Here is a 232,319-nt window from a genome sequence, read left to right on the forward strand (position 1 = left end):
CTTTCGACTACCTCCCAGAGGGCATTTTCCATCGTCGCCCCCAGACTGTGGAACGGCCTGCCGGATGAGATTGGTCTACTTACATCCTTAAGACAGCTTTAAAAAGGCTGTTAAGACGGATCTTTTCCGGCAGGCCTTCCCAGAATAGAGAACCCGGCCTCAGAAAAAATGTCTGGGAATAAGATACTGGCGCTCCCATTGATGGTTTGCTGATGTGATGTTGTTGACCTTTTGGTCAGTTTTTAATTTGTATGTTTTTCGTTGTTTTTTACTTGTTTTTAATTCTGCATTGGATTTAATACTTTTTTAAGGAGGGGAGGGCACCAGGGATTTTATATGTGCTGTATTTTTAACTTTGTTAGCCGCCTCGATTGTTCTCAGAGGGGCGGGATACAAATAAATGTTGTTGTTGTTGTTGTTATTATTATACACCCAACTTTTTCCAGGCAAAGCATTCTCTGAAGATGCCAGCCACAGATGCTGGAGAAACATCAGGAAGAAACTTTACTTAATTGTACTGTTTTTTAATGTTGTGAGTCACCCTGAGTCCCAGTTTTGGGGATAGGGTGGGATAATAATAATAATAATAATAATAATAATAATAATAATACTTGCCAGATTGAAAACAAATTAGAATAATGGGTTTTGTACTACATGCTTTTAAAACATGTATATTCAGTGAAACTGTCATTTACTTGCTTGCTTGCTTTATTTATTTATTTATTTGAAAATGGAAAGAATTCACTCTCGCAGAAGACCCTTCATAGGATATGTCTTCAGATACACAAAGGTTGGTTTTGCTTTGTTTTTTGCAAAACAAATGTTTCCATTTTTAGAGTATCCCAAAAGCACACTCTTAATATCCCCAAGTTCCTTGCAGATTATGAAGCTAACAGATGGCACATAGGTGGAGCTAAGCAGCAAAACTGCAACAATTTAGAAAAGCAGATGCAGCAGTTTCTGCGGAAGAGAAATCCATTGGGGCTGGGAATTTGCTACTTCTTTCAATTCCCTTGATTTTTGGTCAACATTTATGTAAATGATACAAGCCATAGAAGTTTACCATGCCCAGAAATCTGAACATTTCTGAAGGACAGACACAAAGGCTAGGGAATTATGATGCTTGAGATGCAGTTTAAGGCAATGTTTTTAACCATGATCCATGACATTACGAAGGAGAAAGCACTGTCAAATTCTACTGAACAATCATTCATACTGTATACATATACAGATCCCTTAAATTCATATCATCTATTATTATTATTTGTTAGAAAAGGAAAATGGAGTCACGGCTAATAAATTCAACACAAACACACACCCATAAAGATAGAGTTCTAATTTTAAAAAGCACCCGGAGGGTTTTAGTTTACTAAAGAATTTTATGCTGATTCTGCTGCTGCTGCTGCTGCTGCTGATGATGATGATGATGATGAGAAGAAGAAGAACATAATAGAAGGTTCTGGGATTGTGAATAGTGTGGTGAGGGTGAACAAATGATTATTGCTAGTCCCAGGTAGAGTAGATTCATGAACATACCAGGTTCCCAATGATTTAGTATCTAGTTGATACAAGCAAAGGGTGAGAATCATATGTCTCTTAAAATGCCACTGGAAAGCAAATCCAAACAGCCCTACCCAGCACAGGAAATGGTGAGGACTCCTGGGAATTGCAGTCCAACAGTAGGTGGAGACGCACATGATTTCCACCTCTATTTCAGGCCAGAAAAGAATAATTGAAAATAATGTTGAATTAGAAAGTTTGTTCCAGCAAACTGTTCCTTATTTTCTTCATTTATTAAGTTCTCCTTGGCAGGTGATTAGTCTAACAAGACATTAATAAGAAAACTTAATCTTGGATCTGAATCAGTAGTTAATTAAGTAGATTGATTCCTCTAGCCAGGAACACAGCCATCAGCTGGACAATCATAGTTTTCCCTTTGCCAACTGGAAGTATTTAGCATTTGAGCATCACAGATTCCTAAAGAAAGAGCTTCTTGATCACAATAAGCATGCTAATTTGATTTTGAATGTACATTTTCCCTGCAGTTAGTGATTTCTCTTGTCAACCTTACCTGAATTAGGTGGATCAGAACAAGATGAGGCTCATAGCAAGCAGATTCTTGCTGTGATTCTTGTACACAGGCTCACTTGCTGAGAGCTAGTATAGTTCAAGTGGCTGAGCAACACAGCAAAGAATGCTCTGTTTCAAATTTCAATATATTGAGCTAAGACATGCCATTTTCTCTCAGGCTGCCAGCCGCAGTATATAGATGATAACACTGGATTACTATATTATGCTTGCCCACCATCTTGCCCCTCATCTAGGATGCTGGATTACAACCCTCACCTTCCCAAGATGACCAGGATCGCCATTGGATGAAGATTATAAATATGGAATTAGAATGTGGAAGTCTGTACCTTATAAACTGCTTCATAAATAGTCATACTTTGGACATGTCATGAGAAGACATGGGCCACTAGAAAAGACAATAATGCTTGGCAAAGTAGAAGGCAGTAGAAAAAGAGAAAGACTACATAACAGGTGGATAGACTCAGTCAAGGAAAGTACAGCCCTGAGTTTGCAAGTCATGTTGATGACAGGGTGACTTGGAGGTCTGTAATTTATAGGGTCACCATAAGACAAAGTTGACTTGACAGCAGTTAATGACGAGAACAACATTCAGCTATACTTCTAATATAGAGTTAAGTGTAAGTCCATTTATTTCCAGAACTTTAAACATGCCTGTCTGTCCTGTGGTGTTTTTTTTCCCCCCTTTCATTTTTGGTCTGCTCCTTTATTCTCACTGGTGCAACTTCATTCAGTCTCCTTTCCTTGGGGATCTCAGTTGTATTCTGTGAACCATGCTTCCTCATTTCCTTTAAAGCAGTAATAAGTGTTAGCAAGAGCAAGATGAGGAAGAACGGTGTTGTTCTCCTACCATGACAACTATGCTAGTTTAATTCTACAGTCATGTAAGAACAGGCTATTGTATGTTAAACCAGCATTAGACAAAATCTCATGGCACCATAAAAATAATGTTGAATTTTTTATTGCTGTAAATAATGGGTAATCAAGATCACTTTTTATTTTGTCTCTCAGGAAGGGCAGTCCTGTTGCCTCAGTATGCTGAGTGAATACAGTTGTAGAATCAAGGACAGCATAGGGTACTGTTCTATGACAGTAGCAGATAAAAGAAACAGCAGCAGCAGCACAATGTCTTGAAAAACAAAACTAATTTAGCAACACTAACAGATTCTTCCACAGTAATCCTAGCAACTCTCCCACCATCCACCAATCATGGTGGTGTTTATCAATGACATCTCCAAAATAGCCATGCACCACACACAGGATAATAGCTAAATGAGTTCAGAAATTCAACCTCCATGTACAATGTAAGACCAGGTAACTAGAAAGAGATGGCAGCAGTTAAGAGGCCTGCACAAAGTACAGGAGGAGGGATACACAATCTGTATCCTGTGGACTTCATGGGCACACACTATAAGAACTGGGATGTGACCTGTCCATGGATGCCCTGACCCATCCTGGAGCCGAAATGGAGAAGAGAGAACAGAGAGGTATGATTGCCATCTTTAAATGTTTTAAAGGCTGTCACATGAAGATGGAGCAGATTTTCTGCTGCTCCAGAGCATAGGACCTGGATGAATGGATTCAAAAGGAGTTTCTGGTTAAACATTAGAAAGTACTTCCTCATGGTAAAAGCTATCAGAAAGGGAATGGAACAATGGAAAGGACTGCCTTGGAAGGTAGTCCTTTATGGGTGGTTTTTAAAAAGAAATTTGATGGCAATCTTTTAGCATTAAATTCCTGCATTACAGGAGAATAGACTAGATGACCTTTTCAGTATTTTTCAGGTTTACTGGTCTATGATTCTTAAATTATAGCTGTAAAGGAATTGCACTGATAGCAGTATGTTTTCAGTGTAGTATGTGTGGCTCTGGCAATGACATGCAAAGCCATAAACATCATGGGACACGTAGTATTGGATGAGTGCCTATTCCATGTAGATCTGCCTGAGAATAACGTCTGCTGGATGGCCCATTCTCTGTTTTTCACTATTTGGAGCAGTGAATCACAGGAAGACTTGGGAAAGCCCCCCTTTTTTTTCTGTGGCACTCCACTTGTGGCTCACACTTTTGTTGGAGACCTAGTTGGAACTGGCACTGGTTTCATTCCTAATGCCAGATTAAACATGACTTTTTATTAGAACCTTTAGGTGCTCTACAGTGATTTCTTCAAAAAGTAGTTTTAACAACCCCTTTACATGAGATATCAAGTTTAAAAAATAATAATAAATAAAACCGATAAATCAAATATGATTCTGGAATCCACCCTAGATGCTAGTTTAGTTTTAAATTATATTTAGGACACAATAGTGTAAATCTTAGCAAATCTACTGTAACTTAAACTCCTTTCAACAATATGCCACCTCCATCCCCTTCCCATTCACATACCAAAGCTCATTGCGACAATTGCCAGTGTATCACATTCGCAAATGATTTGATGGTATGGATACTTACACAGGTCTTTTTCACACTACACAAATATAACATTTTGATACCACTTTAACTGTCACAGGTGCATTTGACAGAATCCTGAGATCTGGAGTTTGGTGAATTCTATATACCTCACTAAACTATAAATCCCAAGGTTTCTTCAGATGAAAACATAGCAGTTTAATTAGAATCATAGTGCTATGATTCTGCAGTGTGTGAGAGAGGACAGAATGCTCTGCTGACTCCACTAAGAATATTTTAACTTCCTAGTATAAGATTACAGGCATAGCCAAGAATGGAAACAGCTTCTGAGTGAGCAACAAGATTCCTACTTTAAGTATAAAACAGAAAGTAAAAATAGGCTTGCGCCACTTTTAAGAGAAACCCATTTATTTCAGTATAGGCTTTTGTAGGCTACATTTGAACTTGAAATTTGCACCTAACCATGAAAGCCCATGAATTTATTTATGCTGAAATAAATTGGATAGCCTTAAATGTACCACAAGACTGGTAATAATAATAATAATAATAATAATAGGTTTTATTTATATACCGCCCAATCACTGGGAATCTGAGCGGTTTACAACAGAGGGGATAACAGACAGTTCCTTGCCCTCAGGCTTACAATCTAAAAGACACGACACAAAAGAAGGGAATGGTGGGGGGGAGGGGATCAGGTCCAGCAATCTTCTCTCCCTCGGAGGCCTGGACCAAGGCAGATGGACCGGAGGGAGGGCTCTTCTTCTTCAGGTTAGCCCTGGTGGAACTGGGCCAGCCTATTCTCTCCCTCACAAGCCGAAATATGACAGTTATGGAGGGAAGGCGCTCTATCTTCACTGCCCATCTTCTTTTTATCAGTTATGAACCTATAATCCATTAATACCCTTGTCCCATCTCTCCTTCTCTCCGTAAATTCTACCTATTGCAGACATATTCTCATAGTGGTCCATCATCCTGCACCATCTCAGTGAGACAGTGAATCCGCTTTGGATTTTAGTCCAGACATTAATGTAATCTTCTCCACCAAATGGCAGTGGCATAACTAGGATTGGCATCACCTGATGCACTAACTCATGTGTCACCCCTCCCCACTGACCTCCTCCCATCCCATCCCATCCCATACAAAATATTTGGTAATGTTTTTTGTACTAATGTTACTTATAAATCGCAATTCCTGTATATCATTGAATGTAATGTTAATAGTTGTGACATAAAGAACTAGCAAAATTAAAGTTCTACTTTTAAATTACAATATCATGTGCACAGTCTAAATATATTTCCATGCACATAGTTTCATGTGGTTAAACTGAAAATTTGGTACGATATGATTTAAAAATAAATAAATAAAAATATTGTATTTTTAAAATAAAATGTATATTAGTGATGTCCCTGCAAAATGTCCTTAACACCTTAGATATCGCCTTCAAAGTTCAAGTTAAACCGCAAAGTAGATTTATTGCCCTTTGACAGTGAATCTTCCGTGCTCCACTGCTGCCAACATCCCAGTTATGAGTATTATGTTTCCAGCATATACCTACTCTACCAAATCTTCTGTCTTGGACAATCAGTGTTCTTCTGTTGATGTACATCTATCATAATGCTGATGCAGATTCCCCCCCCCCCCCTTCTTTCTATGAGTAAGCAGCAACAGAAAGAGGTTTGGAGCATTTCTGTTTTACCCAGCAGGCATATCTTGGGAATATTTTTGCTCTATGAATCAAAAACCTCCTCAGCCTCATTGTTTTTGCCAGCAGCAGCTTGGCTTTGGCAGCATTTTAACTGTATCCATCTGTCTTTTTGCAATCACTAAAAGGGGAAAAATTCTCTTTCTCTCACTTGCTCACTTCTGTTGTGTGCAAACTTTTTCTGCTACCAGGAACAAGTATCTAGTGTTTCACTGGACATGTGAAAATAAAAGTAGGATACAAATCAAAGTTTAATGACAGGTGATTAACATTCATAATCACAACACCGCAGAGATCACTTCAGACTCAAAATGGATTATTTCTGGCTCTTTGTTTTGTGTAGCTCCTCAGAAGTCAGTTACACTGCATTCATCCTGACTCAATGTTTAAACTCTGGAATCTTTTTTCTTGCAAGTCATCCTGTAAGGCTAAGTTCAATAAATTAGAATGAAAGGGCTGTATTTTTCAAAAGTGCCCCAAAGATTGCTATCTATGCAACACTTGTTTGCAAGTAAACCTCACTGAATGTAGTGCGACTATTTCCACATAACCATTCATAGGTTGCACATCTAGGATGTGCCATTTGAGACAAGAAAGACTCTATAGTCTTGGCAAGGAAAGATACTATCCACTTAAGGGTTTTTTCTTCTTCTTCACAGACTTGTTTTGATAACTGGAATGGGAGAGGGTAGGAAATTCTCTTATCCTCCTGGCAGATCTGTACATGCAGTCAAAATATTGTAGAGCCCTCCAGAGTAGATTACTGGGTTGTGTGTCACGAGCATCATTGAGGAGGAGAGGAAGAGAAAGTCACCTCACTGTGCAGAATTTGATCAGACATTTTTATATGCACAAGTTATAGTAAGTTGCTCAGCGAGCATTGCTGAAAAACAACCAATAAATATATTAAATAAATAAATCAAAAGATAAATTGCAGTAAATAAAAAGCCACTTGTAAAAACAGTCATGGCTCTAAAATGAATCAAAATCATGCGGAAAGTACTGTAGAAAGTCCGTAGTACATTGTTGCAAATGTGCCTGAAGACCATAACAGCTGGAGATAATGCAAACAACTAAGCCAAGTCTTCATAACAGAAGCTCCCCTGTTCTTTCTGTGTTATGATTTGTGTTGATACATTGTTGCCTCTACTTTTCATTTTAAGCTGTTTTGTAAAAACAAATTTATAAATAAATTAAAGGCAAAGCAGAACTTGTACCCTCCTTTAATTTCACTAGCTTATCTGGAAGGAAAATAGTTTGCTATCCCGTATGATAATAAGCCAGGGTAAGTGAAAAACCACTGTATCTCTGTACTCCTCCCTGCCCGATATTTCTAACAGCCCAAGACTGGTTGAATTATTTGCAGGGTCACAGCTCTCAGAGTCCTCTAGCCAACATGTTTAGTGCTGTCACAGGGATTCTGATTAAAAATTGTAATTTTTCCTTTCTCTGCTAACAAGTGATCCAAATGTGTGGCAGTTTTTGATTCCGAAAGGGAGTACAGGTGCAGTTTGGGAGTGGGGAGACAGATCGTCAACAGGGATGTAAATCATATGGCTCTCCAGAGGTTGTTGGACTGCAGGTCTCAGCATTCCCCATCACTGTTGACTCAGTCTAAAGGAAGTTATAGTCCAACATCTGCAGAGCCACACCATTTCCCATCCCCGATCTACAATATCATGGGTGGCCATCCTTCAGCAGTATACCTGCTAGAAGGGCCACTAGCAATGAAAGTCTGTGGCAATTACGGACAAGATCAGGCAGATCTATGAACTTGCTCCGTACTAGAGCATAGTTTCAGGCTTTCAGGCTTGTCTGGGAGAAAATGTGATGTGAAGGGTTCAGAATGTTGGACTAGGACTAGGGAGACTCATGTTCAGTTTCCATACAGTTTTTTGCTATCTCTCAGTCTAACTGACCTTGAAGAATTACTACAGAGGTAAAAATGAGGAGGGGGTCCATGTATGTAATCTTGCAAATCTTGGAAGAAAGGTGATATGTAACGTAAAAATGAATAAATAAATCTTATCTACTCCCTTTTCTAAGTACAACAGGCAAAACTGCATATAGATACCACTGTGTGCAAAAAAATGTCACTGTCCAGTACCTTTAGACTTGCCATGTGGCACACACACATAGCCACACACACACAACCATGGCAGACTACCATTGTGCTATGCTCTATGCTTAGAAGCAGCAAATACTGGGGAAATCAGGCTTTGGCAGTGCTGAACAGTCAGAATAAGGAGAGCCACAGTAGCCAGGGACCCATTCACACTCCTCGGTTACAATGCTGTTATTCCCCTTCATCTGGCATGTTTCCATCCTATGGAATTCCGGGGCTTTCTGGCTGAGGATTCCAAATACCCTTCCATATTATGAGGGTAGTTGTTTTTTATAGTTGAAGGAACAGATATTGCTTAGAGAAGTGAGACTCTTGGAATTTGAAGGACATAATGTAAGATTTGGTTGGTATGATTATCTTTGGTATAATAAAGTTAAGGCACATACTGAATTGAAAAATCAATGTATTAGAAAAGTTCCCCTATGAGTTCGGCATAAATATAAACGGAGACATTTTCTTAAGATAATACAGTATTAGCTGCCTCACTACAGGAAGCCTTCTTAAAAGAAAGAATGGGTTGAAAATTGGAGATCTATTATGATTTTTTTTATTTTGAATAACATATTTGGAAGTTTAAATCAAGATAAATTATTCTTGTGGAAGGCATAGATCATAATTGGTTTGCTTATATGCAACTTAAGGACAGATCTAGACAAGAGAAGTGCAGCCACAGAGGTGAGAGGAAGTGAGTTTTACTTACAGTTGTCTAAGACAATGACTATGCAAAAACAAAAAGTATATAAATGGTTTTTGAAACTAAACACATAATATGTAAAAGAGTACATGATAAGCCAGAGACATTCTCTGAAGATGCCAGCCACAGATGCTGGCGAAACATCAGGGATAAACTCTTTTAGAACGTGGCCACATAGCCTGAAAAACCCACAAAAAACTACACTACATGATAAAGTGGGCCAAGAATTTGGGGCATAATGTCCACATGTACATGAGGCATTATCTCAGTGGTCTCAACTCTTGTTTGGCTTGTTGTAGTTATGCAAAAGACAGTGATCTCCTTGCATTGTCTGCCTAGTGTGCCTAGTGGGAGCTCACCATCCAGAGAGTTTGAATGATGTTGCCTCTGTCTGCTCTTGTTTGTTCAGATCCTGGAGATAGGCTGCCTTCTGAAGCAGTCTGCTTCTCTTGGTCTGACTCCTTTGTGTGGCATTTCTCAGATTCCATGGGGCAAGTTATGGCATGATAAATCATACAGAGCTTCAAAGTCTGCTGGATACATGTGAGACACTGACATGGCAGATATTAAGAATTTATTTATTTTCTTTTTATATCCAATTGTTCAACTAAAGCAGGCCAACTGAATCAGCTGAGTAGTGAGAGAAATGGATTTGAATCAAACACATAGGATTTAATAAGAGTTAGAAACATATGAATAAAGTAGAAATTGTATAAGACTATATAAACATATGCTATAATTAGATTACATATATAGATAATATGGAACCACATATATACATGTATACTATTATAATCAATATATCTATTCTAATAGGATTGAGTAAAGGTCAGCTGAGGCCTTTAACTGAAAGGGAATTTTATAAAAATATACAGGTTAATAAAAGAAAGTTTAGATAAGCTTTTTATAACACTGTTATTTATTAAATATATTGCTTTACAAGAATAAAGGGAGTTTATATCTTCAATAATAATAATAATAATAAATAATAATAAACAAGCTAAACTTATAAAATATGCTGGACAGTTATTTTAAATAGTATTTTTTGGCTCTATTAAGATTATCAAAATAGCTAAGTGTTCTGTTAAATATATATATATATATAAATAATGAAATAGACTTGCATTACAAATATAGCAGTTAAATTAGACAAAGAAGCTTCAAAGGAAAAAAACTTTTGTCTGCACCTGTAAATCAAGGACAATGTTACAAGGGAGAAATAAATCAAGAGATACGGGAGTTTTATTCTCACTAATTGACAAGAATACTTTTTTTTATAAAAGGGTGACTTAAAGTTCACAAAAATTTCTAACTGACCATGCGTAATAGGGGGTTATGAATATTAGAACACAACTATGAATCTATAATGACTAATTTAAATGGTCATGAGATGTATGATGAGATATGTTATGGGTGGAGTTTTTACATACTTGAAAAGGTGGTCTTAAAATTGATCACACGTCTAGATCTGGCCAATAAAAAAATGAGATAGAAATATTGTAACAGAAAATGTCTTATAAATACTGTGTAAAACCTCAGACAGTGTGCCTACTTGCCTGAGACACCCCTTCTTGCAAGATTGTAACTAATAAATTGAAAATTGCTGCTTCACTTGTTTTGTCCTGATTAATTTGTTTTGGTACTTTGGTACTTAGAAAAATGTATATCTCACAAGTAGTAAGTCAATAACAGTGGTAGCTAGTGGCTACCATCTCAGATGCTGAATCTATGGAGGGGATAGGGCTCAACACTTTGAATAATGCCTTTAAAGTGCAGGCTGAGACCTGGAGTGGATTCACAGTGCCACTGATGTGAGAGCTACCAGGTCCAGGTGTCACTTTCCATGATAAATCTGATCAAACTGATGCACTAGATTTGGGACTGGACATTGGTATTTTGCCAGGATAGGGAGAGTATGGACATTATCATGTTGTTCACTGTTAAGGAATGCTAGAGTTACTGGGACAATAATCTAACAATACCAGGTGCACAATATTTGTCCACCCCTTATCTCTCTTTTCCTCCAAACAGCTCAGAGTGGAGCACATGGGTGTTTCCTCCTTTTATCCTTGCACCAACATGGAGCCCTTACACACTGCACAACTATAGCACAATGATTCCACTTTAAATGCCATGGTAATATCCAATGGAATCTTGGGATCTGTAGTTTGGAAAGGCACTAAAGCTGTCTGGCTGAAAAATTTAAATTGTTGTATTGTTGTGTACCTTCAATCCATTTCTGACTTTTGGCGATCCTAAGGTGAATATGTCATGGGGTTTTCTAGGTCTGACAGTGTATAACTTGCCCAAGGTCACCCAGCGGGTTTCCATGGTTGCTCAGGGAGCTCAGCCTGGTCTCCAGTGTCATACTTCAATCCATTTCTGACTTTTGGCGATCCTAAGGTGAATATGTCATGGGGTTTTCTAGGTCTGACAGTGTATAACTTGCCCAAGGTCACCCAGCGGGTTTCCATGGTTGCTCAGGGAGCTCAGCCTGGTCTCCAGTGTCATACTTCAATCCATTTCTGACTTTTGGCGATCCTAAGGTGAATATGTCATGGGGTTTTCTAGGTCTGACAGTGTATAACTTGCCCAAGGTCACCCAGCGGGTTTCCATGGTTGCTCAGGGAGCTCAGCCTGGTCTCCAGTGTCATACTCTACCTCAGGCCTTTATACCACACTGGCTCTCTATTCTAAATATTCTCAATAGCCCTCCCTAAACTACATATCCCAGGAGTCCATATTTATGTAGTGCAAAAGGACTCCAATTAGACTGAAAGCTGGTGACTGACCCAAGTGCAGCCAATGATCTTCATGCCCAAGTGGGGAACTGAACTGAGCTTTACTTAGCCTTACACTAATTGCTACATCATTCTGCATCAATCATTATTTTAAAATGAGCAACTACATCTTGCCCTTTATTAAACCTCTCTTCAAAGTTTTATGACAATGGCTTAGTTTGAATGCATGTGGAGAGAACTCAATCAGGAGACAGCAAATAGAAGGGTTAATTGGAAATATTTAAACCTAAAGATGTTGTTTCAGAAATTCAGGGCTCTGTTTCCTCTTCTGCAGCTAATCCTGTCACTCCTATGCACATACAGAGGAGGAATGGTCCCCAATGGTAGAGTGAGATGGCTGCCTCCGGCAGGTAGGAAAAAGCACAGATAGACTGAAACAGAGAAATCTTGGATAACACAGTTGTATGTGCTGCACAGTCCAACCTGTGTGTCCCTTCAGCTAGCCTCTTGCCCCCAGGTGTGATGGAAGATACTGTTCTTTCATCACTGTTGACTGACTTGCCAATCTTGTCAGGGGAATGAGGGCACACAATCTGATAATTTGCCTCAGGCATCAAAATATCTTGAGCTTGTGAACGGGAACCCATGTCCTTAACAGCACAAGCTGTGCAAAAGTAAATAATATGGAAATAGATATGGGCAGAAATAATATTTTTTTTATCTCTAACCTTTTCTTCAAGGCATATTTCTTGTTGTTGTGTGCCTTCAAGTCGTTTCTGAATTATGGTTATCTAAAGGTGAACCTATCATGGGGTTTTCTTGGCAATATTTATTTAGAGAAGGTTTGCGTTTGCCTCCCTCAGAGGCTGAGAATGTGTGACTTGCCTAAGGTCAACCAGCAGGTTCCACAGCTGAGTGGGGATTCAAACCCTGGTATCTAAAGTTGTACTCCAGTGCTCAAACCACTACATCACACTGGGTCTCCAAGGAATATTGGTTGTTGTGTGCCACTGAGTCATTTCTGACTTATGGCGACCTTCAGGTGAGTCTACCATGGAGTTTAGTTGGCAAGATTTGTTCAGAGGAAGTTTGCTATTGCCTTCCCCAGTGGCTGAGAGCATGTGACTTTTCCAAGGCCATCCAGTCAGTTTCATGGTTAAGCGGGGAATTGATCCTTGGTCTCCACAGTCATAGTCCAACACTCAAGCCATTTTCATTTTCATTTTCTTACATTGAAGAAAATTGCATCTATGCTGTAAACAACTCTGAAGGTATAAAACAGACAAAATATATGTGCCACCAGAGAACTGGCCTACTATAGAAGTAATAATGAATAGTTGAAAGATTTGAACTCTCCATTAGACTACAACTCGGGAGACCAGGGTCTAATTCCCCGCTTGGCCATGGAAACCCACTGGATGACCTTGGACGAGTCACATACTCTGAGCCTCAGAAAACCCTGTGATAGTTTCGCCATAGGGTTGTCGTCGCTGGAAATGCCTAGAAGGTACACAGCAACAGGAAGAAAGTAAAGACAACACTGATTATTACTTTTTCAAAAACAAACCAGAATAGCAGTAAAACCTGTATTTGTTAAAGTCTTTAAGATCTATCTTGATTTGCTTCTGTATTGGGTTAGCATTTGGGGAACAAGCCTTTTATGAAAAGCACAACACAGAACTGGCTTTTCTTGAGCAAGCCAATTCTCTAGGCAAATCAGAATAAGGAGCAGAGGAAATTATGCACAGAAGATAAATCTATATCCTTTTATAAAAAGAAAAGAAAAAAGAGAGTGGGAAGGGGATCTTTTTAAAGATGCGCCAACACTTCCTGTAAGAGTAAGCATCTTTGGCAGCTTCATGAAGACATTTGGCCTGTTTTACATGCATCTGGGCAAACCAGCAAACAATTTTGCACAGGTCGAAGTCAGACTGAGTCTTGTCAAAGGCAATAGGGATTCATCCCATCAGTCAAGTGTGTGTAGCTAGCATGTGGCATTTTAGATATAGTCCCCCCCCCCAAACTACTTGTTCTTCTTTTCCCTGTAGATCTTACTGATCAAACCGCCCTTTTATTGTTATTCCATTTGCAGAAGTAGACTCAAGTCTATGAAAGCTTATGCTACCAGTTTCTTTCTTTCAGTAAGTCTCAAAGGTGCTACAAGATCCCTTTGTATACTATTATTATTGATCTTCTACACACACACACACACACCCCAACAAAAAAAGACTCCGCCCTCCATAACTGCCATCCGCAGGTCTGAGAGGGAGTTCACCAGGCAGGTCCAGCTCCATCAGGACTAGCCTGGAAGAAGGAAGAGCCCTCCCTCCAATCCATCTGCCTTGGTCCAGGCCTCAGAGGGAGAGAAGAACCACTGGACCTCATCCCCTTTCCCTCCACCATTCCCTTCTCCTTTTGTGTCGTGTCTTTTAGATTGTAAGCCTGAAGGCAGGGAACTGTCTGATTAAAAATAACAATTGTAAGCCGCCCTGAGAGCCATTAGGGCTGAAGGGCGGGATATAAATACCTAAATAAATAAATAAATATAATAATATGCTCCATTATATTCCCAATCACCATGTACGGATGTGAGAGCTGAACAGTGAAGAAAGCAGATAGGAAGAAAATCAACTCATCTGAGATGTGGTACTGAAGAAATATACCGAGGATACTATGGATGGACATCCCAAAAGACAAATAAATGGATCCCAGAACAGATCAAGCCTGAAATCTCTCTGGAAGCCAAGATGCAAAACTGAGGCTGTCATACTTTGGCTGCATGAGAAGGCATCACTCATTAGAAATTACAATAATGCTAGAAAAGGTGGAGAGAAGCAGAGGAAGACTCCATGCCAAATGGCTAGACTCATTCAGGATGATCATGGGCCTGAATCTACAAAACCTGAGCAGAGCAGTGGAGGACAGGGGGTTTGGAGAAGTCTCCTCCTCCTCCTCCTTATCAACAACAGCACCCTTCTTATCAGGGTGACCAAATGGCAAAGGGAGGAAAAGGCATCACAAAATGGAAGACATTCAAGAAAAAAGTAGGGCATGACCAAATAAAAGCTAAAAACACTCAGAAATGTAAATGCATGCTTCTTGGTCCTGCTCAGAATGGAGGATTTTTTGGAATTCCTCCTGTACAGAAGACGAAATGTAGGACAGGTCTGGAAAAGGAGGATGTGTCAGGTCACCCTGTAAAGTCCTGCTCAAAATGGAGGACATTTTGAAATTTCTCATAGAACCAGGGTGACAAGTTCTCCTCCTTTTCCAGAATATGTCTTCCAGTCCAGCTTTCTATCCAGGAGGAATTCCAAAATGTACTCCATTTTGAGAAGGACTAAGAGGCATGAACTACATTTTTGTGAGTGTTTTAAGCTTTTATTTGGTCATGTCCCCCCTTTCCCCCCATACTAAGAAGCACAAGTTAATATTTGTAGCTTTTATTTGGCCAATGTACTCCATTTTAAGCAGGATTGAGAAGCACGAATTGACATTCCTCCTTTTTTCTCCAATATCCTCCATTTTGAGCAGGACTAAGGAACACGAATTGGCATTCTTATCAACAGGACCTCTCTCAACGTGGAAAAACAGCAAATAACAAAAAATACTATGTTTTTATCTGAGAGAACACCTCTTGTCGCGGCATAGAGACGCAGAGACAGGAATGGGGTGCACAAGCTTCCCCACAAGCTTGCCTCCCAGCCAGGCTTTTGGCTGGGCCTTTTATTGTCATCTTGCTTACTTCCGTCCATTGTCTTCCTTACAATCATTGATGATAGCCTTGCTCCTAGGTCACTGGACTGGCATGACAGGTGCGTGATCAGTGCATGCAAGGTGCGTGCTCTTGAGGCAAGGAAGCAGGATATGGAGACCAGCTAATCCAGCCGAATCAACATGGGCTTATCTATCTAGTTATGGATAAAGCATTGTCATCTTGAGAGAAGGTCGAAGTCCTATGGTTTGCCAGTAGAACTGTGACATTCCAATCTTGATGAGCATTGCTATCCTGAGAGAGGGTCGCGACCCCACGGTTTTGCCCATGAGGTTGCCACAACCTCTCTAGGAATCTCTAGGTCCTCCAGTGCAATTCTGTGGTCAACATCTGCCAGACATTGACATCAGAATTGCGTTAGAGGAGCTACAAATGCCTAGGGGAGCATTCTCTCTAGGAATCTCTAAGCCCTTAGGTGCGACTTTTTGTTAAAGGTGGCCACAGAGTTGTGCTGGAGGACCTAAAGATTTCTAGAGAGAACATATTAATCAAATTGGTGAATATTCAAATCTGCAAAAGTCAAATCTGCAAATGTGGAGGGACAGGGGTGCAAATCTCAGGATCCTATTGGATGCTGTTGTTGTTAACTGCCCTCAAGTTGATACCGACCTATGGCGACCCTGCCAAGAAGACATCTTCAAGACCCTCTGACCCCCACTGCTTTGCTCAACTCATGCAAACTCATACTCAAACTGATCTCTTTAATAGAGTCCATCCATCCAACCTTCCTCTCTTTCTACTTCCCTCTACCTTTCCTAGCATTACTGTTTTTTCCAGTGCCTTCTCATGATGTGTCCAAAGTATGACCACCTGGGTTTGGTCATCTTGGCTTCTAGCGAGATTTCCGGCTTGACCTGCTCCATGACCCATTTCCTGGTCACCATGGCATTTAAAGTAGAATCACTATAGTTGTGTAGTGTGTCAGGGCTCCAGGCTGTTGCAAGGGTAAAAGCAGGGAAAACCCTGCTTGTCCAGTTCTGGGCACCAGAGCTCAAAAAGGAAAGTGGAGTGTGGCCAAAGGAGGGCAACTAAAATGGTGAAGAGTCTTGAAACCATACCCTATGAAGAGGTGATATGATAGCCCTGTTTAAATACTTGAAGGGACGTCATATTGAGGAGGGAAGAAGCTTGTTTTCTGCTGCTCCAGAGACTAGGACCCGGAGCAATGGATGCAAGCTACAGGAAAAAAGATTCCACCTCAACATTAATTTATCTGATATTTGATTAGACAGTGGATGTTGATGTTTTAATTGTTGCCTGCTTTTTTAACTAATTCTATTTTATATTATTACCTATTGTTTATATGTATTTTGTGGATTGTACGCCATTGGCAGGTTTTATATTTTTATTGATTTGATTATTTGTATGTAAAGTGCTGTGTATGTTTACAGTGCTATAGAAATAAACTACAACAATAACAACAACAACAACATTAGGAGGAACTTCCCGACAGTAAGAGCTGTTGGACAGTGGAACATACTCCCTCAATGGAGAGTGATGGAGTCTCCTTCCCTGAAGGCTGGATGGCCATCTGTCACAGGGCATGCTTGGATTGAGAGTTCCTGCATGGCAGAATGAGGTTGGGCTGGCTGGCCCTTGTGGTCCCTTCCAACTCTATGGCTCTATGACCCCAACCTGAAGAGGGCGCTTTGGGGGGTGTCTGAAGAGGCTGCAGTGGCGGGCGCTTCCGCTAGGGGTCTCTGCGGAACAGAGTGAGGGAGGGCCTGCTGCTCTGCTGCTGCTGCTGCCTCTGCTCTGATACCATCAGCTGACTCCTCGCCGCCGCCGCCGCCGCCACCTCCATTGAGTCTGGCTGGTGCTTTCTCCTCTCCTCCTCCATCTCATTCCCCAGCAGCAGCAGCAGCAGCGGCGCGGAGACGGGGAGGCCGGGGCGGCTAGCGTGTGTTCCTTCTTCCCTTCCCCGCCTCGCCTTCTCCTTCTCCGAGATGCTGCCGCATTTCTCCCTGGCGTTGCTGCTGGCCTCCTCCTGGACGGCCGCCGGAGCATTGGAGGTAAGCCACGGGGAGGAAAAGGGGGTCTTTGTTCGCCCAGGGAGCCAGGGAGGAGGGGGGCCTCTTTGCATCTTCCTTCCTTCCTGGAACAATGGCTTCTTCGCCCGGGGAGGGTGGGGCGGGGGGAATATGGGGGCAGCCTCGTGTCTCTGGGTCGGGAGGGGCTTTGTTGGGGGTGGTTTGGGGAAGGAGGTGCCCCCTTTCCTTTTAGGATGCAGGGTTGGATGCTCAAAATGGAGGACGTTTTGGAGGATTCCTCCCTGGACACAGGAGGCTGAAATGGAGGACGCGTCCTGGCAAAGGAGTCCCTGTGCCTGGCCACCCTGGGCTCCAGGAGGAATGCCTCAAAATGCCCTCCCTTTTGAGCAGGGCTAAGATCTTTACACTTATTTTATACGCAGCTTCATTTTCGAGGACCTGTCCTACATTTCAACCTTTCTAACCAGGAGGAATGCCTCAAAATGTCCTCCCTTTTGAGCAAGGACTAAGAAGCACGGATTGATGGGCATTTATGGGAGGGTTTTCAGCTTTGGTTTGGTTTTTGTGGTCTCTTGGGTTGCTTTTGTTGCCTGGATTGTGTTGTGTGTATGTGTGTATTTGGCTCTGAGAGGAAACCAGGGTGCCCTCCTCGCCGCCATGGAGGACGAAATGGAGGACGCCCAAGGAACAAAACAAACAAAATATAGGACGTGGCCAGAGACAAAGCTTAGGTCATATGTTTCATTGTTTTGTGGCAGTATGTTTTTAAGACATTTTTGTGAGCCGCCTTTCGGGGAAAAGGGCGGGCTAGAAATCCAGTAAATAAACAGAAGGGAGTAGACCCTCTCCCAGAGACGCCAATCCAGGCTCAAAATGGAGGAATGGGCGGGGCGGCTGGAATGGAGGACGCGCCCTGGAAAGGAGGACGGGCCTGGCTGCTCTTGGAGTGGCTCTTGCTGCTTCCCTCCCCCCCCCTTTATTCCTGGCCACTTGTGTTGTGTTACCTTGTTGTCTAGTGTGCAAAAGCGACGGGGGAATTGGGGTGTGTTTGTGGAGGAAAGAAACCAAGAGGGCGGTGTGTTTGGGTTTCTCTGAGGCAGAGAAGGGAGGGAGGCCAACTTCTTTGGCTCCAGGAGTCTCCCCACACAATGCGGATTAAGAAGAGCCTCCCCTCTTAGTCCCCTTGAATTTGGGGGGGGGGCTTTTTTAAAATGAAATGTAAAGCCCCACTTCCCTCCCTCCCTTCCTCCCTCTATTTGGTCCTCAGCCCCTCAGTTCCCCCTTTTTTCCTGAAGTGTGTGTGTGTGTGTGTGTGTGTGTGTGTATAGAGGGGTCCACACTGGGTGGAGGATAATCATGGACTCCCCCCAGACACTCCTTTGGAAGCTCCCCCCCCCTTTTTCTCTCTCCCCAAATAACCCAGAAATAAAGGTGGGTTTTTTTTTGGGGGGGGGGGCTGGGAAAGCTTACGAAGAGGGAGAAGAAGAAGATGGCGCCTCTGCAGTGCAGCAAGGAGGCGACGCTGTAATGAGAGCTGCTGTTGCTGCTGTTGCTGCAGCCAGGGAGGCAACCCTTCCCTCTGCTGCTAGGTGTGGGTCCTCCGAGGCTCCTCTCCCCCTTCATGGTGGGGCTGGCAGGCAATGCCTGGGTAGAGCAACCTGTTTCTTGACTCTAGGCACCAGACTGGCTGCAGAGAGGAGAGGACCCCCTTTTCTCCCCTTGGTCCACTGGGGGGGGCTTCTTGGCATGGAGGTTTGGGGGTCAGGCCCCCTAATTCCTTGTGGTTTCAAGGAAGGAGCCCAGGCCTTTCACTAGCCCAGCATGAGCTGGGTGCCCAGGACCTGAGCAGCTCCTTTCCTTCCTTCCTTTCTCTCTCTCTCTCTTTCTTTCCCATGGGGATTCTGCTCTACTCTTGTTTCCTTTTCTTTTGGCTAAAGAAAAAGAGGGCCAGAGCAGTCTCAGAGGCAAAGGATAATGGGCCACACCTCCTTGGGAAAAGGGTGGCTGCAAGGACACCAAAAAGATTGGCATTTAATTGAACACTGGAACACTCACTGGAAACAGTAATGTGGGTATCTCTGGATTCATGTTGCCACGGAAGGAGTTCAGCCCCTGATCTAAAAGGCACTGTTGCTCTTTTGCAGGGAGGGGAGGGGAGGAGGAGGAGGTAAAGAGAGAGAGTGGGAGACTCTCCTGCTCCTTATTGTTTTTACATTGGCAAACCAGCCTGGTTTTGCATTGCATCCCCCCCCCCCCCCCGCACTCTCTCCCTCTGTCTACCTAGAAGTAAACCAGGTTGCTTTCAATGGCTTTTACTCAACACCAATCGGGTAAAATGATTATAGCCCGAGGTTACATTTGCTTTACAACCAGTGCTAGGGAGTGAAATTAAATGTGCACCAAGTCACCTTGTGTAGGATGGGGCTGCTCATTGTCCCACTAGTAAGGTCTGGGTGGAAAAGCTAAACAAAATGAAGTCTGCGAAAGAGCAGCTAGCTGGGCAAAATCCTCTTGTTTAAAAAAAGAGAAAAGAACGGGAGTCTTATGTGTCACCTTTTAAGTAGAAATGCCTTCTGAAACTGTAAAACAGAATAATGTGCCTGTCTTTTCCGGTAGCAGTGGAAGCTTCTGACATGAGGACTTGAGCAGTCATTGAAAGTAATTTGTCCAGACCTGCCCTAGGAATCTGCACTGAGCCAGATATAATACCTTGGTTTTATTTTATTTGGCTGAGAAGTATTGACTGGCCCAAGGTCATCCAGTGAGGTTTAATGGATATGAACCGAGTCTGTTTCCTAATCCAATGCTGCATGCAACACTACAGTGGATTACTACTGTCATATAGGCCTGTTACAGACTGCCAAAATAAAGCTGCTTCGGGTCTCTTTGGAGGTATGCTATTTAAATGATGCATGGGTTCTAAGAGTCCGGAAGTTGCGCCAAAGCCACACTCCATTCCTAAGAAATGGAGTGCAGCTTTGGTGCAGCTTCCGGATTCATAGGACCCATGCATCATTTAAACAGCATACCTCCAAAGAGACCCGAAGCAGCTTTATTTTGGCAGTCTGTAACAGGCCATAATAATATTTAGATTCAATATTTAATTTATGGTGACTGTAGGGGGGGGGGGGAATCCTAGCCTGTATAATATGTATTAATAGCCATATTTTGCTAAACAAGGCTGCGGAAAATTTCTAGACCTCCCTTTTCATCATTAATGATACAAAAAGCAGGCTTGGTGAGGGGAAGCAGGGGCAATCTGACTAATGGAGTCATGGCACCCTGAGAGTGAATGAGGGAAGATGGGAGTTTGCAGACATCCAGGTGAAGGTCTAGCAAGTGATGTGGTGATTTTAGCTTCAGTCTGGAGTGGGAATGCTGGAAGTGAAAAGGGCAGAAAAGATGGTTTGTCTGGTTTGGAAAATCATTTGGTGTAGGTTTTGGGAATGGGAATTCTGCTGGGTGACAGTGCTAGTGTAAAAATTACACAAGTTGTAGTTTCTCAGAGGTTGTGTAAATGGGATCTCCACTACAGCCAACACCAACTGTCTAGGAGTGCACCCACAGCCTTCCCCCTCATACATTTGACTTGGGAGGTTATTTGACGATAACACAACAGGTGAAGCTCAAAGCCATGGTGCCTCTTAGTTGGCGTCTCTTGGGCAATTTATATATATATATATATATATATATATACACACACACACACACACACACACACATACATATACATACACACACGCACACACACGCACACACTCTTGTGGAATCCAGCATAACTAAATTGGTGTAGATTTTACACCATGCTGAAAATATATAGATTCTTAGCCTGGGAATTATAGCCCCCTCCCCAAAAGTAACTTGTTCCAAGTTTAGTGTGTCTGATAACAGTTATGACTTGTATTTTAGATCTTCTGAGTGCATTACATATGTGACTCCAATAATCTTTACAACTGCCATATAAAATAGGCCTGTGTTAATAGTGTGCCACATTGCAGGCACGGAGGGCTGGACCTAAAAGAATTAGAAGTTTGCCTGAGATTGTGTTGTGTCTCGGGGCTAGGTCTTTCTGGCTCACAAACCACATTTAAGAGCCATGACACCCCACCAGCTGTTGAGTTAGAAGGGTTCACTGAGCTCTGAAATTATATGCTCATTAAAAATGCTCATTTTTAAAAATTTCTGCAAGACTGGGATTTCAGTTATGGGCCAGTGTGGTAGCACTGTGTGTACATAACTGATTAACTCAAGTGCGAAGAGAGCTTGACCATCTCTCTCTGGCGCTTTTGGCCTTGAGCAGCCTTCCCCCAAACCTCAGCCATTTCAGTCAGGGGTGGATGGGTAACTGCAGCCCTCCAGGTCAGCTTCAACTGTAATTCCTGTCAATTCCAACCAACACAGCCAATATTGAGAGATTATGGGATAGGCAGTCAAAAAGATATGGAGAGTCTCAGTTGCCCAACCTTGGACTAGATATGTCAGAATAAAAGTGCCTCCATTGTTGACTATTTGTTGACTGGGGTTGCTGGGAGTTGTAGTAATGTATATCTAGATAACATAACATTGTGGGGTGATTGCCCAGCGAGATCATACTGAAGACCTGTCTGATCCAGCATGTTGTTTTGTACAATGACCAGTCAAACATGTTTGGGAAACAAAGCATGAAAGCAATAGCCTTGCTTGGTTGTTGTGTCTCAGCTGTGGTTCCCAATCTTTAATCCTCCAGATGTTTTGGACATTAGTCCCCAGGAGTCCCAGACAGCATTTTATTAATCAAAAGTCTGAATCACCTGGAGGGCCAAAGTTTGAAAACCACTATAGTACATTGTATACATTTTCTGAACATAGAGGTTCAATATAATTATCTTAGCTACTTTTACATGTATGGTCCATTTTGCATCAATTTTTCTTAATCGCTCTTTGGCCACTTCAGGTAAGCCTACAAAAAGTGCCAGCCCATGACAAAACACAATACTGTACTAATGTTGTATTGGTGCATCTCTGTGGTAATTTTCTCTGGCCTCATAAAGAGCTGAATTGGAGTTTACTCACTAATCAGCAATTAATCTAATAGTCCTGCTAACCAATAGTGTTCAGGCCTATAATTTTTATATAGTTTTACTGACCGGCCACTTAGGACCTCATTTTTAACCCACCCCAGTTAGGTACACACTTGCAAGCTTACCTCCTATAAATAATTTTTTTCTAAAACTGGCTGGCAAAGGCAAGTCCACAAAAGCCTGCATTATTATTTAGACATTTATTTAATCAAGCCTCCCTGTCCAGCTCCATCTTTGTGAGTCATGCAGCACAAGGTTGAAATTAAATCCTGAATGATATTGTTACTACTTCTCTATGGGGGTTATGCATATAAGAATTAAGACAAACAAAAAATTTCTCCATCTAAGAGTAACCTTGTGCCATTAGTCATGCTGGTAGGAATAATGAGAACTGCATTGAAACACATTTAGAAAGCACTAGGTTGTGGAAAGCAGACTGTCCTACACCAAAAAGCTCAAAACGAGGCTACTAAGAAATAAGAGAAAAGCAGTATTGGCATTCTTAGGTACAAATTGTTATTACTGTATATCTCCCAATTGAGGACTGAGCATGCTCAGTATTCACTAGAAGTCAGGATGTTGAGTGTCAGTCAGAAAGAGAAAAGGGGACATTGAGTTGGTTTGCTTGGGTCCTGATAGTGATTGGTTCGCGCCTTGGAAAAGGGCACTCCAGTTAGAGGGTTGATGCCCATTCGACATTTTTGCAGGTCCCACAGGTTTTTCATTGCAGAAAATAAAATTACTCTATTGTACTGACATGATTTGCTGAGACCCGTTCCTTGTTCTGAAGAATGTGAGATTCATTAGGTTTAAATTGGTGTTGTATTGAACAAACAATGTCTGTAGTTACCATTTCTTTCTTCTGCTCTAATTTACGATGGCTTGAATAGAGTCCTCTGTCCCCACCCCCCATTCCCAACTCTGGTGTCTGTTGCTGCCAATTGCCAGATTTCCGTGTTAACACAATTGGGCATAATTAAATTGTCTTTGTGAACCTCTTGATGAACAAGCTCATTTTATTCAACAAAATTTATGAATAGAATGTTTTAATTACAGCCTTGATGAAAGATTTTTATGATTTCTTTTGAGTGCTGAAATTATTCCACGGTCAGTGTTTGCAAAGGAAGTTGTAACTCTTGAATGCATTGAGAGTTACAGTTGCAAAAATAAATAAACAAATAAAACAGAGACACTACATTTGGTAGTGCTAGGTGTCTCAACAGAGGTAGTGTTTTATAAACAGTAATACAGCAAAACAAATTCTTAGGTACCCCAAAGAAACACATCAGCCCAAATAAGTTCTGTATTCCTTGTGACAGATGATCCTCCAAATGGTATCTGTGTTACTTGCTGATAGAAGGCTTTTTTAAATTACTGCTATTCATACTTGATGGATCCTGTCTTCTGACTAGGCAGTGTGCACTGAAGTGCGTTAGATGACATTTTTAAGATAAAAAGATGGATTGATTAAAGGGACTAGGAGAAAAGTGCCTTGAGTACACTGATTGTGGTTCATATATTGGTTAAACCAAACCAATCCAAACCAACAAAACACATGAGTTGTTTGAGATAACCACTGTGATTTGTTGGTTTCCAACTGTGGAACTTCTGTGCAAGCTAAGAAAGTGTGCACTTCATTATATATATTCAGTTTCCTACTTGTAGAACAGTGCCTTTTACTGTTGTTGTTTGTTTTTTTTAAAAAAAACCAACAGCAGTGCCTTTTTAAGGCCAATTTACTTTTTCCCTAATGAATTGGGTCACATTATTTAAAAAGTCATGTCAAGTTAGTTGCACATATGAAGAACATAAATTCAGTTGTCTCTGTATTATTAGCACTTTCCTCGAAGAGGACCAGCCCTCCCTTCAGCCACCATCTTGAAGGGGAGAGAGGCAGGCGAGCTCCACCAGGCCTGCCTGAAAGAAGCAGAGCCCTCCCTCCGGTCCATCTGCCTTGGTCCAGGCCTCAGAGGGAGAGAAGAATGCTGGACCTGATCCCCTCCCCCCTCACCATTCCCTTCTCCTTTTGTGTCGTGTCTTTTAGATTGTAAGCCTGCGGGCAGGGAACTGTCTGGTTAAAAATAATAATAAATGTAAGCCGCCCTGATAGCCATTAGGGCTGAAGGGCGGGATATAAATACCTAAATAAAATAAAAATAAATAGCACTTGGTTCTGAGAACGGTAGCCCTAAAAAAGTAACTTTTCCAAGCTCTCATTAGAGCAGGCTGTTAAAAGCAACTCCTTGGAAACTTACACCATTTACTTGTTCAGCCTGTCTGTCCAGCTGTATCTTTGTGGGTCATATGTAGCATATCAGTAGGGATACAATGGCTTGGTTAAGCCGATCATTCTAAACCATGTTCAGTCTGCTAATAACATTTTTGAGTGTTGTATTAGAACTCCAGGATACCAGGGTTCGAATCCCTGATCAGCCATAGAAATCCACAGAGTGACCTTAAGCAATTCACACAAACTTGCCAAGAAGACCATGTTATAGAGTCACCCTAGGACACATAACAATGAATTAGGGTTTGGGTTTGGTTATTGTGGTAACAATTGACTTTGTAGAGCATGTTGTCATTTTGTGAATGGGTTGGTTAATGAGATGGAAAACCAGACTAACTCCTGCAAAACCAAGGTGTAGATAATTAGAAGTTGTAGTGAGCTTTCAGCTTGGCTGCCTGGCTGTCACTTTTCTTCCTCGTGCTGGAGGGGGAGAATGCTTCTCCTTTTGCTTTTTGGGTAGGAGTGGGGGATTGTGGGGGTCTTCCAGATGTTGTTGGATTGCAACTGCCAGCAGCTCTTGCAATTTCTCAAATGGCGAAGAATCCTGGGTATAACAGCAGTTCAGCATTGCTTGGATCACACAGGTCCAAAACACACTGCAGAAATAATCAAGTTTGAGACAGCTTTAACTGCCTGAATCAGTGCTAGGGAATCCTGGGAATTGTAGTTTATTGTGGCACCAGAGCTCTCTGACAACCATACTTACTATCCTTGCTTTAGATCAAAGCACAGTTTCTGCACAGGTACAAACATAGGTAACTGTGTTTGTTCTGACCAATGTAAGTGAAAAACCATTATTATTATTATTATTATTATTATGCTTTATTTATATAGCACTGTAGATTTACACAGCGCTGTATGTACAAACAATAAAATAGATAAAATAAACCTGCCCATGGCATACAATCTAAGAAATAATAGCATAATACAGATACATAATACATAACAATACAGGAAAGGGTACAGTAAAGTAAAGCAGACAACAAATTAAAAACGTCAAATAACAAATAATAGTCACCAGCATCAAACCTAGGTTTGATTACTTTGGTCCCAGACAGACAGGCTGTCACTTTGGAGGTATGTTGTTTAAATGATGCATGAGTCCTAAGAGTCCGGAAGCCGCACCAAAGCCACACTCCAGTCCTAAGGACTGGAGCGCGGCTTTGGCACAGTTTATGGCCTCTTAAGGTGCATGTGTCATTTAAACATCATACCTCCAAAGTGACTCGAAGCAGTTTTATTTTGGCCTGTCTGTATGGGCCCTTTATTTGTTAACTTGGGACTTAGTGGAGTTTTAAACCTGTGCCTCCCCATGCACTGCTTCAGGCATTGATTTACTTGAGGTTTTGAGGGCATAGTTTGGTGTTTTCTGCACCCCTCCCAAATCTGGGTTTTAACTAGCCATAGCTTGGAGATTAGTAGACCTGCCTCCTACATCCCATCAGCTGTATATTGAGATGCTCTTTATATAGAAGCACAATCTAAATTTGAGCTGCTAGAGACCATCTTCTTAAAAAAACAGCTTTTTTTGAGTACATGGTGGATATACCTGTGATATGTTGTGTTCTTAATACAGTATCTTTAAACAATTGGGAGTCTGAAACACTTGCTGATCTAATGTAAATCACTCGATAATCTATCAGTACCTTCATACCAGTGTTCCACGATACCGTACCAGCTAATAAATTGACAAAGCTTATACATCATAAATTAGGAATCCATAGAAGACTATGCTTCAATGCAGGATAGGTTCAGTCTTGTGTGCGCCATTTATTTGCACTAGAATTCTGTGTCTTGCTGACATATATTAAATTTACAAAGCAATTATGAATACTGAGTACGTAACTAAATACCTAACTATAGGGTCCTATAGAATTTAATGAGGTTTATGCTCAGCTAGGTTTGCATATAATTGCAGGCTTATCATATCATTCGGTCCATTGCAGATGCTGAGTAGACCAAGAGAATTTGGCTGTTGGCCAACTGGTGGATTGTGTGTCTATTCTCTGACCATACCTATTTAATATATTACTAACAGGTTCACTTCCTTACTGATTGTGCACATTACTTACAGATAATTAAGCAACAGGCTGATGTAAGTGCTTCTATTTGAAATATGTATGGTTCTGTGTACATTGAAAAGGATTAACAAGCTAGTTTTTTCCTCATGGGTGAAAAATGACTCTGGGAATTTGGTGGATGTATTGTAGTAAAAAGAAGAAACGTTGAAGGCTTACCTCAGAAGATTAAATCAGTTGATGACCACATATAATTGCCTTGAAGTAACCTTGGCATCCATCTCTAGACATTTCACATAGGAGTGTGTTATTTTCCTCAGAAGTCTAAACTTTGTTTTCCTTTTGTGAGTGGTTGGATCTAAAGCCTTACACAGTGAAGCACTTTTTATACCCACATCTTCCATTTTGTTCCTTATGCTCAGTCTACCTGGATGTGGTTTAGCAGTATCACCATTGAGAAGATGGAGAAGGAGGATTGGAGAAAAAGGCTTTTGATGTTGTCTTACTTCAGCATGTCTTTAATAAACAAAATTTGAGCTGAGAAATAATGGGATTCTTCTCTAGCCAATTCTACTAAAGCTGTCTGTGCCTGCCTACAATAGGCAGAGTAAACAACAGCCTCCTCCAGAATCCCTTACTGTCCCCCAGGATATTACAAATACAGTGGATCTATAAATCTTACCAGTAAAATGGAGTTTGTAAGAAAAGTGGAGATGCTTGAAGGAAAAAGGGATATCCACATACTTTTTGGATGAAGCTCTAAGATGGTGTCTAGAAGGTTCAAAATGATTTTTTTTATTTATGCAGGGCTTACCTGAACTTTGTCTTATTTTACTTGTGCATATTTTGCATAAAAAGTTTGCTGAAACATGTTGAACAGCTCTCTGGTGTACAAATCTATCCCTATTCTTTCCATATTATTTCTGTCTCCAGTACTACATTTTCTGTTAAAGAAGTAACACCCAGGGACACATCTGCTTGGTTAACTTTTTTTTGACGAAGGTGTCTATCTTGTCCATACAAAAAGGTCACTTTTTTGTCATGACAGATAAAGGAAACTCTTTGTCTATTTTTTCAAGAATTTTAGTGAAACCTGTAGCACAAGATGAAGCAGTATGATAGAACACACCTACAGCAGCCCTATGTGAACTCATGTTATGCATGTTTTTTCGTAAGTATTTTTGGTACTGATGCAACTACTGTTTCCTATGTCATAATATTCCCTAGCTTTCCCTCATTTTAAAAAAAAAGGTATCAACAAGATATATAATTATCCTCTACTCTGATGTATGTAAATTTCAAGCTTTTCTGGGTTTTTCTTTTACCTTGGTATCTTCATTCAATCTATGGTTATAGAGGGTTCAGTGCAGGATTTTGTTTTGTTTTTCAGGGTTTTTTTGGAAGCATCTATGGTAGTCAGGCGTCTCAGGTCCAAAACACACTGCAGAAATAATCTTTTTGAATCCATAGTTTTTTGTGGGTTTTTCAGGCTATGTGGTCATGTTCTAGAAGAGTTTATTCCTGACGTTGCGCCAGCATCTGTGGTTGGCATCTTCAGAGAATGCTTGCCTGGAAATGAATTGGGTATATGTATACTGGGTGAACCTGGGAAAGCAGGAGTGATTTGCATGAGTATTGTTCTTTTGCTGATGGCAGGCCTCTGGGTGGGAGGGTCTGCAAAAGAGGATTAGTGTCTGCTTGATTAGTGCTCATTGTTTGCTGGGAAACCCCTGACCCTGGGAGATTTCCCTTCCCACCCAGAGGCCTGCCATTACAACAGAACAATACACAAATCACTCCTGCCTTTCCAGGTCACACAATATATATACCCAACTCCTTTCCAGGCAAGCATTCTCTGTAGATGCCAGCGACAGATGCTGGTGAAACGTCAAGGAATAAACTCTTCTAGAACATGGCCACATAGCCCGAAAAAACCAGAAAAAACTATGGATGCCGGTCATGAAAGCCTTTGACTTCACATTTTTTGAGACCGCTTTAACTGCCCTGGTCAGTGCTAGAGAATTGTGGAAACTGTATTTTTGTGAGACATTTAGCCTTCTCTGTCAGAGATCTCTGGTGCCACAATAAACTACAATTCCCAGGATTCCTTAGCACTGAGGCAAGCTAGTTAAAGTGGTCTCATAGTAGATCTTTCTGCAGTGTGTTTGGGACCTTAGTTTTTTTTTCCTGCCTATGCCTTTGGGGCTATGTTATGAGAAATTTTATTATGTATTTATAAATTAGCATAGTTATAGCAATATAGTCCTATAGAACAGTTGTTGGTATTTACAGTACTTATCTACAAACTGACAAAGTGATATATTATCTAATATACTGCATTCAAAACTAGTAATTATTGAGATTTATGTTAGTCTTTCAGATTGTTTAACCACTGCTGTATTACTGTTTTTCTGACACACTGTTATTTTGATTAGTGTAGCTGAAATGGCTGCTGATTTTTTTCTGGTTTTCTTTTACCTTGGCATCACAGGTAAACAGTGTAAGAAATTAAATTCAGTGTAAAGATCACATAGAGTAAGACTTCCTATTGTGTATAGGAACAGAATCCCAATTCTATTCTTAGCTTCACGCTAGTTATTTATAATATTATCTAGACTGTGGAGATTATCACACACCAAATCTGCGCTGGGGTAGACACAGGTTGTAACTGTCACTGACAGATCGGTCTCTTCCTTCGGCCGAACGGCCTCCAGGGGGCCCTTTCGGCCGAAGGGGAGGGAGGCTGAAGAGAAGGGCTTGGGCACCTGTCCCAGGCTCTTCCCTTCGGCCAAAAGGGCTCCAAGGGGCCCTTTCGGCCGAAAGGGAGGGAGGCCGAAGGGAAGGGCTTGGGCACCCGTCCCAGGCCCTTCCCTTTGGCCGAAAGGGCTCCAAGGGCTGTGGAGGAGCCCAGGAGGCGGCAGGCCACTTCCGCGGGCCCCTTCTCGGCCTGTGCGGCCCCAGGCCTCCCTCCAGAGAGAGAGGCCTGGGGCCGCAAGGGCCCTGGGGGGAGCCCAGGGAGGCGGCATGCCGCTTCTGCAGGCTCCCTTTTGGCCCTTGCTGCTCCAGGCCTCCCTCGGGAGGGAGTGGCCTGGGGCCACAAGGGCCCTGGGGGGAGCCCAGGGAGGCGGCATGCTGCTTCCGTGGGCTCCATTTCAGCCCTTGCGGCCCCAGGCCTCCCTCCGGAGGGAGAGGCCTGGGGCCGCAAGGGCCCTGGGGGGAGCCCAGGGAGGCAGCATGCCGCTTCCGTGGGCTCCATTTCGGCCCCAGGCCTCCCTCCGGAGGGAGAGGCCTGAGGCCGCAAGGGCCCTGGGGGGATCCCAGGGAGGCGGCATTCCACTTCCGTGGGCTCCTTTTCGGCCCCAGGCCTCCCTCCGGAGGGAGAGGCCTGGGGCTGCATGGGCGCGGAAGTCCTCCTCCTCCCCCGGGTGCCGCGCCCAAGAGGAGCCTGTCCCCTTTGGCCAGCCGGCCAATGGCTGGCTAGCCAAAGAGGACGAGCTCCTCTGTCCTAGCCCCGCGCACTGCCGAGGAGGAGGAGGAGGAGGAGGCCTTGGCAACGGCGGCGGCGGTGGCAGGACCGGGCTGGTCCTGCTCACCCCCACTGCTCTTAAAGGGCCAGGGGCAGCTTGGAAGCCAAGAGGCCTCCAGGCTGCCCCCGGCCCTTTAAGAGCAGCGGGGGCGAGGAGTACAAGGCTTGCCCTCGTCCTGCCCGCCCCCGCTGCTGCGGAAGAAGGGCCGGGGGCAGCCTGGAGGCCTTTCAGCCTCCAAGCTGCCCTTGGCCCTTTGAGGGCGGCGGCGAGGAGGAGGATGAAGCCAGGCCTTGTCCTCCTCGCCGCCGCCCTTAAAGGGCCAAGGGCAGCTTGGAGGCCCAGAGGAGGAGGAGGCGGCGGCAGCGGCAGCAGCAGGAACAGGCTGGGGCTGGTCCTGCCGCCTCTGCGGGCCTCATATGGCCCGCAGGCCAGGGGTTGCCGACCCCTGGTGTATACTAATACTAGAAGAATGTATATAACTAATTACAACATTCCCATGTAAATTCAGTAACAATTATAAGTTGGGATTTAAGTAGTCTTACAAATAGGCTAACACCTCATAGTAATAGTCCAAAAATTAAACAATCACAAAGAATTCATATTGAGACAAAAAGAAGAGGAAAAAAGCCAAAATAAAGCCATCTATCCAAAGATAAGTGCTATAACAGCCATAAACGTTAAAGATGACCTTGCCCTCATGGTTTCGAGGCATCATCATCACTTGCCTTTATAACAGGATTCACTTGGTACCCTGAGGCTCTCTCATACTGTACAACTGCCATTGCATCCCCCTAAGTAACCCTGCAAATGGCAGGTTTAGAATTCTCAGCAAATCAGCTTGAGGGCCTCTCCAAACTATAATCAAGGATTCCATAGAGTGCCATCATTGCATTTAAAATGGAATCGCAGTGTGTAAGGACCTGTGTGACCTCCCACTTGGACATCTGCTGGACAGATAATAGAAACCGTGTCTTGTAGGACTTACAGCTAAAAGATATAGGCATCTTCTGCAGTGTTCATAACTGTAGTCATTTAGGGACCCATATTACCACCCAGATGGAAGTACCATATTTTCCGGCCTACAAGACAACTTTTTAGCCCAGAAAAATGTTCCCCAAAGTCGGGGGTTGTCTTGTGTGCCGGAAAGCCCCTGGGTCCTAAAGAGAGCCCTCGGCAGAGAAGCCTTCTCTGAAAGGCAAAGGAGTGTCCTCCTCCGTTCCTTCCCTCCTTTGCTTCCCCCCTTCTTTCCTTCCCTCCCTTTCTTTTCCCCTCCTTCCTTCTCTCCCTCCCTCCCTCCCTCCCTCCCTCCCTCCCTTTTCCTTCCTTTTCTTTTCCTTCCTTCCTTGCTCCCTCCCTTCCCTTCCTGTCCTCGGATGGCAGAAGGTCTCTCTACCTTCCCTCCTGACTCGCAGTGTTGCCAATGTGGTGACTTTCACACAAAAATGGGGTTTTTAAAGAGCTTTGGGTGTCATTTTGGTGCCTGGCTCTATTTCAGGGCAGATTTGGTGACTTGCCCATTTCGGCTCCAGCAGTCTGAGAGTGAGGCTGGCTACAGAGCAACCAATCCTTTGGAGTCACACACTCACAGTTTTCAGCCAATCAGAGAGAGGGCTGGAGAGTGGTCGCCACCCCACCCTCAGAAAAGGGTCTCTCTCTCTCTCTCTCTCTCTTAGCCCCTGAGTCCCTCTGAGAGCCAGGCTACAGAGCAACCAATCCTGTTTGGATGGAGTCGCACTAACAGCCAATCAGAGAGAGGACAGTGGTTGCCCCTCCTCGCCCTCACAAACTACAATTGCCAGGATTCCCTGGTTTTTCAAGGGAATTGCCTCCACACTTCCAGATCCCAGCCCCAGAGAATGAGTCTACAGCATAATGAGTGTTGCCAATTTAAGTCCACTTCTGCAGGTGCATTTGGATTTAATAATGATAATAATGGTGATGATGAGGATAGAGAGATAGATCTTGTAGCACCTTTGAGACTCACTGAAAGAAAAGTTGGCAGCTTTCCTAGACTTAAGCGTACTTCCTCAGATGCATGGGAATTGTAGTTCATTGTGGCACCAGAGCTCTTTCTGATAGAACTACAATTCCCAGGGTTCCCTAGCACTGAGCCAGGGCAGTTAAAGCGGTCTCAAACTGGATTATTTCTGCAGTATGGATTGGACCTTGAGCATTTTTAATAACCAATGTCCAAAACACACTGCAGAATTAATCCAGTTTGCGACCACTTTAACTCCTGGCTCAGTGCTAGGGAATCCTGGAAATTATAGTTTGTTGTGGCACCAGAGCTCTTTCTGATAGAGAAGGCTCAATGTCTCACAAAACTACCATTCCCAGGGTTCCCTAGCACTGAGCCAGGGCAGTTAAAGCAGTCTCAAACTGGATTATTTCTGAAGTGTGTCTTGGATCCAACTCAGGCTGCATCTTCACTCCAGAGACAATCCAGTTTCATACCGTTTTAACTGCCATGGCCCAGTGCTATTAAATCCTGGGAATTGTAGTTTGTTGTCACACCAAAGTTTGCTGAGAGAGAAGGCTAAATATCTCAAAAAACTAGAATTCCCAGGATTCCATAGCACTGAGCCAGGACAGTTAAAGGGGTGTCAAACTGGATTATTTCTGCAGTGCAGTTGTAGCCGAACACGTTTCTATTTGGCACAAAGCTTCCTGGGCTTTGATTCCAATAGGAGCCACTTGAACTGCCACGGCTCCATCCATACAGAATCCCTGGCATTTGTTGTTTGGATCAGTGCCCCCTCCCCGCATTCTTTGAGCAGAGAAGGCAAAAGACCTTATAAAACTACAGATTCTAGGATTCCAATAGGATGGAGCAGCAGCTCTTAAAGTGATGTCAAACTACTTTAATTCTAAAGTGTAGATGCACCAAGAGGAAGGGCGGGAGGAGTTGTCGAGGCGGGTGAAATAATGTTGTGTATGCTGTTATTTCAAACGTGGAACACGCTCCTTCCTCAGAGTGCAGTGGAGTCTCCCTCCTCTTCCCCTCCTTTTCTTCTTTCTCCTTCTCCTTTTTTCTCCTCCCCCCTCTTTCTCCTCTGTCGCTGTTGTTGTTGTTGTGTGTGCCTTCAGCTCCTTTCTAACTTATCATGGAAGAGAGGGGTGGTCTTATACGGTGAGTATATCCCAAACACTCTATTTTAAGTTGTAAATTTGGGGGTCGTCTTATACGCCCAGTCGTCTTATATGCCGGAATATACGGTAGTACAAATTAAAGAACTGGGATCTTGTTTTGCTGTAGTCATGAGATGCAACACAGGGCAGTCTTCAGAACAGTTCGATTTGGAATGAGAGCTTGGTGCAGAATAAAGACTGAATGTATATTACTGATTTAATTTTCTCATTACTCCAGACTAGCCTTTATTCTGGAAAGTACAGTTTCCTGTCAACTATTCATAGAGTTGTGCTTATACAGTGGACCCTTGTTATACGCTGGGGTTTGGTTCAAAGGTCTCCCGTGTATAACAAAATCCATGTATGCTCAAGTCCCATTAAATATAATGACATAGCAAAATGGTGTCCCTTATAAAAAATGGAAAATCAAGGCTTGATATTTGCAATTTATACTATTTTGGAACATTTTCAAACCATGGATGCTTCAATCCATGTATAAGAAATCCGTGTATAAGAAGGGCCAACTGTATAGTGCAGCCTACAAGAAGGCAATGACAAAGTTACTCTAAACAAATCTTGCCAAGAAACGCCCATCACAGGTTTGCCTTAGGGTCGCCATAAGTCAGAAATGACTTGAAGGCACAGAAAAACAACAATATATAAGATACAGTGCGCCCGCTCCATATGCAGGCGCTCCATACGCGGATTCCACTTTATGCGGAAGCCACACTGCAATGCAGGGAATGGGGCTCGGGTTTATGCGGTATTTGCCTTACGTGGGGGAGGGGGTAGTCCGGAACTGCATAAAGCAGAAGCCGTATATGAAGCGCCTGCATGTGGAGCGGGCGCACTGTATCTTATATATTGTTGTTGTTCTGTTTCTGATTTATGGCGACCCTAAGGCAAACCTGTTATGGGGGTTTCTTGGCAAGATTTGTTCAGAGCAGCTTTGCCATTGCCTTTCTCTGCGGCCAGACCTGCACAACTTGGCAGTAGGTTTGGGCCAAAATTACAATAGACTAAAATTCTTAGGGTCGCAGATAGGTTTTATTAAATATTAATCTCCTCCTCCTCCTCTGCCCAGACTTCTCCTTGGGATAAGGCCGAGTGGTGGAGGAGGCTTGAGGGGCAAGTGTTTGTCCTCGTCCGTTGTCCGGCCTTCTCAGAAGAAAGCCAGGCAGAGCAGTTTATCTGTCTTTCTCCACCCAGTCTTTTCCTTGGGAGAAAGCCAAGCATCAGAGGAGCCTTGCAGGGCAGTGTTCACCCATCCTCCACTGCCACCTGGCCTTCTCCTTGGGAGAAAGCCAAGCAGCAGAGGAGCTTTGAAGAGCAAGCATTTGCCCATCCTCCTCCTCCACTACCTGGCCTTCGACTCAGGAGAAGCTGGACAGTGGAGGAGCCTTGAGGGGCAAGTGTTTGCCCGCTTTCCTCTGCTGCCTGGCCTTCTCCTTGGGAGAAAGTGTGGCAATGGAGGACCCTTAAAGTCATTCCACATCCTTGCGGGCTGCCCAAAATCCTTTGGTGGACCGCTTGCGGCCCCAGCGTCATATGTTATGTAAGCTTGTCTGAGGCTGAGAGCACATGACTTGCACAAGGTCACCCAGTGGGTTTCATGGTTGGGCTAGAAATTGAATCCTGATCTGCAGAGTTGTAGTCCACTCAAACCACCAAGCCATGCTAAGGAGAACAGTTCTGTGTAATATTTTATTGGTGTGTGCCTTCAAGTTGTTTTGACTTATGGTGACGCTAAGATGTCCCTACAACATAACTTTACTTATTTGCATATTGTTAAGAAGTAGCTGTTTCAGATATCCCATTTTTTCTGATTCTGTTGAGGGACCAGCCTTGTTTCTAATAACTTCTACAATGTACAGTCATCCGTCAATATGTGCGGACTTGGAGTCTGCGGTCTCTTTTTTAAATGGGTGCACGTGCCTGTGCGCCTTTATTCTCTATGGACTCGCATATGTGCAAGTTGCTGTTTTTGTGGGGGGGGGGGGTCCAGAATGGATCCCCTGCAGGTTAGGAGGGGTAACTGTATTGGTTTTTCTTGAGCTGAAATGCTTGAATTGATAATGTTTTAATCACAACATAGACCTGCAGTTTTGTGAATTCCTTGGTAGGACTATACTCCGCTTATTATTTGGATTCTTCTAGCATTTCCAATCGCTTTTGGAATGATTCACTAGGGCTGCTTATATGTTCTTATACTTAATTTAGGAAAATTAATTACAAATGGTTCATTAATAGCAGTCACAAGCTATTAAGAGTTTGCTAGCTTCTGCATTATTTCCTTATTTTTTAGCACTATTTCCTTGCCTATAACTATAAATATGCTCTGAGGAACAGCTTGCAAGGATTCTGCCCAGAGGTAAACTTATTTTTTAGTTCAAGATGTGCTGGTGTAGTTTTAGAAGAATACCTAAATATAGCACTGGACAGAGTAAATTAAGGTGGTGTGTGTTTTAATCTGGACTTTTTTTAAAAGTAAAGCTTCCATCATTTTCTTTCTTGACATCATATCTGTTAGTGCTCTAAACGAGAAAGTTTTATTTGGTTAGTTTGGAATGAGCCACATAAATTGTAAAAGTGGAAGATTCCTCAGATAGCCTCAAAAGGAATTAGAAAAACAACAGGAAACCTACAGACATTTGCTAATTCTTGAATATTTTTAAAACAACATTACTGTAAATGTCTAAGTGTAATGAACTTTGGCCTGTTTGGAGACCAAATATGTAAATTATTGTGTAAAAGCTGTAAAGCTTTTTCCTTTTGCTATTAGTGATGCTACTCCTGAGTTTATTGTTATTGCAGATGAAAATTTTGATCTTGCCTAATCTTTAAAATCTAAAAAGGAATGGAGCAAACTCAGGATAGATATAGTAGGATGCTAGTTTGGCAAGGACATTCTATATTACATCTTTGATACTTGCAGTTGTTGATGATTCATATCAAATCAGAATTTGATTTCAGCAGGACTTAGTTCAAAATTTTCAGCTAACAGGGACCAACAGGATCAGATAACTTTATTTCTTAGAATTCATATTAATTTTTTGATTGTCATCAATTCCATTACTGCACATAGATTCATAGAGTTGGAAGAGACCACAAGGGCCATCCAGTCCAACCCCCTGCCATGCAGGAAATCCAAATCAAAGCATCCCCGACAGATAGCCATCCAGCCTCCGTTTGAAGACCTCCAAGAACGGAGACTCCACTGCACTCCGGGGGAGTTCGTTCCACTGTCGAACAGCCCTTACTGTCAGGAAGTTCCTCCTAATGTTCAGGTGGAATCTCTTTTCCTGCAGCTTGCATCCATTGCTCTGGGTCCTAGTCTCTGGAGCAGCAGAAAACAAGCTTGCTCCCTCCTCAATATGACATCCCTTCAAATATTTAAACAGAGCTATCATATCACCTCTTAACCTTCTTTTCTCCAGGCTAAACATCCACAGCTCCCTAAGGCGTTCCTCGTAGGGCAAGGTTTCCAGACCCTTCACCATTTTAGTCGCCCTCCTCTGGACACGCTCCAGTTTCTCAATGTCCTTTTTGAATTGTGGCGTCCAGAACTGGACACAATATTCCAGATGGGGCCTGACCAGAGCAGAATAGAGTGGCACTATTACTTCCCTTGATCTAGACACTATACTTCTATTGATGCAGCCTAAAATCGCATTGGCCTTGTTAGCTGCCGCATCGCACTGTTGACTCATTTTCAACTTGTGGTCTACTTGGACTCCTAGATCCCTTTCATATGTTGTCTCCTTAAGCCAGGTGTCCCCATCCTATATCTGTGCATTTCATTTTTTCGCCCTAAGTGCAGTACCTTACATTTCTCCCTGTTGAAGTTCATTTTGTTAGCTGTGGCCCAGCTTTCTAGTCTATTCAGGTCATTTTGAATTTTGATCCTGTCCTCTGGAGTATTAGCTATTCCTTCTAATTTGGTGTCATCTGCAACTTTGATAAGTGTTCCCCCAATTTTTTCCTCCAAGTCATTGATAAAGATGTTGAACAGTACTGGGCCCAGGACAGAGCCCTGTGGAACACCACTGGTTACTTCTCTCCAGGATTAAAAGGTGCCATTGTTGAGCACCCTTTGGGTTCGTCCGGTGAACCAATTACAAATCCACGTAACAGTTGCCTTGTCTAGCCCACATTTTACAAGCTTGTTTGCAAGAATGTCATGGGAAACCTGTCAAAGGCCTTACTGAAATCAAGATATACTATATCCACAGCATTCCCTTCATCTACCAAGCTAGTAATTTTATCAAAGAAAGAGATCAGATTTGTCTGGCATGACTTCTTTCTCTGAAACCCATGTTGACTTTTTGTGATTATGGAATTGCTTTCTAGATGTTCACAGACTCTCTGTTTAATGATCTGCTCTAGAATCTTTCCTGGTATAGATGTCAGACTAACTGGCCGATAATTGTTTGAATCCTCTTTCTTCCCCTTTTTGAAGATGGGGACAACGTTTGCCCTCCTCCAGTCTGCTGGGACTTCTCCTGTTCTCCAGGAGTTTTCAAAGATTATTGCCAATGGCTCCGATATTACATTTGCCAGTTCTTTTAATACCCTTGGATGTAGTTCATCTGGTCCTGGTGACTTAAATTCATTTAGATTAACAAGGAATTCCTGTACTATCTCTTTACTTATTTTGTGCTGAAATTCCTCTTTTCTGTCCTCTGCTCCATTATCGTAAGGTTGAGTTCCCTTTGCCTTTTCTGAGAAGACTGAGGCAAAGAAAGTGTTGAGTAATTCTGCCTTTTCTCTGTCCTCTGTTAGCATTTTGCCATCTTCTCCACGCAGTGGTCCTACCGTTTCCTTCTTCTTCCTTTTGCTGCGGACATATCCATAAAAGCCCTTTTTGTTGTTCTTAACCTCTCTAGCAAGCCTGAGTTCATTCTGTGCTTTAGCTTTTCTGACCTTATCTCTACACTTGCTAGCTATTTGTTTGAATTCCTCTTTGGTGATTTCCCCATTTTTTCATTTCTTATACGTGTTCTGTTTAAAATTTAGCTGAGCTGAAAGTCATCCATCCTGGTTTCTTGAGACACCTCCCATTTTTCTTTCTCACTGGAACGGTTTGAAATTGTGCCTTCAGTATCTCCCTTTTGAGAAACTCCCATCCGTCCTGAACTCCCTCATCTTTTAGTATTTCTGACCAAATATTTTCTGCTTTGATAGCTGTAAGGCTATTTCAAACTTTGCTTTTAACAATTTCTATTCCAGTAGATTTGGGTTTCCCCCAAACATATCTGTTAGATGTTGTTGTTGATGTGAATAGTCTCATATATTATTAAGGTTAACTACTCCCTCTATCCCCACAAAAATTGGTTTGTCAAAATGTTACACATGCTGCCTTTCTGAGGGTGAGGTAGATTGTAGATACTGTTGGCCACATATTCATGGATTTTTTATCCATGGATTCAACCATCCATTTTAAAAATGCATAAATTCCAAAGAGCAAACCTTGATTTTGACATTGTCTATAAGTAACACCATCTTATTGTGCCATATTTAATGGGACTTGAGCATCCATAGGTTTTGGTATCCACAAGTGTGTGAGGGGGTGTCCTGGAACCAAAGCTCAGCAAATACCAAAGACCCACTGTATTCCTAATATTAGTATGTTGATTTATGTTTAGTTATTTATTTTTATCCTGCCTTTTTTTCCCTGTCTGGGAGTCAACGTGGCTTACAAAAGTTGAAATAGATAAAGCTAAAACAAAACAAACAGCATTCACTGTATAAAGTTAAAAATATAATTAAACTATCAATACAATTAAAAGCAGTTAAAAACAAACAGTTAAAAAGAAGAAAACAAATATAACAGCAGAGCACTTGAAAGCCTCTTTCCCCATGAGATGTAAGCCTTTAAAGACCTCCCAAATCAAAAAGGTCTTTGTCTAGAAAAGCATAGCAAGGATGAAAGGTTGCAGAGGCTAGGAACAGCCACTGAAAAGAGTTTCCTTGCCTGTGTTCCCACCAGATGTACCTGTGAAGGTGATGGGACAGAGTCAGGCCTTCCCAAAGAATCTCAAAACATGGCAAGGCTCATATGGGAGAATGTGGTCATTCAGATAATCTGGACCCGACCCATATAGGGTTTTATAGGTCATAACCAGCACTTTGAATTGTGTTCAGGAACAGACCAGTAACCTGTTGTACTAAGAAGTAGTTGTAGCACAACCCAGTTCACAGTCTGACTGCAGCTTTTTGGACCCATTGATATTTCTGAACTTTCTGCTAAAGTAGCAGTATGAGTGCCTCATGTAGAGAGCTGTTAACAGATGGGGTGTAATTAAATTTAGTAGTGGCAAATGGCAAACCACTGGGTGGTTTAGTAGGAGTAGTGCTAGAATGAGTGTGCAGGAAGGGATTCCCACATAGTTTAACATTGCACAACTGGTTGCACAAGTGATTGTTTTCTAAGGACCAGGAGAACAGATGTTCTGTCACTTGCACAGCTGGAAGAAACAACAATTCTGTTAGTACACAGTAACATTACACTGGATTTAGGTCACTGAGATGTTTCATGACTACTTGCAGAGAGTACTTCATGAAGAATGCAGAGGTGTATACTAAATATCTGCAATAACTTTATTCTAATGAATCAGATGCTCAAGGAGAAGATGTCTCATACTGAAGTTTGAAATGTTTTGTAAGAAAATAGAACATAGAAAGCACATCTTGTTTGCCTGATTTCACTTTCTCCTCCACATATCTAAAATTATTTACTCTTTAGTTGCTAAACTTTCTTGTCAGTTTACATGCTGGAATTATCCTTAGGCCAGTACTGTGTTCAGCTGATCTGTACTCAGATACTGTTTGTAGTCTTTCAGTCTGAATTGTCTTGATGGTAGGAATGTAGCTGGCTCTAAAGCTGCAGCGCCTTCTGTCAAATGCAATATTTCTGTGTTAGTGGCTCTTACCTCCAGCATCAAGAGAATAATTCTATCTAAATATCTCACCTTAATTATTATGATAGTCAAATTCTTGACCTGTTCAAAGTAGCAACATAATCAGAGAGAGTAGCAGGGTGTGTCAAATACTATCTTTTTTGAATTCCTTAGCAAATGACTGCCTGAATGAGTATTTAATCCCATTTAATAGAAAAGGAATTTAGCTGAAGATGCAGGGCACTCTATAGAAATCAAAGGGATAGAGTATTATAGTAAAGCGATCGCATTAGCCAAAGAGGCGTACCATTACTGCACACAGACAGGAATAACATAAATTATTAAGTGTTAAGCTGTTGACATAAAAAAAATACCAGGTTGGCTGGAGTGCACACTTCTCTCTCTAATTCCTTCTTTCCTCCTCTGTTCATCTATCAAAGCTGTTCATCCTAAACCCAGTCTGACGTAGCTAAGGAGGGACAGAGGTCATTCTGTTCTCTCTGACATTAGATTTTTGCACTGTTGCTCTTAAGAGTTACATGTATTTCTCGGTATGTTGTCCACATGCATGTAATGCATTTGATCTCTTCTAATCACAGCTAAGAGGACACTTGCTTAGACCACACAGGGTGCTGATTACTGAGCCTTCATACACTGTTTTCTTCTTTTTGCATAAATTCTCCACCTTTATCTGTGATTTGCTTTTACCATGCTAGAGAGTATTGTCTGCATAAGGAACTGAATCATTGGTTAGAAAGAAACCAGGGTGTGAAGCCTATCTACAAGCAGATCTTAGGCTTCCTCTTCAGACATTGTATGTGTGTGTATGTGCAGTCACACTTCACATACAATCACACAGACAGACAGACAGATACACACACACATACAGATGCACACAGAGCATTACTAAGTATCACAGGGTTAATGCACACAAACATAAAATCTGAAGTTACATTGAGTTGCAGTCCAACATAGCCCCCTGTGCTTTCCCAAATCCCAGTTTAAAAGGATTATAATTGGAGGAATGTGTGGGAATAGAAATATAAAAGGCACTAGCAAAAGTCTATGTTTAATAGTCTTTGAGTGGTGATAAACATCCTAGCACAGATATACAGATTAATGCTTACTGTATATACTCAACTATACGTCGACCTCATGTATATGTCGAGGTCAGGTTTTGGGGCCAAAATTATGGATTTTGCCATGACCCATAGATAGGTCAAGGGCAAAACTTGGGGGCTCCTTTAGGGTGTGTATGTGTGTGTATGGCAATAGAGACCCTCACTGAGGCTTTTTGCTTCATTGTTTCAGCCAGATGCACAGGCGGGGACAAGGGAGGGACTCTTAAGCAAACAGCAATATCAGTCAATCACCCAGGACTCTTTCTGCTTAGCTCCAGAAAGAAATAAACTCCTCTCAGCACTACATGGAGAAATCTGAAAGAGCTGCTATCACATTACCATAGTGATTCATAAATAAGTTGATCTGGGATTTTGGGATCAATTTTTGGGCATAAATTTTTAGACTTACAGATGAGTATATACAGTATATTACATGCCTTTAGTCAGGTATGAACCTGGTGCATGTGAGCAGAAATAGAAGGGGCCAAAGGAAATGAAAGTGCATGGGTTTTTTTTCTATTTTCATTTCTTTTGCACTCCTGTTTCCATTCTCCACCTGTGAGAGTTCATCTGGAGGTTGAATACTACTTGGATTGGACAAAGGCTTAACATCACTGTATATGTGTGAAGCTGCTGATCTGTGCTAGGATGTCTTTATCACTTCTCAACAACTGTACTGATAGGACAATCACTTAGGTCCTCTACAGATTGATGTTATATGCTGGCCTCGGGGCAGAGTGGGAGTGTGGCATCCACACACCACTTGCCCCCCCCACCACCTGCCTCACCAGGTGATATCACGCCGAGTCTTCGGCTCAGCGCTTATTAGGAGCCCTAGTGGCGCAGTGGTTAAATGCCTGTACTGCAGCCACTCACTCAAAACCATAAGGTTGCGAGTTCAAGACCAGCAAAAGGGCTCAAGCTCGACTCAGGCTTGCATCCTTCCGAGGTCGCTAAAATGAGTACCCAGACTGTTGGGGCAAATTATCTTACAGTTGTAAACTGCTTAGACACTGCTTAAGCGGTATGAAGCAGTATATAAATGAAGCTTGTTTGTTTTGAAAAACTGCTGTGGCTAGGGCGCCCTTTCTGTGGCACAAAAAGGTGTTGCGGAAATGCTAGATCAGGATTGCGGCATGCAGTTGCCGTGGCCCCAATCCAGTGACGAAAGAGGTGGCTGCAGGCCGCCCCTTAGGGGCAGTCTGATCAGCCCCTTACCTAACATTTTATACTTCCTTTCCCCAATCACCTTAGCATGTATATATGTAAATATCTGCCAACTGGAAGTACATTTAGTGCAGATGAAGTGACGTGGAATCCACAGCAGGTTATGTCAAAGTGTGCTAGCCTTTAGGGTGCTACGTTTATCGATATTACTGTAACAGATTAATATGATCAATCCATCTACATTTCTGGCTTTTATTGTAGTTTTATATTTTTAATGTACTTGACTGTAAAAATTGAATTGCTGTCCCCTGACTGACCAACACTTGCTCCTTCATTCTTCAGTATGACCAGAGCATGAAACAGAGATGAGAAACAAGCAGTCTTCTAGATGTTTCACTATAGCTTCCATGATGCCTTACTCCTGTGCCTGTTGGCTTGGATTGATAGTGGCATTTCTCTTAATCATCTTGAGTTTTTTTTTTAAATGAACCTATAAACAGGTTCTTAAATAAATATCTAGGAATCTACATACTCCCTGTTCAGGGGTAAAGTTACCTGTGAAAGAGGAGTGGTGTGGCTTTCTCAGAAGTGTTTGACAAAGATGTTTGCCATAGCAACTGTGTGTGTGTGTGTGCGCACGCGTGCGCGCTCATGAATGCTTGGGATTGATATTCCGGAAGCACAGCCTAAGGAAGAAACATATGGCCGAATTGCAGTTTACCCCCTCTGATCTTTCTGTCTCTGTTTATAGTAGAGTATCGGGTGCTCATTACCCTCTTGAATAGTGTTAAGTGTCTGTGAGGGAACATTTCCAGATGCCTCAAGTTCCATGCTTCTCATTCCATTGCATAATTTGGCATTGGGAATGCTTCTCAGTTAACTAAGTAGCTGCTGAACTTGAAGAAGGAAGAGGGATTAAAATACTTGCTCAGGGCAATAGTATACAGAACAAGGGAGATTTTGATATAGGATTCAAAAGAATAGTTATGGAAGGGCATTGTTCCTTTTCTTTATAGTTTGCTTTGATCTCTTCAAACGGTTTTGCTAACCCTGAATTACTGGTTCCCTTCAGGAAACCTAGGCTTTAGTTCTAGATAATACCCTAAATGCACCAGATGCCATCTGAACCTGGAAGCTAATCAGGGTTAGCCCTGGTTAGTACTTGAATGGGAGACTGCCAATGAATACTAGGTTCTATAGGTAACAGTACAGGGGAAGGAATTGGCAAAAACATCTCTGAATATTCCTTGTCTAAGAAAACCCTATGAAGTGATTGTGCTATATAAACAAAATGATGATGATGATGAAATTAATGGGGTCGTCATAACTCGACAGGCAATTTAATGGCACATACACACATCTTGCTGTGTAAAAGAGCACTTATATTGTAATGGTTTTTGTGTTGAACAAGAAGTCCAGTAGATAAGGGTTTGAATCCCTGCTTGGCAATAGAAACCCAGTGATGGTATTGGGCAAGTCACACTCTTCCATCTTTAGAGGAGGGCAATGCCAAATTTCCTCTGAACAATTCTTACTGCAAAAACACTGTGATAGGTTTGCCTTAGTGTTGCCATAGGTCAGAAACAACTTGAGGGCACACAACAAGGTTCCTTTGTGACACAAGAAAGTAATATAGTGTTATTTACAGATTTTTTAAAAAAATCTTTAAACCTTGTGTCTTTCCGGTTTCCTGATGATTTTGTTGTTACTTTGATCATTATTAAATGTGTTTTTTTTTAAAAAAAAACAACCCCCACACATATTGTGAATAGAATGCAGGCATTGACTGACTGTTGTTGTGATGTACCGTTGTTGTGATGTCAATTCTGTTTGTGTTTTTAAGAAGGAAACAAAAACTAGCTACATATGAGCCATATGAGCTTTGTCAGCTGGATATAAGCAAATCTGTCCTCATTTTATCTCTGAGGTAAATAAAATAAACATTTCATATTGAATTAAAAACATCATTTAGCCCATATTTGCAATGCAGTAAACAAATTATTTGGTGTAATCTTTTAATAAAAAGTCCTCCACTGGAAGTAAAACGAGCATTTTGACTGGAGGCAAATACATAACATAACCATATGGCTGGTTTGCACAGTTTCTTCAGTTTCCTAAGGATGCCTCAGAGTGCCATTCTACTTGAAAGCAGCACAGAATGAAGTCCCCTGCTGCTTCTGCACCTGCTCAGCTACAACTGAATCATCTTCACAGTTTCAGGTCAGATGCAGAGTAGGCAAAGGATGTGTTTCTCTGTTCCCTATTCTCTCCAGCTCCAGCTCTTAATGTCCCGTTCTGATATCAAAATTATACTCCAGCTCCTTCCATGTTCAATTACTGCTTTCCTAAACTTAATATCTGTTCTTGACAGACTACATTCTTCCTCCAGAAAAAAAAATTCTGTAACATAATGGTATGTTACAGATGGTACATACCATTAATTAGACAGTGCTACTTGAAGAGGGAGAAAAATGCAATTTGTATGTTAATGCTAATTATGTTTATAGGATTTTTTTTAAAAAAATACTTTCTTTGTCTTCTGGGATTCTATTTTTTTTTCTGCAGAATATGTGCTCTTCTTAAAAATAGAAAAAAACCTCAATGTATAGCCCATTTCCTATCCTAGAAATTGCAAAGAGAGAGAGAGAGAGAGCGTGTGTTGGACAAGACAGCCTTGCTAATCTGTACGCTGTGAGCTGGATTGAGACTAAGCTAGAATCTTATTGAAATATGTAGGACAGATATCACATCCATTAATATAATACTGTATATTAATTGCCAGACAAGGTGAGGCAAAAAGTACAGTTTGTTTTACATCATGGTGATCAACTTTTCTCAGGCAACTGGTTGATCTCTTTCTAAATAGAATGCTGGACTAGATAACCCTTCAGTCTGTTACCATTTAGTGTTTCTTTTGTTATGACAAATTGGTCACAGTTTAAGTCCTACTAATTTCAACAGGGTTTCAGTTGAAGGAGCCTAGGAGCTTATTGCTCATCTTTTTAGAAGCTTTTTGGCTTCAAAAAAAAGTACTGGTGGAGCATGACTGGAACCCGACTTGGACCCGGGGTGATGGTGGCTGGTGGTTCGGTAGCAATTTAGTGAGCGATAATCCCTGCCTCCATCTCGCGTCTGGAGCGGGTTTAACAAGGTGAGTGATAAGCTCCCAAGTCTAGATCTAAAGGTAAAGGTAAAAGTAGTCCTTTGATCTGAATGTCTAGTCGTAACTGACTATAGGGGGCAGTGCTCACCTCCGTTACTAAACCAAAAAGCCAGTGTTGTCTGAAGTCAAATCTGGTGATCATGTGGCTAGCATGACTGCACCAAACACTGTGACCTTCCCACCCAAGTGGTACCTATTTATCTACTTGCATTTGCATGCTTTTGAACTGCTAGGTTGGCAGAAGCTGGGACTAGTGATAGGAGCTCACCCAGGAGCTCATTATGTAGCACTTGGGCCTTGAACTGCCAACCTTCCGATCTTCTGATCAGCAGAACTGACATCTTAACCACTAAGCCACCACATCCCTTCTAGATCTGCACACTTGTTTTATTAATAGCCCCAAATTATGTTTAATAGAACTTTCCTCTCAGTATATATCCGAGATTCCAGTTGAATAAAGTTAAAGCAGGATGGATGGAGGAAACTATACAATATTCAGATAGCAAAAACTGCCGAGGAACTTTCAAACTTTGTTTCAGGTTTGGCTTTTATCAAGAAAATTGCTTATTTTTATTTGTGCGGCATCTTTCTTTTTTCCTTCAAAAGCATGAGAACTGTACCCAAGTCTCATTTAAGAATAGAAGTAAAGAGTGATGGGAAAACAAGATAAATGTTCATGTTTCATGCACAACTGTCAGAAACTATCCAGTTTGTATGCATTTACATCTTGCAAAGAACTCCAGGTCATTTTAGCTATGTGTATAACTGTTAACTGTTTTATGTGGTCTTGTTACAACAAACCAATGAAGGTGTACTATATACCTGGTAAATATTTCATTACTTTCAAACTGTACCATTTATTTGGTTTTAGAGAGTTGTGCTCTTCTAGTTTGCACAGGTGAGTCAGAATAGTAATCCAGGGGTCAATCTGGGATTCAGTCTCCGATTTTTCATAGGCCTAAAATGTTATTGTTGGTCCCAAAAGTATTTATTCATTGAAAAAAATGGGTTTATCTATGTGCTGCTTCAATAATTGACTGAATGGGTTTACCCTAATTGGGAATAACCAACAGAACTCTAGTTTTTGTGATTCCAGAGATAACCCATCAGGTAATAGTTCCTATCCACTTTGCCCCTTCACTAATTTTTCAGATTGAGATTTGTCTTTCACATTGCTCTTAAATGAGTCTTTCATCTATATAAATAGATTAGAAGTTGATATAACCTGGTGCAAAGTTGGACATGCTCTGAAGCTTGCTAATTTCCAGATCCTACAGAGTTTTGGTGGCCACAGCACTCTGTTTTCATCACCATTTTGAGTGACTGGAAATGGCACTGTGTTATTCCTGGTTGTCTTTTGGGTTTGTTTTTGTTGTTTTGGGAGTAGGAACTCCTTGTAACAGAATTTTTAAGTGTTCTGAAGCTATTTCTGATGGCTTTTGACTAAGAAATGTGGGAGTGGGGTCAAAATTCATACACTTTCTACCATTGGCATAGTAGATTGTAAAATTTATAATGGTTCATGCAAACTAGTGTAAGAATTTCTGTAAACATTGTGTGTCTTAATGTAATAGCTAAAACTTTGCCCAAATATGAAAGGCTAAAGACATTGCGGTGGCCTCCTATTAAAACACACTCAATTTAGGGCCCTTTCTCAGTAGATGTTTATAGCACTATTATTCCACATTAACTACCATGACAACATCCTGTGGCATCCTGGAATTTGTAGTTTTTATATAGTATTTAGACTCCTTAACCAGAAAGCTTCACAAAACTACAACCCCCTGAAATTTCATTGCTGCCATGACAGTTAAAGTATAATCACAGTGATATCTTTATGTCATGTGCAGACTTCTTTTGCTGCATCCTTCCAGTTGTTGCACTTGCAGGCTTCCCATAGGCAAATGATTTACCAATGTGTAACCAGAATGTTGGACTAGATAGCCTTTTGCCCAATCCAATGACTCTTCTTGTGTTCAGTAGTGCCTTTTGGAAACAGAACATTTGATAGTTTGTCTGCCTATGACTGCAGTATGGTAGAGTAAGATGTAATTTCACTGAAACATAACAAACATTTTTAGATGTCATACTCTAACTATCGTTTGGGGCAAAACAAACACCCCAAAGGGGGGCGGCTTGAAGCTGCCCCTAGAAAGACAGATTGGGGCCATGCTGTGGCCCCAGTTTGCCTTTTTGCTGGCCCAAAAGGAAGCTGCAAATAGCTGCTCCTTTTTGCACCAGCAGAAAGCCGGCTTTTCTGCCCCTCTGCGGACAGAAGCCAGCTTTCAGGCACACCTGTGGCATGTAAAGGCCGTGTCACTGGAGCGCCTGGAAATCAGTCAACATGTGGGCAGTGGGTGGCATCAAGTTGGCTTCCCAGAGGCTTCATAGCGTATAGTTTGAAGACAGTTTCATCATATTTTTAAATAAGGCATTTTATTTGATTTTAATAATCAGGGGACCGAGAAGATTTGTGTTGGATTTTGTTATTCTTGGATAACACAGATATGATAACCTAGAATAATTTTGCTTTACAAAAAATATGTATTCACAATAACATGCTAGATCACGTGTATGATCTTCCAGGTGGTACTGGATTGCAACATTCAACATTCCTCACAATTGGCTTGTGCAGACTAGGGCTGATGAGACTTGTAGTTGTTCATTTGCAAAGCTGCATAGTTCCCGTCCATGTTCTATATGGACATCATCAATACCTTCCCTAAAAACAGCTAAATCTGGATCTGACTCATAGTTGTTAGGTGAACAGTCTACTGTACTGTAACCTCCCCAAAATACTGTATTTCAGTAAAAATCCTCTTGCATGGCATGGCTTTAAAACTTCATTGTTGAACTCAGTTTGATAACAGATGTTATGAGTACATCTCTGTAGACTGTACCCTTGAAGTGATGGTGATTAATACCTACAAATTTTACAGCTTTGCGGAATGACTTGGCAGACATACAAGAGTGACTAAATCCTGTATACCAGAGGATGAAACCTTAGGACAGCAATCAAACTTTAGCAGCTGCAGTAGCTGTCCATCTGTCTTGGAGACAGCTGATAAGAGAGGGTGTTAGGATGCTTTCATTTTATGCTTGCTTTCATTGTCTTGGTAATATTTCCCTATAATACTAATGAGATATATCATCTGGATATGTGTAATATTTTCTGTACAACAGAGTATAGTTTCTTTTCTCAACATTTATGCACAAATTGTCAGCAGGGAAGCACAGTAAAATCTGGAAAGACTGGGAAAGGAAAACTTCAAACAAAATTACATTAATGGTGGCATTTTTGTGGTTTATAACTGCAAGCACCCATGTGGCAGTATCCACAGTGATACTTACCAGTAGTCATTACAGAACACATCTTACTAGGGATTTATGTATAGCTGTGCTGGGAATCATGTGGCCCTTCAGATTTTTTGGACTACAACTCCCAGAAATCTTTGCCAGAATTGCCAGTGGTACACAATGCTGGGAACAACTTATAGAGGGCCACAAATTGTCCGCCTTGATGTCTAGGAGTTTGTGTCTAGCAAGGCACTCCTCTTGTCTCATTTGCTTTCCTCATTTATTTTTATTTTCTTCCAGAACATATCTGCATCAGAGACACACTGATGTGTCTGACTTTGAGGCTTTCTATCTTTCTACTAAGCCTTTGTGCATCCTTGCATTATTCTACAAATTTCCTAATCATTATTTTTAAATTTTTACTCTGTTAACATTCCATGCTGGGATGGAATTTGGCATGATGAACTTGCTATGGATATCTCCAGATCATATGTTGGGTTGTGTGATCTCCCAGCACTCACATCCTGTAGCTTGTTCCAAATATTTTGATGCCTGTTTGATACTGATCTGTTCAGCAGCTGTTCTCTCTAGTTTTTTTTACAGTTGAATGAATAGAAAACTCAAAATGGCTGGCAGTTTTCATAAATGTATTTCCATGCTCTATCCAATCAACTTGCTTAGACACACTAGATTATATTAGTGAAGTTTTTTTTAAGATGTCCTGTTACATTATGATATTTGAAACATTCAGCTTAAAAATCGCATATTCTTTTATTACATTTGTAGCAGACTTGATGACCACAATTCACCTGCTGTCACTGGAGGACTTTTAGGCAGTTAAAGCCATGTAGAATTATTTGTTATTTTCTGTTCTGTACATCAAATCTGTTTCCTGCTTTTTCATTGCTCATGGGGTGTATTAAGAATTCTTGTTTATCCCTTCATACCACTGTGCATTGCTCTGGCTACTTAATGAAAGTGCAAATAAAATGGTAGTTCAGATTTTTAGTTGGTATCTATCTAGTCTTGGAAGAGGAAGGCAGAACACATATGCCTGCACATGAAACAATTTGCTTCTATTTCTTTATGACTCCCAGCTCCCTTATTCTTCTGTTCTTTCTTTACTTAAGGAATCTGTGCCTTAGAAGTGGGAATTCTCAGTTTTCCACTGAAGGCTTGGATGGCTGGAAAATATGATCCCTTAGTTGTGTATTTATTCATTTTTCAATTTTTAATATACATTCAATTTTCAAGGAGTCAGTGTAAGGTGTATGCCTTCCTCATCTCCATCCCCACAACAGTCCTGTGTAGTAGGTTAGGCTAAGACATCATGATTGGCCCAAAGCCAGGTTTATTGACAGAATGGAGAACTGAACCTAGTCCAACACTCTGGCTTTCTGACAACAAGCTGAACTTTGCCCGTTTATTTCACATTCAGTATTGCACACACAGGCTGTGCATGGCTACTTGAAGCCTCATGCAGACGTCTACTACCAGCCTGTGATCCTTTCATAAGAAATTCTGGAGACCGAACCTTAGACTATATATACTTGTGGCAAAGCATGTAAATCTGTCTGTAAGCTTTGGTCTTTCCTGGAAGATCCCTGGAAGCTGGCTTGGCTGAAAAATGACCAAAAAGAACTTCCACCACTTCCCATTCAAAAGGGGGTGATGGGTTTTCTCAGATACTTTTATTGATGTGAATAGAGTTGCCTAGATTGGATAGCTTGCTTCTTTTGTTGTTGAAGTCCCATGAGTGTGTCTTTGCAAAACCAAGGATAATAAAGAGACTCTTAACAGTGTCTTACTTCCATCAGGGAACAATAAGCATATTGTTTTAGACAGTATTTTGTTTCATATAGGCCCTTTCTTGAAATCTTTAGAACTGAAATGTGGCTGTATAATGGCTCAGTTGTGCAGCCATGTAACTGTACAACATTTGTGAGAAAGGTGGATGAACTGGTATAATTTTTCAAAACATGTCCATTCTCCTGCCCATTTCTATTTATTCTGTAAAAAGAGGTTGGAGAAGGATCGGAAAAAGTGGGAAAACATGCGGGGATTGCTAAGTGGAAGACTGCATTTTCTCAGTCTTTTACATGACACAGTTATAGCTCTATAAATTCATTTTTATTGCTATGGTTCTATCATTACGGAATCCTAGGATTTTCAGTTTTGAGAGGAGTATATGGAGCCTCATCAGACTGCATACCCCAGGATTCCATAGGATGCAGCCATGGCAATCAAAGTGAAATTATAGTGCTATAATTGGTCTGAAAAACTTCTGGGCGTTCTGGAAAAGGACGTTAATGAGGCAGGACAATTGTACAAGAATGTCTTATCTGGAAGCATCCTTTTACATCCACTGAGGCTTATTTCTAAGTTCACATGCATGGGTTTACACTTTTTTAAAAGCTCTATTTAGTCATTTTCTTCATGGTTTAGTAAACATCTGGATATGGTCGCATGCTAACCTTATCCTTTTCACAGTCACAGCATATGTGAAGGCTGGTGAGTCCAAAGCAGAAGGCAGTCTTTTTTAGTTTGGCGCCTGTTCTTGAACCTTGATTTTCTTTTTATTATTATTATTATAAAGTTTATTAACAATTTAAAAAAACAATCAAGACAAAACACCATCATGTTACATCCATCCATTCTACACCATACATCGTACAACCTACAGATGTTTTATCCCCTCTACTCACCCTCTCACTTCTTCGTATATTCTTCTCATCTTCTATTCTTCTCCTATATGTCACCATACATCCCCTAATTAGTGTTACAACATTAGAGATGAAAAAAATTAAATCTTGAAAGAGAGATTCCTTTGTTGTTATTCTTTCTTTAAATTCCCTCCTTGTTACAAAACTACTTTCTTTTGTTGATCAGAGGGGTAGAAATGTCAGGAATAAACTCTTATAGAACATGCCCACATAGCCCGAAAAACCCACAAAAAACTACTTTCTTATACTTTCCTTATACAACTCCCTCCTTATCCCTTCTATCCTCTTTCCTTTACCTTCTTCCTTGTCCCACACTCGCCTGTCACCAACAAACCACATCCACACACCTTCTTCAACTTCCATTTACCCTCTCATCTGTCCATCCTTCCTTCCTCCCTTTCCTTACCTCTCTTATCACTCTTCTTCAGTCGTACAACCCACCCATAAACTTCCTTCTTTGCCTATTAGGGATTATAGTATATTGCTTCTTGGCCCTCTTAAATATTACTACCAAACTGATTTGCTATAATTAATTATCTACAAGATTATGTATAGTTTGTCCCCTGTGTGTAATATAAAGTTCCCTTGTTCAATTCCTTTGCTGTCTCTGATCCGACTATACTGTAATCTTCTCATCATTAAACTATATATATATATATATATATATATATATATATATATATATAAAATCCATTCACATTTGCCTTATATATTACCTCCAAATATAACATATTCTTATTTATTGCATGAAAAATGGCTGAATTAAATTAAATTGACTCATTCCTGGATTCTTTTATCCATATCTTGCATATTAGCTTTAACCTTATCAATTAACCTTATCAATATTATTTTCATCATCATTAACTTAACCCTAAAATTTAGAATAATTTTATTTCACCTTTTTAATCACAAAAAGAATCCTGATTTTCTAGGTTCAAGCACACCTCTGTGTTTACTAAACTCCACACATGATGACTGGATATGATTACTATGTGTGTTGTTCCCCAAATGGTTTTTAAAACCAACAGTACAAGAAGGGGATAAAATCAGAGAGGAAAAGCCATTTTTAAAAAAAGCAGACAGAGGAGGAAACCTTTGTTTTATCAGAGGGGTAGAATTCAAAACAAGGATGCTATTGTAAGCACAGTTCAATTTGGAAATCCCAAAGCAGTGTGCATTTTGGCAAGACAGAAATAAATGGCAAAACATTTTTTTCTGAAGCTGGAGATAATTCAGTGCAGGGTAGGTTCCCAAAACCCAAGGAAACAAATGTTTCTTTCTCTTTGCTTGTTCTGAATCTTTTTTAAAAGAATGTATGAATGCTGACATTTTTTCCTTTTTTCACGGCAGCCTTAAGCAGTTGTGAAATGAGGGCAGAGAAATTGTCAGTTTATTTCATTTTCCTCATTTTTTCCTTTTTATCTCATATCAGTCTAAAAAATTTGAGTTTTTCTATGAGCTGTCATCCTGTGGAATAACCAGTGCAGAATATCATATCAACTTGTCTGTGCTGGAATTATCAGTCTGATGATTGTAAGGGATGCTGCGGTGCTGTAGACTGTATACAGGAACAAACTGTTTTTGACAACTATCTTTCTGAATTAGAAATGGCAATGTATTTGAAAAGGATTAAGTGCTTAATTGCTCAATCTGTGTCACAGCAATCAAAATAAAGTGGTGGATGTTATATTTGTCTAAAAGAACTCTATTTTTAGAAGCATCCTAGTGGAAGCCTAATCCTGTCCATTTTTCTATAGCCTTTAAATTAAGGATGGGCAAATCTTTAAGGCAATTTGGACCATCTGGCCCAACAATGGGCTACACCTGCCCTTCCCAAAAATGTACCTAGAAAGTCACTTCTGTGTTGTTTTTTAAAGGCTTTTTGATGTAATGGAGAATTGTTCCTCCAAGCTTTTAGAGATGTGACTTCTCTTTCAATGGCTGAGGATGTCAGGGGCTGCAGAAATGGACTTCCAGGAACGAGGGCATATGGCCAACATGGTTCCTACCCTTGCTTTAAATTGTAAACCAAGGATGGACAATTTGTAGCATGCCAGATGGTCTTGGATTGCAACATCCAATGCTGGGGGATGTGAGAACTGGAATTTCTCATTATTTATACGGCCAGATGTTGCCCAGTTCTGCTGTATACAAGAATGAAATGATGATGATGCTACTACAGGAGCCCTATTGGTGCAGTGGTTAAATGCCTGTACTGCAGCCACTCACTCACAAACCAAAAGGTTGTGAGTTCATACCAGCCAGGGACTCAGGCTTGAGTCAAGCTTACATCCTTCCAAGGTGGCTAAAATGAGTACCCAGCTTGTTGGGGGCAATTAGCTTACACTTTGTAAACATCTTAGAGACTGCTTAGGTGGTATGAAGTAGTTTATAAATGAAGGTGCTATTGGTATTGAAGCTGCTGCTGCTACTACTATCACTACTGTGTTTATTTATATCCAGCTTTTCTCCCTAAGTTGAGAGCAAAGCGGCTTACAATTTTAAAGAACATATAAAACATATAAAGAGTGAACATTAAAATAGAATTAAACTATTCACAGTATTAAAACAATTCAAACTTGCAGTTAGAAGAATGCAATGCAATTAAAAAGACAAACCTTTAAAAAAAATAGTTAGTTTTAAAACAATTCAGCATCCCCTAGCCTGTTTTTAAAAAACTTCCTGTTTTTTTAGTCATTGAAATTGTATGGAAAAATCCCTTCCTTTCCTGTAAGGAAAGATTATCATTATTTCAGGGCTCTTCTTTCTTGTTCTTTCTACTAGGCAAACATGGTGTACTGGTTTCAACATTGGACTATGACTGGAGATCAGGATTCGATTCCCCGCTCGAGCATAAAAACCCACTGGGTGACTTTGAGCAAGTCATACTCTCTTAGCCTTAGAAGATGGCAATGGGAAACCCTCTCTGAAGAATCTTTCCAAGAAAACCCTATGCCTTAGGGTCATCATAAATTCAAAATGAATTGGAGGCACGTGATAACAACAGCAACCTTGTACAATAAACAATCATGTGCATGTGTTGTATTCAGTGGGACTTAATTACCTGGTGACTGTCTAATATGAAAGGGATTCATTTATCTTTTTTATGAAGTTATGATGAATATCTTAGTTCATGATGAATATCATTCCCCTCCTAGGCATCATTGAACTCATTTTAATACATCCAAATGCAAGGCAACCCACAGTCTGGATGTGTGTTGTGACACCTTGGTGAATAGATAGACACTGGAGGCCTCTGTGTTTCCCCTTGAGGGTCATTTGGCAGATTTCTCCCCCCCCCCCCATCTCTGTGAAACAGTGATGTCTATGCAGTCACATATATCTGTCTCATTATCAGTGCACAAAGTAAGAAGCCATTGCCAATTAAGGACCGTTGTCTTGTACAGTTCTCAGTGTTACAGAGACAGAAAGTGAGGTGGTACTTGTATGTGACTGCAGGAAGGAAGGGCTGAGATTTGCAATGAAATGGATGGCTTGTAAAATGACGTGATATCTTATGTTCTGATTTTTCCACCATCTCATTAGAGAGTGTTGCTGGAGCTGCTGTATTCTTGCTGTGTGGTGTAATTAGGGTTTTGTGGAATTCTACATAATAAGACTTAAACCACTGGAGCCAAAATGGACTAGACATTTCCTTCCTTGGTGATAGTGGAACTCATGACCCGTTTTACAATGTGACTGCTTCTCATTAGGTCCTAATAAGACAACAGCAAAAATGGTATTGTGGGGAATAGGAGAAACTTCTTTCTATTTATAACTTTGCTGTCAGAATGCTACAGCTGAATGCTTTCACATAAATGAGCTCTGGTGTGTATTACACCACTTTCCATGAACATATAAATCTCCTTTAATAGCAGCTTGTTGTTAATCTCGCTTGTGCATCCTTTCCACCTGTCTGTCTTTGCTGTTGCAGAATATAATTGGAATAACTCCTGATAGTTAATGGCAGTTTCTCAAGGCAAGAACACTTTTTCCTTATGGCTGATAGTGTAGTTAAATGAGGCCATTAATGCTATGGTGTTTACTGCTCCATTTGAATGTATAGGATGCGGCATGGTGCAGACAATGTGTGTCTAAGGTCAAGAGAAATATAATTATGGCCCACATGGTGTGAAAAGTGAATAATGGCTGATCAGTTAGGGTGCTCTTTACTACAGAAGAAATTATTAATTTAGCACAGAATATTTTAAAGCAGGGATAGGGGTTTCGCCACCTGTGGGCTGCATGTGACCCCCCCCCCGCCCCCTTCCATACCTCACACCTTTGGAGGTAAAAATCCTAGCTTTTGGGCCCCAAAAGCCCACCATATCAGCATCCACACTGACAGTTAAAATGCTGTGCCTGACTCTCCCCCCACCTTGAGATTGTGAAACCTTTACCTTTCTAACAGCTCTAAAGTGTGTCTGGAAATAATGTAATATCATTTACCCAAAATGGTGGCTGCAGCTCTGCAATGAAACCCTTTGGAGCTCCAGAGCAGCGGGAAATTGAGTCATATTCTTTCCAGACTTCATGCTTTAAAAGAAATGTTAAATATATTTATCAGTCTGGCATCGTGTTGATAGCAGGCTTTGTTGGATTCAAACCTGTATCACCTGTCATGTAACCCAAGGTCTCAGATATTTAGAACCGAGATATTATATTAAAATGTTTCTCTGGAACTAGTTTCTGCAAATTAAATGGTAATTGGACCAAATAGCCATTGCAATTCTGGACCTAAAAAATTCTCCCCTCCCCCTTTTGTCTGATCTTTTTGATATTTCAGTATACTTAACATGTGTGTACTGAGGAATATTTGTCCTTTGAAAAAATACCAGCAATTTGTTGTATTCTCTCTCACCAGGTTAAGAAAAGGATGGTCCCATGTATGAACCATCTTTCAGCTGTTCCCCAGAATATTCTTAGTATGTTAGACTGTGTCTTCTTTCATGAATTAGATAAGCATTCTGAAACTTCTCATTTGTATTTTTAGAAATCCTGTTTATACTAATGGCAGGGGAAATGTAACATAATGTAGTTTGTGTTGACAGACAGTAGCCTTTGTTAGCAAATGCACCATTTCCATATACAGTGAGTCCTTGTTATATGCGGGGGATCTGTTCCGGACCCCCCCCCGCGTATAACAAAATCCACGTATGCTCAAGTCTCATTTGTCCCAATGGCAGCGTGCGTGCAAGCGCGCCGCCATTGGGACAAAAGTTCCTTCTCCCTCCCCTCCCTCGCTTCCCTCCTCCCTTCCCTCCCTGCCTCCCTCCCTTCCCTTCCCCTTACTTACCTTTCTCTCTCATCGCAGCGGCTTGGCCTCCGCCGCCGCCGCTGCGGGGGAAGCCGGGTGGCAGCGGCGGTGGTGGAGGCCAAGCCTCAGCTTCCTCACCGCCGCCGTGAAAGGGCGCGATGGCGCTGCTGGAGGCCTCTTGGCCCCCAACAGCACCGCCACCGGGCCATTCCTGTGGTGGCAGCGAGGAAGCAGGGCTGCCACGCCGGAGGCCTTCAAGGCCTCCCGCGCCGGCATCCGGCCTCCTCCAGGCCTCTGCCACTGTGGAAGGGCCGGATACCGGTGCTGGAGGCCAAGAGACCCAGCACCGACACCTGCCCCTTCCGTGGCCGCGGAGGCCTGGAGGAGGCCGGGTGCTGGCGCTGGAGGCCTTGAAGGCCTCTGGCGCTGCTGCCCTCCGTGCCTCCTCTTCCCCACCTCCGTGCCTTTTTTTGGAAGAGGAGGCACGGAGGGCAGCAGCCTTTTCACAGCGGCGGTGAGGAAGCCGAGGCTTGGCCTCCGCTGCCGCCACTGCCACCCGGCTTCCCCCGCAGCGGCGGCGGCAGAGGCCAAGCCACTGTGACAAGAGAGAAAGGTAAGTAAGGGGAAGGGAAGGGAGGGAGGCAGGGAGGGAGGGAAGGGAGGAGGGAAGGGAGGGAGGAGAAGGAAATTGTCCCCAATGGTGGCGCGCGCGCATGCACGTCGCCATTGGGGACAATTTCCCGATTTGCCATCCGCGGATGCTCAAATCCGCAGATGGCAAATCCGCGTATAAGGAGGGCCGACTGTACAGATCCAAACTGGATAGTGATTTTCTGCCAGAATAATGTCTTTTTACATTATATCATGTGTTCCTTTAGTGGTATTGGATTTTCTGCACGTTGAGGTTTTCTCTGTGACATAAAAGGCTAAGGTGACAGTAACCTCAAAACACAAGGAACCTGCTTTGTTTCATGTACGATTTTTAAAAACTAACTACAAAACATATTGCATGAAAACCTGAGTTACAGATATGTGTGGGATGTTCAAAAGGGATATTCTGTTGCATCAGCACTTTCAGTTTACATTGTTCCAGAAATGTGGCAGATGAAAATGGAATAAAGCAGGGTTGTGTGTGGAACCTTTTCACTCATAAAATACCCTAGTGGAGCCAAGTGTTTCCCATTGTTCCTGCGTGGGAGAGTGAGGCTTACTGCAGTCTGATGCTGCAGCAAATTAGGGTAGCCACTTCTGCATGATTGAAGAAGAGGCCATAAGAGGGACACAGATTTGCCTCTTAATTCCATAGTCCAATTTTTATAGGGACATGAACATTTAGAAATCATAACTATAATGTAAATATAAAAACACTGGGTCTCATCATAGTGGGGGAAACTCTTCTGGTGACCTGCGTATCTAGTCTGCTGTCCAGGTGCTAACTGCTAATGAGCAGACCATTAGGAATAAATTCTGTGCATAGCTTATTTGCCTTGCAGTCTTTGTTGTTGTTGTTGTTGTTGTGTTAGTAAAGGCCTTTCATACTGTAAAAGAGAGAGATCAAATTACTGATTTGTTATTATTGCTCCCAGTTCCGTGGTGCTGAGGAAGTAAGTAGGGAAAGTAATCAAGCAAGCTCAGGTAAAGCACTTTTACATCTCCTTGATCCTGGTGGGAGACTTGAACCTGCATGTTAAATTTTTCCACTGAAGTGAGCAGTTTCTAACAATGATTCATTTTGCCTGGATCATGTTGTTGTTTTTGTTGAAAAGAAAATGAATCTAACTTCCTCCTCACATAAAGGAAATGAATTTCTTTTCATTAGATCCACAGTGGACAAAAAAGATACATGGTATAATAAAACAAAGTTAAACTGTAGTTTTTGTGATGAGTAACAAATTATTTATATTCACTTTGACAAGCTCATTCTCCTGAAGCTCTCCTCTTAAGCTTATCTTTTCTTCCTGGGAACATTCCTTGAACTACTGGCAGAAGACCATCTCTGTAATTTTATTCAAAGAGAGATAGACAGCTAGTAATTTAATCTTTGCTATCTGTACTCCTTTAGACAGCTTCACTATAAAAGGGAGACTTTATTGTTCATTCATTTTAGTCTGTGTCACCTAGGTATAAGTCTAGGAGAAACTGAACTTGGAGATTTGCCTGTAGTTATCTTCCAGGTCCAAAATTTCCAAGGTGTGTTTTCATTCTTTGGTCTTTTCAGGGTGATAGTCTCAGCTCGAGAAAGATATTCTCTCTTTTAAATATTCCATGTGCTGCTTCTACTTAGGCTACTTTTTCTCTCTCTTTTAGTTGAGAAGAAAAGGGCATCTAAGCTACAAGGACATGATATAGCTTTATGGAATTATGCATGTGATGTGAAGAAACAGGATATAAGTTTTTCTTCTCTTTCACAGTAGTAGAACTTAGAGTGTTGTGACAAAAATGAGAGATAGGAGATAAGGGCAGACAAAACAAAGGAAGTATGCTCTCACACAACTGCAGTTTGTTGACTGAAAGTTACTTTTGTAGTTCCAGTTATAATTTAAGGTACCACTAATTATTTATAATTGTCTCTGTGTTTGTGTAATGTGTTTATGTTTAGCATGCACTGTATTTTTTGTTCTAGGGAACACAGAAAGCATTTGAGAGTTGCTTATTTTTATGGGCACAGTTTATTAGCACAATTTCTATTGAAGAAAAGTTTTTAAAACTTTCTATTAATGTTAATAAGAATAAATAATGTAACACGGTGAAAAGTGGAATGATAGCTTTTCCCCTCATTATTCTACAATGTCTCTCACCTTTCTTGGTGGTTCAGTTGTCCTTCTTACATTTTTCTTTATTTTTTCCTTCTTGTTTTCTTCTACAAACCATTAGCAGTTTATACAGTTGCCCCTCCTAACTTACAGATCAGAGATCCACGATCTCAATTATGCACAGAGGGGCGAATGGCACACACACCCAGGGGCTCGCTCTATTCATGGCTTTGAGGCTTCAATATGCGTGAGTCTCCGTTTTCATGGGGGGAGGAGGGGTCCTGAATATTTCACAGGGAAGTTACTTGCCTTGTTGATGAGAACTGGAATATAGAACATGGCTTTTCTTCCCAAAATTTTCCTAAATACCATAGTCCTGATGATCATTATAGACTCTGGGAATGCTTCATCTATGCACTACTGCATTCCCTATCACATTCACAAGTTGTTTGACTATGCGTTTATATAAAACCTAAAATTTACTCATTGTTCAATAGTTTCTGTTTACAGGGGAAGTGATCTGGAGAGTATCTTCAATTAATCTTTACCCTGCTTAAACATGTGCTTCTGCAGCTGATTAACTCCCAGCAAAACCTAAGATTGAAACCTTTTGAATGACTCCTTAAAATTTAAATTTAGTGAAGAAATAGGCCGTTAGTACTGAATGTGAATTTAATTGAATAAGTAAATTAGCCATTAAAACAATTAACAATCTAAAAATGTCTTGCCTAGTATTGAAATGGAAAAAGGAGGCTATAGGAATTCTGGTTTTCGGAATTGTATGCATATGATCAATTTTAATGAAATTCTCATTCACTGCTCACCAATTATTTTACTATTCAAAGACATAGCTGTTTTAGTCTGTATCAGTATAGAAAGGAATCTTGCTGTATCTTTCAGACTTAACTGAGAGAAAAGTTTGTTGCAGAAGTTTTTGTAGACTCCAGCTATTTCATCATATGTAAATGATGAAGCAGATTGAGGGGCACAACAGACTGCCCCTAAGGGCCCTTTCCTCGCCAGATTGAGGCCGTGGCAACCGCGCACTGCAGCCCCAATCTGGCCTTTATGCAGCACAAAAAGAAGCCTCAAAAAGCGGCTCCATTTCACACTGTGGAAAGGGCACTGTAGCCGTAGTGGCAGTGGCTGGCACAGCACGTTTAAATTCTGCACCAACGGAGAGCCGTGATGCCCCCTTCCATCACGCGGTTGGGCTTGTGACGTGACTCCAGTGTAGGTGCAGCCAGCGTGCATGCGCCACATTCCCACACCAGCATTTAACCCGAGTCTGTATGGGCTCTGAGTCTACAAAAGCTTATGCTACAAACTTCTTTGTCTCAGGGCTGGAACAGACCAGTAAGTTAAGGTGTCTTCCAGGCAGCTTGGGAGTGTGGTATTTACACACCACATGCTCCCAAGCCGCCCAGAAGCCACCAAGCCAATCACATGGGGGTGGCTTCATGACATTCCCGCAGGGTGGCATTTGCATTTACATGCCATACGTCATTAGAGCATCATTAAGCCGGCTTATGGCCACAGAGTGGGCAGCAAAGCCATCTTTTTGTCACCTGAAAAGTGAGCAGCCCTTTGCGACTCCTTTTTTGGGTGACTTCAAGGCAGATTGGGGTGCGGTGTATGGTTGCCCATCTATTTCGCCCCTCAGTTAAAGGTGTTGCAAGTTCCCTTTGCAAGTGTTTTACTTTAACAAGGGCTGCAGAAATAATCCAGGTTGACTCCACTCTAACTGACATAGCTCAGTGCTGTGGAATTCTGGGAACTGTAGTTTGTTGTGGCACCAGAGGTCTCTGATAGTGAAGACTAAATGTCTCACAAAACTACAGCTACCAGAATTCCATAGCATTGAGCCATGGCAGTTAAAGTGAGGTAAGCCTGGATTATTTCCACAGTGAGGATGCAAGCTCTTTTGGAGCCCTTCTGGTCCAGTGGTTTAATGCTGGTACTGCAGCCATAATGTTGTGAGTTCGATCTTGCAGGTCTCCGGGTTAACTCAGCCTTCCATGCTTTCGTAGTTCGGTAAAATGAGTACCCAGCTTGTTGGGGACAATTGGCTTATCGCTTAAACCACTTAGAGAATGCTTAGTTCACTATGAAGTGGTATAAAAATGTAAAGTGCTATTTCTATCGCTAACTGACTAAGGACTAGTCTACTTGAGCAAATTCTTTCTTTGCTATCATAGAATGTTGATGTATGATTATTTCATTTCTTGAGTGTTGCTTCTCATGTTGCTGCCTGCGATGGGAGGCAGTGGCTGTATGGAACAGAGCCTGTTAGCAGTGCCGCCCTCCATCTATAGAATGCCCTCTTGAGAATGAACAGCCTAATTTCCTCATTACATATATTTAGATGGCAAATGAAGCTAAGTTCTTGTTTTCATGAGCTATTAATTTGATTTAAATTCTTTCTTTCTCACAAAACTGGGACTTAGGCAGTTCAGATGATGATGAAGATGATGATGATATTTATTTATATCCCACCTTTTCCCAGGACAGTTTGCAATAAACTAAAAACCACATAATCAAAAATTTACAAGATACAAAAGTTAAAATGAGATTAAACAATAAAAAATTAAAACAAGATCAAAGCATACTTAATTAAGTATGGACATATAACCACACCCACACGCCAGCACAACAGTAAGATCAAACACATTGTTTAGGTGAGACAAGCTTTATACAGTTACTCAACAAATGTCTCTTGGAACAGAAAGTTCTTTACTTCTCTGCAAAAAGAAAAGAAGGGTGTCTGTTTAACTTCAGTGAGAAGAGAGTTCAAGAGCCTGTATTGAGGAGGCCCTCTTCCATGTTCCCAGTAGCTGTACCTGTGAAGGTGGTAGGATAGCGAAAAGGGCCTCCCCATCAGATCTCAACGCATGGGCTGGTTTGTGAGGGAGAATACGGTCTTTCAAATAACCCGGACCTGAGTCATATAGGACTTTATAGGTCAAAACTGTCACTTTAAATTTTGCCCAGAAAGTGATCGACAGTCAGTGAAGCTGTTGTAACAAGGAAGTTGTATGTTCCCTGTAACCAATTCCCAGTTAGCAATCTATCGGCATGTCTTTGGACCAGTTGAAGTTTCTGAACACTCTTCAAAGGCAGCCCCAAATAGAGTGCGTGGTGGGATCACCATAACTCGAAGTCAACCTGACGGTGATTAACAACAACAGTGTTTTGTAATTTCTAGATAACCCCATTTGTAGTCTCAGTTCTAATAGTAACCTCTATATTTCCATGCCCAAACATTTAGAGAGCCATGCGACCATTTCTTCAGCATCCCACTCCCTCAATTCAGAATATAATCAGAAATTTCAAAACTTTAGGAAACCTGCATACTCTTTCCCAATAATTTTTTAATAGTGACATATGCTTCAGAGTTACTTTCCCATGCTTTCTACATAGCTTCTGCAGTCTGATAAGGAGGATGCCCTCATTGCCATTGTTTTGGAGGTTTCTGGAAGTAAAAGGAAGACAGTATGGAATTCCAGATAACAGACTGGCATGATATGTTCAAAGAGCAACTACATGGCTTTCAGTTGTCTTTCTCTCACAGAGGTAGGCAACTGCTGTAAGTATGGGAGGGAGTAGTTTTTGCCACTGCAGCGGCCATTTATCAGCTGCAGATGAACCATAAGTGACAGAGTTTTTCATCCTTTTTTTAAATTTTAGGGGGAGAAGGGCTGCTTAGGTTTTCTGAAAAAAATCATTATTATTTTTTTTTTTTTACAAATCTTTGAGCCAGCCTGGGGGTTTTGGGCAGGTGGGGCAACCTGGGAGATAACAAAAAAGCCTGTGAGGGCTGCATTCTCCCCACCCCAGCCTGCTCTCAGAGATTAAAAGGAAATTGGGGCCCTCCCTGGAAGACTTTGTGTGCTTGTTGTGACAGCTGGTCAGCCACTGTATAAACAGACTGTTGAACTATACAGGCCTTTGATTTGATCCAACATGGATGTACATGTACCGTATACAGTGGACCCTTGTTTTACGCTGGGGTTTGGTTCCAAGATCCCCCGTGTATAACAAAATCCGTGTATGCTCAAGTCCCATTAAATATAATGACATAGCAAAATGGTGTCCCTTATAAAAAATTGAAAATCAAGGTAAATTTATACTTTTTTGGAACATTTTCAAACCGTGTATGCTTGAATCCGTGTATAAAAAATCCGTGTATAAGAAGGGCCAACTGTATATTCAACTATAAGTTGGCCTCATGGTATAAGTCGAGGGCAGGTTTTGGGGCGAAAATTATGGATTTTGATATGACCCATGGATAAGTCAAGGGTAAAACCTAGAGGCATATAGTGCAAAGGAAAATGATGCCAAAGAATTTATAAAATTCTGGCAGGCATAACTGTATTATTATTATTATTATTATTATTATTATTATTATCCCTCCCCTCTGTGCGACTCAACCCAGGCGGTTTACAAGATTAAAACATACATTCCCATATCCCACAATCCCATAATTTGTGTTTATCTGAAAGGCGAGATGCATGAGAGAGTAGATGGGATCCATGCTTCTTATTCATACTCCCAGGATGGACTAAGTTCTCAACTTTTACCACTCTATTTAGAGAAAGAGGATGGCTCCTTTATATAAAAAGTACAGGACTTACATTGACCCATGGATAAGTCGACCCAGGTTTTTGTGGTCAATTTTTTGACTAACATGAGTATATACAGTATATGTTTCATGTTGGGGACTCTTGCTTCAAGGGATACTTAAAGGTCACCCCTAAAAGAGTAGGTATACTTGGAATAGTAGATAGAATAGTTATTATCTTCTAGATTTTGATGGTTTTTTAACTCCCCTTTTAGAAAGCTGTTTGTTCTAAAAGTTCCAAAACTGTGTTTGTCTCTGGGAGACTGATACTGTTTAAAATGTATTACCTCATCTGTATCTTGTATATTGCTGTCAGCATTTGTATTCCTGTGAGAAGCTTTTGGAAAAGCATTCCTTCTGAATTTCAAGAAGAAAGCATTGGATTATGACTAAGTGTCCCCAGAGGTCCTTCTTTGTACACCTCCAGTTTAATTCAGAAGAGAGTGAGAGAGCGGACCATTCACTACTGCTGTGGTCCTCAGTTTTACAAGGTTGAATTAAGTAATTCACAGTCAGCCCCTTTTAGGGTGATTTTCCATCTTGTTTGCAGACAGAGCGTAAATTGATTCTCCACTAATAAATAAGATCTGAGTCTATAAATGTTTATCAGAATTGGATTTATGCAGTTGCATTAGTATGATTAACTTTAATAGCCATGCACAGCAAAGATAAAAGATTTGAGTGTGTATAAGGTGAGGTATTTTTTCCTCCCTATTTGGGCTGCCCTCTGTTCTGTTGGTGGGCAAGCTCATTGTGGATAGAACAGTGCTTGCCAAGCTATCTGATGTGGGGGGCTGCCATGTTTCACCCAGTGTGGCAGGGACCTATACTATATTTGTTCCCACTGGCTTTTTCATAGAATCATAGAATCATAGAGTTGGAAGAGACCGCAAGGGCCATCCAGTCCAACCCCCTGCCATGCAGGAAATCTAAATCAAAGCATCCCCAACAGATGGCCATCCAGCCTCTGTTTGAAGACCTCCAAGGAAGGAGACTCCACTACACTCCGGGGGAGTTTGTTCCACTGTCGAACAGCCCTTACTGTCAGGAAGTTCCTCCTAATGTTCAGGTGGAATCTCTTTTCCTGTAGCTTGCATCCATTGTTCCGGGTCCTGTTCTCTGGAGCAGCAGAAAACAAGCTTGCTCCCTCATCAATATGACATCCTTTCACATATTTTAACAGGGCTATCATATCACCTCTTAACCTTCTCTTCTCCAGGCTAAACATCCCCAGCTCTCTGAGTCACTCCTCATAGGGCAAGGTTTCCAGACCTTTCACCATTTTAGTCACCCTCCTTTGGACACGCTCCAGTTTCTCAATGTCCTTTTTTAATTGTGGTGCCCAGAACTGGACACAATATTCCAGGTGGGGCCTGACCAGAGCAGAATACAATGGCACAATTACTTCTCTTGATCTAGACACTATACTTGTATTGATGCAGCCTAAAATTGCATTGGCCTTTTTAGCTGCCGCATCGCACTGTTGACTCATGTTCAACTTATCGTCTACTTGGACTCCTAGATCCCTTTCACGTGTACTTTCATTCAGCAATGTGTCTCCCATCCTATATCTGTGCATTTCATTTTTCTGCCCTAAGTGCAGTACCTTGCATTTCTCTGTGTTGAATTTCATTTTGTTAGCTTTGGCCCAGCTTTCTAGTCTATTCAGATCATTTTGAATGTTGATCCTGTCCTCTGGAGTATTAGCTATTCCTCCTAATTTGGTGTCATCTGCAAATTTGATAAGTATGCTCCCAATTCTGTCATCCAGGTCATTGATAAAGATGTTGAATAGCACTGGGCCCAGGACAGAGCCCTGTGCGACCCCACTGGTCACTTCTCTCCAGGAGGAAAAAGAGCCATTGTTGAGCACCCTTTGGGTTCGGCCAGTCAACCAATTACAGATCCATTTAACAGTTACATTGTCTAGCCCACATTTTACAAGCTTGTTTGCAAGAATGTCATGGGAAACCTTGTCAAAGGCCTTACTGAAATCAAGATATACTATATCCACAGCATTCCCTTCATCTACCAAGCTGGTAATTTTATCAAAGAAAGAGATCAGATTTGTCTGGCATGACTTGTTTCTCTGAAACCCGTGTTGACTTTTTGTGATTATGGCATTGCCTTCTAGATGTTCACAGACTCTCTGTTTAATGATCTGCTCCAGAATCTTTCCTGGTATTGATGTCAGACTAACTGGATGATAATTGTTAGGATATTCTTTTTTCCCCTTTTTGAAGATGGGGACAACGTTTGCCCTCCTCCAGTCTGCTGGGATTTCTCCTGTTTTCCAGGAGTTTCCAAATATGATTGCCAATGGCTCCGATATTACATTAGCTAGCTCTTTTAATATTCTTGGATGTAGTTCATCTGGTCCTGGAGACTTAAATTCATTTAGATTAACAAGGTATTCCTCTACTATCTCTTTATTTATTCTGTGCTGAAATTCCCCTATTCTGTCCTCTGCTCCATTATCCTCAGGTTGAGCACCCTTTGCCTTTTCTGAGAAGACTGAGGCAAAGAAGGTGTTGAGTAATTCTGCCTTTTCTCTGTCTTCCATTAGCATTTTGCCATCTTCTCCACGCAGTGGCCCTACCGTTTCCTTCTTCTTCCTTTTGCTGTGGACATATCCAAAAAAAGCCCTTTTTATTGTTCTTAACCTCTCTAGCAAGCCTGAGTTCATTCTGCGCTTTAGCTTTTCTGACTTTACCCCTACACATGCCTGCTATTTCTTTGAATTCCTTTTTTGTGATTTTGCCCTTTTTCCATTTCTTATACATGTTCCATTTCAAACTTAGCTCGGTTGAAAGTTCCTTAGTCATCCATCCTGGTTTCTTGAGACACCTCCCATTTTTCTTTCTCACTGGAACTGTTTGAAATTGTGCCTTCAGTATCTGTCTTTTGAGAAACTCCCATCCAGCCTGAACTCCCTTCCCTTTTAGTATTTCTGACCATGGGATCACCCTCAATACTTCTCTAAGTTTACTGAAATCCGCTCTCCTAAAGTCTAGAATGCATGTTTGACTATGCCTGGCTTCTCCTTTCCATTGTATAACAAACTCCAGGAGAACATGGTCACTTCCACCTAATGATCCCACCACTTGCACCCCATTAACCAAGTCATCCTTGTTGGTTAGGATCAGATCCAAAATAGCTAACCCCCTTGTTGCCTCTTCCACCTTTTGGACCATGAAATAGTCTTCCAGGCAAGTGAGGAATTTGCTAGACCTTGTGGATTTGGCTGAGTTTGACTTCCAGCAAATGTCAGGGTAGTTGAAGTCGCCCATCACTACTACATCTCTCTTTTCTGACTGTGTGGTCATCTGTTCTAGAAAGATATCATCCAATTCCTCAGTCTGACTTGGGGGTCTGTAGTAGACTCCCACCGTAACATCCTTGTTGTTTCCCTCCCCTTTGATTCTTATCCAGATGCTCTCCACCTGGCTTCCATGATTGATGTCCTGGATCTCTTCACTGGTGTAAATATCTCTGACATATAGTGCTATTCCTCCTCCTTTCCTGTTTGGCCTATTTCTCTTAAAAAGGTTATACCCCTCTATTTCCACATTCCAATCATGAGACTCATCCCACCAGGTTTCAGTGATGCCTATTATATCATATTTGCTTTGCTGTACTAGGAGTTCAAGTTCATCTTGCTTATTTCCCATGCTCTGTGCATTAGTGTAGAGGCATCTCAGACCACGGGTCCCATTTACTTGTTGCTTGTGCAAGTTTATTTGCCTCCCACTCTTGTGTCCTTGCACTTTTTTTCTTGTTACCTCTATGTCTGTTTAACTATTTTCTCCAGCCCTTTCGCCTTCCTTAATATTGTCTCCCTTCCCCACGGAACTCAGTTTAAAGCCCTCCTGATCAAGTTCTTGAGACTGTTGGCAAAGACATTTCTTCCAACTGGCGTGAGATGCAACCCGTCCGTTGCAAGAAGTCCCTCCTCATGGACCCGCAGCCCATGATCAAAGAATCCAAACCGTTCTCGGCGGCACCATCTGCGGAGCCAGTTGTTCACATCCGCTATTTTCTTCTTTCTTCTTTTTGTTTCCTGGAAGCTACAGGTACTGACAGGTGATGACATGGACCATTACTGGTTCATGAACCATCATTTTGAGTAACACTAGTATAGAGCTCCAAAGTAAGAACAGTTCTAAGTAAGTTTGGCCTGATACAGACGGGCAAAAAGCACCGTCCTGGGGATGATTTAAGGTTTTTTTTTCTGAGCGCATCATTGCTATGATGTGCGGTCGCCACAACAATGCAGGGGATAAAGGGGTGGCCTTTGCCTGCCCCTTTCCCCCTGTCTGTCCAGCCCCTTCATGAATTATATAGCTCATTCTTTGTTACAAGTAGCACAACTATTTAAGGAGCAGCTTTATCTTTCTGAAGTTATTCTCAGTGTAAGATAATGTCATGTGTGGGAAAACTGTCATTAGTTAGAATGCATTCCTATAGGTTTGGGACTTTAGTCCTATAGAATTTAGTGGGATTTGCATCTGAGGCCCAAAACACACAGTCCAAAAGGTGCAGCCTCAGGCTGCTTTGGGGGAATGGCTTGAAAATGATGCACACCCCTAGATTGGCTGGAAGCTGCTCCTGGAACCAGCAAGAAAGTGAGCAGCAAAAAGCCGCTTCTTGCCGTGGTCCATTTCGGACCACAGCAGTGGCCAGCATCGGACCTCAGCATTCAGTTGGCACGGTTCCATGTCCTGTTGAGGCTCACTCATGGCTGGAGTGTCTAGTGGCTGCTCCAAGCTGCCCATATGCTTGAACCCTGAGTTGTATGTCTTTGCCAGAATCCACTAGTGTACTATTGTAAGATCTTGCTTCTGTAGTTCCTCCCTGCCCTCCCCCACAAAAAATGCTGAGCTGGGGAGCTTGGAAATGCTGTGTATCAGGCTTTTCGTGCCAGAGCAGGATGCACTGGGAATAAGAATGGCATAAGGATCCAATTCAACTGATCTTTGATGCGGAAGTAGCCCATTAATCTTGCTGTTACCTGGGAGCAAGTCCCATTGAGTATAATCAGAAAATAAACACAAGCAACTATTAAATATTTGTCAGTTCAATTGGCTTGGCCACTAGTCACTTTTCAAAATCATAGCAATATCCCCCCCTTTGGTTAATTGAATTATTAAAACAAGTCATGAGTACACTGAGACTTATTCATTCCACTGAAGTTGACAGGCATTTGCTAATTAAGCCTTTAGCATGTTTCATATTCCACAGTTATTTCGTGAAGACAGTTTAATGTTTCTTGTCACATGGAGATGTGGATGCAATTAAGGGACATTTTAAATTGTACAGAAAGGTTTAGATCACAATCATGATTAATATAGATGTGTATAACTTCCCACAGTTCAAGTATATCCTTATGTGGCTCCTGTGTATTGGACAGGCAGCTAATGAATTTCCTATATTTACAGCTGTTGGTAGCAGATGTCAGTATGACATTTCTGTTTTAATTTAGTTAGGGCATGAAACCATGCATTCTCTTGCAGTGTATCTACAGCAAGCTGAAGAAAGCAGAATGGTTCCTAGCTTTAAAGGACATCTGCATATTATCTCCCTTGGTGAACTGATGGAATAAACCAGGACAATTCTGTTGTGCATACCTTATCTCCAGTTCTGTAATAGACCAGTTAAAGTGATTGTACCTTCCCTGTGCCCTTTCACTTTTCTCTTCACCACTATTAGCTGCTTTTAGGAAGCTAAACCATATTCACATAGCCCAATTAGGCTGCAGGAGAGGTATCAGTTCTGTTACAACCTTTGTCATCCCAGGAGGTTTTTTTTCTTAGCTGCTAAAGACACTTTATTTGACCTTGGTGGCCACATACACTCCTTGCTTTTCTCTTTTTTTTTACCTCCTTTCTGCAATGTGAGAAGTTGTTCCTTTTCCCCACAGGCATCTCTGTGCCTGCATTTCACTTCACATGTGTACCTACATGCTCTGTTTACCCTTCATTGTTTTGTAATGGCTGTTAAAGCTTAAAAGAAAGCAGCATTTATTCACCTCATAAAAGTGAGTATCATTCAGATGCATCCTAAGTGTCATGAACTGCTAAACCTTTGCATCAATGAATGGTCTCTGAGCCTTCTGTAGCAGTTCCTGAAGGTCAAAACATATGCCCTTAACTTCTAAAGTTTATTTTTTCCTCCTGCACCTTTATGTTATACTCTGGTTTCTAACCCAGCTTTCCCTAACCAGGTCCTTCTGTGTTAGACTACAGTTTTTTCATCCCCTGCCAGCATGTTTTTGTGGTGCTAGGGGTTGTAAGATAACACACATGGAGGGCTCCTGCTTGGAGAAAACTATGGTGCACCTTCCATTTGGAGAGTCGATTAGCACCAACATTACTGTCATTCCAACAATGATAAAAATGTGATTGTTTACTAATGCCTTTGGGGCCTAAATGTTTTTATCCAAATGCTCACATGTACATAGTTTTAAATTGTTTTAAAACTATTGTAACTGGTTTTGACCTGGGTTTTTTTAACTTGTAAAATTGTTTAATACTGTATTTGTTAAGCCTTGTAAAAAGAACATTAAAAGGCTTAACAAATATTAAACAATTTCACAAGTTATTGTTTACAATGTTTACTGGGTTTGGTTTTATTGGATGCTATCATGGGATTATTAGGTAGGGACAAGATATACATACAGTATTTAAATAAATACACAAGTACTCTTAACAGACCTCTCTTTCTCTCTCTGGCTTTGCTTCGCGAATGAAGATTCAGGAAGGATGCATCCTGCGCTTTGTACAAGCACGTTGGTGACTAAAAAGGCCAATTCGGGATAAACAGGTCCGGTTGCAGAAAGCACAACAGAAAGTCTCCTTGGGTGATGTTTCCAGGTTGTGGTAATTTCTGCGTTGTCGTTTCTCTTCGAGGCTCGTTTGGCGTGAGCTTTCGAAGAAGGCTGCAGCGCCATGGATAGTGCGTCTCCATGCCTCCCGATGAGAGGCCAGGGAGGACCATTGTTGGTGATCTATCTGGCCAGGCCTGAGATGTTGTTTCAGGGAGTCCTTGTATCTCTTCTTTGGGGCGCCCCTCTTACGCTGACCCGTGGCGAGGTCACTGTAGAATACTATTTTGGGGAGGCGATGGTCCTTCATCCTAGAAACGTGTCCTGCCCAGCGCAGCTGCGTCCTCAATTGCATGGCCTCAATGCTGGTGATCCCTGCTTGCTCAAGGACAGCAACATTCGTCACATAGTCAGTCCAGTGTATATTTAGAATTGTGCGTAAACAGCGCTGATGAAAGCGTTCAAGGAGTCGTAGGTGTTGGCGATAGGTGACCCATGTTTCAGACCCATAGAGGAGAATAGACAGTACAATGGCTCTATACACACTGATTTTTGTGCTTCGCCTCAAGACCATATCCATGAATTTGACGTATAACAAAATCTATCTTCTGATCCAATCTGCTGTGCTGAATTTGTTTTGTGTGTCTCTTGACTTTTTTTTTACATTTTTGATATTAGAAGCATCATCTCAATACTACAAGAAGTATAAAACATTTTGGTTTTTAGTATCAGTGCATATTTGGGACTGTTGAACTGTATATATTAATCATGCATTTCCATTTGTTAAACATACATTCTTCATTAAGGAGGATAGTCCTAATTATTTTCCTCAATATTTTAGCCTTTGATGCATCAACTGTGGTGTCCTTCAGGGTCATCTTGATGGGTTGAGTGTAGGAGATATGAGCTTGCAACCTGTGGGATTTGTCCTGAGTAGGGTTTACCTATTACATCAGTTGTTAAATGGTGAGTCAATATATTCCTAAATCCCTTGATTGAATAGTCCAAGGTCGGACTGACAGTAGGATTTAGGCTGTAGTTTTGAAGTGGTTCATGTATATCATGGAGTTTGATCTCAGGAGGTGCTGTTAGAGGACTTCCATTCCATGGGCTTTAGGTGTATCCAGTGCCTCAGGGACCAAACTTATTTACTATCCACGTGAAACGTCTGAGATATGCAATCTTCTTCTTCGTGGTCTCTGCAAATCATACAAATGGGTTTTACTGCGCCTGCGCAGTGCTGTTCGGAAACTTCTGGAATCACTGGGCAAAGTTTACTTTGCAACATATAGAAACTTTTTGGCGGTAACTCCGCCCACCCATTATAAGGCCCCTGCCTTCCCGCTCTTTTCCCCAGTTCCTTTTGTCCGCCGCGCTAGCTGCTTCAGGGAACTTCGCTCGCTTTAGCTTGCATTCGGAATCACTTTCGCTTTTGACCTCTGATCGTCTCTTGACCATTCTTTGTCTCCCGCCCCTGGCAACGTTGAACTCTCGGACTGTTGACCTCGTTTCTGGACTTTCCCTTTCAACTTGATGACTTCGGAAAATGCCTGCTCCATTTAAGAAGTGTGATGTCTGCGGGGGCAAGGTGCCCATCCAGGACCCGCACTCCTCCTGCCTCCTCTGCTTGGACAAGGACCATGATACGAAGGCTTGCCCGCTCTACAAGTCCCTCTCATCCCAGGCTCGCAAGAACTGTGAGTCCCAGCTGACTTAGGCCATCGCTCTGGGCAAGGTTCAGGAGGGAGGCCCCCGTCCATCATCGGCTCCTTCGGCTCCGCCGCCTGCCTCATCTTCCCAGGCGAGTGTGTCCAGCATGGTGTCTGCCCCGCCGATGGCAGGATCGTCCACCACCACCGATGTGGCCCGTGGTTCACATAAACCCAGTGCCACCGACAAACCCTCCAAGCGCCCCCACAAGCAGTCGGGGACGGAAGGTACCGAGCCCAGGGCGAAATCCGGGAGGAAGCCGTCCCCGGAGGGCTCGCGCGCGAAGGATCGCGCGGAGGCCTTGTCTGTCCCGACTCCATCCTCCAAGGCGTCGTCGAAGGCATCTCGACACGCCTCCAAGCTGCCCAAGACGGGGGCATCCTCTTCAGGGAAGGCTGCACCGGTGGAAGAGGCGAAGACATCTAAGCCTCAATCCATGGGAGCCGTTGTCCTGCTGGACCTGCCAGACAACCCTTTCTCCCCCCCCCCCCCCCGAGGATTGGGCCGAGACGCCGCGGTCGTCTAAAAAGAGGCACCACAAGGAGGCAGCTGAAGGCTCCGCACCAAAGAGGTCCAAGCCCTTCAAGGACCACAGCGGGTCGGAGGTCTTCTCCAAGGGGAAGGAGCGCGCTTCCCACAAGCAACGCTCCCCGTCGAAGAAGGCTCCAACACCAGCCTCTTCGCGCCCTGATGGCTCCTCCGCCTCGCATGCGGCCGCTCCCCTGGACACACCGCTGCTGTCGACGGTCAACTTTGCCCGCGCCGATGCGGAAGCAGCTGATCTCCCTCAGAGAGTGTCACCTCCTCCTTCAATCCATTCGGAGGTCGACGAACCGATGGAGAGGGACACTGACATGTTTTTTGACGCCGAATCCGGGAGATACTACATGTCAGTGCCGAGGGAGACTGCCTTCAGGGAGTTCACCTGGCTCAACCAGCGCCCGGTGGCCCCCCAAGATGACGAGCCTGCTCCCTCCCATGCGACGGCCTCAGCCTCTGCACCACGCCGCTCCCCGACAGAGCCATCGGCCCTGCAGATCCCGGCACGTCCAACAACTTGAGTCAGGGTCCCAGACATCCCGCTTACCTCAGACACCGATTCCGAGGAGGAGCCCTTGCTACCGTCGGGGGAGCCCTCGGACGACGACGACACCTCCGTCCAGGCGTCTCCACAGCGGGTGCACCACCCGGAGTCTTCCTCCCTGACGGATGATGTGCGCTCCTTTAACGAGCACATCATTAAAATGGCAAGGGCCCTGGACATTGAGCTCTCCTACCCCGAGGAGGAGGCTCGGGATCCTGTGGAACATCGGGTGCATGGCCGGGTGCCCACGCCGCCCTCCATCTCGCTGCTGCCCTCCCTTGAGTCCATTGTCCGGAGGTCGTGGGATGCGCCAGCTTCCCTCGTCGGATCGTCCAGGAAGATCGAGTCCCTCTACCGGATCTCCCCATCGAGTTGCTCTTGGTTGGCCGAACACCCCAAGCAGAACTCGGCGGTCATAGAGGGGGCTCAGCAGGGCTTCGTCCCCAAACAGGCAACTTCCCCAGTCGACCAGGAAGCGAAGAAAGTTGATGGTCTGGCCAAGAAGGCCTACTCGGCGGCGGCCCTCGCAGTCAAGGCCATCAACTATAACGCCTGCATGGGGGCGTACATCCAGACCCTCATGGAGGGGATCTCGCCACTCATCCCGGACGTCCCAGACGAAACCCAGCGACGGCTGGTAGAGATCCGTAATGAGGCCCATTCGATCGTCAGCTGGCTCATCACCGCCTCCAGAAACGTGGCTGACTGTGCGGGACGGGCGATGTTGGCTTCGTTGGCTCTGCGCCGGCATGCATGGCTGAGGGGTTCGGACCTCAATGCCAACGTCAAGTCAGCCATAGAGGACATGCCCCTGGATGGTAGCGGCCTCTTCCACGCTGAGACCGACGAGCGCCTGAACCACAAGTTCAGAATGAAGGCGGCGGAGAAGAAGCACGGGATGTCATCGGCTCCCATCTCGCCCTTCAGAAAGAGGCAGCGCCCGTGGCAGCCGCAAGGTCAGTCACAGGGGACTTTCCAACAAGACCGGCAACCTCAGCAGCAGGGCTCGCAGAGACGCCGGTACCCCTCTCAGTCCTCCTCCTCCTCTGGCCGTCGCAACTTTCCTTCCCGGTACCGAAAGTCCCGCCGGCAGGATACCGACCAGGGGAAGAAGAGAGCCCGAAGGGTTGCAGCGCGCTTCGTCTCTCCTTTTTTCTTTTTGGACATTTTAAGGCCCTTTGTCACCACCTGGGCCTCCATTACAACGGACTCGTGGGTCCTCAACATCGTCCGTAGGGCTTATGCCCTCGAGTTCTAAGAGCTCCCCCCAACCGGAGCCTTCATGTCCACTCACCCCTCGGACACCCTTCTCGACGAAGTGCGCACTTTGCTGGACAAGGGGGCAATCTCCCCTTTATCGCCCGAACAATGCTCCAGGCCTTTTTTCTCCAGGTACTTCACGGTACCGAAGGCGGATGGGGGCACCCGACCCATCTTGGACTTGAGGGAGTTGAACTTTTTCCTTGAATACCACCGGTTCCGGGTGGTAACCTTGGCTTCTATTCTGCCGCTTCTCCACCAGGGCCTGTGGTTCGCGATGGTTGACTTGAAGGATGCCTACTTCCACATCGGAATTCGGGAGTCCCACCGGAGATTCCTCGCCTTCGCCGTCGGCTCCACCGCGTACCACTACAACGTACTCCCCTTTGGCCTTGCCATGGCTCCGAGGGTCTTCACGAAGTGCATGGCACCAGTGGTGGCATACTTTCATCAGAAGGGCTACAGAGTCTTCCCTTACCTGGACAACTGGTTGTTTGCCGCCGACTCACAGCAGGAGCTCCGAGAGGCAGTCTCATTCGCCTTGCACCTTTTGGACTCCCTCGGACTGGTCGTCAACGAAGAGAAGTCCCACTTCACTCCAACCAGACAGGCCAAGTTCATCGGAGCCATCCTCGACTCCGAAAGATGCTCCGCCTTTCTCCCTCCAGACCGTTTCCAAGCGTTGGTGGCATCGCTGAGGCCTTGCATCTCTCACAGAAGGGTGAGGGCCAGGGACGTCCAAGTGGCTCTGGGCCACATGGCATCAATGACATTCATGACACCGTGGGCAAGGCTTCGCCTCCGACCACGGCAGTCCTGGTTCCTCTCAGTCTTCTCTCCGATGGAGGACCCTCCATCCAAGTGGCTCATGGTACCGAGACCGGTGGCCGCTTCACTGAGATGGTGGCTGGACGGCCGCAACATCTGCATCGGAATGCCCTTCCATCAACCTCAGCCTCAATTGACTTTGACAACCGATGCTTCCCTGGAAGGCTGGGGCGCCCACCTGCTTGACCTGGTTGTCAAGGACAAGTGGTCAACCCAGGACAAGCATTTCCACATCAATGCTTTGGAGATGCTCGCAGTTGAAAAGGCTTTGAGGGCATTCGAATTCGCTGTCGCAGGCAAGGTGGTCCTCCTGAGGACAGACAACACCACCATGATGTATTACATCAAAAAACAGGGAGGCACCAGATCCAAGACTCTGATCGAGATCACTCTGAGCATTTGGGACTGGTGCCTCCAGAGACAGGTGCTCCTCCAGGCGATTCACCTTCCAGGAGAGGACAACGAGTTGGCGGACCGCCTAACCAGATCCCCTTCGGTGTGCCACGAGTGGAGGCTCCATCCGGAGACGGTCAGCGACCTGTTCGATCGGTGGGGAACCCCCCAAGTTGACCTCTTCGCGACCGAATGGAACAGTCACTGTCCCCAGTTCTGCTCCAGTAGGTGAATGGACGGATCCCTCGGAGACGCATTCGCCTTCCTTTGGACGGGAGAGCTGCTCTACGCCTTCCCTCCCTTCCCTCTCATCATCAGGGTGGTGTCCAAGATGACAATGGACCGTTCGGATGCGATCCTAATCACTCCGTGGTGGCCGAGACAGCCCTGGTTCGCATCCCTTCTCCACCTCTCCAAGAGATGCTTCCTCCGCCTCGACTTCCGTCCAGACCTGCTGTCGATCCAGGACGGCCGGATTCTGCACCCGGACATCGAGAGCCTGCCGCTTGTGGCCTGGAGAATCTAGCCCTAGCCTCACTGCCGGACACGGTGAGGACGGTGATCCTGGCTGCGCAGAAGCCATCCACCCAGCGGTCCTATGCCCTGAAGTGGAGGAGGTTTAGCCTCTTCCTTGATTGAAAGGGCTTGTCTCCTGCTCAAGTTTCCACTCCAGTGGTGCTGGAGTTTTTGATGGCACTGTTGGATGAGGGGTTGTGCCTCACATCCATCAAGTACTACCTCTCTGCTATTTGTTCCAGGTACCAATTTGAGGGCAGGGCTTCCTTCTTTAGGGATCCCTTGGTGAAGGGGTTCCTGAAGGGATGTGCCAACCTGCACCCTCCTGTGTCGGTACCGGCCCCGGCTTGGAGCTTGTAGGCGGTGCTGGCCGTGCTCCAATCCAAGCCCTTTGAACCGATGGCCACAGCGGACTTGAGACTACTGACTTGGAAAACCGCTTTTCTTGTGGCCATCACCTCTGCCCGCCGTGCAGGCGAACTCTATGCCTTGCGCAGGGACCAGCCCTTCCTGAGGTTTTACAAGGACAAGATGGTCCTTCGGACAGACATTACTTTTTTGCCTAAGGTTGTGTCTGCTTTCCACATGTGCCAGGACATTGTGTTGTCTACTCTTGCTTCCAATCCGACTTCGGATGCAGAATGAAGCCTGCACTCTCTTGATGTCAGGAGAGCGCTGGCGTTTTACTTGGACAGAACTGCTGCCTCCAGTCGGTCCAAGAGACTTTTACAATGCTACTCGGAACCGAAGAAGTGGTTGCCTGTGTCTGCGCAGAGGATTTCCAAATGGGTGGCTGGTACCATCCACCTCTGCTATGAACTGTTGGGCAAACCTCTCCCTGGCAGGGTTTGGTCCCACTCCACAAGAGCAGTGTCAGCATCCTCTGCATTCCTGTCGGGTATTCCCTTGGAGGATGTCTGTAAGGCTGCTGTCTGGTCCCAGCCATTGACTTTTATAAAGCACTATAGGCTGGACACCAGAGCCATCCGAGACGCAGCTTTCGGGAGGGCTGTGTTGGTTTCAGGGTTGCATTGATTGCACTACTGATGGTTTGTGTTGTCAGCATTTATGTACATAATGACACTGTTTTACATTCTGTTGAATGTTGATTTGCACAACTCCAATGGGACTGGTCTTGCATGACCTTTGATCCCCTTCTCAGGTTTAGCAATGTTATTGCAGTGTTGAGTTTTTGTGCATGAACAAAAGACTGACTCTTTTTATGGTTCAAGGTGTTTATTGTTGCAATAAATATACCCTTGGTTTACCATAGCTTTGGTTTCAGGACACTCCCTCCGCCGCTTACCTAAGCTTGTCAGTCTAAACCCATTTGTATGATTCGTAGAGACCACGAAGAAGAAGGACAGGTTGCTTACCTGTAACAGTATTTCTTCAAGTGGTCATCTGCGAATACATACAAATCCCACCCGTCCATCCCCTCAGTGTCCTGCTCTGATTGGCTCTTTCCATCGCCTGCTTGGCGGAAAAATTGCGGAACTGGGGAAAAGAGCGGGAAGGCAGGGCCTTATAACGGGTGGGCGGAGTTACTGCCAAAAAGTTTCTGTATGTTGCAAAGTAAACTTTGCCCAGTGATTCCAGAAGTTTCCGAACAGCACTGCGCAGGCGCAGTAAAACCCATTTGTATGTATTCGCAGATGACCACTCGAAGAAATACTGTTACAGGTAAGCAACCTGTCCATCTGGAGGATTAGGTGGTAGTGCCATCAATATGCAGGTGACATGCAGTTCTTCCTCTCTTTCCATATGTTAATCCCAGGAAGGTTACAGAATGCTTAAACTGGTTGGTGTTTTGGGGTGGATGAAGGTAAACAATCTGAAACATAATATAGAAAAATTGGAGGTGTTGTGAGTAGGGATCCCACCCAGTTTGATTGGTGATGTATAACTAATCATGAATGGAGCTGTACCTTCTGAAGGATCAATTTGGACAGTCTTAATTGTTTTTAGGAAAATAAATATGAAAAGAAAGTCCAGAAGAAACCTGGAAAATTTGGGCAGGGGGAATCTTGCTGTGGGCAGATTTTCAGTTTTTCCAGTAGGAAAATGGGAAATTTGGGGGAGTTAAAAAACAACAACAGCAACAACTCTGATACGAGATTTTCTTTGCTGGAATAAGTAAAATGTGAAAAACACTTCTTAACACAAGGTTTTATCCACTGACAATGTCAGAAATGGCATAGTATGAAATTTTATGTTTTCGGATTGTATATTATGATTGTAAGACTGTAGAGCACGCATTCCTACACATATACTCAAATCCAAGATGCAGTTTTGCATCTGTGGTGCCTTTCAGAAATATTCACTCCACTTTGACTTGCACATTACATTGTCTCACAACTTGGAATTGAAATGGATTTAACTGGCATTGTTACCACTTATTGTGCACAAGATACTAAGCATTGTGAAAGTGGAAAATATTGTTATTGTGGAACAAAAATTGAGCAAACTAAAACAAACTGGGAAAGAACTTGGATGGGGGGACTATTACCAGCAGTGAGTTATATGACTGCTAGTGGTAGATTTGCCACATTCACCCTCCCTAGTAGCTGCTAAGACGTTTAATTATGTCCCCTTGAAATGTCATGTGATATGGTATTGAAATTTGGCTTGTCACCATGTAAATACTTTTCTTCCCTTTAGAATAAAATTTTCATTATTCAATTTTTCATTGATAAAATCTGCCAGTGCTGCTGGGGAACTCATTTATTTTTATTAAATTGTTTTTATTTTACGATCTCGGGGCAGAGAACAATTAATAAAAATGGTTTTAAAATCATGTTAAAAATCAATATAATAAAGTAGAGACACAGTCCAGTTCACCAAAGCTGGCCAATACCGACAGCACTGTCTACACACTCCCCCCTCTTGTCCTGGTCCCTGTTAAAATACGCTGGAGGAACCGCACAAACGTGAAAGTGATAGTTGCTGTAACAGGAATTCAGTGGAAAGAGGTCAGCCACTCACCCAGGGCACCTCCTTCTGACCTCTGCTGCCCACCCACCAATGCTCCTTCCCTGTCCTCACACCTGTGCACTCTGCATACTAGGGGTTTTCTGGAGTTTCCAGCCTGACTGGGAACAAATGAGGGTTCTTTATACTTTTGATAATCACCATGGAGTGTAGATGGGATCCTTGTTTTGCTTGCTTTGGCTCTGTGAATAATCTAAACGGGTCTTTGTGGGAACGAAGCAGGAACATTTTCTCTGTGCAGACATGGCCTATGTTGCCACAGTTTTGACAGTTTGATAAAGTTATTTTTAATTTCTGTTTTGACAGTGTTTTGTTAGTTGATACTACCCCATCTGGAGATAAAATAGCTGGTCAGGAGGATTAAGTTTTCCTTTGACCTTCTGTGAGGAAGACATTTTAACTAAATCTTTCTCTTCAGTCTCCTAATGTTTGAAAACCCTCCTTATACTTGGAACATCTTCTGTTGCCTTTTCCTGGCAACGTACGTCCAGACGGATTGATGTTTAACATATGTTTCCATTGTATTTATGCCAGATACGCTATGCAGACCAAATCACTGTGGTTTTATATATATCTGCTGATATTGTCAATTAAGGCAGAAGACTGTCTTTTGTTACTTTTATTATTGCTTACTGAGCATTGTGAGGTTATTTTGATTTTTGAAGAGACTACTATTGTGTTTCAGGACTTCCTGTGTTGTTATGACAGCAATTCTTTTGGGAACAGTTGCATTTCCATGGACCTACCTAGAAATACAGGATTTGAAAAATTTTCTTAAAATGCAGCTCTGGTATGAAAAATCTGGATGAATGATGCATGCACAGATTATTTCAAATACATAAATATAAAAAAAGATATGTTGAAATTGTATGTGTGGGTTCTGTTAATAGAGTGGTTGTTAGAGATGAAGATATAAACAAAGTTACTTGCATTACCAAAATATGAATTAAAATATTATACCGGTTTTTGGGAAAATTGGAACCATGTGTGTTCCCTGATAAGTTCTCTTCCATCACAAATTGACCCTACTGATGCTGTGAGGACTTTCAAATCTATCTGTTCTTTTCAGTAACTTATGCCAGAAAGTGTTAATAATAGCTGTGCATGAGAGAAAAGTTGTGTAACTTTTAATGAGTTCAGAGCTTTCTTCTGCTAAAATTCACTTAGTGAACGCAGTACAACCCCCACATCTTTGGAACCAGGACTGTCATGCTGGAGGATCTAGAAATACCTATTGGAAGAATTTTTAAAGAATCTTTAAAAGCCGGCCCGCCGGCCCCCGACTGAGGACGCCAGCCACAGAGCAGCTGAGCGCGCCCCCGCGCCGGGAGGACTTTCGCCGCCTCGGTGGCGTTCAAGGGAGGGGAGGAGTGAGCCGGTGGGAGCGGCTCCCTCTTTAAAAGCCGGCCCGCCGGCCCCCGACTGAGGACGCCAGCCACAGAGCAGCTGAGCGCGCCCCCGCGCCGGGAGGACTTTCGCCGCCTCGGTGGCGTTCAAGGGAGGGGAGGAGTGAGCCGGTGGGAGCGGCTCCCTCTTTAAAAGCCGGCCCGCCGGCCCCCGACTGAGGACGCCAGCCACAGACCAGCTGAGCGCGCCCCCGCGCCGGGAGGACTTTCGCCGCCTCGGCGGCGTTCAAGGGAGGGGAGGAGTGAGCCGGTGGGAGCAGCTCCCTCTTTAAAAGCCGGCCCGCCGGCCCCCGACTGAGGACGCCAGCCACAGACCAGCTGAGCGCGCCTACGTATTCGCCTAGGGTTTTTTTTTTTTTTTTTTAGAGCTGGGGTTTCTGTAATCGGGATAATTTTTTTCTGGATTAGTCTGTATTTTTAGGAATGACATCTTTTGCTGTCTTCCTTTGCTGTTACGGGGTTTTTTTGTTATTATTAGAGTTGGGGGTGGGAATGGGATATGGGTGGCCAGCTATGGTGGCAGATGCATATGTGATGGGAGCCCCAATTGAGATTGTGCGGGGCATGGGGAGGTATGGCGGTAGGAATGTGGATAGGTGTATAAATGGAAGGGGAGATCGATGTGTGATACCTATCTCTCCTTCCTTCCACTTTCCTAACCAAAGAGGCCTGAGGGTCAGCCCAGTCGTACCACAAACCCTGTTTCTGCTCCTATGCAACGCCAGGTCTATAAAAAATAAGACCCACATTGTGTATGATCTTTTGCAGGATAAAAACTGTGACCTGGCGTGCATTACTGAGACCTGGCTGGGGCCTGAGAGCGAGGCAATGTGGGCCCAGGCCCTTCCAGCCGGGTACTCAGTTAAGGACCAGATCAGGTTAGGTGGGCGGGGGGGTGGTATTGCCTTGGTCCATAAAAACACCCTCTCCTTAATCAGGATCCCAGTCCGGAAAACAGATCACATCGAATGTATTTACCTGTCCCTGAAGGCTAGAGACAGTCTAGGGATTCTGTTGGTCTACCGGCCACCCCGTGCGCTAACAGACTCCCTGGCTGAGCTGACACAGCTGGTCTCGGAGCTGGTGTTGGAGTCCCCTAGGCTTCTTGTCCTGGGGGACCTCAACATCCCTTTCGAGGCCAGTGATATTCCAACAGGTGCAGCTCGGGAGTTCATGACTACCATGACAGCCATGGGCCTGTCTCAATTAGTTTCAGGGCCAACACATTGTGCTGGTAATACTCTTGATGTGATCTTTAGTACGGATATGGAGGTTCCGTGGGTTGAGATCTCTAGTGTCTCTCCCTTGTCATGGACGGATCATTTCCTGGTTGAGGCTAGAATCAAGGCTTCTACCATTAACCCCCCCGGGGGTGGCGGACCTATTAGGATGGTCCACCCTCGAAGGCTGATGGAACCCATAAGGTTCCAAGAAGCCCTAGAGGGATATACGACTGGCTCTGACGGCGATTCTGTTGATGCCCTAACCGACATCTGGGATACTAATCTCTCTAGGGCTATACACAGTATCGCTCCCAAGCGTCCTTTCCGGCCTGCTTCCAATAAACAACCCTGGTATACGGAAGATCTCAGGGAAAGGAAGCGGGTCGCGCAACGACTAGAGCACAAATGGCGAAGACATCAGCGCTTGTCTGACAGGACGTTCCTTCGCTCTCATTTAAGAGCCTATGGAGTGGCAATACGTGCAGCAAAGAATTCTTTCTATGCTGCACGTATTGCGTCCGCAGAGTCGTGTCCGGCAGAGCTGTTCAGGGTTGTGAGGGAGCTAACTCGGCTTCCTCCCACCCTGAGCCCTATTTTGGAGTCATCTAAAGCCTGGTGCAACGTTTTTAACAACTTCTTTGCGGATAAAATCTCTCGGATAAGGGCTGATCTCGACGCCAGTACTTATGTAGATCATATAGGAGAGGTGTCCGAAGCGTCCGTGGTCCCTGTTATACTGGATCACGATGAAGTGGACAAGATCCTCCGAAGTGTTAGGAGGACGACTTGCTCTCTTGATCCCTGTCCCTCATGGCTGGCAGCTCAGGGGGGAGATGCGGTGCGACTTATGTTACACCGCATAATCAATACATCTCTAAGTGAGGGTCAGTTTCCAGCAAAATTAAAATCAGCAGTGGTTAAACCCCTGCTAAAGAAGCCCTCCTTAGACCCTCTGCTTCATAATAACTATAGACCCATCTCGCTGCTGCCTTTTTTGGGGAAGGTGATCGAGAGAGCAGTCGCCTTCCAGCTTCAGTCGATCTTGGATGACACCGATTTTCTGGACCCATTTCAAACCGGCTTCCGGGCTGGCTATGGAGTTGAGACTGCCATGGTCGCCTTAGTTGATGACCTCCGTCTGGGCATGGACAGGGGGAGCGTGTCCCTGTTAGTGCTTCTGGACATCTCAGCGGCCTTCGATACCATCGACCATGGTATCCTTCTGGGACGCCTGAGGGAGTTGGGAATTGGGGGCACTGCTTTGCAGTGGTTCCGTTCCTACCTCTCGGGCAGATCCCAGATGGTGGAGCTGGGGGACTGTCGCTCCGATAGGAGGGCCCTGACATCTGGTGTCCCTCAGGGAGCGATTTTGTCCCCTATGCTATTCAACATTTACATGAAGCCGCTGGGAGAGATCATCCGGAGACATGGGGCGCGGTGTTATCAGTACGCTGATGACACCCAGATAATTTTCTCTATGTCTCCGACTGATGCAGTAACTAAGGATGGCATCTCTCCTCTAGATGCCTGCTTGGCGTCGGTAATGGGCTGGATGAGGGAGAACAAACTCAGTGTGAATCCAGGGAAAACGGAAGTACTGGTGATAGGTTCCCCGGTTTCGGGTGGTGAGATCTGTCACCCGGTCCTGAATGGGGTCACGCTCCCCCTGAAGGACTCGGTGCGCAGCTTGGGAGTACTCTTTGATTCGTCGCTCCAGCTAACTTCTCAGGTGGATGCGACGGTCAGGAGTGCTTGTTATCAGCTACGGCTGATACGCCAGCTGCGTCCCTACCTGGACCGAAAGGACCTTGAATCTGTTGTACATGCTTTGGTAACCTCTCGATTAGATTTCTGCAATGCGCTCTACATGGGGCAACCCTTGTACCAAACCCGGAAGCTGCAATTGGTGCAGAACATGGCAGCCAGACTGGTCGCTGGTAGCTCCAGGTCGGACCATATAACACCTATTTTAAAAGATCTTTATTGGCTGCCTATTTGCTTCCGAGCTCAATACAAGGTGTTGGCTTTGACCTATAAAGCCCTAAATGGCTTGGGCCCAGGGTACTTGGAGGACCGCCTCTCCCCACATAATCCGCCTCGCACGCTCAGAACTTCCGGGACCAAATTGTTGGAGGTCCCTAGGTCCAACTTGATGCGGACCTCACAGAGGGCTTTTACTACTGCTGCCCCTTCTCTCTGGAATAAGCTCCCTGCAGAGCTTCGCTCCGCCGCCTCATTAGCTGTCTTTAAGACACAGCTGAAAACATATCTATTCCGGCTGGCCTTCCCACCTTAGACTGTCTGTTTTTTCCTGCTCTCCTTTTCCCTTTCGACCCCGGACCGTTGTAAACTCCTTCTCTCTTCTCCTTGCCCCTGACATGTATATTTTATTGTCTTCCTGTTCCGTTTTTGTACTAATGTTTTTAACTGTTATATTGTATTTTTTATCTTGTATTGGAATGTTTTAATAATTTTGTAAGCCGCCCTGATCATACCTATGGAAGGGCGGGGTAGAAATAAAATTTATTATTATTATTATAGTTTTCAGTATTATTTGCAGTTTCAAATTTCCACTGTTAATGTATCCTCCATAGATATGGCAATAGTAGTAGTAGTAGTAATATTTATTTATATCCTGCTTCTCCTGAAGATCAAAGTGGCTAACAGTAAAAACATTCATAAAATACAGTAATCGCTTCTACCATTGTATCCCATTGTATATCCTTGCTGTTTTGGAGCATGTCACTGTTGTATAGACAGTCTTTAAGGTAGTAGCTTCAAAATGGTAGGTCATAAAAAGAAGCACACAGAAAATGTGAAGGTCTGGGGAGAAAACAGGAACAATCAGGGGGAAAAACTTCACAGGTTTTCCTATGTTTTCCTAAAAACATTTTTTTTTAATTCCTTGGGGAAATGGGGAAAATATTATGAAATATGTTCTTTCTGAATGATGATTGGAATTTTTAATACAATATGTTCATATATTTATTCCCACCGAAATTACAATCTCACAAAGGTTAGGGTCTCAGTAGTGCTGCAAAAGTAGGGGGGGGAGCAAATATAGACCTGCTATTGTTTTTTCCTCAGAGAACACTTTTCTAGGCATCTGTAGGTCCTCCGGTGCAATTCTAGAATCATGCTGGACAATGTGAAGATGCCTAGAGAAGCATCTGTAGATCCTCCAGCATGACTGTATGGTCAGCTAGTGACAAATGTTTAACATACAGTTGTGTTGGGGGAAATTACAGATGGCTAGAGAGAACTTTTTTTCTCCAGCAGCAGCGACTAATACAGTTATCTGCAAGTAATCCGCAAATACTTAACCCACAAATGGGGAGGGGTGACTGTATTTCTAAAAATTATGTAATAGAAATACTTTGTTTAAACTGTGTACATACAGATCATTGCTATTCTTGATCTTCGTTTCCTTTTCTCAATACTTTTTATTGGAATGGGTGCATTATGTGTAATTGAAGAAATGAAAGAATTTTCTTTGTTTTTCACAGCTCAGTGGGTTCTGTTTTTATTGTTTGTTTGTTTGTTTGTTTGTTTGCCTGTTTGTAGTACACGGGCAAAACAAAAAAGGTGCCAAAAAAAGAGTATGAATCAGAGTGGTGGTCCATGGAGAGTTTTCAGAAAAGTAAGGGCTAGTCTACATCAGGGACAAAGGTCTGAATAGATTTCTACCCCTTCTGGAACCATCCTGCATACACTTTTCACCACAAGGCCATTAGGTAGATTGCCTACACTACCTGGCTGTCCCCACGAGGTTTCCTGGGTCTTCCACTGCTGTTCCTGCTGTCTGTGCCCCCACGACTGCTGCTACCTTCAAACCTTGTCTAGGGCCATTTCCCAGCCTTAACAGTGAGGTTTTTGCCTCCTCCTCAGCAGTACTGGCTCCTCTGGTACATGTGATCTAGGCACCTTATCTGACCTTAGTGAGTGGCTGCAAACCACTGGCACTGCTGAGGTAGAAAAACTTCATCATTGAGGCTGGGAACTGGCCCGGACATTGAAATGGTGGTGGTTTAAAAATTAGCAATAAGGTAGGATACCCCAAATCTTGGGTGGATAGGGCCACACATCATATGGTCTTATCACCCCAGATTTGGGGGAAGTGTGGGTTTTTAAAGTTTTTTTTTAAGCAGTGTAAACAAGCCTTAAGAAACAGTTGTATCCACTTAGCACAAATATGGTACCAGTGCCTGACATACTGGAAGAGGAATGCAAATCCCCACATCAGATAGCTTAAAAAGCACTGCCTTACAGTTCAGGTGTTCTTAGTAGTTAAGGATTTTGTGGTTCCATTTGTAACAAAAAATGAAATTGAACATTCAGTTGGTAATATTTTTTTGAATCAACTGTACCATTGTATTAAAAACATAATTTTATGCCAAACCAAACTATATGTAATACGTGTAAAGTTCATGAAGTAACAAAGTAACTGTCACTTAACATTTTTCAAAAAAAAAAAAAAAAAACACCTCAGGAAAAATGGATGCCTGACTTCAAAATTTCTGGAGATTTTGCTTCTCTAATATGGCTTTAAAATAACCTTGAAATCTTAGAGAGCTGCTGTCCATTTGCACATTATAATATTGAGCTAGATGGATAAACATTCTGACCTTCTCTACTTTTTCTTATGACCTTAAGAGTCTAGTTCTCGTCTATTACAATACCAGAGAGATGAATGTGGGTTGGCAGACCCTTGGTTTTTCTGTTTGCTGAAGTGATAAAGGCCCATCAACAGCTGACGTAGCTCAAAATTAGAAAATAATAATAGCATCCTCCTCCTCCTTCTTCCTGTTATTCTGAATGAGAATTGTGATGAACTGTTTTGGTTTTAGCATGTGGTCTGCTCTCCTAAGCATATCCCACTTTTACTGCTTTCTGTTCTTTCAGATTATGCTTGTAAAATTATGTAATCATATCTACCTGTTCTTCCTAGGTGCCTACTGATGGGAATGCTGGCCTGTTGGCAGAACCACAAGTGGCCATGTTTTGTGGCAAATTGAATATGCATATGAATGTTCAGAATGGGAAATGGGAATCAGATCCTTCTGGATCCAAGAGCTGCATTGGCACAAAAGAAGGCATTTTGCAGTATTGCCAGCAAGTAAGTTTCTGGTTATTAAAGTTATTTTTCAAAAACTGAAGAAAAAATCACCAACAAGGATGTAAAATCTCTTACACCATTAAAAATTGAATTCTTATGTAGTGATGTGATTCCCCCCCCCCCCCTTAACCTGTCTCCTTCCCTGTTTTCTTACCATTTCTTGAAAATTTATCTGGTTCAAATTGTGACCACTGAGTTTGTAAAAGGCATTTGGTCTGTAGAGACTAATTGCTGGCATAGTTCTTCTGAAGATAAGAAGTGCTGCTCTTTAATCTGGAGTATAGTTCATGTCATTCTAATACTCAGAGATGGAGATAAGGTACTCTTTGTGCCATAATGCAACACAGTGTGTCAAGACTAAGCTTATTACTTTCTCTTATACACAGAAATGTATGTTGGTATCCTGCATGATGTTACCCTCGCAAAGCAGGCCAATAAAAACAGTTTATTGTCCACAAGCTTATATTTTAGAAGAGTCCAAAGTGGTGATGGTTATTTGGGCATTGCAGTGAAGCATAAAAATGTTACTTTTGCCAGCTTTCATGGCCAGCTCATATGAAGCTAAATATAAATAGCTATTTTTAAAAAAGGTCTCTCATGAAAATGATAATTCAGATTTTTATGGTTTGTCCTTGAATCCTTACCTTTCCAACAACAAACAAGTTCTTTGTGCTCTGATTTTGATTTTTCATTTATATGGGTAGAAGTTATATTAAACGAAATACTTCTGAATATTTCAAAGACATGTTAATCCATGCTAATCAATTTTAGTCTGAATCAGTATGCAAAAGGACTTTGTAGCAGCATCTTTGAGACTAACTAAGACTAATTAATTAACAGATGATAATAATAAAACTGCACCAGTATTTTGAAATAAGTGCAAATTATCAGAATAAATTGTGGTAATGTTGGCTCAAAACCATCTTTTTTAACGAAATGCTTTACCTGAGGCTGTTTTCCTCTCTGTATTAATCTCATGCTAACTACTGCAGCACATTGGCTCTGCAGTTTTTGACTACCAGGAATCATCCAAAATAAAATTTGCAATTCATGGCAACATTTAATTGCAGTGTCCAGTTGAAAAGAAAATGCTGAGTGGATATCTTGTGATCATTTTTAGAAGGCACTGAATAAATTTGATCAAAGGCTAGATACCCATCTATTTTTCTTCTGGTCTTTGCTGCTTCTTAGGAAAGAGGAGTTATTAAAGAAATACACCTCCCTTTAAAGAAGGATGGACTGTTCTTGACTTTTGATCTACATATGGCTTTTAATACAGTTTTTCTGACCTTTTATTTCTCCCATCGCCACCCTCCTAATTAGAAAAACTATAGAAAGAAAAGTGAAGTCTCTGAAAGTGGCAGTTCACCTTTTCAGTAGATCACAGTGTTTGTTTTTGAAAAACAGAAGTGGTTTTACCAACCACCCCCTTCTGCCAGTCTGTTCTGCAGAAAAATGACCCTTCCAGACTTGACAAAGTGGTCCATCCTGTGCTAAACTCTATAAGCAGGTCTCAGGAAGAATGAACAGCTGTGTGGGAGTCATTTTGACTGCAGCAGCAGACAAAAATTATGAAAAGTTGTAATTTCTGATATTGAAAAATGGATAAATGGATACAGATCGCTATTTTCCTTGTGGGTGCATTTCAGAATCCTTTCTAGCCACAGCCAGCAAAGGTGAATTAATTTGTGCTCTGATCGTATGGTTGACTTTTCTGTAATCTGAAATTATGTTTTAAATATGAGGTATCAGATTGTGGAATATTGCACAAAGTAGGATATAGTCTGAATTGGGGAATTGGTGTGAATAGTGCCTAAAACAGTAACTATATTCAAATCAAATTTAGCCAGACACAGCATATTTTATATTTTCACTCCCCTGGTTATTTTGAATGTAATTGTTGACATCTGAGAGGCTGTGGTAACAGATCAATACTTATATTAAAAATTGAACTACCAAGACAGGGAAGCTGGAAATCTGAATAACAAGGTCAAAAGATATTAAGGCAACTTGCTTTTTAAAAAGGTGTGTGTGATAGAGACAGAGAGAGAGAATTGTTTGCTACAACATACATGCTTTATATGCTGGAAGGAGGAAAGAGGAGCACGTGATGTCTCTTTGCTTCTTTATCCTGTTTGTCCTGCAATTATTCTAGCTAGCAGGACTGCACTGCAGATCAGATGCAGGGAGATTTGTGCAGGTTTTCAAATTTCCGGTTAGCAGGAAGCAGCATAATGTCAAAGTAGAGGAATTTAACTGCAGGCACACACACACCAAAAACCCCCCACTTCAAACCCCTTAACAGTGTGGTTCTCTCACCATCTTCTTATTAGCAGACAGAATTATTTACCACTCTCCTCACCTGCTCACAGTACTTTTTCAGTTAGGCTAATCTCCTTTCTTTGACATGGATGACTGCTTCTAATATTAATGAAAGATGTATCAGGCAAACAGGCAGGCCCTGTTTTTGTTTTTGTTTCTTAAAGTTCATTTCTCTCAGACACTGAAGCACTGTTGAAGAAAATTGACTGCACAAAGTTTTTTTCATAGAAGTGTGGAACTAGGCCAAGTTCCATTATAATGTTGGTGGGGTCAAAAGCCTGTCAGTGTATTTACATTGGATGGATGAAGGGACAGCTGTGTCAGAAGCAGCAGCAATGATGGTCCACCTTCCCCTCCCCAAAACACATCTAGTGTGAGGTCTGTTCCTGTCTTGGTGGCTTCACACACATTTGAGGTGAGTCAGCCACAGGAAAGGAGTAGAGCCAAGCAAGTCAGAGGCTAAGTCTCATTGAGGCTGCCTGTGGAATATGGAGAGGAGAAGTGGGTTTTCTTAGCTATAGCTGGTAGCAATCTCAGGGAGAATGAAACACTTGCACCTACGCTTGTGCCGGGAGGTACAGTAACTGAGAGCCAATGTAGTGGCTTGAGCATTGGACTAGGACTCTGGAGGCCAGGGTTCGAATCCCTATTCAACCATGCAAAGCCACTTGGTGACTTGGAGCAAATCACGTTCTTTGCCATAGAGGGGGACAAAGGCAAAACCCCTCTGAACAAAACTTGCCAAGAAAACCCTGTGATAAGTTCATCTTGGGCTCTCCATAAGTCAGAAACTACTTGAAGACATACAACAGTTCTGTGAACATAAGGCCCCAATCAGGTTCTGGCCTAGCCTTCCTCTTTTCTTCCTGTCAGGGCTAGGCGAACATGAGTAGCCATTCCTAGAATGAGAGTTAGAGCAGCTGTTCCCTAGAACTTCATTTCATTTCAAGAGGTACAGCTTTGAGTGTTGAGTAAAGCATGCTGGGTGTGTACTCACAGCAACTATAAGAGGCTTGGAGCCAATTATCCCCTGATTCTCATTCAAGCTGTACCTGTTCCACATAGCAATTTACATTCATTGTCATCAGAGACTCTCCCAAAACAGTGAGCAGAATTGATATCACTTCCAAGCTCCCTTTTGAAAAAGACTGTGACAAAAATCTAGATATTTGAGGTGTGTGGAAGAGTATTCGGGGAATAACACCAATATTGAAGTCTGCCTATTAGTTTCCGGGCACAGCACAAGGTGTTGGTTATCACCTTTAAAGCCCTACATGGCTTGGCCCAACCTATCTAAGGGATCGCCTGCTTCCATACAATCCACCCTGTACACTCAGGTCCTCTGGGAGGAATTTACTACAGCCCTTAAAGATCAGATTGACGGCAACCCCCCAGAGGACATTTTCAGCAGTCGCTTCCAATTTATGGAATGGCCTGCCGGACGGGATCTGTCAAATTACCAATCTAGAGAGCTTCAAAAAAGCCATTAAGGTGGATCTCTTCCAGCAGGCCTTCCTGGAATAAAATACTCAGCCACAAATAAGACTTCCCATCTATCGAACTCTGCCCATGGTTATTATTTGGATTATTTGGATTTTAGCATGTTAGTTTTAATTTTATACTGTTTAATCTTGTTTTAAGGGGGCACTATGTATATATGGATGCATTTTGGCTTGTTGTACGCTGCTTTGATTGCCTGGCAAAAAGCGGGATAGAAATAAAAAAATTATTTTATTTACTATTGTGGGAGGGTGGGGGTAGTCTCTCATTTTTGTACATTTGGGGGCTTTATACACAGGTTTCTGGTGAAAAATCACACTGATTCTTTTTTTAAAAAATTAGATGGTTTGGAGAGATATGGAAAATTGGCTGGGGATCTGAGAGGCTCCAAAGGTGGGCTGTGCAACACACTTTCCCCACTTCTGTTCTATTAAGTCAGATAGCTGGAGCCTACATAAAGAAGTTCAAAGCTATTTGTGGCTTAATCTGCTCTTTAGATCTATTATGTTGGTACTTATTTATTCATAGTATTTGTATACAGTTTAATTTATCTGTATCAAAAATATGGTTTACAGTTTTAAAACAATGTAAAACATTGAAATACAGTTTGAAATGTTGAATATATAATTATTGAAACAGTAGCACAGAAAGCAGAACAATAATCATTAGCTTGCACCAGACCTGCTTAAACAGGCTTGTTTCAGTAGGTGCTTAAAATTGAAGTCAGTCCCTGCCTCAGATTATGAAGGGGAGAGTTTATGGGTGCCACAGTAGAGATGTCCTGAATTCTTTGTGTCTCTTGGTGGCATTCAGTTGGTTGCAGAAGAATCAGTAAGGATCTCACAGATTGACAGCATGTGCAGGGAAGACAAGCTGCCAGGTGGCCTGCTTCTGAAGTGTTCAGGCCTTTGTAGGGCAACAACTAAATCTTTAGGTAGCTAATAGACAAACACACCTACGTTGTAGTAGCCTGTCTTGCAACCCCTTTTGCCTCAGTGCTCAAATGCCCCTGGAATTGTACACATACAGCCTCGCATACATTGCTAGGCTGTTACATTACAATCTTATAAACATCTGCTCAAAAGTAAAATCTATTAAATTTACTAGTACTTAGTCCAGGGTAAATGAGGATAAAATCAAAGTCGTAGGCCCGGTACACACGGGCAGGAAGCAGTGTGGTGCCGCCAATTCTAGGGTTCCAGAGTACACAGCAGTCGCACACTCCGGAACCCTAGTCTGTATGGATGCCATCATCATGGCGGCCTCCCAACCACACAGAGACCGCTGTGATGATGATGCTGCTGTACAGCAACCAGATGTCACTGGCAGGAAGTAGCATCAAGGCGGCACCCCTTCCTGCTTGTGATGCCGCAAAAAAAAAAAAAAAAAAAAAAGCCGCTCTAGGTGGCTTCTTTTTTGCTGCGCATCATTGCCCTGATCATGGAAGATAATCAGGGTAAACTGGTTAGTACTTGGATGGGAGACCCTTAACTAATACCACTAATACTCAATACCTCTAATACTAATACACTCAAGGTTTTTTTTTTAAGAAACGGCTATTTCAAAATATTGATGAAGACATCTTTTTTAAAAAGTAGTAGATTGACGAGATATTCTCAAACAATATTACTTCCTCTTTGAAGCAGCCTAAACCAGTTATTTTGGTTTATTTTTTATTTTTAAAAAATAGTTGTAATTGATTTTATTTGTACACTACCTTAAGATGTAAGGAATGTGGTGGCTTAGTGGTTAAGACACCAATTTGGAAGATCAGAAGATCGGAAGACTGACAGTTTGAGGCCCGAGTGCTGCATAATGGGGTGAGCTCCTGTCACTAGTCCCAGCTGCCAACCTAGCAGTTCAAAAGCATGCAAATGCAGGTAGATAAATAGGTACCACTTCCGTGGGAAGGTAACAGCGTTTGGTGCAGTCATGCTGGCCACATGACCACCGGATTCATCTTCGGACAATGCTGGCTCTTTGGTTTAGCAACAGAAATGAGCATTGCCCCCTAGAGTCGATTATGACTAGACATTCATGTCAAGGGACTACCTTTACCTTTACCTTAAGATACTATGATAGGTGGAATAAACTATAGCAATGTCTTTTATTCATACTGTGGAATGCTCTCAGATATGGGAGTGTCCCTACATTTGGTAGTCCTGATAAGAAATTTCTACTATACAGTAGGCCTTCCATATTCTTGGACTTGCCATCCGTGGATTCTGGCATCCACAAATGGCAAGCCCATGGGGAGGACGGAGGAGGAAGAAAGGAAGGGGAGAGAGGGGCGATGGGGAAGAGGGGGAGGAGGAGGCCACCCAAGGGATGTCTCAGCTGGGAAAGGGGCTCATCCCCTGTCACTCAAAGCCTACATCGCCTTCCCCTCCTCCTTCTCCTTTTGTCACCCGGCGGGTGTGACGAGGCCTGGATCCTAGTATGTTAGAATTTATGATGGATTTAAATTGCTTTCTGGTAATTGTCTGTGCTGAAATTTTCTCTACCTAATGAACTGATAATTCAAACTAACCAAGGTTCAAAAACAACAGTAAGATGTCTGGGCCCGTTCTGCCATTTATAGTACATAATTGTCAATATTTTGCAAATTGTGAATGTTGAGAGGTTCGAGTAAAAATCCATAATTGTAGTGACAAGCAAAAACATGTCTGCTTACTGTCAGACACACTCAGCTCTTACTGTTTGTTTTGCTATTTTGCATACAGATTTTGATGAGGTTTAACAGCTATTTAGATAACAAGTTCAAATGTAAAGTATGTGTGTCTTACTGGAAGTCTGCTATGTGGCATTTCAAAATGTCTCACTGTGAGACTATGGTGGAGAGAGAAAAATTTCTCTCTCTCTTACAATCACCTCTCCTCCTCCCATACAACTAGTAATCCTATTGAATGGATACTGTAAATGCATCTGCAAAAACATTGTTTCTACACCCAGCATGCATATACCTCTCATTCTTGCTGACTTAAAAGTAGGATATTTTCTGTGCTATACTTTTCCTCTCCATTGTAGCATGAAATAACCCTAGTCCTTTCTTTTCTGTTCTTGTCTTGTTCTGTCTTGCATGCTTTTGTTCAGTCTCGCATGCTTTCTCATTAATATCCAAGAGCTGTTTTTTTTCTACCTGAATTCTGTGGTATGAGCATAACTACTTTCCCCCTACTGTGTTAGCAGAACAGGGAAGAGCATATAAATTAAAAAGGTTCATTTTGAATTGAAAATATATTGAAATGAATTGAAAATGTAACAGAGCACAATCTATATATATATATATATATATGAAGAAGGAACAGCATGTATTCATGCTCTTATGTTCTGGACTGTTGATTGTGGTCTGTTACATTTTATGCTGTAAATAGTACCCTTGAAACTGGAGGAAAGTAGTAAATGATACTATTTTTGTTGATGGAAGAAAATAGTAGAAATCTGTGCTCATCTTTATTGTTAAGGTTGAGTGGTACCCTGGACAGCCTAATATTATGATCCCTCTCCAATGGTTTCTGGTCCACTAAGATTTAAGGGCCTAAACAGACAAGCCAAAATAAAGCGGCTTTGGGTCACTTTGGAGGTATGCTGTTTAAATGATGCATGTGTCCTAAGAGGCCAGAAGCTGCGCCAAAGCTGTGCTCCAGTCCTTAGAACTGGAGCATAGTTTCGGCGTGGCTTCTGGCTTCTTAGGATGCATGCATCATTTAAACAGCATACCTCCAAAGTGACCCAAAGCAGCTTTATTTTGGTATGTCTTTTCGGACCCAAAGTCAGTAGAAAGTCATAATTTAGTCAGAGACCTTTCATTGTCATACTGTCAATAGGAAACCAGTTGAATCATGTCCAGAAAATTGTCAGGGGCCAAGTGAGGGTAGGAGGGAGGAACTGTATGCCAAAGGATGCTGGCTGAAAAGGACAGGATAAGAGCTACAACCTCAAGTGCAGTGGACTCTTAGGTGAAGACCGGGCTCTGATCTAGACTTAGGGGAACCTGGATAGTATAAATTATTAGAAGTTAGAGCCCACTAGGTGACACGTTCATTAATTCTCAGCCCGAACTGTTTTGCAGAGTTATGTGGTTCAAAAAAAGGGGGGGACTATTGCATCAACCTACTCTTCCATGAAGGAAAGAATATATACCGTATATATTCATAGATTGATACTTGCATTCATACATAGACTTACAATCAAGTAAGATAAGATTGGGCAAAATCAATGGTTTTCTTGGAACCACAGCAGGGTTCTATTACTGCTCTTTGCTTCACATAATAGCCTTTTAATTGTTATGTGCCTCCAAGTTTACTGATTTATTGCAGCCATGCCAAGTTTTTTTGGAAAAGATTTATTCCAGAGAGGTTCGTCATTATCTTCCTCTAAGGCTGAGAGAATGTGACTTGCTCAAGGTCACCCTATGGGTTTCTGTGATGTAGCAGGGAAGCAGATTCGGGTCTCCTGGAGTCCTAGTCCAACACTCAAACTACCTGCATTACCTTCTGCTGGATCACTATAGCTTCTAGGAGTTCACTATAATGGAGTATTAAGGCCCAAATTAGAAGACCCCAGGTATGAGCATAGCACTAGGGCTCTGGAAAGCAGGAACCCATTCTCCCCACTCAGTGATGAAAACCTATTGTGTGAATAAGTCACATACTGTCTGCCTCAGAGGATAGCAATGGAGCCCCCCCCCCCCCCGAAGAAACTTGCCAAGAAAACCCTGTGATAGGTTCACCTTAGGTTTGCCATAAGTCAGAAATGACTTGAAGGCAGACCGCACGCGCACACACACACATAGGCTGATCATGATTGGACCCAGATACTGTGTTTATAAAAGCAAAATAATATATTGTATGCAAATTAACCATGAAAACATGTTTTTTAGACATTTTTTCTAATATTTTTAAATACTCTTTCCATTCTGACTATAAAGCCCACAATTCTCAACCTCAGATGTCCCACTACCACTCCCAGAAATCGAGAAACAGAGGCACTTGTTTTGTTGTTGTTGCTGCTGTTGTTTGGGGGTAGACACTTTATCACTCAGCCCATTTGGAATATAAAATAAAATCACATATAACTTTAGTTTGAATTAATTGGTATGATTTTAATTATTTGGATCACCATTTCAAAGTTTTGAGTGTGCTTACATCTTTCAGGTTTTTTTGTTTTTGTTTTAGACCCTGAAGTAGATTTCACAAGAAGGGGAAATCACAGCTGTTTTTGTTGCCTGGGACACGCTTTAAATGGAATCCAACTTCTTAGATTAGCAAATTGCCTTTGGCTGTTCTGTAGTAAAACCAGGAATGCATAAATTAATTGGATTATTAAAAAATGAGTTCCCAGGCCTGTTCATTTGTGACAGCTCACACAAGGCCTGGAGGATGATGTTGACATAAAGTAGGTCATTGTATAAAGTGGTGAAAGTTGGAACAGCTGTTGAGTAGAATTATCAAGTGATTGTTCTATCTTTAAAGAAAGATATACTAAATATCATTAGTCATTTAACAGTGGGATGTTTTGACTTCATTTCTACCAACAGAATGAGCTTTGAGGGTTCTTAGGGTCAACATATCTGAAATGCTTTGTTGTTGTGTGCCTTTAAGTTATTTCTTATCACGTGGTTTTCTTGGCAAGATTTGTTCAGAATGGGTTGTCTTTGCCTTTCTCCAAGGCTGAGAATGTATGACTTGCCCAAGGTCACCCTGTGGGCTTCCATGGCTAAGATTCAAGCTCTAGTTTCCAGAATTGTCGTCTAATATTTAAAACCACTATGCTCCACTGGCTCTCATCCAAAATACTACACTTGTACAATATGTTATTTATCAGAAAGAGCAAGGTAGGTAAGTAGGTGAAAGAAAGGGAAGGAATCAGAGTTGACAGGTTGGAGGCAAAAATGATTGAAGGATCAATAGAAGCATTGCAGTTATTAAGGTAAACAGTGCATACAGTCACAGATTCTGCCTCCATAGTTTCATCTATCCACGGCTTGAAAATAGTTAACAATCCAAAAAGCAAACCTTGATTTTGCCAAGGGATACCATTTGCCAAGGAATATAGGAATACCATTTTACTATGCCATTGTAAATAAAGGGATGTGAGCATCCATGGATTTTGGTATCCATGGGGGGTGGTAGTGGTACTGGCACGAAACCCCAGCAGATACGAAGGGCCCACTGCATAAGCATACATGTAAATGCATGGAGAATATCAAAACGATTCGTAACTAATTACTCCACAGATTTTGGACATTTCTTGCCCAAACACTTACACATTTTACATATATGTGGGCCAATGTAGCATAGTTGCATCATCTTCAGCATTCCCCAGGCGCTTGCTGATGAATTTAGTGTGGCATTTTGGCAGCATGGATTTTCTGGGTATTTTTGCCACCCATGGAGCCAACTGAGGCCAAATTCAGTTGATAAGGCAGGTTTTCTTATTTATGGTTTGTCTAGTAATTTTGTCATATTGTTGTATTTTTAACCATGTTTTATTGTTTAATTTTATACTTGGGAGGGAGGGTTGGGCTGGGGTCTTGTGGGGCTTGTTGTTTTTATTGTTGTATATTTTATAAACTTTGCTGTTACCCGCCTCGATCCTCAAAATGGAAGAGGCGGGATATAAGTTGTTGTTGTTGTTGTTGTTGTTGTTATTATTATTAAAGTCCTACTTTTTTGGGAGGGGGTGTAAAATTAGTGTGTACAACAAAACCTGTTCCCCAGATAACAGCCTTTAATTAATGCCACTGGTAAAGTACTACTAGGATTGACTCCACAGAAGTTACCATCTGAACTACTTGATAGCTTACCTAATTAATTAAAGCAGAGGTGGGCAAAGTGTGGCCTCTGGGCCACATGGACCCCAGAGGTAAAGACCCCCCCCCCAAAAAAAATATTATTTTAAATACCCTCTAGACAGTGTAGAGGACATTTCCACCAATTTTGAAGGCACCCCATGCCCACCAGGGGTCAAGCAACACTTTCTGCAATTTTTTCCAGACTTTTTTTTTGCTCCAAAGTGCCATCCAGGGAGTGTGGGAGCATTGCCAATACATTTGAGGGGGCTGGGCCAATTTAACCCCAGGAGCCTTTTTGTGAACAGAAAGTGTTCCTGTTTGGAAAAACCTGTTGTTTCAGGCATCTCCTTATCTTTAATGAATGAATGAATGAGTGAATGAAATTATGAAAGTGCAGTTATTAATGAGATTGAAATAAGGCTGGGTCAAATTTCTGTGGTTATTTTAAGAATCGTCCCTCTCTCAAACAAGCACCTGTGGTCCTCTTTTGGACTATTATGGTCTTGAATTTGAATTTCACCTCTACACTTTGCCACCAGTTGTCCACATTTAGATTATGAAATAGCCATGGTTAGTTGGAAAACTTCTGAACTTGCAGTAATTGCTAGAAGAGAAGTTAGGAAGGGGAAGAATTGAATCCAAGACCTGTATATCCTGGCCTCTGAGGGGAATAGAAGGTAGCCAATGCCATCAGGCCTCCCTAAAGGAACTGAGCCCTTCCCAGAAGGCATCTGACTCCATCCTGGCCTCTGTGGGGAAGAGAAGGTAGGCCAATCCCATCGGGCCTCCCCAATGCCACCGGGCCTATCCTTAAGAAACAGAGCCCTCCCTCCAGCCCATCTGCTTTGGTCCAGGCCTCAGAGGGAAAGATAGACCTCATCCCCTTCCCCAAAACCTTTCCCTTCTCCTTTTGTGTCATGTCTTCTTAGATTGTAAGCCTGAGGGCAGGGAACCATCTAATTAAAAGATTGTATATACAGTGCTGTGTAAATTTACAGCGCTATATAAATAAAGCTTAACAACAACAACAACAACAATAATAATAAATGCAATACTAAACTGCAGCTGAGGGCTTTATGTGAATGCATCTTTCAGCCAATAAAATACTGATTTGGAAAAAGACTGTCAGAGTTTGTCAATGCATATTATGTGTAAGGGATGGGAAAATGTGAGATGAGTTTCTAAAAAAAATTCTATTCACATTCCGAGATGCACAACTAGTGTTTTATGAAGATAGAAATGGAGGGAATGTTCATTCTGGTAAAGATTTTAATAAAGGAGGTACATTGAATGAGGCACTTTGAGGCCTATTAGGAGAGGTTCAGATCACCTATGGGTTAGATTCAAAAGAACCCTTTGAGCCTGCTGAGTGCTGACATGTGTGAATAGAGAAGGATGAATAATTTAACAGCTGTGTTTAGGATTTTTTTTTGGGGGGGGGGGCTGTTGATAAGAAGATTCTGTTTCGTTTAGGCCTAAAGGAAGTTACCATGATATTAAGTAGCTACAGTAATCTTAAAAGTTAGGAAATGTGTGTATCAATAAGGATTTATAGGCGGGTTACACACCGCCATTAAAGTACGGAGTCAGTCCGTACTAGGGTTAGGAAGGTGCGGTGCTTCCGCACCCCCCTAACCCTAGTACGGACTGAGTCTGTACAAAATGGCGGCTCCCCTTCCACATGGGGGCCGCCATGAGGACGTCACGGCCGCGCCGCCTCTATACGGGGCGGTGCGGACATGACGTCCTCGCTCCGCGCCAGGGTGCCTAGTGCGCCCTTAGCACGGACCAGGAAGGAGCTCCATTTTGGAGCTCCTTCCTGGTTTGCGGCACAGCTTTGCGTCGCTGGGCGCAGCCTTCAGACGGCTGCGTCCAGCGAAGCAAGGGAGAAAGGGGCCAAGTGGCCCCTTTCTCCTTCTCCCTGCCGCCGCGGGAAGTCCTTGGGGCTTGAAGCCCCAAGGACACCCCTTTTCAGGCTGCAGGGAAGCGGCGTTTTGCCGCTTCCCCGCAGCCTGAAAAGCGGCGGATCAGGGCCTCAGTGGCTGCCGTTCTGGCAGCTGAGGCCCCGATACACCGGGGAAAGGGGCGGGTACAGACCGCCCCAAATGGGCGGTCTGTAACCCGCCTAGGTCTTGTTTCCTTTGAAAGTATTTCTTGACCTCGCTTTTAAACTCTGGAATAAAAATAAATCTGGTTTTTAGACAACCAGTAGGATAAATGTAAGAAAAGAGTTTTAAAATGCATAATTGAGTTTTGTGTGTATTTCTATTTTTATCAGTTTCAGTTCTGAAAGGGGAAAAAATAGATAAAACTTCACTTAAGTGCCTTGAGAAAGGAAAAATGTAATTTTAATTCAAAATTAAATGCAGTTCACATTTTATCTGTTGGCACCACAGATAGATCAATAAAGAAAGAAAAAGGTATGTGTACTTTTAAAAAGATGTGGTTTTTTGATGTACAGTGTTGTTGGTTAGATATCATACAATAAACATCAGAAGATGTTTTTAAAGATAAATAATTTTGAGGTGTAATTTGCCCATTCGGGATGGGCAAAATATAGCCCCAAAGTTTCTTTTTCAAGTCTTCATCTCTTTGGACTGCCTATTTTCACACCATAAAAATGATACAGTGCCTTTTCTACATTCTTTGGAAGACTGCTCACATGTAGCTGCACATGAGAAGACTTGGTTTGGCCACAGTTTTCTATATTCCATTGGAAACAGACCTGTATGATACCCTCCATAGTCCTTATTTGGGAATAAATGTGAATGCTTTGATGGGATTACTGAGGATATATTACATGAAAGCCAAGATCCTGCATTGCCAGACGTAACTTTGATGAAGCTCTGTTGTCGTAGCCATCTCTGATAATGGTGCCCCTCCAAAATCTAGTTTGAAAGCCAACCAATTGAAGGATTTTTGAGATGGTGCAAATTGAGACTCTGGGAAGTGATGAGTGCAGTGCTTTCCCTGCTATGGAGTGCATTTAGACCCTCAGAGTCCTGCTACAATGGCTTCTCTCAATGTACGCTGTTACTGGGACATTTCACCAGTCATCATTTCCCGGTGCCCAAACCAGCAGTGCCTTGACCTTCAGTTGGGGCCTACAAGATAGGATCACCTTCAGGCATTAAATCCGCCAGCCAGCAAAAGAAAAAAAAAGCCCTGTTTTTGGCCGCCCGTGAGGAAGCTGCCTCTCTCTTTGCAGCGTCCTTCGAGCCGGCGGTATGGAAACTGCGGGTCAGAAACGGCCCCAGGTGAGGCGTCTTCACTGCCCCCCATGTGGAAGCCCCATACACCTGAGCCACGCCCCCGGGGCGGGCGGTCTGGAGGCTCCGTATTCAGCAGAATACACCTCCAAGACGTCTTCCCCTGCCCGTCTGTATCCCGCCACAGTTTCCTGGCAGGGAGACTTACAGGGTAAGCCCCTAATAAAAATGGCTGCCAGCACTCCACCTCAAGCACTTCAAATGTCAGGTGGGCCATATTCTTTGGGTTCTCCCATGTTGTAGCTCAATGCCATTGGGGCCAAAAAAGGAGAGGAAAGAAGGAAGGACTGTCTTTCTTTCTCTGGTTTTGTCAAGGGAGGGGTAATGGGGAGGAAGCTTTACTTCCACGCACCACTATGCCAAGTGGGATTTCTCACCTCTTCTTCTTGTCACTACCTTCACACTGGACACTTATTCCAGAAATGACCAGTATATAGGTTGATTTTTTGTGAAGGTTTTTTGACTTATACATGAGTATATATGGCAACTCATCTCTCCAGTTTCAAATACATTTCATTAGTTTAAAACATATATTCTCACAGAGATGTAACAACTTAAGAGAACTGTAAAAGCTGCCCTTTTGTAAAAGAGACAAAAAAGTGCTTGAAATAATAATAATAATAAAATTTATTTATATTTCCCGCCTCTCCCTGCGGATCGAAGTGGGACTACAATCGATAAAATCAAACGATACAATTACACAACCCATACTACATAAAATAATCAATTAAAACATGTCGATATTACCTATCTGAAAACAAGTCCCTATAGATTATTCACACACAGCTTCTAGCATTCTCCTGCAGCATGCAGGCAATACTGCTGAAAACCCAGGGTCCTGTGACAGCAGGCTTTAATTCTAAACAAAAAGGGTTAGCAGCCAGATTTAAAGCTGTGAAATATCCCTGAGACAGCACAGCACATTTTCCACCACCTCCTGAGCCTTGGCAAATTATTTCACCATGCATATGCAGGTGATGAGTTAACAGATTTCAACACTTGAAATCCTAAGACAGACAGCTGACTTGCCATAGGTTAATGCAGACATAATACTTTCGGTTCTCTCTCTGCAGTTCAGGGAGATGCTTTGGGGAGTACCGTACATGGCCTCCAATGTGTGCAATTTCTCCTGGTAAATGTTGGCACCAATCTTAACTACTGTTAAAGCCAACATGTGAGAGACAAAAAGGAATTACATACGCACGGGAAGCAATACTCTCATGCTCGTTTGAGGAGAAAAATTCTTTCAGTACTGTGGCAGATGAAAGAGAACAAGCATGACTGAGTGGGAACAGGCCACAACATGCACAGGGGAGGGAGGGAATTTTATTGTCAAAAGACAGGCTAGCTCTAGACTTTTTTGATGATGGGCTGAGTAGTTGTTCTGTGACCCGTATGTGTGAGTCACTGAGACCATGAAAAATAATGATGCGGAAGCCCATTCCCTCAAAGTGTTGGGCAAATGGCAGAAGAAAACCAGTGTGATGTAGTGATTTGAACGTTGGACTAGAAGTTTCTGAGACCAGGATTCAAATGCCTGTTCAGTCACAGAAATCCACTGGGCAACCTTGGGCAAGTCATACTCTCTCAGCCTTACAGGAAGACAATGGCAAATACTTTGTATGAATATTTCAAAAAAAGTTTCAAGTTTTGGAAACAACTTGAAGGCACACAACAAACAAAAAAAGTTATTGATTGATTGAAGAAATACTGAAATCCAAGTAAAATACACCATGGAGCAACCAAAAGATGGCAATATCTGACAGATCAGAGTTCAAACCTTCAAGAAATCTTCTTTAATAATGTTTCCTACAGAATGTATTGTTTGTCTTATGCTGGTAAGCTGAGCTGACCACACTAACTCCCCTAGTTCATTTTATTTGAATCAAATATTGCAGCTAGGAAATTGCACACTTTATGAGTACTGAATAGCAGCAGTATATTCATCTTTCAACCAGTGATCTTCGGGTTCTGATAAACAACGTCTTGTCCTATAAAAAGCACTAGAACATTCAAACATCCCATGCCTATGTTGGCAGTTTGGAATGGATTAACTAATGTTCCCACGACTTTCCATTCTTACATGCACCAAGCATTTCTTCACAGAATTACTTTTAAAAAATGGAGTATTTTTATTAGTGAGCTTTTTTATTATTACTGACCTTGATCTTTTTGGCTCAAACTGTCCAAATTACCTGATGCAGCATGAGATCATGCTATTTCACTGCTTCTGTAGCTTCAGTCCCCTCACCCAGTTCTATTTACTCTATTAATGCAGGTGAACAGTATGCAAGTGTTGACCTGCACACTAAAGGTGCTTCCAGCAAGAAGGCTTCTATTATTCACTGCTAAAAGAGATTGTAAACTATTTTTGTTTTTGCTTAATAGATTTTCATGGTTTAAAAAAAAGACAAAAAACCCAACTACAAAATATAAGATGTTTTAGCTGCAAATTGAAGACTACCATGCCTGGACCTTCCATAAATTTCAATGAAAGAGACAGTGCAATTGTACAAGTAAAACCCTGATCAAGAATAAGATTGGGAATTGTGAAGCTTGCATTCTATGTAGGATCCAGTGTGGATGACCTCTAACCCGTCAAAGGCCCTAGCACCCCTAAGCTGGTCAACTCCACATTTTTCAACAGAAAAACCACTCCCTAACCTTCAAACTCTGTTTTAAAAAAGATTACACTGTTGTTTCAGAGAGTCACCACAAAACAGCAAACAGCTGTGCCCCTACCAAACAAGCTCCAAAGCAAATGGGACTAATTTGTAGCCCTCCAGACTTCCAAATGAAGTCAAACAGGATGGTATGGTCCTCTAGGCTCTGAAGCATACTAATTTCAATCTAGTAGCACAAGGAACTTCAACTTGCACACATTTCTCATGTAAGCATATTAAATCCATTTCTCACACAGTTTTAATGGACGCATGACAAGTTGTTCACCATGTTTTTTTTAAAAAAAAAAACCCTTAGAAATGGCAAGGAAACTCTCCAAAGGGCAAGAAGAATCAATATGGCAACCGAACCCATGAATGAAAACTGGCGTGGAAATACCATCATAGCTGCCAGGTGGTCCTAGTTTCTACTGTTATCTGCCTAAACGTCTGGACTGCTTGACTCCTGATAAGGATGTACTTTTTTTAAAAAAAAGACTGATTTTTTTAAAATGTTGGAACTGGTGTTCCATCCTATCCTACAGCAGCCCTACTTTATACTAAATCAGGAGCAAACAAACAGTGAAAAATCAGCAGTACAGATTATAAACCATCCTGGGTATAAAATGCTGTTTGAAAACACTGAAATTCTGGACCATACCAACAACTATCAGGTCAGAATGCACAGGGAAGCCACTGAAATCCATAAACACATGGACAATTTCAACAGGAAGGAAGGAACCCTCAAAGTAAACAGAGTTTGGCTGCCAGTCCTGAAAAACACCAAAATCAAGACCCAGCAAATGCAAATGAAAACCACCCAGGTGAGGGGGGTTTCACAGCAGATAATGGATCATTAACTAAATAGACATTTGGAGGCCTTGCCATTCAACAACAGAACAATACACAGATTAACATGTAAATAGCTTCCTCTCATCCAACAGTATATATATACCTCACTCTCTTCCATGCCAGCATTCTCTAAAGATGCTAGCCACAGCTGCTTGAGAAATGTCAGGAACAAACTCTTCTAGAATATGGCCTCATAGCCTAAAAAACCCACAAAAAACTATGGATGCCAGCCATGAAAGCCGTTGATTTCACATTAAACAGTGAATTACTACTGTAAGGATGAAAGGCAATTGCATTACAGGGCCTAAGAGAACTGTAAAAACACACTTCCTGGACTCCAGAGGGTAAAATAAATAGCTTCCCATTTTCACAATCACATCACCCTCTGTTATCTTAACTATTCTTTCAGCTTGTTGATTTCTGAAAAAGTCTCCCCTTCACCCTCTCTCCCTTTCTTCAACTGCCAAGAACAGGACAGCAGGAAATGAAATAATTCACAGAATTTTTCTCAGCTTTTCACAATTTTATGGAAGCGACTCATAATTCTTAAGAATTGTTAATATTTTTACTGTCTAAACTATTGGGTGAGCCAAGCTGCTATGAGAAGCCATTTAAGGAAATGTGTACTGGAACTACTATACAAATCACAAATATAGTACAAATTCATCAGTGAAACTTGTCTCAAAGATGCAGGGCTCTCTAGTAAAAGTTTTCCACAGATAAGGGAAGAAAAAATAGCAGAAATATCATTTGTAATTTTTCTTCTTCTTTCACAACAAAAATGATATGCATTTCACAGACATCACATTTCCTCACAGGGATAAATTTATCCAGGCAAACTTTTTAAAAAAATACTGCATGACCATGTTTATACGAAGAAAAATTAGCTAAACCTGGATGTTAATGCAACACTATGAGATAGACCTCAGACTTTTCTAGGCCCACACCTTTGTTAACCTTAAAAACTGCCAGCACCACTATTGACATCTCTGCTTAATGCTTGGCTTACACTAATACTTTTCTTTTCAGATTAACACCAGTATATAAGGTGGAGCAACAGGGGGAAACCTGAACTGCCTGTGAACACTAATAAGCTTGGAACAGGAATAAAAATAAATTTCAATAGCATCACAAGGATCATGCGATCCAACACTCTGCCATGCAGGAATAAACAAGTAAAGCATTCCGGAAACATGCCCATCTATGTTTATGTTTATTTAAGACTTCTCACCATCTTTCAAGACAGTTTATTCCACTGTTGAACAGCTTCTACTGTAAAGAAGTCCTTCCCAATATTTAAACAGAATCTCTCTTCTTGTAATTTGAATCAATTAATTCATGTTCTAGGCTCTACAACAGGTGAAAACATGACATCCCTTCAAATACTTAAAGATGGCTATAACATCATCTCTCATTCTTTTCTTCTCCAAGTTAAATGTACCCAACTCTCAAAGTCATTCCTCATTGGGCTTGGTTTACAGACCTTTGACCATCTTGGGCAACTTTCTCTGGACAAGCTCCAGCTTATCAATAAACTTGAATTGTGCTGTCATAACAGGCCACAGGATTTGAGGTGTGGTGTGACCAAGGAGAATAAAGTGGTCCCATTACTCCCCTGCATCTGGACACTATAGCCCTGTTGATGCAGCCCAGAAATGCATTGGTGTTTTTGCCTGCTGTGTCACTGTTGACTCATGTTTAGCTTGTGATCTACCCCATACCCCTAGATCCTTTTCACATGTACGTACTATTGTCAATGTGGGGTCCTCCATCTTGTAGGCCTGAAACACACAGACCAAAGGAAGCAGCTTCCAGCTGTATTGGTGGTGCGCTGTTTTTATGACACATGTCTCCAATGTGGCCAAAAGCCATGCCAAGGCTGCTCTCCAGTCATTTAGATTGGAACAAAAAGAGCTGGGATAATCTGGCTCCTGGTGGCATGGCTTGGGTTCTGCGGTTACAGCCTCCTTTTGGAGCGGACTATGCAGTTGTTGCAACCCTAATCTGCTTGAAGCTGGAGTGGCCTTGGGCCGCTCCTTCCTGGCTGTTTGCCTTCCTCCATACTTATGCATTTTATTTTTTCCTGCCTAAATGTAGTGCGTGTGCGTATGCACGTATATGTTTTGCACTCGACTTATCCACAGGTCATGGCAAAATCCATAATTTTGGCCCCCAAACTTGTCCTCGACTTCTACATGAGGTTGACTAATAGTTGAGCATATACAGTATCTGTATTTGTATAGATTTTGGCATTTTTAAAACCAGCAATGCCGTTTACTCTCCCCATTGATCCTCTAAGCTCTTTGTGAATGTGTTTTTTCTATGCATTTTTAAAAGGAGAGGAAAAGATTTGTTTGTTACATACTTTGAAGTTTTACCCTTGACTTATCCACAGGTCATAGCAAAATCCATAATTTTTGCCCCAGAATATGTTGATGTATAAATGAGGTTGACCTATACATGAGTACCGGTATATACAGTATATCCCAAATAAGCAAGATCATAATGCTTCTGTGGATTAGTTAACCCCAAGTAAATACCAAGTCCTAAATTTAGGTCAAACCAGAGAGCCTAGCAAAACTTTTTATTCTTTGGCAAGTTGTTCAAGATTGATCTACAACATATGTATACTGCCCTTCTGCAGTTGATAATAGACAGAAAAACAAATACAAAATAGAACACAAAATCAAAAGCAGCATAAACTAAAACAAGAGATATTGTAGAACTCTCAAATTAAACCAATTGAATCAGTGGGAATTGGGAATTTGTCCCTGCTTGCTTAGGACAACATATCCTTTACAGTCCGTTAAATTGTGAATCTGACCCATCCATTTTCTGTTTCCATGCTGGGTTGATCAGGTGCTTGTAAGTAGTCAGTTTTACATGTTATGGCTATGGTGGGAGTCACTTGTAAGAATGAGGTCATTTTTGTAATGTATTCTGTAGCCCTAATTTGGAGTAGAATTGGTTCCTCATACATACATTTGTGTTAATTGACTGTGGTTTATGTCTTTAAGGCAAGGTTAGGGAATTGACACACACACACACACACACACACACACAGAGAGAGAGAGAGAGAGAGAGAGAGAGACTGGGCTTTTGTGAAAAACACAATTCATTCCTGTGCATACCTGTTTAAGAACAAGCCTTAGTGTAATTAATTTTCTGCCTGAAAAGCTCAGTTTGTTTTTATGCAACAGCTTAGCACTGTTCAATCCTATGTAGCATTGCTTAAACATTAAATAAGATTATATTTTTGGTTGCTGATTGGAGTCAACAGCAGTAGGTATTTACAGATGGCTCTTTCTCTAGGTGTGAGAGAGAGAGAGGGAGTGGGGGTTACAGTGGCATGGTTAATAGTATAGAGTTTAACTTCTAAAAGCCAAAATCAAATATTCTAACTAGGAACCATATGTGTATGAATACATACTTAGTCTTCTACACCAATTCTTTAAAAGAGCTAGAAATAAAAATGGCAGAATGCCAGTGTCTTACTTCAATGCATGTACCTGCACAATTATTGTATTTGGAAACTGAACATTAAGTGAGAGATCAGAAATAAAGTATATCTTTAAGAACAAATTCTTTTCTGTAAAAATATTCCACAGATTATATGCACAAGAAAAATGTTTTGCTATAAAAAAAGAACTTTAAAAAAATTCTATATTGTCCAACTGCACTGCACTTAAATATTTAGAATATGTGGCTGAAGATGTTACAGTCCTTGAGAAGAGTGGCTGTGGAAGTATTATGGAGTTTACAGTTGCTACTTTTCGGATGCTTTATAGACTACAGCAGAGCCTTCAATTGCATAGATCAGGAAAAGTTATGAAATGCCCTTAAAGGCATGAGAAGGCCTCATATGGCTCTTCATATGGGGACAAAGGATCTTCCCCATCGAACATAGTTTGTACAGACCTGACTGATAACCTGTCTCTGAACAGTACATGGAGGAAGAATGAATACAAGAATGTTTCTGTTACTTCTTTGGAATAGATATGTTTGGGTGATAGATGAATGAATAAGAAATTAATCTGAAGCAGGAGGGATTGATATGGTTGTTGGTGCAATTGCGCTTTTTAGATGCAAAAACAGTGACTGCCCCAAGATTTAAAAAGGAGTGAAAGAAATGTGGTCAGTGATGGAACAGTGATTGACTCTAGTTGAACTGCCAGGGTAGTTCTTTCATACTTAAAGAATTGGGATTGGACCCCTCAATATTCAGTCATATCCAGCTAATGGTGACATAATTGAAGCTGGTCCGTTGCGCATGTGGTATCACATTAAAGTACACAGAGTAGTGTGAGAGTGCACACTATCTCTCTGAATTATCTTCTGTGTTGTGCATTGTGGTTGCCAAGTGGATTATGATCCATGCACATTGACCATTTATCCACATATGTTGGACTACTTTGGTATGTTGTGTAAGAGCTGTGAATGTTACTTTGCTGGCAAATACATATGCTACTCTGAAGTGATGTAGGATTTTAGCCAGTATTGTAAATGATAGAGTGGTCTATGATGTCATATTAGTTTACAGAGACATCTGTATTTATAGTATTTAGTGTATATTTAGTATTTCACTGTATTTTTATTTGTTTGTTTTGTTTTGAACAACAGGTTTACCCTGAACTACAAATTACCAATGTTGTTGAAGCCAACCAACCTGTAACAATCCAGAATTGGTGCAAACGAGGATGGAAACAATGCAGGAGTCACCCTCACATTGTAGTTCCCTATAGGTGCTTAGGTAAGTATAGTCAGATTCTCTGTATATATACGACATGAATGTGATTGTATGCACTTACTCCCAACCCTGATAAAATTACTTTGGCAGTGAGTGAGCTGGCATCTGTCTAAAAATATCAAGGAATTCGTCCTTCACATTTTTAAGTGTTACATGGAAGGAAATACTACATTCTAGTGTTTGTTTGTGTGTTAATCTGAATATAATATAACTCTGTTCACATATTATAGAAACAGTTGAAAAGTGACTGTATAAGGATGACAACCTGCCTCTCTCCTATTGTCACTCTCCATATGTGGAGAATGATGGTCTGAAGATGAGTCTCCTCTACCTATGATGGATCTCCATGCAGTCAGTAGTTCTGGAGAGCAATGCTGGACAGAGAGTGTAGAATGCCAACACCCTCATCTGTAATCTGCCTGAACAGAGTTTAAGTGTGTATGATTTGTGTGTTCTAACCGTTGATAGACTCTTTCATGGTAGATTTGTGCAGTGACTAAAAGAGACTTGTTACAGAGTACTGACTGGTGAAGTGGGACACATCATGCTCAGATCAATGTATCAACAAATACCATAGATATGTGGTCAGGCATAAGGGTTATGTTTTCCCAGAAGTCCAATATTGAAGCTTGAATGGTATGAAAATCTGGCACTCCTGAACATAGATATCTTGGGTTCTGTAGAACATCTGACAAAGAATTGTGTCTCTAGTTTAAGAAGGCAAAGGTGTGAAAATACTTGTTTTCTCCCTGGTAAGTTTGTCTCTTAATTTCTCCCAAGTGTGAAGAAATGGACAGCATGGGAGTTGAATTATTCTGGGGTCTACTGGTGATTAAACAAGCCTAAGGAGGCCTGTAACGTTAATGAGCTTTCTTTTATCCCATGTGATGAGCATGTAACATGTCTCTTGTTCAGAATAAAAGATGTGGTTTTGCAAAATATTTGTGCCATTTAGAGTAGTCTCTAGTTTCTTCATTTGTTTTGATGCTCCTGACCTAATACCAATTCGCTATTCCATTTTGTTGGAGGAAAAATCCTTCCACAGTTGGGACAGCTTTAGGTTTAATATGATGTGTATCTTTCCCTGAAGAGCTGCCAACTCTTTGTATATCCAGTATTTATCTATTTTCCACAGTGGCTTAGCTTGGCAAGACTGAGTTTGTTCTCAAAGTCTAATGAGGTGAATATTCATGAATGTGACATCATATGGTGCTTATAGTTTTATTTGTGAAACAAACCCTTTTTGAGGTTCTAGCGTAATAGAAACTTTAGGTTACAACTTTGGAAAGGTATGGCTAATACGCTTGAAAGTGAGCCCGTGGGATCTGATCCCAAATCAGTTTAGGATTAAAGGGTTATACAGAATGAAAATAATCTAAAACACTGTTTAAACAATTTTATAGATATAGGTCCAAAACATACTGCAGAAATAATCCAGTTTGAGGCCACTTTAATGGCCCTGGCTCAGTTGGGAATTGTAGTGTATTGTGGCACCAGAACTCTCTGACAGAGAAGGATACATGGCTCACAGAACTGTTTACTGCATCTGTTGATTTTAAATCAGCATTTGATCTTATATCAAGAGATGGATTATGGAAAAAGTTTGAGACCACCAACATTGATAAACGACTGCTAATATTAATTCGTAAACTACACGAGAATTCTCGAGTAGTAATACGTTGTAATAGCCAGGGCAATACAACAAGACCTATTTTCACATCGAATGGAGTCAGACAGGGTTGCATTCTAGCACCTACTCTTTTCAATTTTTATATTAACTCCATGATTTCAACCCTATCAGAAATATCAGCACATGCCCCGACTCTGTCAAATAAGCCTCTATCAATTCTTGTCTATGCAGACGATGTTGTTCTAATGTCCATCACAAAAGTAGGATCGAATAGACTTCTAAGAGCTTTATCAACTTATTGTACAAATGATGCCCTTAAAATTAATTATAATAAGACCAAAGTAATGGTCTTCTCGAGGAGCCGTCTCCGATACAAGTGGACCCTAGATGATCATTCCATAGAACAGGTGTCCACTTATAAATATCTGGGAATCACATTTCATGACAAGGGATCTACCAAATTACACCAGAAAAATGCTGTAATGAATATACAAAGAAATATTAAAGCCTTATGTTCTTTCTATTATAATAAGGGAGGCCAATACATTCCAGCAGCTCTCCAAGTCTTTGTTGCTAAGATCTTAGCACAACTATTATACGGTTCTGAGATTTGTACTTTCAATAGCTTTACAACCTTCGAGGCAGTTCAAACAAAATTTTTAAGAACAATTTTAGGTGCCCCAAATTGTGTTTCGAATCCCACTCGCCGTCTAGAAACAGGGATGCTATCTGTTGAGGCGCGTGTATGGATACGCAAATTAAATTTATGGCTCAAAATGTTTTTTGTTCCGATTGGTTTAGTACCATTAATTCTAACAGACTCCTTTCTGTCTCCCTGGAAGGAGACGCTGACCTGGAAACTCTTATCTCTTGGACTCTCACTATCTGAAATATCTGTACTAGGCTATGATAAAGCAAAATCTGTTATTTCTCAACTCATCAAGGATATTGATTTCCAGACTCATATAAGCCAACTAACTTTACATCCTGTTAGGGAATCCAGTAGACCTGGCAAATATGTGAAATATTTTGAGAATTTGAATGTCCCGAAATTCAGAAGAGCTTTCATGTCAGCAAGGTTTAATCTCTTACCATCGGCAGTCCTGGAGATCCCTTACGAACACAGATACTGTCCTTGTGGATCGGAGGAAATCGAAAATATTAATCATGTTCTCTTTGGCTGTTCTTTGTACACAGAAATACGTGCTTTATATATAACACCAATTGTGCTGCAGTTTCCAGGCAGACAAGAGAAATTTTATACAATTTTTTTACTTACAGATCAGAAGGAAGGTATAACGCAAGCAGTGGCACAATTCTTTGCAGCTGCCATTGCAAATCGTAAAAAGTTTGTTAAACAGATGTAATATGTTATAATATAATCTCAAAATCTGTATAGATGGCTTGATTTAACGGTAAAATTTGTAAATGAGGTATGGCCGTATTTTACCATGCCATCAAACTAACCTAGTTGGGGACTAAAGTCTAATGAAGTTACCCCAACCAGTTGCATCTGATTAATGGCACTTTGTAGTTTAACTCTTGCTTGGACAGGGGATATGACTGTGGTTTTGAATTAATATGTCTTGAATGTGGTGCTCTATTACACAATATGATAGAGTTGTTTGCGAGGTGATGGCAGCCTACTCATTGTTGTGTGTTTACCTGATCGTGCAGTCCTATCCTTACTTTTTATCCTTACTTTTTATAAACTATCATTTGTTTATATTCTCCAATCTGCCTGTATATGAACCTATGGTATAAAACTAAGTTATGTTTTAAATTGGAATTTTGTAATTGTGCTGGCCAAATGGCTGTAATAAAGTTGTTATTATTATTATTAACTATAGTTCCCAGAATGCCCTAGTGCTCTGGGGCAGTTAAAGCAGTCTCAAACTGGATGATTTCTGCAGTGTGTTTTGGACCTTTGATGTTTAATTTGTCTTGTTTTAGAAGTGGATGTAAAGAAACAAAGCAAAATGCTCCACCTGAGCTCATGTTCCTAAAATTAGCATTGCATAGGGATTGCATTTTTTTTTCTGTGTTGTGTATTCATGGCAATTAATGTGGATTAAGTGCCCAAGGTTGGACCATGGATACCTGGTTTTTGATTCTTGCCAACTGTAGAATCCGAGGAATGGCACTGAACAAATAATTATGTCTCATTCTTATTCACCGTGTAGGGTTATTGTGAATGTAAATGGTTTAGTTTTAAATGTTATATAATTATTAGCAAGACCTGTTGTTGGACAGAACTTCAGTGCATGTTAATTCTGCATTGTATTTCAGTGTAGTGAAAATATGTTTTGGGATACAGTGAATATAAATCGGTACCTGGAGGATTTAGTAGTCTTGTAGGTGGTTGTGGTAGATTAGAAGATTTTCAGATATACTCAGTGGACTTTTTCTTCTACTTATCTTATTCAGAGATGCAACAGCATGAAATATGAAATACCAGGGTTGATTTCCATGATTCTTAACTCATATTAGTTTACTTATCAATCCCCAGTTGAGTCAAATAACCTTGATATCTTAGGGTTGCTATAAATTGGAAATGATTTGAAGGCACACAACAACAAATGTTTAAGGTGGTATAATATCATTATTTTATGTGCAAGATTTATATCCTGTCTTTTTATTTAAAAACTTCAATTTACAGTCAAGATTACAATGCTCAATCAGAACAGTCTACGTCAGCTGTATTATCAAGGTTGGTGTACGTTATATATGAGTAAACTATAGTCCTCGGTTCCTTTGAAGCTATGTTATATTTCTCAAAATTTACTCAATACCATCTGGAGGGCTGTTGGTTCCCCAGCCCAGTGCTAATTGCTGGTTTTGGAAACTACCTGAGTATGTTGATATGATATTTACTCTTCACTTTCAAAGAATTTACAAAATAACAAAATGAATAATATTATTCATATAATAATATTTTTATTTAATAAAAATGAGATGCAGTAAGGATTTCAGTGGCTTTGACAGAGGAGTTTTACATTTCACCTTGAAAATCTGTTGATTCTGTAGGTACTAATTTAGCCAACCTTATATGGAATCAAAACCTAAAAATAGCAGGGACTTAAAATGACAAGTGTAATCAGATAGCTTAAATTTAGGATATTTCAGATGAGGTCCTTCTGTGTGGCTTATGATGATAATTAGACCCTTGTAGCTGTTGCTATTTTGCTACTTAATCCCATTGTCACCTTTTCCTCATTGGAATAGCTTCTCCCCTTTCAGATGAACTTTCCATCCTCCAACGAGCTGTAAATCCGAACACTGGATTTCCTGTCTGCTGTTTGATCGATGAGACAAGTTTAACTAATTGTGTCTCAGAATTTTAATGTCATTGTGGGTTTAGCTTATCCATCCCTTTTAAATTGGTTCCATCTCTACTTAGCTGTGTGATTGGGGGAGACAAGCCTCACAAAGCTCTGTTTTATTTTTAAATAAGGAATGCATTATGTCTCCATATGCTCACCAGCATGACAATAGATTTTGTTTTAATCTTGGGCTGCCAAGGCAGTGGGCAGAGTGGCAGCATGAAAATCAAATGTTGGTGAATGGGCTAGGCCTGAGTAGTGGGCACCACTAATCAAAGGATGATAGAAGCCAGAATCATTAGTTCAGATGATTGGTAAGAAACTTGTCAATTGGGGACTATATGTAGTTGGTGCTTGAGGCCTGCCTTATAGTGAGTCAGACCCTTGGTTCTTCTAGCCCAGTGGTCATCAGACATTTTGTGGCTACCACCCACTTTCCTCTTTGGTGTCAACCCTAGCACCCTCCCCCCAATGCCTGTCCCAGGACAAAAAGAATGGAAGGGCTGCCCTATCTCCTCCTCCTCTCCCTCAGCCCCTTATGCATAAATACAGCAGCGGCAGCAGCCTACGTCTGCTTCTCCCTATCACCCATGCTGGCCTTGCAGCAAAAGGAAAGCTAACTGGCCAGCTGATTGGTTGCTACTCCCAGGATGGCAAGGTGCAAATGAAGCAGTGACCAAGCAGCCGATCAAGCAGTGACCAACAAGCCTCTCGCCGATGCCAGCCTTTACCACAACACCAGCATGGGTAACAGACTTCTCATCACATTTGCACATTCATTTGCACATTTATGTATATTCATATTTTAACATTTTAGAAGGAAATAACATTGTTCAAATTAGAACAGTTTTATTTTAAGTAAATTCAATATTTAACTCAATGCATGTGTAAATTTTACACATAGCAGAGTTTGGGGGGAGGAGGAGGTTAAGCAGTTAAACTCTCAAATAATTGAATCCATGGATGTCTTGAGGGCCAACTGTATATGAATGCATGTAATTATCATCAGGGTTAAATCTCCACTCAATCTAGATCAACCCCTACCCACCTACAGTGCCTGTTATAAAATTGAAAAGATGTGCAGAGTACATATTCTGCATAATACGTAGCTTGGCCTTTGATGTAATCCACTTCTTCTGAACAATAATTCATTGTCATTTCCCCCCAATTCTTAAATGTATATGGCTTTCAAAAATAAACATACATATTCTTTAAATTTATTGATCTTGCTTTTCAAAAAGTTAATGGTAACTAGTCATAATTTAGCATTGTGCTCAAATATCACAGCATTCTCTATTTCCATGATGACAAATATTTATCTTATTGATCTTGTTGATGCTCTTATGGTTTGTAGCCATTTCTTTTGTTGCAGCTCTAAAAAAAATTAGAGAACAACTGGGAAGAGAGAACTACAGAACCATTTTGTGTAGAAGCTACGTTAAGTCTGTATGAAATGACACATTTTGGAGTTCAGCTGTGCTGAGTTGATTTCTGTGAAGTTGCACAATGATGGCACCTGCCAGCTTTTAGCTGATATGATCACTTTGTTCAGAACTTCTCCCCAGGGAAGGTTATAGCACCTGGTGGCTATGTAAACATGCAGGAGTTTTTTGTCATTGTTTTTTCCAGGGAGAAAATGTTGACATTTGAAGGTCAAGCATAGTGCAACACTTCTTTTCTTCATTCACCCACATGTAATGATATCAGCGTGGGTATGTTTTGGAAAGATTATAAGTGTCTTTTTCTATAAAGGATATAGTCCTAAACCCGAGCATGGTTGGCTCAAGACATTTTGCTGTGTGCAGCAGATCAATAAATGCCCCCCCTCCCAAAAAAAAAAAAAAACAACTGTCAAGGTGTTTTATCCTACAAGGTAGAAAATCCCACAAGTATCTCCCACCACACATGGCAATAAAAATGTGGAAATAACTTAAATCACATAACAGAATGCTGTCCTTTCATCTTACTCAAAGTTTGCTACCTCAGGTACCTGCTGTTATACCTGCCTCACCTGCCCAGTTGCCCAAAGTTATTACTCAGGCATTAAAATCTTCATATGGTTAGAATCATGTGAGGGGAGAACATGGGCATTGAGTCCCTGTTGCATTCATCCCTGCAGTCTGTGTCTTGAACACTAATGAGGACTTTGAAAAACATTTTCTGACTGCTACAGAAATGAGACAGAACAAACTAGCATGCTATAAATTCATATACGAAACTTCACAAAATAAGATTTTTACATAAGATTTGGTCTCTGAAGTTCAGAGAGATCAAATCCCATGCAAAAAAAAAAAGTCTTGTTGAATAACAATTTAGTGGGTGGAAATTCTTGGGAAGCCCAGAAGAAAGCCCAGGATGTATATAGAAACACAGTTAATGACAATATGAAAATGTGGAACATCCATCAGTAGATTGCCAAGTGCTCTGAATAATTTTAAGTATTAGCAGAGCTGTCATTTGTTAATATTTTCTTGATCTTCCTGCTCAGGTTGATGATATTTCTTAGGCACAGCAGGAATTTCTGCCTGCCTGTCCTTAGAGAATTCTCTGTATACTGTCAAATGCTATGGAGTTACTAAATACTAGGAATGCTGCTTCTGTTGTTAAGAGCACGTGATTAATAACATGGACTAGATCACCTGAGGGTAGTTGCAGACTCACCTTTAGAAAAAGTTTTCAATTTGCAAAGCACCCTGTAAAATATTTCTAGGCTCCTGGAATTTCTAGAGGATTTGGTAAGGGATGAGTTAGCTTTCACAATTAGCCTATACACATGTTTTATATGTATAAAGGATTATAATATAGTAACTTTGCATTTACTAGTTAATCAAGCAGGCCTATAGCAACTAATAATGATAACAGGGTGTTGAGTAGTTGCCATCTCTGTAGCAGGCTATGCAAGATCAGCTCCCAATGTAGAGATAGATAAGAATGTTTCTATCTTAGAATGCTTGGGATATTTTTCCTTTGTTAGGATAGGATGATCTTCCCTGTCTTTGTTGGGAAAGCATTGATACTTTCCAGAACAGAGAAGAAAGGGTATTAAAATTTCAGGAGAGAGAGGGTGGGGTTCTTTGGTCTCATCTTGGGGGGTGTAGTCAAGGAAACCAGTCCATTGGGGTGGTGTTTGGTTTATCATGGTTTACATTTACAGGGCACTTGATCACAAAGATGTGGCATTTTATGTTTCAGTATGAACTGCAGTAACTTTGATGTCTTATAATAATTAAGCCTCCTTTTAAGACAAAGTGAGATAGGACAGAAAAATACAGTTGAGATGCTTCTTTTGTATCTCATTGGTTTCCATTTTAACAGAGTCCCTGTTGAGAATATTGAAGGATAAAATGTTCCAATCCTTGTCCTTTTAGTGGTATTATTATCATTAAAGCAGTGGCTTATTGAATTGACATTTTGTAAAAATTAGCAGGAAGAACTTACAGGTGTTGCTACATACTGCAGGCCCATAGATATAAATTTCTGGGATTGCTGCGCTGGATCGTTACAAAAGGTCTGCAGTATATACCAACACCTGCAAGTTCTTCCTGCTAATTTTTACAAAATGTCAATTCAGTATGCCACTGCTTTAATGATAATAATACCTTTTAAAAAAAAATCTGTTTACTACAGGTATTTGGGCACAAAATGAACAAGACTGATTCGTCTTTCTTTTTAGTTTAAGCCTAAGGCATAAAAAAGTTATACACACAATCTGGGAAGAAGACTAGTGACATAGCAAGGAACCATTTTGCAACTGCCACAGAAGCACTAGTGACAGCCATTTGGTATTTGTAGAGACATAGGGAGGTGAGGGTGGACAGGGCAATATAACATTGTAAAACATTCAGGGGTTTCTTTGCAAGTGCATGGTGCATGAGTTGGTGCAAAGTCACTCAGTGGGTTAAGGCCGAGCTGGAAATTGAACCCTGGTCTCCAGAGTTGTAGGCCAACACTGAAACCACTATGTCACGCTGGGTTTTTTTTCCTTCCCACCACTGCTAGAATAAAACTGGGCTGCAGTACTTCAATTACAGACAGAAACAACAGTGAGTAAAAGTCACTTAGATGGTATAAATTACTTTTTGCTGTACCCTCTCCCACATGCTCAATCATACATGCTAGTCTAGCAAATGTGATTTGTAGCTGCTGTTTCAAGGCAAGCCAGAGAGTGGAATAAATGCATAGCTTTGTTGTTTATCCTGTGGAGTCACTTATCTAAACAGTATGAAAAATATAACATTCTGACATATGCTTGGCAACACTACAAACCTCTAAACTAGTTGTTTGTTGAAAATATTGAAAGAAAGGTTGAAAAGAAAAAGAGGGTGAGAAATCATACAATACTAAATACTAAATACTACAATAACAGTCATGGACTAGACTAATGAAATCAGTAAGAAACAATTCATATGTTGTTAAAGAACCACCAGTGCACCCATGAATATCAAATGACCCAAGGAGGCATCATCTGCATTATTTCACCAGTAGGATTTGCCACTTTAGTAACATTCCAGGCTCTGAGGTTTCAGGGCTCAGACTGAAGATTTAGGTATCCCCCCAAATGATGTCACAAGGAGGCGGTCCATGGTGATGTCACAGGAGGAAGGCCCTGGTATAATCAGTAAGTTTGATACCTTAAACTTCAACCACAAGTACTCAGAATATGTCATTCCATTTAAAACACACACACACACACACACACACACACAGAGTCTAACAAAAGAGAATACATACACATTGATAGACGTTCTTTTCAATGCAGGACTCTCAGTCTGAGATTCCTGATGGTCCAGGACTGAGATTTAGGGACCCTATATCACCAGAATTTGGCTGAAGAGACCCGTTTCTTCCTTAAAAGGCATTGTTTGAAGTCATTTTTATGCTATGTGCAGAATTAAATGAAGTGTTGGATTCTTGTTGCATACACGTTGTCTTGGCTTCATACCCATAAGTAGCTTGCTTGCCTTTTTTAGAATAAAAGATATAATAATAAAATAAAATAATAAAACTTTTATTTATATACCGCCCTTCCACTGATCAGGGCGGTGAACAACATAATACAAATAATACATACAATAAAACATTTTAAAACAATCATAAAACCCCCGGTCAGCCCTCCAAATTGCCGTCAGCAAAGAGAGAGAGGCCATTAGGACTTCACTCGGGGAATGCAGTTCGAAATAGGAGGGTCTTTAAATCCCTCCTAAAGTGAGCCAGGGAGGTGGCCGAGCGGAGCTCTGTGGGCAGCGTGTTCCAAAGGGTCGGGGCAACGATGGAATACGTCCTCCTCGATGTAGAGGAGAGTTTAGCCCCAGGTACCCTAAGTAATTGCTGCCCAGAAGTTCTGAGGGTGCGGGGCGGAATGTATGGGGAGAGGCGGTCCTTCAGGTATCCTGGGCCCAAGCCATGTAGGGCTTTATAGGTAATCACCAACACCTTGTACTGTGCCCGGAAGCAAATAGGCAGCCAGTGCAGATCTTTAAGCACCGGTGTTATGTGACTGGTCCTGGAAGTACCAGTGACCAGCCTGGCCGCCATATTCTGTACCAACTGTAGCTTCCGGGTATGATACAAGGGTTGCCCCATGTAGAGTGCGTTGCAGAAGTCCAATCTAGAGGTTACCAGAGCATGTACCACCGTTTCTAGGTCCCTCTGGGCCAGGTATGGGCGCAGCTGGCGAATAAGCCGAAGCTGGTAGCAGGTGTTCCTGACCGTCGCATTCACCTGAGATGTAAGGTGAAGCGACGAATCAAGAAGCACTCCCAGACTGCGCACGGAGTCCTTCACAGGAAGCGTGATCCCGTTCAGGACAGGTGGAACCACCGCCATTCCTGGGCCAGGGGAACCTATCACGAGTACCTCCGTTTTCTCTGGATTCAGGCTGAGTCGTTTTTTCCTCATCCAGCCCATTACTGACTCCAGGCATGCCACGAGAGGAGAGACGCCATCCTCGGTCACTGCATCAGTCGGAGACTGATATAGTCATGGACTAGGCTAATGAAATCAGTAAGCAGCTTTTTTATTTATAGGATTTAAGAATAAATCCTATACAATAAAAAGCAGAAGAAAATTACTTCCAGTTCAGTGGTTCTGAAATGGTGGGATGGGACTGCCAAGGGGAGCACGAGTTGCTCAAGGATGGGGGAGACTTGGAGGTTTTGATCCCACTTCCTCCTCTTCCCAAACTTTTTTAATGTGTAAAATTTAAACATCAAGTAAAATATTGAATTTACTTAAATAAAATTGTTACAATTTGAACAACGTTATTTCCTTATAAAATGTTAAAATATGAATATATATGAATGTGTGACTGAAAATACACACGCTAAATATGGACAATGTTTTTATTCATATACTACATTGAGAAGGCAAAGATATAGCCGTGCTAGCCTGTAGAATCAGTACATAGAGAGATGTTGTAGCATCTTTGAGACTAACTAAAAGAAAGAATTTGGCAGCATGAGCTTTCATAGACTTCAGTCTACTTCCTCAGATACAGAAGTTCTATCAACTTCTTTCTTTCAGTTAGTCTCAAAGCCACAAGATCTCTCGCTACATACACTGAGAAGGGGTGATACATCTGCCTGTAGATGTAAAAAGGTGAGGGGGGGGGGGAGAAGACCCAAGGGGTAAATGTTTTGAGTACCACTGTTCTAGTTCATATTTATTGATCTTTTCCCTCTTCCTTTTGGGAGATTCTGTGGTGATGTGTGTACAGTAACAGATGTTTTAGTTGCCAGGCTTAGGTTGAGTTTGGTAAAACGTCGCTAAGATTCCAGAGGCCGCACCAAAGCCACGCTCCAGTCCTAAGGACTGGAGCGTGGCTTTGGTGCGGCTTTTGGACACTTAGGATGCATGCATCATTTAAACAGCATACCTCCAAAGTGACCCGAAGCAGCTTTATTTTGGCCTGTCTGTAGGGGCCCTGAGATACCTTAATTTAACAGTTCATACATTGGATAAAAGAGCAGTGTATTGGGACCCATGTAGTTGAGTTCTTAAATAATAATTGGATATCAGAATACAGATTTTAGCACTCATAAGCACAAAGAATAAAAATATCCTCCTTTCTGAATCTATAGATATGTGGAATTCTAAATGGGTGAAGGTTAGTTGTTCAGTCTTTGAGCCTTTTGTCCAGTATAATAACATCTCTTCCTTAAAATGTAATATTAAAAATATGCAAAATCCTTGAAGAAGCTCACTAGTCTTACTGTTGAAACCTATTGGTATTAGTGAATGTTGAGTCCTCTCTTGGTATGAGTTGTTCCAGTCAGAATGAATCTTCACCTGCTGACGTGTAACTTTTGAGAAGCACTCCAATTGAAAAATGTTTTAAATCATGCTGCTTTGGAAAAATTTGAAATGGTGAGTGGCACAATTCCTGTATCACAGCATTTTTCAAGCTGAATTTTGGACATCTTGAATCGGAAAAACAGGCAATACAACCTCTCAGTGTTTGGTGTCAGTATAAAAGCAGAGCTTATATAGATTCTGAATTTGGGGATCTTCTGGTTGAAAGAAAATAAGTGTCCGAGAACGCTGCCAACACACAGGCGGATTATAGACCGCCCATTTGGGGCGGTCTGGACCCACCCCTTTCCCCGGAGTATCGGAGCCTCAGCGGCTAGAACGGCAGCCGCTGAGGCCCCGATCTGCCGCTTTTCAGGCTGCGGGGAAGCAGCAAAACGCCGCTTCCCCGCAGCCTGAAAAGGGGTGTCCCTGGGGCTTCAAGCCCCAAGGACACCCCACGGCGGCGGGGAGAAGAGAAAGGGGCCGCTTGGCCCCTTTCTCTTTTAGTCCGCTGGGCGCAGCCGTCTGAAGGCTGCGCCCAGCGGACTAAACCAGGAAGGAGCTCTGAAATGGAGCTCCTTACTGCTCCGTGTTCAGGGCGCACTAAGCGCCCTGGTGCGGAGCAAGGACGTCATGTCCGCGCTGCCCCGTCTAGAGGCGGCGCGGCCGTGACATCCTCACGGCAGCGGCCGTATGGAAGGGCCGCCGCCGTTTAGTGCGTGACGAGCACGCACTAGGGTTAGGGCGGTGCGGAAGCACCGCCCTTTTGTAACCCTAGTGCGTGCTCGTCACGCACTAAAGTGCCGGTCTGTAACCGGCCATTCTCACATGGCTGATGAGAGCCTGCTGGGCAAAAGATAAACCGAGCTTCCAAGAAGCAGTTCCTCCAGCAACAATGCCAAACGAAGTCCAAAGAGAGTAAGCCACAAGCCAGTCCAAAGTTCAGGATTACAGAGAGCAATACTACCAGTCCAGTTCGAGGTCAAGAATATCAGAGGGTTGGTCAGCGAGTCCGTTTTGAGGTCAAGGATTCCAAGGCAGTCAAAGGTCTAGGAGGCAAGGAGTCAGATCCAGCAGCGTTTGCTTAATGAGAACAAATAGTCTCTGGCAAGAGAGCTCAGTGTCTGCCAGGTGTCTTATATCTAGCTCCCTTACCACGTTTGGTAATGAGCGTTTCTCAGCAAGTCTCTTGGAACGCCGAAGGCACGCTGTTTCTGATCTCCTCTGGCTAAAGGTAGGAACCTCAGTGCTCTGCTACTCTACGTCTCCCAAGTCTGGCACTTCTACTGGGGCAAGGCTGGGCTGCTGAGCCCCAGGATCCACTGAAGGAGATCCCACAGAGCTAGGGTCTGGCTGAGCCAAATCTACTGGGGCTGGGAGATCAGAACTGGGACCTGGCTGGCCATGACAGTAAGTATAGATGGACTCATAGCATAGCTTCATCTGGAGGATTGAGAGCAGAGAAAAGAATGTATTTTAATTGGTTACTGTTGCAGTAGTTAGTTTTAATGGCCACGGGCACCACATGATGTTTCCTTAGCAAAGTGAGACAAAAGACAGAAGGGAATGATGTAGAGGCAAAGTATTTCCATATTTTGAGGGTGTTTATCCTGTTACGGGGAAGAAATGCACAAGTTTAATACCTATTGACGACTGTTGATGCTCCAGAAAATCAGTGCTTAGGCTATCACATGTACACTTTGTGAAAAATCATAGTGATATTCCTATCTCAAAGGTAAAGGTAGACCCTTGATGTGAATGTCTAGTCATAACTGACTGTAGGGGGCAGTGCTAATCTCTGTTTCTAAGCCAAAGAGCCAGCATCGTCCGAGCACTGCTCTAGTGGTCATGATTCCACCAAACGCTGTTACCTTCCCACTGAGAAGTGGTACCTATCTATCTACTTGCATCTACATGCTTTCGAACTGCTAGTTTGGCAGAAGCTGGGACTAGTGACAGGAGCTCACCCCATCATGCAGCACTGGGGCCTCGAACTGCCAATCTTCCGATCATCAGAATTGGCATCAACCACTAAACCTCTGCATCCTATCTTACAGAGTCATAAATCGAGTGTCCTAAGCAGATTGCCCAAACAAATGCCTGTTGTTGATGTGCTACTAATTAAAGAATAAAAACACTTGAAAAAGAAATGTATTTGTATTTAGAGAGAGCAACAGGAAAAGGGCATAGTGGTTTAAGAAATTGTTAGGTGGGCATCTGCAAAAGTAATGAATCATGTTTTACATCTAAACAAATACACTCTTCATGTGCATGGCAAGTAAAGTCTGATCGACGCTTAGTCTGTCTGAAAAGAAATACTAGGTGTGTTCACTGTAAAATGTAGTCAGGCAGAAAAATGCATCATTTACAGACTCTTCTCTTCTGAGTATGTGTCTAAAAATCCAGTATTTCTAGATTTAAAAAGGAACAGAGAAAATGGATAATTGATATAGTTCAATTTTATGAACAGAAGAAATTAAAATTTCTGCTTTAGTGTTTGGAATTATTGCTACAACTTGGTAGATTGAAAAACAGCATTCATTTGTTACTCTTTTATATCACTAGGTGATATATTCAGTTATTTATTATTTATTCCTCTATATTTTGCTAATTTGAGAGAAACCAATATTGTCCAGTTATGCATTAATATATAGAGAGTGAAACATATGAAGTCCATCAAAATGCCTACCATAATATGTGTTATTTGAAATCACTATTTTCTCAAAGGATCTTCTAAAATATGAATTTAAGAATGCTTCTGCACATATTTATCTTTTGGGAGCAAATCTTGAAAATCTCTGTTCAGTGCCAAAAGTATTATTTCCTATCATCATTAATGATGATAATGGTGATAACAGATGGCTGGGGTGAACCGGTGGCTAAGCTGGCATTATGTGATCAATAGAACTGATTTCACTCCACTTGTCATGCTGTGAGTTGCTTTATTATTTGTTTGTTTGTTTGTTTGTTTTGATTTGAGCTGCCTTGGGTCCCACTCTGGGAGAAAGGTGGCATATTAAATAAATAATGTAAGTAAGTAAGTTGTATGGGATGCTGTACCATTCAAGGACCAACTAGGAAATTGAGATTTTGTCACGATCCAAAAACTAGGTAGCACTCAACCAAATGAAATACAATTGGACAGGTTTCTAGTTACGAAGTAAAAAGTTACTATATTGACTTTTATATTCACCCATCCCCATACACACTTGGATCAGTCCATGTTAATGGTAACAACTTGGTGTGGAGTCAAGTGTGCTTCAGCCAGCTGGAGAAAATGACTTCATTGTACATTCCTCTCTTTTTTCATGTCGAGGACAGAGGAGTTGAATTAAGCATCTTTTCAGCTCCCAACAATCAGGTGCTTCCCGCAGAAGTGCCTAGCAGGATATAGGACATGCCTTTAAACATTTTAGATTGCCTTTGAATGTTGATTTAGCAGAACTTTGAAAACAGGATAAGGGAAAGGGTTGATGGTGTCAGCTGTCAAATAGCTGACATTGTTCCACAAAGGAAAGTAACTGCACTTGCAGTACAATCTTGTATATGTTTACTAGGAAGTAAGCTTACTGTTAAATGATACTTACCCAGAGGTAAATGATTATAGGATGACATTTTTAAACACAGCCAAAGCTTGTATTTAAAGAAGGGAATTGTATCTGGAAGTCATATTACAAAAATATAGAGTTAGTGACTGTGACACATAGGCACCATAGGAGCAATTTATATACTAACTAAAGGAAGTGTCTCAGTTTCCCAATTGTAAAATATTTTCTTTGAATACTCAAATTGCTGGAATAGTTTTTTCTACGCCTTCTCTACTTTTATGATGAGAACTAGTTGAGAGCCAATTTCTGAAAGCCAAATGGAGAGCTACAACACTGTTAATACTTGTAAAAAAAATGTCATAAAGGCACTTGTGATTGAACTGTACGTTGACAGAATGCCCTCTTAAAAAATAAAAATAACAAGTAGGAGCAGAAACAAAATTTATTGAAAAATAAAAATAACAAGTAGGTCCAGTAGTAAAATAAGAGAATCCTGTGGTGGAGAGTGTTCCTTGTGTTTCCAGCTACTCCACACCCTCCATATTTCCCTCTCTTGTGCATATAAGCATTATGCAGCCACCACACTCCTGCTTTGTCTGATTTTCTGTTCACCCATCAAAACTCACAGATTGTTAAAGCTCTCTCATTCTTGTCTTGGGCTCAACCATACCTCTTAATGATGTCTCCTGTGTAAAGATTATGGAATCAGAGAGTTGGAAAGGATTGCAAGGGCCATGTACTGTAAACACTCATGTATAAGTCTAGAAATTTTAGTAAAAAAATAGACCCCCAAAAACCTAACTCGACTTATCCATGATCAATGTAAGTGCTGTAGTTAAATCCTTATTTAAAAAGGAACCATTCCCGGGTGAAAGTAAAGAGTGTAATTTGTTCTAAAAGCACTCCTCCCCCCCCCTCCTACATTTTCATTTAGCCAAGCTTTAGAGTGAGCACAAACAGTTATGCCTCCTAGAATTTTGTAAGTTCTTTGGCATTATTTCCCACTATTTCATCCTTTACACCCTTTATTACATGCCCCTAAATTTTACCCTCAACTTATCACCGGATCAAATCAAAAATTTGGCCCTAAAACCTGCTCTCGAATTACACATGAGGTCTACTTATAATCAAGTACATACAATAGTCCAGCGACATGCCAGGTAGGAATGCACAATATAGCAGTTCTGAGAGATGGCCAGCCATCCACTATTTAAAGACCTCTGAAGAAAGGCAGTATGTTAAATTTTCTTACAGCCCTTACCATCAAGAAGTTCATTTTAACATTTAGGTAGAATCTTTTGTGATTTGAATCCATTGTCCAGATCTCTGGAGAAGTAGAACTCAAAGTTGCTCTTGTCTTCTACATGTTGTCTCTTCAGTTGTATAAAGATGGCTCCAAGTTAAACATGCACAGGTCCCTAAGTAATTCCACATAGGGCTTGCTCTCCATGCTTTACTATTTTGGTCACCCTCATCTGGACACATCACAGCTTGTCAGTATTTTTCTTGACAAGAGTATTCACGGTGAGGTTTGACCAAGTCAAAATAGAGTGGTACTACAGTTGGCCCTCTGCATCCATGGGGGATCCATTCCAGATGTCCTGCAGATACCAAAACCCACAGGTGTTCGAGCCCATGTTGTCCCCAATGGCAGCGCTTGCCCGTGGCTGTGCTGCCATTAGGGACAGCTCCCATTGTCCTGTGGTGGTGCATGCACCTGCACATGGCCACGCTGCCACTGGGGACAATGGAATTTAATGGCAGCATGGCCACATTCATGCACTCTCATTGTGGACAATGTGGACTTGCCATCCGCAGATGCTTGGATTTCGGATGGCAAATCAACAGACATCGGGGGGGGGGGGGACTGTATTACTTCTCTTAATCTGGACACTATACACCTGTTAATGCCACCTCAAATGGCATTAGCTGTTTTGACCACTGCATTACATTGCTGATAAATATTTAGCTTGTGGTCTAGTAAAATCCTTAGATCCCTTTCACAAGTACTGTTGATAAGTCAAGTGTCACACATCCTACATTTAACCATTTCATTTTTCCTACCTAAAAATAATACTTTACATTTATCCATGTTCAAATTTATTTTGTTGTTTTTAACCCAATTCTCCCATCCTCTGAGGCCATTTAGAATTATACTTTTTTTAACTATACAGTATAAAGGACTGGGATGTGCAGAATTGTGATCACAATTAGCATATAGCATGTATTGGGGTAGGAATCTGGTATCCCTCCAGATAGAAGAAAGAGGTTGTATTATTAATGATTGAGAGCTATGTCACAATAATATGTAACAGGTACCTGTGATATTTGTGCAGTCAAATGGGATTCATATTAGTAATCTATATACTGTACTATCTTGAGTAGTAATTTATATATTATCTTGAGGAAGGATCACAGTTTCCCAAGCATAAAATGTCACTTTTGAGTTATCAGAAAATGCAACAAAAGCCTTGGGGCTAATTGAAACATTATACATTTTCTTTTAACATTTGTATCAAGGGTAGAATATCCTGTAAAATACATTCTTTTCGATTCAAACCTGCAAGAAAATCCTTTTCCCTTCACAAATGTCTATCCTGAAAAGCATAATACGGCAGTACATTAGAGAAAGAAAACCATTTTGTGCTAATTTTTGAGGTTTACAAAATATGGAAACCCTAGCCTTCTCCTATTAAATACATTACTTCTTCTTTTCCAGCCTAGTTATAAAGAATAGCTCATCAGTAGTAGTTTCTGGTTTTGAAAAGCCACAGCTTGCTCAAGATAAACTGTGATTGAGTAATTGTTAATTGAAAGAAGACAATCTCATAAACTGTGCTTTCAAAGTGGTTGAGTTTCGTTAACTGTAGTAAAGATTCATCATGCTTGTGTCCTAATTCTGACACCCTGCCAAGCTGAGGATAGTGAAAACGGAAGTTATGAACTTGACCTGATAGCTATGCCAGAAGAGAGGAGGAATATTTGAGTCCAAGTGGGATACAGGTGGGAAAGAGTGAGGTTAGTATAATTATTGTCATGTCAAATGACAATTCATGATTATGTCTGAACTGTTTCATTAGCTGGGCTTAGACGTACTGATAAAGCATTGTTTGGTTGTCCATAAATAAACCTTCTTGAGTTCATGTCACCCTCTTCCCTCTTTTCTTTGGATGTTTGATAGACATGGAAAGTCAGAGCACCCACTTTACTGTTTGAATCAAACACAAAATCTTACACCATCTGTTTTTTAGAATCCTGATGTTGTCTTGTTTCAATAAATCATAGATTTAAGCTGACCACAGTGTGGACATAACAAGATGTCATGAGCTGTATCGGCCCTCCAGAAATAATCCAGTTTGACACCACTTTAACTGCCATAGTTCCATGCTATGGAATCCTGGGAACTGTATTTCATTGTGGCTCCAGACAAAGACAGCTAAATGTCTCACAAAATGCCAATTCCCAGAATCCCATAGGATTGAGCCATGGAAATTGAAGTGGTATCAAACTGGATTATTTTGTGGCAGTGTGGATGCAGCCATGGTTAATTTAAAAAGAAGCAAATGTTTCAAGTCTCTTACTGTGATGTATGGCAAAGTGCCGTGAAAAAAAATCACTTGAGACTTGTGTTCCTCCTTAGGATGGAAACAGCAAGAAAATAACATGGACTTCTTTTCCTCTGTTAACATCGTATTATGCCTTTAGGACTTACAGTATTAACTATATAGCAAGATGCTTCATATTTCTATGGTTATAACTCTGAGCAGCTCTGTAGTGGATGGGATTAGATATTTTTATATTCTTAACCTTAGTTGTGACTTTTGTAATATCTGTGCTGATGTTGACTTCTTTTTAAAAACGTCCAGTGTTGGCAACTTAAAGGTATGCGCGCACGCACGCACACACAAGACACACTGTTCAAGATCTGTTTAATATGTAGCAAGTTGATAGTACCTGATCTTTGTGTGTGGCACTTAGTTTTTAAAGTGCTTTCTCATGTAGTTCCACTACAGCACTAAAAGTCTGTCATCTTTTGTTTTAGAATTATGGAAGAGACCTCAAGGGCCATCAAGTCAAACCCCCTGCCATGCAGGAATACCCAATCAAAGCACCTCTGACAGATGGCCGTCCCAGACTTTGTTTAAAAATCTCCAAAGAAGGAGACTCTACCACACTCAAAGGGAGTGTGTGTTCCACTGTCTTGCCCTTTGCTCATTCTGCATATATATTTCCATTCTGCCTCAGCAAAAGTTGTATTTCAGTGAAAATATTTTGTACTTTTACATACATGGTGCCTAATTCTCTGGCTGTGTTGTTTGTGTCATCACCACCCGTGTGCTTCTGTGTATTTAACATTGTATCTGGCTTGGAGCCCAGGTTGTTCACTTCTATATGAGGCCAAGTTTTCATTTGTTTCAGGGTGTTGACCTGTAATGATTGTGAACTATTTCAGAAAGAATGTATTGATTCAGGTACAAAATAAATAGTCTTACTGAACCATTAATAAAAAGGTTTGCCATGAGAAGAGACACTCAGGTTGCAATACAGAAAAATAAACTAGACAAGTGAACTCAAGATTGTTCTCTGTGCCTAATAGTATAATTGCTAGTGACTCATGGGTTGGTCATATCAGTAATTACTATAAATGCTCTGATTTAAATATCATGCCAAAGTATGGTTTAGAGTTACTTAGGACGACCACATGAAATTAATAGGATTTTCATAGGGAAGGAATACTCAGAGATGGTTTTGCTAGTTCCTTCCTCTGAAACATGCACCTGGTATTTGATGGTGGTCTCCCATCCAATTACCAACCAGGGTTGACACTGCTAAGCTTCCAAGATCAAACAGGATCTCATACTTTTAGTGTATTGCTGAGCATTAAGTCTGGATGAGGCCAGCATGAGTAAGTAGAAGAGCATATAGTCAGAAAGAAGCTTTTCACTGCTGTGAAAAGTTTCTTTCTGACTATATGCTCTTCTGCTTACTCATGCTGGCCTCATCCAGACTTAATGCCATAATCCTCCATAGTCTGAACAACTGTTATGCACAGAGCTTTAGGAAGTATTGTAGCTACATGTTGTTCTTCTGTCTAGCTGGAAACACCCTCAGATACAGTTTCCTCTTTGTTCACATAACTTTTCTGTAACCTGCTTCTTCACTATTCATCACTTTTATAATTAAGATGGATTGCGAGTGCCAAACATGCCAAAAATGACAACAGTTGCAGAGTAATAAATCATGCTGCTTATTGATGAGTAATCTGTACAACAACAAGAAAGGCAAACATTTATTCCCAGGGAATTTGTAAGCACTTTGGTATTGTTATAATTCAGAATGGGATCTCATTTGCAAGTACAGTTGACCCAAAGAAGGGCAGTATTCTGACTTCACTGCAGAACTGCCTTACTGACTTATATTGCAATGTACATATATAAAGTGTTTCACACAAAAGCATATTCCATTTTTAGGCAAGGTACTAGAGCATGTGATTATCATTCATCTCTATAGGTTTCTGAATGAATGGATTATCTAGGTCCATTTCAATCTGGTTTCAGGCCTGATTATGGGACAGAGATTGCTTTGGTTGCCTTGGTGGATGATCTGTGCTGGTAGTCAGGTAGGAGGAATGAGTACCTGTTGGTTCTGCTGGACCCATCAGAGGCTTTTGGTACCATTGACCATGGTATCCTTCTGGGTCACCTTGCTAGGATGGGACTTGGGGTTACTGTTTTACAGTGGCTTCATTCCTTCCTGTAGGGGCGGACCAGGAAGTGATGCTGGAGGACTCCTGTTTGACACCTTGTCTGTTGGCCTGTGAGGCTCTTCAGAGTTCAGTTGTATTCCCCCATGCTGTTTAACAAATATGTGAATCTGCTGGGAGAGGTTGTCTGGAAAGGTTTGGTGCCATCAGTAAGTGGATGACACCTTACTCTATTACACTTTTGCCCTTCAAGCCAAGGAGGCTGTTTTGACCTTATATTGGTACCTGCCATCAGTAATGGACTGGATAAGGGGGAACAAATTGAAGCTTAATCCAGACAAGAAGGAGGATGCCCTTATGACATGGAACATCACTGGGTATACACATCTAAAAGAGATTGCTGTTTTACTTACTTTGCCCAATATTATTTCCTTCTGATCCAAGAAATATAGGCTACTAAAGATCTGGAACTAAACAGCTTTCATGCATATTCAGTGGCAGCAGAGCCTGCAAGAAAGCATGGAAGAGCAAGAGGAGGCCTGGAAGTCCTAGTTTCCACCTCCTTACATGCCGTAACAAAGCTTCTTCCCACATTTAAAACATATGCCATATGCAGTGTTAACCCAATTTAACCACTGCACTCTGCTGATAATAAATGTTTACAAGGGAGGTTAGAAAAAACTGTTGGCCTACAAGAAAGAAGCCATGAAAAATAATTGAGCAAACTTATTCAGGCAGTCAAAACCAACAACTCAGCTTTATTCTGACATATTACATCAAGCTCCCAATATAAATGCACGAGCTAAAGTGGTTCAGTGGTTCCGTTCCTACCTTCAGGCAGATTCCAGATGGTGAGGCTGGGGGATAGTTGCTCCTTTAAGAGAGAGCTGACATCTGGCGTCCCTCAGGGCGCCATTCTATCCCCCTTGCTATTTAACATTTACATGAAGCCGCTGGGAGAGATCACCTGGAGACATGGAGTGTAGTGTTATCAGTACACTGATGACACCCAGATTTATTTCTCTATGTCTCCGACTGCTGCAGTGACTAGGGACGGCATCTTTCCTCTGGATGCCTGTCTAGGGTCAGTAATGGGCTGGATGAGGGAAAACAAACTCAGGTTGAATCCAGAGAAAACGGAGGTACTAGCGATAGGTTCCTAGGTCTTGGGAAGGAAATTAGTCAATCTGTCCTGGACGGGGTCACACTTCCCCTAAAGGATGAAGTTGGCAGTTTGGAAGTACTCCTGGACTCATCGCTACAATTGTCATCTCAAGTAGATGTGACAGCCAGGAGTGCTTGGTACCAGCTTTGGTTGATACGCCAACTGCGTCCCTACCTGGACCAAAAGGACCTCGAAGCAGTGGTACATGCACTGGTAATTTCTCGCCCTGGTTTCTGTAATGTGCTCTACATGGGGCTACCCTTGTACCAAGTTCGGAAGCGGCAGTCAGATTGGTCACTAGTTCTTCGAAATTTGACCATATAACATCTAACTTGAAAGATCTTCATTGACTACCTATTAGCTTCCAGGCACAATACATGGTGTTGGTTATCACCTATAAAGCCTTACATGGCTCGGGCCCGAGTTACTTAAAGGAACGCCTCTCCCTGTATAATCCACCCCGCACTCTCAGAACATCCGGGAAAAATCTGTTGGAAGTACATCCAACCAGACTGGTTTCAACTTCTCAGAGAATCTTTACTTCAGTGGCTCCTAAACTATGGAACAACCTCCTGGAAGAGATCCATCTTATTACTTCCTTGGAGGGTTTCAAGAGGGCAGTTAAGACGGATCTCTTCCAGCAAGCCTATTCACCCAATCTTCTATAAAGACATCATTCACTCTTTTAATCAGGTCAGAATATTATATCTTATAATTGTTTGACTGTACTGTTTTTAACTGTTTTAATGCTTGAAAATTATATGTTTTATGTAAAGTCGAAGGCTTTTATGGCCAGCATCCATTGGCTGGAAGCCATTTCAATGGCCGAAAGCCATTGAAATCCACAAACACCTGGACAATTTCAACCGGAAAGAAGAACCCTTAAAGTGAACAAAATTTGGCTACCAGTCCTGAGGAATAGCAAAATAAGGACTGAGCAAATGCAAATAGGAAACCATTCAGAGTCAGGGGCTTTCCCAGCAGAAAATGATCACCAATTAGCAGACATCAATTCTCTTTTGCATTAGCCTCCCAGCCTGAGGCCGGCCATCGGCACAGAACAATACACATGCAAATCACTCCTGCATTCCCAGGCTCACACAGTATATATATACCCAACTTTTTCCAGGCAAAGCATTCTCTGAAGATGCCAGCCACAAATGCTGGCGAAACGTCAGGAAGAAACTTTTCTGGAACATGGCCACATAGCCTGAAAAAACCACAAAAAAACTATATATGTTTTATTCTTGTATCTTATTGTTATTGTTGGGTTGTAAGCCTGCCTCAATCCACCTGGGAGAGGTGGGAAAATATAAATAATTTATTATTATTATTATTATTATTATTATTATTATTATTATTATTATGTGGATTGTCACTCCCAGGCATCTGGGAGGAACACTTCCAAGTACTTTTTAAGGACACTTACATCAAAAATAGACCTGGAAGCCAAAATATAGAGAATCTCCCAAGGTGGGCACCGGTGTCTGAGGCAGAGATCAATAACCTTGTAGGCTAGCTGAAAATGGGGAAGGTTCCAAAGGAAGATTAATACTTTCAGAAGCCATAAAAATAATTGGGAATTACTATACCTAATTTGTATGCTGCATGAAGGGACCTCACTCAAAGTAAGATGCAACCCCCAGGGTCATCTCACCAATGCCATTGTCACTGAAAAGGGTTTCACGCAAGGCTGCATTCTAGCTCCTCTCCTGTTCAACTTTTACATCAGTGATATAGTGGGTCATCTCGACAACACAAATTTCCATCCTCTGAAGCTAGAGGGAAGGCATATTGCTTTTCTGCTTTATGCGGATGATGCAACAGTAATTTCAAGAAGACCTATTGCACAGTATTGCTAAGAGGATCAGCTAGAACTTAACTACAAAAAAACTAAAATCATGGCATTTGCTAAAAGGCCCAAGAACTGAAACTGGATTATAGATGGTCACAAGATCGAACAGGTATCTTGCTTTAGATATCTGGGGGTAATCTTTCACATTACTGGTAGAGTCCGCCCTTGCCTTACACAGGGGATCCATTCCAGACACCACCACCCCGCGTAAGGCAAAAAGCTTGTATGCTTGAGCCCCATTAAATATAATGGGGCTTGTGCTCACCATGCAGCCATGTGTGTGCGCCATTCTCCCGGCGGCTTCCGCATAAGCTGGAAGCCACCTATAACGAGCCCGCATATGGCGTGGGCTCACTGTAGTAGTAGGAAAGCACTATACTGCCAGTAAGGCACAGAGGAGATCAGCAGCCATCCTCAACTTTCTTACGACAAGAGGAGGCTATTCTATCCCAACACCACTCGAACTCTTTGAAGCCAAATCAATTGCATAACTGCTTTATGGATCCCAACTGGGACCCCTCCCCAACTCTGCACGATTAGAACTTGTGCAATCCAAATTCCTAAAATCAGCATTCCAAGCTCTAAGTGTCTCTAATGCAATTCTGAGACTGGAGTCATGCTTTATGAAAATGGAGGCCAGAGTGTGGGTGAACACATTCAGCTACTGGCTCAGACTGTCCTTCTTTCCCACTGCACTACTTACCCTGACTAATGAATTCCAGTCTACCTGGAAACAGATGGTGATGACTAAAATTCCTTCACTGGGTTTCTCTCCAGATCTTTTGCTCAGCATGGGATATTAAAAGGCTAAAGCAACCATCAAACAACAGGTGAAATCGCCCCAACTTTTACAGTCAGTGACAGATACTTGGCATCACCTATGGCATTTATAGCAAAACTAGTAGTACCTAAACACTGGAGAGCCTTTACTTTGGCACAATGCCATGGCCCCCTCAGCTCTTCTTGAAGGCTGATATAAGAAGAACCCTTCTTAGACAAACTGCTCTTATGACTCTGGTCAAACAGAAACAACAGAGCACATATTACTCCAGTGATCATACAGTGGGACCTTGTTATCTGCTGGGGTTTGGTTCCAGGATGCTCCATGGATAACAAAATTCATGGATGCTCAAGTCCCATTAAATATAACAGCATAGCAAAATGGTGTCCCTTATATCAAATGGCAAAATCAATGTTTGCTTTTTGGAATGTATACTTTTTTGAAATATTGAATCCGTGGATAAGGAGGGCCGATTGTACTACAGAGAGATCTACCTCAGCCTTATCTCACCTCTGTTGTATAAACACCAAGGATACACCAATCAATTCTATACTTCCTTGCTGGTTTCAGACACCAGTCCAGATATGATATATACAGTAATGTTTCCAGATTCTGTGTAGCTGCAGTTAAAATCTGTCACGCAGTGACTTCCTCAGTAGGCTAGTATTAATCTTATGCCACACTGGATTTTAAAAAGAAATACTGTTTACCTTGTTTTTACCATTACCTTTTTTTTATTCTGTATCTCCAACAGCAAATATCTGGAATCCTGTTGACGGTATACTGTTTTTAACCTGTATTTTACTGGGTTTTTACCCTGTTTTTATTATTACCTTCTTTTATTCCATATTCCCTTTTTGCCTCTGCTGGTCTGTGACCATAATAAAGATGAACTTGAACTTGAACTACAGGGGTCACACAGCTCCCTTGTTGTAACAGTTCTACTGGCTGCCAGTTTGTTTCCAGCCAGAATTCAAAGTGCTGGCTTTGACCTTTAAAGTCCAGCATATCTCAGGTCCAGGTTGTTTGAAGAACCGTATTCTCCCTTATGAACCAGCTGGGTATGCTCTTCTCTCTGTCCCGCCACCCCTACAGATATATCTGTTGGAAAAATAGGAGAGGATCTTCTCAGTGGCTGCCCCCAGGCTCTGGAACTCCCTTTGCAGAGATTAGGTTAGGCCCATTTTACACAATGTGCTGGATGCTACTAATTGTGCTGGTGTGCATGTGTGTTTAATTGTGTATGTTTTGATATGGCTTTAATTTTTCGACTGTTTAACCTTGTTTTAACTTTTATGTCCTGTGGGATTTTTAACAATATCTTTTTTAATTGTTACGAGCCATTTTGAATCCCAGTCTGGGAAAAGTCAGGATAGAAGTAAATATAAAAACAACAGCTAAAATAGTGTCAGGTTTCCTATTTTAGTCCCAGTGATAGTTTCTGTGGATGGAAGGAGAATTGTGTTCGAGGAATGATTGCTTTCATGAGCCAGTGTCTGGTTTGTGAATGAGAATATTTTTTTTTTCATAAAACAAAACTTTGACTCAAACCCATATATTTTCTTAATGTATTACCTCCTTCATTGCCACAAAAATAACGTGAAAAGATGCATGCATTTAGCTGCTCAGTCACAAGACAGATGATTGGCAAAATCATATCTGACATATCAGTAGGCATTTACTTTCACATAATTTATTCAGTTTATTTTTACAATTGTTGTTGTTATGTGCTTTCAAGTCATTTCTGTTTTATGTTGACCCTGAGGCAAACATATCATGAAGTTTTCTTGGCATGATTTGCTCACAGGAGGGATTTAACAGTGTGAAACAGTGTGACTCACCCAAGGTCACCCAGTGGGTTTCATGACTAAGGCCCCATACAGACAGCCCAAAATAAAGCTGCTTCAGGTCACTTTGGAGGTATGCTGTTTAAATGGTGCATGTTTCCTAAGAGTCCGGAAGCCACGCCACAGCCATGATATACTCCTAAGGACTGGAGCGCAGCTTTGGAGAAGCTTCCGGACTCTTAGGACACATGCATCATTTAAACAGCATACCTCCAAAGTGACCTGAAGCAGCTTTATTTTGGGCTGTCTGTATGGGTCCTAAGTTAGGAATCAAACCCTGGTTTTCGGTCATAGTCCAGTGTTCAAACCGCTACACAAGGACAGCTTTATTCATACCATTTTCAAATAAAGTTATCAGATCCATTATCAATTAAGGCAGTGTTATCTTGCTGTACAAATGGGTGGGGATGGAATTGATATCCCAAAACACTAGCTTCTTTTGTATAAAATGCTAACATACTAGCCCTTTGGGTCACCATCACCCACAAATGAATATGTATAGTGACATTGTAGAAGCAAGGTAATTATTGCCATTCAGATGCTGGTTTTTTTAAAAAAAACCAGACTCTAAAAAGTGATACCATGTATTTTACTCATTCAAGGTTTGTTTGTTTATTTTTTTAAAAAATCACTGTTTATTATAGTGTGATTGGTTACACAAGAAATCTTCTCTAATATAAGTCTCTAATGTCATTTAATAAGTTGTTTGTTTATGAACTACTGCACTAAAAAGCATCTATTTTAGAATATCATAAAATGAATATGTTGCACTGTTTGTTTGTTTTTACTTTCAGTTGGAGAATTTGTGAGTGATGCTCTTCTGGTGCCAGATAAATGCAAGTTCCTTCACCAAGAAAGAATGGATATATGTGAAACCCACCTGCATTGGCACACAGCTGCTAAGGAGGTATGGCAACATTGATATCATTAAGTAGCTTACTTTCAGGTTTACTTACTTTCATATTTACATTATGATGAAAAAGTAGTGCAACAAAGTCTTGTGGAAGAAATAGGGATCATGTGATTACATTTATAAATCTTTTTGTATTTCTGCAGGCACAGGTGCACTATTTTGATCTTTATTACTTTTTTAAAAAATATTGTAAAATCATAGATGTCTTGATATTTAGGTACACAAATAAATAAATTACAACAAGAATAGTCATTATTTTTTATTAACTAAATTTCTGAAACAAATTTTTATTGGGATATACCACCTCAAGTAGAAGAGACCATTTTTAGTTTCCAGGTATGAATTAAATTAGCCAGATCTATTCATTTTTTCATATATTTCTTCTGAGATCTCACTGATAAGCATCCTTGTGCTTCAGCTATCAGATTAGAACAATTGCTGAACAGCAAGGTTCAGAGTCACATACTGGTATCAATACCTGCAAGACAGACCTCAAAGTCCTGCAGAACCTCACGTGGTTCATAAAGATATATTAAAATAAATTTGAAATATAATAAGCAATGCCATCCTTGATAGTGATAGCACAGGATGAAGCAATAGTCAGAAGGTGGAGGATCTATGAGAGGGCTAACAGAGCCACACAGTTATAAATGGTTGCATACTGCTAACAAATTAAGGCACAAGGTTTTCAATAAATCTGAATGCCCCTTGATTAATATTGCCACATCCTTCTGACAATGTCATCTATTATAATACTCCAAATGCCAGGATTATATCAACCGTGCTAGCTACAATCAATACAATCCAGATTGTCCTTCTCCAATTGCATAGGTGCTTCAATAAAGAGATTGAATAGTTTAAAAATTAGTTTAAAAACCTGTGTAACCAGCTAGAACCTTAAAGTAGAATCATAGAATCATAGAGTTGGAAGAGACCGCATGGGCCATCCAGTCCAACCCCCTGCCATGCAGGAAATCCAAATCAAAGCATCCCTAGCAGATGGCCATCTAGCCTCTGCTTAAAGACCTCCAAGGAAGGAGACTCCACTACACTCCGAGGGAGTGTGTTCCACTGTCGAACAGCCCTTACTGTCAGGAAGTTCTTCCTAATGTTGAGGTGGAATCTCTTTTCCTGTAGCTTGCATCCATTGTTCTGGGTCCTGTTCTCTAGAGCAGCAGAAAACAAGCCTGCTCCCTCCTCAATATGACATCCTTTCAAGTATTTAAACAGGGCTATCATATCACCTCTTAACCTTCTCTTCTCCAGGCTAAACATCCCCAGCTCCCTGAGTTGTTCCTCATAGGGCAAGGTTTCCAGACCTTTCACCATTTTAGTCACCCTCCTCTGGACACACTCCAGTTTCTCAATGTCCTTTTTGAATTGTGGTGCCCAGAACTGGACACAATATTCCAGGTGGGGCCTGACCAGAGCAGAATACAGTGGCACTATTACTTCTCTTGATCTAGACACTATACTTTTATTGATGCAGCCTAAAATTGCATTGGCCTTTTTAGCTGCCGCATCACACTGTTGACTCATGTTCAACTTGTGGTCTACTTGGACTCCCAGATCCCTTTCACATGTAGTTTCATTCAGCCAGATGTCCCCCATCCTATATCTGTGCATTTCATTTTTCTGCCCTAAGTGCAGTACCTTAGCATTCTTCAGATTCATTCAGAGGGACAGAAGAAATATCAGGATATTGAACAAGAATAATTACAAAGATTGGGTTTGGTGTATTCTTTGAGTGAGTGATTGGATTGTTTCAGTGAACATTGTAGATACCTTTCTCATTATAAACCTAATGGAACAAATAACGGTGCATTGCTTTGAGATGATGATTCTAGTGGCCAACTTCTTTTAAAAATAAAAAGGATGATTCTAACAAATTTGCTGCTGTTCATTCCTTTCCATCCATGATAAAGTAGCCTAGAATCATTTCAAAATAAACATCCATTTTTAATATGTTATAAAGACAAAACATTTGCAGTTATCATGAGGGTCTTCAGAAGATGTTCCCAGATTTAAATTTATTCCCCATCCCTCTTACTTTGTGCCTGTTTACTGTGTAGGCTGCAATCCTGGGCACGCTTACCAAAAAGCAAGCCCCAGTGAACACAATGGGACTTAATTATGCATAGACATGCATAGCATTGTACTGTTAGTGAATGTTGCTAGTCTCATTGTGTCCATTGAAAATGCTGAAAAGAAAAATCATGTAGAGAATAACTAAAAATGTCTAGACCATTCTTCATCGTGTTTTTCATTCCTTTCACATGTATCTATTTTCTTTCTCAGTGAATACCTAAAGGCATATTTGTATATTTTAGATGGTTCTCTGTCAAGTCAATTTCCAAGTGCTCTTGAGTTATAGTTCAAGATTATATCTGTAATGCCGCATCTTCATGCTTAGAAAACATTATGTTCAAAGTATGGGCCAAAACAGATGGTCCTTTTGCACAACTATCTGGGTGGCTTTGGAGCACGACGTTTATACGGCACACATCCCAAAGCTACCCTGGCCATTTACATGTGGACAGCTTCAAGGCACTCCAGTGGTGTGGCTTTTATATGCCACACACCACTGGAATGTCTTAAAGCTGGCTTCTGGCCGTGGCAGGGCAAGAAAAGCCAGCTTTTTGCTGGCCAAAAAGGAGTGGCTCTTTTTTGGCCAGGGAAAAAGTGGATTGGGGCTGTGGCATATGTTTGCCATGGCCCCAATCCATCTTCAAGCTGCCCCTTCCACCGATCTATTTCGCCCCTATATTATTTCCCATTAAGTTAGTCTCTAATCCTTTCACACTGGAGCTTCCTCTAATGATTATAACATATACATATGTTCACATGCAGCTCTATGCACGTGTGTGTATGTGTGTGTTGTATCCATTGTGTGTGGTTCTCCAAATCTTTGCTCAAGATTTTGGAATACTTTTTGAAACACTGGACCAATAAAACATAGTCATTTCTAGTTTAGAATGGCAGTCCATGACGCAACATTTGCTTTTCAACAACTGCTGCTAATCTGATACCACAAGGAAATTTACAAGGAGACTAGGAGGTATGGGAGCTAGTAGAGACATGCTTTTACTTTTTATTTCATAAGGTTTAGTAACCAGAAAGATACTGTTAAATAATAATAATAATAATAGGTTTTATTTATATACCGCCCAATCCGAGCGGTTTACAACAGAGGGGATAATAGACGGTTCCCTGCCCTCAGGCTTACAATCTAAAAGACATGACACAAAAGGAGAAATTAGGAGATGATGTCTTTTTTATGTGTGTAGCTGTGGCTACTATCCATGTCTTCCATGAATTTATCCAAATCTATGCAGACTTCGGTCATCTAACACTCACTTGTAAAAAATTCTAAAAGTTATGCATTGTATAGTACACCCACACATATATTTTATTTTGTTTATCCTGTTGTGCAACTTACTGAAAAAATGAGTGTGTAGTGTACCAGTTATTTGTCCTGTCAGTTCTCTCCACACCATCTGGATGTGTGTCCTTGCCTCTTTCTGACATCTTTTTTTTTAGTTCCTTTGTAGTACTGCCTTCATTTTTGTGCCTGTGTTGCCTAGACATTTTAATTACATGTTGTTCAGAGAACTTTCCAGTGTGCTCTGCCCTGCATTTGTTCATGGTAGGTTTCAGACAATTAAAAATATATCAGTAAACTTGTCATGACAGAAACACTTTTTTTTCATAATCTTAATTAATTTTTTGTAATGAACAGGTTTTTTTTAATTTGCTTTTGTTCTCTCATCTGGTCTGGTGATAATCTTAGTGAATTAATTCCTTCAGCTTTTGATTTACTCTCTGTTCTTGACCAGAATGTTTGAGCCCTGTCTCCACTTTGGTTCTGTTAGACATTTTCTAAAAGTTTGGATGGTGAAGCCCTTTTCATGTCTGTTTGGAGACCATTTGTTGACACTACATAAAGCAGATCCTTGATTATAATATGAATTGTGCACCGTGCAACACAGAGGTTTTACAAATCTTGTTCTGTTTCCAAATTCTCTGGGAACAAGAAAATTCTGTTTTTGAGACTTGTTAATCAATAAACGTGGAAGTCCTGTTGGGTCTATTCTAGTTGGGGCAAACACTTAGCTTTAACAATATATCTTTAATTTAACAACAAATAGTAGTCTGCATATACTGTGGTGATATTTTCATAGTGAGGACTGCTCCCTCCTCTTGGGAAGCTATTATTGGCCAAGGAAGAAAAACTACTGTACAGGTGGGGAATTTTTACTAGGCAAAATGGCATGGAGGCCATTCTTCTGTTTGGTTTCTGAAAGAAATTATATCATTTAGGTTTGACCTTAAGAACCAGTACACATTGACTTATTCTGCATGGCCTTTGATCATCCTGGTCAGGGGCTGCTAGGAAGTAGTTCAAAATGATAACTTTTCCAAGCTGTGGTTAACATTAACCTTAATCTTTAAATCTGGATGGCATTTAAATTGCTCTGTATTTCATGTTAAAACTGTGCAGAATCCTAGTGAGGAAAGGCAGCAAGAAGGTGCTCTTGTACTTTTAACAATATATCATTCTTTAATATTAGATCTAAATACAGACCACATGTTGTGCTACTTGTCGTCATATTAGCCATATGGTTATGTTGTGTATTTTTCTCAGGTGATACCACTACATAAAGCTATCACATTATAGAAATCCTTCCAGTGCCCCTACTAGCTGCTCTACATTTTAGATCTCCAATTCAGTCAGCTGTAAATCCTTTTATATAGTTTTTTGATTGTGCAGCTGTATTTATTAATACTTTTTTCTCTGTGTTTTTAGTCCTGTAGTGAAAAGGGTATGAATCTACATGACTACGGTATGCTGCTCCCCTGTGGAATTGACAAGTTTCGTGGTGTGGAGTTTGTTTGTTGCCCAGTAGCAGATGAGAGTGACAATGTTGATTCAGCTGAGGCCGAAGAAGATGACTCTGATGTTTGGTGGGGCGGTGCAGATGCAGACTATGCAGATGGCAGGTAAGACTGCTACACCTCCCATCAAACAGTTCACTGGATGTCTGAAATTTTAATTTTCACATATCTTCTTCTATGGAAGATGTAAAATTGGTAAAAGTGAAATGTTTTTTCCTGATGTCTCCACAGATGTATTAAGGTACCTTGAAGCATTAAAACCCATTATAATTATTGCAGTGATTATAATCAGTAAAAAAATATGTGCATTGTTTTCTTTATTTTTGTGACCATTCATGAGTTACATGCCTAGCCAACATGATGAAACAAATTGAATTCCAAACTGAGCAGCAAGGAGTAATTTGAAAAGACTAGTATGTGGTAAATTCATCTGCTGAAGTTTATGGGGATTTTTGCCAATACGTAGAAATATTCTAAAAATGGCCTGTTATAGTGGACATAATGATCTTTCTTTCTTTCTTTCTTTCTTTCTTTCTTTCTTTCATGTACACTTGTCAGGAACTAGTTATCAATGGCTTAGGGACCAATATTCATCCAGAGATCCCCAACTTGGGTAGTGCTGATGTAAGTGATAATGAGAAGTTGCATTAGAGCAGGGTATTAAGAAGGAAATGTGTTAGAATTCCAGCACTGGCAACCCCAGAGCTTAGAAAAATTATTTTTGGGACCACAGTTCCTAGAATTCCCTTGCCATCATGGCTTCTAGGATTCTGGGATTTGTAGCACATGAAAGTATTTTCTCCCAAGCTGTGGTCTGTGAAACGTCTCTGGGAGTGTGAAAATTAATAGAGCTATTCAACTCACAGCAACTGGAAAGAATTATGGTGAAAACGGCATCTTGGATTAAATTAAGCGGAATTGTGAAAAACTGCGGTGGGTGACCAAGTTCAAATGTGACCTTAAACTATGCTGTGTGTATGAGCCCCCAGAATGTTTCCTTTCTCCAGTCACCATTATCAGCTTAAAAGAATCTGCTTCCATTTTCAAGGACCTGCAATTTGTTATCCACATATGGCAAACTGCTGTTAGTTCAAAATGTGATTTGTCTGAGCAAGAGAGCCAGAGTCGTGTAGTGGCATGACTGTTGGACTTGGACATTGGGAGAGCAGGGTTCAAATCCCTGCTCTGCCATGGAAACCCAGTGAATTACCTTTGGGCAAGTCACACACTCTCAGCTTCAGAGGAAGGCAAGGACAGCCCCCCCCACCCCAAAAAAAATTCTGCCAAGAATACTCTGTGATGGGGTTGCTCTAAGTCAGAAATTAATAAAAATAAAGCAACAACATGTCTGGACAAGCCAAGTTGAAAGTAGTGTTTGATCCTGGAGTGTCTCAGTAATGTTAGTGAAAAACTGAAGCTTCATATCTTCAGCCATGCAGAAGGAGGAGAGATGGGAGAAGAAAATTTGTATATATAATGCTAGGTGTGGGAGGAGAGAGACAGAACAGGAGGCTCTCCGGCCACATGGCATTTATTCAGCTAGGCCAGTTAGTTCAGTTAGTTACAGCTATTCTAATCTTGTATCTCGTTTGACAGAATACAGAAGAGTAGTCAACTGCTATTGTACATACCTCAGTCTCCTTCATTTATATACAGTCTCTCAAACAAGGCAAGAAAGAGATGAGAAATTGTAAGCCTGTATTCAGTTTTTATAGCAATGGCATGGAAGGTGCTTAGAGGATGAGTTTCATTGTCACTTCCCAAAACTTAAATTCTTAGAAGGAGAAGGGAAGAAAACGTCTTTCTTATTTGTATGATGTTAGTGGAAGCTTTTTCTTATGTTTGGAGGGCATCCAGTAAAAAGGTGAAATACTGTGCTCATTTTCAGAAGAGGTTTGAAGTTCAGACAAGTTGATTTAGTTGGGAGACACACAGTCCTCTCACTATTTGGGATACTGGTCTAATCCATTTATAGACCACTCTTGGTAATTTCATAGGCTACAAAGTTAATTACACATAGTTAGTGTTGCTATACTTATCCCTTTTTGCTTTCAGAGTCAGTGCCAGGAAAATTGAGACATGCAACTTAAATCCCAAAGCTCTCGTTTGTCATTATATATTATCTTGTTATCCTAATCCATGATGGCTGGAGAATTCTGGGTACTGTAGTCAAAAAAGTAACTTTTCCAAACACTTAACATCTTACTTTAGACTGTCAATTTATGTGATAGTGTGATGCCAGATGCATGGTGATCCCAGATGCATGGGCAAACAGATTTAATTAGTCTTACACTGTACACCTACTTCAGTTTGGATTGGCATACAGTATAGGGCCCAAGATCCTTGCGAATGTGAAAAACCACAAATAATTCCCTCTCACCCCCATGCGGAAGCCAGTTAAAGGGAGGGGTGGGCAGGGGAAGAGGAGCAGGTGCACATGCTCCTTTTCTTCCTCTGCTCTCATGTTCCTTTAAATGGCTCGTCCCTTTCCCAGGTGGATGGCTGCCTGCCTTGTCCAAGCACCCATCTGCCCAGGAAAAGGGCTGGGAGGAGGGATGGATCTACCTCTTTTTCAGGCAGATGGCTTGCCTGCCTTGCCCAGGAACCCATCCACCTGACAAAAGGGCTGGGAGGGGGGGATGGATCCATTCCTCCAAACCCGTTTCCTGGATGAATGGGTGTCTGGGCAAGGCAGGCAGCCAACCATTTGGCTAAAGGGCTTGGAGGGATGGATCCATCCCCTCCCCTTTCCTGGGTGGATGGGTGCCGGGGGAAGGCAGTGAGCCGACCAGAAAAGGGGCAGGGTTGGCGTGCACACCCTTCTCAATTTCTCCCTCTTGGGCTTTTTCCTCCTAGGAGAAAACCCTGAGAGGAAGGAGGAGGAATGTGCGTGCACAGCAGCCTTGACCTTGCGAATAATAAAAATTATGAGTGTCAAAAGCCGCGAATGTGGAGTGCTAATGCAGAACATACAGATTAGTAGAAGGAGGTGTAAGAACTGGAGGAAGGAACATCAGCAGTTTTAGATGTGCAGATGATAGCATTTGGCTAGCAGAGAGTAAGAATGATTCAGAACAACTACTGCTCAAATTTAAGGAAGAAATTGAATAGGCAAGGACATAATGTTAAAAATCAAAACAAAAAAGCAGAAGAAAAATGATGACCACAAATGATTTACATAACTTGGGTGATCAAAATAAGGAAATAGCTAAAATGTTTCCTATATTATATCCTAATAGAGTCATTAATTAAAATCATTACTCTAGTCAAGAATTCAGAAGAAGATTAAGGCCCAATACAGACAGGCAAAAAGCGCTGTCATGGCACTGATTTTAGGGCTCAGGAATGTGGATCTCCGCACATTCCCGAGCCCAACCGTGCACCTCCGACACCATCATGGCACACCCCCATCCACATGGGGGCCGCCATGATGACGTACGTGTGGCACCACCTCCAAAACAGCGCAGCACCGCACAATGTCACAGTTGCACGCGAGGGTGTGAATGGCGCCGCGTGTAGGCCCTAAAAAGAACCCACCAGGAGCATTTGGTTGCTGCAGCCTCTACTTGGGGCAGAAAAGGATGGCATCTCGGCACTCCTTTCTGCCCGTCTGTATCGGGCCTAGGTCTTGGAAGGCAGCTATGAAGAAACTAAGTAAGATCTTCAAGATTTTGTCATTACAGGTTCCTCATGTAATGATATATGTAAAGATACATCATTACATACCAAGTTAGAACCATCCATGCCATAGTATTTCCAATTTGTATGCATGGCTGTAAAAGCTGGACAGTTTATTTATTTATATTCAGGACCCAAGGTGACTTACATCCAGTTAAAAACAGGAAGCAGCTGACACAGAATATTTTTACATTTTTTTTAAAAAAGAGTAAATAGCAAGAAAGTTAAAAGCACAAAGTTAAAACTACTTGAAACACAATTAAAACATAATAAAAATAAAATAATGAACCTACTACAGTAAGAGCCTACCAATTGGAGGGAGAGTGACCCCTTTCTGTCCTGGAAAGAAAGACCCCCTCCCTTCAAAAATAAATACCAGAAAGGAAAGCAGCAACTGTGTTGCTGTACAGCAGATCCTACCAAAAATACCATGCTACAGCTACCATGTGTTGAATCACTATGTCTGATGTCTAGGCTGGGTGGAACACCTCAGAGTGGAAGATAAGTGTGACTGACATAGTTCAAAACAATAGCCTTGTTGTCCAGTAACTCCTTTTAGCACCTTTAACTCACTTCCAGTTTTGCTTTGCTTCACAGTCAGCTGTGAGAGAAGCTGGTGCCCAGATGGTTTTGAAGTTCAGCAAATTGAAAGCTTGGTCTCTAAAGCTGCAACATGGTGTTTCTGGCTGTTTTAAAAAACTCAAAGGAAAAATTAACAGCAGGGAACACATGAAAGCTTACCCACATAGTGTCATCTCACTTTTGGACCTTCATCCAAAACGAGTTTGCAAAATGTAGTCATGGTCTACTTGCAACCTCCTGGGATCATTTTTAGGGCCTTCATAGTTCCCTGGTGATTAAAGTTTTTTTAAAAAAGAAACTGATTCAGAATGCCCCTAAATGTTCTCTGGGGGATGTAGAGGGCATTTCCACCATATTTTGGTCTCAGCCTGGAACAGTGTTGGCCCTAGAGATGCCTCGTTTTTTGGAACAAGACGTGAGTTCTGTTCATATCCACAGATTTTTTATCCATGGATTCAACCACCTATGGCTTGAAAATATTCAAAAGAAATATAAATTCTAAAAAGCAAACCTTGGTTTTGCCTTTGTGTATAATAAACTATGCATTTGGGGGCAACATTTTGAAATGTTTTTTCCGGGAGTAGGTGTAGCAGGGTATGGCCCACCAGTGTTTCCTGGAGGGAACTAATGCTACCCTCTCTTCTTTCAGAGTTTCTCATTTCTGCCCTTAAATGTGGAGGAAGATCTACAGTCTGAATGGCAGGCAAGCTGTTTAGGGGACTGGTCCCACAGGAATGGCTATTCCTTTCCATTATTCATATGAGTCTTGAATCTAAATAAAGCTACAAATTATCTTACTACCAAGTTTAGGAGGATGTTTCTATGTGAATGTGTTTTCTGTGCATTGAATATAAAACCTGACTCCACTTGTATCTTTGTGAGCTTCTTGTGCATCCATTCTGTGACATAAAATTCTGTGACACCAAAGTAATTACCTCTGAATTTCTTAGAGCTGCCATTACTTTGGAAGAGAGTGCTGAGGAAAGGGTTGACTAAATTTTCTGACTGAGATCCCAGTTTGGTCAAAGGCTTTGTGTGACTCTCAAGGTGCATAGGAACCCTGGTGGTACAGTGGTTAAATGCCTCTACTGCAACCACTCACTCACAAACCATCCCACCCAAGTGCTCAAGCTCAATTCAGGCTTGCATCCTTCCAAGGTCACTAAAATAAGTACCCAGCTTGTTGGGGACAATTAACTTACACATTGTAAACTGCTTAGGGTGTGCTTAAGTGCACTGAAAAGCAGTATAGAAATGTACTTGCTATTGCTATTCTTTCTGTACATTCTTCATTGTGTGATTTTTAATATATTTCATATCGCCAGCACTAAATTTAGGGCCGATTCTTCTCAATATTTAGGACTGCTAGATCAGATTCTAAACCAGCATGGTATAGTGGTTTGAGTGTTGAAAAGGAATCTGACAGATCAGGATTCAAATTTTCACATTTCTGCTCTGCCATGGAAACCCACTGAGTGACCTTGGGTAAATCACACTCTTTCAGCCTCAGAAAAAGGCCATGGCAAACTTTGATCTGGATAGATCTTTCTAAGAAAACCGCACAATATTGCATCTTAAGGCATCATGGTTTGAAAATGACTTGAAGTCACACAACAACAAAATAAGATTTTAGACCCTGTGTGTCTTATGATTGTGGCTTCTGTAGTCTCTGCTGTATTGTAAGTTTATAATCCTGTACAAAGTCTAAGGAGCTGGGCTGATAGCACATAAACAAATAATTTCTTTTCAAACTTCATGCTTGATTTTAAGAATTAATAAATATAAATCTAAATTTATCAAACATAGCTTTGATATGCCTTCTCAGAAGTAAACGTGCACTGTCTTTGTTTTCTGATAGTCTTCCTCTTTTGCTCCACTAGGACCATTTAGTTGACATTTGTTTTATTCTGTTAATGTTAATTGTACTTTGTCACCCCACAACTTGGAGACAAGGTTTTTGTTTCTTTCCATTGTAAATTTAATTCAATTAAAAGGTAGTCATAAATATTGAGAATAAACGCAGTGATTATGTTTAGGATAGTTTTGGATTTCTAGTTGTGTTCAATGAGAAGTAGTAAAAAAAGGACTTGCTAGTTAATTTGTGTAGGGGAGGAAAGGGGAGGAAGAAACTCAGTTGCAATAAAAGAATGACAGTTATGTCATTATGTTCATGTTTATTCCTGTGGACACAGTACAGTTTATAAATTCATTAATTTGTTTTTGTTTAGTTTGTTGTTGTTGTTATTGCTATTTTGCTTCTTGCAATAGAGAATGTGAAATCAAAAACACAATTATAATAAATTGACATCTGTACTCTTGACAGTATTAAACATCCAACCCTTTATTTTGAAAACCCCAAACAAAATTTCACCTTCAGATTGATTGGTAAAAACTGAAAAAAATAGTTTCAGGTGGGTCACTGTGTGGATACATTAATGTAGAAATGTATACATTCATATCTCTAATTGAATAACTTGCCCTAAGGATATGAAAATTGCAGTTTGTTTCATTTCAAGATGCAAGGTTACTTCTAGGGGAGTTATATTCATTTTTCTTCAAACAAGTGATATGTCTTGTGCCATTTAAGGGCCAGTAGATTTGCTCTAATGGACCATCTCCTGTGCTATTACACATTAGCAAGAATTTCTGAATAAGCTGCTTTTAAAAAGATGTATAGTATGATACTATATTTGGAGTAGTCATCTCCTGTTTTTCCAAAAGCATAAATGTTAGATGGCATAAAGAAGATAGTGCATTACTATTTGAAGTGGACCTAAGCTGGCACGGAACCTAGACTTAGCAGTAGATTCAGAAGTTCACTTAGTAGACTATAATCTAATTGCTCAAAAGATTCTCATCTAAAGTCCTAAGAATGATTGGCATTAAGAATCTTGGAGTAATGGTGATCCTCTTTCTTTACATAAGTGTTTCTATTCACTTTGCCCCGTGTTATTTTTTTAAAAAAATAAAGTTGTTACTATTCAAAGTCTGTAGTCTATTTCAGTATGAATTGCACTTACAGCTGATGTAACGTTATATCTATACTTGGACAAAGTGCAGATTGCACTGGGCATTTTAAATACATCAGGTACTTCATGCAAAAAACAACAAATTGTGGCATATTTCAGATATTCTTCCTCTGAGAGTTTGATTTGAAACCATATATTCTGAAACAATTACTTTCTGTGTGCTTGCCTATACAGAATAATATAGCTGTCAACAGGTGCTTTATTTCTTCTATGAGTATTTATTTTAGCTTAGTTTAGTTCACTTATATCTTACCTTTCTCCCACTACAGAGACTCAAGGTAGTGTACTGGTACTGGTGTTTGGGTTTTAGAGTAATTTTCAGCTTGTCTAGGTCCATTATTTTTATACAACAGTATTATAGACCTAAGCTATACAAGTCTTTGTCTGGCCTGTTGAGTGTTTGAACTCAATTATGCAAATAACATAGTACACAATCTTGTTCACACAAACTTTCTGATCTGGCCAGATGTTTGCATGTGTTCTGTCTCCTGAAGCATAAAATGTTCATTTCTGACCATTTAATAAGGGTCATAAACACAAACACTATGGAAAGTTATGCAAACTTACATATTATCCTCTTTTCTTTTCCCTTTACAAAATTACCCATAAAACCTTCAGTATTTTTGCCAGTGGGCAGTTGAACTGCCTGAACAACACTGTAAATAAAGCATGTTGAATGGCTGTACTGAAAAAGTTGTAACCCAGTCTTTTTGCTGATTGCAGTTATGACAAGGTTGCAGAAGAACAACTGACAGAAGAGGAAGACATTGCAGACGTGGATGATGAAAATACTGATGATGACGATGAAGATGGTGATGAGGCTGAAGATGAAACAGAAGATCAGTTTCAGGAAGCTACTGAAAGAACAACCAGCATTGCTACTACCACGACTACTACTACTGAGTCTGTAGAAGAGGTTGTTCGAGGTAAGATGTTATTTACAGAGCATGAAGTCTAAGGAACTGATCTCCACAGTGCATGTTTGCCCTTTACTACTAAAAAATGTTCCAAACAGCAAAATATTCTAAGTTGCTACACCTGTCATGTTTCACTATAATTTGCAAAGTTTGTTTGTTGCTTTTTGCCTGCCCATTCCATTTCAGATCCCTGGTAACAAGTAACTTTGAATCATATTTTTAAAAACTTTCATCGCTATGTGCATAGATAGTGATTGAAAATAGATGTGAACTTTTAATTTAAAATAGTAGCAAGCATGTGACAAACAGTTTTAGTAAGGTATGTGATAGTCAAGGATGTATGTGAGGCTTGCTACAGAGATCATCATTTAAATGAAGAATAAAAAAGTGACTGGTTAGATTAAAGTAGGCATCTAATTTATCAGATTGAATATTTTTTTTATTGACCATAAATTACATTTATATTGTCATCCTTCATTGGTTGAAAGCATAAAAAGCTACAAGTAAAAAAAAACCCATTAAGAATAATGATAATATCCTAGAAATAGGTTTATTAGAAACGTACTGCATCAGTGGGGAATAACACAAAAGGTTTCCGTAACTATATTTTGATAGTTGTTTAAGTATGCTGAGTGTACAGAAAAGGTCTAAGTATAGTTTTCTCTTCTGTAAATGTTTATATTACATATACATCATTTCTTTCCTCCATGTAGCTTACAGGGGCACACATGCTTTCTCCTACTCATTTTATCCCTTCAAGAGCCTGGCAAGGTGAACTGCTTTAAGAGATAACAGTTGGGACACAGTTATTCAGTTAACTTTGGCCTGTTACAGACTGCCAAAATAAAGCTGCTTCGGGTCTCTTTGGAGGTACGCTATTTAAATGCTGCATGGGTCCTAAGAGTCCAGAGGTCGCACCAAAGCCACACTCCATTCCTAAGCACTGGAGTGCAGCTTTTGGTGCAGCTTCCGGATTCTTAGTATGCATGCATCATTTAAATAGCATACCTCCAAAGAGACCCGAAGCAGCTTTATTTTGGCAGTCTGTAACAGGCCTTTATGTCTGAATGCTCTTCCTACTCAGAGTCAAAAACTCACCAGAATACAACTCTGGCGGCATAATATTTTGCTGCTGGCCTGCAGTTCCCTCTCTTACCACCATTCTTACTCTTCCTATTTTCCCCTCTTTCACCTGATGCTTGAATATAGGCAAGTGCTTCTCCTTTCTTCATACTTGACCATGTTGCAAGGGAATGTGTTTTGGGTTTGTAGACATACCACTTTATCCTGTTCACAGCATGTAGAATATATTACCAAATTGTACATGATCTCTGGTTTTCCATATTATGACTATATAGGCCTATCCTATCCACACATTCTTCAGTAAAAATGTGTGGGATTTTTAATTTTTTTTAAACAAAAACAAATTATAGAGGAGCAAATATTATATGTGTTAAAATCAATCCATGTAGTTTCAATGGCCTGTTCTTCAAATATTTTGATATTTTATTTTCTAATTTTATTTATTTGCTAATGCTCTTTAAGTTAACAAAAACAAACAGTGTGCTCATATTTAATTGAGTTTTTATTTTTGTTAAAATAGTTTTTAAAAAGGCAACTACTGTAATAGCATTATATTATCAGATTACAACTCTTGTTCTCAGGGACACCAGTACAAAAAGCCATCCTAAACCTTGCTGCAAAATATTGAGAGTCTTGGAGCATTACTGTTACATTTTTTATGTTGCTGAGCACTTGCTATTATTATCTTCAGTATTATCCTGTAGTAACGTTCTAAGGTTATTCATTCCTGAAAGAAAATTATGTTAATAATTACTAGCAGGTTACTTTTACCTGCTTGTATTTTTTTTTTAAAAAAAAATAATACACTTAAAAAGAAAAACAGCCCCAAATATCACCCCCAAAAGCAATGGTTTAGGACAAAAATAAATATTAGTCATTAAAATAAAAAAAATAAAAATCACTACTGGTTGTTACATTATTAAGAAAAATAACACATTTGCACACCCAACATTGCCTTGTTATCTCCAAATGTAATGTGTAACAGGTAATAGTATTAATAATGTGCTACTTCCATGCCCTGAAAAGTGTAGCTCAGTTCCCTGGCATAAATGCAATGGTGGAAGTCACTTAAAAGCAGCCACAGACTCATAGGTTCTGTTCCTCCTTTTTTGGGCTTAATCATGGTTTATAATTTCATCTACACCAACAATAATCATGATTAGTGCTAATGTGCTCAAAATATTTTGAATGTTGCCTTACTATGTTGTCTGTTGTTGTTTGCTGCTTGCTTTTTTAAACTGTTGGCCGCTTTAGATGCATAATTTAATCAACCAACCAGTCAAGCATTAACTGAAATTAGTGTTCATGTGGATATAATGATAAATCCCTGGTAATGCTAATAAGGAAGAGAGGGGAATAAATTTGTGCTGGAGAAAGGAGTAGAGAATGTCAAAAATTGCAATATGGTGGATTTACAGTCTCTTAACTATGGTTTTCAGCTTAGTAGTAATACAGGTGTGCCAGACTTGATTAAGAATAGCACTGATGGAAAAAGTGATTATCACACACGCTTTGAATTTTCCCTCTTCCTCTTCCAAAGGAGTAAGTACATAGTCACTATTAGAGGAGAAACTACTGTATTTTTCATTAAAAGGGCAAAATGAGATCAAGATAAGTAAAACCAAACTGGACTTTTTGTTACTTTCCTATATATTCAAGAAAAGAGTGAATAGTAGAATATTTTATGGAATTACACAGCTGTTTAGGGAACCTTTCTCCTACTTTTCCACTTCAGATAGAGCCTACATTTCAGCCAGTGTTCAGGTCAAGAGTCTGCCATAAAAAGCAAAGGTTTTTAGTGGAGGTCAGAGGGCACGGCACATAAAGGCTATTAAGATAGAAATTGCAGCATACTGAGTGCAACAACAGTGCTCTTTATACCTTTCTTCTTACCAAATGCATTTCAAACAGGCTTTCCTCACTGCATACAGGAAGACAGGTCTCGGAGGAGACAGTCCTTTTCTTATGGGGGTCCTAAACCCAAAGTCATGGTTATGGCAATGGGCATGGCATTCACACTATAATCTGTTTGAAGGAATGAGAGGCCTAAGAGCACATTCCAACCTATATCCAGTTATGTTATACAGCTGGCACATGGTCTATTGCACTAGTGGTTATGCCTTCACAGAGTTATTGCATAGTGCAAGAGCAGTATTCAGTACAGTTTTTACTGTGCACATAGTTGTGCAGACAGTTGCTCAACCTTTGTGTAGATGGTTACAAAACTGCTTTACTCAACCACTTGCACAAAGTGTAAGCCAACACAACTGCACTGATAGGGATTATCACTCTACTAGCATATACTGGATTTGGGATACCATATATATCAGCTCTATCCCTCTGGCAGTTAAATAACATCGATTCAGAGCTTTCATTCTTTGACAGAATGGAGAAGATAGAGTAGATGGAAGGTGATGGGAGGTCTTTCTCTCACATGAGTAGTGGGAGAAAACAGTTAATTGTTTTTTTAAATCTAAAATAAAAATCTAGTTTTGGTGGATTTAAACTAGACTTTTTTGTTTAGCCCAATATTTTTGCATTACCGTTTTAATGAAAAATGAATCCTGTTTATTATATTAATTCTGTGAAATGTTATTTTATGTATTTTATGTTAGAGAGCTTGATCAACCATTTTTAATGATTTCTAACTAAATCAGAAAATTGAGTAGCAAAATGAAGTTCAGATGCTTTGACCACTAGCTTGAATAATAATTGTTTTTTAAAAGTGAAATTTTAAAGTATTTTGTTTTATTTGTTAACTGAAGGCTAATTGAAGGATTTGTTTCTGGGTGGTATTTCTTGCACTATAAGATAAAATCAATAAAATGAAGTAGTTGATGCTGCATACTGATCTAACAATGAACAACTACAGTTAAAAAGTTTACATTCAAACAGTCATTGTTCCAGTAAGAAGATTGGAAAATAGTAATAATAGTCAGACATTAAAAAAGAAGAAGGAGAAGAATCAATGTAAATACCAGATGTATTTTCCTTTTTAATCATTTGATTTAAACCAACTTGGTATAAACCAGCCAACCCACTTCCATATGCCATTATGCAAAAGGGAAGGAGGGTAAACAGAGCTACTGTTCATATGAAGATCCTGTCCCATATAAGTACTATGCTCATGAAGGAAACTATTGTGCCAAGTCTGTTTTTCGTTGGCTATACTTTCTCTTCCTGCTCCTTCCATAGGATATATGTTTGACATCATAAGTGTGATTACAGTTTCATGCAGTAAAACATACTGGCCTAAGTACAGCTGATAAATGGAAATCAATAATAAATAAATGGAAATCAAAAGTGTTTTTTATACAATAGTACACAATTATACTTCCATTTTCTTGGAATATAACAGTTGTAATCCTGTTTAGAGAATGACAGGTGGCAACATTTATTTCATGCCCTTTGGCAAACATACAGTGGTACCCCGGGATACGAATGCGCCAGGATACGAAATTTCCGGGTTACGAAATAAATTTACTTAAAAAAACTGTTCCGCGTTACGAAAGTTTTTTCGGGTTACGAAAAAACTTTTGGTGCTTTTCGGCGCGATTTCGCACCAAAAAGCGGCTTTCGCTATTAGCGCCTATGGGCATTTCGGCTAGCGAAAGTTTCCGGGTTACGAAAGCGGCGGCGGAACGAATTACTTTCGTAACCCGGGGGACCACTGTATTTTCAAATCGGTGAGGTTTTAGCATCTGTTCTGCATCAGGAGAACAAGAGAGTAGAGAATACTTTTGTTGGATTGTTTTCCTTTTATGCAGGTACTTTTCTTATAACCTAAAAATATCTCTGTGTGACAAAATGTAGCTATGGCTGCATTTGCACTATAGAAATAATGCAGTTTGACACCACTTTAACTGTTGTAGCTCAGTGCCATGGAATCCTAGGGTTTGTAGTTTTTCCAGTCACAGAAAAGGCTAAATATCTCACAAAACTACAAATCTCAGAATACCATAGCATTGAGCCATGACAGTTAAAAGTGGAGTCAAAGTGCATTATTTCTGCAGTGCAGATGCAGCCTATAGTTTTTATAAGCTTTTAGTCCCATATGTCTCTCTGCTACTGGGGCAATTTCTCCTAATTCTGTCAGGGTCTAATTCAGCTGAAATGCTGCTCTCATAAATGTTATTTGTGAGCTGTAATGAGCCTAATTGAGCTTAACTTGACCTCTCAGTTCCTTGACCATCATAGATGGTCTTTTATAAGCCTTTTCAAAGAAGTGGCAAACTACAGGGAAACAGACATAGATGTTGGAAAACAAAATTATTTCACCATTCTACTACAGATTTAAGATGAAGTGGTAGAACATGAATAATAATATTATATGGAGCACATCTTGAAAGCATCTCTTACCCCAGTGTGTTAGTCTATATATGCTTAGAGGAATAAAGAAGCATAAAAGATCTTCAAACTATTCAAATGTTTTTAAACGCCAAATTACAGTATTTGAATGGAATCTAGAAGTGCTTGTTGTACACTCTATTTGGAAAAATGCTTGCCAGTTCTTGACTGCTGAGGCTATCCAATAACGCATGAAATAGGTTATTTTCAGGCATGTGCTTTTTATGCAGAGCCTAACTTGTGATCCTCCAGACATTGTTGCACTTCAACTCCTGCCAGCCCTAACTAGTACAGCAAGAGCATCAGTGCATACACAAAGGGCTTGTCTATATGCCATAGACATACCAATGACTGCATCATTAAGTAGAGCACACAAGCTTAATTCTATCACATGTACAGTGAGCCCATGCCATACGCAGGCTTCTCTTCCGTGGCTTTCAGCATACGCTGAAGCCACAGTACAATATAATGAATGGCATGCGTGCCACGTGCACGTGCCCCATTATTTTTAATGAGTCATGAGCGTATGAGATTTTCCCCTTATGTGGAGGGGTCCAGAACGGATCCCCTGCCTGAGGGAAGGGAGGACTGTATAGAGCCTCTGCTAGCTAGAACCTTTGGAAGTACATCCGAATGCCTATGAAACTCTTGATGAGATCATTTTTTTAAAAAAACAATCCTAAACAGATGTGTTTTAAGGCTGGGATCCTAGGTTCCAAATCAGTAAATGGAATCAGGGTTTCATGCCCTACTAAAACATACAAGGGTATATCAAGTTCTTAGTCTCGGCTAGAATAGACCCATTGAATCATTGATTGAAAGGTAAATTGACACCTAAGCAAATTCCATTCAGACAGTAGGCCTCCTCTAGTACATACCAACAGTTGGATTTATACGATTGTATCCAGCAGAATTCTAATAATAATAATAATAATAATAATAATAATAATAATAATAGATTTATTTGTATCCCACCCAATCACGGGGAATCTGGGCAACTAACAGCAGTAAGAAAATACAATAAGATACAAATAACCCCTTCCCAAACCCCTGACCAATACTTAAACAAAACAAAATAAATAAACAATATAAATACAATAACAATCAAATGAAAATATAAAAGCATTACAAATCAATGAAGTTTATAAATAATCCCTTTCCCAGTCCCTCAGCACAGGTTCAGGTCAAAACAATATTAACAAATTAAATATCAACATAACATAGTACCCGGGGGGAAAAAAAGGAAGAAGAAAAAATATATATACCAAATGCAATATATCAAAGAACCATATCAGACATAATGGCGCGTTACAGACCGCCGAAAAGCGTCGGCCTGCACCTGCCCCTTTCCCCACCGGATTGGGGCCTCAGTGGGTAGAGCGGCAGCCGCTGAGGCCCCGATCCGCCGCTTTCCAGGCCACGAGGAAGCGGCAAAAGGCCGCTTCCCCGAGGCCTGGAAAGGGGTGTCCTTGGAGCTCTTTCCTGCACCCAGGAAAGGGCGCACTAAGTGCCCTCGCGTGGCGTGACGGCGTCACGTCCGCACCGCCTCGTTTGGAGGTGGTGCGTTCGTGACGCCATCATGGTGGCCCCCGTGTAGATGGGACGCCGCCATCTTGTACGTCTTCAGGATGTATTAGGCTTGGGGGAGTCAAGAAGTGACACCCCTTTTTAAACCTAGGACGTCCCTTATGGCGGTCTGTAACGTGCCAATAAAACACACTTTGTCAGAATTGCAATCAAAAGGGGACAATTATTGCAGTTCAAGGTTCATAGAAGGCCAAACACACTTTGCATGACTGCCTGTCTCGCAGTGGACTTGTAAGGAGATACAGGTGGGTGGGTGGAGGGAAAGGCAGAAGCAGTGCCTCCTCGCCCTCCAGAGCTCGCAGGCAGACTGATGGAATGGGTGAGTGTGGGAAGGCAAAAGCAGAGGTTTTAAGGCCTCCAGCCCAGCCAACACCCCAGGAGCCTCCTCCTCCTCTGCAGCTTACAGGCAGACTGATGGAATGGGTGGGTGTGGGAAGACACACATAAAACTACAATGGAAAGAAGTACACAAATTGCATGTGGTATAATACCATATATAAAATTTAATAGATGCTGAAAATGTTGCAGGTACAAAGAAAGGCATTATATAAAAAATGTCCAGTAATGTCTGTTCGAAACTGTAATTATTTAAGAAAGTTGTCCATCATCTGCATGACCACAGAATCGTCTCTAACAAAACTGGCTCCCTTGGCTTCGTAACAGAAATGAGCATCGCCCCCTACAATCGGACATGACTTGACAATCTTGACAAAGGAAAATCTTTACCTTTACCTTTTCTACTGCAAATTCAAAACAGCCGATCTTGGTGATTGCCCCTTTGCACTCAGTCACCTTGGGAGTAGCAACCAAGCAGCTGGCTGAGCAGCGACCAAAAAGCTTCTTGCTTGTGCCAGCCTTGTGGCTAAGGCTAGAGCAGGCAAGAGGCTTCTTGGTTGCTGTTTGACTGGCTGCTCAGGAACTGCTCCATTTGCCCTGTCATTCTGGGAGCAGAAACTGATCAGCTGGCTGAGCAGTGACTAAGAAGCCTCTCACCCATGCCAGCCTGGCAGCAAAGACGAGTGCAGACAAGAGGCCTCTTGGTTGCTGCTCAGCCAGCCGCTCAGTTGCTGCTCCCAGGGTGACCAGACACAAGAGAGAAGCTTCTCCCTAGAGAGGAGGGACATCACGGCAGAGAAAAGTGCAGCTGGTGTTTGTAGGGGGTTTACAGAGACCCCATGCTCTAGACTGGAGACTGGCTTGGACAGAGAAAACGAGAGATTTTAACTACATGAGCCACTCCCAAGACTTTCTAAGAATCAAGCACAGATACTCCTTCCTCAGAGGCATATCTTTCCCGCACAGCTTCAAGTATCCACTCTCCCACAAAAATATTGTTTTTTATGCTACCTCTTTTCTCAATCTGTCTGATGAAAGAAAGCAGGAGCTGCTGTGCAACTACAACCTGCTATCCAAGTCCCAGCAAAGCTCACAAAGCTTAAGCAGAGTCCCAAATTTCAAAGCTGCTTTTTGCCGCCACTTCTCTCCTGTCACCATGTGCTCTAACTCTTTGCTCCAGTCTGTCCCAAAATGGTACCACTCTGAGCCACGGAAGCGATGCCCTGTGTCCAAGCCTCATACAAGTTTCCTAGCTGCCACTACTAGAAATCCCTAAGTGGTTTACTTTACAAGCTGGGTACTCATTTTCCTATAGAAAAATATAATCCATATAATCCACCCCGCACCCTCAGGTCCTCTGGGAGGAATCTATTGCAGCCTTTAAAAACCAGTCTAACTGCTACCTCCCAGAGGGCCTTCTCTGCAGTTGTTCCCAAACTATGGAACGGTCTTCCAGACGAGATCCCTCAAATTGCCAGCTTAGACAGCTTTAAAAAAGCTGTCAAGCCGGATCTCTTCCGGCAGGCCTTTCCTGAATAAAAGTGCCCGGCCACAGAATGACTGCCCCCCGCATCATGTATCAGCCCACCGCTCTGTCCTCGCTGTATTTTATTGTGTTTTTAATAGATGTTTTAATTGTAATTTGTTTAATTCTGTTTTAAGGGGGGGAATTTGGGACATAAATTTGTAAATGTGGATTTTAACATGTAGCCGCTTTGATTGTCTTGTCACAGAAAAGCGGGATATAAATAAAAGTTTTATTTTATTTATTATTTATTTATTTAGAAGGATGCAAAGCTGAGTGGACCAATCGAACTCACAACACACATTTAATCTAGCACCAGTACAAGCATTTAACCACTGCGATACCAGGATTCCTAAAGACCTCTGGTTCCCCTTGTCTTTCCTGCACATCAGTACTTGGACTGAAGGGCCCCATGCCACCCCCTTGTTTCATCACCACCCCCAACTGTCCCCTTTGTATTTTGGTGATGCAAAAGAAGTAGAAGTAAAAGTATCTGGAACACTGTATACTTCCCAGAGGACGTTTTCTGCTACCGCTCCAAAAATCTGGAACAATCTGCCAGACAAGATCCGCCAACTAACATCTTTCGAGGCCTTTAAGAAGGCAATAAAAACAGATCTCTTCCGGCAGGCCTTCCCAAATTGATCCCCTAATTTCACTCTCCATGTACCTAAATTGTTCTCTTCGGACTGATTCGAATGCCTTTGATATTATTGTTTTCTCTTTTTGTATGCTGTTACCCACCTTGATCCAACACAGGGAGAGACGGGTTATAAATAAATACTATTATTATTATTATTATTATTAGTAGTAGTAGTAGTAGTAGTATATTTCAAGTTATTTGATTCCTATCATATTTTTTCTCTTCTCATAGGCTAAAAATACTGTATATACTCGACTATAAGTCGATCTCATGTATAAGATCGCCCAGCCCAGCATCTCCCCAGCCAGGCTGTCTCCGTGGGGGAAAAGCCTGGCTTTGGAGAGGCCTCTGGGGGAGCAATCACACTGCTCAGCATCTCCAAAGCCAGGCTGTGTCCCTGGGGGAAAAGCGTGGCTTTGGAGAGGCTTCTGGGGAAGCAATCACCCAGCCCAGCATCTCCCCAGCCAGGCTGTCTCCCTGGGGAAAAAGCCTGACATTGGAGAGGCTTCTGGGGGAGCAGTTGTGCTGCCCAGCGTCTCCAAAGCCAGGCTCTCTCCCTGGGAGAAAAGCCTGGCTTTGGAGAGGCTTCTGGGGAGCAGTCGCCCAGCCCAGCGTCTCGAAAGCCAGGCTATCTCCCTGGGGGGAAAAGCCCGGCGATTGAGAGTCTTCTCAGCGAGCGATCACCCCTCATAGCTTCTCCCCAGCCGGGCTGTCGCTTGCGAAGGCAGCCCAACTGGGGAGAAGGTCGGGTCAGTTACCCATGGACCCATATATAATTTGATCCAGGGTTTTTTTTGGATCAATTTTTTGACCTAAATTTCTCAACTTAGACATAAGTATATATGGTAATTGTTTAGAAGTGAACTTTCATTTTAATTGTTTGGGTTACGATTTGAAAATATTTAAGTCTTATGAAATAATTCTTATTTGACATTGCATTCTATTAACTGTTTATTGGGAGTGTGATACCTCCATTGTGTAATTAATGCTTAAGCTTTATTCTTAAAGTCTGTGCCAGTTTCAGAGCTTTCTACAGATAAATTTCAAAACACTCACAAAGAAGCCCTCTTGTGAATTTAGCTTTTGTCTTTGGATATTAGTATGTATGGTTTTCTATTTTGAACTACATGTTTTAAGTACAGGCTGAGTAGCCCTTATTTGAAATGCTTTGGAGCAGAAGTGTTTTGGATTTTTTATTTTCAGATTTGTAAATATTTACAAAATCTGTGACCCAAGTCTAAACATGAAATTCATTTGTGTTTAATAAACACCTTATGCACATAGTCTAAGGTAATTTTATACACAATATTTTAAAAATAATTTTGTGCACAAAATAAAATTTGTGTTCACTGAACCATGACAAAGCAAAGGTGTCACTATCTCAGCCATCCATGGGGACAGTTCTGGATTTTGAATTTCCAGATAAGGGATACTCAACCTATAGTAATTTTCTTCTTGGTAACTTTAAATCCAGACATGCCAGTATGAGAGTAAGGTTGCAGTCCTATACCCATGTAGCTGTGAGTAGGGTTGCCATGTCCCACCCCCCGGCAGGACAATCCCGCTTTTTTACCAGGCAGGGGCACCCCGTCCCAGTTTCTTCCTGGACCCAGGATTGCCCTGGGTCTGCTGGCGCCAGTGACAGCTGTGCTGGCTGTTGCGCGTGGTGGTTATGTAACGTGCACAGCGCACCGCCACCAGCTGGCAGCTTCCTGTAGCCCTGCGCTCGCCTGCAAGGCCGTGCGCAGGGCTAAATAGGAGGAGTTTCTCCTCCTGGGGCTGGCTGGCCAATGGCTGCTGGCAGGGGGCAGGCTGTTGGAGCTCCAGTCTGCCCCCATTGGCCAGCCAGCCTCCAGAGGAGGAGCTCCTCCTCTAGTCCCCACATGGGCCGGCCCAGGCCTGGCGAGGGTGCAGGGGCCAGCGGAGGAAGAGGGAGGAAGAGTAACAGGAGGGGGGAAGAGTACCAGAAGGAGGAGGAGGAGGTAGCAGGAGGAGGGAGGAAGGAAGGAGGAGGAGGAAGAGGGAGGAGGAGGAGGTCTGCTTTGTTTTAACAATGATAGTGGTGGTGATGATGATGATATCAGTCAGTTTCTGAGGCATGCACTCACTCTTTCTGAAGGTGAGACAGTGTGACTTTCCAAAGTGCATTTCTATGTATTTTCGGTGCTTTTAATGCTAAAAGGCCTGCTTTAACAATGATGACGATGATGATGGTGATATTGATATCAGCCAGCTTCTGAGGCATAGCCAATATAAGTTGCTCTGATTTTTACAAACTCATGCGCAGTGAAGAAAAACCAAAGTACCTTGACCAAGTACACACTTCTGAGAAGTATAGTTGGTGCAAGACACCTGAAACCGAGGGCAAATCCACTTCTTGCTAAACCACCTTGACATGTTCAATGTGCATAGCTATGTTCACCCATGTTCAGTGTGAAACCCAAAGAGTTTGGTTATGCAATAAGCCTCTGAAATATGCAAGAGACTATGTTAAAATAAAGCCATGTTCAATGCTGAAATGTGCTGTTTGGAATGGAGGGGGGTGGTTTGGCCAGAAAGGGAAGTACATTTCTGCCATCTGTGTAGGAATAATGCCAAAATGTCCTCCATTTTGATCATGCCTAAGAAACATGCATTTATATTAACATTTTTTAAAAATCATCAATTTTTTCCGTGTGTCCTCCAATTTAAAAAGATGTGTCCTACATTTGTCCTATATTTGTCCCGGTTTGGAGGTCCTGACTTATGGCAAACCTAGCTGTGAGTAACTTCATTAAATGGAATGAGACTCACTTCTAAAGAAATATCTACACAACTATGCTGGAAGATCAATCACAGTCAGCTTCTAGATTTCTAATTAAAGAAATGCTCTGTTAAATCACATATGCTATCAAAAACCCTTGTGTGTTACTGATGATATACCTGGATTTGTTTGTCCTGCAAAGTGGAACAGACTGTCGCATTTAATCTACCACCAAAAATCTGAATATTAGCACTATATTTAGCTAACAAAACACAGCAGACAATTGAACACAAATCTGTAGAGACTTATGATGAATGGGGGAAAGGAAGGACAATGCTTTTTAATATGGAAAATGTGTATCTCTATTATTATTATTATTATTATTATTATTATTATTTTCTGTTTGGAACATTATTGGTAAAGGGCCACAGATGTGTACACTGGAGAGAATCTGAATCTGAATGATGATTTATACATTTTTACTGTTAAGAGACCATTTATCCAGGAATATAGTAACTAAACTAAATTCCAATGAAAATTAAAAATGTGAACAACAGAATCTACACAGTGATGCATTCAATAAGATACGGTCGCCTCTCACACACAGGAAAATCAAATGTGAATTTTAAGGGTATATTTGGTCCTGCTGTTCTGTGCTCTCTTTATTTCTCTTCCTTTATCTACTCTATAATATATTTTTTCCAGAGTTTGAAGCAACTTTCATTTTATTTTTAATTGTTCTACTGAGAGATTATTTTTCTAATGTGGAGATGCATGAGTGTTTCCATGGCAGACAACTGTTTTCAGTTCAGGCCTTTGCCTGCTGGACTTACCAGAATGAGAAAAGAACAGCAGGTCTGAGTTTTAAGTCTGGTTTCAAAAGTGGCCCTTAAACCATTTGGTTTTTGGAAGCTATTACAAAGGTTTATCATAAATGAATCACTTCCTAGGGTGACTCTTGGTGTCATAGAGCTAGATATATAAATACAAATAACGGTATGTAGAATAGCATTGATAATTCCACTTTCACGCTAAATATAGTTCCTCCACATCTCCTATAATTAGAGGTGTGCTCTGAACAAGCTGAGACTGGTCCTTGCCGAGCAATGATCTCCCGCTGGTACTTTGATGTGACTGAAGGAAAATGTGCACCATTCTTTTACGGCGGATGTGGTGGAAACCGAAACAACTTTGACACTGAGGAATACTGCATGGCAGTCTGTGGCAGCGTCAGTAAGTGGATCTCTCCAGCCTGTGGCAGCCTTTCTCTCTTTCCTATCTTGTGCCACTCTGCCTCTGCTGTTCTGTAGCGGAATTTTTAAAAACTTCCCTGGGAATGGGCCCATCCGTACTACCACTAACCATATCTCTGTCAGCTTCTCTAATTGCCCACGTCTTGTAGAGTGTGTTTGGCCATTAGTACGTGTCTCTCTTGCTCGCTCGCTCGCTTGTTCTTTCTATTCAAGCATGATAATTGGTGACTTCTTTCATCTTGTGTTCTAGACACAAATTGTCTTGCAGCAGTGTAGTGGAAATTGGGAGACAAGGCACTTAGAGGTATATTCTCCGTTAGAGGATTTGCTGTAAGAGTACTTTAACTCTTGCCCATTTGTGTATTTGTTATCATGCATGTACAATGCATAATCAAAGTAGCAACAAATCACAAGCCTGTAGAACTGTTGTTCGTTATTTTTTATTTCATTTGCCACTTTCTTTCAGTAAAGCAGTAGGAGTGTATCAAAATTCTGGGGCATACAAACCTACACTTTGTAAACAAAAGAAAGTGTTTTCCCCATGAAAATGTTACTTACACACACACACACACACACACACACACACACACGTAGATGTGTGTGCCATGATCCTACCCCCCTCTATAAAGGGGATTGTTGTGGAAGGTATCTACCTTATTTCCCCGAAAATAAAATATACCCATAAAATAAGCCGTAGCAGGATTTCTATGCACTTGCACAATAAAGTGAACCCTTGTTATATGCTGGGGTTTGGTTCCAAATCCCCTGTGGATAACAAAATCCATGGATGCTCAAGTCCCTTTAAATATAACGACATAGCAAAATGGTGCCCCTTAAAAAAATGGAAAATCAAGGTTTGATATTTGAAATTTATACTTTCTTTGTACATTTTCAAACCATGGATGTTTGAATCCATGTATAAGAAGGGCCGACTGTATAACCTATACCCCGAAAATAACACATAGTGATAGGCCCAGCGTGGAACGGAAGGGACGGGAAGGGAGTGGAAAGATTGGGGCCAGTAGTTCTAAAGGAAAGGGAGTCACAAGAAATTCAGGATGGAATTCCAGGTTTGGAGAGTTAGGACAATGTTCCAGAAGAAGACAACTAAACTATATTTGAATAAATGTAGATTGTTGTACCATATTTAATAAAAAATAAGACATCCCCTGAAAATAAGACATAGTGTGCCTTCTTCAGGAAAAATAAATATTAGACAGTGTCTTATTTTCAGGGAAACACAGTAGTACATATATGTGTGCGCCCCGTTGGTGTATATTTGATGATTGAGAGACTAAGAGTTTATCTGCATTACACTGTTCTAGCAATTTGAAACCATTTTACTACTCATGACTCCATCCAAAGGAATCTGGATTTTGTCATTTCATTGAGCTTTTAGGATTCTCTATAAACAAGTACTAGAGCATTCTAGCTGAAAATGCTAAGTACACCCCCATGCTACAGATCCTAGAATTCTGTTGTATGAAGCTGTGGCAGTTAAAGTGGTATGCATCTGATACGTCTGTGTGGTGAAGATAGTTCAGATGGTCGTGGTAGATCATGGCTTATCATGATTACTAAAGCTTTGAAGTTAAAATACTTCATCCACTTCATTGTCCTCCAGCCTAGTTAAGAAAAGGAGATACTGAGTTTCAGTATAGTTTTTATGAAACAGTGTTTTCTGAATCCTCAGAATTTTAACTCAACTTTGTTTGAACCAAATCCGTTTCATAACCTATCTGAAGGTGGCCTATTTCATACAAACAATAGTTAAGATTTATTGGATCCAAAGTAAATAACAAGCTGTGGTTAGTTTGAACAAGCAGAAACTTTTAAAGAGAAGCAAGGGAGAGAGGGAATACTTAAGGCCAAGGCTCATCCAATCTCAGGATTTGCCTAGGTCCAGTGTCATCATAAAGAACCGTTGCTAGTAGAATGCAACCACTGTGTTAACAGGCTTCATTGAAAGACATCATGTTAATAAATCTCTGTCTCTGGTTGCCTTTTCATGCCTGTAAGATGTCATTAGATGTCACAGTGAATATCCATGTATGGGCTGTCCTTGGCTGGTTCTTTAATCTGTATTTGCAAAGGTGGAGATAAGCAGGATCCTCAGTCAGGTACAGAGGGATTATTTCATTGTGTGTGTTTAGTCTGTTGTGCTACACAAGAAGCAAGTCCCATTAAACTCAGTGGGATTTGTTTCTGACTAACCACACTTAGAAACTGCCCTGTATCTTCTATTGAGGTCATTGTGTTCTCATTGAAGTAGTGGAGCTCAAGTTGTCTTACTGGCTTGTAGACTGGGTGGCTAACATTATGCCTCTGTAGCCTCACCTACTGGAAACAAACTGCAGCAGAAGAATCACCATCACTCTTTTCCTGTGCCAGGAAGTTATGTCCTGACTTTTGTTTCACTACAGAGGTTTTAACAGGTAGAACAAGGAGCTCATCACCACTTTGCAGCTGGAACTTTTAAAAGTTATAACTAACACACTGCAGACAGGCAAGTTTATTCAAAGGTAGAATGAGTGCCTTTCCTAGACTCTTGCTATTTGGGGCACAAGTGGCCTTTGCTGTTTTGTTCTCATCACAAAGAACTTTCTTTTCCTTTCTTAAATGGCATCAATGTGTCACACTGCATAGGGTGCTTTTTTTAGTCCAGGGCTGATGAGGCATATATCATGGGGAAAAGATTAGCTGGGAATCATTAATTTCTTAGGTAGTTGCTAACTGGGGCTGTTTATTGTATATATGGAGTGGGAATATATTTTCCCCCACAAGTGCCATATTATCAATAAATGGGTCCAAGGGCAAATTAAACCTGAATGTTCCCTGGAAGCCAAGATGACTAAACTAAGGCCCGGTACACATGGGCAGGAAGCGGTGTAGTGGAGCCAATTCTAGGGTTCTGGGGCACACAGTAACCGCATGCTCTGGAGGCCTAGAATGTGCCACTGCCATCATCATGCCAGCCTCCCATCCACATGGGGACCGCCATAATGACGTATGCAATGCACAACGCCCGCACATCGCACACAGGATGCAGTGTCATAGGGCTGCATCATGCTAGAGCAGCTTCTTCCTGGCTGTTTTGTTCCTGTGTGGTTTGGCTGCTCTGGGAATGATACACAGCAAAGAGAAGCGGCGTTTCGCCACCCATATGTACAGCCCCTAAGACTGTCATATTTTGGCATAAAAAGGGGGTGGGCAAAAAAAGAAATGTGGCAGCATCTTTAAGACTAACTAGTTTTTATTTTAGCTGAGTTTATGTGGATATGAACCCATTTCTTCGTATGTCGTACTGAGTGGTATTAAGGCCTCAGGTATAAAGCACATTTATAGAGTTGTCTGAGTGAGATGTCATGGAGCCAGGAAGATGCAAAAGGCTGAGCAAAATGATACAAATCTTTCAGATCTTTGCAGTCGTCAGTTAGCGTTAATGTGCAAAAGCAATAAATCCGCATTCTGTTTCCCCAGGATCAAAATTCTCTCTGAGAAGATTCCTTTTGTTAAATGTTCAGTAGTGAGGACTTTTGTGTTAATATATGTAATGTATCATGAAGCCATTGTCTTTGTTCATACCTCTGCTAATGAATTGGTATACTTTGTATATATCATGAAAAGTTATGAGTCATTAGAAAAAAGAATTATGCTTGGTAAGGTAGAAGGCAGCAGGAAAAAAAGAAGACCCCATTACAGGTGGATAGACTCAATCAAGGAAGCCATGGCCCTGAGTTTACAAGACATGAGCAGGGCTGTTGATGACAGGGTGACTTAAAGGTTTCTCATTCACAGGGTCACCATAAATTGAAATTGACTTGATGGCAGTTAACAACAACAATCTCTCAAGAGGCTCTTCTACAATGCACAATTACAGCATTATGATTCCACTTAAACTACCATGTGGAATCCTGGTATATGTAGTTTACTAAAGTGATAGAGTTTTCTGTCTGATAATTCTAAATATCCCTTCTTCCCTGCCAGGATACAGTAGAATGAAATCATGGCTTTTAAAGAGGAATCACAACACTGTAATTATATGCTGTGAAGGGACCAAAGGGCTGATGGCAGTCCATCCATTTCTCTCTTTATTTCTCACATTCCTCTGCCACCCACTTTTTTATCTCTCTTCTGAAGCTTCTTTTTCTTTCTCTGATGTTCTTACTGGCTCCTCGTCCTTCACCAACACCATCCCATCTATCCTTCCTTCCCACCCTCTGGCCAAGTGACTTTACTTCTCAAATTAACCTCCTTTTCAGTGTGATGAGCATGTTTGGCCTTTTTCTCCAATTGATTATTATCATCCCCCTTCCTTTTTTTTTTTTTAATCTTATGGGGACTCATGACAGTTTACAAAAGATTTTAAAAACCATAGTTAAAAATTCACAAAAATGCAAAAGTTGAAAAAGTTACTAAACTGTTGAAAAATTGAAACAAGTTAAGAACATAAACTGGAGGCTGCCTAATTTCTTAGGTTCATGGCTCCCCAGGCATGTTTTTCATTAATTTTTTCATGGCTCCCCAGGCATGTTACCCTTACTAAGTATTTAGATCCAAATAGCTTAGTATGTATTTAGGAATTAATTTTGGATGGGGAAAGCTGTTGGAGTTGAAACATCCATTCCCACTTCTCAAAAATGTAAGTTTGTGGTTATGTGCTGTCAGGTTGGTTTCAACTTATGATGACCCTATGAATGAGAGACCTCAAAGAAGATCCTCAAAGAAGATCCTGTTGTTAAGAGACAGGACTTCCAAACTCTGGGCTGTGACTTCTTTATTTTAGGTAATCCATCTGTAATCCATCTGACTTCTTCTTTTCCTACCGCCTACTGCCAGTAGGTATCACCTATTTTTCCTGCTGTCCTACTGATGGTCTTTTTGGTCATCCTGGTAGCTATATAACTCTTCTCCAATACCACATCTGACACTAATCCTCAACAGAAGCCAGAGTCCATCACATCTTGCTATGAGCACCTGAGTTCGTATACACAGGCTTGTCCCAATTACAGTATCTTTTCACATGTCCACTTTTAAAGCTCTTTTAGGCAAATGCCTCAAATTTTAAAGGCACAGAGGCCCTTTGAAAAGTGACTCAAACAAAATTTGAATGGGAGTGCCAAAAACTGATGTAGAGCAAGTCCACCACCACAGCAAATATCTTCTCCTTTCTCTTCTCACTGAGCCTTGCCCCACTCACACCTCCTCTTCAGTGTTTCAAATGGACACTGGTGAATGTCATAACCTATTTCTGCCATAAGGCAGATGTTCAGGAACAGTGGCGTTGCCACCCCCTTAGGGTGTCACCTGGTGTGGCCTGCACCCCTTGTGATGCCCCCTGCACAGGAATTTGACAATGTGAAGGGGTGGAAGTGGAGCTTTATAGAGAAAAAGGACACTTAAGATGTTTTTCAATATATGTGTATAGTTATGGGAAACGGACCAAAATAATTATGGAAAACGGACCAAAATAAAAAACATTTATTGAAATCAGGAATTTTCAATAATATTGAATTGTAAAACCTGTGGTGTGGGCTAGTGTGGCTGAGGAGAAGAGAAAATGAGAAGGGATTATATTCCAAAAATATATATGTGAGGATTTACATAGATAAATCCAGCTGTTAGGTTTTTCAGTACATTCGAGATATCTCTGCATAGATGGACTAGTGAAGAGGAGGAGAGATAGAAAAGGGATGTTGACTTCCATTCCAGATTTTTCAAGTATACCATAGATTAAGGTTAATAATAGCTAGTGTTAGAATTTTCATTACATTTCCCTGAGACATCTCAATATGCTATATGGCTTTTCCCTATGGGATCCTGTGCCAATAGCATTCAACAGATCCTGATATGTGGCCCGACTTTTGCAAAACCCAGACTATGAAACTTCTCCTCTACAGAGGAAATTCAGTTGGTTCCTTCTCTCTGAAGCCACTAAGACAGTGAAATGCATCTGACAGAGTAGATTTTAGTCTACGAAAGCTCATGCTTCCAACTTCTTTCTTTCATTTAGTCTCAAAAGTGCTACACAAGACCTCTCTAAATACTGATCCTACAGACTAACAACTACGTATATCTTTGAATTAAGACAGCTAAAGTTTGCTAAGCTTTTAATATGAGTTACATTTCTGTCTTGTTGTATTTGTATTGAATCTTGTGTCAACGAGATTTGTCTATGGTATGCACAATTTGATATTTGTACTTTCTATTATGTTTTCTCTCCCTGTATATGCGCGCGTGTGTGTGTGTGCGTGCGCGTACATATATATATAGAGAGAGAGAGAGAGAGAGAGACAACATGGTGTGGTTTGAGCATTGCATGACGACTGGGACCAGGGTTCAGTCTTTGCTCAGCTATGGAAATCCACTGGGTGATCTTGAGCAAGTCACATCCTTTCAGCCTCAGATGAAAACAAAGGGAAATCCCTTCTGAACAAATTGTGCCCTCCACAATAAACCAACCCTGTGGTTCACCTTAGAGTTGCCATAGGTTGGAAATGACTTGAAGGTACACAACAACAATATATACTGTGAACACTTTGAGTTCATTTTATAAATAAAGGTGATGTATAAATATTTAATTAAATGTAGACAAGATTATAGCTTTAATATGCTTCTGACTTTGAAGTCTTTGTTCAGTTAGTCCCTATCAAGAGTCAGAAAATACTAAGAAATGTTTATTGCTGTGAACAAAGGGGATAATGTCAGATACATGGAGATCCTTTAAGTGTTATTTTTAAATATTTCTAATGGTTTTTCATACCGTCTGAAAGAGAGGGAGAAATAGAAAAAATTCAAGAATATACTTCTAAAGTGTAGATTATGTTTTAATATCTGTTAAATAATTTGAGAACTAGTGAGAGCTTAAAAGAATGCATATAGTGCAATCTTCAGGTTTGATTAATTCTACAAGTTATTATTTTATTTTTATTTTTTATTTATTTAATTTCATTTCTATGCCACCTTTCTCCCAGAAAGGGACCCAAGGCAGCTCAAAGATAAAATTGTTTCAAAAATTTACAATAAAAATAATTGAATTATCTGGCTAAAACAGTATAAAATTACATAAAAGACACAAAAGTTTTAAAACATAACTAAAATACACACCATGTATAAAAGCCTCCCTGACAACGATTATATATTAACAGCCTGCTTGAATAATTCATTCTTGTTTTTCATATGTGTTAATCAGTTAACAGTTTACAAAAGGGGTCAAACTAACTTAGAAATTGTGACTGGGTTCCAGGAAATATTTAAACTTACACAGAGGATTGGTTCATGCCCTTGAAATATTTTACTTAAAAACAAAACAAAACTTGATCCCAGTGTTTTGTTAACTGCTTCTGAAAATTTGAATTTTGCCTTAATTTGTCATGTGAACTATGCTTGCTTCCTGAAGAAGCAGATTTGAGGTTCACTTAGCTATACTTGTTCCATGATTCTTGGGCATAGATGTAGGCTACAGCTGCCATTTTCACATTATATTAACATTTATCTTCATATTAGTTGAGCCAGTCAAATATGGGACTCTGCTTTTAGGGGGTATAGTGTAACATTCTTTAAAAATTTCATCATTCTGAACTTTCTAAAGTTGAACATGAATTTTTTTTCTAGCCTCCATAGCTATAAACAAAATAAAAGTATTGCTTATTCTCACTTTTTATTTTTCACCTAAGTAAATTGATCACAAGGAAAGGGAAAAGGCCAGTTAACTTTATAGCTTGACTTAAAGTTTTCTGAGAATCCACTTAATATACATTTATGCAATCAGTTCCCCTCTTCTGTGTGCTTGCTATCCACAGATTGGAGCATCCATGTATGGTCCTGTCCTGTTCTTCCCAGTGCTGCTGCATGCACGCAACTGAACCATCATGGTTGTGCTCCCATCGTTTTAACTAGTTTTCTCAAAGCAAGCTCAATTCAATACACAGAGTGTGAAGTTGTTTAAACACACCACAATTAACACTACCCTCAGTTCATGGTTAGATATCATGCTAAACTGCAGCCAGCTGAAAATGGAAGTAAAAGTTTCCAGTCTTCTTGTACAAGTTCAAATCCCATACACCAAGGCAAAATATTCAGTACAAACAGATTCCTGATGGCTATGGTCTCCACATTTTAATTTTATCTCCTAAGAATCATCTCAAGCATTTCTTGGAGGTGTTGCTACATTGGCAGCATCTGTTTCCACAGAAATCAAGAAATAAGTTAAAAGGAAATGTTTCTTATCTCTAGTGCTCGGCTGTTTTCCTCAAGCTGCCAGGAAAATGAAATACAGCACTGCCTTTGGGGTTTTGCCAAGCATTGGTCTCATTAGTGGGTTGAGTGGATTAGCACTACCTTAAAATGGTTGGCATTAACTTTCTTACTGTTTTACTGTTGATAGTGCAGTGTCATTGTTTTCTTTTTTGATTTGAAGTGGTGACTAAGTTTCTAACACTTTTTAAAGTTATTTTGTTTTAAACAGCAATTGTCATCAGCAATAGAGTGATGTTTTTGAGAGACTGCAGTTAAACACAAAGATTTTTCAGATGCTAAAACTCTTAGAACTTTCAACATAATTATCCAATATCTTACCCATTTGAACCTAAGTTCAAATTTAGAAATCTTTGGAAGATAATACTTCTGACCTCTCTTCCTCATCAGTGTACAGATCTGTAAACATGAAAATGTTTTTATCTCACAATTTTTCAACTCTGTTCTGAGGATTAATATCACAGACTGTCTACTAATGGACTGTTGTTAAGCTAACATTTAATAGTGGTGAGTTATATTTCTTGGAGATTTGAAGGTTGATTTTGTTCTGCATTAATTTTAGCATGTGTGGGTTTTTAAAAATATATTTTATTGTGCAAACATAACTGCAGCAATGGGAAGTCAAAGGCTTTCACAGCTGGAATCCATAGTTTTTTGTGGGTTTTTCAGGCTATGAGGCCGTGTTCTAGAACAGTTTATTCTTTATGTTTCACCAACATCTTCTGAAAATACTGGCATGGAAGAGAGTGGGGTACAGATACTGTTGGTTAAGAGGAAGTGATTTACTTGTTAATCTGTGTATTGTTCTGTTGTTAAATGGCAAGTTAGTTAACGATCCATTATCTGCTGGAAAACCTCCCCCACCCTGGGTGGTTTTCATATGTAGGGTTTTGATTTTGTTGTTTTTCAGGACTGATAACCAAACTTTGTTTACTTTAAGGGTTTCTTCTTTCCTGTTGAAGTTGTCCATGTGTTTATGGATTTTAATCACTTCCCTGTGCATTCTGACATGATAGTTGTTGGCATGGTCCAGAATTTCAGTGTTTTTCAAATAGCATTTTATGCCCAGAATGGTTTATAACGTGTTCTGCTACTGCTGATTTTTCTGGCTGACCTGGTCTGCAGTTTCTCTTGTATTCCTATACTGCGTTTGGTGGTCCCAATGTAGACTTGTCCGCAGCTGTACAGTATGCGGTAAACACCTGCGGCTGTGAGACAGTCTCTCTTGTCCTTCACTGAGTGCAGCATTTGCTGGATTTTCTTGGTTGGTTTGTAGACCATTTCAAGATTGTGTTTCCTCACCAGTTTTCCTATTCTGTCTGTGACTCCTTTGATGTATGGTTTAAAAAAAACCCTTCCCTTTGGGTTGTTGTTTGTCTTCAGTCCTCTGTGTTTTTCTGGGTCTGGCAGCTCTTCTGATGTCTGAGCTGGAGAAGCCATTAGCCTGTAGAGCTCAGTCTAGGTGCTTCAATGCATCTTCCAGGAAGTGGAGTTCACAGATCCTTTTTGTCCAGTCTACCAGTGTTTTTATTGTGCTTCATTTTTGTCCTGGGGATGGTTGGAGTTCTTGTGTAGGTATCTGTCCATGTGTGTAGATTTTCTGTATAGTGTATGGCCCAACCGTTTGGTTTAGTTTGGCGATGACCAGGACATCCAAGAGTGGCAATGTTCCTTCCTTTTCTTTTTCCATTTTGAATTGGATGTTTCGGTGGATGTTTTTCAGATGGTTCAAAAATATGGTCAGATCTTCTCCATGGCTCCAAATATCATCCACATATTGGAACCATGTTGTGGGGTTTGTTTGTGTGGGGTTTATTTGTTGGTTTTTTATTATTATTATTTATAATTTTTTTTTTTTTTTTTTTTGGTGCTGTTTCCAGAGCTTGCTTTTCAAAGTGTTCCGTGTAAAAGTTTGCTATCACGGGGCTCAGAGGGCTTCCCTCTCTCTGCTTGCGGGATCCATTGTCCCACTGGAAGTAGCTTGTAGTGGGGCAATGTTTGAACAGGGCTGTGATATCTTCTGGAAAGATTTGTCTGCTCCCCTCTTTCTGACAGCTGTTAACTCAGCTGATCTGTGATTCCAGAAGTGAGTTCAGCGACATTAAAGTGATTTTGAAGAGAGACCACCCGGCGTTTCGCTGTTGATGTATTATTTTTCAGGCCTCCTTTTTGAAAGTGAATGGGCCAGACCTGAGGTTAAGCAAAGTAGTCTGCTGCTGTCTTATCTGGTTGGCTGTTACTTAATTCTGATTTAGCTGTTACTTAATTCTTGTACAGGGTTCATATTCCTCTAACATAGTTAAGCAGTTTGTTTTCTGAAGTGTATGGAAATTTTTCCAGGAAACAATCAAATATCAAACTTCATCAGTTATCAAACTTCTGCTACAGTAGCATTTTCACATGTGAAGACAAATTATTAGGGTTTTTCTTATCTCCACTGCAGGAGAAAATGAATATTCTTCATTGATACTGACCCTGTGTGTTTGTCCTAAAGGAATTATTCTGGGAGGGGGGGGCATGTGGTTTTTGTACAATTCCCCCACCACCACTGTTTTCTGTGAAGAAAACAGGGTACCAAAAGAACATTTTTTATTTCTGCAGAATAACTCCTACACAACACACGTGGACATCAAATGCTGGGATAAAATTTTACAAAATTCTTGCTGGTCTATTATTCTTCCAGACAGGGTTTCCTGACTATTGGGAAACCCAGTTTTGACATGGGAATGAATAGTTCAGATATTCTTTTCATCTTGATATAGCACTGTTCCAGACTGAGCTGCTTGTATTTACTCCTGTGCACAGCACCCTAATTCTATTTTTAGATACAGCACCGGCATATCAGGCATCTACTAGTGTGTTTTTTAATGTGGTTTTGTGAAAGCCAGAAAATTTTATGAGCACTGAAAGGTGAAATCATTGTGGATTTCACCTACTGATTTCCATGAATCATTTGGAACTGGCTGCCATTGAAAAGTACATTAATCGCTTATTATATTTTAGTAAGATTAGTAAAATGGACATACTTACATTTTCTTAGGTACACAATACTGTAATCTGAATGCAGACAACATTTGCTGTCTTTGCAAGAAATATGCTTCCCTGAAAAGAAAAAGGAAAAGCTATCTTTTCTCCCATGCAGCAGCTGACAGGTATGAATTGTGCACTTACCGTGCAGACAAAAGCCTAACAGAGAGCCTTCAGAAACATACTTTCTGTTGCCTTGTTGAGACATTAATAGTACGTGCCTCAAGTTGGATGTGCCACAAATCGATGAAAGCACTTTGTGTGACATACAAAAATTTGCTCTTGTTGGGCACAGCTGCTGGCTCTTGTTTGTGCAATTCTACTAGTTCAGTTAGTAGTATTGTTGCTGTTCCCTAATGTGGAATGTGAAGCTAGACTCACTGTTTAACAGGGAACTCTGTGACCTTTTCATTAAGATTTGCAGAATGTGACACCTGAGTCCACACTCTAGATTGCATAGTGGTTTCCAGCACCATGTTTGCAGCTGAAGAAAGCTTGCTCCTCTATGACTCTTACTGATAAGCAATAAGTTCAATGTTTTTAAATATCTTAGTGGACAAAAAAGTTATTCTTCTAAAACAAACAAACAGGAGCCATTTCAAAAGCTGCTGTATCTTAAACATTTGGCATTCAGATATGTGGTTTGCTTTATTAAAACGGTAATCTGAAATAAAACTTTAATCTCCAAAACATCACGTATGCATAGATATGATGCCCTTTATGGCCATACAGATATGTAATTAAGGTTTTTCCACACGCATGAAAAAAGCTGCATTAAAGCTTAGGACTGGATTGTGGCTTTGGTGTGGTTTCCAGACTCTTAGGATCCATTCATCATTTAAATAGCATACCTCCAAAGTGGCCCGAAGCAGCTTTATTTTGGCCTGTCTGTATGGGGCCATAGTGATGTAATTGTGTTGTGTGAAAAGCCCTCAGGAGAGCCTTTCTAGTCCATCTTAAGCAGAGAATTAGTCTATAAGGGAGACAAAGGTCTCTGAGATCCCAAGGATTTTATAAACTACCTGTAAATCTTTAAAGTTGGAGTATTAGCAAATAAGCAGCCATAGTAATTTATTTAAGCAGAGGTATTAATTAGCAAGTAAATACTGGTTTTGTACAGTTAGGAAATACTGTTGCAGGTGATCACCATGGAGCATAAGTCCTGTGATCCTATCACAGCAGTCAGAGAAATGTTGAGTTGCATAGATCAAATCTGATTCTAGTTCTTTTTGTTAGAAAATAGTTCCTATCTCCTAGCAGAATGGATCCAAACAATATTTACTCTATCTATCTGAATTTGACATGATGTTTGCTTCTTGCAGTAATCAGATAATGATTTTTTCTAAAAAAAAACATTGAAAACTATGTTATAGGAACATGTTATCGGAAAAAGATCTCAGAGAAGAGGATTGTAATATAGTCCCTTTGGTCAAGTTAAATTTGCTTTTAAAATATGTGCATGATTAATAGGGCACATGTTTGTTTTACAAAATAAAACATGTGGTTTTTATAATCTCTGTCTCCTCTTTTTTGCTATACTGGTAGACTGGAATAACTCAAATCTTTGCATGCTTTCTTCATTTACTATGAAACCCTCTTTCTGTGTGTGTTTTCTCAACAGTGCAGAAAAATCCTTTATTCCTGAAGCTACAGACACACATATACTCTTCTAGTAGGTAGTTGCTTTGAATGGCCACACTGTGCTGGGAGTATACAGGTGCTTCTATATTTCACTGTTAAGTAAACCTTTGCCTCTTTATTTCTTTCATCAATCCCCTTCCTTAGTTCCCACCACAGCTGCAAGCACTCCTGATGCTGTTGACAAGTATTTGGAGACTCCTGGTGATGAGAATGAGCATTCCCATTTCCAGAAAGCAAAAGAGAGGCTTGAAGCTAAGCACCGTGAAAGAATGTCTCAGGTGAGTTGCAAATTAGTTCTTTTATTTACTTAATTTCCTCCACTTGGTTTTTTTTCCCCCTCTGATGTTAGCTGTGTTCACTCATAATGGGAAACTATTAATGTAGTGTTTTACCTTTATGACAATGAGCCTTGGGTTTGCTCATTTCCTCTCCTTCTTTCTTACATCTACAAAAAGTCAAGCTTTTGTTGTATTCTTTTTCCTTCCTCAAAATGTATGATTTCACTGTATCGCTTTTGTTTTGTTTTAAACAAAGTTACTGTTGAAATCACTGACACAAATTAGTCATGACTTAAAGCAGTCAACATAGTCTGGGTCGTCTCTACCCAAGGGTGGAGAATGCATGGCCCTCAAGATGTTGTTTTATGCTAATTCTAGTTTATTTCAAGGAAATGCAAGGATATCTTGTTTTTTCCATTTTAGTGTAATGCAGATTACTCCCAGATAATCTGTTTTGGGGCCTGAAACAAATAGTTCGTTTTCACATTGGTCCTAAAGTGATTGTGGAAGCACAGTTAGAGGTCATTCTCTCGCTGGCAGGATGAATCACTTCGTGATTCACTCCTGCCCCGGTTTGGAAAGCGATTTCAAAAGACGCCTTTCATTATGAAAGGTTCTTTTTTTAAGGCGATTGTGGTTCCCACTGGCAGCATCACTTTAAACTCCCCTGTCAATCATCTGACGTAGGCCCGGCTTGGAAATTGGGGTGGGGGGGGATTGGAAGCTGAGAGAGTATGTTCTGAGGCTGAGAGAGTGTGAGGCTGAGATAGTGTGACAAGGAGGATGGCAATGGAGCAAGGCAAGGCAGGGGGAGTAGAGAGGAGGAGGAGACGGAAGCAAGGCTGGGAAGGGAGCTTGGGGCCTGGAAAGCGACATCGCCAGGCCGGGAAGGGAGAAGAGGAGGAGGAGGAGGAGGATGGAAATGGAGGGCACTGGGATCCAGGGAAGCCTGTGAGAAGCACAGGACATGTTTTCCTTCCTTCCTTCCTTCCTTCCTTCCTTCCTTCCTTCCTTCCTTCCTTTTTTTTTGGGGGGGGGGGGGTAAATACAATTAAGCGCTTAAGTGACAGAGTGGTTTAGCACCTTTGCAAGTAGTTGCTAAACCATTCTGTTGCTTAAGTGCTTCGTTTTATTTTATTTTTTAAAAAAGGAACCAAACATCATTATTGGTGTTGATTATTGGTAAGACAGCACTCTGGGGGGGGGGGGGGGGATGACATCTCCCAAAAAATGGGGAGGGATGTTAAACACCTCTCTGCCATTAGTCCCTTCCCTCCAGAATGCTGTGATTCCAATCTTTCATTCCCACTTGCTGGATAAGCTTTGGAATTGCTTTTTTTCAAAAGAACCTCTTTTTAGCTGATGTCTGGAAAAAACAGTTCTTTTGCCTTTGCCTCACTTCATCATGACAGATTCAATCACATTGCAACAGGAACCGGTTTCAAATGGGAACTACGGTCATTTAATTCGCTCAGCAATCCGATTATTTTTATAGTGGGAATGGGGCCCTAGAGTATCTTTGGGCTTGTTTAAGCTGTTCCATAATATGTGCATATGTGCCTTCAGGTCAACTGTTGACTTATGGCAACCCCTTGAATTTCATAGGGATTTCTTAGGCAAGAAATACTCAGAAGTGGTTTTGCTAGTACTGTCCTGTTTTACAGTCATCTTCAAATTATTTGTAAAGATATTTGTACATCTGTTCATTTTGTTTGTTTGCTAGTCCATAGAAACAATATTTTAACAGTTGCCATATCTACATTTTCTTCAATTCAAAAACATTCTATAATAGGAAAAAAATTACTTGTAGCAGCCTGTGAATAACTTTAAAATCTCATTCAGTATAATATTTAGACTCCTCCTAGTGAAGAAACTTGTGCTTGTGGAGTAAAAATGGGATTAGAGTGATTAAAATTTGTCTTAATAATGGATCACATTGTTGTTCCCTCTATCCTTTCCCAAAACACTTATACACATCCACAGAATTGTCTCATGCTGTGTGCCCTGAATTCTGAAAACTGTTAGACTTTGAAATGGCTGGCTTCTTTAAATGTTCACCAAGAAGTTGTCATTTTCTCAGCATGAAAGAGCCAAGTCTTTGAAGTATCATAAATCTGTACAGCTCTGATAGCTTTGTGTTTTCATTGAAGAAGAATAGCTTTATAAGCTCATATGGGAGAACTTCATGGTCCTTGAGTATCACATCATCATTGAATGTGCACCTTTCTGTTGATTTTTTTATTGTTATTATGTGTGTGGATATTTGATAACCACACACACACACACCATAGACCTCTTTTTTAGTAATCATATTTCTTCTAACCCTGTGATGTTCAATAGGAGAGGGGGGGTAGAAGAGATGATGATGATGACGATGACGATGACGATGATGATGATGATGATGATGCTTTTCCCTCTGTGGTACTAGTGTGCATAGATGGTGTGTGGCAAAAGAAACTGCATTTCCTGACCAGTTAGTAAAAATAGACCATCCAAATTTTACTTGGGACAAAAACATAGGCTTCTAAAGTGTAGAATGGGCACCACCATTTTGTACGTGCTCGGCATGTACTAGGATTAGGGGCATCCGGTAAGGACACCCCTTTCTAACCCTAGTACGTACCAAGCACGTACTTTTTGCCCGTCTGGAACGGGCCTAAGAGGCTAAGAAAGAGACATATATAGGGATACTACACAAAGCAACAATCCTGTAAAGTAAAACTTAGCAGGGCATCAAAATACATACTGGAGCATGAGGAAAAATGAGTTTAGATTTAAGAGTGAAGAACCTATGGTCCTCCAAATGTTGATGAACTGATAGTCCCATTATTCTTTACCATTGGCCAAGCTCCCTGGGTTACTGGAAGTCCAACAACATCTAGAAGGCCACAGATTCATCAACTCTGATGTAGAGTATTGCTTAAATGCCTAATACAAGGATCCAATTTGACAAAATCATAGAATATCTCATATTCTTAGTAAGTGAATTAAGTCAAGACATCCAGTATCTCTGCTTTACTCTATGGTAGGGATGGGCAGGAGGTAGATTGAGATCTACTGCTAGTTCTCTAGTTAACATCAGCAAAGGTCTTGGACTTAGACTTGGTGGACAATTGGAACAAGTAAAACACTTTTTCTCCCTAAATTAGATGGGGGAATATTGGAGGAATATCTCTCTCTCTCTCTCTCTCTCTCTCTCTCTCTCTCTCTCTCTCTCTCTCTCTGTGTGTGTGTGTGTGTGTGGGTGGGTGGGTGGGTGGGAGAGAGAGTGTGTGTGTTTGTTATCTTGTACTGATCAAAATGTCTGGAATGAGCATATGGACAGTGACATCTTATTCCTTAATTCCTTGCATTCGCCTGCCTTTTTCCAACCTCATTTTTGTATTTGGCTCTGTTTGATCAATCTGAGTCCTAATTAAAAACAAACAAATAAGAAAGTAAATCTTGCAGATGGCATGTTTGTCCACTTCCTTCTATACAAGGGACAAACAGTAGCTTCAAAAGGTGTGGGGAAAAAATTGTCTGTGTTTCTGAAGACTTCTGAAAACTGGGGCCCTCCAGATGTTTTGGATTACAACTCCCAAGAGCCTGACCAATAACTAGGGTTGGTGAGGGTGATAATAGAAAACGTCTGAAGGACACTAGGTTGGAGAAAACTGGTGGATGTTAAATAATTGGTCATGAAGGAGTTGATGTCTTAATTTATGGTTCCATTAATCATCTTCCTGCTGTCTCATAATCCCAGAACACATTATGTAATAGCGTCTAGTCACAAAATCACTTAAGACTGCAGTCTTTGCATCATCCAAAACAAAATAAGTCAGTTGCAAAAGACTTTGCAACCACCTAACAGATAAGATTGAAACTGTATGTCTTCAATTAAAAATCAATCATAAAATTTCTTCCGGTTCATTACAAAAACTTCTATGTAAAATATGGCATTTTTTGCCATCCTTGAGATGTTTGGTTTGGTATGATGGACAGAATAGCAGAATACAAAACTATTTTAGTGCCAGTCAATCTCAGTTTAAATTTGCAAACTAAAGAAGCTAAGTAGGGTCAGCCCTGGTTAATACTTGGATGGCTAAAGAATACTAGGTGTTGTAGGTGTTTCAGAGGAAAGCAATGGCAAACCACCTCTAAGTATTCCTTGCCTAAGAGCCCTGTGAAATTCAGGGGCATTTACATAGGTCAATAGGTGACTTGAAGCCATTTACACATAAATGCATTTCTATCCCAAAATCCTTCACAGAGCTCAATATTATGAGCCATAGAGCTGATCAAAAACAGAAAACAGTGTTTTGTTTTGTCGATACTGTACTCTGCAGAAAATATTTAGGCATATACAGGCCTAAATCCTTTTTGTGAACCCGGATTAGAGTAGAGTGGAACCAATAAATCAGTTGGATTTACCTGTGTGTTGACCATTGAATAGTGGATTCAATGAGTCTGCTATAGTTGGGAGTTCCCAGCAGGATTCCAAATGGGCCACAGTCATGGTGTCTTTAGAAATAAGGAATTTGATATTTTTAAAAGCATACAGTAAGTACATGACTTCTATTTTCAGTATTTGAGTATGCCATTTAAGTCACCAACAGTTTCATGACTGTTTACATGTATATAAACTGGCTCTCATATAGTCTCCAAAGTCAGTGTCATAACTACAAGAAAAAGAACCAAAGATTTTATTTTATATGCAGTATTTTTGCCAACAACAAAAATGTAGCAGAAACCAACTGACTTTATACACTTACCTGGCAGTAACTGATAATGTACTTGAAGTATCCAGGAGACATAACAATACAAACTTAGGATATTTTATTTAAAAACCAACAGCACAGCTCAAACCATCTTAAGAGGTATGTGAACGTAATAAAATGTGTTCATTTTCTGTTTATATCTGGGCAGGTCATGAGGGAATGGGAAGAGGCAGAACATCAAGCAAAGAATTTGCCAAAGGCTGACAAAAAGGCTGTCATCCAGGTAAAAGAAGAACACTCACTACATGTGGAGTAAAAACAAGTCCATGAAATGAGGGGTTTTGTCTGATTTTAAGTGTTCCTGTTTTGTGTCTGTACAAGAAAGACTGACAGAGGAGAGATAATATAATAGTATCTTGAGCATAGTAGCGACTCAGCTAAATCCAAATGTTAAGTCCTAACTAAATTAGACCCATTGAATCCAAGAGAACAATGTAAATCAGAACTCTTACATGATTATATTGATTCACTGGCCTTCTTAGTTGGGACTAACAATTTGGGTTTAGCTATGTGTCTAGTAGATTGTAAGCCTGAGGGCAGGGAACCGTCCAATTGAAAAGATTGTATGTACAGCACTGTGTAAATTTACAGCGCTTTATAAATAAAGGATAATAATAATAATAATAATAATAATAATAATAATAATAATAATAATAATAATAGTTGTGTGTTCGTGTTGGCAATTTGGGCTGCACCCTTAAGGTGGTAATGAGTAGAAGCAGATAATATTCTGTTAAGAATATATGCATGTATAAGCTTCCTTTACATGTGTAGGCATCCTTTGTTAGATTCTGCAGAAGTTGGTATTCATTTCCTTCTTCCACAGTGTCCAAGTCCCCTTCCTCAGCTTACCTACTGAATACTCTCTCAAATCTCTCACACAACCATTCCTTGCTTTACAAGGAAGAGGCAGAATTGTGGAAATGTCTCTCTGTAGCCAGGTGTGAAATGATAGCATCAGCAGTGAGATCTGCCAGGGTCATTCGGGGGTCTTAATATTGTTGCAGACATCTAATGTCTGTCTATGGGACATAGTCAGATACATTTGAAATCCTGGCTGCTCCCACAAAGCAAAGAATGACCTTGGAATGAGGGGGATTCAGGAGTTGTTTAGGAAGTCAGGGAGTTCACCCTACAATGCTGAGTCTACATTTCTGAGCTGAGCCATACACAATTGCAGCTCATGTCTGAGAAATCTTTTTCATTTGGACACTTTGCTCATTGTTTGTTTTATTAAACCCTCTCTGTGTGTTTTTTTTTATCTTAAGCTTTGTCAAGAATGTCCTGTCTCTTCCTGGTTATATATCCAAATAATTTTTGCATTGATCAAGATCCAAGTTTAAGTGTAATACCTGCCACTACATTATGTTGAACAGTCTCAAAAGTCAACAGAAATGTTAGTTTCTGCCATGATATACAAAAAGAAGTATTAGAAAGACTGCTAATAGATCCTGGTTAAATCAGTACAGTACTAAGAATCAGTTACATGGCATTTGCTAGTTTAATTCTCTTCTTGCTTATTTGAGATAATTTCCATTTGTTTTAAAACAGCATTTCCAAGAGAAGGTAGAATCATTGGAACAAGAAGCTGCAAATGAGAGACAGCAGCTCGTAGAGACTCACATGGCACGGGTGGAAGCCATGCTCAATGACCGTCGCCGTGTTGCTCTGGAAAATTACATTACAGCTCTTCAGGCTGTTCCACCCAAAGTAAGCAAAATCAGGACTGAAATAAGCATAGATTTATCACTCTTTGATGTGTGGAAGAAAGTGAATCCTGGCACAATTGTTTGAGAATAAGCCCAATTGCACCCACTGAGACTTCTGTTTGAGTCAGTATGTATAGGATCAGGCTGAAGGTTAACTAAAATTTGGTTTATCAAATTTATATATTATGAAGAATTATCTTAATATTTTGATACACCAGAATTACTTGAAATTGCATTGTCATCAATATCACACAACATCAACAGTAACCATATAATAGTAATATAATATCAACCTTTTCTTTGTCGCCATGGTCCTAATGAGTCCCCCCTTCCTCCGCCCCAACAACCTGCTCTTAGTCCTAGGAGGGAACTGCCTATTGGCATCAAATGGAATAGGGCCAGCCCTATTATCAGGCACCTGTCTCAGGCAGCATATGCTTTTGCAAAAGCAGCTAGATGCTGAAGGGCGGAGTTGTGCATGATTTAGAACTCTTCCTATGCTCCTTGAACTGCTGTGTTCAGATATGTTGGTGGATGCTGTCTAATTTCCAGTGCTGAATTAAGATTCAGTTATTACACTCTTTGACTTATGTATGTGGAGATGAGAAAGGTACCATTCTGTCCTTTGATTGAGCCAAAAAAGATGTGGTTGGGATACACCCTGAATAGGATATTATTTTCTGATTTAATAGTACTTGCAGGAGGTTGTTTACAATAAAACTATGGTGTCAGAATGAAAGGTTTTGCTGTAAAGAAGTCAAGAACTTAAAATATTTTCAAAATTCTTCAGTTTTTTGCACCAAGTTAATAAGTTTCTCCTCTGTCTCTTAAAAATCTTGCAGACTTGTATACAAACATATGCGCATTCTGACATATTCAAGTGTAAGGGATCTTTTAGCCCTATGAGTTGCACAGCTCCACAAATTTATGTGCAACATAGAGACACACACATACACACACACACACAAAATTATTTGAATTTGAATAGGGAATTAATTAGTTCATGCATAAGGGAGATCCATATTTGATCATATTGTCTTAAACTAGTGGTTCTCCACCATTGGTCCTTCCGATGGTATGGACTTTATCTCCCAGAAGCCCCAGTCAGCTTGGCCAGTGCTCAAGAATTCTGGATAACCAAAGGTTCAGAACCACCGTATGAAGCAAAGAAATACATCCTTCTGATCTCTCTGTTTCAAATCTATTCAAGACAGGGCCTTCTAGAACCCTACACCTATGTGGCAAAGCAGACAGCCCAAAAGCACCATCCCAGGACCGTGTGGGGCCCATTCGCATTGGGCTGAGGCAGGCACATGCACCTAGCCCTAATTCAGGTTGCCACCCTTTTGGGTTGTCTGTTTGAGGCCATTGTCAACTGAATGACACTTTTGAGGCATGACACTGTGCCTAGGTATATAGTCATCCCTCCGTATTTGCGGCTTTGATATTTGCGGATTTGATTATTCACGGATTTCATTAATATGTTCTCTCTAGGACAGTCTAGGTCCTCCAGTGCAACTCTGTGGTCAACTTTAACTAAACAATGCAACTTTAACATTTGTAGCTACTCCAGTGACATTCTATGGTCAGTGTATGTTGGACATTGACCACAGAGTTGCACTGGAGGACCTAGAGATTCCTAGAGAGGTGTCCTCTCAGGTAAAAACAGTGTTTTTGTTATTTGTGGTTTTTCCATATTCACAGGGGTCTTGTTCCCCTAACCCTAGCGAATATGGAGGGACAACTGTATTTACATCTTCTGCTTGATTTATGATTCTCAGTTAAAATTCTCACTTAAAGACACCATAGTAATACCATCACGCATACTGGGCAGGAAGCTTTGGGCTGTTTTGAGCACAGCAGCCTGCCAACTAAAGGAGAGGTGGAAAAACTGTATGTTTAAGCTATATGACTGCAGGCATATATTCTTGGAGGAGGATTATCTTTATTACACCAACTGTATTTAAAAACAATTCAGTCAAAATCAGATGGGTTTGCACTATACAGTCAATGGTGAAAATAAGCCTTCTTTGGTATATATGCTAAGCCACAACTGTAAATGCTGTCTTCTGAGATAAATGAGTGAAAATATTCATCATTTTTTTCCTTCATGTCAAGAAGGGAAATTATTTGATAGAACTCAGAGAGCCCCTACTGGTTTCCATGAGTATTTCTTTCAGTTGTGTAGTTTTCACATAGATACACAAACAAAATTTATATTTTCAAATATATAGCCCTACATGGGATAAATATTTAATATAGATGGTAGCTGTATGTAAAAAGTTTAGTGATCATTTTGGTCATAAAAAAATCACCTTGGCTACTGAACCTTCTAAGTGTAAGACTGATAAGATTACAGGAGGGCTGGGGAGTGGTTATTGCCCCAGTTTCATTAAAATCTCAATATGCTCTGGCCATTTAGCATGCTTAGTTTACCTTAGGGTTGGGTTTATTTAAGGAGTTATTCTGTCTGCCACTTTCCTGTACATCAGCAAACCTTTTGACAACATTAGCTATTGTGTTCATTCTGAACCATGGAAAATGAGTGATTGTTGTTGAATTACTGTCATATAGGCCTGGGTAATAGTTGGGTTTATGAAAGGATACAAATTAATTACAGTATATGACTAACTCTTTTGCAATAAAGTAGCGGTTTATAAAGCTAGAACCTAATATTAAAATATATTTAATATATAATATTAAAATAAGCCTACACAATTTGTGCCCTGAAAAATTGAGTGATTTTATCATTAAACCTTTTGGAAATGAAATAAACTTGCTTTTTCTTTCTAATTTTCCTGCACTGTTTTAGCCCTTGGGTTTGCTAATTGTTCTCTTTATTTATTTATTGTAGTCCATTCTGTTTCTAGTAACATATCTGGCAGTGCTTGAACGACAACAACAAAAATCTTAATTTATTTTAGAGTATGGCTTTTGCTTTGATAGAATTGCTGTTGTTGCCCTTTGATTCAAAGAATCTACATAGTATTACAACTTGGAGAATTGTACTGATACTGTCTGAAGACAGATCTAGAAAGTAGACTGGTGTACTGAACTAGAAATACTGTGCCCAAAACTTCTACAATTTTGGATGTAATGTAACAGTGCAGGAAAATTAGAAAGATTTCTCTATAATGAAGCTCTCAAAACTGTTTCAAACAATCATACTAGTAAAACTTCATCTGATAATACACTTTCAAATAACAACATTACCTATTTTTCAAAGAAACAATTGCTATTTCAAGTAATGATGCATCAGACAAAAGGAATAAAAATAGAGAGTGCTAGGGAATAACAGAGCAGGACTTAAACATCCTTGACTAGGTGCTAGATGCTATCATACAAGTTTTGTAGATGACACAGGAATCTTTGACTAGAAGATCCAGCAGGCTTTTTTTTTTATTTACAGCTACACATCTTCACCTGTGATACTAAGCTGTTCAGTTCTATTTCTATGGCAGCAGAACTATTTGAGCCTATCTTATTCGTATGTTTAAGGCTTCTTCCCCTTGGAGTGGGCAACCAGAGGCTTTTGCAGTGGAGAACCTGGGAAGTTTCTTTTTAAATAAATCTGTGATAGCATTTATTATAAGGGTCCCTTCCCAGTAACCAAGTAGTGGGTTCTGACTTGTTCTGTTTCTTACTTGTGATGGGGGAATTCAACTTAAAATGTAAGAAAATTCATTAAACTCTTTTGCAGAATCTCTTTTTTGAAAATCCCTCTTCTCAAAATGCTCCAAGAAAATTTTTTAACCTTGTCAAATAACAAGAAAATTATAATTACTACTGGAAAAGGTAACAGTGTTATCAATCATTCTTTGAAGAGGGATCTCTTTGGGGCAGTTGAAGCCCATTATTCTCAGAGGAGGGGGGAAGGATGAGGGGGAGACCTTAGGGGTATCCAAGGAAGAGATGGTTCTACAATGGGCAAAGGAAGAGCAAACAAGAGCAGGGCAGAGCTCATCTGGACTCGTCAGCCAGAATGTGGAAGAATCTGTCCAAGACCAGATAGACCATATTTTCAAGCCATGGATGGTTGAATCAGTGGATAAAGAATTTATGAATATGGAGGGGCGACTGTACTTGATGAATAGGTGAGAGGTCAGCAGCTTGAACTAGAGGCAGAAGAGATCTTTACCACCCTTCTCCCTGTAATGCTGACCACCTTTGGAGCCTAGACTCAGGGCAAAATGTGTGAAGTAGAGCAGTTTGCTGCCCAGCTTATGCACATGGTGTATCACTTTGGCTCAGGAGTACCTTACAGTCTTCAGCCATCAGCATCATGCTCAAAGTTGCAATCCATGAGGTGTAGGTAAAGGCAGTGAATTTTCAAAGGAATGTCCTTATAACCTTCTTAGATTCAAAACTAATATGTTACATATAGGATGGTTACTCACAGTGTGTTGCTTTTAATTTGGTTCAGATGTTTCAGAGAACAACACTCCAAAAACCATACCAGCATGTCCAGCAGTCAGAATGTGGGAATTGTTCTCCAGAATCTGAAAGAGCTTCAGGTTGCCTCTTCTCATTCTGTCCTATTGTAGCAGTTACAGGATGCAATAGTTTCTTTAGAGGTCACATAAGAACAATGTCACTACATTTTGTTTGTTTGTTTGTTTTTATTTAAAGCATGTCCTGAGTGAATAATCATAACTTAGGACAACAGGAAACTAGCAAGACTTAAAAGTTTTTTATTCATATACTTTAGGTCTCTACAGGCCATAAGAGTTTCACTTACAAATTGTAAATGTTAGAGCACAGTTAATCCATTGCTATTCAGTTTTATGACATTCCATAAGCGTGTACAGAAGTGGAAGCTGCAAATGAAGTATAATTAGCTTTGAATTATCTCTTACAAAGAGTAATATTTCATTTTATTCTAGATAATAAAATAAATTGTTGATTTACCATTCATAGTTTGTTGTCTTTTAAAAAGCCTTAGTAATTCTTCCCCAACATCAGTAATGGTTATGACTAAAAGTCCTTCACACATATCCCCTTCTGTAATACCTCGTTTTTTAAGACTTGGCATACAATTTCCTTTAATGTCATTTCACTCATTTAACACCAGGATACCATACTACTTTTATGTGGTGATGCTTCAGCATTTCATTCTTTCCCAGTGGAGTTGTTTTAAGACACCTCTCATATTAAGAATTATAACCAGAAAACTGTACTGACAAATTCTTTAGTGGACTCAAGAGAGTATTTCAAGGCCATTCATATGATCATAAATTTACTCTTAACATATTTTACTGTTTTGAATCAGTAAAGCAGATAAAAATGTCTGGCAAATTCCAGAAAGAAGTAAAGATTTATCTATTCTTTAACTACTATGTTGATAAGTTCTTAATATAAAAGCAATTCAAAATATCACCAGAATAAATTCTGTCTCCTATCAATACACTGAGCTAAATGTATTTATTTTCAACACAATCGCATCCATGTTTTGTTATTTCTTTGTTTGATTTTGTTTGACTTTAATGATGTTCATTGTCTGACAAATTAAATAAAAAATTTAAAGATCCCCATGTCTCCCATCACTGATTGAAGAGAAGACATTTGAAGGTGGATGGGAAGTCCCACAGGCTATATCCCTTCCATGTGTTAGATATTCCCCATTCCTAATCCACAATTGGAGTCTCCTGGCTCATGTTTTTTTGGCTCAGAGTTTATAAAGCTGTTAAGAAAAAGGCAGATAAGCATTTATTCCAAATAGACACCTTCAAGCATATGCTGCTGAGGCAGAGGAACTAGAGGTTTCATTCAAGAGAGTCATACCTTCAGTGGTGGGATGGAAAGATGCAATATATGGTCCCCAATTGTTTGCATTTACAGTTGCCCCTCCAAATCCACGGAGTTGAAAATCCACGGAGGGGTGACCACCATTAACCTTAAAGGGGCCAGCACCCCTCCTGCACGCACCCCATTCAAGCCTATGAGGCTTGAATATGCGTAAGATTTGGAACTCGCAGGGGGGGGTCCGGAATAGAGCCCCCGCAAATTCCAAGGGGTGACTGTATATCTTGTTATTGAGCTTTCAAATGAACAGACTTTATTCCTTGCTGGCTGAAAGAGAGCAGTGATAACTGGCTGTTATAGGAATAAGAGGCTAGAGTGTTTAAAAATTTTATAGGTTCCTCCTGATACAGCATTTTAACCAGAAACTGTCTCTATGAACAGTTTTTGTGGTATCATTGAAGCCAAGCTCCTTTTCAGTTACACTGTTTCATTTTTAATATATATGCCATGTTGGAACATTTTTGTTCGTATCCCACTGTGTCTGCACTTCAAACGACTGCATATTCCTTCTAGCAGAAATGTTGGCTGCCTTGTTGCTCATAATATAAATGATATATGTGGATGGTTTTGTCTCTGCAGCCTCGACATGTGTTTAACATGCTAAAGAAGTATGTGCGTGCTGAGCAGAAAGACCGACAACATACACTCAAGCATTTTGAGCATGTCCGTATGGTAGATCCTAAGAAAGCTGCACAGATCAGATCTCAGGTAACATATGTATCACATAGCATGTTTTAATATTGTGTGATTATGACCTCATATTGATTAAGAAGCTGACTTTAAAAAAACACTCTACTGTATAGTGAATTTTAGTGTTGTTTATCTCTATTAATGGTTTGTTTATATTTGCTAGATATGCTGACACTTTGAATAAATGTGATCCTGATGTATTTGTAACCATTTTTAGTATGACCTTTATAGATAGATTGATCCTTCCTGGATTATTTTGTCTGGCTACTTTTCTTTTCTACATATCCCTATGTTACATGAAAGTTATTGTTGTTGTTGTTGTTGTTTGTTTATTGATTTTAGTGAACATTCTCTTTGTAATAGAAGTCTGTCTCTGTCCTGTAAAAACTACAATGATAGAAATAGTTTTATTCGCTTGTGTTTGGTAATAATATGTGTACAGCTAGCGTGTTGTAGTGGCTAGACTGTTGGACTAGGATTCCCCCACTCAGCTGTGGAAATCCACTGGGTAACCTTTGTCAAGTCACACTTTTTCACCTTAAGAAGAAGGCAATGGCAAATCTCGGATTAAATCTTCCCCAGAAAATCATATTATAGTATCTTCAGAAGTTGGGGCCAAAATGAAGGCACATAGCAACAACAAATATTATGTGTAAGATTTTGTTAACTGATGTTATTTTCATATTAAAATTTTTAAAGTTGCCCCTGAAATAATATTGTTTTTGTCAAATGAGTTACTTCTGAACACTATATGTATATTCCCCAACACAGCAGTTATTGCTTTGTAATTGGATTCTCAGGCATTAAGTTTTACAAGGAATTATACACTCATGCCTCCACATTCACTGGGGTTAGGGGCACAGGACCCCTTTGAATGTGGAAAAACCACAAATAACAAAAACAATTATGTTTTCACCTGAGAGAACACCTTTAGGTCCTCCAGTGCAACTCTGTGGTCAACATCTGCCAGACATTGTCCATAGAATTGTGCTGGAGGAGCTACAAATGACTAGCAGAGTGTTCTGTCTAGGAATTTCTAAGTCCTTCAGTATTAATTTTTGGTTAAAGTTGACCATAGAGTTGCACTAGAGGACCTAGATATTCCTAGAAAGAACATACAGTTCGCCTGCATCATATGCTGATGCCTTTTACATTGGCTTTCAGCTTACGCTGAAAGCAGCACTCTGGAAGTATGAATGGGCGTGCGCCCATAGGCCACACTTTGCGCCACGCGTCATCCACGAGCCCCATTATTTTCAATGGGGCTTGCGTATATGCACTATTTGTCTTATGTGAGGGGGGGTCTGGAACAGATCACCCGTGTAAGGCAAGGGCGCACTGTGTTAATAAAATACGTGAATAGTCAAATCTGCAAAAGTCAAAGCAGCAAATGTGGAGGGATGAGTGCAGTTTGCCATGGACAACAGTATAAACCATGATGCAATTCAAAGTTCTAATCTCTAGGGGATCAATTTAGACATTATTGTCGAGGCAGCAAAAATCCTAAACCCATATTAAATCAGTTTTGATGCTTCTTGTGCCCTGGGTCATCCAGTCACATACAAAACCCCCACATGTTTGTGCAAAGAATTTCTAGCAACATATATTTCACATTCAGTCAAGCCATATATGTAACAGTGTGCATGTTAATGTTACCACTTCTGTGGATACAAATCACTGATTTGTATCAGTGGCATGAAAACAAAGAGCTTTACTTCCCTGCAAGTAGTTCAGTTATCACTTAGTCAAACAACCAGTGATATCTTTATATTGGCATGTAAATATTTTTTGTTTCCATTTATAATTTCTTTTATTAAACATTTCCTTACAGCAAGGCTTCTGGGGTTTTGTATCTGTGGAACAAATAGAATAATATGCTTGCAAATCTATTGAAATAGATACTGGCAAAAAGTGTATTGAAAAATTAAAAGGGTAGAGTGTCTCAGGTCCAAAACACACTGCAGAAATAATCCAGTTTGATACTGCTTTAACTGCCCTGGCTCAATGCTAGGGAATTCTGGGAACTGTAATTTTATGAGCCATTTAGCCGCCTCTGTCAGAGAGCTCTGGTGCCACAATAAACTACAATTCCCAGGATTCCCTAGCACTGAGCCCAGACAGTTAAAGCTATGCAAATGCCACCCCTGCTCCAGAGTATAGTAAGCAGGTTCAGTCCAAGCAGGACGTCTTCCTACAGAAGACCCCCACAAGGCTAGATATTCTTTGTGTTACTAACCTTGTGTCACCATGTTGACATTTTCATAGGCAGCTTTAATGTCAGTTAGTCTTCCTTGACAAGAGTGGCAGCAGCCACAAAACATACTGTTGAAGGAATCTGTCAGAAAGCCTTATCCCTCCAAGACTTAGGTAGCAGGAGTGACGTACATAGTGACATCCAAATGGATTCTCAGCTATAAAATCAATAAGGTGTTTGATGGACTGTGAATTGTCTTGTTCTGTGATATATATTTAAAGTTGTAGTTGGTGCTACTTGTATTACAGGGAAAATCATTACTTCCATTTGCCTTAACATGGCAGCTATCACAACTACATGCTATGTTGCTTTTTATTTTATTTTTTATTTTTGTAGGTTATGACACACCTACGTGTGACATATGAACGCATGAACCAGTCTCTTTCCCTTCTTTACAATGTGCCAGCGGTTGCTGAGGAGATTCAGGATGAAGTTGGTAAGTTGCTTGAGAAGGCTGCTCTCCTGACAGATAACTTTAAGCTGCAGAAGTGCAGGAAAGGGTGGATTTAAAACCTACTTGGTCTCTTGGTGCAAAGGGAGTGGTAATAAATGAGACCAAACTAGACTAAACTAGAATGTTTAGAAGGAGCTCTGGGAGGGACAGAGAATTAATACAACTAATAATAATAATAATAATAATAATAATAATAATAATAGGTTTTATTTATATACCGCCCAATCAACATGCTTGGTTAATGACACAGGAATGATTCGCTGGAGGATCCATGTATAAAGAGAGAAGATTGTCTTCTGTTTTAAGCTCTGGAAATCCTAAGTAATGGAGTTTTGAATGGATGGCTTTGCTATATTTTCCCCTAAATCATATAAACATCATAGTGTTGGAAGCTGCCCTCTGAGTCCTATTGTAGAAAAAATAGTGGTAAATCCAAGAGACATATTCAGGGGTAGCCATGTGGCCATACATCAAAATATAACCAAAATCAAAACACAGAAAAGCAGTATCTTTACTGGCCAACCAAAATGCAGAAAATGAATCATCTAAGCTTTTTGAAGTTTCACTGGCTTCTTCACCAATCAGATATTAAAAACCATACAAAACAAAAAGGTGAAGATGTTAGAATCATGACTCTATCAATTGTTACTCTACATTATCAGTTGTTAAGATGGTATTGAGGAATTTCAGTGCAGGCAAAAGCCACACCTTGTTGGCCATTTGAGGACCAGGGACAAAGGGCAGTAAAAGGGGTACCATATTTTCCGGCATATAAGACAACTGGGCGTATAAGACAACCCCCAACTTTTCCAGTTAAAATATAGAGTTTGAGATATACTCATCGTATAAGACTACCCCTCTTCCAACGCACACCAAATAAATTTTTTTAAAAAACATCAGATTTGATTTCAATATGGCAATTTTAATTCAAATGCTTATGACATGCAGGTACTTAGCAGGAAACCTTGTATACAAAGCCTGCAGGGATTGGTCAGCTCTCCCTGCCTGTCCAGTCCTCCCTGTCTCCAAGACTATCAGAGCGGTAGGGCAAACATGGCTCTTTTTTTCCATATCCCAGGCGTTACGGACGCCTGCAGCTTGCTCCACCCTTCACTTACACCTTCCCAGTGAGGCGCCCCCTCACCTCATCATCGGGACCACGTTAAGTCACTTCTTTCCATGAATCCTGGTGAGTGGATTTTCTTCTACCGTACTTGTGCAGCACCACCCTTGCTGCTTTCATACGGTCGCCACATATGGTGGGGGTTTCAGCCGTGGCCATTTTTGAGCTCCCCCCACCACATGCAGCGAACGCAGATTCTCCATTCCGGCTCGGAAGTTTCAGCACCCGCCCTATAAGATGACACCCGGTGTATAAGACGACTCCCGACTTTTGAGAAGATTTTCGTGGGTTAAAAAGTAGTCTTATTTTTTTTTACTGTATTACAGAAAATACAGTAATAAAATTTTAACTCCATTAGCAACAGAAAAGTAACTTCCCTTGATATCCAGCTGTTCCTGTCCTGTGCAAAGTTAACTGCCCCTATTTTATCTAAATATAAGTTATTCCTAGGGGAGTGAAAGTCCTCTGCTACTGCATTTGTGCCACATTACACCTCTGCACAAACAATTGTGCACTGCTTTGTACAACTGTTTATGCATGCATAATAAAAATTATGCTAAGACCACTGTTCTAATTCTGACAGGGTCCAGATATTAGTACAACTGCTTTGTACTAGCACAGTGGCATAATTGGATGAAAGCGTGTCTGTTTTAGGGCTTTTTAAAAAATAGATATTCAGGATCAAGTTTCTTCCTTTCTCCTCTCCTTTGTTTTTTGTGTATCCTGATTGGCTGGTGGAGAAAGAGACATCACACTATTGCAAGGTCATAGCTGGCTTACCTGGCTGCTTTGCACATACACAAGTCCTTCCTTCTTGCCCTCCATCTTGACACACCTTAAAACCCACACAGAAAATGTGATCTAGCCTAAATAAATATTAATGATACTGTACCATATAAGAGGGTCCAGGCCTTTATATTTTAAACATTAGAAACTTGTGAAAGCCTGCTGTGTGAACCAGATTTTTCAGGATATGCAGCTGAATGTCCAAAGGCATCTTCTTTAGAAGTTCGAAGTTCTAAACACTTGGGAATAATCTATATGATTTTATTTAATGAATTCCTAGCACGTAACACAAATCCCATGCATATTTCAGTACTTGTGATGGTGAAAGAATTCTGAACATCTGCCTTGCATCTGGTTACTGAGTTCTTCTACTTCAACAGATGTTTAGTTTTGCTTCATTATCCAGCTCTTCATATAATTAGGTGGGCTTTTTAGCTATCCAAACTGAATCTTCATTACTGAAATGTGGATGCTTTGCTGCTTGTTCTTTCTCTGGAGGTCTCAGTCAACAAAGCATTCTGTTCTTCTTTTTGGTAGTCAGATTGGTATTTGACCTGTATGCTTGTAAATAAAAGAGGACATAAAGCAATCTACACAAAATAATTAAATTCAGTAGTCAGGATATATATATGCTACTGTTTGTTGTCTATTTGCCTTGTTTTGTCTATGTTGTGTAGATGAGTACTACTTAAACTGGTGGTCCCTGGGCTGGGGCTGGTCTGAGGACAATTGGCTGCCAATCTGTCAAATTTCCAGGAAAGAAAGAAAGAAACAGTTGTACCCAATGGATATAAATTTAGTCAGTCACTGGCACATTGGGGGAAAAATAACTGCCCCATCCCCCACATCAATCTGAAAATTACTGGTGTAGATTTTCAGGAAGGGCTACTCAGTAAGGTCAGATTACTTGCTGAGGTAAAAAAGGAGAAGCTGCCATAAGTTAAAATTATACACTTGTCAAATAGGCAAAGAATTGATGGGAAAGGCACCACACAGACAGATTGCATGTATTTTCAAATAAAAAAAACCCAATCATTCATTTCAGTTACATCCCAAATGTCCTTATCATATATTGTGGTTTTGTGCTGTTGTAATGCATTTCATTCTTATGTCCTGGAAATGGTGGGTTACTTGAGTCAGAATACTTATTCTCTCTTCAAGAACCTAAATTATCCTTAAAAGTATTATGATAGTATTATTAGTATTATTAGCAGTAAGGATGTGTTAATTCCCTATTGCTAATTAGACTTCTCTTGAATAGTTAACCATTAGGGCTTCTCAGAGAAACCCAATTGAGCTGAAAATGAGGATTGGGACCATCAATATCTGGCTGTCACAGAACTTCTGTTATAAAATCACAAACTAAGATGTAGAAGGAAAGATAGTGTATTGAAGCCAGAAGCAAATGGGAGAAGTGGTTTGGCAAAATTGGGAAGATGCAGTGTAGGTGATGTGGAGCTGCACAGAGGCTGTCGGATATCATTACAAGACTGAGGATGCACAGTTTGAAATAGGGAAAATACACTCCAACATATTTTAAGTAATTTGGCTCAGTTAATTTAGGAAAGTTTCCCACCTCCTACTCCTGTCCTGTAGCCGTTTGCCTAACCCGAAAATCTTCTCAGCAGAATAGCTTGCCCGAGAAATGAGGTGTAGGTGTCTGCTGCAGGTGAGGAAGATTCAGCTTGACTCCTAAAATAGATTACCTTGAAGGAAATTTATAGAAGAAACATTTCCCAGCTCCTCCTCCCCCCAACCTGTGCTCTATTCCACACTGTTTAGTGGGAGCCCTGATCCTCAAGAGTAGCTTGTTGGCAGTCACAGGTGGCTGAATGGATAGACTGGGCAAAAAACCACTTCTGTGACATTTCTTAACCTAACTTGGCCTAGGATCCAAGCCATTAATTTTTATTGAATGACCGTGTTTTATATATTTTAAATAAATAAATAAATAAAGAGTCATGTTCTTTAATTTTACATAATTATTTTACTTTATTAAACCTATTCTGACGTCTAATGAAGACAGAAATGTTGATAAGCTTTAGACTTCTGCTTTGCCAGATCTGTGTTCCTCGAGATGATTAATGACTCTGCCCTTTGGAATTTGCTTAAACTTATTCAGAAAAGATTTCCAATACAGATGCAATATCTGTGCAGCTATTTTATTAAAAAAGGAAGGAAAGGAAAGCCATCAAAACTGTAAGGTGCATGAATTTTTTAATGCTTTAAAATCGCTTTCAGTAACTTGTGCTCTATAAAAGCAATTCATTTAGAAATTCTGAATCCATGAAAAGGGTAGAGTAATATCTCAGCACAGATCTCTTATCACAAAACATTTATCTAAAGAAAGGTTTATCATTTTCGGTGGAGTTGGGAAGGTTAGCTTGAATAATGAGATTGAAGAAACTACAGTCCGTCCTCGCCTTACGCGGGGGATCCGTTCCGGATCCCGCCGCGTAAGGCGAATTCCGCCTATGCTCGAGCGCCATTGGAAACAATGGGGCTTGTGCGCGGGAGCGCGCGGGGCGTAATGGGCGCGCGCGCCCATTCAATTGAATGGCACGCGCCGCCCCACGTGCGCCCCGCGGCTTGAGCGCGTATGGCGCGGGCGCGCTGTAGAAAGGTTCATTAAAACCTTCAGGGAAATGAAGATAAGCACGATAGACTGAAATGGAATGCCTAGATTTGGGGGTGGGGATGGGAAGGTGACCCCCACAGCCATGTCTAAAATTGAAACCTATTTTGCACATATCATCTAAAAACAGGCACAGTACACTACAGCCCCATGCAGTAATTCTTAAAATGTGTTGGGGGGGGGACACACAAAAGGAGAGAGAGCACATAAGCTTACCACTCTTTATTTGTGGAGAATTAACAGTCTAAAGAGGAGAAATTCTGCCCATGACTTGGAATTCTGATTTATCAGGGTTCCACATCTTACAGAAAGCTTTCACCTATGCAGGAGGGTCCCTGGTTTAGAAAGGAGCTCTCTGCACATAGAGTTTGACCATAATAACAACACAGGGGAGGTAGCACACTCTTATCAGCATAGGTTAAGAACATCTGAATAGGGTTTTTAATTTCAGGTATGAATTCTAGGATATATATTTATATGTACCACATTAGCACAATCTGTTCTGTGAAGTCTAAATATTTGTCATGAACAGTCAAAAAAAGCTGAAGGATATGCATTTCACTATTGGTATATATTTGGAGTAAGAGCACTGGATGGTGTTTTAATTCATAGTTATCTCTTCTTACCTTTTTTGGCAAATTCACCTTAAAAAAACACAAATGGAGAGAGAGCACATAAATGACACAGAGTAGTGGTACTGTAGGAGCAGGAAACCTACTCAAGTAGTCTTCTAACCTCTCTCTCTAGGCTTATAAAATGTTGATTTTGAGCAAGTACTGAGGGCATTTGGTATGCACTGAGGGATCCCCCATGGATAACAAAATCTGTGGATGTTCAAGTCCCATTAAATATAATCCCCTCTCTGCTTTCATGGGGGATCTGTTCCGGACCACCCCCACCCCCGTCAAAACAAAAATTGTAGATATTTAAGCCCCATTGGCTTGAATGGGGGGTGCCTGCGAGTGCCTGTGCACACGCACTGCAGGAACACACCTCATTATAAGCCCCTCTGTTTGCCCCTCATGAGTAAGAGAGGGTCGTGAATCTGAAGTCTGCAAAAACAAAGGGGTGACTGTACAATTAATAGTAAAATAGTGTCCCTTATATAAAAGGGCAAAATTACAATTTGCTTTTATGGAATTTATATTTTTTTAATATTTTCAAGCCATGGATGCTTGAATCCATGGATAAAGAATGGCAGTTTCCATATTAGTAAGGTGGTGAATCTATTCTTGGTTTTAATGTGAACCACCTTATGTGCTGAACTCTTATCCCCAAAATTGATTCAGCACCTTGGATATTGCATTCTCTACCCTGGTGACATGGAAGCCTCTGGCTAATTATCTGGGAATAGATCCATTTGAAATTAGTGAGGCTTACCTCTGAGTAGACATGTATGCTCATATAAAAGATTTCCCCCTCAGGAAGCTAAAGTACTTTGATGCCTAACATTCTAAGAAAAAAATTCAATAGGTCAGTATTATAAAACTGACAGACTTATTTTAAAATAAGATTGCAATAAGCATATGGAACAGAGAAAATAGCCCTCATGCCCTAACTGAACATAGTTATGTTCATTTCACTTTGTCACCAAATGGCTTTAAAATAACATATGCTTTTGGTGAGTTGGTGTTCTTGTCAAGGAAACTTTTTCTTTCGCTTCTTCCTGCTTCCTTTTCCTGCTTAGCTACCTACATAATGAAATGTCACACAGATATCTTGGCTGGCTAGACGTGCATACACAGTAACATCAATCCCAATTTAGAAAATGAGGGGAGTGCTGATGTTGACACTAAATGAATACATGCTGCTGGAGCTGAATACCCATGGAGTCACTGAATGCCAGTGAGAAATTGGATCATTCCATGTGCAGCAACAGAGCTAGATAATGCAGAATCAAGTGAGTTGACCAAGAGATTATGGTTAGTGCTGCTGATAGTCACAGTACATTGAGGCAACACATGCTGTGGTTGACGTCAGGTCACACTTGTGGCAGACAGTCCACACAGCCAATATCATTTATTGATAGATCCTTGTTCTGTGGAAGTACAGTCTCTGCTGTGGATTGACAGAAAGAATCAGGAAAGTAGAAATGTATAGAATTAGAGAGGAGGTTTGTAGTTTGCAGAGGCCATTTGTATATGATGCATTTGAAGCCACAGCTTAATAAAGAATTGTAGAGAACACAAAGCACTGTCCCACAGTAATGTGAATTGCTACAGACTCCTATTTCTTTGCATTTACTGCAGTTTCTACATTTTATTTTCTGTGTTTCTGTTAACTGTTTCAGTAGACCTTTTATGTTCTTTGAAATAAACTTTTAACCAGTCCTTTATTTTCTCTGTTGCAATAATTTACCAGTGCAACATCCATTAAGGAGTAATTGATACAGTATAGTAGATTAAAATGCATTATTTGCTGAATTTCTTTTTTCTAGATGAACTACTTCAAAAAGAGCAAAACTACTCTGATGATGTCTTGGCAAACATGATCAGTGAGCCCAGAATCAGTTATGGAAATGATGCCCTCATGCCTTCACTGACAGAGACTAAAACAACAGTTGAGCTTCTTCCTGTTGATGGGGAATTCAGCCTAGATAATCTTCAGCCTTGGCATCCTTTTGCAGTTGATTCAGTCCCAGCAAATACTGAAAATGAAGGTAATGTAAGGGAACTGAAGAGTTGTTTGGATGGAGGTGGTGTGTCATAGTAGCTGATTATTATGAGACAGGTGTGACCTCTGTACTCAGGCAGGAAATTGTTCATTTTGAGTAGTGAAAGGTCTGCCAGAACAGCTTACCTTTCTGTAGCTTGCAGTAGACTACAGACATTGTAATGCATAATAAATCTTAATAGTTGAAGTTCATGTACGGCTATGAACAGAGAAGCAGTCAAAATACACATGAGATGTCTGACCCCACTAAAAAATTAATTTGGCAGACTTATCAGAATTGGGTGCAACATGAAATAATGAATGCCTAATTAAAGAAGGTATTTTGAGCTGTTAATTATCGTTACTGATGCCATGGAGATTCCAAAAGTGAAATTTAGGGGGAATATGGTTCATCAAACAAGAACATTACCAAGTAGCTAATTTCAGAATTTCCTGTGTTAAAACTTTGATAACTGAGCTATTTACTTCCTTAAAAGCAATAATTTGAATAATAATATTGGAATTATGACATGGAAAGAAAATATTATAAATAATCTAGAATACCTATTTGGAGAGAGAATTATGGATTTGTTGAACATGCAGTATGTGCAGCTTCCTCCATTTAATATAATTGATAAGGTTCTGTTCATCATTTCTCAGTAAAGCAAGATTTTATTTGGTTCCAGCCATGTTTACTAGATTTTAGAAAGACCAATGGTTTTGGTGGTGGATGTTTTGGTTTTGTTTTGGTTTTGGTTTTTTGTAAAAAGGAGCTTTGCAAAGTCAGATAGTAAAATCATCAAGGAAAGAATTTGTGCAAGACTAGCATGGAAAAATTATTATTATTATTATTATTATTATATTTTATAATATTTTATTCCCAAAGGCAACAAATATCAGAATCTATGACTTCTTTTTTGTTTAAGTGGTTGCTAGTAAAAAGTGGTTTTGAGTTTTGGCCTAGAACTCTGGGATACGAGAATTCAACCCCCTACTCAGCATGGAAACCCACTTGGTGATCTTGGAAAAGTCCCACTCTCTCAGCCTTAGTGGAAGGCAATGCCAGACCTCCTCTGAGTAGGGAGAAAGTCATAAAAGCTAAAGCACAAATCAAGCTCAGGCTTGCTAGAGAGGTTAAAACCAATAAAGAGGACTGTAGAAAATAACAGTAAACAATAAAAAGTACTACAAAAGGAAGGACAAGAAGATGCTGCGAGGAGAAGATGGTGAAATTCGAACAGGGAATAGAGAAAAGGCAGAACTATGCAACACCTTCTTTACCTCAGTCTTCTCTGAAAAGAACAGTGCGCAACCTGGAGGAAATGGAGTAGGTGATGCAGTAGAGAAATGCAGAACAGAATAGGTAAAGAGGTAGTAGAAGAATATTTGGCTACTGTAAATGAATTCATCTCCAGGACCAGATGAACCACATCCAACAGTATTAAGCACTGGCAGAAGTACTTTTCAATACCTTTTCAGAATTCCTGGAGAACAGGAGAGGTCCAAGCAGATTGGAGAAGGACAAATATTGTCCCCATCTTCAAAAAAGATAACAAAGAGGACCCAGGTAATTTCCACACAGTCAGCCTGACATAAGTACCACGAAAGATTTTAGAGGAGATCATTAAGTAGGCAGTCTATTGGATGACCAAGATTGGATGACCTTAACAGATTAGAAAGCTAGGCCAAAACTGACAAAATGAATTTCAACAGGAGAAATGTAGACTACTACACTAAGGTAGTAAAAATGAAATCCACAGATATATAGGATGGGTGACATCTAGCTTGATGGCACTACATGCAAAAGGGATCTAGGAGCCTTAGACACAAAACAGACGGGCCAAATAGAACAGCTTCTGGATGCTTTAGGGTTGTGGCATTTAGACAACACATGCCCCCAAAGCAGCCAGAAGCCAGTCCAAGGCAACCTAAGGAGTAAATAAATCGTCTCCTTCCAGCAACCCATTTGAGACTGCAGTGGTGGCCCACTTTGCGAGTGGTCCATGCATTTGCTATGGTCCCAGAGGGACCAGAGATCACGCCTTCATGCCCGTCTACTTCACTCCTTAATGGACTGCAGGCTGAACATGAGTCAGCAGTGTGATGCGGCACCACAGTTCAAGAAGGATGTGCACAAGCTGGAGCATATCCAGCGAAGGGCAATCAGAATGGTGAGCAGTTTGGAAACCATGCCCTGTGAGGAACAGCTTAGTGAGCTGGGTATTTTTACCCTGAAGAGGAGTAGATTAAGGGGTGACATGATAGCCATTTAAAGAGATGTCATAATGAGGATAGAGCAAGCTTATTTTCTGCTGCAGCAGAGACAAGGACCCAGAGCAATGGATTCAAGCTACAGGAAAGAGATTCCATCTAAAGGTTAGGAAGAACTTCCTGATGGTGAGAACTGTTCAACAGTGGAACACAGTGCCTTGGACAGTGATGGAGTCTCCTTTGCAGGTTTTTAAGCCATCTGTTGGGAGTGTTTTGATGGTGTCCTCCTGCATGGCAGGGATTTGGACTGAGTGGCACTTGTGGTCTCTTCCAACTCTGATTCTATTATTTGTTTTCACAAATTGCTGCATTTCGTCTCTTGCATTTTTAATAGGGCCTCCCAACATCTTTGGAAAAGCTGTTGGGGTGGAAAGGAAAAGAATGCACAGCAAGTGTAGTTGTACAAAAGTCAGTGTAACTGATAGAAATTTGTGACAGTTAGCTGTGTGATGAACAGCTACCATTATTTCCAGTATAGGTTGTACTACCTTTATATACTACATTTTTTTATCTAATACATCTGGAACTAAAGCTATATTGTTTTGCTTGAAATAAAAACATGTGACTTTACATTGCTTTCTCATATATATATATATATATATATATATGCATACATACACACACATATACACACACACGCACACAGATCAAACAATAAAATAGTAGCCTTTTTAAAGAATATTTAAGATACATTATTATTGTAGAGCATTTCCTCTTCTATCTCCCTGAGAATTGGTCCAATTTTCTGTTTTATGTGTTGGTTATACTTTGATCAGTATTCAACTGAGAGATTGTTTCCTTTTGTGTCTGGGAGGGGAAAAAAGTTTTCTTTATTTTTTTTTATTTTTTTTGTACCTAAGTGTGATTTTGCTTTCAAAGTAAATAAGCATCATAAATGTAAGACATAGACTTACTTCACCCAGAGGTACCAGCCACAGGTCATGGTGGATAAATATATCTCCATTCTCTGAATGCCACTCAGTACCAGTTGCTGGGGAATATGAGTTGGAAGGGGCTAGTGTATTCATGTTCCATTGTTGGCTTCCCACTGGCTTCTGCTGGTTGCCGCGGACTGGGTGAAGATTTGGCTTGATAAAACATGACTCCTATCTTCTTAAAATGCTTGGAGTGAATGCCAAAAGGTGTAATGCGGGACTCCCTCATGTAGGCTTCCAACAAAAGACAGCTTGGAACATTAGTTATGAACATTAATTGGATAAAATTGACCATTGGAAATTGGAAAATTACTTCACTACCATACACACTGACCACTAAAATTATTTAATTAGTTGGGTTATTAATTAACTCGTAAGTTACAATGTGACACTTCTGCCAGACTGTGGGATATACAGAGAATGACATGGAGCTTGTCAATGTTGACCTTAGGAGGCACATTTTGTTATTGGCTCTTTCAAAAGTCCTCTTTCTGTCTTTTCAGTGTCACTTTTACTCCAACCTAGAATTTTCCCCCACATGAGCTACAAAGCCCCTAGTATGGTTGTGCCCTGGAAATGTTGGAAATCCCAATACTGTCTGAGGAAAGCTGAGAAAAGCATCTTACAACCTGTTCAATCCAGTTGGTCACTCATCTGCATCCGTTTTCTTTCCACCCCACTTCATTCACTTTTCAAATGCAAAGGAATGAGATCACTGATCTACCACACGTACATAAATAAGTGATAGGTATAACTATTAGTAATTGAATCAAGGCTTGAAAATACTTAATCTGAAACAGCTGGAAAACTTCTGAACATATGCGGAATATTGGTGTACACAGCTAAATAACTGCATCTTTTCTGCCTCTCTATTCTCAGTCATGAAGAATCTAAAAATTTGCTAATAGCAGATTAATATGTTCTGTGTATAGGAACCAGAGATCCCAAATTTATCTGTTTCATCTTCAGTTTTAATGACCAAATACCTCACAAGCCCATTCTTCTCTGCACCAATTTTACCTTAATTTTAAAATTAACAGGGGGTAGTAAAAAGAAGGACAAGGAGGAGGTGTGTGTAAAAGAATTGGAGAAGAGGCAGAGAGAAGGCAAGAGAGAAATAAGAGGGTGGTGTGTTCGAGGAAAACTTTATCAAACATCAAGTGCTGAGTGAACAAGATTACAAAAGGAGTTATTGCAGCTCAACCTAGACAATATTATATAAGACTATATATTACACCATAATACACAACAGAAATATTCAAGAATATAATGAATAAAGGAAGAGAAGTTATTGAAGCATCAATAAATCCCCCCCCCCCCACATATATATGTACTAGAAATATTTCAGACACTTTAATGCAGTCCCATGGATGATAGGTGTAAAAAAATGACATTTTCATTAAAGAAGAACCTGGCTACTTGGTGGCCTTGCTAAGCAAACAAATGATCACAATCCATTCCTAGATGAACTTTTTTCCTTCCTTTTCATTTTTCTTTCCCAAACTCAGCTTTTCTGCTGTTACTAGAATTCCAGAAGACTCTCTCTGTTCCCTCCCTCTAGTCTTCCCAAAAAAAAATCATATAGCTTAGCCTACCAAACAACAGAGCTATGTGGTACGTTTCCTCTGATTGTGGTATTTCTTCTACTGAGGAAGCAGGCCTTCATTGCTACTGAATATGAAAAAGGGAGAGGCACCCACCCTAACAAATTCTAATGAATTCTGACAAACTAATTCACTAAAGTATATTCTTAACTTCGGTGTTAACTGGAGAATCTAGCATGTTGATAATTTAATGAATTAATTAGAATGTTACTTTCAGGTCTGAAAGGATATGGTACAGATAGACTCATAAAAACCATACTGATTGGCTGCAGCTCTCTCACGTCTCCACTGGCAATGTGTTTGATTTGGTGTAATGTATTAAATGGCCCTCAGTGCATTCTTTTAGTGGTAGCTGAAAATTCTTCATACATTTCTGACAAATGCATATGGTTTTATTAAAAGCTGTGACTTCTACTCTCGCATGCAGATTGGTTGCAGCCACTTTAAGAATTTATTTCAGTCTGTACTACTGTGAGTGTTCTACATGACTGAATGAGAATGTGCTATACTAGCCCAGGGATGGGCAAAACATGTCCCCGAGGCTGCCCTCCAAAGGCTCTTTTTACTTCCCATAGCCCCTCTGATATAGCAGCACAATTAGCAATTTGGGTCATTTTGAGAGCAATATATTTTCAGTATGGGAGACTTTTTTTAAAATGACATTTTTTGTCTCCAAACATCCGAGAGGCACAGGAACTGTGCCAGGCAAAACTGGGAGGTGTAAATGAGTATGGCCCAACCAGTGGTCTTGAAGGGGGTAACCTAACCCTTGGAAGTTGCCCACTTCTGAGCTTATTTACCCTACTACACCAAACATAAATTATTGTGAGCTGTAAAAGAATTTAATACATGCTGCCATGTGCATGTTTGCAGAGTTTTATTGGCATTATTTTGGAGAATATTTTTACATTGCCTGACATACAATTTTTTTGCTGCCAATACCTGCTGTACTGTTTGGGAACATCATATCTCCAGCACATAAGTAGGCAGCAGTGACCCTCCAAATGGCTTTGGACTGCACTTCTCACAATCACTCACCTTGGACTGCTGGCTATGGCAGACAGTAATTATTGCCCAAAAGCATCCACAAGGTCACAGTTGTTTGCTAATCAATTGCTAACCTTTTATTTATCTAGGCTATTTATCTACTTTGCTAAAATTGAAATAAATAAATAGTATGAATTAGCTGTTCATATTACTTTCTGGAATAAGCACAGAACAGAAGGTGAACATTCTGAAAGTTTGTGGAGTTTATGGAGGTGTATTTAGAATTTTCAGCCAGAACACTCCAATGCCTCACCAAACTACTAGCCCCAAGATTTCATGGGATGCAGCCATAGCAATTAAAATGGAATTATAGCTATGCAATTGGGATGAGTAAAAAAATCACTGGTGCTTCCTTTTCCATTATCAAAGCTTGTTCCCAGAGAGTGGAAAGAAATGACTTTGGACTCTCATCCATGTATCTTTTCAACCACCAATCTGAATGTAGGTTTGAAAGCAAGTACTGAGATTAGACTGTGCAAAAGTCTTAGTGCTAGCTGTACATTGAAATAGCTCAATTGTCTGCCTATCGTAGAACAATTTGCACATTTCCCTGGAATCCTCATCCTGAGTTATCTGTCTGATATTTCCAAGTGGGTGCTTCATTATCATTTTAAACTCAGTATGTCCAAAACTGAATGGCTCATAATTGATTCAAAGTTATCTTTTCATTTACTTTGTCCATTGATAATAGCATCATCCTGTTGAACAGCCACAAAGTCTCATTTGGTTTATTCCACTCTTTCATTTTACCCACCACTACTATATTCAGCCCATCAACAAATCACATTGCTTCTCCTTTTGTAACATGAGAAAAAGATGGCCCTTCCTGATCATCTCTCACCTTGGCTGATACAGTCATCTCTCTCAGCATTCTAATTCTCAAACCAACCTTCTTAACTGCATTGTTGAAGTGACAGCTCTCTTTAAATCTCTTCGATGTTTCCTCAGCCAATTCTTTGTGTCACACAATTTCTTGGGTTTCTCTCTCCACTTTCTACATGTGGGCTTCACCACTACTCTGTCATCCAAAGGTCTCCCACTGACTGGAATGGCTCAGCCCTTTCTCTGTTACTAGCTCATCTTTGGATCTGCCTCTCAGACGATCTATGCAATGCCATCTTTATATCTGTGCAACTGAAATAGTTCATTTTCCTTCCCTTTTTATTTTGCCGTTGTGTCCCCCCTTGTTGAACCTTCTGAGGAAAGGCCCACCCTTTTGCATTATGTTAACCTCTTTGCATGTTGACAATACTATATTAATTAATGAATTACTTGATAATGACTTTTAAAGTTAAATTTCACTAGTACCTGTTTCAAAGGATGGATTGTACTAGAATGTAACAGATTCACGTAGCCCTCCAGAACTTTGATACCTCTGTGTATCTTGGACTATAATCAGTCTTATCCAGCAGTGATAGCTATTGTAGTCCAAAGCAAATAGTGTGTCTGGTTGGAGAAGGCTAAATTAGAATGTAGCATGCTAGCAGAGAATCGAGTAGTTTGATTCCATATTCTTTTAAGCCTCATAGTTGTGTCTTCAGGATATGCTATGTGACCCCAATAACTCATACCAAAAAGGTTTGTCTTAAGTTCAAAGATATAGAAGAATCATTCAGCCCTCTAAATGTTGTTCGGCTGCAAGTCCAGTGTCCCTAGCAAACATAGACACATGTCAGGACTACTTGGAGTTATATTTTGGTGACATCTGGAGAGCCAAATGATTCATACTGGTGTCTTAGTTCCTAGAAAATAGGAGTTAATGGAGAACTTCAGATGACCATAAACAAGTATGACAAACAACATGGCAAAAGGCAAATGTGATAGACATCTATGGGTTCTGAACACTAAGATCCATGGATGTGTATGATGTCTGCATATTTGCATGTTGCCACATTTAGCATGTAGCATGCCATAGCACACCTAAGCAACATTCTCTTTTAGTATTCTTTTCCTTCATCAAAAAAATTGAACAAATACTTTCTTCTGAGAGCACTGTCTAAATTATACAATGCTTTTTGTACAACTCAGAAGGTTTTCTCAGAAGAAGACATTTGTTCCATTTGTTCTATGAGGGGGGAAATGCTAAAAGAGAGCTTTGCTTAGGTATGTTGTAACATGCTACACTTGTAGCATAATTGTCTTGAGAAGGTTATAAAATGGTGTCTGAAATATAGGCCAAGAGAAACTGGAATAAATAAATTTAGTAATGTAAAAAGGAACTGTATGTGCAATATTTAAGCTGTCCATTCTCAGTAAAAGGCAGGGTACATTTTTTTTTCCATTTAACATTGAAAAAGGCCTGTTTTATTGAGAAGTGTTAATTGCCTCATGATAGCTGATACGTTGAGTAAGAGATAATAGATTGAAATAGTAGTGGCATATAAATATTTAGTTTTCAATTATTTCCGTTCCCTTCCTTTTATTTCCAGAGTTAACTTAAAGCAAATCTTTTCCAAGCTGTTGCTTTTGTTAACCTTGTTTATGGCATATATCTTTCCTGCACTATCCCAAGCAAAACCATAGATGACTTATTTTTGAAGCTTTTGTTTATTTTTTTTATTTGCTCTTTTTTCTTTCCTTTTGTTTGTTTCTTTGGCTGCAAATACCCAGTTGAGCCCGTTGATGCCCGTCCAGCTGCAGACAGAGGACTCACCACACGACCAGGTATATAATTTGCATGGCTTTTACCTAACCTGTCTTTGCCCTGCATGTCTGTGTTTGGCTTGAGTTGAATGAATGACTCACTTTCTCTGCTGAACTCTTGAATCTTCCCATAAACACTGTCTCAAGCAGTAATTTCCTGCCAGTGCTTGAATAAGGTTATCTCCTTTAAACATTTCCATCTGACCCATGTAGTCATTATCTATGCCAAGATATTAAAGATAGAGCAGTTGGATGATTTGTGAACTCCTCCCCTCCTTCTAGCACATAGTTTTTTTCCTCTCAGAATTTGAAATAATGGGTAGCATCTATGGGAATTCAAAGTATGTGTGCATTTTGTGGGATACATATTTATATATGAAGCATAAATATTATTGTTTTGGAAGCTGAAAATGTTACATTCAATGAGTATGTAAACTTTTTAAAAGGGGAGATTCTTCCACTTAAATTACTCTGTTCTGCAGAAATTCCCCAAAATACTATAACAAAATGCTCTATATTCGGTCTGAAATGTGAATAAGAAATATTTGCCATGTACCTTCTAACAGATAAAATGAATGTGTTATATTTTAGAAGTATTTTAACTATGTCTAGACAATTCTTGATGAGAATAGTATACTACTAGCTGTTAAAATTGCAAGAATCTAATCTCTTAAGCCAATGTAGAGTAGAAATGGGTTACTCCTATTTGTAATGATAATTAGAGTAGTTTGTTCTCTCATAAGACACTTTGAAATAACAGATTCAATTTGATATACAGTCCAAAAGATTTACGTACCTTCATTTGCTTTCTCACATGACTTGTCCAACCACACATCATACCTCTCATTTGCAGCTCACCACAAACTGAGCCACTAGAGTGCTTGCAAAATCTTCATTAAATATCTGAACTTGTATGGCATGGTGAAGATTGGAGGGCCTTGATCTTCTTTACTCAACAACTGACTTTAGATAAAAACAACCTGTCTTACTGGAAAGGTAGCAAGACTTTAGACGAGAGGTTTCGTTGCCTGTTCTTGATAGAGACCCATAAATCAGAGAGTGCCCAAGCTGTTAGGCCTTTGACAGTAACAGTACACACATGACAAAAACAGGGATGAGTTATTTTCTAAAGTGTAACCTTTAGATGGCACAGCTTTGGAATGATGTCAGCTGCCTTTGCACTTGTACCTGTTTCTATCATTCCCAAATATAAGGCAAATAAATCTGTTTTGTCTCGTCAACTTTCTAGTGTTTTCATCTTAGCTAGTGCTAACAAAATGTCTTCCTGCAAGCAGGTTCCAGTTCCAGTAGTCTTGTAGTAAACTGACAGAAGGCTGCTGCAAGATTATACAGCTGGCATAAGGTTGTTGATTGTTAAATGGTTCCAAGGCTAATTAATACACTCATTTCAGTGCTTGCTACATTACATATCTGCTCCAAAATATGCCTTCAAACAAAATCTAGAAACATAGTCAAATTCCGTTCTATATACTTTCATCCCAGGCATCAGGTTAATTAATACTCTTTCTGTAGTTTGAATTTCGTATTGTTGTTCAATACAACCCCTATTCTTTCATAGTATTGATAGCAAAATAATAATAATAATAATAATAATAATAATAATAAATTATTTTATTTGTATACTGCTTTTCCAAAGATCAAAGTGGTTTACAGTCAATAAAACCAAGTACAACACGTCTCATAAAAATCCATATTATAAATATACAATATATAACACTAAAAACTCCAACACAAAACCAAGGTATACAGTAGTTATTCAGTCAATATAAGGTCTTTTTCTAGCTGCTTATTTTATTTCAAGGAGATCTTCTGTTGAAGTGAGTGGAAGCTTCCCTAAACATACAAATAGCTTCATAGAGGGTATATTAATCTTTTAAAACTTTATTTTAGCGTTGAATCTATTTTAATTATTGTAGTAATTTAATTCTATTTTAATATACTATTTTGTATGTTTTAACTGTATGGTTTTTTTTTAATGTTGTAAGCTACCCTGGGTCCCAGCCTTGGGAGAAGGGTGGGATATAAATAAATAAATAAATATAATAATAATAATAATAATAATAACAACAACAACAGCAACAACAATAATAATAATAGAGGGGATTTTTTTGTTAGGATCATGGGAAAGAAAAAAAGGAATTAAAGTTTCCTTTCCACCTGTGTATTCAAAACAAGTCAGAGTTTGCACAGGGTTGTGCTTTGCTGCTGTTTACATAATAATAAAATACAGATACATCAGTTGCACTCATGTATTTAATGTCTTTTTCTGTGTCCCCATGGTTACATGAGAACCACACTCAAGCCACATTTTATATGTAATGTCCAAAAAAAGAGTAACCCAGCGGTCTGGTCACTTTGGTTCAAAGTTAAGTTTGTATACCTGATCTCACTGCTGCTAAGGATGGTGCAAACAGTAAAATAATTTGGCCAGTGCATTCTTCTTGGCATGATAACTGTACATGCTATTCCTCGTGCCAGAATAAAATGGAAGGTATGATATTTTGTAGATTTGCCAACTTTGTTTTCAAGGCCCCAAATTACTAAACCATCTTGGAACATAGCTAACTTCCTTAAAGCATTTATGTGGCATGTATTCAGCAGTTGAGAAGAGAGGAACTTGGCTGTTGTTAGTTTTTTCTTGTGGACTTTATCCAGACATGCTTTCTTTTTAAGAAGTTGGCAAGTTTCTTATGACGCCATGACATTAGCAAGATGGCAGCATGAATGGTTACAATTTTAGATCCAGCTTTGAAGCACTTTATGTATAAACAGCATATGGCAACAGTATAAGGGGCAATAAATGTATTTCCATGAGATATACCCATAACACCCTATCTGTGCCAAGTCCTCATATAATGGTTGCATGGAAAGAGACAGAAAGATGTATCATATTTGTCTAGATTCAGAGTTTTTTCAGGATAGGCCTCTTGTCTTTCTCAGCAGTAACCTGGTTTTAATTACACATCATCCAGATCTCCCACAAAGTAACACTATTTATGATAGTGCACAGTGTTCTCCAAAGGACAGGTGCATACACATTATTATTATTATTAAACAGGAAAATGTTATGGCCATATATCCCTTATTGCATATAAAAGTATTAAACTGATATAGTGATATACCAAGTCTGATTTACATTTTCCCACTTACAAAGTCTTTCTCTTAGTGTAAGTTTTCCAGCTAGGAAAACAGTGTTTCTTACAACCTGTATATTTAATTAAAACTTGTTTGCATTATTAGTTATATAACTTGGAAAAGAATATATATAGACCATCTTCTTCTTGGTCTCTGTCCTGCACACAAATGGGTTGTCCTGCACAGAGTACCGTTCAGAACTTTCTGTAATCTAGTAAAAGTGTTATTTTTGTGAACTATCCTCTGAAGCAGTCACTGTGCTAAATTGGCTCTTCATATGGTCTGTAAATTTCATTTCCCCTTGACCACTGTTGGAAGCCTATTGCAGATCTTTTAGTAGTACACTTTGATCTAAATCCTGTTGTTAGTCCCAATTAGCGTAGACTTATTGTATCAGTGATATTTACCTATGTGTTGACATCACATTCAACAATTCCAGCTGGGATTAACCAGTAGAACTAAAGTCATTGCCTGCTCTTTTCATTTTGTTTCTTTGTTTTGTTAATATTTTTATCACACCCCATTTCATTATTTCACTCAACACATATTTCCTTAAAGGCTTCCTTGTTTGTGGATTTTCATATAATTTCTGTGGTGGAGGTTGACCATATGTGTGGACTTACTACTTGCTCTTGTTTGTCTTGTTTGCACAATCTAGGTTCTGGATTAACCAACGTTAAAACAGAAGAGACCTCAGAATTAAAGATGGATGCGGAGTATAGACATGATTCAGGGTATGAAGTACATCATCAGAAACTGGTGAGTACAGTGGGCCCTTAGTGTCTGCTGGGCTTTGGTTCAAGGATCCACAGTGAATGCCAAAATCCATGGATGCTCAAGTCCCATTATATACAGTGGCATATATATAGGGGTAAAATGGTATCTCTTATATAAAATGGCTAAAGCAAGGTTTGCTTTTTGGAATTTATTATTTTTTAAAATATTTTCAAGCCATGGTGGGTTGAACCAATGGATAAAGAATCTGTGGATAAGGAGGGCCATATATCCTTTCTTAGCACAATTATTGCTTTATTCTTAGAGTATTTTAGGCAGTAAGGGGAAGTACAGACCAGCCCTTTGTGCTGGCCTGTATGCATGGTGAGGGGTAAGCGTCCACATGCTTGAAGCCCTACGTGGGCACCAGCTTGGCATGTGCCCATCCAAATGGCACTGTGCAGAAGGGGCATCATCATGGTGCGCCTATGACGCCCCTTGCAAGGAGCAGATCGCTGCTGTGGCGTGTGGTTGCTGCAGCAACGATCCGGGGCTAAAAGGGGCGGCCCATCTGTAGAGCCCCAAATTTAAGTATTTAGGCAGTCTACCCTACTGACATGTAATACCTTAAAGGCACCATATCCTGTCTGATCCTGGATGCTAAGCAGGGTCAGCCATAGTTAGTACTCAGATGAGACACCACCAACAAATATCAGGTGCTCTAGGTTATATTTCAGAAAGAAAAACTTGCAAACCACCCCTGAATATTCCCTGCATAGTAAAATTTTAATTCATGGGGTTGCCATAATCAACAGGTGATTTGAAGACATGTGTGAGCACACACACACACACAAAATCTACCCCGCTTTTTATCCAGTTTTGGGCCAGTTAAATATTAAACTCTTTGGATAGATAAAAGTAAATAGCAGACCTTAGTTTAAATGCAAACTAAATAAAATTAACAAGTTTTAAATTTACAATCACTATATGTTTGTTCTTGATTGTTTTGTGCAATACTGAAACTGAAACCTAATTATTACATTGTTTCATTTTATATTTCCAGTTTCAATTCATTTTCAATTTTTTTCTTCTATTTTTCAATTATATTAGTACCTCTGTAGGATTTTTCAGGGTAGCATAATTCATATTCCCCTTCCAAGCACCCTCGTACTCTCATTTAACTTTTGAAAACCTCAACTGTAGTATCATTGAATCTACCTATATATTATATTTTTTAAAAATTACTACCGTGTGTGTGTGTGTGTGTGTGTGTATTCGACTATAAAACAACCTAATGTATGTCGAGGACAGGTTTTGATGCCAAAATTAAGGATTTTGATATGCCCTGTGGATAAGTCAAGGGTAAAATTTAGCAGCATGTAACAAAGGGTGTAAAGGAAAATGATGCAAAGGAAAATGCTGCTAAAGATCTTTAAAAATTTTGACAGGCGTAACTGTTTGTGCTCACACTAAAGGCTAGATAGATGAGATAGTAGAGGGGATTAATGCTTCTTTTAGGTGCTCTGAGAAGAGATTAATCTCTCACCTTTCACCAGGGCATGGTTCCTTTTTTGATAAAAGTTAAAGTACAGTGCTCACCTTAACCCATGGATAAGTCGACCCAGGTTTTTTGGGTCAATTTTTGACTAAAATTTCTAGACTTATACATGAGTATATACAGTAAATACCAACTTTCATCCTTCAAACAGAATAGGATGCTCTGACCCCCATTTTCCCTTTGACAGTTGGTATTCCTTTCCTTCCTCTTCAGTGAGCAAAGCTTCTTTGTAGTACTCACTGTGTTGCTCCAATAACCCCCACCATACTGCCATTCTCTTGCTTGTGGATTGCAGAGAAGATTTTTGGTACTGTTCCCCTAGGCAGATGTTTCTCTGCCTACCCCCAGCTATCACAGCAAAATCATGATTACTGGAATTGATGGTAGAAATCCTACATTGAGAACTTGTACACTTTGCTCAATCATGGAGGACCTCGGCCCTTTTCTGAGAAGTACCTGTTGGTGCTTCTGCAATTTTGCAAGCTGTCTGTCTTACAAATCAGTGTGTGAGCATATGTTTAAAAGGGAGTAAGACCCTTCTAGTAGTTAATTATCAAACAATACTGTCTTATATACCTTTTCAATCTGAAATGGTGCCAGCTATCCTGATCTACATCTATTCATCATCTGAACAATAGAAATCCCTTGCCTATCATTGTACTTGTCTAAGGCCTTCTCATTGTTAGATACAATGGTCTGGTGCTCAGATCTTTTAATTTTTAATTATTTTTTTACTCATAGGGGCTCTTACCACCTAACAGTCCCTGTAGATGTTTGTAATGCCAGAAGACAAATTGAATTCTATACTCTGCTGTCCGTCTCTTTGGGGTGGCTAGCCTCTTCTTTAGCACTGCTATGTCAACTACAGAGGAGCTTCATGAATACTAACTATGACAAGACATGTCTATTTTTCTTCTCCACAGCTGTGATACTTCTCACATGTAGGTCCATTGGCCCACAGCTTTTGTGGTTGCACTAACATTTACTTATCTTCCTACTGAACAGTCAGTAGGTGATAAGATCCTCAGCATCAGAAGAAACAAGCCTTTATTGTGCTAGTTTACTTCATTTATGGAAACACATTTTTGATATTTTGCCAGAGACAAAGTATTTTACTTGATATCCAGTAAAATGCCTGAGAAATAAGTGGACTGTAGAGTACATTTTGTATTATTTTAGAAATAGAAGTTACAAAAATGCATTGGGGAAAATATACCTTAACTTCTCAAATTCTGTAACTAATTTGCTACCATTATTTTTGATATTTAGGTATTCTTTGCTGAAGATGTAGGTTCAAACAAAGGTGCCATCATTGGACTAATGGTAGGCGGTGTTGTAATTGCAACAGTGATTGTCATTACTCTGGTGATGCTAAAGAAGAAACAATATACATCCATCCATCATGGTGTAGTGGAGGTAAGTAAAAAAACACTTGCACTGTGATTTCTCTTGCTGCAGTACACATCTTCATATAATACTTGCAGACAGGGTTAGTATCCCTAAAACAATCTGAGAATTTGGAGGGTGGGGAAGCAGCATGTTAATGCTTTCTGTAGTTATGAAAATTAAGGGGCATTTCAATAGAAACAGTTCAATTAACATCTAGACCCAATGTTACCTGTATCAAATGAGTTGTAAGCAAACTGGCTGATTCATACAAATTTTTTTCCCCAATTTTGGGAATTGTTAGGAAAGGTAGAATAAAAGAACTGAAGATAGTCAGTATATATTTGTTCAAGGAACTGCTGAGCACATCTTTATAGCAGGGGCTTTGCTGGATGTTGAGCGTGGTGGAAGGAAGCTGTGACATTCCTCAGAGGCATACGAGACTGGATTAGTTGGAATGACTGTTAAACAGCTAGACTGAATGTTTCTTTTCTTTTTGAAACACCTTGAAGTGATACATCTACTTTAAAAATGAGAGAACTATCACTGATCCTAATGAAGAAATAGGGGCAGGAAAGAGTTGCATTCTGGCAATTCTTTTATTCACATGTTTCTCTGGATCTATCCCAGTGTAATTATTTGAAAACAATGAGCCAAATACTCTGCTCATGCTACTCAGCCCCTTTCTCCCTTGTGTCCCTGGCGCAGCCGTCTAAAGGCTGCGCCAGAGATGCAAACCTCAGAAGGAGCTCCATTTCTGAGCTCCTTCTCGCACCATGGAAAGGGCGCTCTAGGTGCCCTCGCCTGGCGCAACAACGTCACATCCACGCCACCTCGTTTGGAGGTGGCACGTTTGTGATGTTGTAATGGCGGCCCCCGTGTGGAACGGGCGCCACCATTTTTTAAGGACTGGGTCTGTACTAGGGTTAGGGGCGTCAAGAAGTGACACCCCTTTCTAACCCTAGTACGTCCCCAGGACGTACTTTTAGGCCCGTTTGTAACGGGCCCTAGTTGTCCTTTTAGAGCTTTTTATTCTAGTAGTTTTATTCTACTTTAAAGGGAAAAGCTATTGTAAATATGACTATGCCAGTATTAACCATCGTCTTCCTGATGGCTGCTTTAGGTGGATGCTGCAGTGACACCAGAGGAACGCCACCTTTCTAAGATGCAACAAAATGGCTATGAAAATCCAACCTACAAGTTCTTTGAACAGATGCAGAATTAGAACACCACAGCAGCCTCAAGAGTTGGACAGCAAATGATTGCTTCACTGCCCATCGGTGTTCAGTTAAAGAATAATGTGGAAACAAGCAGACAAGCAAACAAAAAACACTTTGTTTTATTATTTACTCATTATCGCCTTTTGACAGCTGTGCTGTAACACAAGTAGATGCCTGAACTTGAATTATAAAATCAGTAATGTATTCTCTCTTTACATTTCAGTCTTTACACTACATTATTAATGAATGTTTTTTGTGTACTGTAAAGTTTAGCTGTACCTAACTAGTGCATGAATAGATTCTTTCCCAATTATTTATCATATAGCTCCTTTAGCCAGTTGTATATTATTCTTGTGATTTGTGATGGGGGGGAAGTCCTAAATGAAATATGCTTTAAGAATCGATGGGGGATGCTTTCTGTGTATGTGGGATTGAGCTGCTTCTCTTTGCTGAGTTTTCCTTCTGATCACTATGCATTTTACGATCAAGATCAAGATTATGATTATTATTTTTTTTAGAAAAGTATTCCAGATGAGTTAAAATTATTTTCTTCTGCAGTTGCATTTTATTGTACAGATTGTTGCTTCTGCTGTACTAGTGATGTAGAAATCATGGGAATACATGTTTGTTTCTTTGTGCCTGTTTTATGTGCACACCTTAGGCATTAAGGGGGTAAGACTTTTTTTCCACGTATCTTTTCATCTTTTAAAAAAAAAGGAGTCCCTGTTAATTGTGAGCACTTTTATAGGGGGGTGGGGTGGGGAAAGTGCCTGCTAGTTGAAAAATTAACAGGGATCCTACAAACATTTCTGCAGGATGATTGTACAGAATCATTGCTTCTGAATTGATAGCTTTCTACACTGTGTTAAATAAATTACAAATAAAACCATTGGGCAAGAGTTTTATTTGGGTGAAGAAACAAATACTGAGAGGGAGGTGACTTTAACAGTGACCATCATATGTTCACATTTGATGTTGGGTAGGTTTCCCCTCCCAATATGCCTGGTTCATAGAATTCCCATTTTGAATACAGTGAAACAAAATGGCATTAGGTGAGAGGGGTGTTTGCTTGGGCATGCCTTCCCCTCTAAAATGTCTTTTTTGAGTTTGTATAATAGTGTTTTAATGTAAATAAATACATTCCTGGAGGAGTTCCGTTGAAGTGTTGTGATTTTGTAACAGCTATCCTAAGTTGCCACTTGTGCACAATGCGAATGAGTGCCCAGTAAGCAAAGTAAGCCACAAGCTGTTCACCAAAGAGCAAGCTTTTGGTGAGACTTGTGTGATGCTATTGGTGCCTAATTGAAGTTGGAAAAGCAAGTGTATTTGTGGCTTCTGTCAGACCATCATCAAATCCCCAAAGTTAACTGCTTATAATAGTTATTCTGATAACCCCCACTAATAGTAAATTGTAATCAATTTGGAAAGGCAGTAACTAGCCACAGAGGCAATTTTTGCAGCAGCTGTGGGGCATTTTCTGCAAGATGGCTTTTTCATCACAAATTCATGCTACACTGTTATACTAGGCAGCCCATTGACAACTTCTGTGATAGTGCTAACATTGACCTAGAAAAGACTCAACTCAAGGGGGCACACTGCAGATGTCTGTAAAGTAATTGCTGACTACACAAGTCTTACCTACTTACCTGCCAGAGATCAATTCCTTGGTCGTTGTCACTGTTTAATCCTAAAATAATCCTAAAATAGTCTGCATAATTTGGGGGTAGGGAATATTACTTGTAAAATTAAACCCCCCCCCCCCTCTGGCTTTACTTCGCTAACGAAGATTCAGGAAGGACTCATCCCACATGATGACTAAAAAGGCCAATATGAGATAAACAAGTCCGGTTGCAGAAAGCACAGCAGAAAGTCTCCTTGGGTGATGTTTCCGGATTGTGGTTCTTTCTGCGTTGTCGTTTCTCTTCGAGACTCATTCGGCATGAGCTTTCAAAAAAGGCTGCAGCATCGTAGACAGTGCGTCTCCATGGCTCCCGGTGCGAGGCCAGGGCGGACCATTGTTGGTGATCAGTTTTGCCAAGCCTGAGATGTTGTTTCAGGGAGCCCTTGTATCTCTTTTTTGGGGTGCCCCTCTTACGCTGACCCATGGCGAGTTCACCATAGAATACTATTTTTGAGAGGCGATGGTCCTCCATCCTAGAAACGTGTCCTGCCCAGCGCAGCTGCTTCCTCAATAGCATGGCCTCAATGCTGGTAATCCCTGCTTGCTCAAAGACAGCAACATTTGTCACATAGCCAGTCCAGTGTATGTTTAGAATTGTGCGTAAACAGTGCTGATGAAAGCGTTCTAGGAGTCGTAGGTGTTGGCGATAGGTGACCCATGTTTCAGACCCATAAAGGAGAATAGACAGTACAGTGGCTCTATACACACTGATTTTTGTGCTTCGCCTCAAGTGTTTGTTACTCCAGACTCTTTTGTGAAGCCTTCTGAATGCACTATGTGTCTCTGCTAGTCTGTGATCGATCTCTTTATCAATCTTGATGTCTGAGGAGATGATGCTTCCCAGGTAGGTGAACTGCTGAACGGACTTAAGCACAGATTTGCCTACAGAGATGTGGGGATGGTAGTATTTTTCCTGAGGTGCAGGCTGGTAGAGAACTTCAGTTTTCTTCAGGCTTACTTCCAGCCCAAATTGTAAAATTACCAGTGCATAGTTAAAAGAGCTTTGCAATACCAGAGTGATTTTTTCCCCTGTGTGGTCTTTTTATAGGCCCACAATTGGGAGTCTGTGTATGCACAAAGCATGTTGACAACCTTCTAGAACTCCACTTACAGAGCTGGTGCTCCTGTCATCCTTTCAGTCAGCATAATATATTCCAATGGACATAGTTTAATGATGGAATGCACCTTTTTGTCTTCTCTATCACAAAATACCAACTGAGGCGCGTTACAAACCACCATAAGGGACGTCCTCAGGACGTCCTAGGTTTAAAAAGGGGCGTCACTTCTTGACGTCCCAAGCCTAATACGTCCTGAGGACGTACAAGATGGCGGTGCCCCATCTACATGGGGGCCGCCATGATGGCGTCACAAACACGCCGCCTCCAAATGAGGTGGCGCGGATGTGACGCCGTCACACCGCGCAAGGGCGCTTAGTGCGCCCTTTCGTTGGAGCAGGAAGGAGCTGCGAAACGGAGCTCCTTCCTGGTCTTGCGTCACGGCGCAGCCTTTAGATGGCTGTGCCCAGCGACGCAAGCGGCCCCTTTCTCCTCCTCCTCGCCGTCTCGGGGAAGGGGCCCTTTGCCGCTTCCCCATGGCCTGGAAAGAGGCGGATCGGGGCCTCAGCGGCTGCCACTCTGGCCACTGAGGCCCTGATCCGGCGGGGAACGGGGCGGGTGCAGACCGCCACTTTTCGGCGGCCTGTAATGTGCCTGAGATCTCCACATTTATTTTATTTTATTGTGATAGTTCTCCTTTCTTCTAATTCTATTTTATTTCCAATGTTTGCACAGTAGCTGATGCACTCCTGCAGTCTGTGCCTTTTTCTTCAGTACAGGATCTAATAGCAATATGAGCTCTGCCTGGACAGTTTAAGAAAATTGGTTTAACTAAATTGGACTTGAAGAAGTCACTTCAGTAACGTAAGGATAGGGATCAAGCCCCATGCACGTACAACATCTGAAGCTTCTGAAGGGCCTTAAAGACAAAAATAAATCATATGAACAATACAGTAATTAATAGCCAACTTGTTGGCTTCACTTTTAGCAGTTACCAAAAACAAAACTTTTTTTAAAATGGTGTCAGTCGTCTGATTGCATGAAGATGTTGAAATTCTAATTGATAGGAACACTATGAGGAATTTGCAGCATCCGAGCAAAGGATTTTATAAGTCTGCTCTTTTTCGCCTGCTCTGAGGTAGGCACAGTGTAGACACCATTATTTTGACTTGCACATACCTCCTTTTCTTTGAAAATTGTATCCATGAGATGGATTTGGAGGATCCCTCACCTGATAGGGTGTGAATGAAGGAAAAACTAACTTTTACTTTTAATGCATAGCATGTTTCTTAATTAATTTCTTAATTTCTGGAGATCTGGTCTGGATGCTAGCATAACAGGTTGCATAGCAAGTAGGAGATGTGAGCTTTTTATTGCCAGATGGAGTTCCAATTTGGACTTGGGCTGACCTCTGAAATTTGCATATGACTCCACGTTTACCGTAATGATCTGGAGACTCTCATTCACTCAGGTCCTACTCAGGGGCACATTGAAGTAAACCAATGATAGTTCAACTTACACATGCATTGATGACAGATAGGAAGGTAATACATTAAGGAAACCCAAACTGGCATCCTGTTGGGAAGTCATATCATCATAAACATTATAAACATATGATTGTGTAAAGCTGAATTGCACTATTGTGCAATTTTTATATTCTCAGGAGGGGACAACTGTGGAAATGGAACCAGCTGTGTACAACCATTACCCAACATGTCCCACTGAATAACAGGAACCTCCATTGCACTGAGCCTTGCTCAGTGCCCCATTGTGCATCATCACAATTCACTAGCATGGTTGCATCTGCAGTATAGCTCCATCATTGTAAAGTTCTGCATGGTAGCCTCAGATGCAGGATATGAGACCAACTGATCTTACATCCCACCAGCTGAGTACTGACACAGCTTTATTTACACACAGTCCCTAAGTATGTATGTTGACCAGGTTTTGTAGATCTGTGCAGTTCTAAGAGGAGGAACCACTGTTGCTGTTTCAGAGACCAAGACACAGACATCCCAAAAGTAGATGTTATATACTCTAACAGGACTGGTTTTTCTCAAAGATACAGTGACGGTTGCAGGTTGGTAGGGGCTGTTGTAGATAGGGAATGATTTCTGTTCTCAGGGGAAAGCATACTTATCAGCACCAAGGCTTAGAGGGATGGACCTCTAAGCCAGGTCTGCACAACATATGACCCAGGGGCCACATGTAGCCTGCCTGCGAGGATATGGGAAAACTTCGAGGCTCCTCCACTGCTTGGGCTCCTCCTAAGGAGAGGGCGATGTGGAGGAGGAAGAGGAAGGGCAAATACTCAGCCCATAAGGCTCCTCCACGGCCCAGCTTTCTCCTGATGAGAAGGACACATGGAGGATGGGCAAATGGTCACACTGCCAGGCTCCCTCACCTGACTTCCTTCTGAGAAGGTGAGGTTGCAAAGGAGGAAGAGGGTCAAACACTCACCTATCAAGGCTTCTCTGTCACTTGCCCTTCTCCCAAGGAGAGAAGGACAGACAAGGCCCCTCTGCTGCTCAGCTTTCTCCTTTGGAGAAGGCCAGGCAGAGGAAGAGGAGGATGGAATTTATTAATTTTATTTATTTATTTTAGAATTAATCTGTGGCCCGAAGAAGTTTAGACTATTTTAAATTTGGGCCCTACCTACTGGCAAGTTGTGTAGGTCTGCTCTAAGCTGTATATCTATCTCAAACAAAGCACAATTGGCCTGTGGCACTAACACATATAGGCCTTTAAAAGCTGATATAGTCAAGAACAATTATATATTCTAAAAATTATATGTGATGTATTAGAATCCCAGTAACCTAACTCATCATTTGTCTTCTACATACATGAACCACTATAAAGAGATCCATTTTAATGTGTGGTTTTTTAAACAAGGCTTATCTTCTGTTTATAATTCTTGTTTGAACTCCAGCATTTTCTCATTAGATTTTGGAATTACCTATTTCAGTCTCTCTAGTTTGCACTTGTTATGCCTCTTCAAAACAACTTAATTTATGATGACACTATTTTAGGGTTTTCTAGGCAAGATTTGTTCAGAGGTCTGCCATTGCCTTCTGAGGCCAAAGAGATTGACTTGCCCAAGGTCCTAAGTGTATTTCCATGGCTGAGCAAGGACTCGAACCCTGAACTCCCAGAGTTCTAGCCCAACATTCAAACCATGACATCGTACTGGTTTCCATAGCTGCCTTGAGTCCCTATACTAGGATGAAGGTTGGATATAAATAAATAAAAAAATAAAAAAATAGCTTCCTTTCAGCTCATAGAATAATAATTCAGACATACTTTTTCTCTTGCTTTGGTTACAATCAGGTCACATAAGCAAATACTGTTTTCAGCCATGGTTCTAAGCCAGACTTTAGCAAAGACATTTTTTGGAGGACATTTCTCACAGCTCTCCCAGCCAGCAGAGCCAGGTTCTGATCTGTCTACATGATGCTAAATAAAAATTTAGCAATAAAAACATCATCTCAGGTAACTTTAGAGTAAAATGCTGTTTCCCAAATCACCTATTCTGTTTAAGCCAATGTATCTGGACAACAAAAAATAATGTAAGCACACCTATTGGTAGGGGGGAAATAGGAAAAAAATAGTAGCATTTTTGAAAGATCAATTTAAGTTGCATTCAGTCCAGTAGTTTTCTGCTCCACATGATCAGCTTGATGCCTCTGGAAGCTGAAAAGCCAATGAAACTGGTAACCTTTTTGTTTGTTTGCATTGATACTATTTTTTGTTAGATAGCGACCTTTGATTAGCTCAAAGAAAACTGATCAGCTTGAGCACTCTGGATCCAAATAAGCCATTTTTTTTCTACTTCAGATATACCCTTTCAGGCATATCATTGGCTTAGCTGCAGAAATTAATCTTGCTTTAGTATAGCTACAGTTCAGAACAGAAACTAGTAAGTGCTTTTAGTCATTTATGGCTACCATTTGGGAAGCTGTTAGCTGTATTCGTTTTTGTTCAGGGACATTTCCTTGTAGATCTGATTTCTTTCTGTAAAGTATAAAAGGTATAAACCATGGTACAAAAATTGCAGTTAATAAAATAATTGTCCTCTATTTCTTCCTTCTTGAGATTTTTTTTCTTCCTCTGCTGCCTGAAAAATCACTCACACAATCCTCTGAACGGGTGTTACCAAGCAACAGTAAAATATAATGTTATACAGGGTCAGCCCCTCAAGCTGAAGAGTACTCAGGACCACTTACAACTCTTCAGAAGGAAAAATGACACGTAATTGCCCAAGACACTGAAGAATGCTATTCACAAAGTTCTTCCATATTGCCTCAAATGTCCATTGGCTCTGATACTAAAGGGCCCCTTCCCCATCTCTCCTTCATCCTCTCATTATCATTGACTGCTGGTCTGGTTGCAGGTGTACAAATGTTGCTACTCCATTCTCTCAATATTTCATACATACGTGCACAACACATAGGAATACCATTCCTTGAACTGCTACTTTAAAAACAAAACCTGTAGTTTATGTGCCAGTGTCACGGCATTTCAATTCATGTGAATTTTAAATTGCCTGCTTTCCAACGGATAGTCTGAACTTAACCGCGCCCTATGGCCACAAACACATACAGCAAAATAATTTTCAAAAACAGATGTAACTGTCATGTTTACCAGTTCAACACTGGGTTGCATCAACTGGAGTATAGTGTCCAGATTAAGAGAAATAATAGTACCATGCTGTTTATCCTTTGGTCAGGTCTCTCCTGGAATCCTATGTTCAGTTCTGGGCAACACAATTGGCATATGATCAGAAGAGGGTGACCAAGCTCATCAAAGGTATGGAATCCAAGCCCAATGAATAATGGCATGTCTAGAATGGAGAAGAAAAGATTGAGAGGTGATATAATCATCATGTTTAAACTCCTAAAGAGATGTCATCTAGAAGATGGGGCAAACCCGTTTCCTGCTTCTCCGGAGACTAGAATATGAAACAATGGATTCAAATTACAAGAAAAGAGTTTCCACTTAAACATCAGGAAGAAGGCTGGTATGAGGTTTAATTCAGAGTGGGGAAACACATCTTAAAAATTAGTTTGTTATGAAACCCATTAAGAAATCCTAGACCCAGCCTTCCCCTAACAATTAGCATTCCTATTAGCATTAAAAACTCACTGGATTACTTGCTATTTTTTCATTCTCTCTTAATAATAATAATAATATAATAATAATAATAATAATAATAATAATAATTTGTTTTATTTATATACCGCTATTCCAAAGATCATAGCGGTGAACAGCAAGTAAGCTAATTAGCAGGTAAGCTAATTTGCCCCCAACAGTCTGGGTACTCATTTTAGCGACCTCGGAAGGATGCAAGCCTGAGTCGAGCTTGGGCCCTTTTGCTGGTCTTGAACTCGCAACCTTGTGGTTTTGAGTGAATGGCTGCAGTACAGGCATTTAACCACTGCGCCACCAGGGTTCCTGTATTTCTTCTTCCTCTTCCTCTTCTTCTTCTTTTGAAATTCCACCCAACAAAAATGAGAATGTGTCTAAAAATGTGATCTCAAAATGCCCCAAGGAGGCATTGTCAGAACACAGGAAAAAGAAAAAGTACACATTATACAAAGGAAGACTGACATTATTTATTATGTTATTTCCAAAAAGGATTGTCATGATACCATGATTACTGGTAACACATTGCTTTAGGAAGCAACACAAAAGGGATCTTGAAACACCTTTGAGACTGAGGGAAACATGTTGGTAGCATAAGCTTTCATAGACTTTCGTCTACAGAAACCTACCGTATTTTCCGGCATACAAGATGACTTTTTGACCCTCTAAAATTGGGTCAAAAGTAGGGGGCTGTCTTATATGCCGGGTGTGTGCACTCGGCCACCGGCTTCTCAGGCCTCCAGAGGCCTGGGGAGCCAGCAGCCCCACGCCGGCTTCTAAGGGGCTTCGGGAGGCCGCTTAGAAGCCGGTGCGCGCTCTCTGGGCTGCCGGCTTCTCAGGCCTCAAGAGACCTGGGGAGCTGGCAGCCCTGCGCCCGCTTCTAAGGGGCCTCCAGAGGCCCCTTAGAAGCCGGTGCGCATGCGCACGGCCGGCTACCAACTTCTCAGAAAGAGGGGTAGCCTTATACGGTGAGTATATCCTAAACTCTATTTTTTATTATAAAAGTTGGGGGTCGTCTTATATGTCCGGGCATCTTATACGCCGGAAAATACTGTATGTTACAAACATCTTTCTTTCCATCAGTTTTAAAGTTCTGTAATATCTATTTGCATATTGATTACAATAAAACATGGCTATGTCTTTGAATTCTACCAACTGGGAGTGTGGAGAGAGACAGGTGAGGGCCTGCCTGATGAGTGGCTATAAAAAAGAGGAAGAGCCATTGAGAGAGGATAAGTGTGTCTTAGAACTGCCAAAAGTGCAGCTGGAACTAAGGGGTTTAGACTTAAAGGGGATTCAGATTCCCATATAAGGAGGAAAGATTTCAGAAGGACAAAAGAGATCAATTTAAAGTGTTAGTTGAGTAGTGGAGAGCCAATAAAGAGGAGGCTCAGATCTACATTATTCTGTAGAACTATAACGTATGAATATAGCTAGAGATTCATAAGATTTATACTCCTAATGAATGAGCTTTACTGGAAGGTGTAGGTAAAGAACTAATATACAGTTGAAGTGTGACTGAAGTCATTGAGTGAACTGAAACAAAGTAAATTTGTTACCAGTAAAGTGACGTACACTTTGTAACCACAAGCTTTGAGAATCAGCTACCAAACGAGATGCCATCATAAATTCTTTATGTAAATGAAAGTTACTTTCTTCTCATTCACAAAGGAGTGGCTGGAAGTGATTATTAAGTAACAATATCAAAAACATGCTAACAAGTACTTTAACTATACTTAATAGCAAAGAACCTGAAGAAAGTGGGAGGACCAAGGGTTAGCGAAATTATTCTGAGGGAAGAAATGCCCCAAATTATTTAGGACAGGACAGGAGAAGAATCCTGTGTAACCCAGTGGTCATAGGAAGGTAATGTGATTTATAATGCATTTCATCCAATCCCTGATTTAGTTCCTTTTCAAGACACAGGCTACAAGTCACTTAGCATGTAAGCAATAAATATGTGCTATCTCAAGAGATCACAACTCAGCAGTAGAAAACAGTTATCAGTTAATCAAGGACTGGATAAACAGAAGTAAGCAAGTTTTGTGATACAGGGCTAATTTTAGCACCTGAACACACAAAAGATCAGGTTGCCTCCAGAATTTGTCGGTATGTACTTACTTATTTATTTATTTTTAAAATGACACAAACAGAAGTTAATTTTCAATTGCTTTGAAAGTACTTTGGGAGCAGCTTCCTTCTAAAATTCGTCTTCTAAAATTGCAGGTTCATCTTCAAACTTGTCACCATTTCATGGTGTTAACTGTCTTATAGTCAACTCCAGCTCATGGCAATCTTATGAACGAGACACGTTCCACACACCCAATCTACAACAACTTCAACCAACCTTCACAGAAGCACACAATCCAAACACCATGGAAAAGTACTATAAGTGGACCTCATGTATAAGTCGAGGGCAGGTTTTGGGGCCAAAATTATGGATCTTGATATGATCCATGGATAAATCAAGGGTAAAACATAGGGTCATGTAACCAAGGATCTAAAGGATGATTCAAAGGAAAATGATGCCAAAGAAATTTTGGCAGGCATAACTGTTTGCGTTCATCCTAAAGGCTGGAAGAGAGAAGAGGAGATCCATGCTTCTTTTGGTGTTACAAGGATATATATGCATGTAAAAGTACAGTACTTGCATTGACCCATGGATAAGTCGACCCAGGTTTTTTGGGTCAACTTTTTGACTAAAATTTCTAGACTTATACATGAGTATATACAGTAATGCCAAGGTGGAACCCACCTATGATGAATTTTCAAAAGAAGAAGAATGGCCCTAAAGAATCTCCAGAAAAAAAAAAAAAGTAAAATAGCAATCTTCACATCATAGACTGAAGGCGCCAGTTATTTCTTACTCAGTACTGAAACTTCAAATAAGCAGAACTAGTTTGATAACACTGCACTTGTTACATTGGATGAGACATCTCTTTCAACCAACACATCACATAACAATGGGATTAAAGCTTTAAATAAATTTTTTAACAGCTGGAGTTCCAAAGATCCTCCCACAGAGGTCAATATCCAGGAACACTAGTTCTCAGTTGCAATAATTTTATGTTCAGTGGAGAGCACTGCTTGCAACTACAGTGTACAGTAGTGGGCACTTGCGTGACTCTGTAGGTTCATGAGCAAATTAGACAATAACATCCTTAAAGAGTGCAGTAACAAGTCTCTAATACAGTGATCACATTAAGGGCATTTATGGTCTTGATAAAGGATAGAGAATGTCTGGAATAGTTTAAAATATTATATCAACTTGACTCATCCTACAACTAAGTTTATATCATTTCACATAATTGCACATACACATGTCTCTTTACTTGATATTCTCATCACTAACAACCATAAAAGTGTCAATAATCTACAGACATATCTGTAGACACTGAGGAAAATTGCCATACAAGAATAGAAATATTGCAGAGATAGCTGCAGAGATAGTTGATCATAAAACAAAATCCAAAGTACACATTGTGGTGAGACATTTATTAAGCTAATCAGAAGGTATTAAATGCATCACATTAGCTTTTGAAGCCTTCTTATTTCTTGATCAGATGCTAAAACGTCATAGGAATAGAAAAGAATGAGAAATCTTAAGGAAACAACTGCTACACAGAGAATCTTATTCTATCAGTGAGTATAAAAGCAAGGGAGCAACTTGACTTAAAATAAAATCTTCTGCATAAAAAAACATGAGACAAGCAACATGTTCCATTTGTGGTAGATTTCCATCCAGCAGTTTCCAACAATGACCTGACAATCAGGGAAATTTTTTGTAATGTTGGACAGGTCAGAACATCTGGCTAAATCTATCAGCAAGGTTCTGTTACAATTTTCTATTAGCCTCAGTCTAGGGAGATTTCTATTGAGAGCTGTGCTCAGATCAGTCAGAAATCCTGGTTCACAGTTTATGAATCCAATCACTGCATCATCAGTGTAACTTAGGAAGACAATCAGCTTGAACAGCATTGTAATTTGTAACTATAGGGCTTCTAATATTAAACTGAACATCACCTACAATGTAATCTCTGTCATTGACACATCCTGGATGCCATCTACAGTATGCAGGCAAAACAACAACCAGTCTCTATCTATGCTTTGGGAAACACAAGTCTGAATTCTGAGCAGAAAATTAGAACAACCAGTTGCTAGACATTTTAATTCAGAAGATCATGGCCTCTCCAGTTTGTTAGCAAATAAAATAGCAATATAATTAGAAACAAGAACAGAAGAAAAAAGGAGACACTTTTGGATTTGCAGACTTAACACCCCATGACTCTCAGCTTAGAAGATAATACTTACCATCATCTATACACTTTGGAATACTCCATCCTCTATATTCTATAAATGCAATTTTGGATTCAGCTTTCTCTTATTCAGAGCAGCTGAGGAAGGCAGAAACAGAATTGTTTTGCAATCATATTGAAATATTTCTGTTATGTATTTCTGTTATTTATTTCTCTCTATATATATAATCTATGATTTTTAACACATAGTTAAAAAAATTATAAAATAGAAAAGTCAAAAAAGGGATTAAACAATAAAAAAACCAGATTGACATATATACCATTAAACCTCTCTCTCTCTCTCTCTCTCTCTCTCTCTCACACACACACACACACACACACACACCAGCACAACAATTAGCAAGATCCAGCATATTGTTTAGGAAAGTCTTTATTTGTTTGCAAAAAGAAAGTAAGGAGGGTGCCAGCCTAAATTCTCTGGAAGAAAGTTGCAGGCTCAAGGCAGCCATTGAAAAGGTCCTTTCCCATGTTTCCAAAAGAAATACCAATGTAGGTGGTGGGACAAAGACAAAAGCTTCCCAACAGATCTCAAATCATGGGCAGGTTCATAAAGGAGAATACTGTCCTCCAAATAATCCTGATCTGACCTTTAAAGGTCAAAACCAGCACTTTGAATTGTGCCTGACAGTCAACAAGGGATTTCTGTTATCCCAATAGCCAATCCCAGTTAGCAATCTTGCTACAGTTTTTTGAACCATTTGAAGTTCCTGAACACTCTTCAAAGACAGCCCCACATAGTATGTTACAGTACTCCACCCAGGATGTAAATAACGTGTGTGTCATCATGGTCAGATCTGATGTCTCAAGGATTGGGTGCAACTGGTGCATGATCTTTGATTGCTCTTCTAGCCATGGTTTAATCCTGGGCTTCCAGCTCAGAGTTTAATTTAGAAGCACCTCCAAGCTGCAAACCTAACTTTTCAGGGAGAGCGCAACCTCATCCAGCATGCCACTAGGAGCACCTCTCTCTTTTCTGGATTCAGTTTCAATTTGTTTCCCCCATCCAGCCCATTACTGATGAGAAGCACCAATTTAGGGGCAAAACATATTCCTTGGCTTGTGGTGGAAAGGGCCAACAGAGTTGGGTGCCATCCATATACTGATGGCACTGAACTCCAAGACTGCAGACAACTTCTTCTAGTGGTTTACCACGTAAGTTAACTGGCATGAGGGACAGAAATGAGCCCTGAGGCACAGGGGTCAAGCAGGAAACCCCTCTCACAACCTTCTGTGTTCGCTGCAGATCAGTTTACAGTGATACTCTGTTATTGTATTGTTGTATTGTTACTGTATTGTTGTATTGTTGCCTTGGTTATTGGGTTTATAAATTTTAAGTAATATGTAAACAGTCTCTCAGCATCAGAGGATAGCAATGATAGCAATGGCAAATCCTCTGAAAAACTTGCCAACAAAGTGCCTTGATACATTCGCCTTAAGATCACACCATAAGTGAGAAATGACTTGAAGGTATGCAGCAGCAACAACAAACCTAGGGAAATGATTTGAAGTTAATTAGAAAATCAGCTGTTTGTATGGCAAGTAGGCGATGCCAAGTATCTATTGAAGTCACTAACAAGGAAAGTTGGGACGCTACCTAGGTCTAGCTGGTGCTCTATAATCTATCATCCATTGTTTGATTGTTGCTTTAGCCTTTTCATATCCCATGCTGAGGAGACCATCTGGAGAAAAAACTAGTGAAAATTATTTAGTCATCACCATCAGTTTCCACATAAACTGGAATTCATCAATCAGGATATGTGGAGCAAGGCCAGTGGGAAAGAAGGATAGTCTGAGCCAGTAGCTGAGTATGTTCACCCACACTCTGGCCTCCATTTTCATACAGCCTGATTCAAGTCTCAGGATTGCATTAGAGACTCACTTTGAAGTTTGGAATACCAATCTTCGAAATTTGGATTGCACAAGTTCTAAAGGTGCAAAGTCCCAGCTGGGATCCATAGAGCAGTTGTGCAACCAACATGGCTTTGAAGAGTTTGAGTCCTGCCGAACTATAATGGCCTCCTCTTGTCACAAAAAAAATGAGGATGGCTGTTAAACCCCCCTGTGCGTTACCAGCAGCGTTACCAGCAGCATAGTCCCTATGTGCTTTCCTCCTACCAGTAGCATGAAAGATTACCCCCAGATATTTGAAGCAGGAGACCTGTTTGATCTTGTGACCATCGACAATCCATTTTCAGTTCTTAGGCCTTTTAGTAAATGCCATGATTTTCATTGTTGGTGACTTCAGCACATACTTGGCATCATCTATGGCATATTTAGCAAAACTTGAAGTGCTTAAACACTGGAGAGCCTTTACTTTAGCATGATGCCACACCCTTCCTTCAGCTGTTCTTGAAGGCCAATATAAGAAGATCCCCTTCTCAAACAGACTATGTCCCTGTGACTCTGGCCAAATAGAGACAACAGAGCACGTACTACTCCAGTGCTCATACTATAGGGACATCCATCTCAGTCTTATCTCACCTCTATTGTATAAACATCAAGAACACACCAGTCAATCTTACACCTTTGCTGCTTTCAGACACCAATCCGGATATAACATATAATATTGCCAGATTTGTGCAGCTGCAGTTAATATCCGTCAGGCAATGACCTCCACAGTTGGCTAGTACTAATCTTGCCATGCTTCACTGGATTTTAAAAGGATATTTTAAATACTGTTTTTAGCCTGTGTTTTTAACCTTATTTTTACCTTGTTTTTACCACTGCCTTCTTTAACCTGTATCCCCGTTTTACCTGTGCTGGTCTATGAACGTAATAAAGATGAACTGAACATGTCAAGTAGTTT

At 40.7% G+C, this 232,319-nt stretch overlaps 1 protein-coding gene across 3 annotated transcripts; it reads left to right on the forward strand.

Moving 5' to 3' along the window:
- Nucleotides 1-17,380: 17,380 nt before the first annotated feature.
- APP (amyloid beta precursor protein) lies at nt 17,381-218,470 on the forward strand. Of its 3 annotated transcripts, XM_089512151.1 has the most exons (18): nt 17,381-17,546; nt 87,730-87,897; nt 109,917-110,046; nt 137,981-138,093; nt 142,907-143,100; nt 151,008-151,210; nt 164,531-164,698; nt 177,623-177,673; nt 177,787-177,920; nt 182,829-182,903; nt 184,232-184,390; nt 190,771-190,899; nt 193,472-193,571; nt 200,571-200,792; nt 209,253-209,306; nt 213,100-213,200; nt 215,983-216,129; nt 217,223-218,470. In XM_089512151.1, the coding sequence occupies exons 1-18, from the start codon at nt 17,481-17,483 to the stop codon at nt 217,322-217,324; spliced, it is 2,316 nt and encodes a 771-aa protein (XP_089368277.1). In that variant the 5' UTR covers nt 17,381-17,480; the 3' UTR covers nt 217,325-218,470. The 3 variants fall into 3 exon arrangements, with proteins under 3 accessions (XP_089368277.1, XP_089368278.1, XP_089368279.1); XM_089512152.1 differs by lacking the exon at nt 177,623-177,673; XM_089512153.1 differs by lacking the exons at nt 164,531-164,698; nt 177,623-177,673 and having other exon boundaries at nt 17,382-17,546.
- The last annotated feature ends 13,849 nt before the right edge of the window (nt 218,471-232,319 follow it).

The sequence above is a fragment of the Sceloporus occidentalis genome, unplaced genomic scaffold (assembly GCF_023333645.1).
Source record: "Sceloporus occidentalis isolate IW3139 unplaced genomic scaffold, rSceOcc1.0.p SCAF_2, whole genome shotgun sequence".
In the NCBI taxonomy this organism is placed as follows: domain Eukaryota; kingdom Metazoa; phylum Chordata; class Lepidosauria; order Squamata; family Phrynosomatidae; genus Sceloporus; species Sceloporus occidentalis.

Excerpts from the sequence above, each read along its gene's own strand:
- APP (XM_089512151.1), top strand. The coding sequence starts at position 17,481 with ATGCTGCCGCATTTCTCCCTGGCGTTGCTGCTGGCCTCCTCCTGGACG. Across the intron at positions 164,699-177,622 it reads GGCAGTCTGTGGCAGCGTCA|TGCAGAAAAATCCTTTATTC; the intron begins GTAAGTGGATCT and ends TTTTCTCAACAG. Across the intron at positions 209,307-213,099 it reads AGGACTCACCACACGACCAG|GTTCTGGATTAACCAACGTT; the intron begins GTATATAATTTG and ends TGCACAATCTAG.